Source organism: Lucilia sericata, unplaced genomic scaffold (assembly GCF_015586225.1).
Source record: "Lucilia sericata isolate MDLA Ls3-8-SP2 unplaced genomic scaffold, ASM1558622v1 Contig000395F_arrow, whole genome shotgun sequence".
NCBI lineage: Eukaryota > Metazoa > Arthropoda > Insecta > Diptera > Calliphoridae > Lucilia > Lucilia sericata.
The window spans coordinates 56469-344826 of record NW_023994413.1 but is presented as its reverse complement, the minus strand read 5'-3'; the positions used below and the strand labels follow the sequence as shown (position 1 = coordinate 344826).

Below are 288358 nucleotides of genomic sequence, written 5' to 3'. Positions count from 1 at the left end.
ACCAACATGCAGCCCTTACCCAGACAAGAAACGGTGGCTCCACTGTCTAACAGACCATCAATCTCATTACCATTTAATTAATTTTTAAATAAAGCCTAGCATCTTTCCCCTCATACAAACTCGTAGACAAAATTTCCTTCTTGACCCTTCTCCTAATCTTATACTAAGTCTAGCTTTTCTTATTCTATTCGATACCTGACCGAAAATCCTAGATCTTGCTTCAGCGTATTCCCGAATCCTTTGATGAAGCGGTTTAATTACATGAACTTTGGTTGTTCATCGGCAGGCATTATGCGTACAGTATTCATTAGAATTTTAGTTGGTCTAAATTGATCGATACGAGGGTCAACCGGGATTAAGCTAGGGTTGAACGAGTCTCCCCGTTTGGGACTCGTTCCCCTTCAGGTTTCCCTGACATTTAGGGCACTTAGGCGTGACTACATCATCCCTACCACATCTAAAACAAAATATGCGTCTATTAGGTGAAGGACAGTCCATGAAACTATGGCCTGGCTGCTTACAATTCCAGCAAATATACCGGCTACTAGTGGCTAAGGCGTCGATTTCGAGGATTGGTATAGGCACTTCATCTCCAAACTGGAGTTCATGGACTCGAGCTGTGGCGGGTTGTCTAGACTGAAAAGTCTGCCTCTGACTGGTGATTAAATTTTCAGCTCTTTTCGCCTGTTGACAAAACTCATTTAGACTGGAAGTGGTCACGGAAAATAGCAAGTGCGACAAAGACGGTTTCAGATTACTTTTCATAATCTCCACTAGGTCTCGTTCCGAATAGGGATTTCGCTGTTGATTTCTTAGCTTCATCACACCATTGTAAAAACTCTCAAAACTTTCCTGAGGCAACTGGCGTCTGTCCATAATTTGTTTCTGGAGCTGGAATTCGCTTTCATAACGCTTAAACTGGGTCAGAAAAGCTCTAACCAACTCTTCCCAGGACTGTATTGCTGTGAGCTTCCGCAAGTTCCAGTACCAGTCCACTGCTGGTCCTTCCAACAGTACATGAAAACTTCGTAAAAGCTCATTGAAGGAACAGCTGTAATCCTGCCTCAAGACATCCAATACGAAAATGAAATCCTCCGCACTCATGGATTTCGTCGACCCATCAAATTTTATGCCCCATTTGGACAAATCTACCTTCCGCTGGGTGGAAAATGGGTGGTCGTTTTGGCAGACTAGGAGCTTGTGACGATGAGCTGTTTGGAAAAAAGTGGGATTAAAGTCCTGGATTTGGCGGTGATAATACGGCTGCTGGTTAACTGCTGGAACCTTGTTGTCGGCTGAAAAAGCATATGGCAATCTGGTTGTTATTAACAGGTATGTTCATTTGGGGATTGTGGTTGTATATTATATAATAAATTATTCTGTTGTTCAACAGGTGGTGGTGGCACCGCTGGCTGTGGAGGCGATGCATCTGAAAACAGCACGTGATATGGCTTGAGAAGTTCCTGCCGTATAGCTTGAATTTGTCGCGCATTTCCTCCCGTATAAAATTACACATATCGGCTGTAGCTTCAACATTATTAGCAGGCTGAGGAGCTGTAGGAGGCACACTAGCACGAAATTCTTGCTGCACATTTCTGGCGGTGAGACTGCTATACTCAGGAAATGTTATGGTGCTATTTGAAATGGCCGATTCATATATGAAAGCCAGAACGTTCATGGGGACTTTGTCATAAATTGTTGGACTGCTGGCGTAACGTACGACGTAGTAGTGGGTGTTGTAGCACTGGTACTGGCGATAGTATACGTCGGATGCGAAGTGGAACTACAGTTCCTACCGTGTTTCTATTAACGTTCTCCATATTCGGCATATTTCTAATCGTCAGCTTGGAAGACGACTTCTAGCTGAGCGAGTTAATACCATTCCTAGTAGAGAGATGTCTGGCGATATGACAATCCCAAACTCAAACTAAATGATAAAACTTCATAAAATATCAAATTGAAGATTTGTATAAATAATAGACCGCTAGTAAAAAAAAATAACTATTATCTCTATGATAAATATTGGCCAAAAATTTTAAAAGAAATTCCTCCTCTTTTCCAAAGGAAAACAAAAAAAATCAATTCTAAAGAAAGGAAGTAAAGAGTCAAAAAAAAAAAAAAAATCTAAAAACGTTCGTAAAGAAAAAGCTAAACGTTTTACAAAGAAAGTTAAAATCTCAATCCAAAAGGACCAAAGATAAATCTTGAGATCTCTTCAAAAACTAACTGAATCAAAAACTTAACATCGGCGGTGTAGTTCAGGAAAGTAAGTTTGCAGGTAATATAAAAATGTATCATTGTTCGTAGGTATGTTTCTAATTTTTTTCCTATTTTGGTTTCAGGAGATGCAGACAAAGACAGAAGTCAAATGGATAAAAAGTTTAGCAGTTGTTTCCCACAGTAAAAATGTTTATAGGTGCAACTAGAAGATGGTTTGATAACCTAGAACTCCTAGGACTACCCTTAGTATTTCATTGTTCACACCACACGTCGCAACGCGAACTAGACTAAAATTGTCCTGTTGTCCGGGACTTACGTAGACATGACCAAATAGGATAATAGGTAAAATAACAAACGATCAGGCTATGGACCTACTCGGACCCACGTTGGGCGCCATTTATGTAGTGTAGTGGTGATGTATGTTTGGTATGGTATAACCATGCCAGGTTAAACCCTCCCACTCGGGATTGGATAATCCCGCCATGGCATGCTAATATTAGGGATGTCCCAATATTTACCCTGCAAACTTTCCTTTCCCTACTTACCGCCGCTTATGTTGTTAACCGATCATTTAACTGATTAAAACTTTTAAAAATTTAATTTAAACATTATAAAAGTTAGTCTTTATTATCGAAAATATTCTCAAAGAAACTTTAACAATAACAACAGATTTAGATTTAAAATTTAGTTTAGTTTTAATTTTAATTTTAAGTTCAGATTTAGGCTTTCAAATTTAGATTTAGCTTTAGTTTCAGGTTTAGATTTAGGCTTTAAATTTAAATTTAGCTTTTGTTCTAGGTTTAGATTTAAATTTAGGTTTTAAAATTTAGATTTAGCTTTAGTTTTAGATTTAGGCTTTAAATTTAGAATTTAACTCTTGCTTTAGTTTTAGGTTTAGATTTAGGTTTAAATTCAGGATCTCAAATTTTACGTTTACGTTTTTTTAAAGGTTCATGATTTCGCTTGGGGATAAACGGGATCTGGCAAGTGTTTTCTGCTGCTACTAGTTGGTTTACGGAGGCAATTACCGTGATGGAAGTTTTATGGCGGATGGGGGCTTTCCTGTCCGTCCGTATTGTGTCCGGATTTATAGGTATTCACGTAAGTATATACAAAATCTATTTCACAAAATTCCTTTTACTTAATTTTCTAATTTTTTCTTTTATAGGAAACTACTTATAAATTTTTCGGGAAACCTAGAGATTAAACACTGCGAGCTCTATCCTAACAACGCGCACGTGTGGGTATCAATTCGTTTCCACACGAAATGGAAATGACGTATAAAAGACGAGGTAGGAACCCTTATTTATAAAATTGTTTCAATATAAAAACTTTTTTGTTTGTTTTTTTTTTTTTCTTTAAACAAAAGTAATAGTCAGAAGTCCGTCTAGTCGTCCAGGTAAAATCACTAAACTTAGTCGGAAAACCAAAATGATACCAGAGCACCCCAGGCGTGGTGGTGCTGGAAAGCAGCTTCTCCCTCGTTGAATGGAGTCGTGTTGCAGTGGCTTTGCAGGTTTGTTGTTTGTTTTTATTTATTTTAAGGTTTAGTTTTAAGTTTAGCTTTAAGTTTTAAAAAAATTTCTCGAATAAAATTTATTTAATTTATAAAAAAATCAAAAATTTAGTTTTTTCTTCTTATGATGGCCACAGACTCCACCTTCTTCTCTATGTTGTGCAAAAAATCAAAAGGAACGACATTTTTCCTTTTTGGTACCGAGAAACCTCGGTTACCAACATGGCTTCCTAGCTTTAAAAACTTGTTCAGCAATTTGTCTGCCCATTTACAATTTTTTTAAAGCTATTTGTTCTTGTTCGCATTTCCTCTTCTTCTTCCCAAATGCAAAAAAAAAAAAGTCAAAAATATTTGGGTGTATGTTTCCTTATTATATATTCCACTATTTTAAAATATATGTATGCTGGAATACTATCTCAGTTCAAGAAAATGTTTTGATCATTATATATTTCGTTGTTATCAGCCATTTAATCGGGTATTATTTTGGAAAATATAGGATAAACAGGTATTACTAGTAGAGATGCAATTTGATTTGTTGATTGTTATTGCTGCAGTTTTTCACAAAATTTTATACATATCTTTGTTTGCTTATAATTATTGTAAAAATATAAATATGTATATCCATGAAAATTGTATCAACAAACAATCAATAAATAAAAATTATACAACATAAAATACATATATTTTTTAAAAAATTTTGTGGTTGTAATTTTCGGTAAGATAGTCGATTAATTATTTGTAAATATTCTAATTAATTGTTTCCCTTTCTTAGATTAGATGGCTTCAGAACGGCAATTTGAAAAAACGAAAACCAACATTCGAAGGTAAAAGGTTAAAAGCAAGATTAATAAGGGCAAGCAAGACATTGGAATGTGTTAGTTAAAAAAATGTTCTTTTATATTATAAATATTATGTACATATGTGTTTATTAAACTCTTAAATACATCAATAAATTTATAGAATATGTAATACATTTGTAATATTTTTTAATTTGCATGTTATTGTAATATCCTGACAAGTCATTAGGTGTCATATGGTTGTCATAACTATGGACAAACTGCTGAAAATGACTGCTGACCATCGGCAAAAACACGAGAAAGTCATCAATAGTCATGAAGTAAATGCTAATGTTATTCGATAAGACATATTTATGATATGTCAGAGATTTGTCCCTACTAACGACAATATGATGACGTTGTCTTTAGGAAATTTGACAAAACATATGAAAATGTCAGGGGATGTCATGAAGTTTTTTGTATGGGAACTTGTGACAAATTCATCAGGGATTTTGACATGTCATGAAGTATTTCCCTAAGACGTCTTAGGGAAATTTCCAACTGGGTTGTTGGGTCTCAGATGAATATTTTTTGGTGTTACACACGGAATGACAAACTTCTCTATCAACACTTATGGTGGTGGAGGGTATAAAAAGAGCCAGCTAAAATACGAACCAGGGACAATCGGTTTGTTAGTCAAATGTTCTACTCACTGCCACCACTGCTTAGCTATTTTATTGCGCGTCAAATAATGGTTTTCACATACAAATCTAATTTTGTTTCCGTTTTTGTAAAGCACAATTCTTAACACACAATTAAATAAAATGTGCAAACAAAATGACTAAGACGAAAATAAAGTACTTCTATGTCAGATTATAAGAAAGTCATTACATTAGACGTACTCTTCTAAGTAATGCATACGGTAAGTATTAGTCATTGAAAGTAAGTGGTTATGGAAGTACAACCCATTACCGAGTTTTTGCTGGGTACTTTTTGAATTTTCTATAATATTGAACCTGGAAACATGAAAATAAGTATGCAGAATTCGGATTAGGCGAGTACACATAAAAGGGGACTTTTTGGTACTTTTTCGTTCTACAGAAGGTACTTTTTGAATTTTCAATAATATTGAACCTAGAAACATGAAATTTAGCATGAAGGGCCTTGATTAGGTAAGAACCTATAAAAGGTGACTTTTTGGTACCTTGTCGTTCTTCAAAGGGTACTTTTTGAATTTTCTATAATATTCAACCTAGAAATATTAAATTATGCATGTAGAGCCTGGATTAAGTGAGAACCCACAAAAGGGGACATTTTGGTACCTTACCGTTTTGCAATTGGTATTTTCTGATTTTTTTGAAATAAAATTCGTACTGTCTGTTTTTTAACACATCATGGTGAAGGGTATATAAGATTCGGCACAGCCGAATATAGAACTCTTGTTTAAATACACTATGGTGAAGGGTATATAAGATTCGGCACAGCCGAATATAGCACTCTTACTTGTTTATATTAATAACCTTTTAGTTGATTAAATATTTGTTGATATACGGTTTCTCATCTTTTCTAATACAAACAAGAATTAAATCTGTTACAATTGCAAGTTTTTTTCGCAGCAGTATAAGCACGATTTTCTATAATATTTTATAGTGCCTTATTTAAGGAAATTTAGATATGTGTACTGATGTTAAGAATTTGTTTATACTAAATTAAGTTTACTAAACAAATTACAATTAATTATGTACGGTTAAACGGGTGTGAAGTTAAATTTCGAAATTTACATACATTAACAGAATTATGTTTAAATGCTAACAGAGTACTGTTAGGGTATTTAGGATAAGGTGGGAGCATTCAAAATGGAATTTTGGACGCTTTCAAACACCAAATTGACCACTAGGGACGACAGCGGTAGCCAACCTCCCACACTATCCAAAAATTAAAGCCATTTTAAATTTCATGAAAATTATCCAATTGTTTAATCTTTAAAAATTGTTAAATTTTTCATGGATAATTCAAGTCCTGGAAATTTTTAAAAATTAATATTTCTAAGATATTTGGTGGTTAAAATCTTTCGAGGATGGAGATTTGATATCAAATTTTTTAAAATTTTAAATTTTTGGGAAGAAAAATCTGAAATCCAGGAGACCTGGAGAGGATGGACGGCTGGAACTTCATGGAAATTTTTAACAACCAATCTATCTATAATATTTGGTAGATAAAATATTTCGAGGATGAATATTTGATATCAAAATTTTAAATTTTTGAAAATTTTAATTTCTTGGGAAGAAAAATCTAAAATCCAGGACACCTGGAGAAGATGGGCGGCTGGAACTTCATGACAATTTTTAATAACCAATAGTGTCCGACCAAACGTTCGAGTACGGGTTCGGAGTTCGGTAAAAAGTGAGGTTCGGCCAATGTTCGGTGTTCGGAGAAATTTGACCGAACACCGAACTTTTTATTACATTTTTATTTATCATAATTTTACATCATCAAAAAGTTTTAAAAATGCTGAAAATTTGTTTACAGATGTTATCATACATCCTGGATGTACAATTAATCACCGATATATGAAGGTACAAAACGCCTTTTTAATTGTTCGTTTTTTCGGCTGATTTGAAAAACTGTAAACCAGAAACTGATTAAAAAGCTAAGAAAAGTGAAACATTTTATCACTTTTTGAATTATGTATTTTCTATTATAAATCTTTGATCTAATTTGTAATATCGAAATTATCTAGGTTCTTATTCTAAAACGATCTAGACATGTCAGTCTGTCTATCTGTCTGTATCTTGAAAGAACGATAGGACGTAAACTATTGTTGCGGTTTGATTGGTATTCAAAAAGGAACCAAAATTTCATATGAATTGGCAAATTGAAATTTGCGAATTGTGTTAAGTATTGTAAGCATATTATCTTTATATTTATATATATTTTTTATTTTTTTGGAAACTGTAATTTTACTGATTCGATAAAATTCATTTTGATTTCGATACATATTTAAAACGAAATTTTGATCACATTGGATCATAATATGATCATGTATAACGATATTATGATAAATACAAAAATATGATGAAATATTTTGACAAAATGGTTTGTTATTAGAAATTTACCACTCTCTGGAATTCGGAATTAGTTGATAATTGACCCAATTGCCAATTAAAGACCCTCTTTAAAAAATCTTCCGGATGTTCATATTTTGGTTTTAAATGTTATGAATTTGTTACCTTTTAATCATAAATGCATTTTTCATTTAAGAAAAAAAGTTCGTGTTCACCGAACTTTGAAAACCGAACAAAGTTCGGGTTCGGTACCGAACGAAATTTTGAGTTCGGTCGGACTCTAATAACCAATCTATCTATGATATTTGGTGGTTGAAATCTTTCGAGGATGAAGATTTGATATCAAATTTTAAAAAATTTAAAATTTTTGATTTTTTGACAATTTTAATTTCTTGGGAAAAAATCTAAAATCCATGACACCTGGAGAAGATGGGCGGCTGGAACTTCATCAAAATTTTTAACAACCAATATATCTATGATGTCCTGGATTTTAGATTTTTCTTCCCAAGAAATTAAAATTTTCAAAAATTTAAAAATTTTATATCATATCTTCATCATCGAAAGATTTTATCCACAAAATATCATAGATAAGTAGGTTGTTAAAATTTTCAAAAATTAAAAAATTTGATATCAAATCTTCATTCTCGAAAGATTTTAGCCTTCGTTAACTAACATTTTTCATATAAAAATGCCATGTTATTTTCTGTTTGTAAAAAACATTACTGCTGAATAACTTTTATCAACACTGATGTTGCTGAATAGCATAAAAAATTAAACAGTTACACTGTCTCAATGTGTGATTTTGATTTTCAACACAGTGTATGCCCAAACTATATGTATGACAAAATTCAACAATAAATATATGTGCCAAATTTTTTATGGATATCATTATTTGGTAATTAGTAATACGCGTTTATGTGACTCTCGAAAGGGGACCTTGTATGAGCTATTACCACTTATGGTGCGATCGTGAAATAAAATTATAATACGATTTCTTTATATAAAAGCAATATTTGTGTCAAATTTCGTATGTGTTTTAGTGATTCTCGAAAGGGGACCTTGTATGGGAGCTACGACCAATTACAAACTGATCGTAAACAAATTTTACAGTATCATTTCTCTATATAAAAGCAATGTTTGTGCTAAATTTTGTATGGATATCTTAATTTGGTAATGAGAAATATGCGTTTAAGTGATTTTGAGAAGGAGACCTTGTATGGGAGCTATGACCAATTGTGGACCGATCGTGAAAAAAATGTACAGTAAGATTTCTGTAGATAAAAGCAATATTTGTGCCATAGTTTGTATGAATATCGTTAATTGGTAATGAGTTATGTGGGTTTAAGTTTTTTTCGGAAGGGAATCTTATATGGGAGCTATGACCAATTACGGACCGATTCAGAAAATTGTTTCTTTATATGAATTCTATTCGTAAAGATATCGGCATTATTCGGAAGTTATTAACAATGTGATTATGGCACCACGAGTTATATCTCTGACAAAAATTCCTCACTTTATCTGCCCAGTATTTTTTTGTAAAACATACCACATAAATCTGTGACAAAGCACAATTTTTTTGAGGTATGAGGAGGATATGTATGATGTATGTTGTATGTATTATGTATTATGTATGTATGTATGTATGTATGTATGTATGTATGTATGTATGTATGTATGTATGTATGTATGATGTATTTGTATGTATGTACGAATTTATGTTGTATGTTATGTATGTATGTATTATGTAGGTTGTATGTATTTATGTATGTATGTATGTATGTATGTAATGTATGTATGTATGTAGGGAGGATGTATGTATGTTGTATTTCTTAGTATGTATGTATGTATGTATTTTATGTATGTATGTATGTATTGTATGTATGTATGTATGTATGTATGATGTATGTATGTATGTATGTATGTATGTATGTATGTATATGTATGTATGTATGTAGTATGTATGTATGTATGTATGTATGTTAGTAGTATGTATGTATGTATGTATGTATGTATGTATGTATGTATGGTAGGTATGTATGTATGTATGTATGTATGTATGTATGTAGTATGTATGTATGTATGTATGTAGTATGTATGTATGTATGTATGTATGTATGTATGTAGTATGTATGTATGTATGTAGTTGTATGTATGTATGTATGTATGTTGATGTATGTATGTATGTATGTATGTATGTAGTATGTATGTATGTATGTATGTATGTATGTATGATGTATGTATGTATGTATGTATGTATGTATGTATGATGATGTATGTATGTATGTATGTATGTATGTATGTATGTATGTATGTATGTATGTATGTATGTATGTATGTATGTATGTATGTATGTATGTATGTATGTATGATGATGTATGTATGTATGATGTATGTATGTATGTAGTATGTATGTATGTATGTATGTATGTATGTATGTATGTATGTATGTATGTGTATGTATGTATGTATGTATGTATGTTGTATGTATGTATGTAGTATGTATGTATGTATGTAGGATGTATGTATGTATGTATGTATGTATGTATGTAGGTGTATGTATGTATATGTATGTATGTATGTATGTAGTGATGTATGTATGTATGTATGTATGTATGTATGTATGTATGTATGTATGTATGTATGTATGTATGTATGTATGTATGTAGATGTAGTATGTATGTATGTATGTATGTATGTATGTATGTATGTATGTATGTATGTATGTATGTATGTATGTATGTATGTATGATGTATGTATGTATGTATGTAGTATGTATGTATGTATGTATGTAGTATGTATGATGTATGTATGTATGTATGTATGTATGTAGTATGTATGTATGTATGTATGTAGTAGTATGTATGTATGTATGTAGTAGTATGTATGTATGTATGTATGTATGTTGTATGTATGTATGTATGTATGTATGTATGTATGTATGTATGTATGTATGTATGTATGTATGTATGTATGTATGTATGTATGTATGCTATGTAATGTATGTATGTATGTATGTATGTATGTATATGTATGTATGTATGTATGTATGTATGTATGTATGTATGTATGTATGTATGTATGTATGTATGTATGTATGTATGTATGTATGTATGTATGTATGTATGATGTATGTATGTATGTCTGTATGTATGTATGTATGTATGTATGTATGTATGTATGTATGTATGTCGTATGTATGTATGTATGTATGTAGTATGTATGTAGTATGTATGTATGTATGTATGTATGTATGTATGTATGTATGTATGTATGTATGATGTATGTATGTATGATGTATTGTATGTATGTATGTCTGTATGTATGTATGTATGTCTGTATGTATGTATGTATGTATGTATGATGATGTATGTATGTATGTTTGTATGTATGTAGTATGTATGTATGTATGTATGTAGTATGTATGTATGTATGTATATGTATGTATGTATGTATGTATGTATGTATGTATGTATGTATGTATGTATGTATGTATTGTATGTATGTCTGTATGTATGTATGTATGTATGTATGTATGTTTGTATGTATGTATGTATGTATGTCTGTATGTATGTATGTATGTATGTATGTATGTATGTATGTATGTATGTATGTATGTATATATTAAAGCATTCGTGCATTTCATACTTTCTTTGCATCCAACGCTTTTTAAGCATAATTTTTTGGTACTTAAGTTAAGAAAATAAATTTCTGTGTACAAAACCATATTTTTGCCAAATTTATTTTTGACATTATTTGGTTATGTAATGTATGGATAGCTTAATTAATTATTTTAGCTTTGACTTATGTACGTTTAAGTAATTTTCGGGAGGGGACCATGTATGGGAGCTATGACCAAATATGGACCGATCGGTAATAAATTTTAAGGTTTCATATCTGTTTATAAAAGAATATTTTTTATACCCACCATCAAAAAGATGGGGTTTATATTGATTTTGTCATTCCGTTTGTAACACATCGAAATATTGGTCATAGACCCACAAAAGTTTATATATCCTGGGTCCTTATTAAATTCTAAGACGATTTAGCCATGTCCGTTCGTCTGTCTGTCTGTTGAAAACACGATAGAGTCCGAACGGAATGTGCTAGAGGGTTTAAATTTTCCACAAATAATCTCTATTCTCTTTCTTTTCTATAAGGTTTGTTTGGTATTGAAAATGGGTCATATTGGTCCACGTTTTCGTATAGCCCCAATACAAGTGGACCCCCGAAAACCAGTTTTAACGGGCATATCTATATTAAAAGTTCGAGTATAGCGATAAAATTCGACATAAATAAGTTTCATATGAGCAAAAATCTTCCTATTAAATTTTATGAGTATCGGTCCGTAATTGACTCTACTCCTCATATAAGGTATATAATGCTCATTACTGGCGTAAAATAAGAGTATAGCAATGAAATTTGACATAATCAAATCTCTTACGATCCAAAACTTCTCTAACAAATTTTGTGTGGATGGGTCCATAATTGACCCTACCCTTCAGAAAATGATTATAATGCCAATTGCTGGCTTTAATTGGCCCAAGGATCGGTCCATAATTGATCCTACCCGCATATAGGGCCCCTTTTAGAAAGTTACTTTAACGATATTTGCTGGCTTGCAAATACGTGTACAGTTATAAAATTTGATATAAGAAACTTTTATAGGAACGAAAATTCTTTCTAGAGCGACGAAATTAGAAACGAACAAGTAAGAGTGCAATATTCGGCTGTGCCGAATCTTATATACATGGTGAAGGGTATATTTCAATAGTGTATTTAAAAAATATCAATTTTATAAAATTTAAATTTATTTCATTTTCCCGAATACCTATATCATTATTATAACAACAGCAAAACAAAAAGAACAACAACAACGCTAAACGAAATAAACACACAAAAAATAAAATACACAAGGCAGTAAAACCAACAGACATCCAAACATACGAAACGAAGTACAGAAAAAAAACAAAAACAAAATAGCAAAGTGACGATTTGACGATTTATTCCTTGAAACTGACGATTTTTGAAAAATTAAAAAAATTAAAGATTTTATATTTTTTTTTTATTTTACAGTGAAAAAAGGAAATTAATATTAAACTTGGAATTCAGTAAAAATAGAATTTATATTATAATGAAAACTAGAAATTAAATTCTAGAAGAGCTATTATGAAACATTCTAAGTCGATAAAGTGCGTTTTTAGTTTTAAGCTCTCAAAGCTTAAACATATTTTGCATCTAAATGTGTATGCTATGCACATTATTTCTTATAACTTTTGCAGAGATCGACAGATCTGAACCAAATTTTCACACTGTATAAGTTAAATCCAGTACAAACAAGTTTTGTAAAAGAACTGCTTGGGATTAATCTCGTAGAGGCTCTGCTTAAGGAATCCAAAATGTGCATATTTCATACTGTTGAAATTGCGCTGATTTTAGTGAATTAATATTATTTTTCAACACTGAACATTGATTTAAATTTAGAAAGATGCAAAAATTAAGTGACTTTAGAGCTGTTGAGAAGCAAATTTCTACACAAACAATAATTGCTGAATATATGCCTTCCAAAATCTTTTTTGTAAGGCAATAATTTTAAGATGCAATAGAGGAAAGAGTTAAAGATGCAGTAGTTATATTTATTGCTTCCAAATCAAGAATATTTTTTGCTGGGTAAGTACTTACTTACAGAAAAAAATTTTACAAACTGTTTTTTGCTTAAAAAGATTAAAATAAACTTTGAGAAATTTAAGGAAAAAGATGAACAAGTATCTATACCTAAAAACTATATGTGTACACTACGTAAATTTTAGCAGTATTTATGATTGATATTTTTAAAAATGCCAGAACATTGAAAACATTATGAGAACATTAGAAAAGAATTAACATTACTGTCGAATATTCTTCAAAACTTAAAGTTTATTGAATTTTGATCAATAATATTCCGCATTTTTCGAATTTTACATAAATATGTACTAATATTATAAATTTTTTAATATATTTCATCTTAAAATATTACAATATTTTTAATTTTTTATATAAATTTTAAGCTTTTCATATTCTCCGATTTTTTGACGATTTCTTAAAACCAAAATGACGATTATTTAAAAATTTATCGGTAAATTGACGATTTTTTCAAAAATTCATCTGGCAGCTCTGCATCCAAACCATACAAGCGCAGCGAGCTCTCCATTGAGCTATCTGGTTTATTTTCCAACACACGTACGTAACTTCCAAACTAAGAGAATGAGAGCTTGGAAGATTTTTGATGTAGTTACACATAGAGAAATCTCTGTTGTTAAACATAAAGATAAGTTCTTGTTTACCGAAAGTTATTTTTGCATATGAGACTGTTTGATATTTAATATTTATTTTAATTTTAAAATATCTCAAGAAAAATTATCATTAAATACGTAAAAAAATTGATTTAAAGAATTTTTTTCTCAGTAATTGTAAAAAATAATGGAAATTTTAATAAAGGTGAATCAACGACATAAACTCCTCCTAATCAAATACCCGCTACTATGTTAGTTCTTGATATGCAAGCTTATTTACAACATTATCCTGTAAATATTTTCAATTAATTGACATTTATAGCACTGTATATGAGCGCAAAAGTTCTTGGAGGATATTTTTATACACCTAACGATCCATTATTTGTTTCATTTTTTTAAAATCTTCCATTATTACTTTACTTTTTTACATGGAGTATATGTATATTAAGATTCATTTTGTATCTAAAGTTGCAAATAAATGCATTTCCGAGAGCAATGTTCAAAAATAATAGATCGTTTTTTAATTTTTTCCAATCCTATTCATAAAAAATCCAGAAATTTTAATGTTTTATTGTTATTTATAATACAGTACACTGTAAAGTAGTGAAGTCACTACACCAAAAACACTAAAAAATTTTACAAACTTTTCTTTCAGTGCATGGAATGCAAAAACACAAAGTGAAGTAGTGTTAGTGTGGAAAGAAAATTTTACGCTCTGCCCAAGGCGAATTCAGATAAGGTGGTGGCAGTTCTGCAACAACAACATTTTACATGTATTTTGTTTTTGCATTTGGTTTACGTAGATGTCAAAAACCATAAGTACGGCGAATTCATTTCATGAAAAATTTTTGTAAAATTTTTATATTTTATTAAAAATAAAGATAAAGATATTTAAATTTGTGAAGAAAATATATTCTGAATTGAATAATGTTTGTTTCAAACGAGAAAATCTATTCCGGCAGATTAATTTGCAAAATTTAAGTGATTTCCTGAAGTTAAATAAAACTTAATTTTTTGTGAAAAATAAACATTAAAAAGTACATATTCATGAAAATATTATATTACGAATGAATGAATATTTGTTGCGAATGGATAATTCTACTCCGGCGGAGTAATTTTCAATATTTGGCCATAATGTAGCAGCCGCCGGACGGGTAAATACTTCATATGGGTTTTGTTATATAAAGCGTTCCGGAACATACTTTTTTTAGTTAATCTCTTTATCTACATAGTGTATATATAAAACAATATTGTTTAATTTGTTAACATTTAATAGATTTCAAAATTAAGCTATATGTAAAAGTAAGCTGCCGCTGTTCGGCTAAATTCTTCATATGTGTTTCTTTATATAAAGTGTTCCGGAAGAGATTTTTTTTAGTTAATCACGTTATCTACACAATGTTAACATAAAATATAAAACGATATTTTTTAATATGTTAACATTTAATAGAAAAAAATATTTTTCCTAAATAACATATTTATATCCATACCAATTATGTCATTATTTAAATAAAATGATATTTGTTTACGAGATGCTTGGTATTTTTAGATTTTTTACATAAATAATTCAAAATATTAACGAAGTTTATCTCCGTTTAACGGAAATTTTTAAATATAAAAATGTAAACAATAACAAACTTTGACAGCTACGTAAACCAGGCGAATTAAGAAAAAAATTATCAGCTGATTGAATAACACCACCTTATCTGAATTCGCCTTGGCTTCCGATGTGTGATCCAAACATACGAAACTAAATACACTAAGAAACAAAAACAATATACACAAGGCAATGAAACACACAGCCATCCAAACGAAAAGAAACGATATACTCAAAAAAAAAAACAAGAACAATCCCAGCAAAAACTCGGTAATGGGTTGAACTTCCATAACCACTTACTTTTCAATGACTACTACTTACCGTCTGCATTACATAGAAGTATTCTAGTAATGACTTTCTTATAATCTGATATAGAATACTTTATTTTTGTCATTTTGTTTGCACATTTTATTTAATTGCGTGTTAAGAATTGTGTTTTACAAAAAAGAAAACAAAATTAGATTTGTATGTGAAAACCATTATTTGACGCGAGTTACATTCTGATCCCCATAATTAATACTGATGGCTAGTAAAGTGTAGGGAAATTTAATAGTTTTAAATTGTTTTTTTATTTTCCCACACTTTGCTAGACAGAAAGTTTTGTGAATAAATTTTAAAAGAATAAAAAAAAGACAAATAAAGCAAAAAAAAGTAAAAAAATAACAATAATAATTAACAACTTAAAAACTAGAAATATTATAAACAATTTAAAAGAAAAATTGTGAAAAGGGAGAGAAAAAATAGAAAAAATAAGTTAAAATTACAGGAACTAAAAACTTAAAAGAAAATTTTTTTCGTTTTAAACAAATACACAAGAAAAAGAAAAATGAATAGATTCGATGCTAATAGAAATCTGCAGGAAACTGATCTGCAAGAAAATATCGCTGAGTTAGAAGCGGTTCTGCGGATACAGGAACAAAAAATTATCCAGCAGCAACAACAATTGCAAGAACAACAACAGCAATTGCAAGGACAACAACTAGAACAAGCTCAACAACAACAACAACCACCACAACCATATCCTCCAAATGATGAGTTCGAATTTAATATGACGTTTTTTTTTAATTGGACTAGCACTCAGGGGATGACCCCTACTTATGCGAAGCATTGTGTTGGAACTAGGAAAATAGGTTGTGTGAAGGAGGATAGAGGGAGTAGTGTTTGTGGACATTTGATTTAAATCTTCTTATATCGAAAGTGGAAGGAAATACCTCTGCAGGAAGTTTATTCCACATACGAACAGTGCGGCTGAAGAATGAATTTTCCCTGTAATGTGTTATGCGGTCCACTGGCCAATCTACCACAAATGGTATGGGATATACGGGTATCGGAAACAAGTTCCCTAATTTCAAAGGAACACATTCCATTGTAGTATCGATAGAACAGTGAAATACAACCCACGTTGCGACGGTGCTCCAGTGAATCAATAGAGTTGGATACCCTACTGTCACCGATAAGTACCTTCGCCCTCTCCTGTACGCGGTCGAGTAGCTCCAAGATAGACTTCGAAGCTCCGGCCCATAAATGATAGTTGTATTCCATTTTCGGTCGGATATAAGTGGTGTAAATAGTTAGAAGATCAGATGAAGTGAAGTATGTCTTACACCGTTTCAAAAAACCGAGAAACTTGAATGCTTCTTTCGACACTTGAAAAAAGTGTTTAGTCCAGCGGACATCGCACTGCGGACATCGCCCAGAACATCAAGAGTTTCTGATTCCTTAATATTTACACCACCCATATATATAGATGGAACAACAATATCTGCCAAGCGTTTATGTGTTAAAAAACAACATTAAGTCTTACGGGCGTTAAAATCGACTCTGTTAACACGACCTCATTCAGAGATTTTTGTCAAGTCGTGATTAAGCGATTCATTCATATTGCGCCTCATTGCCCCAATCTCCAGAGGGCTTGGTCTATGATTGAATGAATAAGAATGGCAGATACTGCTGTCATCCGCAAAAGAGTAGATAGAGTTGGAAGTTTGACATAGAAGGTCATTTATAAAGATAAGAAATAGGGTTGGGGAGCATTGTGGTACCCCTGAATTAATCTTGAACTCGTTTGATGAGATCCCATCTATTACAACTCATATAGTGCGATCTCTGAGAAAGCTCGAAATAAATCGAGAGAAGTTATTACCGACACCAAATGCAATTAGTTTTGATACAAGTGAACCATGCCACACTCTATCAAACGCCTTTGAAATATCTAGAACCACCACTTTACTTTCGCCAAAATGGTGATTAGAATGACACCATTTCTCCGAAAGGAAGGCTAGTAAGTCTCCCGTAGAACGACCTCTACGAAAGCCATACTGGTGGTCGTTAAGTAAATTGTTGGTCTCTAAATACTTGACAAGATGGAAATTGACCATACTTTCCATAACTTTAGAAAATGCTGAACAAATTGCTATCCTCGGAAATGCTGGTAGAAGGGTGAGAGAACTACCAAACAATGCCTCCTGGGAGGATATTAAAACAAGGATTCTGCAAGAGCACCAACCGAGAAGGACCTATGCGGAAATCTTCAATCACTGCCGAACAATAAAAGTAAGGAATCTAAATGAATTATTTAATGTATTTGAAAAATATAAATTCGAAATAAACGACATATACTTAGGGGATCCATTCAAACCATATATATATATATATATATATATATATATATATATATATATATATATATATATATATATATATATAGGCCAGAGAGTGTCGTTAAGGATCTGGTAGATATATTACCAGAACAAGAAAAAATAGACGGACCTACTTATTACGACGGACCGACATTATTCTGAAATACACAAGACTTAAATTATTAGACGATATAAGAGCAATTTCCTTTCACCATAGGAAACAAAACGACAATAGGCAACAGTCAATGTTACAATGGTAGACAACAGTTACAATGGTAGACAACAACACCGAAAAAATTATTGTAACCAAGAACTAGAGCCGATGGATATCGGAATTTTGAGGGAGGAAAAAGACGTAAATTTTTCTGTAATGCTTCCTTTACAAAATTACCCATAGTAGTTGTTACAGTTGGTAGTCATAAACTTAAATGTCTCATAGACACAGGATCGGAAACAAGCATTATTAAGCCAAATTCCATCGGTAAATCATTTCCTATACAAAAAATTAATAGACCGCTTTAGTACAAAACCATAAACGGAATAAATCAGGTAACAGAGAAAATTATTACACCCATACCTATAGAATTCAAAGACTCAGGTACCTTCTCATGGAAGGTTATTAATTTCAATAGTAAAAATTATTCAGCCATAATTGGACAAAAGCTAAGATTGATGTTGAGAATGGAGGATTATTAAGCAGTTACCGTGAATCATTTTATGAAGAGGGGGATAAGTTTTATGCCACTCACGAAATTGAACATGAAATAAAAACAAACACTGACCGACCAATATATTCAAAATGATATAGATACCCACAAACTCATGAAATTGAGATTCAGAAACAGATAGAAGAGATGTTAGAACAAAATATAATTAGAGAAAGCAATTCACCATACAATAGTCCTTTGTGGGTGGTACCTAAGAAAATTGACAGTTCGGGAAGACTAAATGAAAATACAATAAGCGACAAATTTCTAATTCCAAATATCGATGGAATTTTGGACAAATTAGGAAAAGCTCAATATTTTTCTTCTATAGACCTTGCAAAAGGTTTTCACCAAATATTAATGCATGAAAATGATATAAAGAAAACCGCATTTTCCACACCTTTTGGGCATTATGAATTCATTAGAATGCCGTTTGGGCTTAAAAATGAATTAGATATAGATACCCACAAACTCATGAAATTGAGATTCAGAAACAGATAGAAGAGATGTTAGAACAAAATATAATTAGAGAAAGCAATTCACCATACAATAGTCCTTTGTGGGTGGTACCTAAGAAAATTGACAGTTCGGGAAGACTAAATGAAAATACAATAAGCGACAAATTTCTAATTCCAAATATCGATGGAATTTTGGACAAATTAGGAAAAGCTCAATATTTTTCTTCTATAGACCTTGCAAAAGGTTTTCACCAAATATTAATGCATGAAAATGATATAAAGAAAACCGCATTTTCCACACCTTTTGGGCATTATGAATTCATTAGAATGCCGTTTGGGCTTAAAAATGCTCCGCCAATATATAAATAAAATTTGTGTCGTGTATTTAGACGACATACTAATATTTAGCACTTCATTAAATGAACATATAGCAAATATAAAATTAATATTTGAAAAACTAAAGGAAGCTGGACTTAAAATTCAAATTGATAAATGTAGTTTTTCAAAAAAAGAAACTGATTTTTGGGTCACATCCTTACTTCTAAGCAGTGTTGCCATATATTTTTTGAAGAAAACTTTTTATTTTTATGAAAAAAACTTTTTTTCAACAAAAAAAACTTTTTTTGTACTAAAATTACAAAATACCCAAGAAAAATTAGTGAAAAAATGAGCAAATTGAGGAATTTTAAATAGCTTAATGATAATTGGTACAGAACTTTTCCTTAACATCAGTAGCAAGGAATTACTGGATATTGTGGTCTTAGACACCATAAATGTACACTTAAAATGTCATGATGAATCTATGTAGATTCTGGGTACTACAAGAGGAAACCTCTGAACTTTTGTAACTACCCGTCATTGGGAACTCGAAACACGAAGATTTTGTCTTACCCAGACCCAGATGATATCTTCAAACACTCACCGATTAATCCATTTATCTTCATGCGCGAATTTGGCCTAGTATGGTGAACCAATGGGCTGCACAAAATCTCTACAATATGGTCGAAGTGCATTGTGTCCTTAACGTCTATTCTAAGGAATTAAGGTCATCAACATTGGTCAATTTTTTCAGTTTTTAGGAATATCTCGAATATTAATGGTATAAAATATTGTTTTGTTAATGGTAAACATTGTTTTTTTATTTTAAACTTATTTATTGATTAAATAAAATAAAAACTAAAAAACTGTATAAATTGTAAAAAACTTTTTTATTGGAATAAAACTTGAAAACTTTTTTGAATCTCAAAAAACTTGCAAAAAAAGGGAAAACTTGACATATGGTAACACTGCTTCTAAGGGCAAACTCCAAAAAAATTGAAATTATTCAGAAGTTAAAGCTTCCGACGACGCAAAAACAAAAAAAGTCATTTTTGGGTATTACTGGATTTTTTCGAAAATTCATAAAAGACTATTCTAAAATAGCTTTCCCAATAATAAAATATTTAAAGAAAAATACAAGAATTAATGAAAGAGACCCCAATTATATTGTAGCTTTTGAAAAATTAAAGGAAATTATAACAAATCCTCCTATTCTGAGGTACCCCGATTATAAAAAGCGCTTTAAGCTAATCACAGACGCAAGTAGTTACTCGATTGGTGCAGTTTTAACCCAGGAAGGTCATCCAATTTCCTTTGCTTCGCGAACATTGACCAATCATGAACAAAACTACTCCACTATCGAAAAAGAATTATTAGCGATAGTGTGGGGGGTGAAATATTTTAGACCTTATATTTTTGGAAGAGAATTTGATCTGCAAACAGATCATCAGCCACTAAAGTTGTTACAGGCAAAATATTCGGGTAAAGATATTAATCCCCGATTGCAACGATGGTTAGTGCAGTTAGGAGAATACAATGCGAAAATTGATTATATTCCAGGGAAAGAAAATAAAATAGCCGACTTCCTCAGTCGAATTGATTGTGAGAAATGTGAAATAAACTTAGTTGATTCCGAAAATTTGGAATTCACTTTAGACGATTTTTTTAGGATCAAAAATATTAATGTAGGAGAAAACAGGAAACAATCAAATGCATCTTTAGTGGTACATACAGATCATTCTCAAGGAGAAAATCAGTCAGATAACGGTGAAACTATTCATTCACAAGAAGAAGATTTTAATGATCACATTCTCATTCTTGATACAATTGTAAATCATTTTAAATACCAAATAATTTTAACAGAAACTAAGAAAACTGAAATGGAAATAATTTTTAATAAGAAACGACTTTTTATAGATTTGCATGATATTGAGACTACTAATGTTATTAATATAGTCCAAAGACATATTGGTAAAGGAAAAATCGCAATATTTTCTGAGCTCAATGATCACCAATTCAATAAATTACAACAAATTTTAGTAGATTCATATTTTGGTATTGAGGTTAAATGTAGCTATTTTGCTAAGGACATTGAAGACGAAGATAAACTAAGGAAACAAATATCACTTTTTCATAAAAATGAAGTGGGTCATGCAGGAATTATACCGACTTATGAGGGGATAAAACATAAAATATATAACCCACAACTAAAAACAAAGATACATGAGATAATTAATAAATGTGAAATATGCTCCGGAGGGAAGTATGATCGCAATCCGATCAAGCCTAAGTTTCACGTCACAGAAACGCCAACTTCAGTTAATGAAATCGTTCATGTTGATACGTATGTGAATGGTAAGCACTCATTTATAATATTCATTGATAAATTCTCAAAACATGCCGTAGGTTTTTATTTGCCAGATAGATTATAAGCAAAATAAACGAATTTTTAGCAATAAAAGGCCCAGTCAAAAAGTTTGTTTTTGACAATGAATTTAATTCAAAAAACGTAAAGGATTTTTTGACACAAGAGAAACCCAATAGTCATACCGGAAATTCTGATATAGAACGTCTTAATAATACCTTGACTGATAAAACACAAATGACAAAAGTTATAAAATTTTATAATAACACAGTACACAGTACTATAAAATGTACTCCTTTTGACGTAATAAATGGTACCATTAATAACGAACTTATCAGAAGTAGACTAGAAAGTAAAAAAAATCACAGAAGGAATGAAAACAGGATTCATTAAAAATTATAAAAGTCTAAGGCATAAAGATGAACTGAAGTTCATTAAACGCAATTTAGTGAATATTCATGAAACCAACATTAAAAGGCCGTTCAAATTTGCAAGTTTTAGCGATTGTAATAGTCATAACAGTACAGAGAAGATGAACACTAATAATGATGACAATTTAAAATTTCAGGTGCTTGTAATGATGCTCTTGCTAATGGTGAGCATTCAACCCAACTAAGCGGATCTGCAGGTAAATTCTGTCACAGAGAGTGTTGTATTCATCAAGTTTAGAATGGGCGAAGTGGAAATTGTCAACAAAACAACTACTCTTGTACATGTCATAAACATAGTCGAAATAGAAGACATATTAAATCAAATAAAGGGAAATATAAACATTTGCTTTTACATGAAGAGATAATTTTACAAAACGAAATTAAATTGATAGAATCTAAAATGAAAACTTTAAGGCCAACTCAAAATAGAAACGAAGAGGTTTGATTAATGCAGGAGGAAGGTTCTACAAATGGCTCTTTGGGACAATGGACGATGAAGACAGACAAGAGATTCTGGAACACCTTTCCATCATTGATCAAAATTCACACAATTCCATTGAAACTTTAAATAGACAAGTGATAATAAATAATTCCTTAACCAAATCATTACATTCTCTGAAAGCTGTAGTGGAAAACGACACAAAAGAAATGAATGAGTTTTTAAAGGAGGTCAGGAATACCAATAATGAGGTGGTGAAAGAAATAATTTACTTGGACCTACTAACAAAACTTGGACCAACTAACAAAACTAAAAACATAAAATAGATACGATTCAAGATAATATAGTTTCAGCAAAAAGTGGTATTATACACCCAAGTATGTTTACTACTTGGTTTGATTTTTATAAGTTGAAAATGTTGAAAGTATGGATAATGTCTTACAGTGAGCACTCACTGATTATGGCAGTATTGATTCCAGACAATTACATTAAGACTGACTTAAAGATGATTACCCCTATTCCAAACAAACACAAATTTGAAATAGATGCGAACAACGAATACGTAATCGAACTTGATAACAAAACTTTTACATACCAAGAAAATATACCTTTAAGAATATATATATATATATATATATATATATATATATAGATATATATATATATATATATATATATATATATATATATATATATAAATATATATATCTATATATATATATATACATACATATATATATATATATATATATATATATATATATATATATATATATATATATATATATATATATATGATGAAACTCAAAATAATACGGTTCTAAATACTGAGGGTATTATATAGAACTACCGTGTTGATAATAAATCCAACTCAGGAGTTGAAGAACATTCTGAATTACAAAACTAATAACATACTTATTATAAGACAGAAATACAAATTTGTAAAAAACTAAAGAAAAATTATGCAACAAATTTATTATGCAAAAATTACATACTAATGATTTTAAGGATTACAATTAAGTGATTTTATATATGTACTTTTATATTTAGATAAGAAAATATTTTTAAACTGTTAAAATGATAATACTGAAGAAATCCAGAGTATTTCAAACATTTATCTTGATTCTGTTTTGATACAGTTTTATTTCATTTATTTCGCGACATTTATAAGTTTTTTTTATTATTAAAAGTAATAAAAATAAAAAATAAGAAAAATGTATGCAATAAGCTGAAAAAAATAATATATAAAATTTTAAATGATTTAATTGTCGAAATCCAGGAGTATTTCAGTCAAGGGATGGAGGAGTTACATTCTGATCCCCATAATTAATTCTGATGGCTAGAAAGTGTAGGGAAATTTAATAGTTTTAAATTACACTTTTTGTTTATTTTCCCACACTTTGCTAGACAGCAACGTAAGCATAACGTTGCTTAGCTTAATTTAAATAAAAATTAAATATTAAGTTTTTTAGTCTTAAGATTCAAATAAATAAAAGAGGATGTTCTGAAGAACACCAGAAAATAAAAATGATAATTTTATTTTTTATTTAAATAAAAAAACAAGATACGTAAGTCGCGCAATAAAATAGCTAAGCAGTGGTGCAGTGAATGGAACATTTGACTAACAAACCGAAGTCCCTGGTTCGTATTCTAGCTGTCTCTTTCTATTGTTAAAAACAGAACAACTTACTCAACAACTGTTTTGTAAGAGAAATTGCAAGTACTTCTTTAACTACCTATTTGTAAGCGAGCGTAGAAGTACTTGCCTCCAATGACATCACCGTGTTAAAATAATGACTCAAAATGGTAATTAAGAAATAGTGCAAAGAGGTTTTATTAGCTTTTTAACTCATTACTTTTCAATGTAAGTTTTTCCTGGGAAAATACACAACGCAATGAATAAGCAGTGTTGTTGTTGTTGCTTATTTATCAAAGCATGAAAAAAAATTTTCTTTTTTATGAAATTTTCAGAGGTTGTCTCCGATATTTATGCTCATATCTCCGTTATTTATGGACCGATTTTGCTGATTTTAAATAGCGATCTTCCCGAAAGCATGCCTAACAGAATTATTGAAGATTCGGATCTCGCCGATATCTGGGGTCCTGTAAAAACTGATTTCAACAAACATACAGACGGACATGGCTTAATCGACTCCGCTATCTATAAGTATTCAGAATATATATACTTTATAGGTTCGGAAGATTATATTTTGGTAATTACAAACGGAAAGACAAACTTATATATACCCTTCTCACGAAGATGAAGGGTATAATAAGTGTTATACAAACCGAAACATTTCTATCAAATTTTACGACAATCGGTCCATAATATATGGCTGTGCTGTGCCGAATCTCATATACCCACCATATGATGATGAATACAGTATACAACGCATTAATCCACTGCTGATTCCAAAAGATTCTTATCACCCAACACTTGAAATTACTGCATCCATTAAATTGCATTTGCCTGAATTTCGTACTCTCAACTGAAAAGTTATATCATCCATATAGAATTTTAAATCCACATAACTTTGATTTAATTCTTAATCAATTTTATGATGGCTTATTTAAATGCTTTAAAGTATGTATTCCTATGGTAAAAAGAACAATTCATAATGGTCCACCCTGGAACACGAAACAACTTTCAAGCCTGAAAAATGTGAAAAAAACATTATAAGAAATCTGGTCTACCTATTGACTACGCTAGATATTCAATATCCAGATCAGCATACAACTTGGCTCACACACAATGTTACAATAACTATATTCTTAAAGTAAAGGCAAATTTCAAAAGTAATCCGAAATCCTTCTATCAGTTTGTCAATGATGAAACTTGATGACAAAGAATCCTCAAAATATTCGGAGATTTGTGACATGTTTCCTGATTTCTTTTCCTCGTATTCCAACAAGTGACGACTCAAATTAATTGTCCATAATTACATTCATCCACTGTATTGAAAGTTATACAAAAGTTAAAATTTTTGGATAAATGTGGTCCCGACGGTGTACCTAGTTGTATTCTTCGAAACTGTTTACACCAACATGTTCTGCCGTTAACATATCAATTTAATGCATCACTTTCTATTGGTTATTTTCCTGATTCTTGGAAAAAATCATACATTATTCCTTTGTTCAAATCGGGTGTCAGATCCAACATTCCTAATTATAGAGGTATAGTTAAATTAAGTGTTATACCTAAACTCTTTGAGAATATTGTCACTGAAACCCTATCACAACAAGCTGCGACAGTCCTATCTCCATTCCAGCACGGATTTAGAAAAGGATTTTCTACTACCACTAATCTATTGGAATTTACTACTTCAGTGATTACATCATTTTGTTCCGGTTTACAAACTGATACTATCTATACGGATTTCAGTAAAGCATTCGATAAAGTTAATCATGAGCTTCTAATTTATAAGTTATAGAAGCTTGGACTTTCATCAATATTTCTTAAATGTATTTCAACATATCTTAAAAATAGATATCAATGTGTATTATTCAGAAACTGTACTCGAAAGCTATTCAAGTTATATCTGGAGTCCCACAAGGTAGCCATCTTGGTCCAATATTATTCCTAATATTTATTAATGATCTTCCTTCTTGCATTAAGAATTCCAAAATATTAATGTACGCCGATGACGTTAAGCTATTCCTAAGCTTAAATCACTCCAACCAATGTTCCTTACTTCAAGCAGATCTTGAAAATTTCAGCAAATGGTGCAATAATAATTTAATGGATCTGAATTTAAAAAAGTGTAAGCAAATGACATTCTACAGACGAAGTCCAGTACTCTGTAGATATTCGATTTATGGGTATCATCTTGATAATGTTGATGTTTTTCTTGATCTAGGCGTACTACTTGATAACAAATTAAATTTCAATTCTCATATTTCGCAAATTATTAATAAAGCTAAAGGCGTGTTTGGTTTCATCAAACGCTGGGAAAAAGAATATGTCATAAAGCAATTGTTCACATCTCTTGTGAGACTAGTTTTGGAATATGCGTCTGTTGTTTGGAATCCACAATACGAAATCCATATAAAGAGAATTGAATCCGTCCAAAACAACTTCTTTTATTTTGTCTCCGCAATCTACCTTGGAATCCCAATATTAATCTTCCATCATATAAAAGTCGACTGGCACTTATTAAATTCCCTACTCTAAAAAGTAGAAGAATATGCTTGAACATTTCATTCATTGTTAATTTATTGAATGGTATAACAAATTCGGAACTCCTACTTCGAAAAATCGAATTCATAATTCCAAATCGTCCAACAAGAAATTATATTCCTCTAAAAATCCAATATTTCCGTACAAACTATGCCAACTTTGACCCGGTGCGAAGAATGTGTGTTAAATTTAATAATCTGCATGATTTTATTGACTTTTCGACTAATCCTAGTGTTATAAAAAGGAGTATCATGCAACGTTTAAACCAATAGCTAAATTTGGATTTCCTGTTATATTATTTAATTTGTAATAATAGAATATATAAAACTTAATTGTGATGTATAAAACATGCTAGCCTGTAAGAAATTGTAATTTCTTTGGCGAACTAAATAAATAAATAAATAAAAAGCCATATTTGTGCACAATCTTGTATCGATATCTTAAATTAGTAATGAGTTATGTGCGCTTAAATGATTTTCGGGAGGGCACCTTGTATGGGAGCTATGACCAAATGTTGACCAATCCGAACAAGTAAGAGTGCTATATTCGGCTGTGCCGAATCTCATATACCCACCATCAAACCGTATGCCGTAAAAGGAATGCTCCCCTATAAATATCAGGATGATATTTGGAATATGGCTTAAGTCAATTATGGACCGAGGTCTTTTGAACTAACAAAATATTAATTTTGAGAGTGAACGTATGAGTAATTTTCTGAAGAGGACCTTTTATGCGTCAATTATGAGCCGATATTCATAAAATTTTGATTTTGTTTTGTATAGACCTTGTTTATGTCAAATCTCATCGTTGTACTCGTATTTGCATCACCACAACTCTTTCCTGAAGGGAACCTTTTATAAGGGCTAGGATCAGTTATAGGTCAGTCTTCATTAAATTCGGAAAGAAGAATTATGTTCCTAAGTATAAACTTTTTTATGTCGATTTTCATTGCTGTACTAGTAATTTTCTGAAAGCCCCTCAGCAAATTTTCTAAAAAGACCTTATATGAGGGGTACGGTCAATTATTACCTATCATAACTTTTTGTTGACCGATTTTGGTTCATATAAAACTTGTTTACTTGAATATCATTGCTGTACTCGCATTGTTATGCCAGTAATTAGCGTTAAAGTAATTTTCTGAAGGGGGCTTATATGGGTGTTTGTTTGGTATTTCGCATGAAATTCGGTAGCAAGATTAACGTTTTTTATATCGAATTTCATAACTCATATTGTAAAGCCAGCAATGATCGCTTAAATAATTTTATAGATCTTATATGGAGGGTAGGGTCAATTATGGACCGATTTTTATTTATTTATTTACTATCAATATTTAAACAATTTTTGAATATTAGCAAAGTATTTAAACAAATTCCCAGCTAAAAACGATCATATATGATTATATATGAACATGTATGAAAATGTATGAACATATAAGGTTTCATATATGAAAATGTATGGGTTCATATATTAACATATATGAACAATTTTATCATATATGGATGCATATATGGAACCATGTATGGAGAATTGAATCATATATGGCGTCATATATGGGAGAATATATGCGCTTTGTCATATGTGGGATCATATATGAACATTAAATATATGGATTCATCTATATATAATATTGTAATATATGCAATCATATTATGAAAATATATAAGTTCAAAAATTAATGCTATGTTCCATATGTGGAATCCTTTATGAATCTATGGCAGTGGGTACTTGTATGTATGTATGCTATGTATGTATGTATGTATGTATGTATGTATGTATGTATGTATGTATGTATGTATGTATGTATGTATGATGTATGTATGTATGTAGTATGTATGTATGTATGTATGTATGTATGTATGTATGTATGTATGTATGTATGTAGTATGTATGTATGTATGATGATGTATGTATGTATGTATGTATGTATGTATGTATGTATGTATGTATGTATGTATGTATTGTATGTATGTATGTATGTATGTATGTATGTATGTCTGTATGTATGTATGGTATGTATGTATGTATGTTTAGTTAATTATTTTATTAAAGGACTACAACATTGTATATACAATAAAAAAATTATAATTTTATTATGAACCACGCCACAACAACACTCTAAATCACCCCACACAAACCACCTTTCCCGCCCACCGAAATATAAAACACAATTTAAAACAATATCATCAGTTAGTATAATAGCTTTTTTTATTTCAACTGTTTATCTTAAACATAATACAATTAATTCTTACAACCTACTTATATAGTTAATTCCTAACACTACTTATTTTCTATAAAATAATCTGTCATATCGGTATACATATCCAGAAGGTAATATAAGTCCTTTAAATCTTCCTTGTTTTGAGATGATAGAGTTTCATAACAAATCCATCTTTTTCGCATAGTTGAAAGAAAGGATCAGAAGATAGAAGTAAACTACAGTGCCATTAAAATAGTGTAACTCTTCGAAGCAACTCCTTGTCGATTCCAGTTATTTTTAAAGTAATTTCAAAATCACGAAAAAACCTTCTCGCCGTAATACCGTCATTTGTACTACCGCAACTTGGAAGTGGTTTGTCAATGTTTAATCCCCATCTGAACTTTAAATTCTTCTTGGATTCTGCTTTTTTCCGCAGCTCTCAGTTCTTTCAATTCTTCATTATTTTTTGTTGATTTAGTAAGATTCTCTGGCACACTTCTATATTGAGGTCGTATGCTATGTGTAAAAAGTAATCCAAAAATCGTATTCTGGCATGAAGTGGTGAAATTCCGAAAGACAGGACTTCTTCATTAATACTTCTGCTTTTGTTTATATTTGAGAATTGCGACTTTTTCTCATTACATATTTAGCATCTCCAGAAGGAAGAAGTTTCTGTTAAGCTTAGCTGATATGATACGTTAATAGAGAATTCCTTTATTTTTATGCAAATGGGCTCCAGTGCATTTATTCGTCTTTTAAATATTCCACTAAATCTTTTGTTGTTTTCTTTGACTCCTTTTTATATTCAAATCCAATGGGTCTACAAAAATTTTTTTGAACCCGGAGTTGTATTGATCCATATATCTTCAAATGAATTTGCGATGCTTGACGATGATGGATTAAGGGAATATGAACGAATTCGTAATGGCACTAATGATGACATAAATACACTTTGTAGTCTGCTAATGTCCGACTTCCACAAGCCTGTTTGTATTCTGGAAGTGCTTATAAACTGTCACATCCCCACTTACACATTAAGACAACATCACAGATATGAATTTTCCTTAGTTGGTCATCTGAAAAGTCTGACACAATTCTTGATGCTGTGTTTTCGAGCAAAGATGATGTATCAATACAAGCTTCCACATCATTAACAGCAATAGGTGATGGTAGGATAGTTTGTTTTTTTTTTCCTGGATCGCCTTGTATGATGGTAATATATTGTGTCCTTTTTCATGCGGAGCTTTCCTTAATATTTGGTACTTATTTCGACTGAGACCCAGTTCGAACATAAGCGCTATTGCTTCCTCTTCAGTAAAATTTGATTGTGATGTTGGAGTTGGTATACTTTCCACAATTCGCTTAAGTCGTTTTGGTGATGCATTAGGAAGATTAGTTGCAATATGTACGACATCCATAGGTTGGTTTTCCTTTTTCAGCATTTCGTTAAATGTATCAGCAATTTCCTCATTTGAGATTGAAAAAGTTTTTGTGCGACCCTCTTTTTTTTACCTTGAACATAAGTCTTCGTATGACTTGCAAGGCGCTCCTGTTGATGTGTTGTAAGTTGAGATTTCCGTAGTAGCTTCCATCCAACTACAAAATTTTAATCGAAATTTCTTTTGATTTCAATCCACAGACTTACTTTTTACATCAAAAAGTTTTAAAAGTTTTCAATTTTTGATATGCCTGTTTTGTCTACTTTTCTACTATATGTAGTTTTTATATAATTTGAAATGTCTTCAATTCTTTCTGGCCCTTTTGAAGATACACTCCATAAAACGGAACACAACTCTTCGTACTTTAATGGAATCTTCATTGTAGATTTATTAAATGTGGTACTTAAAATCTAAGAAGTTTACTTATATACCAATTCTTGTCATTTCCGATACAGGTATTCCAAAATAAAAAATTACGAATTGACTACCTATTAACATTTAGGACTATATTACTATAACCTGTAATTCAGTCATTGATATTTCTTATTAGTGAATGAATCGAAATTATCATTACCTGTATATTTTTTACCTACATGATCATAAACGAAACAGAACGAAATGATTTGTCGAAAAAATTTAGGTAAAAAATAGTTATACATTTTTTAAAATTTAAGCATAATAGGACCTTTCAATTATAAGGATAAGCAAACAAATAGAAAATAGGTAAATATAAGATTTAAATATGTTCTGTCATACTTAATACTAAAATATGAAAAAGATGAAATTAAAGGACACAGGTTTAAATGAAAATGTTTTGAATGTAATTGAGATATTGGCTTGACATTTTTTGTAAAGGGTCGAGAATTTCCATATCTAACTAAAAAAGATATTAAGGGATAAATATGGACTAAATTGTTGTAGCTATCTGCGACCCTATTAAAATTTTGATATAAGTCATAGTTTTAGAAATTGAACAAATATGTAATATATGACAAAATCTTTATTTATGAACAAAACTCAATGAAATTTTCAACGCTTGTTAAATTTGTCATTTCAAATAAGAAAATGCAAAAAATTGAAAAGGTCAAAGGGCATCTCGCAATTCCCAAAAATAGGAATGAAAATCCCAAAAATGGGATTTTTTTACTTTTTCGCCTATAGGGTCCACATTTCTTTCAGGGCTGGGAAAATACTTTTGAAGTAAATAGAAAACGTATTGAGGTTTCCAAAACTGCTTTCAGTTTTCTGATCCCAGCTTTGGGATTTAGAACATGTCGCCCAAAGTTGAAGTTTTGATAAAAAATAGGTCATATTCGGAAGGACGCAGTGGCAACATTTTCAAAAAATAGGACAAGTTTTTTACGCCAAAGCGTTCTGCGTAAAGATACCTTTTAGAAAACTATAAAATTGTTATATGTTCTTAAAGAAAATTTTTTTTTATTAATAAAGAGTTAAGACACATTTTTGGCAAAAAACTCCAAAAATCTAAAATTTTTTGAATTTTTAAATTAAAAAACGTATATTTTTGGATCTGTAAATGATATTGATCTGAAATTTTTTGTATATATATATTGAGTCCATTTGGTCAAAATTACGCCCGGTATTCAAAATAAGGCGGACCAAGGCATGGTAAATTTTGTATCACTAAATTTTTAAATGCCTAGATCTCGTCGAGCGCTTTGTATTTGGGTGAAAAACAAAAAAGTGGCACGAGTTTAAACATTTTACATGTCGTAGGTACCCTACTTTGAGCCGCCACAGTGCCGTCCCTGGGGCATCTGCAGGGTTCATCTTCAAAACTTAAACTCGAATACTCCTTGGCTACGCTCAAACCAAATTTTATCCCGATCGGATCAGCCGTTTTAGAAATGCCAGATTTATTTCCAAAAAATTTCCATTCTGCCCCACTGTGCAGTGGATTAACTAAGTTTTTTGCCTACCTTTTGCCTTGTTTTTTGTTCATAAATAAAATTCAAAAAACAGGTAAAAAGTTTAATTTATGTTTTCCAATTAAAAATAGAGTGTGTAGAATGAAAAATATATTAAAATAAAAATGTTGGTGCATTTGTAGTTGCATTTTATTATTTTTCATCAGAATTTGCGAGTCAATAAAGTATTTTGCATATTGAAAATTCCAGTTAATTTCGTTGGGATTTTTTAAATTATTTTTTAATTGCTTTTTGGAATTTATTGTTTTATGTTAAAAGGACACGTGTTAGGTTTTTTTCAATTGTATTTTTCAAAAATCATATCCTCATTGTGTGAAAATGTGAAGTTATTTGCGTTAAAAATGTTTAAAGGGAAATAATGAGGCAATTCCAATATAAAAATTTGTTTTAGATTTTTAGAACAAGTGTAAATCAATGAAATTCAATTATGAGATGTTTAATCAATCATTAAGAAATATAAATATAGAAATTGATGAAATATAGAATTGATGAAAATTGACAAAGAATATTAAAAAACGCACTGAGTTGTCTTTCAAAATCTTTAACTGCCAAAGGAGAGCGACTTGTATCCAAGAAAAAACCATTGAAGTCCTCACTTATCTTCTCCAAAGTCCATATACGAACTTAAAAGAACACTATGTTTAAATGTAGACCTCTCAACAGACCTTAGGTTGCTTGGAAACAATATAAAGTGAACTATCGTGTGGTACAGGAAAAATACTTAATTTAGATATTTACAAATAGAAGCGGTTTCTCATCACCTAAGGTCCACAAAAGCAATATTTTTCAGCTAATACATTACACTTATATATAGTTAGAACCCAAATCAAGAATAACTATCCAGATCCAACTACGCCTACTGTATTTTATTCATAAAATAAAGCATTTAAAATATGATGTAGAAAATCAAGATTTTAGCATGTAATAGTTCTATAGTGGTATACGGTGATATTCCCATACTAGAGTAGATAGGATGGTACTTAGTGTTAGCTTTATTGAATTAGAATCATATTATACAATCTATATATCATGAATTCCAGGAAAGAACACAGAAAAACTAACAATTTTTGACCTCATGTCTTCCAATTTCCTTCATATTATCAATATATGTTTCTTGATGAAGAAAATAAAACAACTTCGTTGTTTATTTTCAAAAATTTCAAGAAACGCGATTTTTTATTGCGATTTTAATTTGTCCGAAAACTACATAAAATCAAAAAAGTATAAAATTTTGAACCTTTATATCATGAGAGTTTATATCGGATTTTTTGATTATAACCCAATCTATTACTGTGGATGAGCTCTTTCATTCAAATATAATTTTTATATTAAAAAGTTTAAGGTAGTGCATTATTTATTCAATGCACTTTTTGAATGCATTTTTGAATAAATCGTTTATATTGAAAAATTTTTAAATTTTATTGATATTTTATGCATTAACAGAATTTAAAACTGCTTAAATACATTACTGATCACAATTGGGATTCAAATATTTAAATTGGATTACAACTAATGTACACTTTCATAAAATGCATTTTCTAAATAATATTTGTTATCAATCAAATTTAAAAATTTTCCAATATAAAACATTTAAAAAAAAATCGAAAAAATGGATGTAATGAACGTCACAAAAAATATTTTATATATTGCATAAAAAGCTTCAAATAATCGACTTATGCACATTTAAACAATTGTAAACAGGGAGAACGATTTCAAAAATGCATTCAAAAAGTGCATTTGAATAAATAATGCACTACCTTAAACTTTTAATATAAAAATTATATTTGAATGAAAGAGCTCATCCACAGTAATAGATTGGGTTATAAATCAAAAAATCCGATATAAACTCTCAATGATATAAAGGTTTTAAAATTTTATACCTTTTTGATTTTATGTAGTTTTCGAACAATTAAAATCGCAATAAAAATCGCGTTTCTTGAAATTTTTATGACTTTAATGTTGATATGTCTTATGTGTCGAATAAGTTATGTGTTTACAAAAAATAAAGAAATCTGAAGACCATCGGTCAATTCTTATTTGATTTCTCATGGAATTCATGATATATAAAAATGAATGTGTGTTTGTTTGTATGTTTTGAACGTTCTATACTATTAAACGGCTGAATCGATTTTCTTCAAATTTTCACAGCGCATGTTTGCATGTCTGGAATAGGTAATGGGCTACCTTTTATTTTGAAATTCCAAGTGGCGGGGTGTCACGCCCATATTAAGAAAATATGAAATGCGTATATTTGAGATAATATAACAGTTAGAGTCCTCAAATTTTTGTCGGAGCCACTTTAGTGTCAATATGATTATTTAGGACAAAAAGTAGGCGGACTAGCATTAGGGGGCGTGGCACTTCCCATATATATCAAATACAAAAATTCGTTTATCTTGGAAACTATTACAGTAAAAATCTTAAATATTGTACGAATAACTTTAACGTCCATTTTAAACATTTTGGGTAATAAATTGGCGGACTACCCATGAGGGGAGCGGCACCTCCCATATTAATTAATACAAAAATTCGTTTATCTGGGAAACTAATGGAACTAAATTCTTCAAAATTTTGCACGAAGAACTTAATATTCATCTGAACATTGGGAGGAAAAAAGCGGACTTTCATCTAGGGGGTCTTGAAGGCCCCATATGAATTAAATAGAAAAATTCATATATCTGAGAAACTATTAGAGCTAGAATCTTCAAATTTTACTTGAAGACTTTTGACATTCATCTGAACATTTAGAGTATAACGGGCGGACTTTCAAAGGGGAACTTTGCACATCCCATATGAATTAAATATAAAATTTCGTTTATCTGGGAAACTAATAGAACTTGATTCTTAAAATTTTGCACAAATTATTTTTAATATTCATCTGAACGTTTTGGGGGAAAAAGTGCGGCTTTCATCTGGGGAGCTTGAAGCCCCCACTGAGAAAATATTAGAGCTAGAATCTTAAAATTTTACATGAAGAACTTTGACATTCATGGGAACATTTAGAGAATAACGGGCGGACTTTCAATGGGTGGCTTGGCACCACATATATGAATTAATTACAAAATTTCGTGTATCTTGGAAACTCTTACATTCTTCAAATTTTTCATTGGTAGATAGAAATTGGCGATATAGAAACAGGCGAACTTGCAATAATTTGCTTGACATCTCTCATATATAACATATTGTAAATCTGGAAAACTATTGTAGTTAGAATCTTCAAAATCGTATTAAGTGGGTTTTTATACCCACCATCAAAAAGATGGGGGGTTATATTGATTTGTCATTCCGTTTGTAACACATCGAAATATTGGTCATAGACCCACAAAAGTATATATATTCTGGGTCCTCATTTAAATTCTAAGACGATCTATCCATGTCTGTCCGTCCGTCTGTCTGTCTGTTGAAAGCACGATAGAGTCCGAATGGAAAGAGCTGAAATTCACATAAATATTCTTTTAGGGTAAGGTTTGTTTGGTATTGAAAATGGGCAATATCGGTCCACGTTTTCGGATAGCGCCCATACAAGTGGCCCTCGAAAAGCAGCTTTAACAGCCATAACTTGTTTAAAAATACGAACATAGCGATGAAATTCGACATAAGTAAGTTTCTTGTGATCCAAAATCACTATGCAAAATTTATGAGGATCGGTCCATAATTGACCCTACCCCCTTAAATAAGGTCCCCTTCAGAAAATTACTTTAACGCTTATAACTGGCCTAAAAATACGAGTATATAGATGAAATTCGACATAAGAAAGTTTCATTCGAGTCAAACGAGGTTTGATGGTGGGTATATAAGATTCGGCATAGCCGAATATAACACTCTAACTTGTTTATTTCTACATATTGCTTTTAGGGTAGCAAAGCACACTGGGTATAGCTAGTTCTAAATAAAATTCACACAGTACTCCCCAAATATATGGGGTTTCCGTAATGTAGTTTTTGTTTATCAATACAAAATGACCAAAAACCCAGATTATTTTGTTATAATATGTAGTTTTATACCCCACTAAACATTTCTTCTAGGTCCAAATCCACTGATTTTCTAGTATATCATGTATCCTTTTCAAAATGACTTATTACTTTCGAAACAAAATCAAAGAAGAAACGATAGATTTCATGTTAAGTCAAATATTGATAATTCTTATAGGTATATAGGATAATAAATCGGTTAAAGAAATGTCCAAATTTAGTCGTACCACTACTTAAATATCTATAAAATTTTATTTTAATATACAGGAGTAACAAAAATGTAAAATTGTATAAAATTATACAGCAATATTAAAAAAAAATAAACAAAAAACCTAAAAAGTAAATACTTTATTGACCTAAAAAATTAACAATACGTTAACATTTTACCAAAATCTCGTTAGTTAATATCACAATTTTACTTTTTTTGGTAGAAAATTAAAATATAAGATATTCTTTAAAAAACACAACAAACAAATTGCTTAACTTTGAAAAAAATAATTGTTCAGACAAAGTTCAGACAAAAATATACTTTTTTAATTTAAAAATTCAAAAAATTTTAGATTTTTGCCCGTTTTTTTGGCAAAAATGTGTCTTAATTCTTTTATTAATAAGATTAAATTTTCTTTAAGAGCATATAACAATTTTATAGTTTTCTAAAAGGTATCTTTACGCAGATCGCTTTGGCGTAAAAAACCTATTTTTTATCAAAACTTCAACTTTGGGCGACATGTTCTAAAATCCCAAAGCTTGGATCAGAAACCTGAGAGCAGTTTTGGAAACCTCAATATGTTTTCTATTTACTCCAAAAGTATTTTCCCAGCCCTGAAAGAAATGTGGACCCTATGGGCAAAAAAGTAAAAAATCCAATTTTTGGGATTTTCATTCCTATTTTTGGGAATTGCGGGATGCCATTTGACCTTTTTGCATTTTCTTATTCGAAATGACAAATTTAACAAGCGTTGAAAATTTCATTGAGTTTTGTTCATAAATAAAGATTTTGTCATATATTACATATTTGTTTAATTTCTAAAACTATGATTTATATCAAAATTTTAATAGGGTCGCAGATAGCTACAACAATTTAGTCCATATTTATCCTTTAATATCATTTTTAGTTAGATATGGAAATTCTCGACCCTTTACAAACAATTTCAAGCCAATATCTCAATTACATTTAAACCTGTGTCCTTTAATTTCATCTTTTCATATTTTAGTATTAAGTATGACAGAACATACATTTGGTGTTGAATTAAATATTTGGACAATTTTTAAAAATTATTTAGTTAATTATTTTATTAAAGACTACAACATTGTATATACAATAAAAAAATTATAATTTTATTATGAACCACGCACAACAACACCTAAATCACCCCACACAAACCACCTTTCCCGCCCACCGAAATATAAAACACAATTTAAAACAATATCATCAGTTAGTATAATAGCTTTTTTTATTTCAACTGTTTATCTTAAACATAATACAATTAATTCTTACAACCTACTTATATAGTTAATTCCTAACACTACTTATTTTCTATAAAATAATCTGTCATATCGGTATACATATCCAGAAGGTAATATAAGTCCTTTAAATCTTCCTTGTTTTGAGATGATAGAGTTTCATAACAAATCCATCTTTTTCGCATAGTTGAAAGAAAGGATCAGAAGATAGAAGTAAACTACAGTGCCATTAAAATAGTGTTAACTCTTCGAAGCAACTCCTTGTCGATTCCAGTTATTTTTAAAGTAATTTCAAAATCACGAAAAAACCTTCTCGCCGTATTGCCGTCATTTGTACTACCGCAACTTGGAAGTGGTTTGTCAATGTTTAATCCCATCTGAACTTTAAATTCTTCTTGGATTCTGCTTTTTTCCGCAGCTCTCAGTTCTTTCAATTCTTCATTATTTTTTGTTGATTTAGTAAGATTCTCTGGCACACTTCTATATTTGAGGTCGTATGCTATGTGTAAAAAGTAATCCAAAAATCGTATTCTGGCATGAAGTGGTGAAATTCCGAAAGACAGGACTTCTTCATTAATACTTCTGCTTTTGTTTATATTTGAGAATTGCGACTTTTTCTCATTACATATTTAGCATCTCCAGAAGGAAGAAGTTTCTGTTATGGCATTGCTGACCTTTCCATCAATCATTGTTAAGCTTAGCTGATATGATACGTTAATAGAGAATTCCTTTATTTTTATGCAAATGGGCTCCAGTGCATTTATTTCGTCTTTTAAATATTCCACTAAATCTTTTGTTGTTTTCTTTGACTCCTTTTTATATTCAAATCCAATGGGTCTACAAAAATTTTTTGAACCCGGAGTTGTATTGATCCATATATCTTCAAATGAATTTGCGATGCTTGACGATGATGGATTAAGGGAATATGAACGAATTCGTAATGGCACTAATGATGACATAAATACACTTTTGTAGTCTGCTAATGTCCGACTTCCACAAGCCTGTTTGTATTCTGGAAGTGCTTATAAACTGTCACATCCCCACTTACACATTAAGACAACATCACAGATATGAATTTTCCTTAGTTGGTCATCTGAAAAGTCTGACACAATTCTTGATGCTGTGTTTTCGAGCAAAGATGATGTATCAATACAAGCTTCCACATCATTAACAGCAATAGGTGATGGTAGGATAGTTTGTTTTTTTTTTCCTGGATCGCCTTGTATGATGGTAATATATTGTGTCCTTTTTCATGCAGAGCTTTCCTTAATATTTGGTACTTATTTCGACTGAGACCCAGTTCGAACATAAGCGCTATGCTTCCTCTTCAGTAAAATTTGATTGTGATGTTGGAGTTGGTATACTTTCCACAATTCGCTTAAGTCGTTTTGGTGATGCATTAGGAAGATTAGTTGCAATATGTACGACATCCATAGGTTGGTTTTCCTTTTTCAGCATTTCGTTAAATGTATCAGCAATTTCCTCATTTGAGATTGAAAAAAGTTTTTGTGCGACCCTCTTTTTTTTACCTTGAACATAAGTCTTCGTATGACTTGCAAGGCGCTCCTGTTGATGTGTTGTAAGTTGAGATTTCCGTAGTAGCTTCCATCCAACTACAAAATTTTAATCGAAATTTCTTTTGATTTCAATCCACAGACTTACTTTTTACATCAAAAAGTTTTAAAAAGTTTTCAATTTTTGATATGCCTGTTTGTCTACTTTTCTACTATATGTAGTTTTTATATAATTTGAAATGTCTTCAATTCTTTCTGGCCCTTTTGAAGATACACTCCATAAAACGGAACACAACTCTTCGTACTTTAATGGAATCTTCATTGTAGATTTATTAAATATGGTACTTAAAATCTAAGAAGTTTACTTATATACCAATTCTTGTCATTTCCGATACAGGTATTCCAAAGTAAAAAATTACGAATTGACTACCTATTAACATTTAGGACTATATTACTATAACCTGTAATTCAGTCATTGATATTTCTTATTAGTGAATGAATCGAAATTATCATTACCTGTATATTTTTACCTACATGATCATAAACGAAACAGAACGAAATGATCTGTCGAAAAAATTTAGGTAAAAAATAGTTATACATTTTTTAAAATTTAAGCATAATAGGACCTTTCAATTATAAGGATAAGCAAACAAATAGAAAATAGGTAAATATAAGATTTAAATATGTTCTGTCATACTTAATACTAAAATATGAAAAAGATGAAATTAAAGGACACAGGTTTAAATGAAAATGTTTTTGAATCTTTATTTATGAACAAAACTCAATGAAATTTTCAACGCTTGTTAAATTTGTCATTTCAAATAAGAAAATGCAAAAATTGAAAAGGTCAAAGGGCATCTCGCAATTCCCAAAAATAGGAATGAAAATCCCAAAAATGGGATTTTTTACTTTTTCGCCTATAGGGTCCACATTTCTTTCAGGGCTGGGAAAATACTTTTGAAGTAAATAGAAAACGTATTGAGGTTTCCAAAACTGCTTTCAGTTTTCTGATCCCAGCTTTGGGATTTTAGAACATGTCGCCCAAAGTTGAAGTTTTGATAAAAAATAGGTCATATTCGGAAGGACGCAGTGGCAACATTTTCAAAAAATAGGACAAGTTTTTTACGCCAAACCGTTCTGCGTAAAGATACCTTTTAGAAAACTATAAAATTGTTATATGTTCTTAAAGAAAATTTTATTTTATTAATAAAAGAGTTAAGACACATTTTTGGCAAAAAACTCCAAAAATCTAAAATTTTTTGAATTTTTAAATTAAAAAACGTATATTTTTGGATCTGTAAATGATATTGATCTGAAATTTTTTGTATATATATATTGAGTCCATTTGGTCAAAATTACGCCCGGTATTCAAAATAAGGCGGACCAAGGCATGGTAAATTTTGTATCACTAAATTTTTAAATGCCTAGATCTCGTCGAGCGCTTTGTATTTGGGTGAAAAACAAAAAAGTGGCACGAGTTTAAACATTTTACATGTCGTAGGTACCCTACTTTGAGCCGCCACAGTGCCGTCCCTGGGGCATCTGCAGGGTTCATCTTCAAAACTTAAACTCGAATACTCCTTGGCTACGCTCAAACCAAATTTTATCCCGATCGGATCAGCCGTTTAGAAATGCCAGATTTATTTCCAAAAAATTTCCATTCTGCCCCACTGTGCAGTGGATTAACTAAGTTTTTTGCCTACCTTTTTTAAGAGAGCCTTGTTTTTTGTTCATAAATAAAATTCAAAAAACAGGTAAAAAGTTAATTTATGTTTTCCAATTAAAATAGAGTGTGTAGAATGAAAATATATTAAATAAAAATGTTGGTGCATTTGTAGTTGCATTTTATTATTTTTCATCAGAATTTGCGAGTCAATAAAGTATTTTGCATATTGAAAATTCCAGTTAATTTCGTTGGGATTTTTAAATTATTTTTTAATTGCTTTTTGGAATTTATTGTTTTATGTTAAAAGGACACGTGTTAGGTTTTTTTCAATTGTATTTTTCAAAAATCATATCCTCATTGTGTGAAAATGTGAAGTTATTTGCGTTAAAAATGTTTAAAGGGAAATAATGAGGCAATTCCAATATAAAAAATTTGTTTAGATTTTTAGAACAAGTGTAAATCAATGAAATTCAATTATGAGATGTTTAATCAATCATTAAGAAATATAAAATATAGAAATTGATGAAATATAGAATTGATGAAAATTGACAAAGAATTATTAAAAAAACGCACTGAGTTGTCTTTCAAAATCTTTAACTGCCAAAGGAGAGCGACTTGTATCCAAGAAAAAACCATTGAAGTCCTCACTTATCTTCTCCAAAGTCCATATACGAACTTAAAAGAACACTATGTTTAAATGTAGACCTCTCAACAGACCTTAGGTTGCTTGGAAACAATATAAAGTGAACTATCGTGTGGTACAGGAAAAATACTTAATTTAGATATTTACAAATAGAAGCGGTTCTCATCACCTAAGGTCCACAAAAGCAATATTTTTCAGCTAATACATACACTTATATATAGTTAGAACCCAAATCAAGAATAACTATCCAGATCCAACTACGCCTACTGTATTTTATTCATAAAATAAAGCATTTAAAATATGATGTAGAAAATCAAGATTTTAGCATGTAATAGTTCTATAGTGGTATACGGTGATATTCCCATACTTAGAGTAGATAGGATGGTACTTAGTGTTAGCTTTATTGAATTAGAATCAATATTATACAATCTATATATCATGAATTCCAGGAAAGAACACAGAAAAACTAACAATTTTTGACCTCATGTCTTCCAATTTCCTTCATATTATCAATATATGTTCTTGATGAAGAAAATAAAACAACTTCGTTGTTTATTTTCAAAAATTTCAAGAAACGCGATTTTTATTGCGATTTTAATTTGTCCGAAAACTACATAAAATCAAAAAAGTATAAAATTTTGAACCTTTATATCATTGAGAGTTTATATCGGATTTTTTTGATTTATAACCCAATCTATTACTGTGGATGAGCTCTTTCATTCAAATATAATTTTTATATTAAAAAGTTTAAGGTAGTGCATTATTTATTCAAATGCACTTTTTGAATGCATTTTTGAAATCGTTCTCCCTGTTTACAATTTTTTAAAAGTACATAAGTCGATTATTTGAAGCATTTTATGCAAAATATAAAAATATTTTGTTGTGACGTTTATTACATCTATTTTTGTCGATTTTTTTTAATGTTTTATATTGAAAAATTTTTAAATTTTATTGATATTTTATGCATTTAACAGAATTTAAAACTGCTTAAAATACATTACTGATCACAATTGGGATTCAAATATTTAAATTGGATTACAACTAATGTACACTTTCATAAAAATGCATTTCTAAATAATATTTGTTATCAATCAAATTTAAAAATTTTCCAATATAAAACATTTAAAAAAAAAATCGAAAAAATGGATGTAATGAACGTCACAAAAAAATATTTTTATATATTGCATAAAAAGCTTCAAATAATCGACTTATGCACATTTAAAAAATTGTAAACAGGGAGAACGATTTCAAAAATGCATTCAAAAAGTGCATTGAATAAATAATGCACTACCTTAAACTTTTTAATATAAAAATTATATTTGAATGAAAGAGCTCATCCACAGTAATAGATTGGGTTATAAATCAAAAAAATCCGATATAAACTCTCAATGATATAAAGGTTTAAAATTTTATACCTTTTTGATTTTATGTAGTTTTCGAACAATTAAAATCGCAATAAAATCGCGTTTCTTGAAATTTTTATGACTTTAATGTTGATATGTCTTATGTGTCGAATAAGTTATGTGTTTACAAAAAAATAAAGAAATCTGAAGACCATCGGTCAATTCTTATTTGATTTCTCATGGAATTCATGATATATAAAAATGAATGTGTGTTTGTTTGTATGTTTGAACGTTCTATACTATTAAACGGCTGAATCGATTTTCTTCAAATTTTCACAGCGCATGTTTGCATGTCTGGAATAGGTAATGGGCTACCTTTTATTTTGAAATTCCAAGTGGCGGGGTGTCACGCCCATATTAAGAAAATATGAAATGCGTATATTTGAGATAATATAACAGTTAGAGTCCTCAAATTTTGTCGGAGCCACTTTAGTGTCAATATGATTATTTAGGACAAAAAGTAGGCGGACTAGCATTAGGGGGCGTGGCACTTCCCATATATATCAAATACAAAAATTCGTTTATCTTGGAAACTATTACAGTAAAAATCTTAAAATATTGTACGAATAACTTTAACGTCCATTTAAACATTTTGGGTAATAAATTGGCGGACTACCCATGAGGGGAGCGGCACCTCCCATATTAATTAAATACAAAAATTCGTTTATCTGGGAAACTAATGGAACTAAATTCTTCAAATTTTGCACGAAGAACTTAAATATTCATCTGAACATTGTGGAGGAAAAAAGCGGACTTTCATCTAGGGGGTCTTGAAGGCCCCATATGAATTAAATAGAAAAATTCATATATCTGAGAAACTATTAGAGCTAGAATCTTCAAATTTTACTTGAAGACTTTTGACATTCATCTGAACATTTAGAGTATAACGGGCGGACTTTCAAAGGGGAACTTTGCACATCCCATATGAATTAAATATAAAATTTCGTTTATCTGGGAAACTAATAGAACTTGATTCTTAAAATTTTGCACAAATTATTTTAATATTCATCTGAACGTTTTGGGGAAAAAGTGCGGGCTTTCATCTGGGGAGCTTGAAGCCCCCACTGAGAAAATATTAGAGCTAGAATCTTAAATTTTACATGAAGAACTTTGACATTCATGGGAACATTTAGAGAATAACGGGCGGACTTTCAATGGGTGGCTTGGCACCACATATATGAATTAATTACAAAATTTCGTGTATCTTGGAAACTCTTACATTCTTCAAATTTTTCATTGGTAGATAGAAATTGGCGATATATAGAAACAGGCGAACTTGCAATAATTTGCTTGACATCTCTCATATATAACATATTGTAAATCTGGAAAACTATTGTAGTTAGAATCTTCAAAATCGTTAAGTGGGTTTTTATACCCACCATCAAAAAGATGGGGGTTATATTGATTTTGTCATTCCGTTTGTAACACATCGAAATATTGGTCATAGACCCACAAAAGTATATATATTCTGGGTCCTCATTAAATTCTAAGACGATCTATCCATGTCTGTCCGTCCGTCTGTCTGTCTGTTGAAAGCACGATAGAGTCCGAATGGAAAGAGCTGAATTTCACATAAATATTTCTTTTAGGTAAGGTTTGTTTGGTATTGAAAATGGGCAATATCGGTCCCACGTTTTCGGATAGCGCCCATACAAGTGGCCCTCGAAAAGCAGCTTTAACAGCCATAACTTGTTTTAAAAATACGAACATAGCGATGAAATTCGACATAAGTAAGTTTCTTGTGATCCAAATCACTATGCAACAATTTTATGAGGATCGGTCCATAATTGACCCTACCCCTTAAATAAGGTCCCCTTCAGAAACATTACTTTATAACGCTATAACTGGCCTAAAAATACGAATATATAGATGACAATTCGACATAAGAAAGTTTACATTCGAGTCAAACGAGGTTTGATGGTGGGTATATAAGATTCGGCATAGCCGAATATAACACTCTAACTTGTTTATTTCTACATATTGCTTTTAGGGTAGCAAAGCACACTGGGTATAGCTAGTTCTAAATAAAATTCACACAGTACTCCCCAAATTATGGGTGGTTTCCGTAATGTAGTTTTGTTTATCAATACAAAATGACCAAAAACCCAGATTATTTTGTTATAATATGTAGTTTTATACCCCACTAAACATTTCTTCTAGGTCCAAATCCACTGATTTTCTAGTATATCATGTATCCTTTTTCAAAATGACTTATTACTTTCGAAACAAAATCAAAGAAACGATAGATTTCATGTTAAGGTCAAATATTGATAAATTCTTATAGGTATATAGGATAATAATCGGTTAAAGAAATGTCCAAATTTAGTCGTACCACTACTTAAATATCTATAAAATTTATTTTAATATACAGGAGTAACAAAAATGTAAAATTGTATAAAATTATACAGCAATATTAAAAAAAATAAACAAAAAACCTAAAAAGTAAAATACTTTATTGACCTAAAAAATTAACAATACGTTAACATTTTACCAAAAAAATCTCGTTAGTTAATATCACAATTTACTTTTTTTTGGTAGAAAATTAAAATATAAGATATTCTTTAAAAACACAACAAACAAATTGCTTAACTTTGAAAAAAATAATTGTTCAGACAAGTTTTTTCTTAAAATTTATAAAATTTTACATAGGCAAATTAATTAATTGATTCACTGTATGTATATCTTCGGAATGCAAAATTATGGATTATTCTCTTCGAAATGCTTTCAAAAGTTTTGCCATTTAAACACAATAAAATCGGTCCATAAGTATGAAAGGTATGATAAAAATTAAAAAAACAAGATTTTTCACAATTTTAGGATATATCATGTTGTATATAGGACTAGATCAAATTTATCGGGATATATATGGTTTAAAATATTTTTTTTGGAGAATTAAAAAAAAAACATTGTTAAAGTTATTTAAAAAATTTAATATAAAAAGCGAATCATACGTCTAGTTAATTCTGATGATACAGATTTATAGATGTAGTTGTTTTATGGAACAGGTTTCTTTTTTGGTGTCATATCAAATATTTGTTTACAAATGAATCAGCTGGTTTTTATAAGTGTTGCGAATATTTGTTACAAAAAATGATGGGTTCTAATAAAACCGTGATAAATAACAAAAAAATATACTCTTGTTAGGTAATTAGTAAAATTTAACAATACCTACATATGTTTTTGTCCTTTTTTAATTACAATAATTTTATTACAAATACGCGTGCGCGCGGAAATATTGTCACAATTAGGTAAAAATATAACAAATTTCTACCAATTGAATTTGAAAATTTCCCAAAATAACTAGATTTATTTTATTACACATGGAGGTGCATTTAAAAATTTCCAAAAGTAGGTAAAAAATTCTATTCATGGATATTTCCAGTAAAAATAAATGTTAATTTATTATTTGCCATTCACATTCAGTATATACGCGGACTATTCATTAAAATATAAACGTTTCTTACTGCTGTCAATTTATATTGTAATGACTATTATTAGCAACACTGCTAGAATAAAAACACATGTTATTTTATTCTACGCAGTGTTTATTTTAAATAATAATAATACAATGCTAAAAGTTAATAAATATATAATTTTATTATGTAAAATGTGATAATTTTTATAATTTTCGGAAAGAAAAAACTAAAGAGAGTAAAAGTTTTTTCCAAAATCAATGAAATAAAATACTTAAAAAACAAACAAAAGCAAGTATTAAATAAACAAAATTTAGTATTTCAATTTCTTAAACGTTTATATAATTAATTAATTTACAATTAAACAGTGAATTGATTAATACATTGATAATTTATCTATAATTAAACAGTGAACGAATCAGGACATGAATTACAAGTTCTTCAAGAAAAATTGGCAAAATAAACAAATCAAAAAGTAGCTGAAACACAACAAAGCGGAGGAAACCTCGTGACAAACGAAGCCGGCAATGTGAACCTGTGTTGTCGAGATTAGCTGAAGTAAGAAATCATCCAAATCACATTGGAGAAATGCTCTAAAAATTTATTCCAGCGAAGAAAGAAACGTGAGTATATCTGACAAGTTTGTTCTTCAAAACGTGTCAACTATAAATTTTAATATTTATAATTAAAATTTTTCGAATTAATTAAAAGAACACTTTTTTGTTTCTATAATATAAGTAACTGTCAATTATTACAAACTTTTGGATTGATCTATTTTTAGATGGTGCTACTAAAACACAATATTTGTTATCAAAAAATCATGTATGGTAATGGTTTTTGATTCCGTGTATGTTTTTAAAATTTTATTTTTGTATTATTACTTTGTTTCTATATTTAAACAACATTATATGTATCAGTTTTTATCTTAAATGTAAATTTTTTATAAATGTAAGTGAAATAATTTATTTTTTATAAGAATTATATCCTTAGCATTTATGTAACTTTTTAAATATTACAATAAATAAACCAAAAATTCAAAATATGCATTTTTATTTAGAACAAAATGTGGAAATGTATAAATATATATGGAAATATATGAATATGTATGGAAATGAATATATTATGATCATATATGGTCATATATGTTCATATATACGAAAATTTTTGGATCTGAACATATATGGAGCTTCATATATGAACATGTATGGTGCCATATATGAACATATATGATTTCTTTGTAAGTTTTGTTTATTTGTTTGTGCATCAATCACGCTAAACGGATGAACCGATTTTCTTCAAATTTGGTAAAATCGGTACTTTTTGTGCTTGAAAACTGATTTTTCATATTCTAACGCGAAACTATTTTCGATTTAGCTATCTAAAGTGTAAAAAAATTGTATTAGCAAAATTCCGTTGCGAAAGTTTGACCAAAGCGGGTAAAAAATGAGGGAAATGATGAAAAACGGGCAAATAATTATTTTTGACCTTAAAAAGTGATTCTGAAGCTAAATACTTTCGATTTAGCTTTTGAAGTGTCAGAAATATGTATTGGGAAAAATTCGTTGCGAAGTTGGACCTGAAGGGGAATAGGCATGTGGGTAATTCAAAACTTAACGAGTAAAAACCGGTAATGTATGTGTAGTTTAGGTACTTTTTCGGAAATATGCAAATACTTGAGCAGTATTTTGCTGTATTCAGTCAAATGGTATATTTTAGAAAAATTAAATTGGGTAAAAGTGGAGTTTCGTGTTTTTTCTAAATATTTATTCTACAAATGATGCAACATTTATTAAACAACATAAATTTGGGAAGTCTGTATACATTTTTTAAATGTTGCTCTTAACTCAATGATATCTCAATGTAGCCTTATAAAATAACAAGAAATACATTTGTGAATAATGGCTGGGCCGACTTTAAGAAATTTTAAACAAATTTATATCTTTAATTAGAAGTTTCAATTGGTTATATCTTTATTTCCAAAAAATCAGAAAGGGACGGAAATACGGAACGCGGTAAAGATTATATTTTTTTAAATGAAGAATAAAATATTAATAATTAAAATTTTAACCCCCCTTATTCACAAACAAAATTTTTATTTTATAACAGTTTATAATTAGATTTTGTATGGAAATTTGTTTTATAAACCTTTTATAAAATAAAATGTTGTTTGTGAATAAGGGGGTTTAAATTTTAATTATTAATATTTTAATATAAACTAAAATTTTCAGATTTACAGAGGCTTTTGGTTAATTCGTGCATGTTGTTAAAAGGTACAAATTTTGTTTTGTAATTTTATAATGATATGAAGTTTTTGAATTGTGGAAAGTTATGCTCAATATTTTAAATTTATAAATATCAATATTTTTAACAAATTAAACTGTAAAGGAAATATTTGTATTTTTGATACTTTTGTGATACAATTACGTCTTATTATGACAAACGACTGAATCGAATTTAATGAAGTTTGAACCACACATTTTACGGTTTTGGGAAGCTTTAATAGGCATTTCTTGAAACATGATTCAGAAAGGAGAAAAATTAGTACATACTTTTTCAATGTCAATGAATATTATCTGTATCTGTCAAAATTTTGTTTAGAAGGATACAGATGAGATCGTCTAAACACAATATGCCAATGAAACCTTCACACATTGAGAGAAAATACGGCTGGAAAATTGACATTCATATAGTTCTCTTCGTCGCATTAGATCAGGAATATATTTTTATGTAAACTCATAAAAAGTGAAACAGCTTACTTTGTTATTGTTTTATACCAATCGTGTAAACAAAAAACTATAAAACATACGACTTTTAATCTCTTTTTTTGAAATACGGATGGAATTTCATCTACTTATTCTTTAGACTTTACTTACGTAAAGTGTGATAATGTGAAGGCCCCCTAAGGAAATATATATATTTTGTTTAAGCTTAAATATTTTAAAGGTAATTTTTTTACCATTCAAGCATAAAGAATTTTTAAAGGGGGAAAATGTGTGTTTTTGGTAATTTTGTGAAAGTTGTTCTGAATTATATATTTTGAATGTATATTTTAATTTCGACATATTCATTTCAGGGGCAAAAAGCAAGTCAATGTTAATTTGCATACATTGATGAATATTATAAATCACTTAAAATCCCGGGCAACGCCGGGTACAAAAAGCTAGTTCATTACTAAATTAAGTTATCCATATAAAATTTGGTACAAGTATTACTCATATGCACAGAAATATTACTGTGAAATTTTTTCCGATCGGTCCATAATTGGTCATAGCTCCCATACAAGGTCCCCTCCCGAAAATCACTTAAACACGCATAACTCAATACTAAATTAAGATATCCATATAAAATCTGGTACAAGTATTGCTTATATGGACAGAAATATTACTGAGAAAATTTTTTTCCGATCGGTCGCATAACTCATTACTAAATTAAGATATCCATATAAAATTTGGTACAAGTATTGCTTATGTGCACAGAAATATTACTGAGAAATTTTTTCCAATCGGTCCATAACTGGTCATAGCTCCCATACAAGGTCCCCTCCCGAAAATCACTCCTTATCCATATAAAGTTTGGCATAATTTTTGCTCATATACAGAAAAATATTACTGTGAAATTGTTTTCCTATCGGTCTATAGTTGATCATATCTTTATACAAGGTCTCTTTCAGAAAAACACTTAAAGGCACATAACTCATTACCAAATAGGGATACCCATGAAATATTTGTCATATATACTATTTTTGTACACAGAAATGTTATTTCAAATTTTTTTCACGATCGGTCCATACAAGGTTCCCTCCCGAAAATCACTTAACGCACATAACTCATTACCAAATATTGATAATCATACATTTACCAAAAATATTGCTCTTATATACATAAATTACACTATAAAATTGTTTTACGATCGGTCCATATTTGGTCATACCTCTCATACTAGGTCCCCTCCAGAAAATCACTTAAATGCACAATATTCATTACCAAATAATGATATAGATACAGAATTTTGTCTTTATATACATAATTGATCATAGCTCCCATACAAGGTCCTTTTACGAAAATCTCTTAAACGCCCATTACTCATTACCAAATAAAGCTATTGATAAAAAATTTGACACAAATATTAGTTTGGTATACAAAAATTCTATTTCAAGATTTTTTCACGATCGGTCCATAACATGGGTGCGGTCGGTGCAAGGTTGCCTTGAACACACATTACTTATTACTAAAATACGATATAGATATAAAATTTGCTTTTATGTACAGAAATTTTAGCTTAAAGAATTTTTTACGATCATATCTCCCATACTAGGTCCTGCCCCTAAAAGCACTTTAACCGTATTTAACTAGTTGCATTATTAATTTGTGTAGAACAAAATTATATATAAGTACATATTTTGAAAATTTTTAAATCTTAAACACATGCATACATGCAAATTACTAAATATCGCTAAAGCATATCTTAGGGTGCTATAAAATGTAAAAGAAAATGGCGTTTGTAATGTTCAATAAATTTTAGAATTTTAATAGATTTAAGCTGGTTAAATATTGACATTTTTTCTATTTAAGACATGAGAAAACTTATTTCTACAAATATTTGATCAATTAGATCAATTAGTTTTGTATTCTGTGACCTATCAAATTCAAGCATATACAGAGCGTCATCTGATGAAGAACGCGATGTTTTGATTTCTTTTATACTTTTAAATGTAACATTGAACGAATCTTTAAGCTCATCAGTGATTGCATTAACATCTGTTTGAGGAAGTCCAAAAAGAACTAATTTAAATAGATTTCTATCTTTAACATCATGCGTATAATACAAAACTTTGCACCATGCAGTTTAGTTTTATCAGCTAAAAAGTCAGACAATGTGGAACAGACCACCTTTGATCCAATTGACATTCGTTTAAATAACTCGAGCCTAATAACTGATAAAAAGATGAAAACCCATGCACTGCATCAACAACTATAGGGAGAATAACAACCTTAGATTCCACTGATTCCATTTCACCCTCACTGTGGTGTCATCATCTTCTTCAAAATTATCCAATCTTTAAATCTATTATTACTAGTACTATGTTTGTTTTTTGGGAGCACTTCCCCAATATTTTTTACTGCACTCATAATTGTTGCTAACAATACCGTTTTATTATTTTCTTTTGTTTGATTCTTTGATTTTGCTAAGTAACACAAGCATGTCTTTTTACAACTGCTGTTGAATCAAGACAAGACAAAAAATTTGATAGATATATTTTAGCACGAGTTACGATGGAACTCACCTTAAATGTTATATCCCTAATTGTTCTTCTAATATAATTACTTTTCTCTTTATCCTATTTTCCTTTATGTACTCCTTAAACTCTACTTTTTCTCTTCCACTACTTTCTACGTAACTTCACACCATTTAATTTACGTTTTATAATTTAGTCTTTAGCTGTTACTCATTGAATAAAGTTTAATTTGAATTCAGAAAACAATAAATCTATTTTTACGCAAACTGGCGCAGTCGTTCACCGAACCTAAATGAATAATTTTTGTTATATTTGAACACCAAATAAATTTAAAAACTAAAATTTTTTTAAATAAAGTGTAAAAGACGTTACAGAATTAATATTAGAAAAGTTCAACAGTTTATATTAAAAAAAGTTGATCATATATTATATAAGTGATACAAATATCATTAACAAAACATATTAAATGAACATTGCCAATAAGCATTGTAATTTTCTTAATAATATGCAAACATATTATAATACGTCATACAACAACTATTTGTACAGTTTGTGACAAAACGTATAACAAAGAATTTTTCTAAAATTGTTGATGACATTGATTTAAAAAAAATATATACAACAACAAATCGAACAGCAATACAAGACCACATCAAGACAACATCAAATTATTAATAATAACACTACAAGACAAAGTGGCCGTTAACATCAGAACATTAAAATTTTTGTTTGTAACAACTAGAATGAATATTTTCAAACAACAAAACAAAAGAGAATTCAAAAAGGAAAGAAAGTTAAAATACAAGAACAATTACTGGGAGGGTAATTTGGAGCTCAAATAAAACGAGAGTGGGAGAAATTCTATCAACAACAAAATAAATAAAACAACAAAGGTAATATAAAAATGGAGCCGTTTACTTTATCAATCAATGACGTTTTAAAAGATGCACAACGAATTCACGAATTTAAAGGCAATGACGAATTCGCCTTAACATCATTTTTGAGAGAGGTTGATACATTGTTTGTACTTGTTCAAGGCCAACCTGATGCAAAACAGTAAATATATCAACGCATTATTATTAATAAATTGCAGGGGTAAGCTCTTCACGTCATAGAACATTAGGTGCAAATCCAAGTTGGGAAGAAGTGAAGGAAGCTTTGTTTAGTAATTTTGGTGTAAAAGAATCTTATCAGCAACTATATCAAGAAGCATTCGAAGCAAAAAACAATGGAATAGAACATTATTATAAATACTTAAGAAAATATTTTATGCAAATTAATGAAAAATATGAATATGGTATTGAAAACCCAATAGAATTTAGCCCTATATATGCAGAAAAGATAATTTTGAAAACCTTTATAAACAATATAGATGTTAATCTGGCTATTATTAACAGAAATGTAACAAAATTAAGATATGCTTACAATTTACTGATAAAGAAGGTCTAATTAGAATTGAACATGAGGAAAAGAAAGGGAATATGAATAATACTAATAAGAATAAGGACAAAAGGAATAGTTATCAGAATAATGTTAATGGAAATTTCAATAATCATAATACAAATGATAGACAAAATTCGTATCCTAACTGCAATCAGTATAGAAATAGTACTTCATTTGGCAATCCTTCTTAAATATGCAAACTATTAACAGACACAATAGACATTTTAATAATTCGGGCTCACAAAATGTTCGTGGGAATTTTCAACCAGTGAATAATAGTGGACATTTTAGGCAAAATGGTCCTCCCGATGGACGTAGATCACATTCAGGTAGTTGATGAAGATTACGATGGTGAGGAAGAAGTAAATTTTCTTGCAATGGCCTCTTTGGGTCACTTCCAATAGTTGAACTAACTATTGGTAAGGATAAGATTAGGGCATTGATTGATACTAGTTCTACTGCATCTCTTTTAGATCAGAGTGAATTACCACAATACAGGAGAATACAACTAGAGGATCTTTAAAATGGCCGAATAGATATATGTTACTATGTCCTGAAAATTAACAACATTTAAAGGGAAAGCTTTCAATGCTATTTTAGGACAGAATATATTAAAACCATTGGGTGCCATTGTTAACATGAGAAATGGTTACGTGAATATCAATGATGAGAGGATTGAATTTTTGAAAATGTGTCCATATAGAGAAAATGAGATACATCAGTTGGAGGCCTCTTAATATTTTAGATAAAATGTATAATGGATTAAATAATGAGGAAAAGCTTGCATTAGATAACATATTAAATACTTTTAAAGATTTACCCCCGTATTCATAAAGATATTAATCGTTTATTTTATGTTTATTACACACATTTTCCATACAAAATTCCTACAATAAACCATCAACAACTTTATTATGCGTTTATAAATATGGGGGTTAATATTTACTAAAGGACAGGTTTTAGATAATACCAATATTATTGAACATGAAATTAGGAACTACTATCGATAGGCCAATCTATACTAAAACGTATACATATTCACGAACGGGAAATATGTTCCCAAATTAGTGAAATGTTGGAATAAGGTATAATAACTGAAAGTAATTCTCCTTACAATGGTCCTTTGTGGATAGTTCCTAAAAAGCTGTCACTTCCGGACGTGAAAATTGGAGAATTGTCATAGATTACCGCCGATTAAATGAATTACAATTGACGATAAGTTCCCTATTCCAAACATAGAAAATATTTTGGACAAATTAGGTAGAGCTCAATATTTTACGACAATTGACTTAGCTAAAGGGTTTCACAAAATTCTTGTTAAAGAAGAAGACCGGTCGAAAAGAGCTTTCTCTACACCATATGGACATTATGAATTCGTAAGGATGCTTTTCGCGTTGAAAAATGCTCATGCAACCTTTCAAAGGCTCATAATTAGGGTTCTTAGAGATTTTATTAATAAAATTTGCGTGGTATATCTGGATGATATTTTAATTTTTTCGACCAGTTTTCAGGAACATGTTTGCAATATAAACAAGTAAGAGTGCTATAAACGTCTGTGCCGAATCTTATATACCGTTCACCACAGTGTATTAAAAAAATATAAATTCTATAAAATTTTAATTTATTTCATTTTCCCGTTTATATCATTTTATAGCAATAGCAAAACGAACAAACAACGCTAAACGAAATAAACACACAAAAAACAAATACACATGGCAGTAAAACCAAAAGACATCGAAACATACGAAACGAAATACACAAAAAACAAAATACACAAGGCAATTAACCAACAGACATCCAAACATACGAAACGAAATACACAAAAAACAAAAACAATATACACAAGGCAATGAAACATACGAAACGAAATACTCAAAAAAAGCAAAAACAAAATACATGAAACCAACAGCCATCCAAACATACGAAACTGAATGCACCAAGAAACAAAAACAATGTACACAAGCCAATGAAACACACAGCCATCCAAACATATGAAACGAAATACTCAATGAATAAGCACTGTTGTCGTTGTTGCTTATATCAAAGCATGAAAAAAAATTGTCTTTTTTATGAAATTTTCAGAGGTTGTCTCGGATTTTTGCTCATATCTCCGGTATTTATGGACCGATTTTGCTGATTTTAAATAGAGATCTTCCCGAAAGGATATCTAACAGAATTATTAAAGATTCGGATCCCGCCGATATCTAAAAACTGATTTCAACAAACATACAGACAGACAGACGGACATGGCTTAATCGATTCCGCTATCTATAAGAATCCAGAATATATACTTTATAGGGTCGGAAAATTATATTATAGAAATTACAAACGGAATGACAAACTTATATATACCCTTCTCACGGCCCCCGGGCATGTTTCCTTGATGTCAGACCGCATCTTAGTGTATTGCAATCCGGGGGTAGATAGGTGCTACCAATATATGTAGTCTTCCGGGACTATAATTGTTGTTAACAATTTACTGCCTGGCCAAGTCCTTGCATAAATTGGAAAGAGGTCTAACTAGAGCACCACATAATCTGGTACTACGGATGGCCAGTTGCCCACAGGACTTGATCTGGCTGGTCAGTTGGTTGAGGTTCCTTCGGGATCCACATAGTGGCTGTGGTTGAAACCTAAATCGCATGAAGGGGCTGCTTAGTTAAAAGACTGATACACGGTGAAATATAAATTTTCAAGATACATTTCTGTTATCGTTCCTAGGTGCAAGGAGCGGAACCAATTACAGAGCATGACTGTGGATTAATAAAATGTTGGAATTGAGCTGATAATGCGAATATCAATGCGGCATATCCATGTACATAAAATTGCGACCTGCGTGTAACAAACACAAAGGAGCAGTGGTGAGTTGTTTACTTGATACTCACCCAGTGGTTGAAAAAGTACCACCGTGAGATAGGGCTCCACACCAGGTACTCACGTAAAGCACTACCCTTCTCACGAAGGTGAAGGGTATAAGAAGGTACTTGACAGATTACGGGGAGCAAATTTAAGAATTCAACTAAATAAGTGCAAATTCTTTGCAAAGGAAACTTTATATTTGGGCCATATTTTGTCGCGAGTTGGAGTTAAGCCAGATCCAGCTAAAATAGATACTATTTTGAAGCTTAGACATCCAACAACCATCAAAGGAATTAAATCCTTTCTTGGCATTACAGGTTATTACAAAAAGTTTATTCGAGATTTTTTGAAAGTTGCATATCACATGATAAAATATTACTACTTTAAATGTAAATGATTCCAATTACATTCATGCTTTTGAAAAATTGAAAAGAATTATTACTGAAGCTCCAGTCCTCATGTATCCCGATTTTAGAAAAGAATTCCAACCTTTAACAGATGCAAGTTTGAACTCCTTAGGATCTGTTTTACAACAAAATGGACATCCTATATGCTTTGCCAGTAGAACGCTGAATGAATACGAGAAAAATTATTCTGCTATTGAGAAGGAGTTGTTGGCAATTGTTATTTTAGACCATATTTATATGGTGTAAAATTTGAAATACTTTCGGATCATCAACCATTGAAATGATTGTTTGTAAAATCACAAAGTAGAGAATTAAAATCCTAGACTTTATAGGTGGGTAATAAAGTTAAGTGATTTCAACTTAACAGTAAACTATATAAAGGAAAAGAATAACCAAGTTGCTGATTTTTTGAGCCGAATAGATAACAATTCTGGGGAAATAAATATTTTGAGTGAGGATGATTCTTTATATAATAATATTGACAATGACATGGAAACTATTCACTCTCAAGAGGAGGATTTACGTAATCATATTGGTATATTGGATACCATTGTAAACAGATTTAAGACACAGATAATTTTAACGGAGAATAAGGCAAGAGATTTTGAAATGAAAAATGGTAATAAAAAGATTTATATAAACTCTATGTACCTTAATACAATGTAGATAATATTCTGAAACGATATATAGGAAAAGGCAAGATTGGCATATTTACGCGATTGGATGATCACAAATATAACTTACTGCAAGCAAAATATTATAAAACTTTTTGCGAAATGAGAATATCGAACTTCATTTATGAAAACCAAATAGCCATACTGGAAATGCAGATATAGAGAGATTGCACAGTACAATTAGTGAGAAAATAAGGACATTAACAATCGAACAAAGACATATGAATATTAAAGATAAAATAAGTAAATCAATAGAGTTTTACAATAATAGTTTCCATTCTCAATAAGGAAAAAACCTATTAATTTCGAGTATGCACAGTGGGGCAGAATGGAAATTTTTTGGAAATAAATCTGGCATTTCTAAACGGCTGATCCGATCGGGATAAAATTTGGCGTGATCATAGCCAAGGAGTATTCGAGTTTAAGTTTTGAAGATGAACCCTGCAGATGCCCCAGGGACGGCACTGTGGCGGCTCAAAGTGGGGTACCTACGACATGTAAAATTTTTAAACTCGTGCCATTTTTTTGTTTTTCACCCAAATATAAAGATTTTTATATTTTGTGAAAGCGCTCGTCGAGATCTTGAAAAAACATGCTTGGACATACTACTTATCTCTTATAATATCCGAGTTATAGGCATTTAAAAAATTTAGTGATACAAAATTTACCATACCTTGGTCCGCCTTTTTTTGAATACCGGGCGTAATTTTGGACCAAATGGACTCAATTTTTTCTTGTTAGTTAGACAACAAAATTTCCAATAATATACAAAAAATTTCAGATCAATATCATTTACAGATCCAAAAATATACGTTTTTTAATTTAAAAATTCAAAAAATTTTAGATTTTTGGCGTTTTTTTGCCAAAAATGTGTCTTAACTCTTTTATTAATAAAATAAAATTTTCTTTAAGAACATATAACAATTTTATAGTTTTCTAAAAGGTATCTTTACGCAGAACGCTTTGGCGTAAAAAACTTGTCCTATTTTTTGAAAATGTTGCCACTGCGTCCTTCCGAATATGACCTATTTTTTATCAAAACTTCAACTTTGGGCGACATGTTCTAAAATCCCAAAGCTGGGATCAGAAAACAGAAAGCAGTTTTGGAAACCTCAATATGTTTTCTATTTACTCCAAAAGTATTTTCCCAGCCCTGAAAGAAATGTGGACCCTATGGGCAAAAAAGTAAAAAATCCCATTTTTGGGATTTTCATTCCTATTTTTGGGAATTGCGGGATGCCCTTTGACCTTTTCAATTTTTTTTTGCATTTTCTTATTTGAAATGACAAATTTAACAAGCGTTGAAAATTTCATTGAGTTTTGTTCATAAATAAAGATTTTGTCGTATATTACATATTTGTTTAATTTCTAAAACTATGATTTATATCAAAATTTTAATAGGGTCGCAGATAGCTACAACAATTTAGTCCATATTTATCCCTTAATATCATTTTTTTGTTAGATATGGAAATTCTCGACCCTTTACAAAAAATTTCAAGCCAATATCTCAATTACATTCAAAAATATGTTCATTTAAACCTGTGTAAACCTTTAATTTCATCTTTTTCATATTTTTGTATTAAGTATGACAGAACATATTTAAATCTTATATTTACCTATTTTCTATTTGTTTGCTTATCCTTATAATTGAAAGGTTCTATTATGCTTAAATTTTCAAAAATTTATAACTATTTTTACCTAAATTTTTTCGACAGATCATTTCGTTCTGTTTCGTTTATGATCATGTAGGTAAAAATATACAGGTAATGATAATTTCGATTCATTCACTAATAAGAAATATCAATGACTGAATTACAGGTTATAGTAATATAGTCCTAAATGTTAATAGGTAGACAATTCGTAATTTTTTACTTTGGAATACCTGTATCGGAAATGACAAGAATTGGTATATAAGTAAACTTCTCAGATTTTAAGTACCATATTTAATAAATCTACAATGAAGATTACATTAAAGTACGAAGAGTTGTGTTCCGTTTTATGGAGTGTATCTTCAAAAGGGCCAGAAAGAATTGAAGACATTTCAAATTATATAAAAACTACATATAGTAGAAAAGTAGACAAAACAGGCATATCAAAAATTGAAAACTTTTTGATGTAAAAAGTAAGTCTGTGGATGGAAATCAAAAGAAATTTCGATTAAAATTTTGTAGTTGGATGGAAACTACTACGGAAATCTCAACTTACAACACATCAACAGGAGCGCCTTGCAAGTCATACGAAGACTTATGTTCAAGGTCAAAAAAAAAAAAAGAGGGTCACACAAAACTTTTTTCAATCTCAAATGAGGAAATTGCTGATACATTTAACGAAATGCTGAAAAAGGAAAACCAACCTATGGATGTCGTACATATTGCAACTATTCTTCCTAATGCATCACCAAAACGACTTAAGCGAATTGTGGAAAGTATACAAACTCCAACATCATAATCAAATTTTACTGAAGAGGAAGCAATAGCGCTTATGTTGGAACTGGGTCTCAGTCGAAATAAGTACCAAATATTAAGGAAAGCTCTGCATGAAAAAGGACACAATATATTACCATCATACAAGGCGATCCAGGAAAAAAAAAACAAACTATCCTACTAAATCAACAAAAAATAATGAAGAATTGAAAAAAACTGAGACCTGCGGAAAAACGCAGAATCCAAGAAGAATTTAAAGTTCAGTTGGGATTAAACATCGACAAACCACTTTCAAGTTGCGGTAGTACAAATGACGGTAATACGGCGAGAAGGTTTTTTCGTGATTTTTAAATTACTTCAAAAATAACTGGAATCGACAAGGAGTTGCTTCGAAGAGTTAACACTATTTTAATGGCACTGAATAGTAAACATAAAATTAATGGAAATCGATTTGGGGAATACACATCTGAAATTTCTAAATTACTTGTATCTCTGTATCCATGGAGGGAACTAACAGCAATAGTACACAAAGTATTGTGTCATGGTCAAATAATAATTGAATCGAATATTCTTCCACTTGGAGAGAAGAAGCCCAGGAAGCGAGGAATCGAGATTTTAAGCATGTTCAACTATTCAGCTCAAGAAAATGCTCCAGGCAATCACAGAATGAAGATATTTTTAATAGTTTACTTCTATCTTCTGATCCTGTTCTTTCAACTATGCGAAAAAAGATGGATTTGTTATGAAACTCTATCATCTCAAAACAAGGAAGATTTAAAGTACTTATATTACCTTCTGGATATGTATACCGATATGACAGATTATTTTATAGAATATAAGTAGTGTTAGGAATTAACTATATAAGTATGTTGTAAGAATTAATTGTATTATGTTTAAGATAAACAGTTCAAATAAAAAAAGCTATTATACTAACTGATGATATTGTATTAAATTGTGTTTTATATTTCGGTGGGCGGGAAAGGTAATTTGTGTGGGGTGATTTAGGTGTTGTTGTGCGTGGCTCATAATAAAATTATAATTTTTTTTATTTTATATACAATATTATAATAAAATAATTAACTAAATAATTTTTAAAAATTGTCCAAATATTTTATTCAACACCAAATGTATGTTCTGTCATACTTAATACTAAAATATGAAAAAGATGAAATTAAAGGACACAGGTTTAAATGAACATATTTTTGAATGTAATTGAGATATTGGCTTGAAATTTTTTGTAAAGGGTCGAGAATTTCCATATCTAACTAAAAAATTATATTAAGGGATAAATATGGACTAAATTGTTGTAGCTATCTGCGACCCTATTAAAATTTTGATATAAATCATAGTTTTAGAAATTAAACAAATATGTAATATACGACAAAATCTTTATTTATGAACAAAACTCAATGAAATTTTCAACGCTTGTTAAATTTGTCATTTCAAATAAGAAAATGCAAAAAAAAAATTGAAAAGGTCAAAGGGCATCCCGCAATTCCCAAAAATAGGAATGAAAATCCCAAAAATGGGATTTTTTACTTTTTTGCCCATAGGGTCCACATTTCTTTCAGGGCTGGGAAAATACTTTTGGAGTAAATAGAAAACATATTGAGGTTTCCAAAACTGCTTTCTGTTTTCTGATCCCAGCTTTGGGATTTTAGAACATGTCGCCCAAAGTTGAAGTTTTGATAAAAAATAGGTCATATTCGGAAGGACGCAGTGGCAACATTTTCAAAAAATAGGACAAGTTTTTTACGCCAAAGCGTTCTGCGTAAAGATACCTTTTAGAAAACTATAAAATTGTTATATGTTCTTAAAGAAAATTTTATTTTATTAATAAAAGAGTTAAGACACATTTTTGGCAAAAAAAACGCCAAAAATCTAAAATTTTTTGAATTTTTAAATTAAAAAACGTATATTTTTGGATCTGTAAATGATATTGATCTGAAATTTTTTGTATATTATTGGAAATTTTGTTGTCTAACTAACAAGAAAAAATTGAGTCCATTTGGTCCAAAATTACGCCCGGTATTCAAAAAAAGGCGGACCAAGGTATGGTAAATTTGTATCACTAAATTTTTAAATGCCTATAACTCGGATATTATAAGAGATAAGTAGTATGTCCAAGCATGTTTTTTCAAGATCTCGTCGAGCGCTTTCACAAAATATAAAAATCTTTGTATTTGGGTGAAAAACAAAAAAATGGCACGAGTTTAAAAATTTTACATGTCGTAGGTACCCCACTTTGAGCCGCCACAGTGCCGTCCCTGGGGCATCTGCAGGGTTCATCTTCAAAACTTAAACTCGAATACTCCTTGGCTATGATCACGCCAAATTTTATCCCGATCGGATCAGCCGTTTAGAAATGCCAGATTTATTTCCAAAAAATTTCCATTCTGCCCCAATGTGGTATGGTAGATGCAACAATGTTAAAATATATGAAACTATGAAGAATTATAAACAAAATTTCATTGATAAAAGAAATGTAAATAGAGAAATTTATGAGAAACAGAGGCCTAAGGGCTATATAAAAAATTATAGAGCATAAAGAACAGCCGAAGTTTAGGGAAAGTGACCTTCAAAATATACAGTGTCTCTCATAAGTATACGAATTTAATGTATTATGAAAACAGACATCATTTTATAATAGATTTTGTGGAAAAAATAAATAAATAAATTTATTATGTAGCCCAGACAGTCCTTAAATTTTATATCACATTTTAAAAAATGCAAAGAAAATAATTTACTTAAACTAATTTAGCTTTTTTTAAAAAAAGTGCAAAAAATAGCTTCACAAAAGTATTCGAATTTTTTGTATACATCATATTTAGATTAACATTATGAAATAAAATTAAATGATTAAAATGAAATTAATATTTTGTATAGTAGCCTTTGTTTTTAAAAACAACTTCCAAGCGACGTGGGACCGTTTCTACCAATTTATGAAATAGTTCTGGCGTTATTATGTCCCATTCTTCATGCAAAGCAACCGTATGGTGGTTTTGGAGGATAATGAGTGATTTAAAAGTTGTTCTTGTAAATATAACAACAAATTTTCAATGGAGTTTAAGTCCAGACATTAACTCCATTGAAATTTGATGAAAGAAGATACTTAGTGTTGTAAATGATCAACATTTTCACGTACCAGGTCGTGTATTTTGGAACGTTTTTCTATTGAAAAATAAATTGAATGGGTTGTAGCCCCATTTTGGTGGTACTAGCATGCAAATTCTGCTCTAAAATTGACAAGTGGACCTTCTAGTCTATAGTTACTATAATGTAATGTGTGTCCGTGGACGGACACAGAGCCCCAAAATATGACAGAGCAACTTGGGTCCTTTGGTTTTAAGATAGATAATTCCAAGGCATCTCCAAGCTTTCGCCATATCATTTGACGACCATCTGAGCCTAAAATATTATATTTGTTCTCATCGTCGAAGATAACCTCCTTTCAGAATCCAATATTCTTACTTATGAGTCTATTTGCGGAGTCAAGACACTTAACATTAGGGATGCCAAACGGGACTGGCTTTTACAAATCCCGGGATTCGGGATTTTGAAAATTGCAATCCCGGGATATTTCGGGATCCCGGGATTTTTCGGGATCCCGGGATTTTTCGGGATTTCGGGATTTTACGGGATTTCGGGATTACATGAATTTATTTATTTTATGTATGAAAATCTTTAAATCATCATATTTGTAAAGAAAATTGTTTAATTTTGTGAAAATTTAGCAGACAGAAGATATATTTAAATTAAAACAATCCAATTAATTCCAATTTTTAAATAAAAACTTTCAGAATTGCATAATTTCTGAAACTTTTTAAATACATACTTACTTCCTAAATAAATATCAAGTTCCGAAATTAGACATAAGCACTTTTTAAAACCTCATACTGTTCCATGTGAACTAATAATTATAACAGATACCAATTCAATTATCCGTACATCAATTTAGAACCTATTCTTTGAAAAATATTTGGAACTTTACACAAAATACATGTTAGTTTTGGAACATGTTATTATATTCGTAGTATTAATTTAAAATTTTATGTGCATTCAGAACAAGGTAATTTACCTTTACCGGTATCACTCAGATTTGTAGAGAGTTAGAAATGTAAAATCCTCCAGTATTGAAAAATAAAGTTTGTATTCGACTGTGCCGAAATTAAATACCCACCATCAAAATATTGTAATGTATTGATATTAATATCAGCATCAATGTGATTTTCAGAGGAGGTCCAATTAGGTTTTCTTGTGTCAATTTTGGTCCAAATTTGCATCACAAATGGAATGAGTCTTCTAACTCGTGTTTTTAGCTTACAGACACAGAATGTGTATACTTTTTGGGTCGGTCTACGACCAACATTTCGATGTGTTAACAAGTAAGAAGTTATAGTTGGGCGAAGCCTACCATATAATACCCTACACCAGTTATAAAATAAAATGTGATTTATTGTTCATAATAAAGCATCTAAGTTGAATTGTACCTTGCCTCAGATATACTTTAGCTATTTTTTGTTGAATGAAATTGTGTACATTTAAGTCATATTTCGAAGAGGGCTTTGTATAAAATTTCATTAACAAATTGTAAATACTATTATTATTTTTAAAGTAGCATCATAAAATAACACACAATAAAATATGATGGAATCTTACGAATTGAATTTAATGATAATTGAGGTAAATGTTTTGTGTCTCTTGATTTTAGATTAGTAATTAAATCAATCTTAAAACTATAAATAAATAAAATTGTTAACTATTAGATAATCAAAACTATTTATTTTTGTAAATAACTATTAAATATAAATGACAAAAAATACATATATTTAAGAATTACTTTAAGAATTTATTTTTGTATAAATGAATTTAAAAATTAGTTATAAGTATTTATTTTTTCTTATTTTAATATTTAAGGACTCAGGCGTGTCCTTTACTTAACGAAGGGGCAGCTACGATGGAACTGACCTTAAATCCCTAATTTTTCTTTTAATATAATTACTTTTCTCTTTATCCTATTTTCCTTTATGTACTCCTTAAACTCTACTTTTTCTTCTCCACTACTTTCTACTTAACTTCACACCATTTAATTTTACGTTTTATAATTTAGTCTTTAGCTGTTACTCATTGAATAAAGTTTAATTTGAATTCAGAAAACAATAAATCTATTTTTACATAACTCACGCGAAGAACTTACTTGTGTCAAATTTTATCGCTATACTCACAATTTTTAACCATGGGCGGTAGGGTCAATTATGGACCAAGCCTAAAAAAATGGAAGAGAGGTTTTTGCTCGTAAGAAATTTACGTATACCGAATTTCATCGCTTTACTAGAATTTTTAGGCCAGTAATGAGTGTTAAAGTCATTTTCTGAAGGGGACCTTATATGGGGGGTAGGGTCAATTATGGACCGATCCTTATGAAACAGTTAGGGGCTATCCTTATAAAACAGTTAGGGGCTATCCAATATGTGGACCGATATTGCCCATTTGCAATACCAAACAAACCTTAGCAATAGAGAATATTTATGCAAAATCTTAACCGTCTAGCTCCTCCCGTGTGGTCCCTATCGTGATTTTAACAGACATACGGACGGACATGGCTAGATCGTCTTAGAATTTAATAAGGACCCTGAATATAAATATATACTTTTGTGGGTCTATGACCAATATTTCAATGTGTTACAAACGGAATGAAAAAATCAATATACATATATTTTGATGGTGGGTATAAAAAAATTTACAGTAAAATTTCAGTACAAAAACGCAATATTTGTGCGAAATCTTGTATGGATAGCTTAATTTAGTAATGAGTTATGTGCCTTTAAGTGTTTTTCGGGAGGGGACATTGTATTGGAACTATTACAAAATATGGACCGATCTTGAGTAAAATTTAAAATAAAATTTCTGCGTACAAAACTAACAGTTGTGCTTTTAAATGTTTTTCGGGAAGGGACCTTGTATGGGAGTTATGACCAAATATGGACCGATCGTATGTAAATTTTAAAGCAACATTTCTGTGTATAAAATTTTGTATGGATACCATAATTTGGTAATGAGTTATGTGCGTTAAAGCGTTTTTCTGAAAGGGGCCTTGTATTGGAGCTACCACCAAATATGGACCGATACGGAAATAACATCTATAGTAACATTTCTGTATATAAGATTAATATTTGTGCAAAATCGTGTATGGATATGTTAATTAAGTAATGAGTTATGTGCGTTTCAGTGATTTTCGGGAGAGGACCTTGTATGGGAGCCATAATCAATTATGGATCGATCTAGAAAATTTTTTTCTACATGAATTCTTTTGATATAGAACTTCAACGTGCAAAATCTTGTAAAGATATTGACATTCTAAAGAAAGTTATTAACAATAAACTGATTTTCCGGGAATTTGTAGATTTGTATGGGAGCTATATGAAGTTATGGACCGATTCCGATTTCGTTTAAGCAAAAATCTATTTATTTGAGTAAAATTAGGAGAGTATATTTTTTTTTATATTGAGAAGGGTATATATAAGTTTGTCATATCGTTTGTAATTTCTATAATATAATTTTCCGACCATATAAATATATTCTGGATCCTTATAGATAGCGGAGTCGATTAAGCCATGTCCAAAAAGACAATTTTTTCATGCTTTGATATAACAACAACACTGCTTATTCATTGTGTATTTAGTTTCATATGTTTGGACGGCTGTGTGTTTCATTGCCTTGTGTACATTGTTTTTGTTTCTTGGTGCATTCAGTTTCGTATGTTTGGATGGCTGTTGGTTTCATGTATTTTGTTTTTGCTTTTTTTTAGTATTTCGTTTCGTATGTTTCATTGCCTTGTGTATATTGTTTTTGGTGTATTCAGTTTCGTATACACATTTGGATGTCTGTTGGTTTAATTGCCTTGTGTTTTTATGTTTTTTGTGCATTTGAAGGTATTTTTTACGCAATGTATACATACATACAGCTGTGTTCAAAAAAATAGGAGTGAGACTTAAAAATAATTGTGCAGCTTAATTTAAAAAAAAAAAAAAAAAAAAAAAACATTTACAGAAATCCAATATTTTTTCACGATATTTGTTTGTTAAGTGTTTAAAATACAAAACGAATGAAATTTTTTATATAGGTTCATTCGTTTTTTGGTATTCACTTTTTTCGAAATCCATATCAGATTTCGGCTGCTCAAAAAAATAGGAGTACCGTATATTATATAACCTAAGTTAGATCAATTTCCATTATTCGTAGTAAATATTAAAAATATAATATAAAACTGTTATATTTAGATGATTTTAAGTAATTTTAAGCTCAGTTCACAATTATTTCATTTAAAATCCTGAAAAAAATGTCAGAATTGACGAAAATGAAATCTGTTCAAATATCTTGAAAATTATGAAAATATCGCGAAAAAAAATATGAAAAATCTCATGCTAATTACATTAAAAGATTTTTTGAATACTTTAGGAAGTCAAATGTTTTAAAATTTCTTATAAAAAATAAACATTTTAATCAAATATGATAAGCGCTTCCCATAAGCGCTTATAATTTTTTTAAAATTAATCGGATTAGGGCGTCCCAAATTAGTGAAACTAAGCCAAATTGTAGTTATTAAACATCGTGATCAATATTCAGTTAGTTCAGATCAATTTTTAAACAATTCTTTTTTGAAAAAATTTAATTTCAGACCATAAAGCATATAGTAAAACCCATAAAGTTTACTAAGTAACGCATTTAGAGGTGGTTTCATACATGGATGAATTTTTAATGCATGAACACGACAACAAATTACATTTTTTAATCTAAATGAATTCAGAAAATATATTGGAGTCCATTAATCGAAAAATATTAAGCTCTAACCAACTTTCAAAGAAGTCGTATAATAGGAATGATTCACGATGGGTCTTGACAAAAAGGGTATGGTCGTAAAAATTGTAAAATGGTATCGTAGACCAAATGTTGTAGGTAAACATATTACCCCAAGATATGTTCTCATATTCCCAATAAACAAATTTGATAAAATGGCGGTGTTGTGGTATGAAAACATTATTGATTCCATATTGGTGGAAGGTCGTTCCATAGGAAGTAGGCCATTACATGGTTGTCGACATACTGATTCTAAAGCAAAACGTTAAAAGACTTTGCATATAACGTCCTTTAAGGTTTTCTGAATAAATAACTGCATATTTGTGGATAATCGGCCACGACATGTGTCATCAAGCCTCTCAAAACCGTTGTCGAAAAGACATTAAGATCCGGAGGCTCATATACCCAAATTCTAAATAAAATCTTGACAAAAATGACTGATGCTGTACTGCCACACATTAATTAATAATATTTTAGATGAAATTCCCTTCGTTTTTGTTTTTATTTTAAAAATATTTGAACTTAAATAGAATACTCCTATTATTTTGAACAACAGATTTTGTATATAAATTTAAAAAAATATATATTTTTTTAAAATAAATTTCTTTAATATTTAAAATAACGATTATAAAAATTAGAGAACAAGTTATATAAATAAATTATAAAAATATTTAATTAAAAATCTAAATCTTTCACTAAAAAGTTTAATTTAAAATTTTTGAAATTTTCACTCCTATTATTTTGAACGCAACTGTACATACATACATACATACATACATACATACATACATACATACATACATACATACATACATACATACATACATACATACATACATACATACATACATACATACATACATACATACATACATACATACATACATACATACATACATACATACATACATACATACATACATACATACATACATACATACATACATACATACATACATACATACATACATACATACATACATACATACATACATACAACAAAAACGATAATGGAAAATTTTTTAACATTCCACATAGGGACACAGACATATTAAAAATGGCGACAAGTGATTGGTATCATTGAAAAGATAATATTCTCTAGTTATAACAAGTAAGAAAGTATAGTCGGGCGTGGCCGACCATATGATACCCTACACCAGTTATGACTATTAAATGTGATTTATTTTTCATAATAAAGCATTTATCTTCAATATTTCCTTGTTCCTATACATTTAAGCAATTTATGGATGAAAAACTAATTTTCTGAAAGAGGCTTTATACGCAGGCTAGGGGCAAATATGGACCAAGCCCGATAAAATTTTGTGAATATATTTATATTTACAAAATATTTTATTGTGCTGAATTTCATCGCGATATTTGTGTTTATAAGTTAATTTGGGACATTCAAGAAATTTTCTGAAGGGGACTTTGTATGGGAGCTAGGGTCAAATGGAGCCCGATCTTTATGAAATTTGGCAGGGTCATCAAGACTTCTAGCTCAGAAGCCTTATGAGCTCAGAAGCCCTTTTCGGGGGGTTCTGTTCTATGGGGGCTAGGTGAAATAATGGACCGATTTTAACAATTTTCAATAGGCTTCGTACGTGCCAAATTTCATCCAATTATCTTGAAAATTGCGACCTGTACCTTGCGCACAAGGTTTACATGGACAGCCAGCCAAGCAGCCAGACGGACGGACATAGCTTAATAGACTCAGAAAACGATTCTAAGCCGATTGGTATACTTTAAGGTGGGTCTAGGACGAATATTTTTGTATGTTACAAACATCAGCACAAATCCTATATACCCTCCCCACTAAAGTGGTGAAGGGTATAAAAACGTAAAAATATTATAACCCACCGAACAAAATTATGAAAAAAAAAAATATTAAATATAACAAGTAAGAGTGTTATATTCGGCTATGCCGAATCTTATATACCCACCATCAAACCTCGTTTGACTCGAATGAAACTTACTTATGTCGAATTTCATCTATATACTCGTATTTTTAAGCCAGTTATAAGCGTTAAAGTAATTTTCTGAAGGGGACCTTATATAGGGGGTAGGGTCAACTATGGGTCGATCCTCATAAAATTTGGTAGACAGAATTTGGCTCGTATTAAATTTATTTGTGTCGAATTTCATCGCTACACTCGTATTTTTAAGCCATTAATGAACGTTGCAGTCATTTTCTGAAGGGGACATTATATGGGGGGTAGGGCCAATCATGGACCGATCCTCATAAAATTTTTTAGATAGATTTTGACTCGTATGAAACTTACTTATGTCGAATTTCATCTATATACTAGTATTTTTAAGCCAGTAATGAGGGTTAGTCATTTTCTGAAGCGGACCTTATATGGGAGGTAGGGTCAATTATGGACCGATCCTCATAAAATTTTGCATAGTGATTTTGGATCACAAGAAACTTACTTATGTCGAATTTCATCGCTATGTTCGTATTTTTAAACAAGTTATGGCTGTTAAAGCTGATTTTCGAGGGGCCACTTGTATGGGCGCTATCCGAAAACGTGGCCGATATTGCCCATTTTCAATACCAAACAAACCTTACCTATAAGAAATATTTATGTGAAATTTCAATCCTCTAGCTCTTTCCATTCGGACTAGGGTTGCCAGCCTGGCTGGACTTGGCTGGATTGTCCAGTTTTTTTGATGCTTGTCCAGTTTCAAGCTAAAATTTAATTTGTCCAGCTAAATAGAATTTTTTTTAATGCACTGCAATAACTTGGGCAATAATGTTCATGTTATCTTTGTCAAATTATATTAGCCAACACTGTTTGTACATTTGTTATACAACTAAGTTATGATTTTCCTTTTCTATCATCAGTGACAACATGTCTCAACACTTGAACAGCTGATGTCGTAATAAATATTATTGCGAGCGATAGTCAATTTCTTTACGTACAGCTTAAGTACTTATGATTTTTAAAATTTAAAATTTCAAAAATGGCGCTTTTTCACATCTTTTGGTCTTAAAGTTAACGAAGTGATCGGGGAAAACTTAAAATATATTCGTACTCTATGGACTATAACAAAACAGAATTGGTATATGAGAACCCCTGCACAAAACCAAAATTAACATTTTCTCAATTTTTTTTATGTCCAGCTTTTTTTGTTTTTTCCAGCTTTTTAAAACCCAATGTCCAGCTTTTTGCGAATCAGAATCTGGCAACCCTAATTCGGACTCTATCGTGCTTTCAACAGACAGACGGACGGACAGACATGGCTAGATCGTTTTAGAATTTAATGAGGACCCAGAATATATATACTTTTGTGGGTCTATGACCAATATTTCGATGTGTTACCAACGGAATGAAAAAATCAATATACCCCCATCTTTTTTGATGGTGGGTATAAAAAACCATGATATGTATATGATATATGTATTTGACTACTCTTTAGAATGTCCTGAAAGACAGCACTTTTGCAAATCTTATATATGTAGGTAGAGCTCTCAAACGATGCATATAAAGCATTGTTCATATAAAATATTCAATATCTTTTTATACTTTTAGAAAATTTTCCACCAAAAATTCTGCACATATTATTTATTTTAAGCTTTCCAAATTAAATAATGTTTTTGAATAATTTCCATTTTCCATTTACCATTAACAAATTCCAACATTTTTTAATTATAGGATATTTTAATAAATAAAATTATTTGGGTAACTTTTTGTATTTCTAACGATAATTGACCTTTAAACCATTATTTCTTCGGATTTAATATGTGGTGTCTAAATCCATCCAAAACTTTAGTCTGGATGCATAAAAGCTAATGAATAAAAATTATATTTTTAAACATACTGTTTTATAAATGGATGTATTTTTGAGAAACAATGACGGTGGTTTTACTCTTCAATGAACAACTCAAAATTTTTTGTCAAATTAAAAGTAAAAGATCAAGGATTCTTCATATTTTGTAGTAAACGATTGGCATCTCAAACAAAATGTCTTGCTTATAAATTGTTAAACATTTGGATTTGAAACAAAATCTTTATTATTGTTAAATATTTCTCATTGTTGTTAGAATTTTCAAATTATTCTACTTTTATTATTATGCATGCATTATTATTATTCTTATAATCATAAAACTTGTATCAGCTGGCTAAAGAGATTTTTTTATTCAGTTTAGGAACATGTTGCCAAAGATTCTCTTATGAATCCGTGGATTCATATAAGTAGAAGTTTGTCAACCTAGCAAGGATTTGAACTTTTTTTTTAAACATCAACAACATTGTTGATAAATTTGGTACATAATTTATTTATTTAATATTTACAACAAATAATAAAGATATTGTTGTAAAGATTATAGTTGATTATATGATACATATCGATATTTCATTTCGTATGACATTTGCTTTTATCATATTTTCTTAACAATTCATCGCATTATCCCCAATGTTGGTCTAAGAGGGAAAAATATATAAAAGTAGTAGATTAGTACCTGATTAAACTCGTTACTTGAGTATGGTTATTTCGAGTATTCTACTCACATATACAAAGCATAGCGACGAACATTTCGTCGTCGGCAAATCCATATTTAACTTCATTTTTCTGGAATCTTCCGAATTGAACAAACGTGTTCTGAAATCTTGGTATGAAATTCTGAAATTTATTATTAACATCATGTAGATTATTAATTTAGTTATATTTTAAACAGGGAGTCTATATAAAAGACTTTGTAATTCTATTGAAGCAAAACGAAAGGGGACAAGAACCACCCCAAACCAGGCTGATCGCTAGCGATTCAAACGCTCCCGCGTCTTAAATCGTATTGCTTTTGAAAAAAGCATTTTTCTTAGATATTTCTAAGGGCAATAGTCAACCAATTTGTTGCTGTTTTAGTAATTTACCTTACTTATAAATGGTTACATTTACATGACATTACATAAATAAAATGGCGCCCAACGTGGGCCAAAAATGTTCCTACAATATGGTTCATTTTTGGTTCTGAATCTTGTATTATTAGTTTTTTTTTTAATTTCATTATAAGCTTTGTGTTTAACAGTTTTGTTTTGAGATTTTGTTCATAAAAATAAATGTGTACACTTTTATGGATTTTTAGATATTCGAGTGACCGAAGATCGAAAATTCTAACCGATTAGTCTCTGCACATTTATTTCTTATGATCTTTATCGAATTTAAAAACTTGTTGACCACGTATGCATGATTGTGTAGAATTTTTAATTCAAATATTTTTGTAACTGAGCTATCAGCCACTAGGATTATTTAGGAACATGTTATTTTGGCAAAGTGCTAATCAACATCCAGTAGTTTTTAGTTAGATTTATTAGTCAATATCTTAAACAATGTTGGTTTGTTACAACTCTATTTGAATTTCAATTTGTACCAATTTTCCATAGTCCATTTGTATAATCGCTTATTGAACATATTTTCATATTTATTAACCTAACAACTATCACCATACAGGAAGAAAAACTTTGTGTAGAAACTTGTTTAAAATTTTGTATACCAAAAGTTTTGTAAAGCCTTTCATATTGTTTTATAATTCAGTGAAAACTGAATTTAGAAAATATACTTTTAGTTATTTTATTTCGATTATTTTGAGTTAATATGCCTCTGGAACATTCACCAAATCGTAGTGAGGAGCAGCCTCAAGATCAGGCGCAAAATAATCCCCCTCCTTCTCCTTCTACTGCTCAACTGCAACATTTCAAAATGGTTCTGATCCTATTTGTAAAATCTGTTCTAAAATAATGAGCGAAAAGATTCCATGTCTTTTAATTGTGCGGTGTAACCACCTTTTCCACAGGGCATGTATTGAAAATCACTTGGCAAAAGATTTAAAATGTCCAGTTTGTCAGTTACCGTGTGAACTAGCTGATTTAAAGCGAATAACTTTTCCAATTAAACAACCGGTAAAGCAAAAAGGAAAGCCTCGCGGTGCAATGGCGAAACAGTATAACACCCGAAGTTTTAGTAGAAATTTGTTTCAAGAACCACAATCTTCATTCGTAGATTCAGGTAATCCTTCAGGATTAGGAAGCCCTTCAAATGCGTATAATTTTCCTCAGAATCATAGTGGTTCAAACTTGAACATTGATCGGCCTATGACAACTAATGTGGTTCAACCTGTCATTGATTACAATGAAATTAACAGGTTGATTGAAACCAATATTACAAGAATTTTGCAAAACCTCAATCTCGGACCAAATACAGAATCTCAATCACAACCAAATGTACCAGCTCAACATCCTGAGATAAATTCTCAACCTTATGCTCGTAATCCCTCAGCAAATTACAATAATCTATCACCATCTGGGTTGAATAGAAATTCGTTTTTGTCCATTTCTTCAAGTTTACCAACTGATAAAATAACATCGATAATTCAGAATTGGGGACTTAAGTTTGATGGTTCTTCTACCATTCCTGTTGAAGAATTTCTTTATAGAGTACGAGTTTTAACTAATGAAAATTTCAACGGAGATTTTAATATTATTACGAAGAACTTACACATTTTACTTTCTGGATAGGCAAGAGACTGGTTTTGGAAATACCATAAACTAGTCGAAAACATTGACTGGTATAATTTTTGTGAAGCTATCAAATCACAGTATAAAGATTCAAAATCCCCATACGACATTCGTGAAGAAATTCGCAACCGGGAGAATCATTTGATATTTTCTTTGAATCGGTTTCTAGCATTACTGATCGTTTACCAACCCCATTATCTGAGTCTGAATTCATTGAAATTCTTACGGGAAATTTGTTATATGTAGACGTTATGTCTATCCCTCATTTGCGAAAATTAGTAAAGAAACGAGAAAGTTTCCTCAATGACGAATACATTCGAAGAAACTTTACAACTCGTAACCCAAATAATTCTTTTGTGCCCCGTAGACAAATTTCTGAAATTGAAACAAGCTTTGAACTTTCAAATAATAATTTTATTGAAAATCCTGAAAAGTCTATTGACGCTGTACAACAGTCTGATTCAATTGGAATTGTGATCAACCTGGCCACCATTGGGAAGACTGCCTCCATGAACGATCTATATTTTGCTATGGATGTGGACAAAAAGGAACATACAAACCTCAATGCCTAAAATGTCAGTCTCGTAAATCAAAAAACTTCAAACCTCCAGTTCCTCCAAGGGAACAACAGTGAATTCCGCCAACAATAGCTTTTCAACTAATACCCCTGATTTTGACCATAACCTAACGGACTTACCTTATATGGGGGGTAGGGTCAATTATCGACCGATCCTCATAAAATTTTGCATAGTGATTTTGGATCACAAGAAACATACTTATGTCGAATTTCATCGCTATGTTCGTATTTTTAAACAAGTTATGGCTGTTAAAGATGCTTTTCGAGGGGCCACTTGTATGGGCGCTATCCGAAAACGTGCACCGATATTGCCCATTTTCAATACCAAACAAACCTTACCTATAAGAAATATTTATGTGAAATTTCAATCCTCTAGCTCTTTCCATTCGGACTCTATCGTGCTTTCAACAGACAGACAGACGGACAGACATGGCTAGATCGTTTTAGACTTTAATGAGGACCCAGAATATATATACTTTTGTGGGTCTATGACCAATATTTCGATGTGTTACAAACGGAATGGAAAAATCTATATACCCCCATCTTTTTTGATGGTGGGTATAAAAAACCATGATATGATATGTATTTGACTACTCTTTAGAGTGTCCTGAAAAACAGCACTTTTGCAAATCTTATATAGGTAGAGCTCTCAAACGATGCATATAAAGCATTGTTCATATAAAATATTCAATATCTTTTTATACTTTTAGAAAATTATCCACCAAAAATTCTGCACATATTATTTATTTCAAGCTTTCCAAATTAAATAATGTTTTTGAATAATTTCCATTTTCCATTTACCATTAACAAATTCCAACATTTTTTAATTAGAGGATATTTTAATAAATAAAATTATTAGGGTAACTTTTTGTATTTCTAACGATAATTGACCTTTAAACCATTATTTCTTCGGATTTAATATGTGGTGTCTAAATCCATCCATAACTTTAGTCTGGATGCATAAAAGCTAATGAATAAAAATAATATTTTTAAACATAATGGATGTATTTTTGAGAAACAATGACGAAAAAACGGTGGTTTTACTCTTCAATGAACAACTCAAAATTGTTTGTCAAATTAAAAGTAGTTTTGTTTTCTCTTTGTTTGAAATGTTTGTTTGTTTGTTTGTTTGTTTGTTTGTTTGTTTGTTTGTTTGTTTGTTTGTTTGTTTGTTTGTTTTGTTTGTTTGTTTGTTTGTTGTTTGTTTGTTTGTTTGTTTGTTTGTTTGTTGTTGTTTGTTTGTTTGTTTGTTTGTTTGTTTGTTTGTTTGTTTGTTTGTTTGTTTGTTGTTGTTTGTTTGTTTGTTTGTTTGTTTGTTTGTTTGTTTGTTTGTTTGTTTGTTTGTTTGTTTGTTTGTTTGTTTGTTTGTTTGTTGTTTGTTTGTTTGTTGTTTGTTTGTTTGTTTGTTTGTTTGTTTGTTTGTTTGTTTGTTTGTTTGTTTGTTTGTTTGTTTGTTTGTTTGTTTGTTGTTTGTTTGTTTGTTTGTTTGTTTGTTCGTCAATCAGAAAATTCAAACTACTTCAACTAAAAAATGATGCCCTACACAGGTTACACATGTTGATTATTTTTTAAATAATAAAGCATTTGAATTAATTTTTACCTTAATTCAAAACTATTTTAACAATTTATTGACAAAAAAAGGGATTTTCTAAAAGAGGGTTATATGGGGGTAGGTGGTTAATATACATTTGGATTTACGTCTACATTAAAGGTTTTTATGTTTAATTACACTTAAACGGCTGGAACGTTAGTTTTCCAAAACTTGGATAAGAAGGTCCATGAAAGGGTATATGGGTGAAAAAGGGACAAAATTCGTACTTTTGGTATTACTAATTATTGTCTATACTCAAGCAAAAACATTTCTGATTAAGCTTTTAAAGTGTCTGAAATATGTATTATGTAGCAAAGTTCCGTTTCGAAATAGAAAAAAGGCGAAAAAACAGGAAAAAAATGAACTTCAATTGTTATGAGTTTGAACATACTTGATCCCTGCCACAAAAAATAATGTGCGATAAAATTCTTCGAAATATCTTTGGTAGTTTCTAGGAAACCTACTTATGAATTGGAAAAACGTTATTTTTTTCGAGGTAGTCTGAAATGTTTACTCATAACTTTTTACGTCGTGAACCGATTTTACAGCTACTCAATATCAAACTGTACCGGATAATAAAGAATGTTTTGGGTGAATTTGGTGAATTTCTATTGCTTCGTTTCAACATGAGCGTGTTTTACACAGACAGACGGACATAGCTAAATTGACTCAGAATTTCATAAGGATCAAGAATATGTTACACACGGAATGACAAAGTTATATATACCTTCTATCACCACCAGTGTTGCCAAAACCTAATTGGGAAAAAGTGCTAGATTTTTTGGAAAAAAAAAATGCTAGAAAGTGCTAAAAATAAAGAAAAAATGCTAGAAAAAAGTGCTAACAAAAATAATGTTTTTTTTAATTATAAATTATTGTATTGAAATTTTTAAAATAAACTACATAAATAATAGTTTAGCTTAGTACAATAACGTATCAACTCCCTTTATTAACTAGTTTTAGAGTTTTTCGATTCTCACTTTATCTATCCCAAAAAATTTTTAAAAATTGCTCTATTTTTTTAAACTGCATAAATGACGTACCAAATCCACTTGTTATGAGATGATTTTAATACAGAATTAAAAATGCTTTTTCAATGAAATTGTTTGAATTTTTTAGGTCGGAAGTAAACAGAACTAGATTCTGGAAGAACTACATTGGAACTAGTAATGGCGCCATTAATTCTTGAAACATTACAAAGGACTTCTAGAAAGTTTCGATGAAATAATTTATTTCAATATTGCCATTGGTACAATGCTAGTCCAGATTTTAAAAACAACTACTTAAAACCAGTAGTGAAATATCAAATTTATCGAAAAAAGTTTATATATAATTGACTGTTTCCCAAAACTGATCATAATCTAAACAATTTGAATCATAAATCGCTGGAAAAAGATCTAGTTCTAAAGAAGGTGTTCTCTAAAACTTCTCTAACTACTTCTGAGGATAGCAAAGTCGAACTAAAATCATTGATTAAAGAACTAGTTCCAGAACCGTTCTATTGAACTATCCCAGCAAAAAATTATCAGAAAATGTAAGCGATAAAATTGGGTAGAAGCAATACAATGCTTACTTAATTAAAAAGGCTTCCAAAGTGCAATAAAGTAAGGCAGTGGTTTTGTAATGTTTAAAGTTCTGTACCTCGTTTCTGTAATTTTCTCGAATCGAGAAAAAACATAAAATATAATAGTCTTCCAGTTTTTAACAGTGTGACTCTGATTATTTTTAAACTGTACTCATTAATATTTAATAAAAAAATTTTTAAATTTCTTGTATTCACCCTGTTTTACACAAGATGATCATGAATTCTTCGACAGATTTTCTCGATGCGAGAATTACAGAAACGGGGCACTGGTTTGTCTTATTAGTATGCTTACTTAGAATGCATACTTTATTATTTTTTATATCGGTGTTGCAGAAAAGTTTTAGAAAATCGATTTTTGGAACTTATTTCTAAATCTAGAAAATTTTTGATATTTTATCATAATATTCATCTATGTGTCCATGTTAACCTTTTATAATTACCAAAATCATCCTCAAATGGGGCAAGTACGAAGCCTATTGGAAATACTTAAAATCAGTACATTATTACACATACCTGTATAAGCATAAATGTATCAAGGTTGGGCCTCGTTTAACCTTAGCTCTATAAAAACATCCTTTTAGAAAAATAAAAATTTATGTGAAGTTCATCACATCCTCCTATATCACATTTTAAATATACCCATATCTTAATCATGCCCCGTATAATTTCTTACTTTTTTCTTTTCTGTTGTTTAAAAAGAAATTATTTCAACGTGCGATCAAATAAAATTTACAAATCTAAACAAGTAACTATTTATATATTTTTGTTGTTTTATTTTTTTAGAATTTTCTTATAAAATAAGAAATATTGAGAGCATGAGTTGGTATAATCCAAGAGAAAATAAATCTTAATAAAAAGAGAGTCTGCCTTATATTAGTGCTTCGCGCGTTCATTAAAGTAAGGTAGACAGTTTTTCTTGTTAAGTTGAATTAAAGTACAAAATTAATAGAAAAAAACACACCCGATTGTATTAATTTTTACATATTTTTGCTTCCGCGAAGCACTAACGTAAGGCAGTAGAGCTTGTTTTAGCGATCATTTACAAAGAGATTAAAATTATATACATAAGGGTGTTTTTATGATGCTATAAAAACATACATATGTATATACAATTCAGTTATTGATTTGATCTTAAAGCGAGTAGTGCAGACGTAAAAAGGTTTGTGAAGAGTAAAAAAAGTGTGAAAATAATATTTGACTGTAAAACATAAGGTACGTATTGTATTTTGTAATACATTTTGAAGGGGGCGAGGGGTATACAATATTCCGCAAAGCAGAATTTAACACAGCTATTTGATATACATATTTACCCACTTACTATATTTATATGGACACAAAATCACAAAATATTTTCTTATTTTTCAGCAATATGGGTCGAATAGAAATTAAAAAAATGAGATAGAGCTGAGTGATATGGAGGAAGAATCACAGGGGAGACGCGGGATGATACATATTATCTTAATTTAAGGTTTTGTGATTTATTTATTTAATTATATTTTTTAAATTTGGTTTTGATATTTTATATTAAAACTAGCTATACCCAGTGTGCTTTGCTACCCTAAAAGCAATATGTAGAAATAAAAAACCCACTTAACGATTTTGAAGATTCTAACTACAATAGTTTTCCAGATTTACAATATGTTACATATGAGAGATGTCAAGCAATTATTGCAAGTTCGCCTGTTTCTATCTATCGCCAATTTCTATCTATCAATGAAAAATTTGAAGAATGTAAGAGTTTCCAAGATACACAAAATTTTGTAATTAATTCATATATGTGGTGCTTTGAGACTAATCTGTTCTATATCAACTGCGCAATGGGGGCAAAAACGGGTAAAAAAAGCAATTCTATGTTTGCTGTATAAAATGTCCTAAAGACATCAAATCCTAATATATATTATAATCTCTTTGTAAGTCTGTTCGTTTGTTTATTTGTTCGTCAATCATGCCTAAACGCCCAAACGGCTGTTTGCTGTATAAAATTTCCAAAAGACATCAAATTTTAAATATTAATATTTTAATGGAGCAAGGGACTAACAAATATCATATTTTGGGTTATTTAAATTTAACGAATAAAAAGTATAATTATTTGTTATTTTGGTACTTTTATGAAATTTCTTAAATATACAATGATTTAAAAAATTATGTTTTTGCAAAGCATCTATCCAGTGGGTAAAAAAGGGAATTTTTTACTTTCTTTTAATAAATGTCCTATCTGACTTTAATTTTAAATATCGCTGTATGAAATCCTAATCCTAAAAACCTAATTCCTAATATATAATATAAATATCTTTGTAAGTCTGTTCGTTTGTTTGTTAATTTGTTTGTTTGTTCGTCAATCACGCCTAAACGGCTGGACCGATTTTCTAAAAATTTGTAACAAAGTAAGATCTATAGTTGGCGGGCGTTATAGACAAAAAGGGGGAAAATGGGTGAAAACCGGCAAAATAAGTACTTTTGATAGTAAGTAATGAGTTTTTGCAAAACATCATTAAAGAGGAAAAGGGAGGAAGAAAGGGGAGATACATGATTTTTTTAATAAATGTTCTACAGGACTCATATTTTCAACATCAATTTCTGAAATGATACAAAATTTATTAAACAAAATACATAAATTTGGGTAATTCAATGGAGAAAAATGGTATGGGTAGTATTTTTGGAACTATGTTGGTACCTTTTATAAATATTGTTCAATTTTAATGAAATTTCATTTGTAGCTGTATAAGATCACAAAAAAATTATAATGAATTTCTTCATAAAGAGACCTTTAGCATTTTTTCAAACATGAAGAAGAAAGGGAAAGGGGAGAATACTTAAGTATAATGTTATGAACCCACTTAAAAACCCCGGGCAACGCCGGGTACAAAAATCTAGTCTATATATATAAAAATGAATGTGTATTTATTTGTTTGTGGGTTTGTTTGTTTGAAGTCTATAGACGGCCAAACGGCTAGATCGATTTTCTTCAAATTTTAACAGTACCTTCCTGTATATCTAGAAGGAACTATAGGCTACTTTTTATTTTAAAATTTCAAGTAGGCGAGGTGCCACGCCTACTTATTAAATAACTATTAAAATTCATGTATCTTCGAAACTGGTACAATTAGAGTCCTCATATTTTGCACGGACAACTTTGACATCCATAAGAATATTTTTGGACAAAATGGGCGGAATGACTATAGTGGGCGTGGCACCTTCCATATTAAGAAAATATTAAATCATTTTATCTCGGAAAATGTAACAGTTGGAGCCCTCAAATTTGTTCGGAGCCACATGAGTGTCAATATGATTAGTTAGGATAAAAAGTAGGCGGACTAGCAGCAGGGGGCGTGGCACCTCCCATATTAATTAAATTCGTTTATCTTGAAAACTATTAGAGTTAAAAGCTTCAAATTTTGCACTAAGAACTTTAGCATCCATGTAAATATTTTGGGTAATAAATTGGCTGATTACCAATGGGGGGAGCGCCACCTCCCATATCAATTAAATACAATAAAATATTTTATCTAATAAACTAATAGAACTAGATTCCTAAAATTTTGCAAAAAGAACATTCATATTCATCTGAACATTTGGGGGTGGCTGGAACCCCCATATGAATTATATAGAAAAATTTGTATATCCGAGATATTGTACAAGCTAGAATCTTAAATTTTACACGAAGAACAATATTATTTACATTTTTCATAGCTTACATTAAAATCTTTATTAGCGTTCGGAAAAATTGGCGAACTTGCAATAATTTGAGTGGCATCTCCCATATGTAAGTGGTGTTTTTTTGCTTTTAGGGTAGCAAAGCACACTGGGTATAGCTAGTAAAATATAAAATACATGATATAAGTGCAACTAGTTGCTATTAAATAAACGCTTTTTGGATTCAAAACCTATTGCTTCTAAGTGGCTCATCTCAAACAAAAATCATGTACTTTTAATGCGCACCAGTAAGTAATTTCGGATTTAGTCTCCCTTACAAAATTGCATCCAGGCAAGCAGTATTTTTTTGCTGGGATGTTTTAAGTCTGATTTTTTTCGTTCTAAAGTAAAAATATTTTAGACGACGTGTTTTTAGTTTCAGAGATAAGTGTATTCGAAAGTCCACCCCTAGAGGCAAAAACAGGAAAAAGAAATTCAAACTAAACGGACAGAAATGGCTAATGTTCCTTAGCTACATTTTTTGTACTTTTATGAAATTTGAGAAATATATATTTTTTAATTAATATTTTTCCGTAATCGGTCAAAAAATGTGTTTTTCAAAAATGTTTTTGCAGAACATCATTAAGGAGGGAAAGGTTCCTCTCTGACGTGATTTTCTTAATAATGTTCGACAACATTGATTTCTGAAATGATACAAAATATATTAAACCAAATACATAAATTTGAATAATTCAATGGAGAAAGAGGGTATGGGTAGTATTTTGGTACTGTGTTGGTACTTTTTATAAATATTGTTCAAATGCAATGAAATTTCTTTTATAGCTTTATAAGAAATTGTAAGGAGTTTCCTCTTAAGGAGACCTTCAGCATTTTTTGAAACATGAAGAAGTTAGTGAAAAATTAGCACTTTATGCTTTAAGTCAAGAATTATTCTATCTCCTAAGTTAAATATGTATATTATAGTTTTACCTAACTATACTTTTGGAATCTTTTAGTTTTATAAATTGGAAAATGTATATTGATATATGTATGTATGTTTATGTATGTATGTATGTCTGTATGTATGTATGTATGTATGTATGTATGTATGTATGTATGTATGTATGTCTGTATGTATGTCTGTCTGTCTGTATGTCTGTATGTCTGTCTGTCTGTATGTATGTCTATGTATGTCTGTCTGTCTGTCTGTCCTGTATGTCTATGTCTCTGTATGTATGATGAATGTGTTGTAGGACTATATACTTCCAGTGCTCTTTCATTTATTTTTTTATGGTAGCGAAACACACTAAGCTAGTGTATAAAAAAGAAAATTTTTTCAATTTATTATTATATTTATCGTATTATATTTTATATATATTAATATGCACAAGTTTTACTCATAGATTCATGTAATATATAGGAACTTTCTTTTAAGTAATTTTATAGTTTCTAATTATAATTTCTACATATGTATACTCAATATACATATGTATAATATAATATTCACATGTACACCATAACATACCTGTATGTATGTATTTATGTCATTGTATACATGTAAATATTAATTACATACATGTATGTATGTATATATACATATATGAATATATATAGATATTTAGATTTTCAACTCACACTTATTATAAATATTTTTTCCATTCTTGTTATTAATTATCTTTATTTTTTGTATATAGTAGTTGTGGTTTTTGTTTTTTAGTTTAGATAATTATTTATTTTGCATTTATAGTTAAAAAAAATATTTCCTTGCATATAATTAAAGATATAATTAAAAATATAAATGTTACCACAGCGTTTATATATATTTATGCTACTAAATTTCGAAGTACCTACTATTTCAGAATTATTTGTATTTATATATGTACTTATATTGATCGAAGTTTCATAGAGATACTATCCTACACTAGAGCATTCGGTCTGGTTTTCAGCTTCAATAACAATGAAAGTGTTAAATCCAGTACAATTTTCAAAACTTGATTGTTAAACTCGTTTAATAGCAGGACATTTCTAAACATAAGTATTTATACTTTTTATATGTATATGTATATGGAAATCTATGCTTTTTGTATATTGTTCTGAATGTAGTAGTTTTTAAGTGTGATTTTAAATGTGCGTTGAGCTCTACAATATTTATACAGGGCTCATTTTATACAATCTAATCATCATTATATTAAATTCTTTAGTTGTATTTATTTTAAGTTATGCTACTATTGTTCAAAATTTTGTTTATTTTATATATTATTGAATGATGTTACGTATACTTTGATATGTTTACTTATTATTCAGTTATTTATTTATTTATGTATGTATGTATGTAGTCAAGATCTGGGAAAGTATATTTGCCTTAAAAAACAAGACCAACTGGATGTAATTAATATAGCATAGATAAAAGCCTAGAAGATTATTTAAGAACCAATGATACTTTTTGTAATCGTCGCATTAATAATTTTAAAACAAAACAATTGCAGTAATAATTAGTTTGATATAATTATATACATATCTGCCACCAAACCAACTCACCTGAAATTCTTAACACAATATTGTCATAAATTATAAATTACAAAAAATATTTTATAAAATTACTACTTATGATGAATATTTTGTTAAACCCCGAGGATATTGATGAATGTTATATTTTTGGAGAGCTTATAAAATGTCCTAACTGAATATGTAAAATAAAATTTATATTTGCTATTTTTTATGACGCTAGAAAATCTTAGCCAAATGTTTGACAGAATTATTCATTTCAAAGCTTGTATGAAAAAAATGTTCCAAAAATTAAGTTTTTAAGGAATTATTCCAAGGTAAATTTTTTCCGGTACAATGGAATATTTTTAAGAAATAAGGATGGTTTTCGACAGAAAATAATATTGTTAGTTTTTGTTGTTTTAAAAAATTATAACATTTTTATACCCTTCACCTACGTGAGAAGGGTATATATAAGTTTGTCATTCCGTTTGTAATTTCTATAATATAATTTTCCGACCCTATAAAGTATATATATTCTGGATCCTTATAGATAGCGGAGTCGATTAAGCCATGTCCGTCTGTCTGTCTGTTTGTTGAAATCAGTTTTTAGAGATGTCGGCGAGATCCGAATCTTCAATAATTCTGTTAGACATCCTTTCGGGAAGATCGCTATTTAAATCAGCAATATCGGTCCATAAATACCGCAGATATGAGCAAAAATCCGAGACAACCTCTGAAAATTTCATAAAAAAGGCAATTTTTTTTATGTTTGGATGTCTGTTGGTTTCATATATTTTGTTTTTGTTTTTTGAGTATTTCGTTTCGTATGTTTCATTGCCTTGTGTATATTGTTTTGTTTTTTGGTGTATTCAGTTTCGTATGTTTGGATGGCTGTTGGTTTAATTGCCTTGTGTATTTCGTTTCGTATGTTTGGATGTTGGTTTTACTGCCATGTGTATTTGTTTTTTTGTGTGTTTATCTCGTTTAGCGTTGTTGTTCCTTTTTCTATTGCTATAATAACGATATAAACGGGAAAATGAAATAAATTAAAATTTTATAGAATTGATATTTTTTAAATACACTGTGGTGAAGGGTATATAAGATTCGGCACAGCCGAATATAGTACTCTTACTTGTTTTAATATAAATATGTATGAAAATTTCCAAAGTTTGATGGAGTAGCAAAAATTTGTTTTTAAAGATGTGTTATTTTTTATTTTTGTTCTCTTTATTTTTTAACATACAAAATAAAAAAATTATGTTTCGAACCACAACTTAAAAAAAATGCATTTTATGCCTTAATTCGCAAATTAAAAAAACTAAACTGTAGCTAAAATAAGCCTATATTCGTAATATAGCCAAAGCTATGGAAATGTAAAGTTTATATCTTCTTGGGGGAATATATTAAGTTTAATATATTGTTGAAGAAGTCACTTATTTCATTAAATTAGCCAATTTTAGTACAATTTACATGTATTTACAACAAAAAATTAATATACATAGGACAATTTTTTCCGTAATTACGGAAATAGCTTAAATATTCTTGAATGCGTTAATTTTGGCAGACAATCCCGATAGATTAGAAAAAATTTATATTTATCGAAACCCAAAATTGTATAATATTATTGTAAATTTTTTGTGCATTAGGATAACTATATTTTAAAAGGATATTTTTAAACTTTATTTAAGACATATTTCAATAAAATAATTGAGAAAACTAATACTTACAGTTATGTATATAACAATCTGTCAGTATTTGAAAGTATTTTTTAAAACGATTTTTAATAAAAGGAAATCTTTGAGCGATTGAAACAAAATTTGTCATAAAGTTTTCAAAAACAGTTATTATAACATACAGGCATGGAAAATTCAGTACTTTAGTACTTTTTCAGTACTTTTAGATACCCAAAAATACCGTAGTACCTCCGCCTCATTTTTAGTACTTTTTACAAATTTTCCAAATAATACTGATCGACAAAATTTAAGTTTTTCGTGTCACATGAACGTCTTTTATATTTTTTGTAAATGAAAATATGCAGTTTTTTTGTGTAATTCTCTATAACACCGGGCAACAGTCATTTTCAAACATGAAAAAATCTACGTGTACAGGTAACTGTGGACCATTAGTATTAACTCTGTGTACTCAGTTTTTCATAATCAGCTCTTATGCCCCTGTAAAAGGACCATAAATTTTAAAGGACATACGATTTCAAAAGATGAAATTCCAAATTTATATAAACATTTGTTATTAATATTAATATCAAATGAAGCTGAGAACCTCTGCTTCAAAATAATATTATTTATTTCAATTCATCAGGATTAAAAAAGAAATGGAAGCTTAAAGAAAATTTGTCACAAAAATGTAGTTAAAAATTTTTGTTTCGAAAATGAGACCTTTTTTAAATTTAATTTCTTTTTCGAGTGAGTCAAATATATAATATAGATACATTTTCCCAGCTTTAATTTGATACTAATATTAGCATCATAAAACAAGGAGGTAAGGACATAAGAGCTGATTATAAAAAATGGAGTATGCAGAATTGCTCTAAATGGACTCTAGTTTCACATGCATATCAAGTTTTCTATGTGTGAAATCTTTTTTCAAAATTGTTACATTATAAAAATTGTATATAATTTAAAAACCTATACATATTTTTTAGATGCCCTTAAAATGTCCCAATGAAACCATTATCCATTCCTATCGCATGTAGCTTACAAATTCTTCCGAAAATGTTAAATTTTAAATAAATCTGGTCCACATATTGAGGGTATTGATCACGAGATTTCGTTTAGTTTTAGTGATATTATGTCTCAAATTTAAGTCGTTCAAAGAAGAACTTAAAATTTCAGATGTGGGACCTGGTATGTTAAGAATATGTACTTGGTCTTATTTAAAATTGGAAGTATACGCGTATTCAGTTGGAGTGTAATGGGGAATTTAGAAAAGAGTGTTTTTTTAATTTAACCATTTTATTGTAAAAACAGGACATTATCATCTGAACAATTTCATTTAGTTCAATACATATCATTGAAATATAAACGTCCCGTGAGGTAAAACTTTATTCTAATTGATTATTTTTTTAAAGATGTAATGCAAGTGGCATAGGTTGTGTCCAAGTTTTGTTTTTATATGCAATAAAAAAATCCTTACAGCCAGCAAACGTTTTACATTTAACGGAAGTCAATTTAGAGTAAACATAGAAAAAATCATTAGGATTTGTCACTTCACTTTCGTGACGTTCCCATAAAACTTAAAATAAATAAGAAACTAATTTGTTTATTTTTTCAATAAAAATGTTTTTGGAAAAAGTACCTTTATGCCTAAAAAAATACTTTTTTGGTTTGAGTTCAGTACCATTTCAAAATTTCCATTTTCCATGCCTGATAGCATATATTTAACGGGAGGGTGGGCTTGTCCTTGAACTGATTTTTTTGATATACAATATTTTTGACAATTATCTTATCAAACACTTATAGTCTAATTAAATTCCACATATTACCAAAATTCAAAACAGGACGATATGTATATTTACATAGTTGATTTAACTAGAGATAAAAGAAGTTTTTTTTTATTTTATTTTTAGAATAAAAGCAAACAGCATTTAGTTCAATTGTTTGCAAAAAATAACCAAAACGAAAAAATAATTCACATGCAAAATAAAAATAACCAATTTTGGTTAATAATAACCAAAGTGGCAACACTGGTTGGAAGTCAGCCAAAAATACAACATAATTTCCCAAAATTGGAACGAAAAACTCAAAAATGGTATTTTCTAAAATTTTACTCATAGGATCCACATTTCTCTCTGGGCCCAGAAAATACTTTGGGGATAAATAGGGAACAATTCAAGGCTTCCAAAACGTCGCGTTTTTCACATAACTAATAGTAAGACTATGTCCTTTAAAAGTCAATAAATCTAACGAATCAATAATATCTTCAGATCTGTATAAATTTGTTTTCTTATGATATATTAATACATATCTACACAAAAAGTACAAAAATCTTATGAATGATTTTTTCAACTAAATATTTAATTATTTTAAAGTTTTCATGTTCATTAACTCAAATGTACGCAGCTAGAAAAGAAAACAATGGGAGCAAAACTGAAAAGTTTTGAGCAAAACATTTTCGCAAACGTTTCCTGATGGTTTTGTTCACTACAAAAACATTTTTGACTAAAATTAAAAGAAGACTTGTAGGTTTAATTTTTTGTAGATGCCTATGTAGATTACAGTAGTAATAAAAACAAAAACAAAATAAAAACCATACAAATTAAATGAAGTGTGTTTGTGTGTGTGGATCACTTAAAAAACTATGTGCTAAAATGTTTTGATATTTTTTAAATGGTCTTATTTTATTTGCAATATAATTAGTTATATGTATATTCATAAACAACATTTCATTTTGTAAAAGATTTTTAATACAAATTTCCATACAAAATTTGATTTGTAAAACTTGTAGTAAATTAAAATCTGTTTATTATTAAGGTCACTTAACAGCATGCATTTCGAATTTGTATTATTGAACATAAAAATTCAGCTTAAATACGATGTCGAATTTTATTTTTAATTATAGCCTTTGAAATAAAAAGCCTTTCAACTGCGGCATTAGAAAAAGGTGAAACGAGTAATGATAATACAAAAATAAACAATTCATTAAATGCATTTTTACCGATAAAATTTTCAAAATTAAGAAGCCAAAATTTTGCACAAATATTTTTTATTCATGCAGTTTGTTTGGTATTGAAAGTGGGCCATATCGTTCCATATTTTCTAGTAGCCCCCATACATAAGACTCTAACGCTCATAACTTGCTTAAAAATGATAGTGAAGCAATGACATAAACAAGTTTTATAGGAACATAGTTCAAACTGTCAAATTTTTTTGGGATCGGTCCATACCATAAGTCAATTTAGAGGAAATCAAATCATAAAAAATATGATAAAACAAGTATTACCATCACCCTGACTATATTACGATTAATATATGATAAAACAGTTTAGAATAAATCCAATAAATGATTAAATTGTGGTAGCAAAAGTATCGACTTATATAGTATAGGTCCATTTTCCGAAATTCACTTGAACTTTAAGACACATGATTTGATAGTGGGTATAAAAGATTCGGCACAGCCGAATATAACACTCTTACTTGTTCACTATAATGATGTTTTGTAATATACAACCACTGATTTTCAATAATATTTTTAATAGAAAACATAAATATTTTTTAATTTTTTTTTTATCAAGCAAATTATGCTAAAAAGCATTTAGCATAATTTTAAAAAACTTCAATGCATTTTCAGGATGCAAAATGCTAAATCTAGCACTGAAAGTGCTAAAATGGCAACACTGTTGTGGATACACACACACTTTATGATTCTTTCATAAAATATGCTTCTGCATTTGTATTGTTCTCAAATGTACGATTGTAAAGCAGCAGTGTTGCCAGAACTCCCTCAGAATAAAGTGCAAAATGACGGTCAAAAAAGTGCAAATTCATTGAAAAAAGTGCTAAATTCAAATCAAGTTTTTAAAAGTCCATTAAGCCATGTCTACCCGTCTGTGCGGCTGGCTGTCCAGGTATAATGTACAGGTCGCAATTTTTTACATAATTCAACGAGATTTTTTATATGAAAAATGCAAAAGACTATTTCGAATTGATCCATGATTTGACCTTGCCTATAAAATATCCCTTTACAAAATCAATTAGGGGTAATTTCAAACAATTTCGAACAAAAAAGTAGGATTTTGAACATGACCTTCTCCGATTTCGATGAAATTCGGTACACACATTCTTGTAAATACGGAATTTAAAGTTCTCCAAAATTTTCAAATTCGTTACGGTCCAGATTTTATCGATGTTTAAAGTTCATTTTTTTTTGGATTTTTTTCAACAAGCATTAAATGTAACATCGTATATTTACTAAACTGTTTATCCGATTTTAATCGTTTTAGTTCCCAATTAAAGCCTATTTCTTGCAGTTTCATAATATTCAAGATATTTAAAAATTTAAAGTTTTATTTGTTGATGAACACAAAAATAAATTTAAAATTTTGAAACAAAAATTAATTGTTTATGAACAAAAAATTAAAATTTTTGAAATTTGTATGGAAATGATTCACTAAAAGTTGATTTACTTGAGATTCCCTCATTGTCCCATTCTGAAATTTTTATATTTTATTGAAAACACTATAAGCAATCTTTTGTGAAGTTTAGCTATGTCCGTCCGTCTGGCTTGCTGTCCATGTAAACCTTGTGCGCAAGGTACAGGTCGCAATTTTCAAGATAATTGACCTAAGGACGAAGCCTATTGAAAATGGTTAAAATCGGTCCATTATTTCACCTAGCCCCCATACAACAGAACGCCCCGATAAGGGCTTCTGAGCTTATAATTATGTTAAATATACATGTATATCGATAAAAAGCGGCACAACTAAGTTTTATACAAGTCTTGATGACCTTGCCAAATTTCATAAAAATCGGGCATCATTTGACCCTAGCTCCTATACAAAGTCCCCTTCCGAAAATTACTTGAATGTCCAAAATTTTATCGGGCTTGGTCCATATTTGCCCCTAGCCCCCATATAAAGCCTCTTTCAGAAAATTAGTTTTTCATCCATAAATTGCTTAAATGTATCGGAACAATGAATTATTATGAAAAATAAATCACATTTAATATTCATAACTGGTATAGGGTATCATATGGTCGGTCACGCCCGACTATACTCTCTTACTTGTTTTTTGTATGTTTCCTTTATATAAAGTGGATAGCAATAAAAAATAAAGCTTGTTTTTCAAAAAATTTAACAAAAAGTTTTGTTCTCCGAAATCATTAAAATTCAAGTCGCAGGTACCGCTAATATATGAGAGATATAGAACTGATTCCACTCTTTATTGTCCATAATTCACATGGAGATTTTCTTTAAATTTTGAAATTTGCTTAACAAAATTGGTAGAAGTTGGAAATTAGTTTTTTGAATGTGCCGTCTGAAGGGTTTCCCATTTATGACTATACCCCAAATACGGTTTACGCTATCTAATGAGAATAAAAACTCATATCTAAGTTAATACGAACACATTTAACGTAATGACATAGTTTACTAGAACATTTTCCAAAATTTTTTAATTTTTTAAAATATTTCTCATTTAAGTGTTTTGATCGGAGGAATTTTTAATAACTTTTACAATTTTTGCCGAGGGTTTTATATCTTATTGGAACGATAATTGAATGTATATTTCCATTATTTGCTGTTAAAATCCAAAAGGATACATTTACTTCCCCTTCAGTGCCGTGGTGCCACCAGTTAACGTGATCCTATCGCTCTAAATTTTTCGAGAATGCATTTCTATAACTTTAAGTAAGTCTGGAGGCAGAAACGGCCACTATTCGCAACTTCTGTAAAATTACATAATTTTGGAACTCAAGTATACAGTCAGAAGGACTAAAAGATGAAAATTGGGAAAATTGGTGGGTGATACAACTTTTTAATTTCCTTATTCGGAATCAGCACATCAAATTACACTGGGATTAGTGAAAATCATATAAAAAGTTTTTTCATCGTTGGCATATATTATTAATTGTATTTTTGCAATAATAATAAAAAAAAATTCTTATTGAATCTATGAAAATGTTGTTAAAAATTATATGTATATTAAATTTGAAAAAAATACTGATTCTAAAAAACCAAAATTTGTAAAAATAAATTACTTATATACTTACAACCATAGTAGAAAAATTAATGGTATAACCGTTCTCTCTTTTCGTAGCCATATTAAACTTCTGACGTTTAAGCGATTTATTTCTTAATTTAATTTACGGTGTAAATTATAAATTACAATAAACATATGCAAAAAATTTTTGCAATTCTCTAGAGAAATTAAACTTTAAAGTTCTTTAATTATAAAAAGTGCAAAATAGAAGAAAAAATGCCAAAAATGCACTTTTAATGCTAAAAATTTCTAGCAAAAGACGAAAAAGTGCTAAGAAGCATCTAGCACTTTTTTCTAAAAAATAAATGCAGCGGACGAAAAAAAGTGCTAGAATTGCACTTTTAATGCCGTTATGGCAACACTGTAAAGCAGCCAAGCGCAGAAAGAGAGACGCTAAGAAACTGTTATTGTAGTGGTGAGAAAATACTAAAAAAAAACTTAGAAAAAATATTGCCTAATTACGCTTGTTATGATCAAATTTCATAACAAGTAAAATAGTAAATTTCATCACAAAGATAAAGTTTTTTATTTAAAATGTGCAAAAAAGTATTAAAAATACGGTTTTTATGTGTTTTCATTCTTATGCATTAGTAAATTTTTTTTTGGAGTGTACGAGTTTTTTGCAAATAATTCTCTTGTTTACAAATTGTGTTGTTGTTTTTACAAATTGTTTTTGCAATTTTTGAAACAAAGCGACATCAACCTGCACTGTTCAATGCTGTTAAGCAACTGAAAATAATTTTTTGTATCTTTACCAGTGTTGCCACTTCATGTGTAATTACACATATTGTGTTATTTACATGTGTAGCCCATGTGTAATTGGTTTCACGTGTAATTTATGTGTAATTTAAAATTTTTTAAATCCTTCTGTAGAAAAGAGTTGGGAGAGTATATTGGGTTTGCGCTGATGTTTGTATCGCACAATAATATTTCTGCTACACCCACCCAGCAAAAATAAAACAAAGTACTTCCAAAAAAAATAACATTTATCACCACTTCAAAAGTAGCACTGATTGAATTTTTTTACCTTCTGAGGAAATGATGTTTTAAGACTTCCCAAAAAGCGAAAATAATTATATTTTTTCAATGTTGAAGATATATTTTGTGTTTTTATATTTTTATGAGATAAAAAATTTTATATTTGGGCTTTTGTATTAAATGTGTCTATTATTCTAATTAATGTTAATATTATATAAGTCAAATTAGTTGTATTCTATAATACTACAATTTCACTTCCGGAAAACTTCAAAAAAAAAGAGCATTGAAGTAGTGAATTTGAAATCAAATAAAAAGGACATCATTCCGGTGACAAGCCTGTGTTAAAATCATCACTTCTTCAGGTCTTTTTCAGTACTTTCATGGAGTAAATTCTACTATTTTCGCTTATTTTAAGTTCTTTTTTGCTGGGCAGTATACTAATCATAATCATTTTCTGAGTAGATTTAGCTCTGTCCATCCGTCTGTCCTTGTAATCAATTTTCGATATAAATTTATGAAATATTGCACAATTTTTCTTTTGGAAATGGTTAAAATCGGTCCATTATTTTGTTAATCCACCCAATAAAGAAATAATAATTATGATAATTTAGTTTAAAGTAGAATTTTTTAAGAACTGAAATGAATTATATATATCCGGAAGTTCGCCGTTGTTACAGTTATTAGTTCTTAGTTTAATAACGAAAAAAGTGGATCACTCTTTAAAGACGTAATTATGAACCCTATATGAGTTGATATAATGGATTTTAATCATTCGGAATAGACTTCGATCGCACTTGTGCTAAAAGACTTTTATTTTTCAAAATATCTTAAAAATTGCTATCTGTACCGTGCGAATAAGGAGCATGAGTAATTTTTCTTTTAATGTGTAATTTAGAAGCCGAATAAGTGTAGTTTCTAAATTTGTTGGTGGCAACCCTGATCTTTACGCTCTTGCTGTGAGTTTTGTTTACGATCGGGTCAGGGTGCACTTATAAGGTGAAGTCAGTAATACAAAAACAACAAAAGTAGATACTTCTGTCAAAAAATGAACATGTTGCCACCATGTTTTTTTTTAATTTACCTTACAAAAAGAAAATCCCACATGCCCAAAAATCTCTTCACGTAAAGTAAATATGTATTATAAGATAAAATTTATTAAAAATTATACATGAAATGAAAAATAAGAATCCATCAATTTAATTAGAATATTATTTGAAATTATTACTTATTAAAAAAGTAAATAAATTATCAATTAAAATAACAAAAAATAAGATTACAATATTGTAAGTAGTAGCAAAAATACAAATTATATACATATTATTTTTTTATCAGTCAATATTGGGAACTTATAGTATCATGTAGGTCTCTACTATTGTCGTATAAGAAATATATAATGATATTTATATAAATGTGACCAAATCACTACCATTGAAAGTTGTTAAAAATTAAGATATCTATGATAAAAATCGAGTTATAATCATTTTATTTACAATTGTGGGATGTTTGTACTCTCAATTGATTTGTAAAAAGATCCCTATAATTATAAAATAGATGCATATTAAGATAAATGGTTTGTGCAATTTTTGAGTATTTCGCATAAATTTACTACTCATGAAAATGAATATAAAATTTATTTATTAACTTTTTGTCCTAAAAATATAATAAATCCCTAGATAGATGTACATATTTTTTCGGATTGTGGCAACTCTAAATGGTGTACTTTGACAGTTGTATCCAGTGTTGCCACAACAAAATTTTTTTTCTAACCAAAATTCGAATAAAAAATAACCAAATTAAGATAAAAGTAAACAAAATTATTTTTATTTGTTTCATGTTTACATTGGGACATTAAAATAACAAATTCATTTTCTGAAGTGGAACTTGTAACTATGTTAAATTTCATCGCTAAACTGGTATTATGAAGACAGTTATGAGCGTTAATGTAATTTTCTGTACGGTCAATTATGGACCAATTCTCATAAAATCTGACAGAGATATTTTAGTTCCTTTAAAACTTGATTATGTTGAATTTTGTTGCTATATTGAGCTTAAAGTCATTTTCTGAGGAGACTTTTTATGAGGGATAGAGTCAATTATGTACCGATCCTCATAAACTTTGACAAATACATTTCCAATAAAACTGTTTTATATTGAATTTCATCGCTATCGCTGCTTTTTTAAGCAATATAGTAATTTTCTGAATAGGGCATAATATGGGGGCTAAGTGAAATCGTTGACCGATATTTCGCATTTTCAATACCAATCAAACTGGGTCAATTAAAAATATTTTGGCAAAATATTTGAGTTTTCTATCTTGTTTCTTTTCGACTCTATCGTGTTTTCAACAATAAATATATGTATGTCTCTTCGCGGATTCGTTATCAAATGTAATTAATATTTATTTTAAAAAATAACTGAGTTTTTAACGCGTTTTAGTGCAATTCAAAAATACTCCACATATGACTTTTTGGAAAACAATTTTAAATTATAAAATTCTTCCCATTTTATGTACAGATTTGGAGAGTTCGTTCAAAATTTGGGATTAAATTATAATACCATGTAGCGGATGTTAGCATTACATTCATAACTTCAGCAATATTTGTAAACGTAATCTATCCAAATTATCCGACAAATTGACCAAAATTTAGAATTTCAGACGGTAAAATAAAAACTAGTATACAACATCATCTAGAAAATGTAAATAAAGAACTAAAAGTCATGATGAGATAGTAGAAGTCAAAGGTCATGAGTATCAAATCTTTGCATATATCGCGATTATTGTTCGTCGTACGAGTTTAGATGTTATTACAACTTTTGTATACAATACAATTTAATTTTCCTTAGCTGTGTTACTTAAAAATATCAGTTGATTAATACTTTAAAGATATTGCGATACTATTTTTGCATCAATTAGCAGAAAATACTTTATTAATTCTTATTAAATCATTTATCTTAGAATTTCGGCAAATTAGCACAGTATCTGTTTATGCAAAATTTCAAATAGGTACAGAAGTTGAAATTATACTTTAAATTTTAAATTTAATTTGGAGGACATAAACTACTAAGTACGTAGACTATTCCCACCAAATTCCATAAAAATCGAAATGCGAAATACAGCCTACTTCGTTTTTGCATATAAGTATCGCGAGTTCTTTACATAAAAAGTTGCAATAGAAATATTAAATGAAGGACGGACGAGTTTGAATCGACCCAAGAAGTGATTTTAAGTTCATGGATGCACCAAAAGGAGAGAGAGGATTCATTATTCACGGTGTTAGATTGACTAGTGTAAATAAAATAATATTACGGTGTTGTTATGATTTAAATCAACTCATTTAATATGTGGAAAACTCATAGGTACTTTTGCTAAATCCTAACCAATTAAGATATCGAAAAATACCTTTGTGCACATCATAAGTATAACCAGTAGATGTACAAATTGCAGTAATAAAAAAATTTCTAATAATAAAAAAAAATTCCACATATTACCAAAATTCAAAACAGGACTATATGTATATTTATATAGTTGATTTAAAACTAGAGATAAAAGAAGTTTTTTTTTAATTTTATTTTTAGAATAAAAGCAAGCAGCATTTAGTTCAATTGTTTGCCAAAAATAACTAAAACGAAAAAATAATTCACATGTACACATGCAAAATAAAAACAAGTAAGAAATTATAGTCGGGCGTGGCCGACCATATGATACCCTACACCAATTGCGAATATTAAATGTGATTAATTTCAATAATAAAGCATTTCTGTTAATCTTATATAGGTTCCAAACAATGTCTGTTCATGTTCGATTGTATGCTGAATAGGATAAATAAAAGACCGATTTCAATCATTTTCAACAGCCATCGTCAGTGGATCCAGAAAATAGTATGTGACCCATTTTAACAAATTATATTCAAAATTGCGATCTGTTGCGTGCACACAAGGTTTATACGGTCACAAAGACGGACATAGCTTAATAAGGACAAATATTTTTGAGTGTTACAAACATCACCACATTGTGCCGACTTAGGATAGAAACGGCCGAAATCGGAAGGTCCGGATGTATGGGGGCTAAGGCAGAAATTGAGCCGATCCTTATAAAATGTGTTATTGGGAATTATCTATATACATATATAAAAATGAATGTGTGTTTGTTTGTATGTTTGTTTGTTTGTGGGTTTATATGTTTGAACGTTATAGACTACTAAACGGCTAAACCGATTTTCTTCAAATTTTCACAGCACATTCCTGTATGTCTGGCAATAGGCTACTTTTTATTTCCGATCATGGCGAAAAATGACAGTGTTATTTATAATTATATTAAACTTAGTTGTTCCAATTTTTGGGAAGATAGTAGTATATTTATAGTAGTTATGAGCTAAAAGGCCCAAATCGGTAGGTCCGGTTGTATGGGGGCTAGGGCAAAAATCTATTTGTGGCAAATTTCATCATGATACTAGTGTTTATAAGTGAATTGTGGACATTCAAGTCATTTTCTGAAGGGAATTTTGTATGGGGGATAGGGTCAAATAATGCCCGATCATTATAAAAATCGAAAGTGTTATTTATAATTATATCAAACTTAGTTGTGCCGATTTTTGGAGAGATAGTAGTATATTTGACAAAGTTATGAGCTAAAAGGCCCAAATCGGAAGGTCCGGTTATATGGGGGTTAGGGTAAAACTTGGTCCGATCCCTATAAAATTTATTGTTGGGAATTATGTTTATATAAAACTCATTTGTGCCAAATTTCATCGTGATACTAGTGTTTATAAGTGAATTGTGAACATTCAAGTCATTTTCTGAGGGGGGCTTTGTATGGGGGCTAGGGTCAAATAATGCCCGATCTTTACGAAAATCACTATAATTATTAAGACATATATAAAACTAAATTTTTCCCATTTTTGTAGATATAGTGGATCATTTAACATAATTATCAGGTCAAAAGCCCTATTCGGGGGGTCCGGTTGTATGGGGGCTAGGTGAAATAATGGACCGATTTCAACCATTTTCAATAGCGTTCGTCCTTCGAGAAGTGCATGTTCCAAATTTCATCAAATTATCTCAAAAATTGCGACCTGTAAAGTGCGCACAATGTTTACATGGACACACAGACAGACGGACGGACGAACAGACGGACATAGCTTAATCGACTCAGGAAGTGATTCTGAGCCGATTGGTATACTTTAAGGTGGGTGTAAGACCAATAATACGCATAATACCCTCCCCACTATAGTGGTGTAGGGTATAATAACCAATTTTGGTTAATAATAACCAAAGTGGCAACACTGGTTGTTTCTACCTCAAATAAAAAAATGCGTGATCAGCTGTTGAATTGACTTCACCTTATGAGTGCACCCTGGATCGGGTAATGTACGTGTGAATTGCCGAAAATCTTCGTAATTTGAACAATATGAACGCGCAACGCTGTTGTAAAGGCAAACAAAAGCAAGTAGATGAGCGAAAAGCCAATTGTTTTGTTTTCGCTCATTTTAAAATATTTGTTTTAGTTTTGCTCAAAACGATTTAAAAATTTTGAAAATTTTTGTACATTATGGAAACGTTTGCGAAATGTTTCGTTTGTTTTCATACTCTGGTGAAAAATATTTAAGCCATGCAGGCAAAATGTACGAACTTGAAATGTGCGCAAGCAGAGAATATACATACAAAAAAAAAATAACCTGTACAGTACTTCTTTTTCTTACTTTATCGTTTCTTAACGCTGGTTTACGCAAGATACATTTTTTTGCTCAACTTTCGAATTTGTGGTGGAGAGAAGAAGAAAGAAATATCATTATTATTTAGTCTCTAATGGAAATTCAAAAGGTAATATGTAAATTTATTGACAGCTATATTTTTCTTCGCGCCTGTTCATTCATCATTATAAGATCATTGTGAGAATGTAATTATTGTTATTGTTTCTTGCTTTATATGTCAATACATTTATTTGTATTTATTTCATATTATCCTGTTACAAACAATATGTAGAAATACATTTCCTGTAAAAAAACTGGAAAGAACAATTTTCTGCACATTTTACATATAAAATATACACGCAAGCATACATATATACATAAGTATTCGAATTTAATGTATTATGAAAACAGACATCACTTTATAATAGATTTTGTGGGAAAAATAAATAAATAAATGTATTATGTTGCCCAGACAGTCCTTAAATTTTATATCACATTTTAAAAATTTAAAAAAAGATAATTTACTTAAACTAATTTAACTTTTTTTAAAAAAAGTGCAAAAAATAGCTTCACAAAAATATTCGAATTTTTTGTATAAATCATATTTAGATTAGCATTATGAAGTAAAAATAAATAATTAAAATGAAATTAATGTTTTGTATAGTAGCCTTTGTTTTTAAAAACAACTTCCAATCGTCGTGGGACCGTTTCTACCAATTTATGGAATAGTACTGGCGTTATTATGTCCCATTCTTCATGCAAAGCAACCGTATGGTGGTTTTGGAGGATAATGAGTGATTTAAAAGTTGTTCATGTAAATATAACCAAAAATTTTCAATGGAGTTTAAGTCCAGACATTAACTCCATTGAAGATTTGGTGAAAGAAGATACTTAGTGTTGTAAATGATCAACATTTTCACGTACCAGGTCGTGTATTTTGGGAAAATATTTTTTGAAAAATAAATTGAATGGGTTGTAGCCCCATTTTGGTGGTACTACCATGCAAATTCTGCTCTAAAATTGACAAGTGGACCTTCTAGTCTATAATTACAATAATAAATTTTAGGAGTCCTACACCGTGGACAGACACAGAACCCCAAAATATGGCAGAGTAACTTGGGTCCTTTACAGTTGGTTTTAAGATAGATAATTCCAAGGCATCTCCAAGCTTTCGCCATATCATTTGACGACCATCTGAGCCAAAAATATTATATTTGTTCTAATCGTCGAAGATAACCTCCTTCCAGAATCCAATATTCTTACTTATGAGTCTATTTGCGGAGTCAAGACACTTAACATCGATTAACTTCGATATGAGCGGTTTCCACCTTGGTACTTGACCATGCAAATTATTGCTTCCTAGTATTTTGGCCACAATTTCGACACTAATTTTTATTCACAGAACTGTCCTGAGTTCGTTGTTAATTTTTGGAGCTGATGGATGAAGGTTCCTTCGGTATTTCCTCAGTATTTCTTTGTCGTCCTGTATTCACAGCAGTTTTGGACGACTTGATAATGGTAAATACTCGATGGAATTCTTTGTTCCATGCGTGTAATGACAAAATATATTGTCGATGGGAATCTATCAAGCATTTCCTTTATGTATTTAATTGATCGGCCTTGATTATACAGATATATTTTAATTTGAATTGATCAACTCTTTTTCTTTGAACATTTTAAGGGCTTACACAGGAAGGATTTACAACATAATTATGCAAATTTCCAAAAAATATAATATTAAATATTCCATATAACCACTACCTGCATAATGGGTTCATTAATGGGCAATAAAACACGTGTTCAAGGATTCTAAAAAAGTAGTTCTTAGAAAATTCGAATATTTTTGCACAGTACCTGAAATGACCCTTTTTGGGTTTTTTCCATTTTCTTGGAAACCATGAATGAGTTTTTATTACTTTTTTCTTGTATTTCGTAAAAATAATATAAATTAATAAAATTTCATTATAAAAATTTTAAATAATATTATTATTTTTAAAGTAGCATCATAAAATAACACATTAATTCATAAAAAATAATAAATTCGAATAGTTATGTGAGACACTGTACATATACATATGTATGTATATGCATGTTTGTGTATAAATATTTCCTGTAAAAATCTCAATCGTTTTTTCTAAGCATACACTTTTTAATGCAACTTACACCTTTTTTTGTTCTCCTAATACAATCAACACGAATAAATACAAATTTTACATTTGATATCCACAAAAAATAATTCACCTACTCAAATTTCATGTAAAAACTCAATTGTATTTTTTGCATCTTCACATACAGTGAATAAATTAAGTAATTTGCCTATGTAAAATTTTATAAATTTTAAGAAAAAACTTTATCTGAACAATTATTTTTAGCAAAATAAAGCAATTTGTTTGTTGTACATTTTAAAGAATATCTTATATTTTAATTTTCTACCATAAAAAGCAAAATCGTGATATTAATTAACGAGATTTTTGATAAAATGTGAACGTATTGTTAATTTTTAAGGCCAATAAAGTATTTAGCTTTTTTAGGTTTTTTGTTCATTTCTTTAATATTGCTGCATTATTTTATAAAATTTAATATTTTTATTACTCCTATGTATTAGAATAACATTTTTTAGATATTTTAGTAGTGCAACGACTAAGTTTGGACATGTCTCAACCGATTTAATATCCTATATACCTATAAGAATTTTTCAATATTTGACTTAACATGAAATCTATCGTTTCTTTGATTTTATTTCGAAAATAATAAGTAATTTTGAATTCGATACATGATATATTAGGAAATCAATGAATTTGGACCTAGAAAAAAATTTCAGTGGGGTATAAATCTATAGATTATAACAAAAATAATCTGGGTTTTTGGTCATTTTGTATTGATAAACAAAAACTACATTACGGAAACCCCATCTATTTGGGGAGTACTGTGTGTATTTAATTTAGAATTGTATAATATTGATTCTTTTTCAATAAAGCTAACACTAAGTACCATCCTAGCCACTCTAAGTATGGGGATATCACCGTATACCACTATAGAACTATTACATGCTAGAATCTTGATATTCTACCTCATATTTTGAATGCATTATTTTATGAATAAAATACAGTAGGCGTAGTTGGATTTGGATAGTTATTCTTGATTTGGGTTCTAACTATATATAAGTGTATGTATTAGCTGAAAAATGTTGCTTTTGCTAAATTAAGTATTTTTCCCGTACCACACGATAGTTCACTTTATATTGTTTCCAAGCAACCTAATGTCTGCTTAGAGGTCTAAATTTAAACATAGTGTTCTTTTAAGTTCGTATATGGACTTTGGAGAAGAAAAATGAGGACTTCAATGGTTTTTGCTTGATTAAACATCTCATAATTGAATTTCATTGATTTATACTTGTCCTAAAATCTAAACTAATTTTTTGTATTGGAATTGCCTCATTATTTCCCTTTAAACATTTTTGACGCAAATAACTACAGTTCAACACAATAAGGATATGATTTTTGAAAATTACAATTGAAAAATACTTAACACGTGTCCTATTAACAATAAAACAATAAATTCCAAAAAGCAATTAAAAAATAATTTGAAAACCCCAACGAAATTAACTGGAAATTTCAATATGCAAATTACTTTATTGACGTGCAAATTCTGATGAAAAATAATAAAATGCAACAACAAATGCACCAACATTTTTATTTTAATATTTTTTTCTTGGTTTTCCCATTCTACATAATCTCTATTTTTAATTGGAAAACATAAATTTACTTTTTACCTGTTTTTTTTTTTTAATTTTATTTATGAACAAAAAACAAAATTCTCTTAAAAAAAAGGTAGGCAAAAAACTTAGTTGATTCACTGTATGTACATTAGACCGACTCACTCTGTATGGAAAGCAAAAACACTTATTTGTTACCTCTCTCAAAATTTACCTTGCTTTGTTTTATGATGATTCCCAAAATGTTTAAGTCTAGCGATGACTGAAAATGGACTTTTTTTGTAACCGGTCTAGCTCACGAACGGCCATCGATAGACTAAAAATATTTTATAGAAACATAGCTAGAGACGTTTTTAATAATTTTCTAATTAATATTAGGCTATTTTTTCATACATTCCTCACATTTTAAAACCTTTCAATTTAAACATAAAATGTAAAATTTTAGACCATAAATAATTTCCTATATTAATGCCCGTAATTTCAACAAGTAGATATCCAATTGTGTGTAGATATCTATGGTGTAAATAAAAATTCGTAATTCTACTCGAAAGCATGATTACCTACTGGGTAAAGTCTAGTGTATCTTACACCACAAAATTTGTTTGAGCAATTCATTAGGTAAATAAATTTATTTTTTATAAATTGAAAATGTTTTACATTTGGACTTGGAATTGTGGTTCTATAAAGGGTTTCGGGTTAATTATGAATCAATTATCGTAAATTTATTATTAGGATTTTATCATTTATAATAAACATACTTATGTCGAATTTTTATTACTAATGATATATCCATAAGAGCAGATATCATCTGCGGGGACTCTATAGAGATATAGGGGAATTGATTTTGTTATTCCGCTTGTAACACATAAGAAATAACTAAAGAATCGAGAAACCTAATTTCATATATAATGCCTCTTCCGAAATTCACTCATTTGTCTTATTATCGACACACATACAATACGTACTTAAACACGATGTCGGTGACCAACTGACAATCTTTATGTAGAAGGGCGGTAAAATACAGATTGATCCTCAAAACATTTGATCGAATGAGGTAAAGATTATTTATACCGGACTTCACGAACGATAACACTTTTTTAAGGGATCTTTGCATGGGGCTTTGGTCAATTATCACTTTTATTTATACATTTGTGTCCTTGTTGTAGAGCTTCTATTAAATTTGATATATTTATGGGCTCTTTAGCCGTTATCATAAGGGTAATCGTTAAATCCAATCATGAAGTGATTATTATCATATTGGTACATATGTATATTTAAATATGAGTGTAGGAACTGTTGGAAGCCAGTGGAAACTACTTACTCTTGGGGGGAATAACTACCTACTTTTGTTCGACGTTGACAAACAAATAAGTAGTTACCTAAAACAACTAAATATGTAGTTACCAGTTACTTACAGAAACTGTGCGAATAATGGGTTATTTAGTTTGTTACAAATTGTAAAGGAATAACTATTTATAAATCTACATATTAAAAACGAAAAAATAATAAAAGTCATATTCTAATTGTTATTACAAAAATAAAAAATAAAATTTTCCCAGCCGAGATTTAAACCCAGGCTTCAGTTATCGTCAGTGTTTCCAACTCCAGCTGTTTACTCAATGCTCTATTAACTAGTTGAATTATAACTTTGTGAACAGTTTTACAAAAAAAAAAAATAAACAATGTCATTTCGAAAAAAATAATTGGAACCTAGCAGGGCTCGAACCACCAACCTATTGTTTGTTAAATAGATGTGCTAGACAATTCGGCTATAACATTTCCAAATTACTGTGCTCTATATCCCTAAGTACATATTCAGATAAATAAAATAATATGATTGATATGACTACTCATTACCAAGTAATGTATGAAACAACTACTTTTCTTTACCAAAATTTTTAGGTTTTTTATAAGTTTTATCGTATCAAGATACATAGTATAATAAAATAAGATTTTTTCATTACATTTTTTTTTTTCACCAAGAAAATACAAATATGAAAATTAAAGGTGGTCAAAAATATCGATTTTGTTTTGATGGATCTTATTTTATTATTAATAGTGCCAAAAACTTAGTTGTGTAAAATTTTAGCCCAGTCGGATAACAGGAACCCGTGGTGAAATCGATTAGAAAGTGGGTAAACGCCGAAATTGGGTTAACGAAATTTTATACATTTCAATCAATTTCCGGCACGGGTTCTTGTTATTCAATTTGGCTAAATATTTACAATTATATTTAGCTGAATATAAATATTTTAAACATAAATAAGCGGACCAGCAATAGAGACCGTGTTAACCTGGAAAACTATAAAATCTAGACTCCAAAAGTTTTATATTAAAACTTTATCAACGTACATACATATTAAAAAATGGCTGTTCAACAATATAGATATCTGGAATCAGCAATATATCTGGGAAACTATAAATGTTAGCCTCAAATTTATTTAAAGAAAACTTAAAGAAAACACGTATTACATGCAAGTACTTATTTGACTCTTGTAGGTAACAATATATATATATAAGTACATATTTAAATCATTACAAGCAACTAATTATTATTTTATTTAAAATAATGAGATAAATATGTACCACAGGAAATAACTACTACCCATTACCGAAATTCAAGAACATTTTGCTGGAATATTTCAAACACAAGATATTTGCAACACAAAGCAAATCCAAGCTTTAAATCGATAGAGAATTTGATTTCCTTACGCATACCGGACAGGCCATTTAAGTGAATTAATTTGCTTCCAAGCGTTAGTATTCCATTTTCCGTTATTGCTTTATAAAACATAAATAGATATTTTTATTATTAAAATAACTTTAATTTTATTGAAAAATTCTGTAAATAATAAACAAAATGACATGATTATTGCCATATTTAAAAAACAAACTCTTAGGTAGAAACACGTATGCGTGTATAGGTGCCTATAGGCAAAATAAATGTTGAAATTACCAAATCAATTTTACCGAATGAGTAAAGATATCTAATAGGTAATTACATTCGTAGATATCTATTTGTTGAAATTACGGGCATAAATAATATTTAAAATTGTAGTCAAAATATTACAACCTCACACAGTCTGTCTAGTCAACAAAAAGCGTATTTTTCAAATATCTTCCGATTTTTAGGTTATATTGAAGATTCTAAAAATGGTACTGTAATCTACTCTACTAGACCTACTAACTTCACTAGGTCTCGCGATTAATGTATTGATTTTTTGCAATTTTGACACACCGTGTTATTGTTCTAGGCAGTTTGGTATGCAAAATAAGGAAAATCGGTTCACATCGAAAAAAGTTATGAATCAAAATTTGAAAAAACTCCGAAAAAATAAGCCTTTTTTACATATTCCAATGTAATTTTCATAAAAACTGTGCAATCAAACTACAGGTCGCAAATTTTGAAGATAATTCAATGAAATTTGGTACATGATCTTCTATTGTCCCAGAAACAAAGCCTATAGAAAATGGTTAAGATCGGTCCATTTTTATACCCTACACCACTTTAGTGGGGAGGGTATATTGGATTTGTGCTGATGTTTGTAACATATAAAAATATTCGTCCTAGACCCACCTTAAAGTATACCAATCGGCTTAGAATCGTTTTCTGAGTCGATTAAGCTATGTCCGTCCGTCCGTCTGGCTGGCTGTCCATGTAAACCTTGTGCGCAAGCTACAGGTCGTAATTTTCAAGATAATTGGGTGAAATTTGGCACGCATGTTTTATTTGACCCAAAGACGAAGCCTATTGAAAATGGTTAAAATCGGTCCATTATTTCACCTAGCCCCCATAGAACAGAACCCCCCGAAAAGGGCTTCTGAGCTCATAATTATGTTAAATATACAGATATATCGATAAAATACGGCATAACTAAGATTTATAGAAGTCTTGATAACCCTGCCAAATTTCATAAAGATCGGGCCCCATTTGACCCTAGCTCCCATACAAAGTCCCCTTCAGAAAATTACTTGAATGTCCCAAATTAACTTATAAACACAAATATCGCGATGAAATTCAGCACAATAAAATATTATGTAAATATAAATATATTCACAAAATTTTATCGGGCTTGGTCCATATTTGCCCCTAGCCCCCATATAAAGCCTCTTTCAGAAAATTAGTTTTTCATCCATAAATTGCTTAAATGTATCGGAACAAGGGAATGTTGAAGATAAATGCGATATTATGAAAAATAAATCACATTTAATATTCATAACTGGTGTAGGGTATCATATGGTCGGCCACGCCCGACTATACTTTCTTACTTGTTTTACTTAGCCCCCATACAACTGAATCCCTGAAAATCATCCACATTTGTTTCTTGTTGAAAATTGGCGGAATCGGTCCACAATTTCATATACCTCCCACACAAATGTACATATTCCCGGAAAATGAGTTTTTTGTTAATAACTTCCGTTTAAATGTCGATATCTTCACAAAATTTCACAAATTAAAGTATAGAATTCATCTAAAGAATTTCAGGATCGGTCCATAATTGGTTATAGCTCCCATACAAGGTCCCCTTCAGAAAATCATTTAAACGTACATAACTCATTATTAAATAATGATATTCATTCAACACATATTACCTTTGTATACAGAACCGTTATTTTAAAATTTTTTCCGATCGGTCCATAATTGGTCATAGCTTTAATACAAGGTCCCCTAGCGAAAATCACTTAAACGCACATAACTCATTAAGATATCCATACAAAATTTGGTACAAGTATTGCTCTTATATACAGAAATATTACTGTGAATTTTTTTTCCGATCGCTCCATAATTAGTCATAGCTCCCATACAAGGTCCCCAACCGAAAATCATTTAAACGCACATAACTAATTACCAAATATTGATATCCAAACATTTAACACAAATATACCTCCCACAAATATTGCTTTTATATACATAAATGACACTATAAAATTTTTTCACGATCGGTCCATATTTTTTCACGATCGGTTCATAATATGGGTGCGATTGGTCCCATACAAGGTTCCCTTCCGAAAATCACTTAAACACACATTACTTATTACTAAATTACGATATAGATACAAAAAACTGAAATATAGCTTTTATGTACAGAAATGGTTCTTATAGAATTTTTTACGATCGGTCTATAATTTGCCATATCTCCCATACTAGGTCCTGCCCTGACAATCACTTTAACCGTATTTAACTAGTTGCATTATCAATTTGTGTAGAACAATATTATATATATTTTGAATTTCCTTAAATCTTTCACACACATGCATACATGCAAATTATTAAATATCGCTAAAGCATATCTATAAAGCTAAAAAAATATAAAAGAATATGGCGTTTGTAATGTTCAATAAATCTTGCAGTTGTAACAGATTTAAGCTGTTTAAATCTTGGGGTTTTTCTATTTAAGACAAATATTTGATCAATTAAAAAAATTTTAATATAAAAGTAGCTGGAGGGTATTTAAGATTCAGCTCAGCCGAATATAGCACTCTAACTTGTTTTGATTATTTTCGAATTTATATGTTCCTTATAATGTACTAAAAATCGTTTTTCGAACCAGAAATACTCTAACGAAACTTCTAATTATATTTTCCGCGATAAGCTTAAAATTACGGAATTTTTGAGGTCCATTTCAAAAAGATTGCAGAAAAAATTTAATATATTGAGATCAAGAGTTTCAATCGCTGCACAAAGGGTTGAATTTGGGAAAAATGGAGATTAATTATACCCTACACCACCATAGTGTGGAGGGTATTATACGTTTGTGCTGATGTTTGTAAAATATTGGTCCTACACCCACCTTAAAGTATACCAATCGACCCAGAATCACTTTCTGAGTCGATTAAGCCATGTCCGTCCGTCTGGCTGGCTGGCTGTCCATGTAAACCTTGTGCGCAAGTTCCTGTGCGACCTGTACGCAATTTTCAAGATATTTTGCTGAAATTTGGACCATACGTGTTTTTCGGCCAACGACGAAGCCTATTGAAAACCTACCCCCCGGAAAGGGCTTTTGAGTTCATAATTATATTAAATATTGTAGTATCTCTACCAAAATCTGCAAAACTTAGTTCTATATACGTCTTAATAATACTACTGATTTTCGTAATTATCGGACTTTATTTGACCCTAGCCCCCATACAAAGTCCCCTTCAGAAAATTACTTGATGGTCAATAATTCACTAATAAACACTAATGTAATGTAAACGTAAAGCCATGTACCAAAAATTATAAGGATAGGCCCATATTTACCCATGCCCCCATATAACCTCTCTTTTAACAAATCACTTTTTTCAACAAATTGTTAAAATATTTCGGAATTAAGGTAAACAACTTTGTTATTAAATATAATCCACATTTTTAACATACTCAGTGGTATAGGGTATCATATGGTCGGCCAAGCCCGACTATACTTTCCTACTTCTTTTATTATGAAATCAGGAACTTCAGCCAATTAAGTGTGATCGAAAAAAATGGATTTAAAAAACATTTGGAAATATTTTTATTGTTTTTTCTTAACTATGCCAATTTTTGCGCTATTTTCGAAATATATGTAAAGTTTTAAACGGGTATAGGGTAACATTGGGTAAAAATCAAATTAAAATTGTGTATTAAACTACAATATTTTGGCTTTAATAATCAGAATAAAAGTGATTCGCGTTTTTTCGCGGTCGTAATCAAGGTGAGTCATAAATACCTAGCAAAATTTTCTTGAATTTCGGTAATGGGTAGTAGTTATTTCCTAGGTTACAAAGTAATGGGTGGTACATATTTATCTCATTATTTCAAATAAAATAATAATTAGTTGCTTGTAATGATTTAAATATGTACTTATGTATTTATATTGTTGCAGTACTTTTCGCTTATAGTCACAACCCTTAATTGCACACAAATTGAGGACTATATCGCTAAAGTGATTACAAACAACATTTTTTGTATATGCCACAATGTGCTTATTAAGAAAATCTTATATATTAATTTTTTGTGAATATAAAAAAATTTAAAAAAATCGATAATTTTAGTCAGTTTTAGCTCGAGCATGTTGGTTACAGTTGCATCTTCTATTTTTTCAAATAAAAAATTTTAATTTATAACTTGCTCTAAGCAAAAATGTCGCAAAATATCTACTGCATTTAAAATATCTTAATCGAAAGTCGTTTTTCTTCAACAAAATCATCTTCATTTGGACCGTTACTAGTTAATTTACGATACATTTCTTTGTAGTAGTAGTGGACAGCCACTTTGAAAACTTTTTAGAAAAAAATTTCGTGTGTGACAATATAGTGTAGTTTTTTCATATAACGTGACTTAATAACCGCAGGTAGATGGAATATATGTGAAAAGTGCTTATATCAAAAATGGACCATAAAGCAATATTTTTATATGAAATTGATCGATAGAGACATTTAAATCTAATAAAATTGACAATGTGACTATAACAGTGATGACTAAAAACGAAAAATACTGTACCTACAAGAGTCAACTAAATACTTGCATGTAATACTTGTAATAATCACTTATTTTTGTGAAAAAGTATTTACTTTTCTTTAAATAAATTTGAGGCTTACATTTATAGTTTCCCAGTTATATTGCTGATTCCAGATATCTATATTGTTGAACAGCAATTTTTTAATATGTGTGTACGTTGATAAAGTTTTAATATAAAACTTTTGGAGTCTAGATTTTATAGTTTTCCAGGTTAACACGGCCTCTATTGCTGGTCCGCTTATTTATGTTTAAAATATTTATATTCAGCTAAATATAATTGTAAATATTTTGATTGAAATGTATAAAATTTTGTTTACCCAATTTCAGCGTTTACCCACTTTCCAATCGATTTTAGGCACGGGTTCCTGTTACCCGACTGGGCTAAAATTTTACACAAGTATGTTTTTGGCACTATTAAAAATAAAATGAGATCCTTCAAAACAAAATCGATATTTTGACCACCTTTAATTTTCATATTTGTATTTTCTTGGTGAAAATAAAAAATGTAATGAATATTTTATTATACTATCTTGATACGATAAATCTTATATTTTTCATTAATTTCTAGCAAAAAACCTAAAAATTTTGGTAAAGAAAAGTAGTTATTTCATACATTACTTGGTAATAAGTGGTAATGAGTAGTCATTATCAATCATATTATTTTATTTATCTGATATGGAGCACAGTAATTTGGAAATGTTATAGCCGAATTGTCTAGCAATTTATTTTATTTTTGTAATTACAATCAAAATATGACTATTATTATTTCTTCGTTTTTAATATGTAGGATTATAAATAGTTATTCCTTTACAATTTGTAACAAACTAAATAACCCATTATTCGCACAGTTTCTGTAAGTAACTGGTAACTACATATTTAGTTGTTTTAGGTAACTACTTATTTGTTTGTCAACGTCGAACAAAAGTAGGTAGTTATTTCCCCCAAGAGTAAGTAGTTTCCACTGGCTTCCAATATTACTTTCTGGCTTACCAGGTATGTCAAAATTTTGCTGGGTATAATGCCCGTGATTGATTTTTTTGTACTCTACTATACTTACATGGTCGTGGGTAAAAGGTACTCATGATCGCAACTCTAGTTTATACAAAGCATTCAGAAGTTATTTTCGGGAGGGGCCCTTGTATGGGAGTTATGTTAAAATATGGACCGATCGAAAACAAATTTTAAAGTAACATTTTTATGTACACATGTAATATTTGTATTGATAGCATTATTTAGTATTGATTTATTTGCGTTTAAGTGTTTTTCTGAAGGGGAAATTTTATAGTAACATTTCTTTATATAAAAGCAATATTTCTGCCAAATTTTGTATGTATATCTTAATTTAGTAATGAGCTATGTGCGTTTAAGTGATTTTCGGGAGGGAAACTTGTATGGCAGCTATGACTAAATCGTGAAAATTTTAAAATATCATTTCCGTATACAAAAGGAATATGTGTGCCAAATTTTGAATGAATATCATTATTTGATAATGAGTTATGTGCATTTAAATGATTTTCTGAAGGGGACCTTGTATGGGAGCTATTATTTTGTTACGTTTTTTTAAAAATTTTGTAAAATTAATGAAATCGATTTAACCCAAATTTAAAGTAGTTTTTTATATATATACAAAAATGAATTTATTTTTCAAATAGTACATAGTGTATACCTTCATTTCCCATTTAATTTTTTAAACTATCGCTTTTCATTATAAAGCTACAGCGAAAATTCTAAGTCATTATTTCCCGAAAATTTTTTTAAATTTTTTTATTATGTATTTTTATTAAAAAAATTTTATTTTTATGTGTTTTAACATTCGAATTTTGGGTAGCAATCCTTCCTATCGACGTTTTAAAATTTTTGTTAGTCTGTGTTATTTAAAAATCTGTATAAATAAAACTTTTTATACATCATATTTCGTATGTTCCTCGAGAATTCTGACTAAAATCTGAATAGTGAGGAAACATAGTGTATCCGGAACATTCGATAAAAATCACTCTTAAATATCATTTAAAAAAATGAAAGAAATCAAAATGGAAACAACGTTCTCCTGATTGATAAATATAAGTGGCTTCTGACGGTCAGATACAGAGTCACTTTAAGTGAAACTTAAAATATAAATTAAAATCTCTATTAGGCCGGGTATTTAAAATACTGGTCATAAAATTTAATTAAAGCACAGCTTTATAAGCTAAAGGTCATGGTTTCCAAAAAGTAAATTTTCACTTGTCACTTAAAATAATATGATTTTTTAAAACAATAACTTTACAAAACGAACTGAAACACTTTTATTTAAAAGTGGATGTTTATATTTACTCACATTTTGAAAAGTTATTAAAAAGTACTAGAATATTTCTTTCGAATCTCTATTTTCTACTAAAATTTCTAAATTTAAAGTTTAAATTTTATACTTTTAAATAAATCCCAAATTCAGATGATTGACCTGTTTGGGGATTGAAATCTAAGTCGGGATCAACCTTTCAAAAGCGGGATTATACCGCGGGATGTCTGGTCGCGTTAGGTAAAACCTATAACTATTCATTTCTCTGTTCAGAATAAGCAAAAAAGTAAATTGCAATTTGAATATATAATACTTTCTCCTTCCTATTCCTATTATTTTGTACTTAAATTTTTTTCAATGACTTTTCACTCTTCAAAGAAATATATGCGATATATTTCGAAAAACAAAATGCATTTAACTTTTTTATAATTTTTAAGAATTTAACATAATTTTTTAAAATTTAATTTTGTTTAAATTAACTTTTTTTAATTTCTCTTCATACCCAATATGCCATCCCTGACTATAACCACTCTAAAATCAGCGTTCAAATAGATTTATCTCGCGAGAGAAATTAATTCGAGCTAAGATCAGCGTTCAAATAGATTTATTTCGCGAGAGAAATTAATTTAAGCAAAATAAATTTTTACTTTATCGTGAACTTACTCAAGAGAAAATACATATGGGCATTTCCACCGAAAAATCCACCGTGGCTCAAAAACTAAAAGTCATCAAAAATAAAATTTCAACTTCTATTATTATAGAAAAAGATTCAAATTTTATTAAATTAAAGACCCCAAAGCTTTTCTTAACCACTATGATGAGAAATCGGAATTAAAAGTTACAATAATATTTCAGGCATATTTTTGCACCTTTAGTAGCATTTGCTTTTAATAGTTTTTATTATTTTAAAGTCTAATATTTAAATGGACTTTTATCGGAAAATATTTTTGGAATAATAGTTATCTTAAAACATACAAATATAAAAAGATAAAGATCCTTAAAAGGCAAATTTTCGGTTTTCTTTCATAGACTTTTAAATGTCACGTTCGTCACGTTGAAACAGGATTTATCCCGATAACTTTTTAGTTGGCATTCAGAAGTATTCAAAACTTTGAATCTAAATCAAGTTTAGTATATAGAACTCAATTTAAAAGAAAAAAAAGTAATTCTATGCGTGGTTATTTTTTATAGAATTTCAAAGTCTGTCACGTTACGTCACATTACATAAATTTTCTCAAGTGCAACCTTCGAATTGTGAAATATTGTTATTTAAAAAGATGTGATATTTATGCAATTTATTCAATTAGGTGATAGTTATAATTTTTTAGTTGATAAGTGGAAGAAAAAGCACAGAAATTCAACAAATGATATTTTTAAGAAATGTATGGAAAAAAAGTGATTTTCGGATATCGGCTTTATATGGGCGTTATGACCGATTATTGTATTATCATCAGAAGGGTCAGTAGTTGTAAATTTTAAAGTTTTTTGTGTGTTTGTATTATCAGGATGGCGAAATTTTAGTTATATATCCAAGTTTATGGGTATATCAAATGTGGGCTTTGTATGGAAGCTATGCCTAATCATGGACCAATTTTTAAAAAAATTAGGATGAACGATTTTTGTGTATGTCAAAATTATTTGTGTTATATTTTATGGTGATATAAGCATTTTTAAAAGTTTTATGTTAATTAATGTTAATTCTTATACGGGAGCTATTTTCAACTAAAATGTTATTAAATAGTCGAAATATTTCTCCGATTCCAAAAACTTTCAACAATGTCCGTCCAAAATAAATCTATGGACTAATTAATTTTCAATAATATTGCAAATTTCATCATTGGAAATTTTTGTCACATCACGTCATGTCACGTCACACATAACGGCTTGTACAAAAAAATCTGAAAACAATTTTTTAGTTCTAAAAGCTGAAAAACAATCAATAAATATTCCAAATTACAATAAAAAAGGTTTTAACCAAATAGCCAGGTGAAACTCGCATATTTTTACATTTTTGTCAAAAAAGAAATAAGCAACTTCTATTTCTGTCACATCACGTCACGCACTTTAACTACTTATATCTTAGGGCCATTAAGATCTTTCAATTTCTTCTATTAAAGCCCTATATAAAAATACAAGAATTTTTAAAAAATATATATGTATATATATATTTTTCATCTCTTTAAAACGTACGACCGTCACGTTCGTCACGATGGAAATGCCCATATGGGCAATTCCATGAAAAGGTAAACCACGACTGAAAAAATAAAACACCTATAACTTTTGTATTTTTGAAGATAATTCAACAAAATTTATTTATCTATGTATTGCTTAAACATGTATATAGGTCGGCCATGTCCGACTCCTACTCAGGAAAAAATCTGTCACATTAAATGTGTCACGTACGATATTCAAAAATGTTCATTATAAAATAATATTAATTTTGATACCCTACACCACTTTAGTGGGGAGGGTATATTGGATTTGTGCTGATGTTTGTAACATACAAAAATATTCGTCCTAGACCCACCAATCGGCTTAGAATCGTTTTCTGAGTCGATTAAGCTATGTCCGTCCGTCCGTCCGTCCGTCTGGCTGTCCATGTAAACCTTGTGCGCAAGGTACAGGTCGCAATTTTCAAGATAATTGGATGAAATTTGAAATTTTATTTGACCCAAGGACGAAGCCTATTGAAAATGGTTAAAATCGGTCCCTTATTTCACCTATCCCCCATAGAACAGAACCCCCCGAAAAGGGCTTCTGAGCTCATAATTATGTTAAATATACAGATATATCGATAAAATACGGCACAACTAAGTTTTATAGAAGTCTTGATAACCCTGCCAAATTTCATAAAGATCGGGCCCCATTTGACCCTAGCTCCCATACAAAGTCCCCTTCAGAAAAGTACTTGAATGTCCCAAATTAACTTATAAACACAAATATCGCGATGAAATTTAGCACAATAAAATATTATGTAAATATAAATATATTCACAAAATTTTATCGGGATTGTTGATTTAAAATACAATCTAATACTATAGCTGTGCTCTTTCATTATAATAAAATTTTTATTTTAAAAAGTTTAAGATAGTGCATTTTTTATAGAAATGCACTTTTTGAATGCATTTTTGATATCGTTCTCCTTGTTTAAAATTTTTTAAAAGTGCGTTAATCGATTATTTGATGCTTTTTATGCAAAAAATAAAAATATTTTTTTGTGACGTGCATTACATCTATTTTTTACATTTTTAAAATGCTTTATATTGGGAAATTTTGAATTTTTATTGATATTTTATGCATTTCACAGAATTTAAAACTGCTTAAAATACATTACTGATCAGAATTGAAATCCGAATATTTAAATTCGATTACAACTAATGTACACTTTCATAAAATCCATTTCTAAATAATATTTTTTAAGATAAATGCATGTTTGGTGCAAGTGCATATTGGGTGCATTTTCTATATTGTACTCCATGTTTAACACGTATTGTAAGTGCATTATTGATAAATCTGTAGTTTTTTATATAAATTAATTTTTTTTTTTACATTTTTGATGGGCATTTTATCTAGCTTAAACTAAAAAAAATAATATTCAAAATATCGCGAAAAATTATGTTTGAATATTCGTTAAAAAAAAATATTTTATAAAACATATAAAAATGGCAAATTTTGATTTATGGTATTTTAAAATACTGCCAATAGAGAAAACGACTTGGAAATCTTAAGGTGCAGTTGCAACAAAAATGCATTTATCTTCAAAAATATTATTTAGAAATGCATTTTGATGAAAGTGGACATTAGTGGTAATCGAATTTAAATATTTGCATCCCACTTCTGAATGGAATGTATTTTAAGCAGTTTAAAATTCTGTTAAATGCATAAAATATAAATAAAATGCTAAAATTTTCCAATATAAAACATTTTATATTTTGCATAAAAAGATTCAAATAATGAAGATAATAAAGACATGAGGTCAAAAATTGTCAATTTTTCTGTGTTCTTTCCTGGAATTCATGATATACATTATAGGGTCGCAAAGTTATATTAATTCCAAATCTTGATTCTTAATATTAATTCCTCATTTTGAAAAGTAAAAATTATATTTGTGTCTATAATGCTTTCTATTTAAAATCAGGAAAGTATAATTTACTTTTTTCTGAATTTAGATAATGAATTGGAATCGAAAGAATTAATACTAATTATATTGATTTTCAGAAGATTTTCGATTAATTACACGGACTAACAAAACCTAGTCGCAGTGAATCCGAATCTAGCTTCACATTTTCACATCACATCAGATTTTCTATATACATATAGTGGGCTATAGACTTAAAAAATCGTTTTTGGTCACAATTGATATGTTATAACAGCATTAAGACATCATTATTTGTTTTTAATTATCTTTTCTCTTGAATTCTTATCGTATATGTCGTTTTTGATAAGCCCCTTTTGGTGACTCTGTTTTCTACGTTGGATAGTCATTCCTATTATTTTGTATAACGGAGGGGAATTTTACTAACGGGCTCTCATACTCTTTCAATCTTATTAGAGATTGGGATCACGCTTCTATCTTTCCAATTGTTCGATTATCTCTATAACACACATGTATTATCCTGACTCTGGTTGAGATTGTTTTTCTCAGCCGGTTTTTGATGAGCTTCCATTATTTAGGAAATTGCTATCTTTTAGTATTTTGAGTTAGTAGTTGGTAGGATTTAAATTTTAGTTTTACAACTTTTTATATATTTTTTTTCAAATATTCTCCCTTCATCGAGATATCTATATTAACCTTAAAGTTGACAGATTTAACTTTCGATTTTATAAATGAAGATGTATTCATGCTTTTTTAACGTCTCAAATATGGCCAAAATCCGTTTTATACAATCTTTAGCATACGATATCAGGAAAACCAGAGCTAAGGGAAAAATTCGGATTCAGTGCGATTCAATCTCTAAATTAAAAAATTTTTGGCGTTTGCTATCAATAGAAAAATAACCATAGTTTCTTAAAATTAAAAAAATTAATTTAAAAATAATTTTCGTAATAGCTAGATAAAATAAATCGAAAAATAATAAAAACTACGTTTTCATGACAATATTGTGTTTGTTAAGTTTTCTTCCTCTACTATGGTTTTGATCATAACTATAAAAAATAATTTGATTGTGGTAAACGCTAATTTGTATGACAGTTCATTTTCAAATGAGAATATAAAGACGACAAGTAACGGAAAATTTAAAAAATAATGCAAAATAGAGATTCTTAAGTGTGGTGTAAATTAAAATTATTTTTATAATATTGTTTCATACTTATATATATTATATATAGGTATGATTAGATATATATATATATATATATATATATATATATATATATATATATATATATATATATATATAAAGAGTGTTATAAACCATTATATTATATTTCTAACAACTATTTATTATTATATAAGTAATAATTCACATTTTTTGCGAGGATTTGTAAGATTTATGTTTATTTAGTTTTCACATGTTCAACTATCCACATTTTTACGGATAGTTTAATAGTTCGTCAGTTAGATTTTTGTTTTCTTGTTTTGTTTCTTCCAACATTTGTGTTATTCTTTTATATATGTATAATATATAACATATATTATATTTATTCTTTTAAATACAAATAAAGGTAAGTTTTCTAGTTTTAATTTTTTAATATTCTTAATATTTATTCTATCAGATATATAGGAACTTTCAATAGTAGTCAAATTGTTTAAATGAAAATTATTTATATAATACTAAAATAATCAAAACAAAAATGTACAGTCTTAGAATGGTATTTCTGTAAATTAACGAATTTAATGATAAATATTTATATACTTTTGTATTGTTTTTTTTTTTAATTTTTCATATTTTTTTACGTTTAAGGAACATTTTTTTATTTAATAAAAATTTTACGTTTAAGCTTAATTTGGTTAATTGTAAAAGGACAACATAATAGTGGAATAAGTTAATAGTGTAATAAAAAAAAACACTGTAAGAAATTTCGAAAGTTATTATCAAGCTATAGAAGATTAAAAGTTGATACAAATATTACAATGTAGACGATTTAAACAGCATCAAAATATTGATTTAAAATTAAGTTTTTATAACTGTAGAACTTGCGAAAAGTACGCAACTTCTACTCCTGGGTTTATTTATTTTTACTTTACAAGGATATGTATGTATGTATTTCAAAGTTTATAAAGATCAGAGTTCTATATCGGATTTTTAGAGGAGTTCTCGAACCGGATTTTTTCATATTTTTTGCAAGACTAATGTAATTTAAAAACAATTTAAGAAAATAGTTTTATTCATACAATGCATATTGGTTCAATTTTAATTTAAGAATGTTTGAATATAAATTTAAATAAATAAAGCTACGTTCACACCCATTTAAATATTTGACAAAGCAGATGTAACCAATATTTTTTGGTAAAGGAAAATAAGGGAGGATGATGGGATGGGGAAGAAAAATAGAGTGAAAAGGAAAGCAGAAGGGAGAGGGGGGAGGGGAGCACGGGGAGGGGCGGCAGGGAGTGGATGGGGAGGAACGGACCGGAAAAGGAGGGAGGGGGGGAGAGCACAGGAAGGAAGGCAGACAGACAGACAGGCAGACAGACATGACAGACAGACAGACAGACAGACAGACAGACAGAGACAGACAGACAGACAGACAGCAGACAGGACAGACAGACAGACAGACAGACAGACAGACAGACAGACAGACAGACAGACCAGACAGACAGACAGACAGACAGACAGACAGACAGACAGACAGACAGACAGACAGACAGACAGACAGACAGACAGACAGACAGACAGACAGACAGACAGACAGACAGACAGACAGACACTACAGATCGACAGACAGACACACGACCGTACAGACAGACAGACAGGACAGACAGAGACAGACAGACAGACAGACAGAACAGACAGACAGACAGGTACATACAGACAGACATACAGACAGACAGACAGACAGACAGACAGATACATACATACGACAGACATACATACAGAAGACATACAGACATACAGTACATACATACATACATACATACCATACATACATACATACATTACATACAGACATACATACATATACATACATACATACATACATACATACATACATACATACATAAATACAGACAACATACATACATACCTACATACATACATAATACATACATACATACATACATACATACATACATGCAGGTTAGAAATTAAACTGGTAGCTAATGGTTTTAATGGAAATGTAAATTATTTTCCTTCTGCTGTTTTGCTCGACATACATACATATTTATTCGATAATTTTTTTTATATTTCATTCAAATGGATTTGTTGTATAAAATAATTTAACGTAATAGTGAAATATACTCATCTGTTTTTCGAATTTTGTGCTAATATAATAAAAAATAATTTTTAATTATAATAGAAATAATCATTAACGTCAAAACAATAAATAAATAATACATTGCACAATATTGAACACACTATGTGTTGTCCAAAACATACAACAATTAATATGTACGTAAGTGAACATGGCAAATGAAAAATAAAAAAAATATATGTACATATATTCGATGTCGGATTTCTTTAGGGGGCACCCCTCTAAAATTTTTCATTTTGTTAGATTTTGAGATTGCCAAAGTTTGAGCACGATTGAAAGATCTTAACACGTTCCACTGGGGCCTCAAATTTGGAAAATCCCGATTTTTTGGCAGTTTGGCGACTTTGCCGACCCATATAAATATAATAAAAATATATAAATATACAATCTCTCTAAAACCGCGACTAAATATATACTCCTTAAAGAGACGATGTAACCTATTGTGAAAAAACCCATTTTACTTTCTATATTATCAATTTTTGGAATGAAGACAATTATGTTTTTAAAAAATCAAGTATAATAAATGTCTTTTTCATTTTATTCTTATATAAATATTTATTAAGTGACTGACATAATGTGGTTATTGCTACTCGTCCTTTGTAAGTAATTGATTGTAATCTGTTATAAGCTAGCTTGAACCTGCATTGCACATTGGGGTCTCCTTTAAGTAAACTTGGCATAAAGTAAATATTTAGAAATGATTTTTTGATGAAAATTTAATATGCCTGGAAAGATAAGACCTTTTTCTATATAACGCCGTCATTAGTTTTCCTATTTTTATTGTATAGGCCTTTAGATGATGTAGCAAAGTTTATGTTTTATGTATATTTTTCTACAAATTTTTTTATTATTAATACCATAACTGTTTTTGTACGAATCTACCATTTAATACAAATTTCTAAAAAATTTATTTTTGCCTCTACGGCATTTAGGATCATTTTTCTAACACTCCATGCTATGATAATTTTTATATTTTATTGAAAATCTGATTATTGAATGCGAAATGAATTGATTTAAGTAATCAGTAAAAAAGTATAAACTAGTAAAATAATAGCTGGACATTCTACTGATTGATACTTTATTGGTCTTACATTCTTGTAAATAAGTTTTGCAAGAATATTGGACGTAATCTGTTTGTACGGAAAAAATGCTTGATGAGAAGAGTAACTCTCATGAGAGTTTGGTATCACTTGAAAGGTTTTTAAAGTACACCGGTATATAAACAACTCATTATCATGTTAGCGATTTTTAGTGACAAAATATAGGAAATAAAAGAGCTTTTCATATAATTCCCTATCCCAAATCCTATATAACTGTAAACAGAACTTTCCCTAAAAAAATACAAAAATCTTCCAGAAGATGCATTAAATTTAGTCTTTCGCGAAAGAAATTAGGTTTTAAGTGGAAGCATACTTAATTTTCAGTATGTCTAAATAGATATGCCTATGGCTGTATATAAATGTAATAAAAATATTTCGTAAATAAAATTTAAAAAAAAAAAATTAGTTTTGAAAATTTTCTTTTTTACTTCGTATCTGGAGGACTTCCTCTATCCATCGATACTCATAATTTATACCAAAACATTATAGTTTAGTTAATGCCAACTTTTGTTCAGGGAGACACCACTGTGCATTGTCGTTCACAAATTTCAAGTTGTTTACCATCCTTTGTCCCTCCTGGTAGTTAATGTTCTGCGGCCTAGTTGCAGGATCTTTATCCAGAAATTCTGTGTAATTTTAAATCTCTTGAACAACAGGTAAGTGTCACTTGTAATTAGGGCTAGGAGACCTTTTTCTAGGAATTTCAGCAGTTGTTTTTTTACTTTGGGTAGATATATCTGGAGCACTTCTCATTTTCTTCTACTTGATTTGTTAAGATTTTTGTCGCTATTTGGCTCTTTACGGTGTTTTTCACTGTTGGGTCAGACAATACTAGGGCAACAAGTTTAGGACTATGATACTACAGGTCTTTATCATTTTGTTAATTCCTTTTTCTGATATTTTTTTTGCCAATGCTTTCGTATTTTAATAGATTTTCAATGAGGTCTAGGTCTTGTTTTGCCGCTAAACACGCTCAGGGGGCGTGGACGATGATAACACAAAGTGCTTCTAGGGCCTCTTGTTCTTGAGAAGTCAGCTTAAAGTCGTCACAGAAGAGTTGTATTTTCAGACAGTAAATAGGTTTTGCCATCCACTGGGCATGGTGTACTGGACCTGGAGATCTGAAGCGCACATATTTTCCGTCAAGATGGCCAAGATATATCAATGCCAACTGTAACAGCTCTTTGTGGTCGTCTCTTGGCTGGCATTCCATTAGTTTTCTTTGCACTACTTTCTCTGGGCAGTAGTTTAAAACATTTTCACCTACATCGAACTTGGATTTATTAATCGCCGACCACTCTTTTTGAAACCTCTTCAATATGTGCTTCCAAACTTGCAGTCAAAAACCCATCTAAACAAGACGTCTAAAACGTGGTGTCGGCAAGCTCTCGACCTAACATCTGCTCTAGGAGATTGCACGCTCCATTGAGTCTCCCAGTATTCCTCTAGACATTCGTACACTGCTGGGAGCTGCTGTCAGTTTCAGGAACGCCCAGGGGTTGTTCTTTAGTCCCATGTGATATCAGATACCTGGTAGTAGTTTTCCATCCCAGTGTACGCAAAAAGGCTCGTTTTGGGTTATTGTTTGGAGTATCTGTCCAATACATTTTTAAACTAGTTTGGTTTTACCTGCATGGGGTCTCCAGTGATACAGTGTGATGGAAAAATAGACGTAAAAAACATTGGTGTGGGTCTAAAATTAACGGTATACCACAGCAAACATATTTAATGAAATGAGATTCCAAAGTAAAAGTATTTGTCCTTAATAAACAATAATACAAATAACGCATCTTCGCTTTTAGGGGTACCTGGTCACGTTTTTAGGAACATTAGCTCTATTTTTCGGTTTCAGTACTAGTTGCGGATTTATTGCGTAGAATATAAAATATTATAGACAGTATAGCCTTTAATTTGATGTATGACACGGGCAAATAGCTTTAGCAGTTCCAGATATATGGATTGCCGAAGTCGCGAAACTGCCAGAAAATCGAAATATATATATTTTTGTCAGATTTTAGGATTGCCAAAGTTAACTCGTGCCGCTGGGGCCTCAAAGTGAGTGAGTGAGAATTTGTTGTAAACGTCAAAACTAAAAGCCAAGTTTTCACGTATACATATTTGATAAATAAGAAGTTTTTTAGCTTTCCCTAGTATTGTAGTAGATGAGCGATTTGATATATTTTATATCAAGTAATGATCTGTGCTGAATCTAAATTAAAAATAGTAAAAAACAGACCTTATGAAATTTGTGTAAAACTATTACTCTTGCTCTCTACAAAAGTTAGTTTCTTTGCAGTTTACCATTTAAAAGTTATGAACATGAAATTATGAAACTAAAACATTTGTACTAAAATGAACCCGATTTGTGGCGAATTAAACCCCATTATCTTTGTTTATACATAATTTAATTTTAAGAGTATATTTTTGCCCATGAACCACGAAACGTACATATATATCATATTGCCACATTTCTATGCAATATAAATTAAAATTATAAATTAAATAAATTAAAATTATTAAAATAATTATATAATAAAGCATTATATTTAAATTTTGTTTCCTTAATCTCTTTTTTTTTAATGTATAATAAATATATGTTTTAATAAGGATAATTTGCTGTTGCATATACTATAGATATAAAAATGTTTTCTAATATTTAATAAATAAACAGAAAAAAATATAATTCTCCCAAATTGATTAATTTTTTAAATGAGAATTAGTTACAATTAAAAAATCTTGTATATATTTAATTAAATAAAGGCCAAACAAAAAAAATTTTCGAATATTAGGAACTTAGTTACTTTTTCTCAATTTTAAAAAATTAAGCAATACATATATATAGATATAATGATCATGATATCATGACATATGTATGTATATTTAAAATATATTAGGAACACGTTTTACTTTGAAATTATTTTTGTTTTTTAAGACTATATATAGATTACATATGCTATATAATTCATATTAAATTTATATGCATATATACTGTGTGAGTTTGTGTGAATTTTTATGTATAATTAAAATTTTTTTCTTAGTACCAGTATTAAATATTCATATAGAATATATATTTATATATATATATATATATATATATATATATATATATATATATATATATATATATATATATATATATATATATATATATATATATATATATATATATATATATATATATCTGTTTATGTATGCACTTACGTGCTTTTAGTTATAACCAGTAGTTTTTTACTATTAGTTTTAAAATCTAAAATATTAATTACTTAATACTAAAATTTAAATGTATTTTGTTTCGTTTTTCTTTTTTAAAAAATAGGAACTTTTGTGGTTTCTTTTCAAATTTTCCAGTTCTAAAACCAGTGTCTTCAACTATTTTTCAACGCGAAGAAATAAAATTTGAAAAAAATTGAGCAGTTAGCGCTTTGTCAGAAAGGATTCTCCAATTTATGTAGGTAATATGCAGTAACAATACATGTTGTTTTTATTTTCTGAAATCTAGAAAAAAAAAAAATTAAATAAAAATAGATATAAATAAAATTGTATACATATATTTTTATTCTTAGTAGGTATAAACCAATGTTGCCAATCGTTTCGAAACGGTGACAAGGTAGCGGTATTTCAACTTATTTAGTTAACGGTATTTTAGCGGTACCGATATTTTGATTTAATTATGTAATGGTATCTTAGGGTTATTGGTGCACAGTGGTATAGAAATGGTTAGTCCGATTTAAATTAAATTTTATATTTAGTGAGAGGAGGTGTTGTCGAGTTTATGTTCTGAACTTGGACCTCATGGGTCTACCGGGGCAGCGAGGTCCCGTAAGACACCTCGGGTATGTACAATTTTTAAAACGATTCTATTAAGTTTTTTAAATTTAAATGCATATAACTTTTGACTCAATCCCGATTTTTATATAATTATTTTTTATTTATAAATACATTTGTTGTTGTTGAACAAAAAATTGATGAAAATGAGTGAGTAAAATAGTTGAAAATTTAATTTTCAAATGCGAATATGTTTCTCCTATAAGAGATGATTTATAGCTACGACGAAGTTTTTTATAGTACTCATCGAGTAAATTTCATATACAATAATTTTTTCAAATTGGACCACAAACGAAGAAATAGGATCCTTTTAAAAATTGTACATACCCGAGGTGTCTTACTTTGGGGACCTCTGACCGCTCCAACGGTAGTCCCATGAGGTCTAAGTTCAGAACTTAAAATCGACAACACCTCCTCTCTCCACCAATCGGACTAACCAATTTGAAGACTATGTTTTCTATACCACTGTGCGGTATTATGACTTATTTTGGTATTGTTATCTTAGCGTTATCGGCATTTTGGCTTATTTTGGTATCGGTATTTTAGCTGTAACGTTAGTAGTGCTAAAAAGATATTTTAGCGGTAACGATAGTAGTGCTAAAAAGGTAATTTAAAGGTAAAACTAGCTTAGCAATAACGGTTGCCAACCTTGGTGTAAACATAATGAAAAGGAAACGTAAAATTCCTAAATCATTTTTAAACAAAATTCCTAAATCATTTTTAAACAATAATTCGGCTATGCCGAATCTTACATACCCACCATCAAATCATATGCCTTAAAAGGAGAGCTCCTCTAAAAACATCAGGGTGAAATTTTGTAATAGGACGTAAGTCAATTATGGAAGTGCTCTTAGGGTGGAAGTACACAACACCTGTCGAGGCGGCAACGCGTTTTACGCTTTTCACACTTTTCGCGTCATTTTGATCTTTCTTTTAATTGTTTATACCCTCCACCACCATCAGTGGTGATAGAGGGTATATATAAGTTTGTCATTCCGTGTGTAACACCAAGAAATATTCATCTGATACCCAACAAAGTATATATATTCCGGGTCCTTATCAAATTCTGAGTCGATTTAGCTATGTCCGTCTGTCTGCCACGTTAAAACTAAGCAAAAGAAATCAACCAAATTCACCAAAAATATTCACTGTTATCCTAAGCAATTTGGTATTGAAATTCATCAAAATCGGTTCACAACGTTAAAAGTTCTGAGTACAAATTTCAGACTACCTCGAAAAAATTACGGGTTTTTTCGTAATTCTTAAGTCGTTTTCTCAGAAACTACAAAAGATAATTCGAAACTATAAAAGATAATTCGATAACTCCCTCAAATATATCGGTATCAACACGAAATTTTGTACATACAAATATAATATGAACGGATATCATACTACCAACGTAGATCTCAGTCGGTCCACAATTGGTCATAGCTCTCATATAAGGTCCATTGCCGAAAATCACATAAACGCACATATTTCATTGACAAATAAAGCTATTGCGATAAAATTCGAGATAAACATGTTTTGTGTACATACAAATCATTCTACAAAATTTTTTACGGATCGGTCCATTATTGGTCATAGCTCCCATATAAGGCCCACTTCACTTAAAAGCACACATTTCATTGTCAAATAATAAAATTCGACACAAATATGTTTTGTCTAAATATGAATCACTCTATGAAAATTTTTCTGTATAGGCCCACAATTGGTCATAGCTCTCATATAAGGTCCACTTCCGAAAATCACTTAAACGCATATATTTCATTGAATTCTCAAGCTATAGAGATAAAATTCAACTTGAATATGTTTTGTATACATACAAATCATTCTACCAATTTTTTTACGGATCGGTCCACTTTTGGTCATAGCTCCCATATAAGGCCCACTTCCGAAAATCACTTAAAAGCACATATTTCATTGTCAAATAAAGCTATCTTGATAAAATTCGACACAAATGTTTTGTCTAAATATGAATCACTCTACGAAACTTTTTCCGGATGGGTCCATAATTGGTCATAGCTCCCATATAAGGTCCACTTCCGAAAATCACTTTAACGCATATATTTCATTGAATTCTAAAGCTATAGGGATAAAATTCGACTCGAATATGTTTTGTGTACATATAAATCATTCTACCACTTTTTTCCCGGATCGGTCCATTATTGGTCATAGCTTCCATATAAGGCCCACTTCCGAAAATCACTTAAACGTACATATTTCATTGTCAAATAAAGTTATCTTGATAAAATTCGACACAAATATGTTTTGTCTTTATATGAATCACTCTACTTCTTTGAATAATAAAGCTATCGGGATAAAGTACGACTTGAATATGTTTTGTGAGCATATAAATAATTCTACCAAATTCTTTCCGGATCGGTCCATATTTTTAAATAGCTCCTACATAAGGTCCACTTCAAAAAATCACTTAAACGCACATATTTCATTATCAAATAAATACATTTTGATAAAATTCGACACAAATATGTTTCGTGTACATATATATTACCGGATAGGCAATATAAAGTCCACTTCCGAAAATCACTTAAATGCACATATTTCATTAATCTATTGGAGTAAAATTCGACTTGATTTTTTTTATATAAATCATTATACGAAATTTTTTCCTTATCGGTCCTTAATTGGTCACAACTCCCATATAAGGACCATTTCCGAAAATTACTTAAATTCACATTGATAATCAAAGTTATCGGGATAAAATTCGACATAAATGTGTACTTTGTATATATAAATCATTTTACGGACATTTTTCCAGATCGGTCCATAAGTTGTCTTAACTCCCATAAAAGGTTAACTTCTGAAAATCACTTAACATCACTTAATTCGTTATTAAATGATTATATCCGGATGAAATTCGACATGATTATGTTCTGTGTATAGATAAATCAATCTTTTAAAATGGACCTAATCAAAATTAGTTCGTCATATGCATAAATGTTAGTATTCTCAATACGGAAACAAACATTTTGTCAAGTTATCTAAAAATTATATAATTTAATGAGTTTTAATAAAAAGTAACTTGCTGGTGGAGGGTATTTAAGATTCGGCATAGCCGAATATAGCACTCTAACTTGTTTAAGGCTATTTTTGTTTTAAAAATCAAAATTTTAAGTTTTTGTTTATTTTTTAATCTCTCGCTTTCATTGTTGGTGAAATTTATTTCATTTCAGTTAATTCTTATTCTACACAAAACAAAATACAACTCTGATCAGCTGCTGATGCGCAAAAATTGAAAGTTACCACGTATTGTGTACTTCCTTCCACCTTTACGAATTAACAAAATACATATTAATTTTTAAAAACAAAAAATATTTTTGTATAATTTGTAAACCATTAACATATATGGGTGGTAGGGTCAATTATAGACCGATTGTCCTAAAATATGGTAGATAGATATCGGTTCGTATAACATTTATTTGTTTCGAATTTCATCGCTATTCTCGTATTTTTAATTCAGTCATGAGCGTAAAATTAATAAATATGGGGGTGACCTTATACTCATAATATGTAGGTTTCGTTTTGTACAGAACTTGTTTATGTAGAATTTTATCGCTATACTCGTATTTTAAATAAGTAAAATCCTTTCTTGAAGGGAACCTTAAAAAGGGTCTAGGATGAGAGTGATATGTGTTCATAGGAAACATATTTGATTAGCGTTAAGGTAAATTTCTAAAGTGGACCTTATATGGGGGATATGGTAAATTATTGACCGATCGTAATAACATTTTGTAGCCGATCCTCATAAAATTTGGTAGAGTAATGTTGACTCGTATACAACTTATTTCTGTCGAATTTCATCGCTATACTCTTACTTTTAAAACAGTAAAGAGCGTTAAAGTAATTTTCTGAAGGCGACCTTAATGAGGTCAATTGGTAGAGAGATTGTGGATCATATGAAACTTATTTATGTCAAATTTCATCCCTATACTCTTACTTTTAAAGCAGTTATGATGGTGAAAGCTGTTTTTCGGGGACCACTTGTATGGGAACTATGCGAAAACATGGACTGGTATTGCCCATTTTTAATACCAAACAAATCTTACCTATAAGGAATATTTATTAAAGGCTCTTTCCGTTCGGCCTATATCGTGCTTTCAACAGACAGGCAGACGGACATGGCTCAATCGTCTTAGAATTTAATTAGGACCCAGAATATATATTTTTTTGTGGGTCTGTGACCAATATTTTGATGTATTATAAACGGAATGACAAAATCAATATAACCCCCATCTTTTTGATGGTGGGTTCAAAAAGATAAAATCGGTTGAATGTGTGAATAAAACATTGAAAATTCGTAAAGAATGTAATTTTCTTTATTTCGATTTAGTTGTTTAAAGTATGAATTTAATTTTATTTAATTTCAAATGGTTTTTTCCTTATACATACCTTCATCTTGTTTTATGTTCATCCAATTATCATTATCCGTTCTTTTCATTGTTACAATATCGATTTGATATTGAACTTATTTGCCTTCCATCACTAAAAAATAATTTATGCGAATACATATTAAAAAAATTTTTCAAATAATTGCGGTTCTTAAATTCAAGTTTAACACAACATAAAACTTAAAATAATCAAAAAAAACGATTTAGCTGCTTTTGAATAACCTAATCTGGCAACACTATGTTGATGATGTTCTCGCCGAAAATTAAAATTTTTTATTACGAGATTCTCAAATATTTGATGAGCAGGATCAATGGATAAAAAAGTAATTTTTGGAAGTTTCCATATTTTTTAAAAAGACATTTAGGTATCATATGAAAGGTCTCAAATATTTCTGATACGACATTAAAGCGCCTCTCTAAGGCGTTTCACATGATATGGAAATTTCATATCATCTTTTTATCCTTTAACCTACCTCACCAAACATTTATCAACAAAAATTTTTAGAAACGGTATGCTAGAATGAATCAAACATAATTTTTTATGAAAATTATATAACTGCCTAATTTCGAAATAGAAATTTTTATTTGATACAAAAGTTTATACGACCACATATGCGATAATTCGGCCCAGAATTAATCTATTAATTTCGTTCAAGTACATTGTTAAATAACAGAATTATCAGCTACAGAAATATTTTTAACTGGAATGTATGAAAATCTATTAATAAAGTAAGGGCCGCAGAATCAGTTATACTATATCTTGTTTTCCCTTATATGGTTTTGCATTAATAATCAGATTAGTTAATCTAAAAATAAATTTAATCTGATGTTAATCCCCTTTGATGTATTTGAGTACAAGATTAAACTTCGCAGTGTTGCCATACTAAACAACAGAAAACGTCACTGTTTGTTACCAAAACAATGCATGTTTTATAAAAAATAAGAAGATAATGCATTGGCGCTTAAACTTGCAAACAAAATTAAATAATTGAGTACTCAAAAACATCTTTCGAGTATTAATTTTCAAGGTTGGCAACCGTTTCGAAACCGTGATAATTTAGCGGTATCGGTATTTTCATATATTTCGGTATTGGTATTTTAGCGTTATCGGTATTTTGGCTTATTTCGGTATTGGTATTTTAGCGTTATCGGTATTTTGGCTTATTTCGGTATTGGTATTCTAGCGTTATGGGTATTTTGGCTTATATCGGTATTGTATTTTAGCGTTATCGGTATTTTGGCTTATTTCGGTATTGATATTTTAGCATTATCGGTAGTGTACAAAAAAATATATTTTAGGGGTAATTTCCGTGATAAAACTTAAATGAAAAGTAACAAATGAGTGCCCTATATTCGGCTGTGCCGAATCTCATATACGCACCATCAAATTGTATGCCGTAAAAATAATGCCCCCCATAAACATCAGGTTGATATTTGGAATATGGCTTAAGTCTATTATGGACCGAGCACTTTTGAACTAACAAAATATTTTTGTTCAATTTTTAAACCGTAAGCGTAAGAGTAATTTTCTGAAGGGGCGTCAATTATGAACCAATACTCATAAAACTTTGTACATAGATTTTGTTTTGTATAAACTTTTTTATGTCGATTTTCATTGCTATAGGTACTCGTAATTTTCTAAATCTTCATCAAAATTTCTGAAGAATACTTTATATGATGCGGAATGTGTCGGTAAATCACCCTACCCCCATAGAGATGATCAATATTTTCACGATTGTGATTTTATCACGGTGATTGATAATTCACTGGCAGCTACTGTGATTGAAATGATCAATTAACACTTACTTGCAAAGTAGTTCTTTTGAGTTCTTACCTTCTAAAATTCATTTAATTTTTATTGAACCAAATACGTATTACAATATAGTATGCATACAATTCGAAATTTTTTCATATAGTAAACTCCTCTCGCTCTAATCTCACCAATTTTATTTTGTTCAGTAATATTTATGTATATTCTTAATATAAGACCCAATAAAATACGTTGTTATTGTAAAAAATTGGTTTTAATCAAAATAATCGAAAAAAATATTAACATTGTTTTGCTTTATAAATGAAACCCGTGAACGGGTTTAGAACGACGTTCTTTAGAAATCACTGGATCGCTTATCTCTAACCCCCCATATAAGCTCCCTACAGAAAATTACTTTAATTCTAATAGCTGGTATAAAAATGCGAGTACAGCGATGATATTCAATGTAAACAAGTTTTATATAAACCAAAATCGGTCCACAATATGTTGTGAGGATCGGTCAATAATTGACCCTACCCATCATATAAGGCCCACTTCAGAGAATTACTCTTACGCTCGCGGTTTAAGAATTGAACAAAAATATTTTGTTAGTTCAAAAGAGCTCGGTCCATAATAGACTTAAGCCATATTCCAAATATCACCCTGATGTTTATGGGGGGCATTTCTATTACGGCATAAAATTTGATGGTACGTATATGAGATTCGACACAGCCGAATATAGGACACTCATTTGTTACTTTTCATTTAACTTTTATTACGGAAATTACCCCTAAAATATCTTTTTTGTACACTACCGATAACGCTAAAATATCAATACCGAAGTAAGCCAAAATACCGATAACGCTAAAATACCAATACCAAAATAAGCCAAAATACCGATAACGCTAAAATACCAATACCGAAATAAGCCAAAATACCGATAACGCTAAAATACCAATACCAAAATAAGCCAAAATACCGATAACGCTAAAATACTAATACCGAAATAAGTCAAAATACCGATACCGCTACCGGTATCGGTATTTTGTTTCGAAACCGTTTCGAAACGGTTGCCAACCTTGTAAAGTAAAAATAAAACAAATAAAAAAAATCAAAATGTATTGTAATAAATCATGGAAGCATTTATTAGAAAACATAAAAACTAAAATTTTTATTAAATACATATATTAAAAACTATATGTATGTATGGATATTTATACAACTCAACAAGTTAATTTTTGTCGATCAAAATACTTTTTATATAATTTTTCACGTAGGTCTTTTTCACATTTTTAAACAATTTTCTCCAAAAAATTACTCGGAAATAATACGAGTTTAAATAAATTTTGTTAATGCAATTATGTTATTATAATATACATATTTAATTTTTTCAAACATATTATAGCAATATGCGCGTTTGTGAAGAATTATTCAAGAAGTTGGTGTGCAGCACATACAATTCAGTTTAGTTTTATATTTTTGATGAAAAATAAAAATATTTTATGTAATTTACGTATAATTATATTTTATAATAATGTATGTATATATATATAGTTTCAGTTTTGTTACATTTACTAATGTCTACACTTAAATAATTATTTGGAAATTAACATTTTTAATGCGAGGTGTTGTTTAAGTGGTGGAGATTAATAAAGTAAATACATATATATTTAAATGTCTATATTTTATACTTTAATTAAAATAAAAATAATAATAAAGTAGTAAACACAAAAACAATGTTTAAAACATATTTAGTCTTTTTCTATATTCATATAAAAGATTAATATTTTGTGTTTATATTTGTAAATTATTCAAGACAAATTACTACTAAAAATAATAATTTATTTGATAATATGTTAAATACTATAAGTTTAAAACAATATGAAAAGCTAAAAACAAATCTTACAAATTATGGAATACTTTTAAAACAGTTGTTTCTTTTCATTGTGTAATACACACATATAGATAGAAAAATGTATGTAATGCGTTCGACGCTGTGGCATGCATTTTATTTAATTAATAAAAAAGTTGTTTTCTATTTATTATTTTTTAAAAATATTAACTGCTCATATTATTTATAAATATTAAATAGAATTCTGATAACAAACAAAACCAAAAGAATAAACTAATTCATGAATTTTATTAAATATTTAAAAATTACCCCAAAAAATAAATAAAAATTTAAATAAAAAATAACGGAAAAAGCTTGAATAAAGAACCCAGTTCACAACGACAAATTTTCTGATGTTTCGTATAGACTACTTACCGGCGATGTGATTGTAATTATATATTTGAGATTTTGTTATGTCACCGCATTCATTTCCACTTTTTACCTCTACTACTTGTTCGTCATCTTTAGTAATTTCAACATCTTCATGATTATTATTATTATTGCCATCGTTTTCCTCGTTTGAGTCTAGACTTATATTGGCATTTTTGTAATTGTCAACTATTAGCCTACTACTGCCAGTTGCAGCGTTCAAATGAGCAGTAACTGCCGTATTGGCATTTAAATTAAAAAATAGCTCATTATCAGTTGCTAGGTTTTCGGCTTGGTTGGATTTTTTCATTGTCAACTTTTTCTTTTTAATGGGGTTTCTTTTAGTTTTCGTTTGATTCTTAGGCATGAGTTTTGTGGATAAACTATTTTCGCTTAACTCTTCTGTTGCGACACATTCTGCCGAATTGTCTTCAATAACGTTAAATGCAATTAACGAATTCGGCATGTTTTGTGTTTGAAAAGCCATCATCATCAGAGCCAGCTGCTGTTGCTGTTGAACATTTTGTTGATTTTGCTCTCCATTAGGCGGTAGTGTCTGCTGATTCCTGTAATCTTTAAGCGAGCTTTTGACATCTTCCACGCCTTCTTGAAATATTGAAGCTGCAGCTGCTGCAGTTGTTTGAGCTAAAAGCTCTTTTACTTTACGTATATGTTCAACTGTAAAAGCATGTTGTTGTATATTAACTTGCGTCACTTGGCATAAATTGCAATCCCTTATTATGTCATTAGATGCTTCACTGCTCGCCCCTGTTACAGCCAAAGGTGTCAGCGCTGATACATTGGCTTTGAGATTATTGTTTGTTACACTGCTACTGTTACTATTGTCATCCGATATATTTGAAAAATGTTGCCTTTGTTGATTTCTAGATTTTTTGTCTTTGGCTCTGGTATTCTGAAACCAAACCTAATATTCGAAGACATTCAAATATAGTTATTGAATATGCATTTTATAAATGGAAACATTAACTACACATTTACTTCAACTCTAACGACTAACACTTATATATAAATCAAAAATATATGAGAAAAATAAATAAAAAATATTAAGGCAACGCGGTACTAACTATAAAGGAATGTACATTCATTTTTTATATTATATGTATAAAACCAATTCGAAATATTGTTTTTAAATTTAACAAAATATTAAATGTCTTAATCATATTGTTATTAATTTTTTAAATCAAATGTTTATAAAACATATTTGTAATTTAAAGTTTGAATTCGATTATGAATACGAAATTCTATAAAACTTAAAAATTTAAATAAGAGAAAATGATTCGAGTGAATTTACGAATGGTTTTGTTTGTCAACATTACGTATTCGAAAAAGTTAATACACAGAATAAAGAAAAAATTAAAAAACAAAATAATTTAAATTAGATAAAAATTATAACTACAAATAAATATTATTAAAAATGTGAAATTTATCCAGCTTAGATGAGAATAGACGATTTTCAACATCGGCCTCAAATTACTAAAAACATAAAAGAAAGAAAAAAAAAAAAACATAATTAAAAACATATGTGTGTAACTAATGAAAGGAAACCCAAAATAACTTAATTTACTGGCTTGTCTGATATACAGTTTTTTTGCAAAAAAAATTTTTGAACATTATTGACACTTTGAGTACAAAAACTTGCAAATCTGACAAGTCATTAAGCAAAACCTCAGTTTGGAAATTAAAGAGAAAATTAAATTTCTAACATACATTTAGACTTAATAATGATTAGAATTGCGTGCAGTGAAGGTATTAAATACAAATTTAAAAAGTTGTATTATTAATTTTCACTTTAATTCAATCACTGTTTCCTACAGTTTATCAAATATTGACTTACTTGTACAACACGTTTTTTAAGATTGACCTTCTTGGCAATTTCCTCCAACATTTTGCGACTTGGATTTGATTCATTTTGATAGCATTCGTACAAAAAATTCAGTTGTTCTGGTAAAATTGTAGTGCGTAAGCGTTTATTTGCTTGTTTGTGTTGGGCGTTTTCATTCGTATTGGAAGCGGTAGCCACCCCATCTTCCGGTTGAATTGATGTCACGGCACAACTTTGTGATGTTGATGTGTTTGTGACTTCCGAGCATATCTTATTTGAATCTGAAGTAAAGTTAAGTGTTTGATTATGGTTTTCTATCATGGTGGCGTCAAGAAAATCTTCCAAATTATGGTAATAGGTGGATGATTCTGATGGCATATGAGCCGGAGAGTCTGGTACATTCGTGACAGTAGCAGAATTTAAGTTAGATTGATTTTTAACTTCCTGCAAACCATCTAATTGGTCCATTTGTTCTTCTAATTTGGATGTATCGGTTCTGCTACTTAAACCTTCAATTCTATTGGTATTTTGGCAAAAATTGTTGTGATTGTTTAGCTCGATATTTGTTGCCAACAAATCGTTGTTATTATTATTGTAGTGCTGTCCATTCGAGCGTGCTTTGTGTTCGGAATTGTATGTAACCTGCAGAGGAGAGTGTTCATTGTTTTCAATATTATTTACCACCCCACCCCCATTACTCTCCTCATTAATACCACTGCCGCCAGGGCTGCTGGTGCTGCGATCGCTGCCATTCGAAGCAGGACGGCTGCTGCTGCTGCTGCTGGCGTTGGTGTTGTGTTGGACAGTATCGATACCACCCTGCATTAACGGTCCATCATGTATTCGCTGGGGCGAGGCCTCTAACTGAAAAAACTTTTTCGATTCACAAAGTTGATAATATTGTAATAAAAATTCTATGTTGGGCTTGTTGTTATCGGCAAGTTCAAAGTTGGCATTTGTTTGCTGTTCATTCCTGATGTAATATTGAAATAAGAAATCATAGTTGTTGCGTTTCTTGAGCTCAGTCTGCTGATAGTAGTTGGCGAGAAATTCCATGTTTAACTCAGCGCTATCTTGGTTGTGAAATTGTTGTCGCAACTCCGAGTTGCCTTCATTTTGGAGGAAATATTGATATAAAAAATTATACTTTTTGGCATGGCTGTCATAATCGGCTCCCGTCAGAGAAAAACCCCCTAGGGAAGACAAATCGTCTGCATTCGAGGAAGTCTCTGAATATTTACGCTTTTTAGCTACTGGCTGTGGAGTTGATGTATTGGCCGCCGCCTGTTGTAGATGAGCAGCTTGCTGAAGACTTTGGAGAATGCTACCAAAGGGACCATAGGCAGCAACGGCTGCGGCAGCACTTGCTGTTGTATGACTTTCAGCGGCCAGATGTAAATTTGGATTCACTAAATGCATCAGTTGATGTTCACGTAAATGATCGAAATGGGTAAATGTCAGTTTGCATTTATCACAAGCGAACTTCTGATTCTCGCTGTTATTGCTATTGCCTTGATCTCGAGGAGGCGTAGTGGCATTACCTGGTATTGGACTGAATTCACCGGCGGTTGGGGTATTTTTGCCCATACCAGTAGCTGCAGACACTCCAACAACTGGATGATGTTGAGCCAAAAGTGCTGCCGCAGCCGCACTGTTAATATCCATCGATGAGTTGGAATCTTCTGAACTCAGGTTTTGTGCAATTTGAGCCGCTGCTATTTGAGCTTTGGCTGATTTCTTGTTATTCTCCTCCTTGAAGCAATGATTCTTTTGATGTCGTATCAGCTCATAATATCGTTGAAATACCAAACTGCATTTTTTGCAAGCATAATTTATGTTTTGTTTTTTCTCTTCGGATTCATACAATGAATTGTTTGGCTGGTTTTCATATATTTTACGCTGCTTTTGTCGGGCATTCTGAAATCGTAAGGAAATATTTAGATATTATAGCAACACCTTTGGTGGATATACATATATTATTATTGTTTGATAGAATTGCCTAAAGCTAGAAAGAAGTTATAGTAGAGAAAAGCAAATTGAAAGAATAGCAAACGGAGTGACAATCCGGTAAAGGGTATTAAATCCAAGACTGATGATTGGTTGTAGTGAAGCAGACCAGGGTCTCTGATGGGAATCGAACCCACAGCCTCCAGACTGATAAAAAAGCACACTACCAACTAGCCTAGCGTGGCACCGAAAGCTTTGAAACATGGCATCAAAACAAATATTTTTATAGCTTTTTACTTAGTCTGAGTTATTTATTTTTGAAACAAAAAATAACTCACAATTACGGCACTTTAAATATGTCGACGAGTTATTTAAGGACCTTTATATTGGAAATTTTAAAATTATATAATAGTAGTCTATGTAAATAATTGAAAATATATGTATACCCGAATGTATTACTAGTATATAACAAGAATACTTTAAATTGTACTTACTTGAAACCATACTACTATAACACGCGGCGACAGCAATAATAACTTGCTTAAGTATTCCAAGTCGCTATCTTTTGGATAGGAATTGTTCTCAAAGAACTCTTGCAACACTTTAATTTGATAATCAGTGAAACGAGTGCGATTTGCTCTTTTACCACTTGAGGTTGTCGATGAATTTGAGGAGTTAGAATTGGTATCATATTGAGCTGATGGCGAGTGCTTCTCAAATAATTTACTGCTGACTGTAATGCTGCCACCTGTGCTGGCACCACCAATAACACCGCTGGCACTACTGGTGCCACCAATCCCGGCTTGATTGTGAATTGTCGAACGTTCGCTTGTAGTGCTGCTTATGTTACTGCATGGATTAGAGTTTGGATTTAGTTGAAACTTTTTTGGCGGACCCATCTGATTGAGTGGCATATTTTCCAATTGTTGACTTAACAAGTCGTTCATGCTGGCATATAAATTCGACGTTGTATTACTGTTCGGTGTGTGTGGGCGCGAATGCATGTCAGAACTCTCACTCTCAGATTTGGTCTCGTAGCTATTGTAAAATGAGGCGGCAGCTACGACCGCAGCGTGTTGTTGCTGTTGTGCAGCTACTGCAGCTGAAGACAAATGCTGTTCGGACATCATCATTAAATCGTGTTCTTGTTGCTCTAGGTTAGAAAAACGTAGCTTTTGTTGCTGTTGTTGTTGCTTTAGAAATGTTGTCATAGCCGTAGATGCAGGATTTTCTAAGGAGTTAGAAGTCGGCGTAGTCAAATCTTCACATGGTTCTGTCTTTATTTGTACATCTAAAGGGAATGTTGAACTTGCCACACTTGAGGCCTGGGAACGCAATGTCTCCGCCTCTTCTCTTTGTTTGTGTTCCAACTGCTGCTGTTGCTGCTGTTGTTGATTGGAATATTCACTATTGTTACTAATGGAATGAGCAGATGAGGGACGAGATGGTATCTGTAGTTGTTGTTGCTGGACTTGGTCTGTGAGAGGCATTACTTTTGCTTGACCAGTACGCTCATATTCTTCCAAATTTAATGTAGTTGAAGGTGGATTGTTAAAGTTATAAGGTGAGTCCTTATTGCGTTGACGTTCCTTAAATAATGTATTACGAAACCAATGCTTAACAACCTATAAAATACATTTAAGAAAATGTGGTGTAAATGTTGTAAATGTATGTTTCGAAAAATAGCCAACTGAAATTTTTTTTGAATTTTTGCACTTCATTAACGGATTTTGAATATAATTTCCAAAGATCTTTAATTATCCAGAACATAATAAATAATTCTTAATATTACACACTAAATATGCATCTTCATTGTAATCGAAATTTTAGTGCAAACAGGTGTTACATTTTGAATATTTTTCTAAACTGTGGATTAAATGCATAATATAAAGATGAAAGAAAAAATATTAAATACCTTCATGGGCAAATTGGCTTTTTGAGACATTTCCAAAATACTCTCTTCACTGGGGGAATTGTTTATATCGAAATGAGCGCGCAGAATTTTTAGCTGATCGTCTGTAATGCGGGTACGTGCACGTTTTTGATTATTAAGCAGCTGTAAAATAAGATAAGAAAATTATTTACTTAAATTTATTAATCGTGAGATTTTTTTATTTTTGATGAATTTTTAAGTACCCAAATAAAACTTATATACATATAAACATGTATATATGTAGATAAAATTTTCCTACCTGTGAATTTGATGAACTGGGAGAAATCTGTTGTTGTTGCTGCTGCAAAATTTGAGCACTTACGTCGACATTTGGTAGAGCTGGTACGGATGATGGTGTTACGTTAGATGTTGATGAGGACGTTGTAAGGTCTGTTGTTAGGGCAACATGAGAGGGAGGCTGTGAAACATTGCTGTTTGGCATATTTGTTGGAATAGTAGTGTTTGAAGCGGTGACGGATGAAGCTGCAGCTGCATTACCGCCAAATATTAAAGGAGGTGCCAAGTTCATAAAATTCAATGAGATAAGATGATGAAATTGCATGAGATTCAGCATTTCGACAGGATTTATTGGCATGCCAGATGCAGCGACGGCAGCAGCAAATTGGGGTAATTGCTGTTGCATCTGTTGGAGGTTATGTAAAGCCGGGAGGTTTTGAAATTGTTGATGTTGCATTTGCATATGGTGCAACAGCTCAGAAGGCGAAGCATTTTGCTGTTGTTGTTGGTTTATTAAAGCTGTTATGGTGGACATTTGTTGCTGTTGTGTTGATGGTGACGGTGAGTTTTGTGGTTCATTCTGAGTGGAACCGGGAGATTGGGTTGGCGGACATATCTCTGGTCCTGGTGTAATAGATCTATTTGATTCGTTCTCAAACTTATCACTTGCGCTGGTTGTGCGACTAGTTTCTGGACCGGGTCTTTCCATTTCACTTCCACAGGGCGAAACTGTTCGTGGACTGGCGCATTCTAAATTGTTTCCGGTTGTTGATTGACTATGAGCCTGCTCCATGTGTTTTTGTAGAGCCTGAGTGCTACGGAAGTTGCGTTGGCACATGGCGCATTTTGTAGCATCACGCATTGTATGGTAAAGAGTATGAGTGGTCAATTTCTCCTGGGTTTTAAACGCTAAGGAACACTGCTTACAGCGATACTTATAAACATGACGTTCAGATATTACCAATCTCATATGGGAGTCATTATAGTGATTGAACATTGCAGTTAGTGTTGGATAGTGCATTTTACAAGGATTTCGTACTGAATTGAATGCTAAACAGAGATATTCACCCTTTTGCATAGTGTAATGTTGCATTTTTTGTGCGTGCTGTAATAATTGTTGCTCGTGCTTAAAACTGGAACCGCACTGTTGGCACAACAACAATTCATAACCGGTTAGTGGCGGCTTAGTTCCTGGCAAGGTTGTGTCACTTACAGCTTTGGTAGAGGAAGATGTCGATGAAGCAGTTTCGAGCGCAACTGGCTGTGGACAATTTTGGAGGGAAGTTTCTTCAGTTTGCCACAAACTTGTATCCACCAGTAGCAAAAGACGAGATAAGCCGTCTCTGTTAACGCTATGTACAGTCATCAAGTGTATTTCCAAAGCATGTTTTTCTGTGAAGTAATCTTGACACAAAGGACACTGTACACTTTTATTCGGTTTAACTTGAGCAGGAGTCTCATGTTGCTCATCGACTTCCATAGAGGTACTTAGTTCATTCAATACTGAAGCTGACCCCTCTGGTAAAATTTCTTGATCAGATATATCAAGACGTTCCCGTTTAATAGCCACAGGACCTAAGTCATCTTCACTGTCTTGTGCAACCGCATTTACGATTTTTGTCTGTGCTAAATTCGGTGTCGGCGAGGGACTGTTGGATGTTTTTGAAGCACGACTCACGGCCGCCAATGTAGCCGCAGCCATAGCAGCTTGAAAAGCCTGAATTGCTACTGGATTGGTTGGTATACTTATAACTTCACTGCTATCTCCATTAGGATGGGTTGCCTCGATGTGTGCTTCAACTTCATGTTTTAATTGTCCAAAGAAATCACAATTATTACATTTGTAAATCATGGCTGGTATATTACTAGGTTCGACATTGGCTGCTTCTTCCGTAATGGTTGATGATATCTTGGCACTATTTTGTTGCGAATGAGCTAAAGGAATCGCTGTCGTTGAGTTTTCCATGGTATCTAAATTTGTATTATTTTCAATTTCATCATTCTGATCGAAGAACATTTTATTTTGAAAGTCTAAAAAGAAATATTTTTTAATTATTCCAATGAGCGAAAATAATACTTAGTAGTCAATAAATTATTAAAAATTACTTAATGATTATATTAGTTAGTTGCGACGTAGTGAACAATATTAAGTATGTGAAGAAACTTTATTTCATAAACGAAGTTTTTCAACTATATTTATAGAAAATGTATATGAGCAAATCCATTTAAGAAAAGGTTTTATTTGCAGTGCTTGTTGCAGTGTAGAGTATTTAAAAACCGGAAACATACTTTTTTCTTCTTTGGAAATTGATTGGTTTCGAAAAATTCATATTTTTAAACTATTCGACGTGCCGGTTTTTAATGAACGGAATATTCTATAAATTTTTATAAATATTCTTATAAGGTCTATTCAATACGTGTTCGAAACCGGTTTTTCAGAGAATTTTTCGATTTTTTCAAAAACCGGATTTAAAACATCCATATAAACAAAACAAATTTTTGGGAAATTGTTTTATAAAACTTTTTTCCCGAATATAATGAAGCCTGATTCTAAAGTCTAAAAAAGCGGAAATTAAGAGGTGTTGTATTTATAGTTTATTATTTAATTAAATCTTATACAAATTTTTGAGAAAACCTATTGGAATGTGTAAATAAAATACTTAACTGAAAGAAGAGTAGGTATAGGTAGTTATGTGTAAAACTTCATGCCATACAAAAACCCTGTGGCTAATCGTTAAAATGTTACTATAAACAACTATAGGTTTTCAAGTGTATTCAACAACGTTTTAATTTGTATGGGCAATTAATATTTAACTTTGTTTCTGTTCAATATTTTCCTCTATTGGATTATTGTAGTGATATGTTTTTAAAGATTTTTGCCAGTACGATCCGAAATATTTTCTCAATTATGATTGCATATTTTGCAAAATGTTATGTATTAGTGATTAAAGAAGATTGCTTTGTCTTCATGATACAGCCAGTCAGTACATTGCAAGTATTCAAAAATGCTTGCTTGCATTTATAGCTGCAAGCTAAATTACTACAAATATTTAATATGCTACAACGAAAAAAAGAAAATAATACCAAAGGTATAATTGCAACAGATTATTTGTGGTGGTGGCGTTGGTGTCTGTATTGTTCTGTAGTGTATTGGTTTGTTATTCTGCGATCATGTAGTGGTATTGAATTGTTTTAATTCAGTTTTAGTGATCACACACTAAGTTGATAACAACGTTTTGGCTTATGATGTATGTATGTACGTATGGATAAACAAGTACAAACATTCATAGGGACACATGCAAATGTTTATATATGATGTATCCTTCATGTACCCAGCGAACACAAAACCTAGCACAAGAACAGGCGCGAATTCATTTTAAGTATAAAGAATGCTAAATGTTATAAGTTTTTTATATACAGTGCTGTGCAAAATAATAGGCTGTTAAAAAGGATATATATTTGTTTTGATATATCTCTCGTAAAAATTATAATTTAAAAATATTTTGGTACCATCGTTTTTGGTATTGGCAGTACTAAAAATAGTGGTTATTATAAAAATTTGTATTTCCCTGTTTTATTGGTATTCTTTATCATTTTAGAAAAATATGTAATTTGAATTGTGCATAATAATAGACTAATTTTAACCGTTATGTCAATACCCACATACCCGGGTATGTTTTTCATTTTTGAAGTGATATATCTCGAGATCTATATATCGTATCGGCTTGAAATTTGGACTATGCTTTCAGAGTAATGTTTTCTATACATTTTCCAAAAATTAGTTAGATATATATATATGTATATATATTAAACCGATTTATGACCGATTTTCTATTTTTACCTCGTGTATCAATACCCAACATACCCCGGTATGTATACAAATTATATGTCAGTTGTCGGACAAAAACTAAGTTCCATTACAAATTTTATGTTTTATTATTTGTGGACCCTGTAACATTAACAAATATGGGCCGATTTTCATGAAAAAAATTTTTTTGTTGTATATGACTTAGTAAAGTAAAATTATGCTGATCATAATAATTTTATTCTCATATAAACAAAAATATTTAAGTTTAAATTTAATAATTTTAATTTTTGACCATGACTTAGCTATCTTTTTTTGCAAAAAAGTTCCCTAATTACGAAAGCAAAAACAATTTCTTTAATGCTAATCCTTAATAAATAAACCTTAATAAATAAAATATAAAAAGATTTGTTCAATTATCTTTCCCGGTCACAGAGTAATAGCTTCTTGAAGTCAAAATTTTACAAAGTCAAATTCTGCATAATGTTATGAAGGCGTTTTTCTTTAAGTTTTTTATACCCACCATCAAAAAAGATGGGGGGTATATTGATTTTGTCATTCCGTTTGTAACACATCGAAATATTAGTCATAGACCCATAAAAGTATATATATTCCGGGTCCTTATTAAATTCTAAGACGATCTAGCCATGTCCGTCCGTCTGTCTGTTGAAATCACGATAGGGACCACACGAGAGGAGCTAGACAGTTGAAATTTTGCATAAATATTCTCTATTGTTAAGGTTTGTTTGGTATTGAAAATGGGCAATATCGGTCCACTTTTTCGGATAGCCCCCATACAAGTGTACCTCCTAAAAACAGCTTTAACGGGCATAACTGCTTTAGAAGTACAAGCATAGCGATGAAATTCGACATAAGTAAGTTTCATATGAGCCGAAATTTTTCTATCAAATTTTTTGAGGATCGGCTTATAAATGACCGTACCCCCCATATAATGTCCCCTAAAAATTCGAGTATAGCGATGAAATTCAGTATAAGTAAGTTTCTTACGAACCAAAACCTTTTAACCAATTTTTTTAGGATCGGCCCATAAATGACCCTACCCCCAATATAAGGTCCCCTTCTGAAAATGACTTTAAAACTCATTACTGGCCCCAAAATGCAAGTATAGCGATGAAATTCGACATAAATAAGCTTCATGTGAGCAAAAATCTTTCTACCAAATTTTTTGAGGATCGGTCCATAATTGACCCTACCCCCATATAGGTCCCCTTTAGAAAATTACTTTAACGCTCATTACTGGCTAAAAAATACAAATATAGCAATAAAATTTTACTCAATTAAGATCCTCGCGAGCCAAAATCTTTTTAATAACTTTTATGTGGTTAGGTCCATAATAGGCCCTACTCCCCCTATTAGGTCCACTTCAGGAAATAGCTTAAACGCTCATTACTGTCTTAAAAATACGAGTAAAGCGATGAAATGCTACATACGTAAGTTTCTTACGATCCAAAACCTCCGTACCAATTTTTTTGGATCGGCTCTGAAAATAACTACAATGCTCATTACTGGCTTAAAAATATGAATGTGACGAAAATTGACGCACATAAGTTTAATGCGTGCCAAAATCTCTCCACCAAATTTAGGGAGGATCTGTCCATAATTTACCCTTCCGCCCATATAAGGTCCCCTTCAGAAAATTACTTAAACGATCATTACTGGCATAAAAATATGAGTTATGAAATACGGTTATGAAATTCGCTCCGAATTTTATGCGGAATGTGTCGGTAATTCACAAAAGGTTCCCTTCAGGAAAGAGTTTTGGTTAATAAAATACGAGTGTTCTTTATTTAAAATATATATAATCTATGTATGTACAAAATTTTATGAGTATCGATTCATAATTGACGCTCACGGTTTAAGAATTGAAATAAAATATTTGTTTTTTAAAAATTAATATTTTGTTATTTCAAAAGAGCTCGGTCCATAATTGACTTAAGCCATATTCCAAATATCACCCTTTTACGGCATATGGTTTATGAGATTCGGCACAGCCGAATATAACACTCTTACTTGTTGTATTTTACATTTTTGTGAACAGGAAAGCAATAAGAAAACTTTAAAAAAATTGCTAAAATTGAATGGTTTATGATCACAAACTATTTAATTTATATATACAGAAGTTTTATTAAATTAGTTTTAATAATTATCTGAATTATCCACTAGAAATATATAAAAAGATGAAATAGCCATATAAATTGTATGACATACCCGGGTATGTTGGGTATTGATGCACGTAATTTTGCTCGGGTATAGACAAGACGGTTAAAAAGTTATATCCAGGATGAAATTAAATACCAATGAAAGGCAATTTTCATTAAAAAATTATAATAATTAATAGAAACAATCCTAGAAAATTCGATTCTTTAACTATTTTCAAAAATCGGGTTTCGGGATATTCGATTTTTTTTACTTTTTGAAAAAATAGTTTTGTCGGTTTAAATGCAGATAAAATGCAGTAAATCTATCAAATAAATACATGTAAATGTACATTTTTTCACTTTTACACGAATATAGAAAGATTACTGTTTATCGTCAACTGGAAAAATCAGGAATTATATTGAATTGTATACCCTAAACCATTAAAATTTATATTATGTGAGTCAGGTAATGTTAGTAAAAACCTGACTCACCAAATAAGAATAGTACTTAACTAAGCTTAAAGGACTCCAATAGGCTCAAAACCACTTCCAGAGTTGATTAATGTTAAATTACAGATCAAAAGCTTAAAGATATCTGGGAAAAATTTGGTATATAGCACTATTATGGTCCAAGAAAGATGATGATTAGTTGCTTTTAGCCATATAGCCCCGTTTAAATACTCGTAAGCGCCCCGATTATGCAGCAATCGTTATAAAATTAGTCAGAAGTATGTTTTATGGATCTACAAATAATTCTGTAAAGTTTTTTTTTTTAAATCGGACCACATTTGGCCCAATGCCCATATAAGGCCCATTTCAGAAAATTGTTTTAATGTTTATATTAGTCTTATAAATATTAGAATCTCACTTAATAGTCATAAATAAGCAATAAATGAATTTAAGTCGTAAACTAAATGTTATGAGGATCAATATAAACCTAAATTCCAATAGACTACCTTCAGAAAATCGGTGGCCGTCTATAAAATTTATAAATATTTATGCATATTAAAAAATGCATTTTCACAATAAACCGAATTATTCGACTGCAGCAAAAAAACCGAATTATTCCGTAGCAAAAACCGGTCGAAGAAAACCGGGTAGGTCTCCTTAGTGAGAAGTATTCTATGCGTTTTAAACACCAATGATGAGAACATTGGTTCTAAATTTCTATAATATGAATAAAAAAAGTAAGTTTGTTTTGGTGTTTCATGAAATAAAAAATATTCTTTTAAAGAATTAGAAAAATTATTTTTTGCAAATTTTTACGTTCAATAAAGTTTTAGTAAAAACATGAACTATTGTAAATATTGTATTTTCAGTGTAGTTTTTGAGTAAATAAATAAAACTTCCGAATAACATTTATTGTGAAATATTTTAAACAAATAAAAATATATAAACAAATAAAAATAAGTTTCAAGATATCGAGATTACTAATTGTGATATAAGAAAGTCCAAAATAATGTATCATAGTAAAAAAGTTCCATTGGATTTTTATTCTTTCGGCGTGATTACATAACTTTTTTAATTTAATTTTTAAGCGTTATTAATTTTAGAATAAACTTTATAAATTTAAAAACAGTTTAATTGTGTGAGAATTGAGCAATTGTATGCAATGATTTGTGGAGATTTGGTGCAATCGGGTTTTCACTATCATCAGCAGTGTCAAAAGTTATAACAGATTTTTAATTTCCAGGGTTACTATTATGTAAAGTATTTGGTAATGTTGTGTTAAACTATATAAATAATTCTATATTAATAGTCATTACATTTAGTTTGCTGGGTTTTTCGAAGGCATGTATGCTGGTATGTTTATAAACATATGTATATGTTATAAGCATCAAGGCCCGCTGAGAGTATAACAACAGTCATTTAAGTACAAAATACTTGAACACCCAAATAATAGTATGAACTAGAAAGAAAAAAACGCGGACAAAAAAGAATTTTAGTCACGATCATTTTGATAATACAGTTAAATCTGTAACACTGTTGGGTAAAAAAAAAACCGGAGGAGAATCCAAATCTCAGCAGTGTCGGAAACCAGAAATACTGGTTCTATTTATACAATTTTTACTGTGTATTACTTGGTCAGATAATGTACTTTATGTATTTCGAGAAAGTTTTATTGCTGAAGTTAACATTTAACAATTTTCATAAATTTAATTGTTGTTTTCGCAAAATCGTTAACGGTAGTATTGTGAAAAAGTAATAAAATCAGTAAAGTTATTTTTTCTCAAAATATAAAGAGAATTGGCTTTGTAATATGTATTATTTTTGTAATACCAGGATTGCTTCTTTACTTCATCTTGATCTACTATAAGAATCCTGAGAGCAGTATATAGTTGTGAAGGTAGTCCTCCATGTAGGCGTATTTGTATTGCATATTACAAAAAAACAATTTAAAAAAAATAAAAAGTAAAGCAATTTCCATACCGCCTGATTGCATCGAATTAAGCAACCACAACTACGAATACACCGCGAAAGCCAACCGTACCAATTCAATACCATGCCAAATGCAAAAAAAACTTTAAATGGAAATTAAAGTGGAAAAAATTTTGAGAGAAAAAATAAGAAATAATCCCTGAAATTCAAACGCCTGAATTCAAAAGTTACAGTTTAAGCAGCAAACAATAATCATGAACATACCGACAGACAGACACTCATACGTGCAGAGAGACAGAAAGAAACAGCCGGCCAAACAGACAAAAGAAAACAACACGTAAATAACGACGCATCTGCAGTTCTAGTAACAATCAGTGGCAATGGCATTGGCAACACCAACGCTTATACAGACACAACAACAAAATCATAACAACCAAGACAAACACCAAACAATAACACTTTTTACCACACTACCACCGCCAACATATTTGCCATCCAACCATGCACCACATCTCTAGATGAGCATACCCTTGGAGTACTAAGGAACAATGCATAGATTCTAGGCATTGTTTTGTTATAAATTCAGTGTTTTTTATTATTCCTTGTTTTTTTTATTACTTTTTTACATATTTTTGTTACTGCTATTGTTGTTGCATGTATTATTCTCCTTATGACTGCAGCAACAAGATAACTATCATTACCTATAAAACATTTTCAGCTTGTACGACGAACTCTACTACCATTCATTGTCAGTCAAATTTAAATAAATATAAAAAATATATATGTATGAAGTTCTTAGTGAAATCCAATAGAAAACCCCAGTGTAAGAGATTTTTTCTTTATTCAAATTATTTTGAAGTCAGTACGACTGTAATAGGAACCTAGAGACCAACACCCGAATAATAGACAGTCGATATTCGAAAGCACTAAAAAAGCGTTTACAAAAGAATATAGTTTCTTTTTTCTCAGCAAACCAATGAAACTTGTTCAATTCTTAAAGAGTTCTATAGTTTTGTGTTCCGAATTTTATACTTCCCATACTTGGTCAATTATGAAGAGTGACTAATTTGTAATAACAAAGAATTCATTCGTTGTATAAATCTTAATATGTTGATTTTTAAACGATTTATTGACAATAAGCAGGGCAATAATTTGTATGCAAAAGCATGTTTGTAGTCAGTAACTCAAAATAACTTTTAAGTAGTTTTCTTTTCGAATCAAAGAATTTGCAACAAAACGGCATCGATTTGTTGTTGCATATTTTTGCATATTTTGTTATAAATGCATAATATGCATATTTTGCTTTAAATTGCATATATTTTGCATATTTTTAACATTTTTATGGCATATTTAGCATATTTTTTAATTTTTCAAACACAAGTTGTGTATTACATATTTTTACAATAAAAAAATAAAAACTAAAACTAAAAAAAAATAAAAAAAAACAACTTTGTAAATATCTATCTAATCTAAACTCCTTTGGCAATTTTTGCTAGGACCAATAGGTGAAAAGATACACTCATTTGAAAAAATTCTGTATAACCAAAATGTCCAACTTTCACCCCCTCTAACACCAGCAGTTCTTGGCAAATAATACTAACTTTGGTGCGAATTTCTTCCAAATCGATTTTTTCAGTTGGGCGAAATTGCCCATATTTATAATTATTGTAATTCTCGATATCGATTCTGTTAAATTGGTATTAGAGTACTTTCTTATGATACCAAAATTCAATATCATTCCTTTGGAAGATATATGAAAAAAATCATAAAAATCTCAAAAGAACCTTTACAAACATTTTGAGAAACGGACACCTTATTTTCACTATATACGAACGGGGCAACCCTAATGCACATACATCAACCGATATCAACTGAAGCTTTTATTTTTGGATATAATTCGGTATCTCTGGAATTATTGGATATATCGCAATGAAATTTCACATGTTTGTGGCTGAGTGTTTTATATATCATTTTAAAGATAAAATTTCGTAGAATATGCAAATTTTTTACGTTTTTCAAAACGGAAAAAAATTGTAAATTTTATCCAATTCAGTGATAATTAATCAAATTCATTGTCCGATTGGGTTAAAACTTATCACCAGTTTATTTTAGATTCTATGGAATAAAATTAGACTCACCATAAGCGAAATTTCCTTGCAAATCATAAAAAAGCATTAAAAATATCAAAAGGAGTATAAGTTTAGGAACTTTCTGGAGATTAAGTTTATAGTTTTTATACAAGTATTTGGTATTATTGATAACATAATGACTTATGTATTAAACTTTAATAGATATATACTAGGGTAGTTGCGAATACCAGTTTAGCGAAAGCAAATAATAAATTTGATTTAATGCGAATGCAAAAGCGAATGCGAGTGGAAATTTAATAGAAAATTAAAAATTACGAAATTACATTATACACCGTTCGACACTAAAAATTAGACACCAACCAGATGATATAAATCTGAAACTAAAGATTAAATGAAGTAAATCTGCGTTCACTGTTCTTTATTTCGTGGTCCTGTTTCCTTGTAAAAGGACTTCCAAATTTCAAAGGAGCACATTCAAAAAAATATATAAATACTTCTGCTAAAATATTTTGTATTATTATTATTTTATTTTGTCAGGATCAAAAGATGTAAAAAATGTCGTTCAAAACTTTCTCAGAAAAAATAACATTGAATATCTAAATAGATATTAAAGAATAAAATTTTTTTTTAGAAATTTTTAAATTTTCCATAAATATTCTCTATAGGTAAGGTTTGTTTGGTATTGAAAATGGGCAATATACAAGTAGTCCCCCGAAAAACAGCTTTAATGGGCATATCTGTTTCAAAAGTACGAGTATAGCGATGAAATTCGACACAAATAAGTTTCAAATGATCCAAAATCTCCCTACCAAATTTTATGAGGATCGGTCCATAATTGACCCTGCCCCCCATATAAGGCCCCTTCAGAAAATTTGTTTAACGCTCATTACTGGCTTAAAAATGGCTTATGATCCAAAACTTCTCTACCAAATTTTATGTAGATCGGTCCATAATTGACCCCCCATATAAGTCCCCTTCAGAAAATTACTTTAACGCTCATTACTGGCTTAAAAATACGAGTATAGTGATACAATTTAACACACATAAGTTTCATATAATCCAAAATCTCCTTTCCCCTTCAAAATATGACTTTAACGCTCATTACTAGCTTAAAAATACGAGTATAGTGATTAAATTCGACACACATAAGTTTCAATGAAACCAAAATCTCTCTATCAAACTTTATGTGGATCAGTCCATAATTGATCCTACTCCCCATATAAGGTGCCCTTCAAAAAATTACTTAAACGATCATTACTAGCTTAAAATTACAGAATACAGAAAAGCGATGAAATTCGACACACATATTTTTTATACTAGTTAAAACCCCTCTACCAAATGTATTGAGGATCGGTCCATAAGAAAATTACTTTAACGATCTTTGCTGACTTAAAAATACGTGAACAGTTATGCGGAACGTGTCGGGAAGTGATATTCGATGTAAAGATACTTTGTATGAAGCAAAATTGGTCTAAAAATTTTTTATTAAAAACGGTTCTCTTCAGTTAATTTGATGAGTAATATCACTCTGATGTTTATAGGGGAGCATTCTTTTCAAGGCATATGGTTTGATGGTGGGTATATGAGATTCGGCACAGCCGAATATAACACTCTCACTTGTTTTTTCTCTTTTTGAAGGACGATGATATATTTTGATGAAAAATCAAATTAGAACATCATGTTTACTTCATAATACATAACGAAAGTTCTCTTAGAAATAGTATTCGCTAAAATTTAGCGAATGAAAATGTAAAAAAATAAGCGAATAATTCGTATTCGCATATGCTAAAGCGAGCATTCGTTACATCCCACATTGGTTTAAAATTAGATTTTTCTGGCCAAAATGTAATTTTTTTCATACTCTTTTTTCGCAAATTTTTTATACCATCGAGATAAAAAACATTTAAAATTATAGTTTCAGACATATATCATCCTGTTTATGTCTAACGATTTTTTTTCTCTTTTTGAAGGACAATGATATATTTTGATGAAAAATCAAGTTACAGCAACATGTATACTTCATAATACATAACTAAAGTTCTCTTAGAAATAGTATTCGCTAAAATTTAGCGAATGCGAATGTAAAAAAGTATTCGCATTCGTTACTTCCCACATTGGTTTAAAATTAGATTTTTCTGACCAAAAAGTAATTTTTTCATACTCTTTTTTCGCAAATTTTTTATACCATCGAGATAAAAAACATTTCAAATTATTAAAAAATTAATTTTGTTTTTAAGACCCGTTACTTCCTGCTACTCAACAGGTGCTCAAACATTGAACTTTTTAGTATTGTTGAAAAATATAGTGTATTTATTGTAACTAAAGTATTTAGTTAAATGATTCTGTAGCTTACAAATAAAAACTTTTGAACAGTTTTTATGAATTGTAAAGCTGATGGTATGTATTTATTAAATGTAATGTAATAAAATTTCAAATAATAAACAGATATAGCAAAAACGATCTTTTCTGGTGCATTTAGGCAAATTTATTTATTTTTTATTTTTATTTTTCGATAAATTTAAACTTTTAAAAATATGTCCAAATTTGTCTAGCGAATAAACAACATTTGAAAATAAAACGTAGTCTGTTGAATCGAATGTAATTCAAGTAACTTGCAATAATTGAAAATATAAGAAATATATTTCGCCTCAAAAATTGTGATTTCGTCCAATTTTGGCTGTAAAAAACATTAAGGAGAAGATTGAGGCTATTATTTTGTACTTAGACCTATCTATATCCATAGATTAGAACTAGTTCTGTATTAAAAAATTTAAAAAAATATATATTTATTATTCTACAAGGCGAAATAATTGTATTTTAGATCAAAATGTTAAAAGGTTTAATGTTTTAAAGATTTTGTTTTCAATGTCAAAGTCAATATTTACATAAATTTTTTAAATATTTTAAAGTTACAATAAATAAATTTATAAATATAATACGTATTTTTTAAATATTCGTATATAAATAAAAAAGAAGCGACTTTCTCACACAAATTTGGCTAGATATAATTTTTTTTATATTTTGAACTCATATAACTTATGAACAAGTAAAGAATTTTTAACAATTACTATTTTTATACCCTTCACCTTCATGAGAAGGGTATATATAAGTTTGTCATTCCGTTTGTAATTTCCAAAATATAATTTTCCGACCCTACAAAGTATATATATTCTGAATCCTTATAGATAGCGGAGTCAATTAAGCCATGTCCGTCTGTCTGTTGAAATCAGTTTTCTGAAGACCCCAGATATTTTCGGGATTCAAATCTTCAATAATTCTATCAGACATGCTTTCGAGAAGTTTCCTATTTAAAATCAGCAAAATCGGTCCATAAACAACGGAGATATAAGCAAAAATCCGAGACAACCTCTGAAAATTTCATAAAAAATAAGCAACAACAACACTGCTTATTCATTGCGTTGTGTATTTTGTTTTTGTTTTTTGATTATTTCGTTTCGTATGTGTGAATGGCTGTGTGTTTCATTGCCATGTGTATGTGGTTTTGTTTCTTGGTGTATTCAGTTTCGTATGTTTGGATGGCTGTGTGTTTCATTGCCTTGTGTATATTGTTTTTGTTTCTGGGTGTATTCGTATGTTTGGATGGCTGTTTGTTTCATTGCGTTGTGTATTTTGTTTTTTTGGTTACTTCGTTTCGTATGTTTGGATGTCTGTTGGTTTTACTGCCTTGTGTATTTTGTTTTTGTGTGTTTATTTCGTTTAGCGTTGTTGTTGTTTATTTTGTTTAGCTATTCCCAGCAGTTCGACAAAGAGTCAATGCATACGAAAAAGACAGTAATTTCCACTAATAGTTAACCACCTGGATGATCGTAATTCGTATGTTTTGGGTCATTCGTCACGAATGTACCCTTTGTAATCGAGAATGAAGACAGTCGTCACTTTAGTGTCCTCTTTGTAAGCGGGAGCGGAGACAGTCGTCTCTTTACTGTCCTCAAGTAACCTAGAGATTATACTCTTAAAAGTTGTTTTTTTTTTTTTTTGTTGTACTTCCGAAAGTAGTTATTTTACCCATCTTTTGGAGAAATGATTGTTACTTTCTACTAATGTGCCACCATCTGGTTGACTCAAATTTATATCTTTCGGGTCAATCGTCACATTATTGTCCCATAGTATTCTAGAGAGTAGACACTTGAAATTTTTAAATTTTAGTTCCATTAATATCTTACCACCTCCAATTCGTATGTTTTTGGTCTTTCGTCACAAATAAACTCTTTGTAAACGAGAATGAAGACAGTCGTCACTTTAGTGTCCCCTTTGTAAGCGAGAGCGGAGGCAATCGTCTCTTTACTGTATCTTTGTAGGGTGTAGAGTGACGATTGACTTCCTCGTAGGACAAGCCCATGTTAAAATGGTTGGTCACCTGGGTAGTCAGGTGGCTAGGGGCCACCACAAGTGGTATGTTAAGTGGTCAGTTCGGGACTGTCCCGTCGAACTGCTGGGTTACTATAATAATGAAAATGAATACATACATAAGTATCCCAGTAAAATATTTCACACATTACTTGGTAATGAGTGGTCTTTATTAATAAAATTATTTAATTTTTTTTTTGGTAGGATTTGTTGCCAGATGTATTGAGCGTATGTCTAATAAGGAATTGGTTAATGGTTTTAAGCCTAGTCGATATTAGAAGATTTTTGAAGAAATATTGATTTGTACCTTCATGTAAAAAATATTCCAAATAGCACGATAAAACAATTTGTTAATGGGGCATTGGGTAATAGAATATACTAATAAACACAATTTAAATACGGAAAAGTCGGGTAAGCACATTTGTAACCAGTTATTTTTTGGTCATCGTCAAACAAAAATAAGTAGTTATTCACCCAAAAAGGAAGTACTTACACTTTGCTCCAATATTACTTGCCTACTTACCGGGTAAGTAAAGATTTTGCTGGGATGGGCCCGTTGTGAGGATCGATGCTTTGCGTTTTTTAAATTTTTTGTTCAAATCAAAATATTTTTTCAAAACAGCCCTTTTTACATGTTGCAACTTCGGATGCATCTATTTTTTATAGGCTTTGTTTTATTGAGAATTTTGTTAGAAAACTACGAGATATTTTTAAAAAATACTACGATCCTTCGTAAGACCATTTAATCTATTATAATCATTTTTTTTCCAAAAATCCAATAATTAAATTTTTTTGAAACAATTTCCTTTGACATCTTTTGGGTGGTTACTTGAGTATAGTTAAGTTTAAAGTTATTATTTTTCAAGTTTTAGCCAATTTGATTACTAAGTAATAATTCTACTTTCGATCGGAATGGAATTCTGTGACAGTCCCAATAGTCATGGTGATAGTAGTACTTATTTTATCATATTTAGAAAATTTTTTTATGATTTGATTTACTTATGGTCAGTTTTGGACCGATCATCCCAAGATTTTACAGAGATTTTGGTTTCAATAAAACTTGTTACGTCGAATATCAATACTTTCTAAGCCTTATATAAAGACTTTGATCCAATATGGCCCAATGCTCATAATATTTGACAGAAAGATTTTAGATTCTATAAAACTAGTTCATGACGAATTTTATCGCTATACTGGTATTTTTTAACCGATTATGGTCATGTCATTGTATGGTATGGTAATGTCATTTATGTCATTATTTCGTTGCTATATTTTAATGTTGAAGCAAGTTATAGTTATGACTCATGGGGGTAGGGTAAATTATAGACCGATCGCATTAAATTTAATATAGAGATTTATGTATGTTCCTCTGAAACTTGTTTGTGTTGAATTTTGTTGCATTGCTCTCATTTTATAAAATATAAAACTTCTTTGTGTGTAGTTTCATTGACATACTAATGTTTTTGAACCAGTCATAGACTGTTTAAATTGTTTTTCGGGGGGCCACTTGTATGGGGGCTATGTGAAAACATGGACGATATGGTCCATTTCCAATACCAAACAAACTGCATCAATAAGAAGTATTAATGCGAGCTCCTTTAGCTCTTCTCGTTCGGTCTCTATCGTGCTTTCAACAGACGGACGGATATTGATAGATCGTCTTAGAATTTAATAAGGACCGAGAATATACATATATACTTTTGTGGGTCTATAACCAATATTTCGATGTATTACAAACAGAATGACAAAAACAATATACCCCCATCTTTTTTGATGGTAGGTATAAAAATAATTTGTTGATCATATTTGTTTTGATCGTATCTCCAATTCTTATGGACCGATTTTTCTTGCTTTTAACAGATAAATTCCTAAAAGCATATCTAATTGAATTATCTAAGTTTTGGATTCCGAAACAGTTTGCGAAAATAATTATTATAAAACGCCTCTATTACAGATAGTAGATAAAACATTAAAATATTTCTTAATTCGATTTTTTTTAATAAAATTGCTTTTAAGCTTTTATTTTAAAAGATTCATTTCAAAAGATCCATATTAAAACCTTTTGGATAATTTACATTTATTTATATCTTTTCATCTACTTATTTGAATCCTCACCAGTATTAATTATTACTCTTCGGTTTATTATTTCTTTTTAATCAAGCACTTGCACTTAAAACTTGAAAAGTATGTAAAAAATGTTAAATCAATGTTGTTCTGCTTTCTGAACCGGTTGCTTAATCCGAATCAAAGTTTCAAAAAATTATACACACGTACAGTATTTTGAAGTGATTTATGCTCTCATGACAAAGAAAATATATATTTTTTAAAAAAAGGGAAAAATCTTGTTTAATTCCTTTTTCATTTTGAACGTTTTTGCTTATTTTTCCATTCCTGGACTGCTATTGTAAATGTAATTGGTTTTCCTTAAGCAATAAAATCAAGCATTTCGATTTTGTATTATTACTGGGCACCTACACGTTATTGTTCCATTATGATTACAAGTTACTTTTCGCTCTGCTTGTATGCATAGTTTGGATGGACGGATGGATGGCTAGATAGACGAATACATTAATTTACTCTTGATATTGTGGCCGCAGTAGTGACGGTGTTGATGATGATCATGATGGTTGGTGATGATGTTGGTGCTTTGAGTAGTACAAAATGCGAGAGACCATAACCTTTTCCTACTTGATCTGTATATTTGTTTGTCTGTCGGTTTTATTTTTTTCGTTTCTTTCTAAAATCGAAGCTTAAAATTATTCAATAATATGCATGATTGAATCGATCGATGGTAATGTTATGATATGTTTGAAAGTGTGTGTGTCAGTGAGTGCGTGGACGAGTGAGTGTGCACAACGGCACTAATTGTAAATTTGTTGGATACACATAATCATTTTTGCATTCTTGAGTAATTTGTAACAATTTCCTTAAGGGTCAAGTAAACAATCCAGCTAAATAAGAAACGATTCAACTTACAATACGGAGACCTTGACCAGTATATACTACATACATGTGTAGTCGATTTTTAGTTGAAATATGAATTAAAATGTAGAAGGAACATTAGCAATTATAGTATTATATGTATATACATACAAACTGCGCCACATGAGCTTGGACGAAAATTGTATTTAATTTTACATCGAATGAAAAAACATTAAGCTACCATTGTTCCCTAAACCTTTTAATGTAATATGAACAATTTATTGTAATTTTCATTGCATTTAAAACCCTTAACTGACCTTTGACCTCTAAACATGATGTGATTGGTACCGTGTTTGAGGTTCTTACTCTCAGAAGGCCAGCTTCATTTGTGCTGGGAATAGTTGAAGAGCAAAACAAGGAGTTTAAGAATATTTAGGGCATTAGGGTATTCAATGGATTAGCACTTTTCTTTGGCAACCTTTACAGATATGTTGGATTCATACCGTATGCTGAAAATTTACCAAAAATTGCATAACCAAGGGATTAGTGGTGAATTTTTAATTTAAATTTTAAATAATGTAATAGTCAGCGGGTGTTATTTCAGACGTAATTAATGACTGAATCGAGATAAACCGTATTATATTAAATGTATTTAAATTGTAGAAAGTAACCGAATTATTTATAGTATAAAAGCACTAGTTCGACTTCATACAAACAAAATCAAGTTCTTTTTGTTATTTAATTTTAGGATTTTTTGTCTTCTTTTTTTTTTTTTTGTTCTTAACAGTCGTCGTATGATAAACCATTCATAATCTTTAATGAATAATATACTTTTGCTTGTAATTTGATTTAGCTTTTGCTCTTTTCTCGTTTCAATAATAACAAGCGTTTGTAAATCTTGAATTATGGATAAATGCCTGTGTATGTTTTTGCATGACATTGTCTTGTTACTTTCGAGTCCTTTATAAATGACGATGATGATGATGGCAAGTAAGGGTGTTGTTTTTTTTTTGTTCTTTTCTTGGCAATTATCATCTTCGTGGCTACATTTATAGAGACTGGCTGGCTTGCTTAAAGTGGCTGAATTGTTAGGTCTTATGGGGATACTGTAGACATGCTTACACACACAAATATATGTATATGTATGTATGGAGTTTTTGTTTCCAAGATTACCGCCAATGCCATTATCATTTCAGAGAATTAAATATATGAATGTACAAGCTTTACTCGTTGTTTCAAATTTATGTGTACGAGTATGTATGTAAGATATTTTTATTATTATATGCCCGGACACATCCATAGGTGATGAAGGTGGTGGCGAATATAATGTACTATTTAAGTTCGTCGTTTTATTCGCATCATCTTTAGACATTTAAAGTAACTTGTGGCTTTTTTATGTTAAAACAGAAATTATTTTACTATCTCTCCAAAAGATGTAGTAAAATTTAACCTCCGTAGTTAAATATTTGTTAGGCGATGCTTCAAATCAGTTTAATTGAATATAATGTTGTATTTAGAATTCTAAAAATCTAATTACGAACGATCGTATATTTGTTAATAATGAAAGTCGATACTACAATATCAAGGACTAGAAATGTGCCACATTTATAGGCTAAGTCTTTAAAATCACTGGACGCTTTGAAGTTTTGGAAGTTAAATACATATGTATGGTATTATGGGGACTCCAAAAACAAGCAGTAGAAAATTAATCAAGATTATTCCAAATCTATATGATTCAATATAGTAATAGTTCTTCGAAGCCAACAATCTGTATATTGAAGTGTATAAAAGATTCGGCACAGCCGAATAGTCACATTTATTTGTTTTGTTACCTTTTGTGTTCACCAGAACCATATAAATATGCGCATTGTTAGAAGAATCACTTTTCTTTTTTTTATATTTTTTTGTATTGTAAATTGGATGACAAAAAGAAAAACGAAACCTTTTCTTAAAGAAAATAAAAATCTTTAACCACGTTTTAAGCTTAACGAAGAATTCCAGAATTTGTATGATCAATTAATACCAAAGTACGAGTTATGAGAAGAAACTACACATATTTATTTTAGAATATCTTCTTTCGAAAAATGTTTTATTTATAATCATTTTATTCCAGAAAATGTTTAAGAGCATTTCATTGTAACAAAGTCCAAATCATAAGTTTTTTATTTACTATATGAAAGTAGAGGCACGTCACAGAATGAATATAATTAATGTCATTGAAAACCCAAAGAATTCATTTAATTTTACCCAGAATATCCCATAACTTAAGGGAAACTAATTAACTCATTTTCATAGCTTCGGAATCGGTGCAATAAGTTCTCTATTTATAAAAAATCATTGATAAATTCTGCGATATATCCTGAGAAGTTCTAGGAAATAAATACATTGCATGTTATAAACATAAAAAACAGTATGCGAATTCAAGGAACAAAACCATCTGATAAGATTTGAAATATGTTATTTTAAGAGTTTTATTAATATGTCCCTCATTTACTACAAGATTGACATAATCCAAAAATCGGGGGTTTTGAACTGAGAATGTCCAAAAAATATAGATTTATCAAATTTCAATTACGTCAATTACTTTAGGTGTGAGATCGACTTTTTGTTGTAAACGGCAAAACTAAGTCATATTAGATAGGGTAGAAGGGGGACTATACGCCACTTTTTTTTGAGGCGGCCTCAAATTAAAACCACAGTACATATTCTTAATTTTTGTCTTGGTTCAGATACTTAGATATGTTGGCTTTAGTTTTATCCCTTTCAATCTTTCCTAAGTCATCCTCATGCACATATTTTTTTAACTTTTCCGCACTGACCAAAAACGGCGATACCGCCCCATCCATGGGGTAAATACGCCAACGGGATGGGGCAGATTTGTCATTAGTAAAATAAGCCAAAAAAAAATAAAAAATAAAAACTTATTTTGCTGGTTAATATTTTAATTCACTAAACAAAGTATAATAAATAAAATTTGATAATGCGATAAAATCGTTTACTCGGTTTTCAAGTTATTCGCTTTGGCAGATGTGCCCCTATGGCGAATGATCCCCCTTCTACCCTAAATAAAAATTTAATTTCAAGTAAGAAGAGAAACTTATTAACTCTACTAACTGAATCTGGCTCGATTAAAATCCCGTGATTTGTTTAAAAATTATTTATGTTTAAATGTCGTTAAACATTCAAACCCATTTTTCTCGAAATTACTTTTTTGGATTATGCCAATCTTATAGTAAATGAGCGAAATGTTAAACTGTTAATAACTTAAAATACACCAATCTTATATTGGAACAAGTAAGAGTACTATATTCGGCTGTGCCGAATCTTATATACCCTTCACCATGATGTGTTAAAAAACAGTCAGTACGAATTTTATTACAAAAAAAATCAAAAAATACCAATTGTATCCCATTATATACGTTCTAACTTAATCCGGGCTCTTCATGCTTAATTTCGTATTTCTAGGATCAATATTATAGAAATTTGTAGAACGAAAAAGTACCAAAAAGTCCCCTTTTATAGGTTCTTACCTAGTCCAGGCCCTACATGCTAAATTTCATGTTTCTAGGTTCAATATTATAGAAAATTCAAAAAGTACCTTTTGTAGAACGAAAAAGTACCAAAAAGGCCCCTTTTATGTGTTCTGGCCTAATCCGGGCTCTACATACTTAATTTCATGTTTCTAGGTTCAATATTATAGAAAATTCAAAAAGTACCTTTTGTAGAACGAAAAAGTACCAAAAAGTCCCCTTTAATAGGTTCTTACCTAGTCAAGGCCCTACATGTTAAATTTCATGTTTCTAGGTACAATTTTATAGAAAATTCAAAAAGTACCCTTTGGAGAACGAAAAAGTACCAAAAAGTCCACTTTTATGTGTTCTGGCCTAATCCGGGCTCTACATACTTAATTTCATGTTTCTAGGTTCAATATTATAGAAAATTCAAAAAGTACCTTTTGTTGAACGAAAAAGTACCAAAAAGTCCCCTTTTATGTACTCTGGCTTAATCCGGGCTCTACATATTTAATACCATGTTTCTAGGTTCAATATTATAGAAAATTCAAAGAGTACCTTTTGTATAACGAAAAAGTACCAAAAAATCTCTTTTTATAGTCAAGGTCCTACATGCTAAATTTCATGTTTCTATGTTCAATATTATAGAAAATTCAAAAAGTACTTTTTGTAGAACGAAAAAGTACAAAAAAGTGCCCTTTAATGTGTTCTCGCCTAATCCAGGCTCTACATATTTAATTTCATGTTTCTAGCCAATAACAACGTAAAGTGATGTTCCTTCTTTGCTTTGTGTTTATAAACAAGAATTACAATAACAAATAACAAAAAAAATTTACCGTTTGATACTGCGTTTCGTTTTTGTTTGTTTATTGTTTTGCATAAGCATGCACAAAAAAAGTAAATTTTTGATGAAATTTTCAGAGGTGGTCTCGGATTTCTACTCATATCTTCGTTATTTATGGGCCGATTGGGCTGATTTTAAATAGCGTTCTATTCGACCGTATTTCCGATAGAATTATTGAAAATTCGGATCTCGCAGATATCTGGGGTCTTCTGAAAACTGATTTCAACATACACACAGACAGACAGACAGACGGACAGACGGACATGGCTTAATCGACTCCGCTATCTATAAGGATCCAGAATATATATATACTTTATAGGGTCGGAAAATTATATTATAGAAATTACAAACGGAATGACAAACTTATATATACCCTTCTCACGAAGGTGAAGGGTATAATTATAAATAACTTTTTCCAAATATTCAAACAATATCTATATTGTAGTTTGTTTTTGTCGGTAACGTTGTACTTTTCATATAAGCATGTAGACACATATACATACAAGTATGTTTGTGTATGCATATAAATAGTTCGAAATTTTAAAAATCTGAGCAAAATATACTAAAATGAGAAATTTTAATTACTTTTGAAAACAACAAAAATTATATCAAACTTAATTTTAAAGTCTGAATAACAAATTCAATTCACTGTACATTAGGGTGGGTCCAAAAAAATTGAGTCAGTCATAATAACATTTCCAAAACTATAAAAAATATTTTTTGCCACGTCTAGAAATACCGCCCTTTTAGTTTTTTTATATATTACGTCGCCATTTTAAGTTCGATCGTAACAATATATATTTATATATTACATCTCAATATTTATGGCTTGAATGTAGCTATGTTTCATTCTTAGACAATTTTTTAATTCGACGTCATATTCTATGCGCACATTTAATTATATATAATATTAGCTTATAAAATGCTCACTTTTATGCATAAATAGCTATTTTACAGGTATTTAAAACTTCCTGTATAGTTCTAACTACAAACAGTTAATTTGCTAGGGATATGGTTGAAAACAATTTTTTTCAAATTAACTTACAATACAAAAATTGCATCCTAACACAAGAAATATCATTATATTCATAATTTAATTTAATTAATTAATAAATCACGTAGGTACATAAAAGCTAAACATTATATAAATTTTATAAAAATCGAGGAAAAATTATACTAAGTTTTATAAAAATACTAGCTATACCCAGTGTGCTTTGCTACCCTAAAAACAGTATAAATAAAAACCGCACTTTATGATTTTTGAAGATTCTAGTTCTGTTAGTTACCCAGTTATACGAATTTTTATTTTAATCCATATGGGAGGTACCATAGCCCCTTTTGATAGTCCACAATAGGGGTATGGTACCTCCCATGTTCACATGAATGTGAAAATTCTTTGTGCAAAATTTTACGATTCTAGATTCAAATATTCACATGTCAGGGTTGTTAGCGCAAAATTTAAGGGATAGGGGAAAAATGGACCGATTTAATCCATTTTCAAACAACTTCGTCCTTGGGTAAAATGAAACATATGAGCTTATTTTCATTAAATTACGACGTCGGACGGATATAGCTAAACCACTATAGTGATGTAGGATACTTCTTTCTTCTTTTTTGATAGGAAGTAGGATCTGAAATGGTTTTTAACTGAAAAAAAATAACAAGGATTTCTGTTTTATAATTAATTTTCAAAAAAAAAAAAATTTTTTTTCGACTGTTTTTCCTGGCAAATTAATTGTTTGTTGTGAGTACGGTTGATAACGAATATTTGAAAATTTTTAAATATTTATAAAATAGCTGTTTATGCATAAAAGTGAGCATTTCAAAAGCCAATATTTCATATAATTAAATGCTCTTTATTTCTGTATAGCCACAATTTCAGATTTTGGGGAAGGATCCGAGATATCAGAAGTAGGGCAAAGAATATTTCGTCTAATTCAAAAATTGTCTAAGGATGAAATGTAGCCATAAACACTGATATATCATATGTTACGATCGGATTTAAAATGACGACGTAATATATAAAAAACAAAAAGGCGGTCATTGACATATCTTTAATCCTAGGGGTGACTGACACAACTTTTTTTTGTCCATAGAGACCGACCCACTCTACTGTTCATCATGTGAATTAAAGTTCACAGGCAACAGAATACATCAAAGTTTCTGTCATTTGTATTCAACTTAAGGATATGCTAACTACTAGTGTCATTCAGTATTACCTATTTACATTGTTATCGTTTCTACAATATTTACAAAACTTAAATATGTAAAATAATAATAAAAAATTGTTTTTTATGAAACGCATACCATACAATTACTCACACACAATAAATTTTAATGACTTCTGGATCTATAGATCTACCTATATAATTCGACTTACCTTCATTTTCTGATTCAATCAAATTGGCAAAACAAGCCGATGACGTCTTATTATCGATTATGTTAGACGTATGAGTTGGGGTTGAACTTGGTGTTGTTGAATCGTTATTGCGTTGAGATTTATTGCACAACTTGAAGACATCATCAAGGCTGGGTGTCTCCAGTTGTTCGCTACGTCTTTGCAAGCAAACAAATTGTTCAACTTGCAAATGACGTATACTCTTCACATGCTGTATCATTTCGAGCAATGAATTGGCTTTAAAGTTGCACAGATGACAAAGCAGAGACTTGTTGCAGGTAATAGCTGCTGATGCTGGTTTGGCTGCGACTGATGCTGCTAATGATGATGATGACGATGAAGATAATAATAATGACGATGTAGCTGTTGATGTTGGTGTATTAGCATCTACCAGACTTAGTGGCGTCGTTTCACTGTTAGGGTTTGTAGAGGAGTCATCAGTAGCACCACAGCTACTACTACTAGTATGTTCCTGTTGTTGCTGCTGCTGTTGAACCAAGTAATTCAAGTGTTGAAATATCATGATCATGGTTTCGTGACGCATATGCTGCGTATGCAGCGACAACTTTTGTATGGAATTTGTGTAGAAATCGCAAGAATTACATTTGATTTGCACAGTATTGGAACCAATTTGTTGCTGCTGCTGTTGATAGTATTTCAACTTGTATTCATTGTCAGTTCCTCCTTCACGCAAATGATTTATAAAGTTTAGTTTCTGCAAATGTTTGTCCGTCTTGCTATGCAACTGATAGTTGGCTTTAAGGTTTGTTTTGTAGTTGCACAGACGACAAATGTAATTGTTATTTTGAAAGATCATAATGTCGGAAAAGTAGGCTGAGCCCGACAAGCTAGTACTCGAGTGTGTTGGTGACATCGATCTCGTTGAGCAAGCGGATGGAGTCGTTTGTCTTGAACGGTCTATCATCAAATGTTGATTAAGTTCATCCAGACTGTTTGTATTAAAGTTACTGCACACCAGACAACTGAATAAAGTCGTCGGCCACAAGTCCGGTTTGATGGGAGGCTCCATGTTACTAGTGACCAGATCAGACGAGCTTAAATCATTTGATTTTGGTGAATAGGGTGATGTTGGCGTCATTTCACTTGAGGCGGGTGGAGAGGTTGCCTGGGATTTAATGCCTGATTTGTTAGAAGGCAATAAAGCTGGCGAGCTTACAGGTAGAGGACTGTGTACTGGCTGTTGGGTTTGGGCCTGTGCTGCGGCGGCAGCTGCGTTTTGGTGTAACAATTGTATCATAAGAGCCTGATTATAGGCCAAATCTGCCAGAGCTACTTCAGGCATAAAGTTATTACCCTGTTGTTGTTGGGATTGCTGTTGTTGCTGCTGCTGTTGTAAGAATGTCAAAGCCTGTATGTGTTTGATGTTGTTTTGCAAAACGGCCATGTTGTGCGTGTGTTTCTCACTAGTCATGTGAATGCGTAAATTTCGCGCCACCGATGTCTCATAACTGCAAATATCACAACGAAATGAGGGCTTCGGTTTATTTGAACTGCTACCTAATACGCCACCACTCCCATTACCCGCTTGCAAACTAGTCGATAAGGTACCGCAACTAGACGTTGCTGACAAACTACAACCAATACTGCTACTGTTGCTAGCATTACTGTGAGTATGTTGCGTTTGTTGTTGCTGTTGTTGCTGCTGTGAAGCTAAGCTGCCCATTGTTGTTGCTAAATTGATCTTTGGTGTTGCATCCAATTTCCCCACACCACCGGTGGCAACTGCCACAGCTGCTGCCACCATGTTTTGTGAGCTATTTAACTCTTGCATATTATTTAAATGTTTGTCGGACTGCATATGTATTGAGAGATTACCCTTGGTAGTGGTGGAGTAATTACAAATTTCGCAGCGATAAGGTTTATAGCCACACGAATATGATTCGCCGCGTGCTAGGCGTGGATGTTGTTGTCCTATAAAAAAATTGAAAGAATATCCATACATATGTTATATGTTACTGAAGAAAAAAAATAATTAAATCAAATAGTTCTGATTTAATTATTTTATTTCGTTTTCTGTTTAATTTGAATAGCAATTTCGTTAATTCTACATATTTGAAATTTCACTAATCAATATTAAAAATTTAGGGTTCTTTGTGAACTGACCATTAATAAAATGTTTCAAATATTAATAGTAGTTTTAAAAGAAAAAATCATTACATTAAATCTGTCACTTCTCGAAAATGTGTATTTTGGCAATTACAGTTGAACCAACCAAAATCGAACAATTTTTAATCGTTGATATCTACAAAACTAATTGTCCAATCAATATAAAATTTTGGATTTAAATAGCCTATAGCCTCCTAATTTTATTCCAATAATTCCAATTTTTAACTGTTAATTTGGTTTTGAAAAAATTGGCTTCAGAGCTTATTCGGAGAAAATTTATTTTGCACGGATATAATAAAAATTAAGGTGCTTCTATACGTTTGGTAATAAAAAACGTTAACGTTCCATGATAGGAAAAATTATTAAAAATATTATGTAGCATTTGTCCACATTATAAATATAAAAGAAAGACCAAATTTCCAATAAAGGACCTTGTTAATGCAGCAATTTGTTCTTGTATTCTAAAATCATAATTTGATTTTACAAGTGGTAAAATCAATGTCGAAATCCATGGAGAAGAATGTTTCGAAAATCGGATGTTACCATTTGTATGATTTCACAGTACAAGACCGTTATTTTTTCCAGATCTATCCATTTGTCATTATTCCAGAGACACAATTAAATGATCTTTGAAATAAAGGAGTTAAAATGAACAAAAAATTCGACTTTTTGCTAAAGGAAAATAATCATTAAAAATAACCATTATTACGTCCGATAAACAAATATTGGTCAATTATCAGAGGATTTTTAAAGTAAATAAGAATGACAGCGAGGGAATCTTATATGGAGGCTAGTACTGTAAATAACCCGATGTTCACCAAACTTAACAGTCCATAGTTATTACTCTTTACACCGTCAAAACCAGACTAATATTATCAAACGAATTGACGATGTATTACTACCCAGGAAAAACTTTTATTACTAGGCGACTATGAACTACTTTTTTAATGACTTACTTTGTAAGTAAAATCTAAAAAATTACACAAACAAAAAAATAAAGCAGTTACTTTTTCTTAATTTGTTTCATTTTTTTATTACGCGTTAGCAAATGTCTATTTTTAGATAAACAGAAAAGAAAACCATTATTTAACGCACTATAAGGCAGCTAAGCGGTGGCTGTCTATGTCGACTTTTTATTTTTTAATTTTTTATAAATTCCCAGCAAAAACTCGGTAATGGGTTGTACTTCCATAACCACTTACTTTTCAATGACTATTACTTACCGTCTGCATTACATAGAAGTACTCTAGTAATGACTTTCTTATAATCTGATATAGAAGTACTTTATTTTCGGCTTTGTCATTTTGTTTGCACATTTTATTTAATTGCGTTTTAAGAATTGTGTTTTAAAAAAATAAAAAAAAAATAGTTTTGTTTGTGAAAACCATTATTTGACGCGCAATAAAATAGCTAAGCAGTGGTGCAGTGTGTAGAACATTTGACTAACAAACCGAAGCCCCTGGTTCGTATTCTAGCTGGCTCTTTTTATTATTAAAAAACAAAACAACTTACTCAACAACTGTTTTGTAAGAGAAATTGCAAGTACTTCTTTAAGTCCCTATTTGTAAGCATGCGTAGAAGTACTTGCCTCCAATGACATCACCGTGTTAAAATAATGACTTAAAATGCTAATGAAGAAGTAGTGAAAAGAGGTTTTATTAGCTATTTAACTCATTACTTTTCAATGTAAGTTTTTCCTGGGTTGTTCTATAAATAACTCAACTTACAAAACAACTTATTAGCAGCCAAAAAATAAAGGATTTCTTTTGAGACATCACGAACAAAAATAAATACTCTTTGTAGTAGAAAAGGAAGTAGTCTTTCCTTCGAATTTTACTTACTTTGGGAGTTAAGTTTTTACTGGGCAACGAATGGTGGGTATACAAATAACACGTGAATCCCGTACCCCTGTGATATAATTTACATATTTTTATTAATTAGTGTCACTATGCTAACTGTTAGTATGTACATATGTACAATGTACATTGTACATATATGTTGTTTTTCTTAATTTATGAAAGTTTTAGTAGAATTTTATTAAGTTCAGAGAATTTGTATTTAAAAACGAAAAATAACAATATACGTGTAATTTATAAAATATTTAATGAACTCTAATGATTTGGAATGCCTTGAATTGAGAGGAAACTCATCAAAAGTTTAGCACGTAATACACTGAATATTAATCCATTTAATTACAAATTCATCAACCCAATCAACAATTAAAAAGTGTTAAAATTTAAAAGGAGAAATATCTGCATTTTTAGGGTTGTAATTTTTGTTAAAACGTGTTGTGCCTGTGCTCCTCACATCTGTGCCTGCCTCCTGGTTCATGAATATTTAAATTAACACAAAAAATTCAAACTAATTCAGATTGTACGATTTCAAACGAAACATACAAAAGCAAACCCATTTCCATATTTATATTTTAAACTTTTTTTTTACAAAAAAAAAAACTAATTCAAATGTGTGTACAATGTTATGATTGTAACTGCAATATGATATGGATGGAAGGAAAGTATAGTCGTAATGAAGATTGAACATATTGAATAGAAAACATATTTGCATGTTTAAACAATTTCTATTGTGAAATTATCATCATCGTTATTAATATTTTGTGGGCATGTACACCCAAAACCCTAATGAAGGAAATTATTCATGCTGATGCTGATAATGATGTCCATGTAAATCTAAATGAGTGTAATGATGTCGTTATTAGAAGTAGGCATTTTGATTTGGAATAAATAAAAAGGGGTAAATGTCAAATGTTGGCTGTTGTTACAATTAGTTCAACTCTAATTATGATACATATCAGTGATGATTTTTCATGTGGGTATGAATGTGTCTGAACAAACATGAGTCTATGATAAACGTATCAACAGTCGGTTCATCCATCTGTCTGTCCATACACAAAGTATGAATGTGGAAGTGTGTCACTGGTGTCGGATTATTTGGTGTGAAATTTCATATTATGCATTTATAATGACTATTTAGTATTCAGAACGGAATAATATATATTACATATTATGATTTTAAATGTCCCAACCATGCCTTTTCTTTCATTTATCGAAATGTTTCAAAAAAAATTTAATATTTAACAAGAGTGTTGTGTTCGGCAATGCCGAATCTTTTATACCCAGCATCAAATCGTATGCTGTAAAAGCAATGCTCGTATATAAGCATTAGGAGATCATGCTTAAGTCAATTATGTACGTGATCTTCGAATTAACAAAATATTAATTGAGAAAAATATTTTTGTCCAATTTTTTAACTATGAACATATATGGGAGGTAGGGTAATTTATGGACTGTTTGTCGTAAAATTTGTTAGAAAGATTTCGAGTCGTATAGCACTTATTCGTTTCGAATTTCATTGCTGTTCTCGTATTTTTAATTCAGTCATAATTATAAAAGTAATTTATCGGAAGCGGAAATTATATGAGTGTAGGGATAATTATGAATAGATACCCGTAAAATTTTGTACGTAGATTTTGTTATGCTATGGTCAGCTAGACCAATCCTCATAAAATTCGGAATGAAGAATTATAATAAACAACTTTTTATGGCGAGTACAACGATGAAGTACTCGTAATTTTCTCATGGTGGCTTTATATATGAGGGGAAGGTTCAATTGTGGACCTATCCTCATAAAATTTTGTAATGTGATTTTCATTAATACAAAACCAGTTTATGTCAAAATTTATGTTTTTTTAAGACAGTAATTAGCGGTAAAGTAAATTTCTCAAGGGGACCTTATATGGGGGTAGGATCAATTATGGACCGATCCTTACAAATTTGGTAAAGAGATATTGGCTTATATAAAACATATTTCTGTCGAGTTTCATTATTACATTCGTATTTTTAAGCCAGTAATTAGAGTAGTTTTCTGTAGGCCTTATATGGGGGTTAGGGTGAGTAACCGACCCATTCTGCATGGAAATAGGTAGGAAGATTACGTTCCTATAAAAGTTTCTTATGTGGAATTTCCTCCATATAGTCTTATTTTTAAGCCAGTAATGAGCGTTAAAATCATTTTTTGAAGGGGACCTTGAGTGGGGTAGGTTCAATTATGAAGCAATCCGCAAATTATAGAGACATTTTAGCTTGTATGAAACCTATTTTTGGTCAAAATTCATCGCTGTACTCATATATTTTAGGGGACCTTAATTGGAGGTAGGGTGAGTTACCGACCCATTCCGCATTAAATACGGGAGGAAGATTACGTTTCTATAGTAGTTTCTTATGTCGAATTTCTCCGCTATACTCGTATTTATAAGTCAGTAATGAGCGTTTAAATAATTTTTTGATAGGGACTTTATGTGGGGGGTAGGTTGTATTATGGACCGATCCACATAAAATTTGTTAGAGAAATTTTGATGCATATAAAACTTAATTATGTCGAATTTCATCGCAGTACTCGTATTTTTAAGTCAGTAATAAGCGATAAAGTCATTATCTGAAGGGGACCTTATATGGAGGTAGGGTCAATTAAGGACCGATTCCGATAAAATTTGGTAAAGAGATTTTCACTTATATATTTCGAATTTTATCGCTGTACTCGTATTTTTAAGTTAGCAAGGATCGTTGAAGTGGTTTTCTGAAAGGGGGCAGGGTCGATTATGGACCGATCCTCATAAAATTTGGTAGAAAGATTTTTTCTGATGATGAGTATAAAAATATTCTTAAATACATACCTGCTAAACAATAACCACACGCTGATTCTCCATCTGGATGTTTTTCACGCATGTGAATTTCTAAAGTCTCTTGGTATTTGTAGTGCCAATTGCATTGTGGACATTTAAGGGTTTTGCAAGAATTCCGAGTAGACATTTGCACGTTGCTATTAAGACGTGCAGAGTTTAAAATCATTTCGCATCTGAAATTGAAAATGTAGAAAAGCAAAATTATGTATTAAACTTAGAGTAATTAGAAAATAAAAAATAATAAAAAAGACTTTAAAAAGCTTTTCAAATAAAATTAAAATCCTAAAACGTGCGTACAAAATCAGCAGACATGAAGGAATTTGTTAGCAAGAGAAATACTTATGTATCAAATACAGTTGAAAAGGAAAATCTTTTCAACAAAATAAAAAAACGTCTTTATGTTAATAGTAATTCATACCCACTATGATGATTTCGTATACTTCTTTGAAATGTTAATTTATCCACTTGACCATAAAAATGAAGCCATTCAGAAATTTTAAATAAAATACTTAACAGACAGCTGTTGTCATATTTAACCCCGTAAAAACATGATTGTATGATTAAAAACATCTCTACATTTAGAAAAATAACTATCGAACTCTCATTAGGGGTGTATAGGAAAACTTTTTCCCATTTCTGCATTGATATCAAAATTTTATAAATTTTAATTACAACATACCCACCAAATTTGATTATTGAATATGAAAATTAATAATTGCGTAGATTAGAGATGTCCAAAAAATATCGATTTTGCTCAGATGGGTCTTATTTTGTTTATTAGTGTCTAAAACTAACTGGTGTTAAATTTTAGTGCAATCGGATAACCCGTGCCTGAAATCGATTGAAAAGTGTAAAATTGGACTTTAATTACTTAAAAAATTTTGTCATCAAAATTATATGTTTTTACATTTTAAATATTAATATCAAGTGAGAAATAACAACCTTATAGGCATTTTCTTTTCACAAATATTTAGCAAAAACGACTAATTAATTCATATTTTACATATTTATATTTTAATTTTTATGTAGATATTTTTGTTTACATCACTTCTGCTTGCAAAACATAGACAATGAAAAACAAGTAGGAAAGTATAGTCGGGCATGGCCGACCATATGATACCCTACACCACTGAGTATGTTAAAAATGTGGATTATTTTTAATAACAAAGCATTTAAGTTATTTACCTTAATTCCGAAATATTTTAACTATTTGTTGAAAAAGGGATTTTCTAAAAGAGGGGTTATATGGGGGCAAGGGTATATATGAGCCTATCCTTATAAATTTTGATACATGGCTTTACGTTTACATTAAATTTATGTATGCTGGATTTCATCGCGATACTAGTGTTTATTAATGAATTATTGACCATCAAGTCATTTTCTGAAGGGGACTTTGTATGGGAGCGAATCGAAATCGGTAGTATTATTAAGACGTATGTATATAGAACTAAGTTTTGCCGATTTTTGTAAAGATACTACAATAATTAACATAATTATGAACTCAAAAGCCCTTTTCGGGGGGTATAATTGTATGGGGGCTAGGTGAAATAATGGACCGATTTCAACCATTTTCAATAGGCTTCGTCGTATGGTCCAAATTTCATCAAAATATCTTGAAAATTGCGACCTGTACCTTGCGCACATGGACGGCCAGACGGACGCACATGGCTTAATCGACTCAGAACGTGATACTGAGTCGATTGTGCGTTACAAATATCAGCACAAACGTATAATACCCTTCCCACTATGGTGGTGTAGGGTATAAAAATGCATGATTTTTTAATATGTGGCTTGGGAAAATGCCAATAATTTAGTTGTTTATCCTTTGACATAAATGTTTTATAACTCATTGGATAGACAATTTTCTCTAAAAGATAAAATCGAAATGTTAAGAAAATATAGTGCTACAATTTTTAAAGAAATCAAAAAAGTTCTTTTATTTACCCAATTTTACACTTTTCAATCGATTTCCGGCACGGGTTCCCGTTATCCGATTGGGCTAAATAACACCAGTTAGTTTTAGACACTAATAAACAAAATACGACCCATCTTAGCAAAATCGATATTTCTTGGACACCTCTAATGTACACATATGTATATGTACATACATATGTATATAAAGCATAGTAAATTATTTGCGTTTATGTACAAACATACCTACATACAATTGATTTTATGGATTGTACTTTTTTGATTAGTTTAGTTTTGTTTCCCTCCTTTTTTCATTTATTAAGCCTTTTTTTATTTCATATTCTGTTATTGATAAAATTTAATCGAGGAAAATTCTTTAAAACTCTTGAACAATTTTGTGTTCAAACATTAATTAAACCTTTGATTAACGCACGAGTGAATTCATCAATAGCGACCATTATGCTGGGCAATCAAAAAGAACCCCTTTTTTATTTGTAATCATGAATGCAAAGGCATCAATAGTACTTACATACATATGTATGTAGATGAAGGAAACATAGACAAATGTATAAAAATTATTTTATATTTAGAGAATTGCGTAAATACATGTAGAAGGGTTGAGGTAAGAAAATGAAATTTAAAATCCCACTGGGATTTTTCTAAGCCACAACAAAAAAACGTTCCTCTAGCATGCTCTTAAATGTTGGTATTGTCTTGGAGGGGTTTTCAGTCAAAATACGTCACTTCTTGCCGAGTGAGTTTCAAAATATGTATGATGTTCAACATTTAACAACTGTTTTTTTTTTTTGAAGAAAATATTTGCCAGTATGTAATGTTCTATGGCAGTGTTATATGTTTACATCTTCTTCCCAATATTATGTATTTCATTACGCTTTTGACTTAGTTGCTACTGTTTTTAAACGAAAATCATTTTAAACAATAGATAAAAAAACAAATAAAAGGAAAGACTTTTCGTTAACGAGATTGAAAGAACATAAACCTGATAGAGAGACAAACAAAAGAAGTTGTTAGCCGGCAACTAAATCAAATTATTTGCCTTTTAGCTGTTTTGTTAAACAGCAATATGACCAAAAACAGGACCTAATTTTACATTGCCTAATAATTGAAGTTTAAAGATTCACAAGCAAAAATTATTGTATACATATGGGAATTCCATGAAAAGGTAAACCGCGTAAAATAAACACCATTAAAAGTTTTCCATTTTTGATGATTATTTAACAAAATTTGGTATTATTATGTTAATTATGTTAATAATTTTTCTTAAAAAATCGAAAATTTTTGTACGCCTAAATCATACTATATATTTTTATAATGATCAGATCTCATTTAACTCTAAGTTTAATTTCATAAAACATTTAAACGTCTATAACTCACTAATTATACACCCTAGTTGCCATATACACAGTTTTTTCATTTTTATCTATAAATTGCCCGTTATGTCAATACCCACATACCCGGGTATGTTTTTAATTTTTGAAGTGATATATCTCGAGATCTATATATCGTATAGACTTGAAATTAAGACTATGCTTTCAGAGTAATGTTTGCTATAAATGTTCTAAAAATTAGTTAGATATATATTTTTTTAAACCGATTTATGACCGATTTTCTATTTTTACCTCGTACATCAATATAAAAATTATATGTCAGTTATCGGACAAAAATTAAGTTTCATTATAAATTTTATGTTTTATTATTAGAATTATATATATACTTGTATCTTATAAAAAAATTGAGCTAAACAACAAATTTTGTTTCAAATACAGAGTCGTGTGTCATTGTTCATAAATTTTAATGTGAAATATTTATGGACCCTGTAACATTTACAAATACGGACCGATTTTGATGAAATAAATGTTTTCATTGTATATGACTTAGTAAAGTAAAATTATACCGATAATAATAATTTTCTTCTTATATAAACAAAAATATTTAAGTTTGAATTTTCAAATTTTAACCATGACTTTGCAATCTTTTTTTTGCAAAAAGATCCCTACTAACGAAAGTAAAAACAATTTCTTTAATATTAATTGATTTTGTATACCTTATTAAATAATATAGAAAAAAAATTGTTCAATTATCTTTCCCGGTCACTGAGTAATAGGTTCTTGAAGTCAAAATTTTACAAAGCCAAATTCTGCATAATGTACATTATACGTTATGTAGGCGTTTTCTTTAGGTTTTTTTTTGCATATGATATTTTTGTAATTAAGAAAACAATGAGAAAACTTTAAAAATAATCCTTAAATTTAATGGTATGTGGTCAAAAAGTATTTAATTTATTTATACAAGCGTTTTAATAAATTAGTTGTAATATTTATCTGATTTATACACTAGTATACATTTCTAGATGAAAAGATGAAATAGCCATATAAATTGTATGACGTACCCGGGTATGTTGGGTATTGATGTACGTAATTTTCCTCGGGTATAGACAAGACGGTTAAACATGTCCCAAATTTGTTGTGTGACTCGAGAATATTTTCTCAAATAAAAATTAAAACCATAAGAAATGATTCGTTTAATTTAGTTTTACTATATTTATTTAGTTAAATATCTACGACTTAATTATACATTTTTTAAACTTACCGAGCACACTCGACACCTAAGGGACGACCGTTGATATGATCTGAACAAGCGCCAATAGTAAAACTGGCAGCACTGCCGGGATTGTTAAGAGGTGGCGTATTGAGCGAGACATTGAGGCCTGGTGGCAAATTATTGGCATTTAGCGAGTGATTGGGTGACATGGAAAGTTGATTGGCAGCCGATAGGAGACCAAGACCGGCCGCGGCTGCAGCTGCCGCAGCAGCAGCAGCAATACCAGAATTGGTGGGCGAACGTTGGGGAGTTACTTGTGGCGATGGTTTGTACGTTTGATGGGCTTCTAACATTTCACAAGTCTTACAGTCGACACCCTTAAAGTCTGGGTGGTCTGGGCAGATATTAAGCATTGCGGAAGTGTTTGGTGTTGATGAAGTTGCTGGATTTATATACGCCTCGGCGTGATTTAACGTATGAGAGGTGAGTTGTTTTTGATGTTGCTGTTGTTGTTGCTGGGCAGCAACTAGTTGATGTTGAAGGAACTTACTAATTAACTTAACACTACTAGTATTTTGTTCAGAATTTAAAGCGGCCAATGAGGCATGTAAGGAACTTATTTGAGCGACTGAGGCATTTGAGGCTGTTACAGGTAATGGAAATGTATTCGCCGTTGGTTGAGACCAGCTCATGTTATCATTTTCGAGGTTTTTCTGTTGAGAATCTTCGTCAGCCGTTGCGCGGCCAGCTGTGAGACGTTGTAAATGCTGTTGCAAGAAATCACTCATTATGCTAGTATTGAGATTTGTGGACTGGTGAGGCGTTACATGAAGCGATTTTGGACTTAGATTTGATGAATGTGTTGTAGTGTTTGTGATGTCTTGTGATTGAGGTTCAATGGAATCGTTGTTGGAATTATCATTATACTTATTAATATTTACTAAACTATCAGTACTAATAGCATCTGTTGCTAAATTTCCGGTAGACGCAGATAAATCTACCCCCGCTCTCAGGGATATTAATGTAGGTGGTGGTGTTGGTATTTTTGTGAATGTTGAAGATGACGTTAATATTGTTGCTGCTGCTGCTCCTGGTGATGTTACAGTTGCTGCTGCTGAAGTGGTCGATGATAAAGATAATGTTGTTGCTAGTGAGGAGGGGTAAGTGGAGGTCGCCATAGTCGTAGTTGTAGAGATGGTAAAATGATCCGTGGCTAAATCACTAATATTATAGTTGTTAGTATTTGATTTATCTAAATTTAAGGAACCTAAAGTAGTGGTAGTGGTGGTTGTAGTGGATGCCGATTCACTGGCTTGAGATTTCAACAATGTTGGCATTGTACTGTCAAATGTACACTGCGAATTCTGTCCGTCATCGTGAGTTGACGAAACAACTTGAGGCATATCACTCATTGCTAAAGTAGTTATAGTGTTGGTAGTAGTAGTGGTGCTGTTGTTCGTACAGCAGGGAGACAGTGGCGAAGAGGAAGATGATGATGAAGAGCTAGAGCTTGAAGTTGATGACAAAGAGGAGGTGTTTGAAGCAGAAGTGGTGGCGGTGATCTCACTGGTCGAAGCAGCTCCTACAGTTTGCTGGGTATTCGTTGTGTCATTATCCAGCTGCGTTTCCATGCCACTGAATTCTTCGGTCGCTGAGTGCTCGGAAATCATCGGGGGAGCATCCACATCGACAGGTTCCAAAAACGATATTTGCGGATTTTCATCCATATTTCTTTGTATGATGGCACTCGAGTATTCACGTTGCATTAACAAGTGTTTTTCCAAGTCTTGCAAATCTAAACCGTGTTCGGTGTTTGCATGCAAACTAAATGATTTGGTTATGCCAAATGAAAGTTTACAAATAAAACACATTAAAATGGGTTTTTGTATTTTGAATAGATTATTTTCCTGTCGTAATTGTATGTTGGCATCATTTGCGCTCACGACACGAAATGTATGAATTTTAGGATTTATCGTTTGTTGAAGCTGCTTTTGCGCCTGCTCCTGACCCTCTTTACCCGATAAAGAAAAACTCTTAACCGCGGCTGATGATGATGTTGCTACTGCTGACGATGATGTTGGTGTTTTTTCCGCGCTTATATTTAAATTTATACAAGATTTTGATGATGTTTTCGTTGTTTGCAAAATTGAAGTTGAAGTTTTATCATTGGTAACAGATATAGCTGCAACTAAACGGATATTAAATTACTTTAAGGACTATTGCGTTAGAAAAATACAAATTTCGGAGGAATAGTAATTATAAAATTTTAGACAAATATTTGTGCTAAAAGTATTCAGCTAAAAGGGTGTTTTAAAGGTAATTCTGGCTTACAAAACACAGTGGGCAGAACCAACATTTTTGGAAATACATAAATAAAAAAATTTTACTCTGTGATTTGAGTATAATATTTGAGGCTAAAATAATTACAAATTATCGGTAACGGTATTTTTGCTAATTTCAGCAACAGTATTTTAGTTGTAAGGCTTTAAACTTTTTTATAAAAAAATAAAACGATATGGAAGACTTAAACACGATGTGTACAGTTTATTGCACTCAAAAATAAAAAAAAAATTAATCAGTTGTACTATGTAAAATTGCTTTGCCATATCAAATACATTTAATTACTGCAAAAGTTATTTATGAATTAAAACAAGTTAAAATAAAGGATAACAACAATATATATAAAAAACAAACATCAAATGCAACATTACTTACCACTTAAAGAATTATCGTTTAAACTCGATAATGTTGCATTTTCTGCATCGATTATATATGAGCTGCCATCGATGTTACAAACGATTTTGCCTGTAAAACTTTCAACATCAGATGTGGACATTGGTGAGCTGTCATCAGTATAAATGTTCTGAAAGAGAGAACGGCATAAATATTAATTATTGTAGCATAAAATTGTATGACAATCATTTGTTAAACTAATATTATCAGAAACAAAAAAGTATTACAGTCGCATTTTACAAGGTCATTAAAAAATTTTGTAGAGATATATATATACCGACCAGTAAAAGAGAGAAGCTCGTTAAACGATAGTAATTTAACATGTAAACTATATAAATGTTAACGGAACTTATAAATTTTATGAAATTTATAAAAGACATTCTTTCAAATAACGGTATACTCGATATTAAAAAAAAACGGCCACACTTTAGTTTAATTTGAATCTACGAATTTTACGTTCAAGAAAATTGCACTGAAATTATAATTGAAAGAAGGAAATAATTGCAGCAATCTTAAAAAAAATTCACAAAAATTGCTTTTATTTAAATTCGTCGAAATGTAATGCATTATTAAATCAAATTAAAATGTTTCATTAAGAGTTTACAGCAAACGGTTTCTACTTTAGATCTAAGTGTAACCGAGCATAAAATTTAAAATCTATTGTCATTTATTTAACATTACACTGAGAAAAATACACATGATTTATGCAATACATACATACTTCATTTATAATATATAAATACATACATACTACATTTGTAATCAGTGTTACCACTTCGGTTATTATTAACCAAAATTGGTTATTTTTATTTTGCATGTGTATATGTGAATTATTATTTAGTTTTGATTATTTTTTGCAAACAGTTGAACTAAATATTCTGATCTCTAGTAATTAACCATGTAAATATATGTACATATGTACATATTTTATGTACACATATATTTCATTAAAAAAGTATGTATAGCGATGAAATTTGACATAAAGAAGTTTTATTGAAGCCGAAATGTTTTTGCGAACGTTTATGAGATTCGACTCATATATAATTCATCTTATCCACCATAAAAAGTCCCTTCATAAAATTACTTTGAAGGTCATAATTTGCTACAAAACTCCAACATAATCAAGGAACTAAAACCTCTCTGTCAAATTTTATGAGAATCGGTCCATAACTGACCCTACGCCTAAAGGTCCCCTTTAGAAAATCACAATAAAGGGTTATTTCCTGGCGTTACCATATGGCAACGCATCGATACTACTAACTTTAAATGGGCATGAAAAAATCTGTATTATCAAGTTAGAAAATAATTACAGTTTTAAAATCAGTATAGAGTCTACTTACTAGCATGAAAGAAAAAATTAAAATTTTTTTCAAGGCTTGGTTTAGATAGGCTATTATTAATAAAGATGATTTTTAGTCTTTATTCATGTGTTGCCATATGGCAACGCTTTGTGTTTTGTTTTTAATATGTAATAAAATTTTAAATTTGCAAATTGAGGAATATTTTTAATTATTTTTAGAAATATCACACGACATCCACTTAAAAATATGTATTTTCATTTGAATGTTGTTATAACCTTAATAAACAAAAGTAAAAATCCAAATTTTATTACGAGATTCTTAAGAAGTTAGCGGCCCGTCATTGCTCTTGCGGGAAGTGGACAATTTTTTGAAAATAGCTATTAGTTATTTAAGGTGCATAGATACGAAATTAATATCAAAATAAATGACTTTCTCAAATTCAACGAAAAATTATTACCCGGTCATAGAGTGTTAACGCTCATAACTGTCTTCATATACCAGTATGCCGACTAAATTTAACATAAGCACGTATTGTAGGAACAAAAATCTAAAAAATTATCGGCATATTATTCACCCAACCATCTATGAAAGCTCCATTTCAGAAAATTTTATTTCATTAAAGTTCATATCCAAGTGTAAACATAATAATTTTGGTTACTTTTTTCTTAATCTGGTTATTTTTTGTTCGAATTTTGGTTAGACAATTTTTTTTTGTGGCAACACTGTTAATAACATATATTTGTTTAGTAAAGGGCCCTTCACACGGTCACACTTTACGTACGACAAGTCTAATGAAAAAGTAAAATGAAATTCCATCCGTATGACCACTGTTGCCAATTTAGCTATTTTCTCGTCAAATCTAGCGATTTTTAATCCCATTTTGCGGTGGAAAATATGATTCAGCTATTAGCGGGAAATCTAGCGATTTTTCTTTAGATATTAAGGCATTTTTTGTTCATTTATATTGTGATAATATTTCTTAAAAGTTGCTACGAATGACGATATTTACATATATGTATGTATATAAAAATATGCATTCAATGTAAATTATTTGAGTTTTAGCTGTGTGTATTATACTTGTTTTGAATGTTCTGAAGAACATAATTAGGAGCAAATATTTGTGCGTACAGGTAAAGTTATACGAAAAACTTTAAAAGGGGTATATTTTGTTGTACTCAATTAAAAAACGAATATTTAATTATTCTAGTCTTTTAGTAAATGAGTGATATGATAATAAAATTTACCATAATTCTAAAAATTAGTGAACATTGGAAGTGACGAAAGGATCGATCCATAAAGTCTTAAAAATTTACAACATTTCTAAGGCGTATAGGTCCGCATATCGATATTGCAGATAAACTTCCCACAAAAGGAGTGTATAATAATAATATTGGGTGCCCCGGTAGGCTAGTTGGTAGTGTGCTAGCCTGTCAGTCTGGTGGTTGTGGGTTCGATTCCCAGCAGAGATCCTGGTCTGCTACACTACAACGGTCGTATGGTTATCGTCACCCTGCTCGGTAAATTAGGTTAGAATATAATTTGTAATTGTATTGTAATGGAAAAATAAATAATACTCTTATGCCGAAAATAAAGGATCGATCCATAAAGGCCAGCATTTCGAAATTCAATTTATCTTTACAATATTTCTAAAGCAATCTGTATAGAGTCGCATATCGAAATTAGCCTCAACTTGACATTTTTCCTAACCCAAAGTGAAAATATTTAACATAAAAAAAGATTCTTTTATGTGTTTGTTATAAGATGTGTTTGTATCACTATCCCATTCCTACGTATGTATATAGATTTTAGCGATAAATCGCTGACTTTTTAGAATAATATAAAAAATCTGAAAAATTTAGCTAGTATTTTTAGCTATTTCTTTTCAGAATCATATAATAAATATTATTTTGACGATTTATCGCTAAATTTTTCAAAATGTCTTGAATTTAGCTATTTTCTAGCTATTTTTCAGTCGACTTTAGCGATATTTTTGGGAAAAAAGTTGGCAACAGTGTGTATGACAAAAAAGAGAATAAAAGTCGTATGATTTATATTTTTTGTATTTACACGATTGGTATAAAACAATAACAAAGTAAGATGGAACAGCTGTTTCACTTTTTTTGTATGTGTTTACATAAAAATACATCCCTGATCTAATGCGACTTGCTTGTTTTTTGAATCATTTCAAAAAATGAAGAGAGCCATACGACTGTCAAATTTTCCATCCGTATTTTCTCTCAATGTGTGATGGTTTCATTACATATTGCATTTAGACGATCCCATCCGTTCTCTTCTACACAAAATTTTGACAGATCATATTACTTGTGTGCTCGTGTGAAGGGGGCTTAAAACAGACATCTAACCACACGCATTTATTATCTCTTAAAAACCATTTAAAGCTAAAACTCTTTATAAATATTCTTTTGCACAGTGTATCTGGGTTGTAGTAATACAAGAGGCTTTAGTGGCGAAAGTTTATTTCCTTTCAATATCAAAATCAACCCTCTTTAATATTTCTTTATTTTGTTTTTAAAAAGAGGTGTATTTCAAGAATTTATTGTTGTTTTGTTTCGATTTGCATGTATACAAATTTCACAAGTATTTATTTGCATGTCAGCAATTACAATGATAATTGTCAATGCATGTATTTTTTCGGAAATACCTATATACTATACAAAATAATTATAAGTATGTACAAACATAAAACTACAATTATTTTATTTGTCATTAATATGGTAATAATGACACTGTATACCAGATTTAAAAAAGTTAGCTAAAGTAAAGCATTAAAATAATGCTAAAAACTAATCACACCTATTGTGAATTGGATAACACTTTTGGCTCTGGAGTCAAAGGCCGGACAACTCTTATAGGGATTTTTATTATTAAACGTAATTTCTAGTTCTAGATCTATTCTTGATATTGTAAGTCTAATAAAATAAAATACGTTATTAAATTAGTTTGATTTAAAAATATAATATATTACACTTTTGGCAACAAGTAAACCAATTATTGCACACTTAATTATATTGCGTGATGTTAGCAAGACAATATATGTACATTTAAACCAGTATGAATACCCTTTAAAACACATTGACATAGAAACATGTAGTAATAGTTATAGCGCGTTATTAACAGAAATGTATTTAATTTATTATACACACTAATAAATACAAACCTATGAGTACTAGGGTGCCTCCATTTAGTATGTTTCAATAGACGGTTCTTAAAAATGTTCATTTAAATACACCTTTTATCCCATTTCTCCAAAAAAATGTCTCACAAAGGTAACTTAAGAATAATACATCCAAATATCGCACATACATCTGCCAAAGGCACCCTAATATATGGTCAATATAATTTACAGACAATTATTTGCAGTTAGATATTGTTAAAATAAATTATACTCATATAAAATTGCCGTAAATGCAAAAAGGCGTAACTACATTTTAGATCTATCCATAAACCAAAATATATCTGCAAAACAAATGTTAATTTTTATAATATACTTTTCATCTCCCATAGTGTTTTCCGTATAAATAAAAAATCGTTCTAAACAGTTGCATTCCAAAAGCTATTAAACTATAATTCGCTATTTAACGAATTACATACATATGTAAGTACAAAGTAAAGTAAACATACATATGGGAAATTTCATATCCAGTGTACTAAGGTTAGTACTATTGGATAGTAGGTCAGACATAAATTTTCAGCTCTATCGGTCAAGAACTGCCGGACTTAGAGGGGGTCAAAGTTGGACATTTTGGTCATTTTTTCAAATGAGTGTAACTTTTCACCTATTTGTGCTAGCAGATAGCTATGTATTTCTTCATTCCTTCCAAAAAAAATTTTTTTTTTATATTTTTTTTTCAAAATGGGTTTTTTTGCTCAAAAGAAAGTTTAGACCGTTGCCTTTAAGAGCTTTGGTATTATTAATGGGGTGCGAGTGGGATATACAAATATTTTAACTCCAAGAGCTAAGTTTTTGAGTTAAAATATTAAAAAAAGACACTAAAAAAAGATCATGGCCCAATTAAAGAAAATCGAAGAAAGTTCTTAAAGCGCAAACAATCCGAGTAAAATGAGTGTTCAAATAAGTTATTTCTTTAAAGAAAAATAAAAACCCAAATACTACAAAATCTTCCATTTTGTAAAAATAGGAGAAAATTAAGTGCCAAATATTGAAAAAGTTTTATTTTTGAGTTAAAAAATAACTTTCTTGATAGATATCCCACTCGCATCCCATTATTGGACTTAAAAGTCCTTTAAGGAAATTGTATAAGCTTTCTTGTTTTTCAAAAAAGTCCCATTTTGAAAAAAAAAAAATATTGAACTTTGACCCCCTCTGACTCCGGCAGTTCTTGACCGATAGAGCTGAAAATTTGTTTCTGGCCCACTATAGTAATAACCTTGGTGCAAATTTCATCCAAATGGGAAGCCATCGATTTTTAAAGTTGGGTCACTTGACACGAAATTCCCCATATACATATTTCTGTATTTGTTGCAAATATTTTTCGTTTACTCTTCTACTGCACACAGTGGGCAGAATGGAAATTTTTTGGAAATAAATCTGGCATTTCTAAACGCCTAGTCTGATCGGGATAAATTTGACACGTAGCCAAGGAGTATTCGAGACTATAAAAATCTTTGATATCGGATGGGAAAGCAAAAAATTGCACGCGTTTAAAAATTATACAAGTCGAATGTACACTATTTTCAGCCGCATAGCATTTGTGGGATCCATTTTCATAACTTATGCTCGAATACTCCTTGGCTACGTCCGTCTAAAAATTTATTCCGATCAGACTAGCCGACTAGAAATGCCAGATTTATTTCCAAAAAATTTCCATTCTGCCCCACTGTGTAATGTTATGTTAGATTAAAATTGGCCCGTGAAGTATCCTAGATTTTTAAAGTAGACTACTATTGAAATTCATTTAACGTAAGCTCATGGAAAGCTCTCACAAAAAGTAACAGACAAAAAAGAAAATAATTATAATAGTTAAATGCATTGACAATAAAAGTACTTGTACAAACTAATAACTTTGTAATTTGAATGTGGTTTTTGATGACATTAACAATAACTATCAGAGTTTTTTATTATTTTTTTCATAAATAATTATAGACAATACCTACTCTTATTTATAATAAGAACAAATTTTAACACACAGACAAATGCATGCAGTAGATATGTATGTGTGTTCGTATGAACATATGTATATTAGGGTGGCCTCAAAATATAAGTAATTAAAATTTAGTTGATTCTAAGATACCATCTGTAAATTTTTTTCGTTCTGGCATCAATATTTGGTGAGGTAATTTTTTGAGGTTTTTGCGATTTTTTCCATATTTCTTACAAATAATGTATGGGTGTGGAAACAAAGGCAGCAATCTCCACTTTTTCATGAACTGAGTTAATGATGTCATCTGATTACATTTGTTGAATGTTTGTGATCAGTCAAAACGCCAATATCAAATTCGCTTTTAGCCAATAAATATCGCTGGTCAAAATCTGCAGATTGAAACACAGGCTATCATATTTGTCTGTGTGGATTTGGTCCAAACTTGCATGAAATATTAATATAACTGTTGTATATCGATTTGCAAAATATTTTTTTTATTTATAAGTGCTTTCAACATATAGGAGATTGCTGCCTTTTTTCTACACCCCTCATATACGGAATTTTGGTACCTTATGAAAGGCGCTTTCAATGTGATATCAAACATTAATGTGCGATTACGAAAGTATTAAATTTAAAAAAAAACCTCAGAAAAGGACCTTTTTATCCTTTGATCCAGCTCACCAAATATTAACGCCGGGACAAACATTTTGAGGATAGTATCTTAGAATCAATTAAACTATGTACATTAGGGTCGTCCCGTTTGTATGGAGGAAAAAATAAGGTGTCAATGTTCCCAACTAAAATTAAGTTGGGAATATTGACCTTATTTTCCTCTATACAAACGGGCCACCCTAATATACATATAGGTATTCCAACAAGTACGTTCCTACGAACTTTAGCATATAATCATTTTTAACCACAAATTACAACAACAACAACAACAACTAAAATTATAATAACAACATGACTGAGTAACTATCTGAATGGCTGGTTGACTTATTAGAAAAGTAGCAGCAGCAGATGGCAAAATTATAAATTAAACCTATAGAAACAATAAAAAGTTCAGAAAAAAATTTATAATTTTGAAAAGTTTTAATAACAATGTGGAACTGTGATCGGCACCAGTCAACGAAGCACATGAAACAAATAAAAATTCACATCTAAAAATGCGATTACATAATTTTCGCTTTTATAAATCAAAAATTTCCTCACAAGTAAAGACCTAGTTAAAAATAGGGAAATTATGTAGAAAGTCACTACAAACAACATATTCGAAGTACTGTATTTGTTTACATATCATAACAAATAAACATTTTTTTGTGTTAAGGGCTAATAAAAATATTTAATTAATCTCAACATTATATCTTAAGTAGCTTATAGCCTTCAACAAGCCGTGTTATTTCAATAAGACGTACAGCAAGTTATCTTTGTACCGACCTCTGACGTACAAACGTGCACATTAATTGAGTTTAAACTAATTGCTCAAGTTAAAACTGTTTTTTTATTCTATTTTTATTTGCATGTCAAGAAATGGGCACATAGTTAAAAAGTAGTTATTTTAGTTTCTTTTTTTTTTTAGATCAATTTCGTTGCAAAATGTTGAAAACTTATAAGTATAATTTTATGTGTACTGTAAAGATCTCTCAAGTATCCAGCCATTAAGATCGAGATTTTAGCAAGGATCGTGAAATTTCAAGGATTCTTCGGGTCAAATCAACCAACTTATGAGGTGATTTATTTATAGCCAGCCTATACAAAAAATTGGGACTTTATTTAATCACTGGATTTACTTTGGATTTATTTTATTTCAAAAAAAAAGCAAGTAAAAAAGTATAGTCGGGCGTGGCAGACCATATGATACCCTACACCAGTTATGTGTATATCTAAAATGTGTATTAATTTTAATAGTAAAGCATTAATGTTGAATTTTTCCTTAATTTCGATATATTTTTGATGAAAAAATGATTTTTTGATGGAGGCTATATATATATATGGGGGCTAGGACCAAATATGGACCGATCCTAACAAAATTTGATAGAGGGATTTTTTGTTGAAATTAAAGTTAAATTCATTAAAATACACGTGTTTATAAGTGAATTAACGACGTTCAAGCACTTTCAAAGGGAGACTGCAAGGGGGCTAGGGTTAAATAAGGGTCGCTCATTACGAAATTTTGCAGTATCATTTATGCTTGTACAAAACGTAGTTGTGCCTATTTTTGTAGGAACATTAGCATGTTTGGCATAATTATGAGCTCCAAATCTCAATTTAGGGGGTCCGGTTATATGGGGGCTAGGTGAAATATGAATCGATATCAATCAAAATCCTTGGTTCAAAAATATTGCGTTTACCAAATTTCATCCAATTCTCTTCAAAATTGCGACCTGTAGTTTGATTACAAAGTTTAAATGGACAGACAGACGGACGGGCATGGCTTAATGATTCTGAGCCGATTGGTATACTTAAAGGTACCATTAATTCTATGCGTTACAAACATCAGCACAAATCCAATATACCCTCCCCACTAAAGTGGTGTAGGGTATAACTATATAATTTATAATTTGTACGCAGAAAATAGAGATTTTTGCAAATTAGAACATTAAGGAGTAAAAAGGCAAAAAATGGTTAAAACAGGTTTTCTAGTACACACATTAGAGATACAAAAATAGTAGATGCAGATGAAGTGCATCGACTATTAAAAAAAAGTAGATGGGTGTACGTTTAGGGTGTAAAAAGATGACTTTGGTACCTTTTATGGCCGTTTTTAACTTTTTAACTAATAAACGGCTGGACAATTTCCATGATATTTTCACAATATCTTCCTGTATGTCTAAAAGGAATACTTTTTATTTCGAAATTTCAAGAAGGCAAAATGCTATTCCCACATACGGAATAAATAGTAAAGGTCGAGCATCTCAGAAATTGCAACTGCAAAAGTCATCAAATTTTGTATAGACAATTGTAAAATCCACATAAACATTGATGAACAGAATTTTGAGGGCTCAACCATTGCACAAACATCTTTAACATCCATGTGAACATTTGGGGTAATAATATTCGCGAAAATAAACGATATTAAAAGTAAATTAGGTATAACGATTTTTCTCAAATAGGTAAAAAAATAACAAAATAATTGTAATAATTTTGACAACAATTTTTTGTTACCGTATGAAATGAAATTAAAAATATATTACCACATCAAACTATTTTTAAATTTCGAACAAATCATTTTTTTATTGTTCTAAACTTAAACAAATTGTACATCTCGTAAATTTTAATTGATTATTATATTAGAATACAAAATATTCATGTTAACGCTTTTGTTTCTGTATATTTACAGAAACGAACGAAAAATCATAGAATAAGGGTATTAGTTTTGGTCATCATTATCTGAAAATACACTGTATAAGCTAATATAAGGTCAAAGAAAAAATAATTTATTGCAAAAATGGAGGGTCTGCAGCTAAAAGTAAATCTAATTTGGATTTATTAAATCCATAAAAATAGTTGGATTTTGGAAATTTCAATATGGCAATGCTTTATATTCATAGGATAAAACCAAAAATAGTAAAATAAACAAAAGAAATTGGTTTAGCCTCGATTAAAACCTTTTGCCTTATCCACCTAGTGTACAGTGCAGGAACTAAAATTTGGATTTAATATATTCAATTGTTTAAAAAATGCGACTATTATTTAATTTGTTGAATTACTAAAAATAATTTACAAACTACAATTAAAAAATATCATCATTGAAACGATTTGAAAATAATTAGCATATTTTTGTAATTTGTTGTTTTTTGCAAGAAATGGATTTTGTTTATTATTTTTACTCTTTTTGTGTTTTTGTTACACCTACGTAAAAAATTCCTGGCAAAAACATCACAACCAAAGAAGGGACAAAAACTTCGTTGAAAAGAAAAGCCACAAAATGTAAAGTTCTTAAGCAGCTATGTACAACCAGGGACCCTGACTTAAAACTGCTATATTTTAAATTTTGATTAGCAAATCCTAAATTAACTCTAATTCAGCCTAAGACGTACATATCGCTCATTTACTGACATAACTAAACTCTTCCTATATTTTCGGTGTGAGATTGATTTTGTACTGTAAACGTAAAAACTAAAACTCATGTTTTCACGAATATTAGATAAATAAAAATTAAATTTTGATAAGAAACATATTTACCTCTACTGTCTGAATCTGGTTTAATTTTTTAAATCCCTTGATTTTAAAAGTTATTTAAAAAATAGTAAAATGTCATTAATCATTCAAAGCCATTTTCCCGAAACTACTTTCTTAGATTATGTCAGTCTTGCAGTAAATGAGCGCAATGTATTTACTATATATATACGTATGTAGGAAGGACAATAAATAGCGTGCATGAGTCCATCAGTACAAAAAGGATCGTACATACACATATTTTGAGATAAAGTTTTTGAACTTTGGCCTTTTCAATAGAATTTGTAATTACAAATTTTAACTGATTTCTGTGTTTTAAATATAGTTGGAACGTGGCCTTTTCGAAATTAATGTGGCAATTACTGAGAACATCAAAAATATTTTTCTATAGTAGAAATCATTAAGATTGGCCATGTCTGTTCTAAAAGTCATTTGCCTAAAAATTCATTTAAAGTTACCAACAAACCAAACCAATCAACCAGTCAGCCAGCCAAATTGTGCGACAGGCAGACAGTCAAACATTCTGTTTGGCTGGCAGGCAGGCTTTTGGCTGCGTAATAATTGTTGTGTCGCTATTATGGATTTTAACACGACCTACGCGCGTTATAATTCTTTTACATTCACGTAAAAACTACAGTCATATCTTTTTGGCATTAATGGATTTTCTGTTATTGTTGGTTTTGTATGTTTGTAGCAATTGCAACAATGCAATATACATGTGTTCGAAACAAAAAATAAAAAACCGAAGAAAAAATAAATAAGACTTGGCAATATTATGATCATCAACATTATTGACTTTGAACTTAATGGGTCATTGATCTGTTTTGAATTTATATACATGCAGAGATTTCTGTTTTATACTTTAAAAAAATATTTGTTATTCTGCGTAAACATCACTCACTGTAATATGATAGTTTCAAAGTTTTCTAATAAGACTGCAGTTAAAAAATAGCATCTCGCTTAATGTTGGTTTATATATTTTGTACGTGCGACAGCTCACTTTATTTTCAATTAATGTTTATATAAATTCTTACATAAACTTTTTTTTAAATATTTTTCGTGTATGACCTTGAATTAAGAAATTATGTATAAATTTATTTTTAACAAGATAAGATAAAAAACAATATTTTTTCAGCTGTTCGATTTTAGATTTTTATAATTTGAATCAGTGAGCGATAAGCGTAGAATTGTCGATATTTTATTTAAATAGAATTTCTTTGCCTACTTGGGGGGGGGGTTGTTGAGGGGTGCGGTTTGACAGGCGGCACAAAAGAAAACGAACTAAGTATACCTGAACATATACAAAAATCGCATTGTTTTATTCCTTTTTAAGATTTTTTTGTCTCTGTTCTGTATTTTAAATTTCTTATAAAAACAAAGACACACAGCATTCGTACATAAAACTTATTAAAAACGTAAGCACGTAAGCATGCAGCTTGCAGGCGGTGTGATGTATTTGAGGTATGTATGACCATCACCAATAACAAACACGCGGCCCGCTTTGTGCTTTTTTGACTTTATCTTCAGTTTGTTTCTTTTTTCGGGGATGTTTGGTTTTTAGCGCTTTTACTGTCATACATTCCCCAAAAGAAGAATAATACAGAGAGAGAGTCCAATCAATTTTTCGGTTAATGAGTAGGTATGCTTTTGTTATTAAATATACATATATAACGAATCCTTTCATATGAATTAAATATAAAATACATACATATATAAATTTCGTACTATGTTGTGTGAATTATAAAAATGTTCGAATTAAAAGACTAAACGAATAGCTGGTATTTTTTTGTAATACCATAGAAAGAAGGAAACTGTTACAGAACAAGTTCCGTAAATGATTATTTGGAGATAAGAGTACTTCCATAATTTTAGCCAACCATTTTTTATTTGAAGGTACTGTGTCAAACATTTGCACTATATCCTAGAAATTAAAAACTACAGAAATAAAATATTTATCTATGTCATATTTTAACTAATTTTTTTTTAATGAATAATTCAGCTATGACGAATCTAAAAACCCTCCAAATTGTATAAATTATCTAATTAAAAATTTTAGATTGATGCCTTAAAAAAGCCTATGAAATACATCATCTAATTCAGAATTGCCTAAAGTCCAAGAATATATCGCTCATTTAGTCTAGGTACTACTAAGACCAGCATTGTCCAAAAATTGTCTTTTCGAGAAAAGTAGCTTTGACTGTTTAATGAAATTTTACTATTTTTAAAACAAAACAAAGGAAAATTAAACCAGATTCAGATAGCAGAGTTTAATATGTTTCTCATCTAAAATGAAATTTAATTTTTATTTATCAACTATTCGTGAAAACATGACTAAAAAACTAAAACAGTTTTGTATTTTTTTGGATTTTATTTTGTAGTAAATGAGCGTAGTGACAAACTTAGGTACATATATGTATACATATAACAAGGAAGAAAAACTTAGGTGATGCAATTTTCCACCAACTTCTTTTTTGAAATATTCAATACTAAATATCAGTAAACTCATTCTAATAACATTTTAAACAGGGATCGAAAATAATTCTTATTTTCTTCTTTCGAAAGAAAAAGTAACGCAAAAATCCCTTTATCTTATTTAGGGATTTTATACCATTATTATAAGATTTATGTAATTTAGGTTACTGTAACCAATTAACATGAGAAATATTTTTTTTTGGTTATGAATAACTGTTATTTAGCAACAAATATATACATAGAATGTGCGTCTCATATAAGATACATTTTCAATAGTGGGTCGTGATACATAAAGAATACATGTAAATCATAACTGCCTGCACGTTGAGATGCGTATTCTTGTAATAAATATTCTTCGGTTATAGATAACCAAAATGTATTTAATTTATTTTTTTTTTTTTTTTTTGTTCAATTAAATATGAACGGAATTAAAAAGCAAAGTAATTTAAATAATATTTTATTTATAAAATGAATAGACATTTGATGCAAATCTGGCTGTTTATTTATTTATTTACTTTGCCAAAGATAATTATAACACTTATTTTAAATCCATCACTATTAATTGTTAAATGATACCTTTTCGTAATTTTTCTTATAAAGTTTACGTCCCTGATTTTAAATAAAAAATTCGCCTGGACTGTCACGGACACTTTTGGAGGAAATGAGCGTATTTGTATTATCTATATGTCCTTTTTTGGACGATTTTCATATTTTCTTTAAAAATATAAGAAATTTGAACATAAATAAACAAGATGCTAAGGCGACTTTTTTCAAGCTAATTTCAATATTTTACGAAGGAGACATCTTTTAGCGTTTTCTTTCTTTTTTCTCGGTTTGATCTAATTCAACACATTGATAATATAAAAGGACAACAACAAGAAACAACCGCATGGTAGCAGCATATGTTTCCTTTTCTCTGTTGTATTTTTTTATTGATAAAAGAACAATAATTTAACCACTTTTTGTGGTGCCTTGGAAAACGCATATAACCCCTTTCTTAATACCGTGAATACTTTTTGTAGTATATACATATACATACATATGTATGTATGTATTTGTATTTATACACAAAAATGTACGTACGAACATTAGACTGGCTCCTTTAGACATCCTTTATGATGTGGATGTCATGGCAGTCGATGTTTGAAATCTATGAATTAAAAAGCATGTAAATCTTAAATAAATGGCCTTTAAACATTGCACCAAAATTCTGAAAATAGCCAATCATTTTATTAAAATCTCACAACTAATCGGATGGGATACATATTAGTCGGACCAAAGCTTTTTAAAACAAACTATTTACCAAATTTTATTTCAGTTATAAACATTGACAGCTTACTTTCTCCACATACACGGGTTAAACACCCTAATGTTTCCCTATACACATATGACTAAAAAATCACGTGCATCTACAAAATAATTTCGCTGTGTAATAGCAACTACTGGCATTATCAGCTATGACTGAATACATAAATTACTTTATTGTCTTTTGTTTCAACATCTGCCAAGGGGTTATTAATGGATTAAGTCCAGTGATTTCTTCGATTTCTTCAGTTTGCTTGAAAAAACCTCCCAATTTAGTTTTTGCTTTAATCTTCAGTGATGTTTAATAGCGACCCTAAGGAAATTGTGAGTAAATGTAATTAATTTTTCGACCAGGTGTGTACGTACACTTTGGCACGTACATGCATACATACATAGATATGTATGTGTGATTTTGCGAATTACCCTACAGTACGAAAAGTGCCAATTTGCACCTTTCACTAGTTAGTTATATTACCGCATTTCCAACTTCTTGTAAATAAAGTGGTCGATATTTTGTCTAAACGTTCACTACATTTCACCATTCTAATCAGTAGTTCACATTTGATAAATTTTCACATGAAGTTTATGAAAATAAATTCTAAATAAATTAAATGCTTTAAAAATGTCACTTTGATAGCCACATGTAGTGCTTAAAATAATTACATGGTACGTTACTGACGAAATGTAATGCTGAAAGTATCCCTTTGCATTTAATGGCGCAGAAAATACAAAAAATGTTACAAAAATTACATGCTCTTCATAACAAAAATTAGAGCTTCGAACGAACAAGAGATCAATAGCTCAGTAGTAAGAGCTTCCAACTACAAATCGATAGACACCAAGTTATTATACATAAGGTGTCAATCGGCCTCTCGCAATGACATTCCCATGTTAATTCAACAGTAAATAACATTGCTAGTGGGTTGAAAATTCACTAGTTGTAGTTCTTAGTGGCTATTGATATCGTTGTTGTCGAACTAGTTCGTCGTACTGCAGGGAAAGTACAAACATTGTAAATCAATCACTAGCAAAAGTAATCTGTTAAGAAGTAAGCAATGTTTTTTTTCTTCATGTTGTTGTTGCTTATATTTTTCTTGTTTGATTCTTTTGTTTTTGTGTTATTTTGCCGGATTTTGTCTTTCTTTTCAGTTCAATTCAGTTCAGCTCGGTATTTTTTAACTCTTATGGGTGCTGGTGCATGTGGCTCATAATAATAGCTGCTTCATGTTGTACGAGTAACGTATGTATGAAAGTTCCACGCTGTTGCTACCTTCAAAACCTTTTTCGCAGAATTCTTTTGTTGAGTATTTTTGTTTTGCTTTTTTTATTTTAATTTACTTCGATTGTTTTATTTTTCATATATTTTTCTGCGTTTATCACTTTTTTCGGCATTGTCTATTGTTATTGAATAAAACAGAGATTGTAGTTACTGATCGCAAAGGATGTACAGAATTTATTCTGCAGCGTTGAAAACAATTTAATGATTTGTATGTTTGTTTTTATATAACGCTCATTTACTACAAGACTGGCATAATTCAAAATTCGGGTTTCTCGTAATAAAGACTTTCATATAATTTTATATATTTAAAAAATCGCAGTAAAAAATTTTATTAGTTATTTCATACATTATTTGGTAATCAGTTGACATATGATTTTGAGACCATTTTGTAGATTGATTTATACTTTTATTGAGAAGCCATTACAAATAGCACAATAAAATGAATTGTAAATGAAGCATTTCAACTGTACAGCAGGGTTTAAATGTGGGAAAATCGGGAAAGCATATTTGAAACGAGTTATGCACATTTTGGAAATCGTCACTCAAACATAAGTAATTATTCACACAAAATGTGACTTGCATGCTTATTGGGTAAGTGAAGTGTTTGCTGAGTTTATATTATTTTCTGCGTAAGACAGATTTTTTTAAACGTAAAAACTTAAATTCGTGTTTTATTTTAAAACTAAATATTAAGTTTATATTCAAATGAGAAACATATTATGCGATTTAAAACAGTTGTAAAGTTTTTAAGAAATAGTACAATCGTATATATACACAAATAAAAATATGAATAAATATAAATTGTATTATCCAGAGAGGGTGCCGGTATTTAGGATTGCCTTTCCGATCATGACACCCTTTTTTTTCTTAAATGGGACCAAGTTTTTAAAACGAATAGTGCAGCATTTATATATTTCATCCTAATTGCAATGCTAACATTGAAAACAAAAAAACAGTACAAAAGGGTCATTAATTATTTATGAATGTGTAATTTTAAATTTAGGGGATTCAGGCGGTAGTCATAAAGTCATATATCATAAAATAACAACATATGGCTGCTGTGCGTATCCCTAAGTTAGTGTCCTATTACAAATTTGAGTCAGCTGATAAAAGAACAATACGATTATAAAAAAATGTTAATGTTGTGTCGGTAGCAGCACCAATCTTATCCCAAATTATAGAGTATATCAGTTTTTTAACCAATATTCTCTTCCCCTATAGTTTGGGTTTAAACTACAGCCACCACGATCACCCCGAAAGGACATCAGCAATAACCGGTACAATAAAAGACCAATAAACCTTGTCAAATAATTAAAATTTAAACATTTTTTACATTATTTTTATTTAAAAAAATTGTTCCTAGTATTTAAAAAGCCAATAATTCTAAAAAAATACTTTGTAGCTGAATTTTTCCACCTCCGTAGTTAAAGGTTAAATAAAAAATTATACAATACATATGTATGTATGTCTGTAGTTTGCTATTTAAATGTGGTGTGGGATACACAAAATTGGCCGAATTTCTAATAACTAACAGTGTAGTTTGAATTTTATAAACTCGAAAATCGAATTTTCTCCTTGGAAATAGAAGCGAGGCATGGTTCAACAACTTATTTGAACTAAAATTATATCAAATCTTTAACAATAAAAGTCGTGAGTTGACAAAAATGTCGATTTTCAGCACAAACACTAGCAAAGGAGCGCAAAACAGACCCAATGAAGACATAGGGCCAACATCTCAACCTCTGGTTATCAAAAACAAAATCATTTAAATCGGTCCAGAATTTTGGCTTTAATTAATTTTGGCAAATAAATTTAACATTTCTAATAGTGCAATGTTACTAAAAAATTTACTAAAAACAATAAGAATCCTGTTTTCCTATCGGAAACTATAATGTGCTACGTTATTCAGTATATTATTCCTTTAAGTCCAACTTACCAGAAAATGTGATTATATTAATGGAGCTTTTCCGCATGCATTTTTGCATTTAGTAACTGCAAGAACAAGAAAAAATTAATATCAATTACAAAGCTTTAAAAGTTGTAGTTTTACTAATGATGAAATCGAAGGTCCAAAGTTTAATAAAAATGTTTTATTTGTAAAAATAAGTTAATTTTGGTCGGCCGTATAATGTGGAACCCGATTCAACCCAATTAGTTTGAAATACAAAAGAGCAGTAAATATTAACCCCTCGATGACAAGATAATATTTATAAAGGCAAATTTATCTAGTGTACCTGAGTGGTTGGATGTACATACATACATACATACATATGTGTATAACAAATAAAATAACCATCTTATACACACCTCAGTAATCGCTTTAAACATAAACAAGGTGTTAAAAGTATTTAAAATGCGCACAACAAGAAGAAATGTGTTTTAAAAATCGACACAAACTAATTATTAATTAGCAACGTGATGTGGTGTACGTTTTGAGTTTTATTTATTTTTTAACTTTTATGAAAATTTTCCCAAAAAAACGTAAATGAGACACATCTACATGTATGGTGTTTACATTAGGTTGGTACTATTTGGAAGTGATTAGCTCTATCAATATAAAAAATAAACATTCAGTACACAACGTTTCCCATATACAAAGTTGCAATCAGATATATGTAATTTAAAATCAGAATGAAAGAAGTACATTTTGTAGTAATTTAGATTGTAGAAACACCTCTTTTTGGTGCTTCCTAGTGTTTGTATGTCTGCCTGAGTCTATAAAATAACGAAATTAGAAAATTAAACACTCTGTTATTAGTGTCGTTAATTTTGATGTATCGATTATTCGATTTCTTGATGATCACGACAATTTTTATGCATCATTGTTAATTGATGACAAGACTTTAAAAAATAAATTATTTGCTATATGTAGTTCATTTTAACTTTTCTAGTTATTTAAATGTGTAATCTAATTACCATATATGATTTAATTTGCTCAATAGATTTGAAATTATACAGATTTTCAGAGCCGAAATTATGAGCGTTATTAAAAAAATGACATTGAAAATATTTTTGGTGAGAGCGATTAAACAAAAACAAATTACCTTTCTATGACTTGTGGCACTTCAATACATAAGGTTTTAACTACAATTCAAATCAGATTTTCTAAAAACATGAATAATTTCTTATCGGCCGCCAATACTTAATATAAGAAATTAAATGAATATTAGTGGTACTAAATTATATGGAGCTAACTAATGATTTTATATACATACATATTTTAAAGTTTTATTGGTGTCTTTAACTCTTTCACTTCTTTCATCATAACGTCTACCAAATGTTTAATCAATTAAATTCAATTATTTTCTTTAATTCTAAATGAACGGTACACAAAATAATATAATAAATAAATCGAAATTCGAAAGAAGTTCTATAATTTTTTTGCCTTCAAACAAAAAAAAAAAAAAAAAAATATTGAAACTGTCAACATTTATGGAGAAAAATTGATTTGATTTTATTGTAGCGGCCCATTCGTTTGAGTTATTGAAACTTCACCAACAGCTACAACAACATCAAGCCTACAAAAAAAAATACAAAGAATATGTCTAAACAGGGAGACAAAACAAAAAACATCATAAATCAGCATAGAAATCAGAAATCAAGACACAATTAAAAGACACAAGATTCAACCGCTAAAAAATACTACATATACTCTAGCAAAAAATAAATTTTTATTTTTTTCACGTACACACACACATATTGTTAAATTCCCTACACCTTACCACTACTACATACACACAACTCAATGTCCCAATTGGCAAATGATATAAGTGTTATTGATGATGGAGGAGAACTAGGGCGGTTAGACTAGAACTATGGCGGTAAACCACTAGGATTGAATCTACCTACACAATATATAATATTACTTAATTAGTACTCTGCAAAAATTATTTAAGTACATGATCTATTTAAATAATCCCAAAACTACTCAACAGCAGCGTTAGTGGAGAACATGCTCTGTTTATGCTTCCATGGTGTTAATGTTTCTTGGTTCGTGTACTTCTATAATTTTAGCAAGGGAGTAGTTTTGGGATTAGTAATGCATGTGTAATTTTGGACCAGTCCTTTTCGGGGTATTATTCTTTACACGTGTGTGCGGAGTAGTCTTATTATTTAATAGCCATTCAGTAATAAACAGATCTGTTTTTCTGGTAGTCGAAAATGGCTCCATTTGGTCATTTTGTATTATGGGTCATGAACATAATAGCTAGACTTTTCGATAAAATTGGAAACTAATATTTGAAAATAGTTTTTAACTGCTCTATTTTGGTATTTTATGTGACTACTGATGGTGAGTTAAATTTGACCAAAGAAATATATAGTGTGAATAGCAGATAAATAGCAGACAGATAAATAATTGCCCTTTTTACTTATTGATGCTAAAATACTAACAAAAAATGTTTACGTAATTTTCAAAACTCAACCTATTATAGTTTCCAGACACCCACTGGCATTTTATTGTTTTTTATTTGTTTTTAAGATTAGGTATTATAATTTACAAGATATACCATTATTCATATTTGCTAGATTAGACAGTGACTCTTATGAAAATAATAAGGTGATATTTAAATAATTTCTCATCTTACTTAACGATTGAACATTTGCCAATTGGGTTTTTTATTGTATAGTCAGTGTTAGAGTGTGTCTACGTGCGTTTTTTAATAGGTTGTAGTATACCGGTACTCTTCTGCTGATGACCACGAACCGAATGTTCTGCTCTGAATTTTTTTAATTTACGTTTTTTTAATGATTTTTTTAATGTTCTGAGCTTTAGTTTTTTCTTTTCGATGATAATGATAATTCTGTTTTATTTGTAGTTTTGGTTGATCTTTTTTGTTTTTATTTATTTAGTTATTTTTTTTTTTGGGGTGCGGTACCAATGTTTGCTGCTGCCGCTTTTGATTTAATTTCAATTGTTAAATGGAAGCAGCATACCCAACATACCTTTTTATTTGCATTTCATTTATTTATTTAATGTTTTGCTTCTTTTTGTTTCTTTTGCGTAAATAAATTATGAACCCGTTCATTGCCCATATGTTTGTATGATTTAAGTTTAAAATTTTCTTGTTCAGATTTGTTGTGTTTTCATCGTTATAATTTCATGTACATAGGTATTTAAAAAATAAATACTATTGCTGACAAAAATCTTTGATAAATTACTTCAATTTGACCGTTATAAATGTACTAAACACTGAGAAATCGGCAAGTGATAAAACAGTAGAAGAGATTTTACTGAATATTTGATCATTTGGAGCGTTCGATTCATACTTTTAAATATTATAGATATGTATATACAGTGTCTCACATATGTATTCGAATTTAATATACTATGAAAACAAACATCATTTTATAATAGATTTTGTGGGAAAATAAATAAATAAATTTATTTTGTTGTTTAGGCAGTCCTTAAATTTTATATCACATCTTTAAAATTTTTAAAAAATAATTTACTTAAACTAATTTAGCCTTTTCTTAAAATACTTTTGTGAAGCATAAAATAGCTTCACAAAAGTATTCTAATTGTTTGTATACATCATTTTAGCGTTATGAAGTAAAAATAAATAATTAAAATTAAATTAATATTTTATATGGTAAAACCAATAGAGCGGTTTTGGAGGATACTAAGTGATTTAAAAGTTGTTCTTGTATATAACCGCAAATTTTCAATGCAGTTTAAGTCCAGGCGAGTTAACGCCATTAAAAATTTGGTGAAAGAAAAATACTATGTGTTGTAAATGATCCCCATTTTTTACGTACCAGGCTGTATGTTTTAGATCGTTTTTCTGTTGAAAAATAAATTGATTGGGTTGTAGCTCCATTTTGGTGGTACTGGCATGCAAATTCTGCCCTAAAACTGACAAATAGACCTTCTAGTCTATAATTACACTAATAAATTTTAGCAGTACAACACCGTGGGCGGACACACAACCCCAAACTATGACAGAGCAACTTGGGTCCTTTACAGTTGGTTTTAAGGTAGATAATTCCAAGGCTTCTCCAAGCTTTCGCCATACCATTTGAGCCAATTCCAATGTCCAGAATCCAATGTCAAGACACTTACCATCGATTACCTTCGATATGAGCGGTTTCTTCCCTGGTACTTGATAATGTAAATTATTGCACAATTTTGTCACTATTTTGTATTCACAGGACTGTCCTGAGTTCGTTGTTAATTTTTGGAGCTGATAGATGAAGGTTCATTCGGTATTTACTCAGTATTTCACTTTCATCCTGTATAGACAGCAGTTTTGGACGACTTGATAATGGTAAATACTCTATGGAATTCTTTGTTCCATACGTGCAATGACAACATATATTGTCAACGGGAATCTATCAAACATTCCCGATATGTATTTAATTGATCGGCCTTGATTATAGAGATATAAATTTATTCAACTCTTTTGCTTTGAAAATTTTAAGCACTTACACAGGAAGGATTTACAACATAATTATGCAATTTTCCAAAAAAAATATTAAATATTCCATATAACTAAAACCTCCATAATAGATTAATTAATGGGCAATAAAACACGTGTCAAAGAATTTCAAAAAAGTTCTCAGAAAAAATTCGAATACTTTTGCGAAATAACTGAATTGGCCTTTTTTGTTTTTTTTTTTTCATTTCTTGGAAACCATGAAGCAGTTTATTACTTTTTTCTTGTATTTCGTAAATATAATAAAACATTAATAAAATTTCATTCACAAAATGTAAATATTATTATACATATTTTTAATGTAGCATCATAAAATAGAACAGTAATTCATAAAAATGAGACACTGTATATATTTCGAGTTAAAAATGTTTGTCAGTTCAAAGTTAAACATTCTTAATAAGTACCCCGTCTAGACTCTACTTTTTTAATTTTTAATAACAGATACATAGTTATCAGGAGATAAGTTTAAATTTAATATCGTTTTGTAAGAGAACATCATTCGTATACTCTCCTAGAGCTTGATCATATAGGTGATACCAGGCCTTTAAAGGGAAGGGAACTCTATATAGTTAACCTGGCGAATGCAAAACCGTTTGACGCAACGAGGATTAACTTATAAACATCCCATTAGGATAATTGGGATAATGAAACGGTGGGTAGAACCACAAAGATCCTATTGGGTAATTATATCGAGAGCGGAACGAGAAGCCTTCTCAGGTTTCTAAGGGAACATATTCCTGATATAAAATCCCTCACGAACACTGATTGTCAAAATTTTAAGGAACTATGTACATTAGGGTGGCCCCGTTTGTATGGGTGAAAAATAAGGTGCCAATGTTCCCAACTAAAAATAAAGTTTCATTGATTCTAAGATACCATTTCTCAAAATTTTGTCCTGGCTAGATCAAAGGATAAAAATGCCCTTTTTGAGGTTTTTATGATTTTTTTATATTTCTTCCAAAGGAAAGATATGAAATATTGGGATCATTAGATTAGAAATTTTGAAATTTCTTTTATTTCTTTATATATTTATAAATTATAAGCCTATAAGGTCAATTAAATTTAGGTTTACATACGGCAGTAAACATAAAAAATTTTTAAGTTTAACGTATTACTGAAGTGTATTATAAGATCTGTTAAAAAATGTACAAATTTTGCACAAATAACGATAATTTTTATTTTATTAATTGATGTTTGATGAAAAAGTACTTAGTATCATGACAGTTAAATTAGTATACTAATTCCCATGTATTCTTTTAAAGCCTTCTTAACTTTATATGTAATGGCAGAATTCCATATTCTAGTTACTCTAACTACAAATGATGTGCTCATAAAAAGGGTAGAGTGAGATGGACAGATTAACAAATTCGTTCTCGAAGAACAGCCATAGTGATATTTTTGCAAGACATACGTGGGTGGTAAACCCATATAAACCCATTTATAAAATTGTAAAATTATCCACTAATCAATAAAACATTGGAAATCTGACCCTAGTGCATTTATTATATAAGCCGAAATATGTTCTCTGTAATGAAGATCATATATAAAACGAACAACTCTATTGATGAAAATACGCAGCTTAGACATATTTTGTTGTAACATACCTGGAAATATTTCCACTCCATATATAAACAAGGGAAGACACTAGGATATTACGATACGTTTTCTTACTTTCAAGCGAAGAAAAATTCCAAGGTTGTAAAGTATTCCCAAAACAGAAGATACTTTTGAGATTATGCTATTTACCTGGATGCAAAAATCTAAGTTTGTATCGAGGTATATTCCTTACACTTTATGGAGAGGAACAAATATTAAGGGTACATTTGCGATGTATATCGAAGGTGACTGTAAATCATGAGAAAAACACATAGATCTAGACTTAGTAGGATGTAATACCAAAAAATTTTATTCTGACCAGTCCATTATAAACTGTAACTCATTATTCATATTATCAACTAAAGATGTATGTATTGCCAAAGCCGCTATAACCTGCCAATAAGTGTATGTCATCTGGATATGTGTAACTTTTGCAGAAAATTATTCCTCGGTACAGATCATTCATATACATCAAAAGTAATTCGGCCGTAGTATGGAACCCTGGGGCACTCCAAGATATAAATATATGTACTTTTGTGCATAAAAACGTATTTTTTTCTAATACTCAAAAATATTTTCGAGTGTGTCAGAAATATGTATTAAGAACAAAACGGGTATCAAAAATTGGAAAAAGGGCGAAAAACTGGGAAAATCGGTACTTTTGTGCTTAAAACAGATTTTTTATATTCTGAAATTTTTATTATCAAAGATCCGTTGCAAAAGTTTCACCAAAACGGGTAAAAATGGGGAAATGATGAAAAACGGGCAAAATTACTGTTTTTGCCCATTTAAAGAGTCAGCTTTTAAAGTGTCAGGAATATGTATTGGGAAAGATTCGTTGCGAAAATTGGACCAGAGGGGAGAAATAGGTATGTGCACGCAGAGAAAAAACATGGTTCGGCATGGTTAGGACAACTATTCTATGTTTTTTGTAACAATATTTTGTTGTCATAACCAAACAATTGACATTTTTATTGAATTTCATCAATATTTTAGTTACTGCAAACATTTATATGTTTATGACAGTTATAAATTTGAGAATGATTCTCTGAAAAATAATATGTAAACATATTATATTATTTAGAACCATTTAAACTTTCAAACAACCATTAAATGGTAAGTTTTTATATGTTTACCCATATAATGTTTAAGATTTAAGCAAAATACGTTTACTACTAAAAATGTTTTGGTAACGTCATTTTTATGTCAGTTGTATGCTTTATTTGTACTAGATAGGATTAAATAAAGTGTTGAGCAAACGAAGTGTTGAAATAATTGTGAAAAATAAATAATATCTAAAAATATCGTAGACAACATTATAAAATTTAAAAGAAATATAAAATAGATAAAATATGGTACATAAAAAATGTATAATAAAAAAAAATGTAAATAATTTAATATAGACATGAAAGTGTGGATATATTAATTTTTATTTATGGAAATACCAGTGCTTGGAAGTTTTGTGATTGTTTAAAAGAAAACTAAAAATATAATTACAATTTATGCCGAACACATTAGATTTACCATATTATGTTTAATATGTAACCATAATATGGTTACTTGAAGCCATGTGATTACTTGAAACCATTATATGATTACATGAAACCATAATATGGTTACTTGAAACTGCAATATGATGCTACAACATCACATTATGATTAATAAATTAAAAAATAATTTAATATATTATATATATTATATAATAAAATTACTTTATATCAAATATGCCATTTCCTGGATTTTATTTCGAAAAAAATAAATAATATTCAATGGTAAAAGAAAATAACCTAGGTTTATGGTGATTATTTTTTAATCAATAAAATTTACATTACTATAACTCCCTCTCTTTGGGGTGTACTGTGTAGCCAATCCAAATATGTATAGCATAGTACTATGGAATTATTCCAAGCAAAAATCTTGATGTTCTACCTCATATTTTAAATGCTTTATTTGATGATTAAATTTCAATGGGGCTATTTGGATTCTAGATATATTTAATTGCTATAGCTCAGAAAATAATTTTTTTAGGAAAATAATTGAATTGCTTCAGGAAAATCCAAAAAATAACTGGAATTTTAAGTATGCAAAATTCTTTATTGGTCATCAAATTCTTTTGAAAAATAATAAAATGAAATAACAAATGCACAAACAATTTTATTTTAATATTTTTTCGTTGTTCTTTTTTATTTTACACAATGTTTACTTTAATTGGAAATATATACCTTTACTTTCTACCATGTTTTTAAATTTTATGTATGAACAAAAACCAAGTTTCTTTCAAAAGAGGTTTGCAAAAAATTTAATTGATTCACTGTAAAAAAGCCTTTTAAAATTACCTGCCAGGGCAATTTCAGAAATCATAATAACTGAAACATTAGTATAAAATGGAAACAAAACAAAATAACGATTTCCTTAATTATTAGAATAGTTTTAATTAACAATTTTATTTCTTCGCAAATAAATCTTTTTTTTAATTTGTTTTGTTTTTTTTTTTTTTTTGGTTTTTGTATGTTTTCTGGTATTTAATTTCATACAATTGTATGCGTCTGTGTCAAATTGTGGTGTTTGCCTTCTATCCATCCAGCCAACCAACCATTCATTCATTAACCCTTGTGATGTAAAAGGTAGAGGAGACTTAACAAATTATCAAAATCACAATTACTTTATAATTACACATGATTTTGGTTAATTGTGTTGTTTCCACATATTTCATACCGGGGAAAAATTGGGGTTTTTTTGTTCATGTTTTTGTTAAGATTGTGTTTATTTCTCTGCTTTTTTCTGATTCTGCTGGTTGGTGTTGTTAATTGGATGATGAAAATGATGAAATGAGCAATTAAACATGATTTTTTATTTAATTTCATTTTATTTCAAAGTCATTAAATTAAAAAATTTTTTAAAAGATTTGTGCTTTAAAACAACACTCAACAAAAAAATTTATAATAAATAAAAATTGTCGATCTGCCGTTATTTTCAAAGATTAAAATTAACAGTCTAATTTTATAAAAAATCTATATATGGAGCCACTAATTTGAAAACACAAGTAATGCTTATAGTGGGTTTGATAAATTAATGCTCAGTTGTAACTTACAGTGTTTCATGATTTTTTTAATTTGGAGAGTGAACCGATAATTTAAGTCAAATCGCAGAATGTTTGTTTTCTATAACAAAATCAATACTCCATTAACAAATCCTCCAGTGTAATTTTTACATTAAAAGCTTTCTGGTTATTTTTCCGCACTATCCGCATTTTAATTGTTGACACGGAAGCAGGTGGCAATTTGTCGAAGATTATAGATTGATTTTTTGAAATGCTGTTTGAGTGATTGTTCGTCTGAAAAGACTGAATTAAAAGATTTTCAATCCAGTAGCAGCATTTTCTGAATCATGAAATATGACATGGGACTTCAAGCTACACTAAAGCATACGCTTACAAAATCTATAGGACATTCTGTCTAACGAACACTATGAAGAAGTCTTTAAATAATTTATGTTATCTCGTCAAGCATCCAAGTGATATAGTTTCAATTATAAATATAATGCATTTTATTTTGTTAATTCAGATTTGAATCCTTTAGATTGCAAGCTAATCAAAAGCAGGGGCAGCACATAAATCTAACTACTCACCAATATTCACTACAGAATTTTCGGCTTTGGCGAAAATTCTAACGAGTGAAAACTTAACGTCTTTACTTGCTTTACTATATAAAATACTTTTTTCTTTCAATTGATGTACAATGTACCAATTAATGATATTAAAAACGTCGTGAGTATAAATACATATAATTATTATGGCCAGACAACAAACCGACTGACTGACAGACAAACCGATGGACGGACATGACATGCATACACATTTCGGATTGTTTTGAATATTGCTTAAGAAGGCATTAAACTATCTTAAACAAGAAAAAGAAACCATTAAATATAAGTATTAATATATACCGACCAACAGCATTATTTGAGGGAATCATCCGTTCTAATTTCAATATGCAATTTTTTGTTCTTTATTTTTTTATATAAAAGTTTAATATAAATCAACAATAATTGATTTCATTCGTTGGTTGGAGTTTTTTCTTTTTTGTAAAAGCAATGTCGAATTAAAATTTCAAAACAGTCCTTTTTATATAATTTGTTAAAGAGTAATGAATGGTATGTATGTGTAGAAAATCAGACGTGTTTATTGAACTCTCCATATCTTACCACAAAAAAACACACATAATTGGTATTTTTTTAGTAATTTAAGGTAATTTTAAAATGAATTTTGATTTTTTTGTTTCAGTTAACAAAGTCCAATTTTATTCTATTAACCCATTAGCATGAGTTTGGGTTTGCAGAGGTGTTTATTTGATATGCGAGAAGTTTAAAGAAATAAATTTTATTTTTATAAAGTACTAATATTAATTGAAAAACGGACAAAAGGAAATTTTGCGTATGTAGCCAGCAAAAAAATTTTGCAGTAGTGCAAAGGAAATTTAAGTTTCATGAATTCTTTAATAACAGTGATAATACAACTCATTCTAAATGACTTCCTAAATTCAACTCATTCCGCAGTTTAAAAAATTTTAACTTAAAAAATTAATTCAGATTGTTAATTTAATCAAATGAGATTTATGTGCTATTAGAAATAATTTTTATTATTAATATTATTTTATATATTTTCCCATATTTAATATAATATTTTCCTTAAACATATACCTGTCCCTCGTTTTGCACGATAGATACGTTCCCGAAAAAATTTTGTAAAACGAATTCAAAAAAAAAATTGTATGTAAAATCGTGTAAATCGAAAAAAACTGGTATATATATATATATATAGAATTTTAGTTTGAAATATCTGGGGTATTAAGGAATTTGATTTCAACAAACACACAGAGAGAGAGGCACCTATTTAAATGGATTTGCTTATTCATAAGGATTCAAAATATACATACCACTGAATATACTTTATGGCGTTGCAAAATTGGTAGAAATTACAAACGGAATGACAGTCTAATGTAAACCCACTATTCTCTATTGGAAGGTATATTTTCTCCTGCTCTAAAAGGGGTTAATTTTTATGTTTCTTCGAGCCTTATAGTCCTTATAGTCACTGGTTAGAAAAGGTTGCGACGAGTGAGTACGAATAACAACATAAGGCTAAAATAATGTTGCGGTTGTATTGTTGTAGCTGTGTTTTTGTACCTCTTGATAGTAATTATCGTTCTGTGCTTTGTTGTTGCTCTTGCTTACTGTGTATTTTTAAATAATTGTTTTAGCAACGCCGCCGCCGCCACCGCCATCATCACCGATATCATCATTTTGTTCTGTTCTGGCCTACAAAAAACTTAACTGATAATAATAACTGCTTAAATATTATTGTTTGGGCTAAAGGGGAAATTACAAATAAACATGCAGACAAACACATACAGTAGAGTGGAGAATATTTCCCAACAGTTTTACAAATATTCAATGTATCCTCTTTAACAAATAAATTTTATTAAATATTCTAATTTGACATGTACAATGTAACAGGTTTTTTTTAACACCCCATTTGTAGTGTGTAGTGTAAAAGTGAGTAAATTTGCTTCCTTTCAGCCACATGTATAATTCTGTAACTAGGACCTAGATAAGATACACATACATACATACATACATACCTTTCCCAATAATCACTGCGAACTACGGGGTTACTTTTGCTAGTGTGTCTGTATGTGATACTGCATGCACACTAAGTGTGTAAACCAACATACACTTGCCACACTACCACACTACATGGTCAAAAACATCCTCTGTTTAGGTGTGGTCATAGTTGCCAGATGACTTGGGTGTAAAATCGTCAAATATCAAGGAAAAAATCGTAAAAAAAAATTTTCGAAATCATCATTAAATCGTCAAAGCTATTTTCTTTAGATAATGCACTTGTTTGATGGTATTTTTACGATTTTTATATTAATTATTTTAACTATCGAAAGATTTTTATCAATTTCGATAGATTTTAGTTGTTATTTTCAGTTCAATTTGGCAATAATACTTCAAAATACCTTATATTGAGTTCTTGAAAAATAATTGTCTTAAATTTACAATATCGATCCTGACAATATAAATAACATTTGAAAGAGCTTTGGAATACCTTTTCAACGAAGTATAAATATATAATAAAAAATGTAGAAAATATTTCAAGCTTTTATTTGATGTACAGATATATACTTATATCTTAATAAATGGGGATGATATTGTAGTTTAAAAAGGGTACCTAAAATATATACAAATTTAATGTTTTTATTGATATTAGTTAATTGTAAAAAGTACGATAAATCGTCAAATCTGGCAACAGTGGGTGTAATTGTTGTGGGCGAATCTCCTCCAATTGCAGTACAAAACGAAAAAAGATCTCTGTCTTAAAATAAGTGACCACTAATTATTATTGGAACTTCGAGATTGTATGTGTGCGTGTATGTAATTTCTTCTGATGATAATGACGATGTTTGTGGTTCATCATCGTCATTAAATATTATGTTTATACATATAGTCTGGACGTCAATAGCGGAAGTCGTTGAGACGCTTTTCATTCACAATTAAAATAGTTTTCTTTTTAATTCACATACAGCTATAAGAACACATAACGTTATTCCTTTATTTGATTATATATTCTTAAATAATTAAAAATAATCTTCATCAAAAATAATTGAAGTCATTATAAATTAAAAATGGCCTAACAATTCACGCTTAGATGTTTATATGTTTTTTTAGCAACATTTGTTGCAAAGGAACCAAAAGGAGATGCTCATGTTTTTTTCTGGCTGAATAAAAATAATAAAAATAAATTTCAATCTAAATTTTGTTTTTTCCATTCCGTGTGGACTTATTTAATGTGAACAGAAGTAGGTTCAAATGACTTTAACAAATATGTTATCATTTTTACATTAATACTGCGTGATAATGGTTCAAATGACTAATTGACATAATTTCTGTGATGTATGGTATCTGTTCTTTTGAAGAAAGTTTTGAAGCTCATTTTTTCAAAACAAACCATGAATCTTTCTACATGATTGTATAAGGAAAAAATGTGTATCAAAATAAATTAATTTAATAAGTAAATGTGGATACTTTTATATATTTGATTTAAATCCAAAAATTTGAATCTTAGTGAAATTTATATTATAGCAAAACGTTCAGTTTGAATCCAATAAGCTCTAACCCGTTTTCCCTTTATGATTTACTTTAGTTTCTTATTTTGTCTTGTTTTGATTTTTATGTTTTTTACTTATTTCGTTACCACGTATTCATAAGATTCCAATTAAGTTCAATTATTTGTTCATGTGCATGTGTAGTTGACTGTTAATTTTATATATTTTTATGTTCATTTGTATTCTTTGTTTCTCCTCTAGCAATAATGAATGTTTGGTATGAAATTTAATTGCGTAAATGTGAGCATAATTTTAATTATTTATATTTTTCCAATTTTAAATGATGGTTTCTTTCTTTGCTGTATTTTTGTTTTTTTATCATATTAATATAATTTTTTATTATGCCCTCCACGTTTTTAACACATTTAAATAATTATTGAAGACCTCATGAAACTGTTTTTTGTGTATACAAGATCCTTTACTCCAAACACATTAGAGTGATCCAAACCTGTATGAGGAAACAAAATTTTGTTCCTTTGGGTTGTAAAAGTATGTTATACATTGTATTTCAGAAAGATATAAAACACAAAAATTGGTCGCAAAATTGGCACATGAATGAGAAATGTGACAAACAAGTTAAGTTTTCTTTCTTGGGATATATTAAATAAAGTATTTTCAGAGTATCATAGTCCAGATAATATAAAATAACAAAGTTTTATTAAAATCGGGTAATCTTAACCCATAAACAGTGGAGGTCATAGTTCAAATAATTCAAATCGAAATATTATTTCAAATTACTGGAATTGATAGTGTATATATAGTTTAGTTCAAAAATTCTGAATTTTAATAATTAATGTGAGGAATGGTCTTTAAAATTTTCTACGCTGAAGAAATTTTATACCCGTCTCTTGTTTTAGGTAATATAATTTTTTAATTATGTAATTCATTTACTACAAGACTTGCATAATCCAAAAAAAAATCTTTTCGAGAAAAATGTATTTGCATGTTCAATGACATTTTACTCTTTTTGAATAACTTTTAAACAAATCAAGGAATTTTAGAAATTAAACCAGATTCAGGTAGTAGATATATTTCTCATCTAAATTCAAATTTAGTTTTTATTTATCTAATATTCGTGTGTTTTAGTTTTTAGAAGATTTGACGCTTCTAATCAATTACCTCGGTTCATTTGCTTTAGTTTTTGCCATCAGTGTACTTACACATGAATGTATACAAAAGTTAAACAAATTTGAGTTTCTAAATATATTAATTAATCAAATTATCAATAGTTTTAAAAGGAAAAAAATGGATCTCTTATATGTAATATTCTTCTCAAATATAGCTAGATACGTGGCAGAGAGGAAAATAAAACTTTTCCCGTGTAAAATAAAAAGACGTTTCAAATTATACATATCTCATTCATCAATTGCAATAAGTCTTTATTATTCTAGCATAACAGTATTTAATATTTAAATCAGCTAATTAATAAATGTTTTTGATTTCTTAAATTTCTCCCTTAAATGGCAACATTGATTAACGCCGATCTCTGAAGCATACCAAGAAACAAAACAATAAGAAACTTATAAATTAACAAGTGACAACAAAAATTGAAAAACAGCCAATCAGTCCAAGCCGAATCAACAAACAGACTAATCGACAAAAAGCTCTCACACATTCAATAACCCTCTGTGATTATTATACTTACAACAGTTGCAGTGACTGAAATTTACTACATATTTCTATAGAAAGTCACAAGTATGAAAGTATTAAATGAACATTCCCCCTTTTTCTCTCCACAATATGTTGTATACTACAATTAAAGAGGCAATTCTTTCAGCCAGTCAGCCAACCAACATTTAATTGTACTAAGTAACTAAAACTCATTACAAATACTTATGTACATTAGGGTCGTAACTATTTATACCCTACACCACTATAGTAGTAAGGGTATTATGCGTTTGTGCTGATGTTTGTAACGCATTAAAATATTAGTACTATACCCACCTTAAAGTATACCGATCGACTCAGAATCACTTTCTGAGTCGATTTAACGATGTCCGTCCGTCCGACCGTCCGTGTGTTCATGTAAACGTTGTTATCAAAGTACAGGTCGCAATTTTCAAGATAATTTGATGAAATTTGGAATACACGTTTGTTTTGGCCCAAGGACGAAGCCTATTGAAAATGGGTAAAATCGGTCCATTATTTCACCTAGCCCCCATACAACTGAACTCCCCGAAAAGTGCTTTTGAGCTCATAATTATGTATAATATCTCGATGAAAGTTCGCACAATTAAGTTTTATACAAGCCTTGATGACCTTGCCGAATATCGAAATGATCGGACTTCATTTGACCCTAGCCCCATACAAAGCGCCCTTCAGAAAGTGTCTTGAATATCCGCAACTCATTTATTAGCACTGTTATTGCAATGAAATTTAGCACAGACAAATATAATATAATATCAAATTTATCCAGCCCATTTTATCGGGATCGGTCCACATTTGATCCTATCCCCCATATAAAGCCTCTTTTAGAAAATAAGTTTTTCGTTAATAAATTGCTTAAATAAATCGGAATCAAGGTAATATTCATGATAAATGCTTTATTATGAAAAATAAATCACAGTTAATATTCATAACTGGTGTAGGGTATCATATGGTCGGCCAAGCCCGACTATACTTTCATACTTGTTTTGGGCTGTAAAATACCACTACCTTATTGTCAATACTGTTCTGATAATAGAAACCAATTTGTTAAGTCAATTTGGTTCGAAAACTTCCCGCACCGAAAACAATTTATAAAATGCTATTATTCGATATTTATACAAAAATTATATTAATAATTTTCAGATAAAGTTATACTAGGTCTGTTCATTTATTTTCCCAGTAAATACTTGCTACGAGAGAGAAAAATCAAAATTTACGAAATTACTCTCAAAATTAGTAAAAAGTAAATTAACTTTTTACTTGTAAAAACTTTCAAAAAAAAAAAAAAAAAAAAAAACAAAAATATGATTTTTAAACCGTTTATATGTTTATAAATTTTGGTTTTAAATTAGAATTAAAGCTTCCAAAATAGTTAAAAGCATCTGCATTTTACTTAATATCGAAATAATTCACTTCGCAAACATTTTATTTTAAAACAAACACAAAATGTTGGCTGCCAAAAAGGTAAACAAAAGACAGCAGTTCAATAATTATTCAGTCAATAATTATTACATGTACAAAATAGAACTTGTAATAATTTGCAATGAGAGAATATATTTTCTCTCTGGGTTTTTGCTCTTCTTGCTAGTTTTTTGAGTTAATGAACGCTTTTCCAGTAACAATTGTTACCAACTAGTAACAACTTTTAGTTATTGTACAGAACTAGTAGTCTAAAATATGCAAATTATCGCGATTTATTGAAAATTTTGTACCATTGTTGTAAAGAACAATCCTATATTTTTTTAACTTTATTTTCTTTTAATAGTTTTTATTATTTTAAAGCAGTGATGTCCAAGGCAAAAACTGTGGTTGTATTAGTGAGTGAAAGAGAATTGCACTGACAGAAAAGTTGTGTGAACAATAAAGAACATTCTGTTGCTTGATTTATTTGGGAAAACACATTTTAAAATACAAATAGTATTGAAAAAATATCACAGTTTCATTGTCTTTAATACAATTACTTTCCAAAAAGTATTGAAAACATTTTTAAATGTTTAAAGAAAATAATTCAAAAATATTTGTTTAGAAAAAATCTAATTTTTAAAAATTTCGCAGTATTCTTTATAAATTTTTTTACATTAACGAAATTTTCATTTTATAAAGCGAGATTGTTAATTAAGACTGAAGCAATATAACCTCCTTTAATAATATTAAGAGTAAATTTCTCTCATATTACGTTTAATTTTTTTAGTGCATTAAAAATCAAAAATTTTAAAAAATAAAAAGGATTCGTACACCCTCTACGCATGTATACTCGTTGCTGTCTGAGCAACTACTCAATAAAAGAGAATAAGAATATGTGTGGACACCATTGTTTTAAAGGCTTTTATCCGAAAATATTTGTTGGAATAGTAGTTATCTTAAAGTATGCAAATATAAAAAGATAAAGATCCGTAAAAGGAAAATTTTCGATTTCCTTCCATAAACTTTTAAATGTCACTTTCGTCACGTTGAAACATGACATCATGTCACATTACGTGACATGATGTGCAAGCTATTTATTCAATTAGGTTATAGTTATGATCCAGGCAAGGATTTTCATGGACTAAAAAATAAAATTATGCACTTATAATATACACTATAAAATGGGGAAATAAACCGAAAGGAAATCGGGGTTGTTGCAATTTGCGAAATGTTGCAATGAAATCCTATACAAAATCCTAAACAAAAACATGCAATTATTTGATGTTTAAGTAATCAATTCATTTATTAATCAATAAAATTAAAAATAATAACTGTAAAGTAATATATTACTTATAAAAATAGTTTCATATTTGAAATCGTAAACTTAGGCCGGGAAATACAATTCTGTTTTTGATTTTTGAATTGATTTTCTGAAAGAGGATTTATATGAAAGCGAGGGTCAAGTTTAAATATAATAAAAGAAAAATTCAAGTCCAAACCTCATAAATATCGCGTGATAATGTTTTCAAGTGAATTATGGACGTTAAAGCCATTTTCTGAAGGATATTTTGTATGGGGCTAGGGTGAGAGAGATATGTGTGTGCCAAATTTCGTCAAGTTATCAGTTTATATGGACACATAGATGAACAGTCTCAAAAAGTGATCCTGAGTCGATACTTTAAATTGGATATAGGTGGTGTAGGTTTTAAAAAAATAAATAAACTCTGTAAAATTTAATATCATAGTTTCATGTTAGTATTTTTAAAATGTTTTATATATTTTATTAAAATAAAAATTTTAAATATTACATATATATTCAATATTCACATCAAATTTATTGTAAAAATATTTAATACAAAGAAAACTAAACACAATTTGTTAGAAAAATTCAATGCAATAAAAATGTTAGAAATATGCAAAATATATGCAATTTAAAGCAATTTATAACAAAATATCCAACAACAAAACGATGCCATTTTATACCAAATTCTTTGATTGGAAAAGAAAAATAGTTAAGTTATTTTGAGTTACTAACTACAAACATGCATTTGCATAGAAATCCTTGCCCTGGTTATGATTTTTTAGGTCATAAGTGGTGAGTTATGACCAATTATTTTATTATCATCGGAAGGGCCAGTAATATGGTTGTTGTACATTTGAAAGTTTTTTGTGTGTTTGTATTATCAGGATTGAGATATTTAAGTAAATATATCCAAGTATATGGATATGTCAAATGTGGGCTTTCTATGGCAGCTATGGATAAATTTTTTAAACAATTAGGTTGAAAAATGTTGGTGTATGTCGAAATTATTAGTGATAATTTTTTTTGTGATATAAGCGTTTTAAAAGATTTTTGTTAATTAATGTTAATTTTTTTATTATTAATTTTTTTTATATTATTTATATTTTTAAATTGTCTGATTTTAAAAACACAACGGTTTGTACAAAAAAATAGAAACCAAGATTTAGTTCTGGAAGCTGAAAAACGATCACTTAATATTCCAAATTACAATAAGAAACCTTTTACCCAAATAGCCAGGTGAAACTGATAGATTTTTAATTTTTTGTAAAAAAAAAGTACTTCTATTTCTGTCACATTACGTCACGTACTTTAACTACTTCTATCTTATGAACATTTCGACTAATTATAGAGTTAATAAAAATACAAAAATTTAAAAAATATATATATCCATATATATTCCTAATTTTTCATCTCTTTAAAACGTACAACTATCACGTTCGTCACGATGGGTAATGGAAGGTAGGAAGTCAATTTTTTAAATCTTTTTGATTGCACACATAAAGTTTTTGACAATTTCCTTCCATTTTTATAAATTTAGAATCAAAATAAAATTAAAGATTTTATGAAAAATTTGATAAAATTATGTAAAAAACTGTATTTTTTGTTTAATGAAGGTAAAGTTGTTTCATTTCGAAAATGAATTTTTTCTTATAAAAAAAAACAAATTAGCTGTAGATCCTTGAATTGCTTTATAGTCCCATAATGGGATGCGAGTGGGATATCCATCAAAAAAATTATTTTTTAACTCAAGAATAATTTTTTTTTTTCAAAATTTTTGTCATTTAATTTTCCCCTATTTTTTGAAAATGGACGTTTCTGTTGCGTTTTTTTTTTTTTTTGCTCAAAAGAAAGCTTAGACCATTGTCTTTAAGAGCTTTGTGATTACTTAACACATGTTTGCATACCATAACACTACTAAACAGATCATATACTCCAATAATGTTTGCGGGGGGCTAGTTAACAAAAAAATATTTAGTTCATAGTATATAAAATTTAGGAGATTCATTCTTACTTATTAGAATTAATAAACAATAAGAAAATATCAACTATTCCGTAATTTTTTTGGAAAAATTTCCAGTTACTGAGATAACTCAAACGCTTCACACAGACTTTGGCTTCAGAAATACATTAGAGTGAATATCTAAATGTAGGTTGATTTAGGGTTTTTTCCATTTCTTTTAGTACCATTAATGTCGCTTCGTAATTTTTCATTAAAAAAATCGCTGACATATGTATGTATGTGTTAAAAAATCGCTAATTTTTCCAAAATATATTAAAAATACGTTCATTTAAAAATCGCGGGAATGATTATAAAAAAATCTCATGGGAGAAGCTAAAATATTGGAAACAAACGTGAAAGTTCCGAAAAAAGGAAGAATTTACATGTTGAAATCATAAAGCCGCGATAAAATATTAGCATGCTAAGAATATATGCGAATACAACAAATTTTAAATTCTAAATTTTATCAGTAATAAATGTTTATATAGAAAGAATTGGTTTGCATTAAAAAATTTAATCAAACATTTATGAAACACACACAAGCCGTTAATTTAAAACGCAGTGTTTTTCTTTCAAGAAAAACTAATGAAGCACACCCTTCCCGCTCATTAAAATTAATAAAATTATATTCTTTTAGGTTGCTATTAATGAGGTCTATTGTAAAATCTATAAGCAGTTCGAATGCAAATGGATTTAATGCAATTTAAAAAAATGCATTGGAATATATGAATAAATAAATTAAAACCTCATAATTTTTAATCTATCAAACATAAAAGCATAATTTTTTAGTTAATGATTGTAATTTAATGTGTACTTAGTTTTATAAAAAATATTTTTTGAAGAGGTTGATAAAACTGTTAAAAAGCGAATTTATCCACTAATATTTAAAATATTTGGGTAAAATTAATTTGTATTTTGGGTCCATCGTTGTGGGTTATATCCACGCTTATATTTCTGAGTTTCAGGTAAAAACGTAATTTTAGGATTTTTTTCAAACTTTTAACTTTAAACCGCTATAACTTTGGCGGCTCTTTCTAAAAATTAGTCACGAGAAGATAATTGCACTTCTAAGATGTTAGACAATGTCCATACAAAATGCCGTCGATGTGCTATTAAAAAAAGTTCAATGTGTAAATTAAAAAGGAGAATTTCTTATATGTACATTATTTATGCAGTACCATGCTCTGCAACATATGAACCATACAAAAACAAAATTCACTATCTGAATTCTACTTAAATTACGTAAACCTCAGAGTTGTTGCTTTAGTCCAAAGCGAAAACAAAAATCTATAGTTTTTTAATTCCAAAAAAAAAATTAGAACGATTATAAATATGTACAGCATGTATTTTGTGTATATATGCGATTATTCTTATAATAAGTTGTCCAAATTTGGAGTATTTGTATAGCTCATGACTGATTTTACAAAATTAAACAATTAAATAAATTATAAATAAAACATGTATTAATAAACTGAGGATTTTAAATGAAAAATTTGGAGAATATTTGTTCAAACGCGTCCAAATGTATACAAAATTTTAAATTTTCAATTGCGGCAATTAACTGATTTTTATTCCGTATTAACCGAATTATTTAATCTATACATAAATAAAAAAATTGTTGTAAATTGCTGTTTAATTGGTTCCCAAATATTTTCTTGAAATTAAAACACAGAGCGAGGAGAAAAAAAAAAAAAAAAATATATATATATATATATATCTACTCGTCCTCGTAAAACTGATGGTTAATTAAAGTGTTTTCGTAAATACCGTTAAATATAAATATGTATTTGTATGGACATGTATGAGAGTTGTAATGTACGTACGTGTTATGCTTATATTGTTGGAAGGGTTCGTAGACCGGAAGGAAGGATAATTTTTATACAAACTATAGCATGTGTTTCTTGTATCAATATATAAAAGTATGTGTGAGTGTGTATATTTACTTTTTTATTATTTCTCTGTCGATGTTGTTATTGTTTTTATACCTTTTTTTTCGTTTTGTTTGTTTACTTGGCACCTCGCACCAAAAAACACGAAACCGAGACAACCAGAGCCATAATAATAAAAACAGCAGCAACAACAAAAAATAACTAGCAGCAACAAACCTCTAACATAGTAAATTTAACAAGCTGAAAACATTTAAGATAGAGGGAAAAACGTCAAGAAAAAACTAAAATAAACATATGACCACAGCGGTTTTTTACGGTCAATAAATATGCCATAAGGACGTTATTTTCGAATAGGCCAAAGCGACTCGACTAAACAAAAGAATTGATTTAACAAATATACATATGCTTATTTTCTTCCTTAAGTTCTTTAGTGTATTTTTATTAAACCGTAGTCAGGCATACTTTCAGTTAGCTAAAAATGCCAAAATAAAAATTAAAAAGCACCAACAGGCTCTACATTTATTTAAATTTTATTAAATTTTTAAATATAACAATTTTAATGTATGTAATTGTTTATATTTTTTATTTTTTTAATGCACCAACCAACAACACCACACGAACTCAATCTTTGGAACAGACAGCCAGACAAATGTACATACATACATATGTACATTAATTAATATGTACATTAATTAATGTTTGTATGGAGAAAAAATAAGGTACTGATGTTCCCACCGAAAATAAAGCTGCGTTCATTCTAAGATACCATTTCTTAAAGTTTTTGTCTTGGGGTCAATATTTGGTGAGCTGGATGAAAGGATAAAAATGTCCTTTTTTACGGGTTTTCCTACATTTTTCATATTTCACACAAAGGAATGATATGAAATATTTATATCATATGAAAGGCCTTTGAGAGACGCTTTGAATAGCGTATCATAAATTTTTGCGCTAGCTCATAAATATTGAAAATTTTATAATTTTTCGGAAAAATTTTACATTTTTTAAATTTTTACATAGATTTATTTAATGTAATGAACTGAAATTAATATATCATTTCTTTTCTTTAAATTTCACCGAAACGGTTTTATTCGTTTTTCGAAATTCCATCAACATCACATTTTACTTGATTTTTTCGAAAGCAACGTTCATTGCAAATTATGGTTCTATAATGTAAACAATAACAATTAAAGTGTTATTTACATAGAAAGGACAACAGCAAGTGATTTTTTTGGTGAAATTTCAAAGAAATTTTGACAGTAGATGTTTTTTTGGTTATGTAGATCCACTAAGGAGGGATTTTTTGAAATTTGTACATTTAGGGTAAAAACGAGTAAAGCTGGTTTTCTTAATTATCTTACAATACAAGAAAATCATCTATTTTAATGATACAAGAAAAATTTTAAATGTATCTACTCTTAAAATGAGCAGATGGGTTCTGGTACTTTTTGAAATTCGTACTTTCAAGGGGCGAAAATCTGTTAAAAAGGTGATTTTGGTACCTTTTTTGGCCCTTTATAACTTTTTAACTAATAAACATACTAAAATTTTTGTAAATATTTTGGATATATATTTCAAAATTATGAGGCTCCCGTTTCGTACTTTTTAAAATTCAGTTCTTTTGGATGTAAAAGGGAGAAAACTCTATTTTTGGTACTTTTTTTTAGCACATTAAGAAAACTTTTTCTACTTATTGACGTATACCTATTAAATTACGTAATTACTTTGTAATATCTATTGAAACAAAATATTTGCTATTTCACTGGGGAAAAAGTACCAAAAAGGGAAATTTAATTTATTCAAACTAATTGAACCAATTTTTGCAAAATTTAAAAAAATAGTTAATTTACTCACACAAAAAAAGCTATTGGTACATTATTTTGGAATTCGGGTACTAAGGTCTATATAGGACCAAATTCGGGTAAATGGTTTGGCACTTTTTGAAAGCACAATTTTTCTGGAACAAATGAATGCAGATTTAAATCGTTTGAGTTTTATTGGTGATATATAGATTTAAACGGACTATTTTGTAAACTTAATTCACGAAAAAGTCTATTCCTAGACTCTTTTTATTAGTACTTTCCACAAAGGTAGAATTTATTCCACTTTTGGTACTTTTTATTTCTTCAAATGATACTCTTTGTATGTTCTATGATATGAGTTCAAAACACATGATTGTTAAACATACTCGGTCCTTTTTGAATATGATTTATTAAGAGAGAACATTTTAATACTTTTTATCTCTCAAATGGTACTTTTTGAATTTTCTAAAATATTCTACCTAGAAACATAAATTTGAACATACATGGTCCTGACTGAATAATAATCTGCAGGTGGATAATCATTGCAACTTTTCCATTCTTTAAATGATACCTTTTGGATTCTCTACAATGGGGAACCGGAACACATGACATGTGGAAGCTAAAGAATGAAAATAGAATTCTGAATGCGAATTTATTCACGTTAAAAATTTCAATAATATTGAACAGAAACATTAAAAAAACGTTTATTCAATTAAAATTTTCTATATAAGTAATAAACATTTTGTATGTATGCTAGCCCCCATACAACTGAACCCCCGAATAGGGCTTGTAAACCTTTTAATCAAACTACAGGTCGCAATTTTGAAGATAATTCAATGAAATTTGGCAGATGATCTTCTATGGTACCGGAGACAAAGCCTACTGAAAATGGTTAACATCGGTCCATTATTTCACCTAGACCCCATACAACTGAACCCGACAAATAGGGATTTTAAATTTATAATTATGTTTAATATACTCCCATCTCGACAAAAAAGCTGCAAAACCAAGTTCTGTACTAGCCTTGATGACTCTCATGAATTTTATAATCATAGGGTCTCATTTGACCATAGCCCCTATACAAATCCCCCTTCAAAATTTGACTTAAATGTCCATAATTTTATTCAACAATAAATGGCTTAAGTATAATTCAAGGCAAGGTGCAATTCAACTTAAGTCGTTATTATGAAAACAAAATCACATTTCATTTTTGTAACAGGTGTAGGGTATTATATGGTCGGCCTCGCCCGACTATAATTTCTTACTTGTTTTTTTTTTTATTTATTTTTCCAGTATTGAATAAATATCTAACACAAGACCGGGTAGAAAATTAGTTTTGAAAAATTAAAATAAAAATTAACTAGATGAAATTTTGAAAAATTTAAATTGTATGATATTTAATATGTAATTATTGCAATTATATATGTTTAAAAAATTCTATGTAAACACTTGAAAATCTAAAATTTTTTCCGAAAAATTCAAAAATATTTAATACTTTTGATTGTTATGACATTGAAAGCGCCTTACAAACCCTTTTATATGATACCAAAATAGCGCATATTTTCTATGTAAAAAGCTACCTTTTTATCTTTTGATCCAGCACACCAAATATTGACTCCAGGACAAAAATTTGGAGAATTAACTTAATTTTAATTTTCGGTTGGAACATCGTCAACTTACATTTGACGATGTTCATACATACATATGTATGAATGAAACTTTGTACAGACTATTCTACAGTTAACTTTAAACTACTCTTTAGTTTCAACTTTTCTGTAGTTTAACTGTATACTATTCTATAATAATAACTATAGACTATTCTATAATCATTAATAAAGACCATTCTATAATTAGAACTATTGACTGTTCTAACCCAGTAAAATATTTTCAAATTTTGGTAATGAGTATTGTAGGTAATGTAGTTATTTCACACATTACTTGTTAATGAATGGTCTTTAATAATAAAATTTTTATTTTTTTTGGATAGGATTTGTAGCCAGATGTATAGAGCGTATTTCAAATAAGGAATTAGTTAATGGTTTTAACCCTAGTCAATATTACAAGATTTTTGAAGGAATATTGATTTGTACCTTTGTGTAAAAACTATTCCAAATAGCAACAAACAACTTGTTAATGGAGCATTGAGTAGTAGAATAGACTAATAAACACAGAAAATAATTGTAAAGCTGGTTTTAAATGCGGAAAAGTCGGATAAGCACATTTGTAACCAGTTATTTTTTAGTCATCGTCAAACAAAAATAAGTAGTTATTCTCCCAAAAAGGATGTACTTACACTTTGCTCCAATATTACTTGCCTACTTACCGGGTAAGTAAAGATTTTGCTGGGAAGTCTTAACTATGGACTATTCTCTGGTCTCAGCTATAGACTATTCAATAGTCTCAACTATAGGCTATTCTATAATCAAGACTATAGAATAATTTATAATCTATATATGAGGGCTATAAACTTTTTTTATAGTTGAAACTCATTTCGAAAACAAACATTCATACATATTTACATATATGGTCACTTCGTATGGGTCATTTCGTGTCAAGTGACCCAACTTTAAAAATCGATGTCTTCCGATTTTGATGAAATTTTCACCAAGGTTAGTACTATTGGATAGTAGGCCAAACATTTTACACTTATTTGAATAAAACACTTTATGACCAAAACCTCTTTCTGGACCGTTAGCGCTAAAAATGTGTGTCTGTCCCACTATCCAGTACTATCTTGGTGCAGAGAAGAAGTTATTATTTAAATTCAATTTATATAAAACGACAGCAATAGTACATACTAGTAGTAACTAAAAGAAATATATAAACAAGTAATAGTGATAAATTTGGCTATGTCGCCTTTTAAATAACCTTACCCATTATATATGTATTTTATTAATGAATAAAATTTAATTTATTTTTTAAAATTTATTTACAATTATTTCATCATAATATATTTTTGCATTTTTATCCTGAAGATATCTGTGGTAATATTATTTTTAGCAAACAATATATTTATACCCTTCTCACAAAGGTGAAGGACATAAAAATAAAACAAAGAAGTTGGCAATATTAAAAAAAATTAATATGTACGACTAGTATATTCAAAATAATTTACATATAAAAATAAGCTAGTTATGCTATAGTCGGAAGCATTTGAAAAAAACAAAATTTTAATAAATATCGCACTTTTTAAAAAAATGTGGCAAAAATAGTTCTTTGTTGAATTTTTGCGAATATAAAATTCTATTTATGAATATTTTTGATGAAAAGTTACAGTTATATAAACTTTTTCATTGAGAATGTAAAACTTAAAAGAAATAGTGAAATTTGTTATCACAAATCCCTCAATTTCTCAAAAAGTTTTGAAAAATCCAAAAACTGAATTTTTTAGGTTTTTGATCATAACATCCATACCAAGCTCGGAGTTATCAAAACCCTTTACAGAATATTTAAGAACATATTGGGCCATCTAAAATGAGTCACTATAATTTGGTATCGACTGTGCGATTTGAAAATTTTTGCCCTGATGTTGAATTTTAGATGAAAATAGGCGTTTTTGGCATGCACTTGGTCCCCTCTATATCAAAATTGTCGAAATTTTTCCATTTATAATATTTTGTGTAAAGTTAGCTTTTCAAAAAGAATAAATTCGTTATACATCTTCTCAGAAATTTTTTAGAAAACTTAAAAAGAAAAAAATACCTTTTTCTCAAAAAAAAAAAATTGCAAAAATCGCCTTTTTTTGATTTTTTAAATTGAAATGCACATAACTTTGGACTCTGTCATGATTTTTAAACAATTCTTTCACTATTTAATATAAAAATTTATTGCTAAGCGAATAAAGCAAAGAGGAAGAAATTTATGTTTAAATGTGAATATATTCTAAGCTTTTGTTGTGTATGCTTTTTAACAGAAGGACAAAAAAGACCCATACCTTGTGGAGTTAGAGGGTTGACATATTCTACAAAAATGTTCTCCATAATATTTTACATAAATTTGCTGAAAAGTTGCTTATGTCGAATTTCAGCGCTATACACGTACTTTTAAGCCAGTAATGAGCGTTAGTCATTTTCTGAAGTGGACCTTATATGGGGGAGATTCAATTATGGACCGACCTTCATAAAATTTGGTAGAGAGATTTTGGCTCATATGAAACTTCTTTATGTCTATTTATGTCGCTATATTCGTACTCTATATTCAACGGGATAGCTGGTAATAAGTGTAGAATTTGATCGAAACTACTGGATCTTTAATTATATATGTACATAAGCTAAGTATATTATGCAAATAATTGAGTTGAGAAATAAGTGGAATGGAAGAAATTTGATGGAAAAATTTTTGATGATTAGACCGACACTGGCAAATCAACTGCTACATTAATTCACTCAGATGGTTAGAACGACTCTCAGAAATACATACTATGTATATATACTGTTTTAATTCATTTTCCAAGATCTATTTGAACCCCCTCTTCCCAACACAAAACTAGAGAAAAGATAAAAAATAATAATATACAAAATTTTTTATTTGTTTCAAATTAGCGCATCATTTATATAAATATATACATACACTACGCTGTCGCCAACGTTATCGTTGACGGAGACGGAAACGTACAAGGCACACACACATATGCAACTAATGCTCTCGCACATACACAAGGAAGAAGACATTGTTTTGACTGCGCTGGAAGCATATTAATGACTGAATTTTTTCTCCTATTCGGAATAAGCAGAGCGAGAAAAGAGTAAAACATATTTCGTCTAAAATATAAAAACAACAAAACATCTTATTACTGAGTTAAAGAGAATTTATTGTTATACTCTTCATTAGGAAATTTATACGAGTGATGCCAGACGATTGTAAGAAAACCTTACAATTTCATTGCAAGGCAATAAATTTATCTGCCTATAAAATTTGACAGTTGGTAGATAGTTGTATGGCAAAAGTTCCGATTTTAGCTGCATATGTTCTTTTAACGCAGTGCTGCCAAAAGAACACATTTATCTAGCAATGGTTCCATAAAATTCGCAAATCTGACAATAAAAATTGTCAGACAATTATGTGGCAATGGCAACGAAATGTGTTTACAGGATTGTTAGACGTCTGACAATATAATTGTTTTACAACATACTGACAATGCTTTATCTGACAACGTTGCAAGGCAAAATATGTATAATATATAATTTCACACAGTTGCTAGATATTTTCTGAACATTTTCCTATCAACATTGTAAGATCTGACAACCGTGTTATATCAGGCTTGTCCATAGATTAGCCAAAATACTATGCAATATACTAAAACATATTTAGACTTGTCAATATGCTAGTCCACAGTAAATAGGTTCATAGATTAGTCCATAGTCTTGTCAATACACTAGTCATCAAACCAGTCAATATAATTTTCTATTCTATTGACTAGTCTAATCTATTAACGAAACAATGTTTATTCTTAAATACTTGCTAGTTTGGTCTTGCGTTTTAAAGTGGACTTTACTATATATATAATAATTATCATAATCAGCAACCACTCATTTACATATGCGGTGGTGAGCGTATTTAAATGAGATTTTTTTATTTGTCACTCACTCTGACGCTAAAATGAGAGCAGCAGCGACTGCAGCAGTCAGTCAGCGTAACACACTCATATTACAAACAAAAAAGCTACAAATCTCCCACCTTCTTGCTATTTAAATAGTGATTGGACCATTCATATTACATATTAGTTCGCGAGTTTTGTGTGCACTATATGAAAGCGGTTCATATCTCACAAATGATGATTTACTAAACAAAAAAAATATTATCATATATGTATGTACTTATATAAGTATGTAGTGTTAGTACACGCATACATATATGTATATATCTGCACATAGACAACTAATAATATATGTATGTGCATGTATTTATTTATTTTCGTATCTTGAGTTACAAATGGGGCTGTCGAATAATTTTGAAACCTATATTTGCATTTTGTTAGGAAATAGGTACTTATTTATTTATAATAACTTTTTTGATCCCTTTGTATACGTCCTACAACATTTTTCTTTTTGATGGATTAATGATATTTAGGAAAATTTTCGTATTTCTATTTATCATATATTGCAATGCTAAAGTTTTTCTTAGAATTTTATATATTTTTTTAATTTACTTAAAAAATCTATTAATCTAAATAGATATAAAATATATATTAATATACCAACTAAATACTTAAAACATGCAAAGCCGTTTTTGTCGAACCAGTTTCTATATACATAAAAATAAATTAACGAAATATCTTCCTATTTTTTATAACTCTTAACTTTGGTAAAAATCCCCCACCAAAAACGGCGGAACAAAAAAAAAACGCTAGATTTAAAGCGGAACAAAAAAAACGCTAGATTTAAGGGTAAATCTATAACTTGACAACACTGTTAATTAAGGAGAATTTTTATTACTAAAGAATAACGTAATTTAAAGGGGGTTGGAAGGTAGGCGGTGTGTGCTTTCAATAAACGACTACGAAAACTGACAACTTTGTATAACATCGGCATCATTATAATCTCACTTGGTTTTTGTTGTTGTCCTTTTCCTTTTGTTATGAAAAGAGCGTGACTTTTAATTAACATTGTAACGAAAGCAGCAATATCTGTAGTTTTGCAGTAACAGCAGCAAATCATGTAGTCGCCGCAATCAGTCCATATGTAGATACAGCTGCAGCATCATTATAAAGAAGTTTTTCCGACAGCAATAATAAATGCTGCTTTTCTCAAACCTTGGCAAAGCATAGTTCCAGCTTCGCGTCGGCTGTTAATGTTTAGCTTAATGCACATTCTCTTAGTTTTATTTTATATATTTTATCTTTTTTTATTTATTTACTTTTTCATTTCGCTGTTTTTTTATGTATTGAATGAGTGCTTAAAGCATTAGCTCCACCCTTTAGATGTTTTCACATCACAAAACGATGATGATGATAAACAAAAAATGCTTAAAAGACAGACAAAAATTAAAACAACCGCATTGTTAGCTGCAGTAGCAGTTAAAATGTCACCATCTTTCTTAAGCATTCTGCAAATAATAGACACCAATTTGTGGGCGGATGTGTATGAGTTGTTTGTTTTGCTTCTTCTCCTCTTCATGGGGTGTGGTTGTTAAACACACACACACATATTTGTTGTTATAATTTTCCAATGTTTTAATTAGTGCTAAAGTTATTTTTCTGCTTCTTGCTTTCTGGTACGCTTTCTTCATAGATTAGTTACGTAATGATTTTCAGTTATCCCATCCAATCAGAGAATCGTTTATTTGTGAATTTGCTACATATGTGTATGCATATGCATTTATGTAAGTACAACGAACTAGTTCGACAACGGCGATATCAACAGCCACTAAGAACTACCACTAGTGTACTTTCAGCCCACTAGCAATGTTATTTACTGGTAAATTTAACATGGAGATGTCATTACGAGTGGCCGATTGGCACCTTATGTATAACATGTTTCCATTAATTTGGCTAGTTCAAATACTCCAACAAAAACGAAAAAAGAAATATTAATTATGAAACTGGGGTTGAACTTGGTGTCTATCGATGTAGTTAAAAGCTCTTACCACTTATCCACTGATTTCTTGTTCATACAAAGGACGAATTGTTTTTATGAATAACATGTATTTTTTGTAACAATTTTTATATTTTCTGCTTTATTAAATGCAACCGAACACTTTCAGAAATACATTTCTTCAGAAATTTGCCATGCGGTTACATTAAGCACTGCATCTGGCTACCAAAGTGACATTTTTGAAACATTTATTTTTCTGGAATTTGATTTCATGGGAAAATTTATGAAATGTGAGCTATTGATTACAATGGTGAAATATAGTGAACGTTTCGACAAAGTACCGATCACTTTATTTACCAGAGGTAACTAGTTCGTTGGATATGCTGTAACATATCTAGTGAACATATAATAACATATATAAGTATGTATGTACATGTAGCGAAACTTTATTTAATTTCTAACTATTTCTGATTGTTTTAGAGAGTGTAATGCTACATACATATTTTTTTTTAAAAAGGGTAATAAAGGTATGTATCGAGTGATTTTTTTTTTTGGCAACACTGTTTTCGGCAACATGTTAATTAAACATATTGAGTTTGGTCTATAATTTTATTAAGAATCGACTTTCAAACGAACAAATTCTACAGATTTTTGAATTCTATTATCAAAATTCCTTCATATATTCAAAATTCATGCAAGGGCACTTCTTCCATTTTATTGTGTTTTTTCTTCTTTAAATTCTAATAAGTTCAGGATAAATCTCTGGCATTATCAGCTATATTTGTTTAACTTCAACAATTGATTGTTTTGCACCATGAGGTTTAATTCTAACTAAAGGCTTTTTAAAAGTCTAGAACCGATTTTTTCTTGTTAAACTTAAACTTGTTAAACATTATGGTATAAAACCTTAATGTTGACACGACATTTATGTTGAAATATCAATTTCTAATCAAAAATTAAAGTCGAATTTTCTAAAATGTAATGTGTTAAAATCTCATTGTAGTAAGGTTTAAGCTATAGATCCAGAAGCTAGAATTTTTGATTTTCTAATTTGCTTTTTGTAAAAATTTTGTATATATTTTTTTTGCAAACAAACTAATATAAAACTAATTTGCTCATTCATTTCTTTTTGGAATTTAGAGCATTTTTCATAAATGTTATGTGGCAGTCCTGGCTTCTATATAAATTGAGTTTAAACTCTAATTCCTTGAACACCAAAAATATAAACAAAGAAATGAGAATATTGAGAAAAATGCGCAAGCGTGAAAAAAGAGTTAAATTATTATCCATATGTATTAAATACAGTAAACATAGTTCATGGACATTGACATTTAAAATTTTTGAGTCAAACATTTTCAAAATAATTTGCAATTGTACAATAAATAAATGTGAATATATATATATATATATATATATATATATATATATATATATATATATATATATAGAGAGAGAGAGAGAGAGAGAGAGAGCAATTGATGGATGGGTGGGTTGGTGGGTGGGTTTGTTTGATAATTGTGTTTTTGGGACATAAGGCTAAATGTAAGCAGATGTAAGGAAATAAAATTTGGTGTGAGATATATTTTCAAGAAATATATTGAGTTTTTATACCCACCATCAAAAAAAGATGGGGGGCTTAAAAATAGATGAAATTCGACATAAGTAAGTTTCATATGAGTAAAAATCTATCTAAAAATTTTATGAGGATCGGTCTATAATTGACAATACCCCCCAGAAAATGACTGCAACTCTCATTAATGGCTTAAAAATACGAGTGTAGCGATGAAATTCGACACAAATAAATTTAATACGAACCAAAATCTGTCTACCAAATTTTATGAGGGTCGACACATAATTGACCCTACACCTCAGAAAATTACTTTAACGCTTATATCTGGCTATACGAGTATATAGATGAAATTCGACATAAGAAAGATTCATTCGAGTCAATGGTGGGTATATAATTTTCGGCATAGCCGAATATAACACTCTTACTTGTTTGTATTTAATTTACTTCCTCTCTCAGAAACAAATACATACCCATAAATCTTTAATTATATATTCAATGTTGCCAAAAAAAACTTTTTTATTGTCATAAAAACGCCAAAAATTAGTAATTTTCCCAAATCTAAGAAAAAAGTGGAAATGTTTTAGAATAAAGCGGTTGGAAAACTTTTTTTGGCAACACTGACTGACTTTGTATGGAAAGTAAAATTGTATTTTTGTATATTATACATAACTTTGCTAAAATAAATAATATTTTTCTTACACGAAAGCCATCCCCTCCCTACTTCACACTAAAACACAAGCAAATGCACAAAGAAAAACAACACCATTACTCTCTCTGCTGTAACTTCTTCTCTGTATTTCAGACGCTCTTAATAAATAACTGTTTCATACATCCGTACCAGGCATGGGAAATTAAAATTATTAAATAAGGCTAACATAACATAACAAAAATAGTGCTTATTAGGCTTGAAAGTACTTAAACTAAAGTAATTTTCCGCTAGACTATAGACTAGACTATAAACTAAACTATGGATTATTTTACATATATGTTAGAAAAAGTTCCGAAAATGTCGTGGGGATATTTTTCGATATCAAAAAGTTCTAAAGTACTCAATTTTCCATGCCTGATCCGAAGATACACACATACACAGCATAATACATATGTATGAAATCGTTATTACACATGTAAATTTGTGTCTATGTAAATGTTTATATATATATATATATATATATATATATATATATATATATATATATATATATATATATATATATATATATATATATATATATCTATCTATATATATAAATATATATATATATATATAAATTTTTTTATAATATACACAAATATGTACAAATAATTACCAAAGGATTACATGCAAGGAATAAGAAAATGAAATTATAATTTGGGTGTGTTCTTTTTATACATATGTATGTACATTTCATTTTAATTTATGATATAAGAAAATGGCAAACTTATAATATCTTATATAATATAATTTTTTCCTCATGAAAACCTTTTTAAAGCTGACTTCAAGTAAATATTTGTTCTAACCGAGGGGTATATAGGAATTCTATATGTCTGTTCTGGCTTTCCCAACATATCAAATTCACGAAATTAAAAATGTGATGTTCCCGGTTTCACTTGAATTTAAATTTGGTTTTACAACAAATTTAACAAATGTCAAAGAAAATTTTGTCAATGCACATAATTGTAATTATATCCCGCTTAAAAACAAACGAAGATTCATAAAAATAATAAAAAAAAATTCTGGAGCTTTTATAGAATAAAGGCATTGATTGATGTGAATGATGCATTGATTTCAAATGCAATTATTTAGAATTTAAAATGATTAAATTTAGAAAAAAAATATATGTATATTTAAAGAAATTAATATCTAAAGTGTTAGCTTTTGACATTTTATTTTACTCTAAAGCGATTTTTCGCAATGAAAAAGTAGATTCGTTTTGCTTTCACCTAACTATTTGTATGTGAAAAGATTTAGAATTTTTTTGTTCGGAAGTGAAAACGACAACACCAAGAAAATGTGGAAGCGATTGTTTTCACATTTGGTCTTGTGAATTCGGAAGCCAGAACACACACAATAATGTATTTTGTATAAATATAAAATTTAATTTCTGAAGACTTATTTATAAGTATAAAACTATATTTTTTAAAACAATCATTTATAATAAAAAATCGTATATTAAATTGATTTTCTGCAAAAGACCTTTGGTAAAAGACACTCTATTTTTTATATATTCTGTTTCTATTGTCAATATATTAAAGTAGAAGAATATTTGTGGACAAATTTTTGGAAATATAAAACCGATTTTTTAAATCTAAACAATTTCTCATTATAATTATGTTTTATTAGGGTTCTATAAATCGACTATAAAATAATCGAAGAATCAACTTTTTGCCGGAAAAAGTCAGAGTCGACTTTTTTGTCCCAACAAAGTCTATATGTCGACTATCTTGTAAGAAACAACTTGGAAAGTATAGACGGACACGGCCGACCATATGATACCCTACACCACTGAGTATGTTATGTGTAAATGTGGAATAACAAAGCAAACTAAAATGGTAAACTACTTACCTTAATTCCGAAATATTTTAACAATTTGTTGATTTTCTAAAAGAGGAGTTATATGGAGGCAAGGGTAAATATGGGCCTATCCTTATAAATTTTGGTTCATGGGTTTACGTTTACATTAGAGTTATGTATGCTGGATTTCATCGTGATACTAGTGTTTATTAATGAATTCTTGACCTTCAAGTCATTTTCTGAAAGGGACTTTGAATGGGGGCTAAGGTCAAATAAAGTCCGATAATTACGAAAATCAGTAGTATTATTAAGACATATATAGAACTAAGTTTTGCCGATTTTAAATATTTAACATAATTATGAACTTTAAAGCCCTTTTCAAGGGGTAGGGTTGTATGGGGGCTAGGTGAAATAATGGACCGATTTCAACCATTTTCAATGGACTTCGTCGATGGACCGAAAAACACGTATGGTCTAAATTTCATCAAAATATCTTGAAAATTGCGACCTGTACCTTGCGCAAAAGGTTTACATGGACAGCCAGCCAGCCGGACAGACGGACGGACATGGCTTAATCGACTCAAAAAGTGATTCTGAGTCGATCGGTATACTTTAAGATGTGTAGGACCAATATTTTTGTGCGTTACAAACATCAGCACAAACGTGCTGATGTTTGTATACCCTACACCACCACTATGGTGGTGTATAAAAAGTCGAAGAATTGATTTTGTAAATAAAAGTCGGAAAAAGAAGAAAAAAATCGACAAATCGAATTTTAAGTTTTTCCAGCAATTTAAATAAAGTTAGTTAAATTATTTTTATTCAATTAGCATTCCAAATTATTTATATTTTTGCTTCAAGCTTGAAGCAAATATTTTTTGTGTTTTTTAATATAATAAAATTTTTATATTTCTTTTTTCGACTTTCTGTGTTACAATATACATATGCACATTTTGGTTGTGAAATTACATCAAATATTTTTTTCGAAAAGTGAACTTTTCATAAATCGCGAAAAGTCCAAAAATCAACTTTCTAAAAGCCTTGTTTTTTATTTATAGAAATCCATGTTTTATCATATTCCTAGCGCTAACAAAAAATATGTTGCTATGTGGCAACCTGTAAGCAGTGAATATTGGTATCAGGGTATTTTGGCTACCAATCATCAGTTGAGACAATGTTATATTTTGATTAAAACCACTTAATTTTTTTAGGCACTCCCACAAAATTTAAAAATATCCAATTATCTTGATAAACTCTACATAATGACTGCTTTCTAGATTTCAGATTCGCAGGATTCATATTCAAATGCCAAAAATCTATTTTATTCATAGATACATACAATGTACATAGATTCATCAGACATACATACATATGCATGTATGTGACTTTAAGCTAATGGCACTGAATAAATAACGACTTATGTTTTTGTACAACGACAACAAAAGCAAGTAAGTACTCTTTTAATTCCTGTTTGTGGTTGGTTAATTGGCCAAATTTTACCAACAATGACTACAGCAGCCAGCCAGCCATAAACATTAGTATTTTCATCAACAGCAGCTAATGATAATGAATCGAAAACTTATATACTTTTATTTGTACATTATATACAAACGTTTGTACATGATTTTTAAGGGTGCGATGTTGAAGGTGGTTGTTGTTGGTGTTGACGATGTAATGTATTCCTCCAATTCAAACCTTTTATCCTTTTAGCCACTTTAACAAATCACAACATACAAAGTAAGAATAAAAACAAAAAAATACAAATGCAATTATTTAGGGTTGCTGCTCTCGCACACACTCACTGCTAACTCTCTCCCTGTTTTTATTCCAGTGATGGTCATACATTTGACTTTGTTATTGACCACTTAGTTGTTTAGGAATTAAATATGATGATGAGATGTGATTAAAACCAAACCCATTATTACATTAATCCCACTGTTTGTTGCATACATATAATTAGATGATTAACGCCCACAAATAAGTGAGAGATGGGATGTAGGAATTGAATTTTTGTTACGAAAAATAACTATTGATTTCCAAATTATCTCATTTTCATTAAATTGCAGGCTAGTACAAATATATTGGACCAACAGCCACCTCTTGAGTCAATTTAATTATGTATGTCCAACCGTCTACAGTTTTTTGAAAACTTTTTGATCAAACTAGTCTTCTGAAAACATTCAAACACTCCCTTGAAGGTATTAATAGAATAAAAAATGATTCTGGGAGAATTGGTGCATTGTGGGGATTCTTAAAATCATAATGGTATTTTAAGTTTATAAGAAATGTTTTCTAAGTTTATATATGTACATTATGGTGGCCCGTTTATATGGAGGAAAAATAAGGTGTCGATGTTCCCAACTAAAATTAAAGTTTAATTGATTATAAGATAGCGTTTCTCAAATTTTTTGTCATGGGGTCAATATTTCGCGAGCTTTCCTTTTTTTGAGGTTTTTATGATTTTTTCATATTTCTTCTAAAGGAAAGATATACAATTTTGATATCATAAGAAAGGTCCTTGGGAGAAGCTTTCAATGGCATATCAGAAATTTTTGTGTAACAGTAAAAGTAATCGAAATTTTCTAATTTTTCGTAAAATTTTCAGATTTTTTACATTTTAACACAGATGAATTTAATATAATTCGTTGAAATTAATACACAATAATCCTAAATAAAATCTAACGAAACGGTTTTTTTCCGTTTTTCAAAATTCAATCTAGATCAAATTTTATTTAAATTAATCGAAGCCTATGTACGCTACCAAAACATTGCGAAATAATGTAAACAATAACATAGAAACCGTTATTTACAAAGCAAGTATAACAAACAAGTAGATGTTTGGGATAAATTGTGTTAATATTTAATTAACCGTTATGTCAATACGCACATATCCGGGTATGTTTTTCATTTTTGTAATATATCTCGGGATCTATATATCGTATCGACTTGAAATTTGGGATATTTTATCAGAGTAATGTTTTCTGTAAATTTTCCAAAAATTAGTTAGATATATATTTTTTAAACCGATTTGTGACCGATTTTTTACTTTTACCTCGTACATCAATACACAACATATCCGGGTATGCATAAAAAATAAATGTCAGTTATCGGACAAAAATTTAGTTTCGTTATAAATGTTCAGTTTTATTATTTGAATTATATATATTCTTGTATCTTATAAAAAAAAATTAACTAATCAACAAATTTTGTTTAAAATACAGAGTAAAGTGTCAAATTTGAATGTGAAATATCTTTTGGATCCTGTAACATTTAGAAATATGGACCGATTTTGATGAATTAAAATTTTTTCATTGTATATGGCTTAGTAAAGTAAAATTATGCTTATTATAATAATTTAATTCTTATATAAACAAAAATATTTAAATTTGAATTTTCAAATTTTAATTTTTGACCATGAATTACCAATCTTTTTTTGCAAATAAATTTCCTACTAACGAAAACAAAAACAATTAATTTAATGCTCATCGATTTTATATACCTCAATTAATAATATAGAAACAGCTTTGTTCAATTATCTTTCCCCGTCTATGAGTAATAGCTTCTTGAAGTCAAAGTTTTACCAAGTCAAATTCTGCATAATGTACATTGTACATTATGCGTTATGTAGGGTTTTTTCTTAAGGTTTTTTGCACATGATATTTTTGTTCATAGGAAAACAATGAGAAAACTTTAAAAAATTCCTAAAATTAAATGGTATGCGATCAAAAACTATTTAATTTATTAGCACAGGCGTATTATTAAATTAGTTTTAATAATTTATCTAAATTTTACACTAAAAATGTATAAAAAGATGAAATAGCCATATAAATTTGTATGACATACCCGGGTATGCTGGGCATTGATGTACGTAATTATGCTCGGGTATAGACAAGACGGTTAAACTGAAAAATTTAACCCTAGCTCTGGCACTATTTACAAATGTAAATATTTTATAATGTATTTCCCGTAAGCAAGCGTATTTGTGCCAGAGCTAGGGTTAATTGATAATACAATGAAACCATAAAGTGTTATATACCATTGTAAAGCTAATGATAATTACGCGTACATATTAAGTACGCTAGATAAATATAGCTGGCAGAAAACCTAGGACAAAATAGAGTTTAAAATATAAAATATAACAAATTTCGAAAAACATAAAACCCATTTCGGTGAAATTGTATGGGGTTTATAATGTAATAATTTCAATTAATTGCATTATATAATTCTATGTAAAAATTTGTAAAACTTAAAAATTTTCCGAAAAATTACGACATTTGTAATAATTTTGGACTTGTATAAAAATCTGTGTTATGTCTATCAAAGACCTTTCATATGATACTAAATTTATTTATAAAAAATCATAAAAATCTCAAAAAAGGACCTTTTTATTTTAAATTTTCTTTTCGGTAAGAACATCAGCAACTTCTATTTTGGGGCCACCCTAATATACACATAGTATGTATGTAATACATATTTATTCATATATTTTCGGTATTTTTTTACAGATTATATGTACATAGTTGTATTATTTCTAAAAATTTAGCTTGTTTTGAATAACTTTCTTAGTCTATTATTAAGTTTTGAATGAAGTTATGAAAAAGATTGGAAAATAAAATCAGTTTAATTGTGAAATTGGATCCCAAAATAAAATGAAACCATATTATGCATATGAACAGTCCGAATAAAACTAACTAATGATGCCTTTTCGGTATTTTTTTACAGATTATATGTACATAGTTGTATTATTTCTAAAAATTTAGCTTGTTTTGAATAACTTTCTTAGTCTATTATTAAGTTTTGAATGAAGTTATGAAAAAGATTGGAAAATAAAATCAGTTTAATTGTGAAATTGGATCCCAAAATATAATGAAACCATATTATGCATATGAACAGTCCGAATAAAACTAACTAATGATGCCTAAGTTTATGATTTAATCAATTATTAATGCAACTCTTAGTTAAACCACCATCGCTGGCATGTATGTACATAAGTACATTTGAATGAACAAATATTTGTGTGTTTTCACAACAAATGTGTTGTATGAAAAATAACAATTATTGGCTAAAATTTCTGCTACTATTTTCGTATATATTTTTTCTGCTTTAGTTATTGGCTCTCAAGCTTGAATGTCATTGGTTAATTATTGTTTTTGCTGTGCTGACGATATAAACAAAAGCAAAATAACAACAACAATAAAGAAATAAAAAAACGAACGAAGATCTGTAATTAACGCAGCACTGCGAAACAAAAGCGCAAAGCTGACGAGATGTTTGTACGTACATACATCCAAACTCACAAACATATGTATTAATGAATGAATGTTTGTATTAATAGAGAGCTTTTTAACTCGTTCGTTTTCGTTATTTTTGTTGCTCTTGCTGCTGCTGTTGTTGTTTAATCAGCATGACACACACATGCACTCAACACTTACTCACTCACACACTCATTTACTTAACGATTGTTTCTAATTGGTGGGTAAAAGCTTTCTTTTACATTTACTCTAGTGTTTACTGTTTTAGTTAATTAAATGAGTGGAGGAGAGTGGATGTGATTGCGTAAAATTAATTGGGGAGAAAATAAGTCTCATTATCTCTCAAAAGATAATAAACGAAAAGGAGGGATGTGCTTTTGCATTTGTAACAAATCAGGGTGGATTATTTTTATATATAGTATAACTTTTTTCATTGGCGACATTATATAAAGTCTATATAGTCTATACCCTTACAGATCAGTGCTAATTAATAAAGAATGTTTTAGATGAGCTTGAAATCGAGTCGTATTGTGTATTGATCGTGTTCTTATCTGATGAGTTTGTGTAAAAAGTCTATTGATGTTCTTGAGGATTCAGTTTGCATTTGAACAAGAGTTCGTTATCCTTAAATTTAAAATTATTAAAATAAAAAACTAAAACAAAAAAAATATTTTTTAATCTCTTATTACCATCTAAATTACATATATACATACATGTATGAATGTATGTAGGTAGGTATACATAACTGACGGACTTGTTAATAAATAATAAATAAAACATAAAATGAAAAACATATTGTCAACAATGATTTCACAATAAAATAAAATTTTTTATAATTAGTCCTAGGTTATTGAAAATAAATTTATTGAAATGTACTTTACATACCTATGTACATATTTTTTCTGTATAAAATGTACTTAAAAGTATGTGTGTATGTATGTATATGAAAATACAAACAGAGGCCTAAAATAACAAATCATTTTTAGAAACGAAGAAATTGTAGATTTTATTAGAAATAAATAAAAATTATTTGATAATTATTATTATACACTCCACCACCATCAGTGGTGTGTAACACCAAGAAATATTCATCCCAACAAAGTATATATATATTCTGGATTCTTATGAAATTCTGAGTCGATTTAGCTATGTCCGTCTTTCTGTCTGCCTCAAACACGCTTACGTTAAAGCTAAGCAAAACAAATCAGCCAAATTCACAGCAATATTTACCATTGTCTTAAGCAATTTGGTCCACGGTCCACGACGTAAAAAGTTTTGAGTAAAAATTAAAGACTACCTCAAAAAAATAACGATTTTTTCCCTAATTCTTTAGTAGTTTTCTCAGAAACAATCGAAGATAATTCGATGAATTTTGTCATACGTTACTTTTTTACCCAGGTATCGTGTTCAAAATTATAAAAATCTATCCATAATTACCCATAGCCCCATATTAAGGTACATATTCCCGGAAATAAATTAATCGTTAATAACTTTGTATATAAACTTTGTATATATAAATATAACTAAAATGTAGATCTAAATTGGTCCAAAATTCGTCATAGCTGCCATATATGGTCCGAAAATCACTTAAACGCACATATTTGGTTGATAATTAATGCTATCAAAATAAAATTCGACATGAATATGTTTCGAGTATATATGTATCATTCTGCAAAAAAATGTTCGAATCGGACATATTTCATAGGTGAATAAAGCTATAGAAGTAAAATTCGACTATAATATATTTTGTGTATATCGTCACCTAAAATGCAAACGACCCTATCTAACATTTTTAAAATTTTACAGGAAAAGCAAAAAACTATTTATATTGAAAAGTTTGTTTCAATCAACGCGATTTATTTATAGTAAATAAACAAATTGTTTAATAGTGAAACCTATCATTTGTTGTGATAGTTGACAATGGCGTATATAAAAATCGATAAATTTTTATTTAAATATTTTTGTAGATAGGGCGATAATTTTGATCGGAGGAGTCTAATTTTTGGTGTGGACTTGCAATACATTAGAATCAACAATAAAATCGATTTTGAATTTTTGGTTAGTTAGGACCGTTTTTGGTTAGTTAGGACCGTTTCAGGTGGCAATATATATAAATTATTCAGTGAAATCTTTTCTTTATTCAGTAAAATGTCTATATCCAAAATCACTTAATATACATTTTTCTGGACCAAATCAAAATTAGTTCCATATATAAATAAATTACTAAAATTACTCATGACGGAAACAAAATATATGTATATGCGGGTTTTACAGTTCTCCCTAAAGGAAGAAATTATACTGAAGTTTTGAAAGTTATATGTATGAAATTTTCTTTCCTTAATATAAATTTGATATTTAAATAGTTTTTAATAAAAAATTGGATTCAGGTATTTAAGATTCGGCAACTTGTTTTTTGAAAAAAAAAAAATAACAATTAAATTGAATTAAGTAACAGTTACAAATAAGTAAAAAAATGACTTTACTAATTTAGTTACAATTTCATTATTTTGATATTTGTTTATATATGTCTATTAGGATGGCCCCGTTTGTATGGAGGAAAAATAAAGTGTCAATGTTCCCAACTAAAATTAAAATTTAATTAATTCTAAGATTTCGTTTCTCAAAATTTTTTTCCTGGCGTCAATATTGGGTGAGTTGTATAAAAAGGAGCTTGTTTAGGTTTTTCTGATTTTTTCATATTTTTTCCAAAGGAAACATATGAAATTTTGGTACCATAAGAAAGGTCCTTGGGAGGCACTTTCAATGGCATATTAGAAATTTTCGTGTAACAGCAAAAGTAATCGAATTTTTTCGGCAAATTTTCATATTTTTTAAATTATAACACAGATGAATTTAATATAATTCGTTGGAATTATTACATAATAATTCTCAATAAAATCTACCGAAACGTTTTTTATCGTTTCTAAAAATTCAATCTAGATCGAATTTTATTTGAATTTATCGAAACCTACCAAAACATTGCAAAATAATGTAAACAACAATATACAAACCGTAATTAACAAAGCAAGAGTAACAAACAAGTAAATATTTAGGATAAATTGTCTTAATATTTTAGTTAAAATGAAAAAAATTTGATTTATAATAGAATGAAACCAAGTGTTATATACCAATGTAAAGTTAATGAAATTGTGCGTATATATGTATAAGTACATACTATATGATTTATATATTATGTACTTTAGATAAATATAGCTTACACAACACCGGGGAGAACATAGGGTTTAAAATATTTAAATAAAATACAAAATATATTTTAGAAAAAAACATTTTGGTGAAATTATATGAGGTTTATAATGTAATAATTTCAATTAATTACATTAAATAATTCTATGTAAACATTTTAAAAATCTAAAAATGTTCGGATAAATTACATCATTTGTAATAATTTTGGTATACAAAACTGAGTTATGTCATTGAACTCCTCTCCCAAAGAACTTTCATATGATATTAAATTTGCATGTGGTTTATTTGCCAGAAATGCGAAAAAATTCTTAAAAACCTTAAAAAACCTGTTTATTCTTTGATCCAGCTCACCAAATATTCACGTCAGGACAAAAATTTTTCGGTGGAACATCAGCAAGTTCTATTTTGGGGTCACCCTAATGTACATACATAAGATTTTTATAATTTGAAGAAATTTAAATAAAAAACTTATTTTTTAATTAAAAATATTTTTGTCCAAGTCAGAAAATAGTTATTATTATTAATTTTTTCTGTCATTATTTTTAAATTTTTATTTTAAAAATTCTATGTTTTTTAGTCTTAATCCCTAAATACAACAGTTAAAATCTGATGTCGCATATCATAAATACTAAAAGCTTAGTTCTCAATAATTGTTAAAAAAAATTATTTTGAAATAATTTTCATTTCCAAGAACAAAGTAATAGATTGTGACAAAGTAAATATTGTGAGAAATAAGTGGACGAACTTTAATTTTATTCTGAAAGGGACACAAATTACATTGTTTTCTGCGGAACATATCTGTGTCAACAAGAATCTTTCAAGTAACATATTAAAAAACTGATTTTACTTTTTCAAATATTTAATTTTATACTGTGTAATTTTGTATGGAAAACGCTCAACTGCTTTGCATAGAAAATTCAAATTCTATGCAAAGCACGAATACATTCTAATTGTTTGTTAATTTTTTTTAAAGTTCTTTAATATAAAGGTTAAACTAACTTATTTTATATCGTCTCTCTTCTTCGAGTTATCATAAACTAAAGTTTGTAACAAATTGAAAATCTACATATGTATGTACATTAGACTGACTCACACCTCCCAAAATTTACCTTGCTTTGTTTTATGATGATTCCCAAAATATTTTAAGTGTAGCGATGGACGTTCGTGAGCTGGACCAAAATTAAAAAAGGTATTTTTGAATTATTTTTTTTTTAAATTTTAGTTTTGTTTTGAAACAATATATTCAATATGGGGTATCATTTGAAAGGTGTTGTAAAGGCGCGTCCAATGATGTGTTAATCATAAATAACAGTATCCTCATAATTGTCATATTTCAAAAAGATTTAAAATTCTAGGTTTTTCATGGATATAAATAAAATTTATGCATAATTTTGTAAATTGTGTACACCTTTAAACGCGGATTTAAAATCCCTTATAAATCATACCACATATTGCATATTTTGTTTAAGAAAAAACTGCAAAATTTAAAAAAGAATAAAGGGTATTAAGTATATATGTATATATTTCGAAACCAAATTTAATAATATATTTTGTGTGCAAAAAAAATTAATTTGTTATATTGTCTAGACAGTCCGCTTTTTAAAACTTGAAAAATTTACATTTACTTAAATTAAATTAGCTTTTTTTAAAAAAGTCCATAAAATTGCCTCACAAAAGTATACGAATTTTTCCTGTTGTTCATATTTGAGCATATTATACGAAACACAAATTTTAGAATCGACTGGTTTTTATGCTTTAAATTGTTTTAAGGGGTTACTATCAACCGAAATGATATATTTTTGGCCCATTTGGTCCACAATTTTTGGGGATTTGTACCCTCTTTTTATGTAATACCATTAAAATGGCGATTTTTGGCAATATTTGTAGTATTTTCTCTTTTTTTCCAGAGATAAGACCAAAGTTTGATATTGGGATTTAATAGACCCCTTGGAGTATCTAAAAATAGTATTTTTTGTTGCAAGAATCTGTATTTAAACGATCCAAGATATATTATTGATATCATTATTCTGTCGCTAATTCAATATATTGGAACTTAAGTCCATTTTCATGATACTATTTTCGGGGAAAGTTTTCTTGTATATATTCTTTTAGATATCAGCTTTTATATATTTTAAGTTTTCAATGTATTGTGGAAGTGTACTCCAAAACATGCCTCGAAGAAACACCATTCAATATGGTAGTATCATTATTTTTATATACCAATCACCTCCAGGCTGCATGCCACTATATCATTATGGTCTAACTCAAAAATATCGATATCTGTTTAAATATTGATTACTATGATCAAAATAAACCCAAAATTTTGGACTTACATTCTTATTGTAATGGGCAACATAAGCGTGAAAGTTACGAATAGTAAAAACTCAAATCTACTGTATAGGATGACGTTTTGTTAAGAAATGTTTTGGAGTTGTATACCGATATAATGTATTGAAAATTTAAAATATATTAGTGCTAATATGTACATGAATGTATACTAGCCAACTTTGTCGGAAAATATCGACCCTAGTGGTACGAAAAGGGACTTAAGATCCATACAATTCAATTAGAAACAGAAGAACTATACCAAAAATATATCTTGGAACTTTTAAGTACAGATCCTTATAACAAAAATTATTATTTTTAGATACCTCAAGGGGTCTATTAAATCCCAATATTAAAGTTTGGTTTTATTTCTGAAAAAAAGGAAAAAAAATTGCAAATATGGTCAAAAATCGCCATTTTAATGATATTACATGAAAAGATGGTACAAATGCTCCAAAATTGTGGAACAAATGGGCCAAAAATATATAATTTCGGTCGATAGTAACCCCTTAATACAATTTTAAGCAAAAAACCACTCGATTATAATTTTTGCGTTTCGTATAATATGGTCATAAATGAAATACAGGAAAAATTCGAATACTTTTGTGAGGCAATTTTATGGACTTTTTTTAAAAAAATTTAAATCAATTGAGGTAAATGTAATTTTTCCAAATTTTAAAGAGTGTGATATTATACCTTAGGACTCTCTAGACAATATAACAAATTTAATTATTCATTATGTTTCTTTTCAAAGTACAACCAAATTCGAATACTTATGTGAGACACTGTATATAACATTGTCATATTTCTGGGTGTTACAGAAATATTCATCTGAGACCCAACAAAGTCTGTCTGTATAAAACATTCTCACGTTAACATTAAGCAACAAAAATTAACGAAATTCACCCAAAATATTTAATATTGTGCTAGGCAGTTTGGTTTTGAAAATGAGCAAAATTGGTTCACATCGGGAAAAGTTATGAATCAAAATCTGAAAAAAATCCGAAAAAATTAAGCTTTTTTTACATATTCTAATGTAATTTTCAGAAAAACTGCGCAATATAACTCCATGAAAATCATCACACATAGAGCTTTATTGCTGTTGAAAATTGGCGGAATCGGTCTACAATTTCATATACCTCCCATACAAAAGTACTTATTCCCGCAAAATGAGTTTATTGTTAAGAACTTCCGTCAGAATGCTGATATCTTCACAAAATTTTACAAATTAAAATTTTATGTCAATAGCATTCATAGAAAGACAAACATTCCTGGATCGGTTCATAATTAGGCATACAAGGTCCCCTTCAGAAAATCATTTAAACTATCAAATAATGATATCCATTCAAAATTTAGCACACATATTCCTTTTGTATACGGAAATGTTATTTTAGAATTTTTTCATGATGGGTCCATATTTAGACATAGCTCCCATGCAAGGAAAACACTTAAACCCACATAACTCCATACTAAATAATGCTATTAATACAAAATTTAGCGCAAATCCCTCTTTTATTTTCAATTACAAAATTTTGCCAAATGCTGCATGTTACACCATTTACGAAATTTTTTATTTAGTAAATTTATTTTATTATGATATAAGAATACCTAATAATGAAACTTTACTTCTATTATACAATATCCCAACAACATATTTTTCAATGACTATTACATTACATGCAATCTGCATTACTTTTATGTAGTACAGAATGACTAACATGCATATAATCTGATATATACAGAACTGTTACAGAATTCCATTTCGATCGAAAGTGGAATTATTTTAGTTTTTTCTTCTTCAGAAAAAGGAAACCGATAATTTTTTTCGGAATACAAAACACTTATAAGTCAATGGCATTAAACTAAAAAACTAAAACATTTAACCTTACGATAAAATATAACCAGACATTGAGATAATGGGGGTAAGTCAAAAAAGTGAGTTTATAGTTTTTAAAGTTTACAATTTGTTACGATGTTTTTCTCGTGTTCGTGGTGTTGAGTTACACCAGTTTTGTTATCATTATGCGGGATGTTGTAGTAAAAGGTAAAATCGTTTATAAATCGGCTTAATATATTCATATGTGTGAACATCGCTCGTTTAGTACAAGTCTGGCTTGAATTAACTGTTTAATTAAGTTCAAAATTCGTTTTTTTTTTTTTTTTGAATTAATATAGTAAAATATTTGAGCCGTTCTAAAGTTTATAATTTAGTTTTATGTTATTATATATCATAAATATTTGATATTTGATAATTTAATTTAAATTTAGTTGAAAAACATATTACTATTTTCTATCTAAATCTGGTTTAATTTTTCAAGTGCAATGATTCCTTTAAAAGTTATTTAAGAAATTGTAAAATGCCATAAAACTCTCAAAGCAGTTTTTCTCGAAACGTTCTTTTTTGGATTATGCCAGTCTTGTAGTAAATGAGCGATTTATGTAATATGTACAATGTACATATGTATATATGTATAACATATATTTTATTCTTAATATATTTAATCAATATATTTTTAAGGTACAATTCGTGCCAATATAAACATTTAATTACGAATTGTAACCAGTTTTATTTAATTTAAATACTGTTTTACCACACTTACCTTTTGGTTAAAGCTTTTTCATAGTTTTGAGCATATTTCGTTTACAGTAGCAAATTTTTTTTTTGATTTTAAAAATTTATTTTTTTTTTCCTGATGTTTTCAGCTTACGACAAACAACATGTTGTTGGTGGTGTTTTCTTTGTTTTGGTGATTTTTTTATATTTGTTGATGTTAAGCCAATTTTGATTTTATAAACTATAAATATTTATTTATCTAGATTTATGTATGTTTTAAACTGTTTAAATTATTAATTTTTTTGTTGTGTTTTTATTTAACATTTTATTTAATATATTAATTTTGTTGTTATTTAATTACTAGTATTAATTTTTAAATTTATAGGAACTTTAGAGATTTTATGTTTTTGTTTATTTCAAGTGATTTCTTTTTAATATAATGTATATTAAATAATATATATTAAATATTTTGTTACTAATTTTTTATATAATAGATTTGTTTCAACTGTGAAGAGAAAAACAGGTTAATTTTATTAATAATAAAAAAAGATTATTTAACACCATTTAAACTGTTTTCACCAAAAATTATTAGGTTATTTATAAAGCACTGACACAACTATTTTATATTACATTACACTCTTCTTCGTAAAGATTTTTAAACTTATTTTTGTTTTCTTTTTTATCATCAGTAACAAGACAAACCGTAAAAAATACTTATTTTAATGTTAAGTATCAGATTTAATTTCAGCTACCTATTTTTTTAGTTAGATTGTTGTTGCTTTTTATTATTTTGTTGTTCGTCCACATATAATGTATACAAATATATATATTTATATTTTTTTTAAGAATAAATAATGAAACGAGTACACGCATTGCGCGGTTTACGCTAATGACAGTATTACAAAATTGTATCCATACATAAAAAACACACACACTCACACATCCTACACGCCTATCATACAAAAAAACACACACAGAATCAGCGACAAAAAATTAAGAAGAAAAAACAACTAATGAGAAAAAAAAATCGCGACTGCAAACACCTTTTTATACATATGATTTGTTTTTGTTGTTATTTTCACACACACACACACACACACACACAATAGAATAATTCAACTCTTTTTGGAACAACAGCTAAATGAGTGAATTATAAACATTCGCAGCAACAGATCAAGAAAAAGCAGCAGCAGTAGTAGCAGCTGCAGCCTCATAAGCTGTTTAAAAATTAAAAAAATACACTCTCACACACTCTTAAAAAACACATGTGTTGTATTGTTTTTATTATTGAGAGTAGCAAAAGATTAGAGAGAGTGTCAAGACAAAAAGAGTATTATTTACTTTGCTACTCTGTTAATTTTCGTTTGTTACATTATTTTTTTACTGGTGAACTGCACAGTGTAAACAAAGTTGGTACAATTTTGTGTTACATTTCGCTTTAAAATATATATTATTTATATTTATTACTGGATTCATATATGTTTTTATATATTTTATCAATATTAAAAAGAATTGTTTTAAGAGATTTAGAACGATTTAAAATATTAAGCAGGGTACATCACATACTCTAGCATAACTAATTGCTGTAAAATACAGCTTCAAGAAAAAACCTAAAAAATTATAATTCATATAAATTATTTTTTTCGGTAAATGAATGTACGTCAGTACTTTCAATGCAAAGAAAAGTGCATTTCTATGCAATTTTTGTACTTTCAGCATCTGGCAACACTGATGAAATAAAATATGATACTTGTTTTTATTTGTTCAAGGAATCCCAATCTAAAATATGTTGTGCCTCTTGTTTTTAATGTGCTAAAGAATTTAATTCAAAAAATATTTCGTAAATTAATATAGATTTAAAACAAAATTAAACGAAATAAAAACATTAAAGCTTAGTAGTTAGTTAGCCCTGGTGGTACTATTTGTTATCACCCTTGGTACCGTTGAAAGTTAACAAAAATTGTACCCAAAACAAACAAACCCTGTTACTCACACCAGTTTCCGAAGAGCAAACTATATTAATTATTTTGACTCATTTCCTTTTTACTTGACTGACAAAAACAATACTCTCTCTCTTACTACTACGCTCAAAACACTACAGATTCTAAACAAGAAAAAAATGCTCATTAAATATCAAACACATTAATACATTCCACTCATTTAAAGGGAGTGTGTTTTTTTACTTGTTATTGTTGCTGTTATTTCTTATTGATAACTAAGATTTGTTGTTGTATGCATTATGCATTATTTATACAACTACACCCAGCAAACACAAAATCATCATACGTTGTAGTAATGCTGGTTCTGTGTTTTTTCACACTTGCTTTTAAAATCAAATCCAAAGAATTTAAGAAATAAAATTACTTATTATGAAAATATAAACTCAAATATGTTCATAAGAATTAACTTTAAGAGGGTTTGATCAAAATGAACGATCATCAATAGTTTTATCACTAATTGTTATGTTAATAAATCTAATTTATATAGAAAAGACCTGTTATAAATAATATTTGAAAAACTATCATAAAAATTCTATAGAAAACCCTGTTCTGTATAAAAATAATATTTTCTATAAAAAAGAACTAAACTAAAAATATAAATTAAAATGCTTCTATTAAAAAAAAAAAAAAAATTATACAGAAAACTTTACTAAATAACTTTCTTATATACAAAAACTATTATACGTTCCATTTTTTGTAGTGATCATTAAATTATAGGTACTACCTTCGATCAGTAAAACCGAAAGTACGAGCTCGATTTACGCAACCGAAAGAAATCAAGGTTGTTGCAATTTGCGCATTGTTGCAATGACCGACCACTAAAATCCTATACAATTTCATATAATTTGTTAACATTTATTAATTAATAAAAATAACTGTAAAGTAATATATGTATGTATTACTTATTAAAATAATTTTATAACTTAGGCCGGAATATACAATTCTGTCACAAATCAAATCATTTAAAATTACACTGACTGAAAAACAAAATTAATGGAAATTAAATAAATCAAAAACTAACTTCCTAATAATGCCATAAAAAATTTAAAGTTGCACTTTTAGCAACCATTTTTAGAAAAAAGTTGCTTTTATAAAGATTCTAATGCTAAAAAAAGGCTGTTGCGCAAATCGGTCAGTTGCAATAATAGGTAGTTGCTCAAATCGAGCACGCACTGTATAATTTTTTAACGAAACTAATTTATGAGTTTCAATTGAGAAGCTGTAGAACAAAACTAAAATATATATCACAGTTTTTCTTATAAAAAAACTATATGATTCGTAAAGTTTTCCTCATCTATGGATTCTATGCACGTTTGTTTGCTGTGCTATGCAGTCAGCACCGAACATGTTTGAAGAAGTAATTTGATATTAAATTTCGTACGAATAATTTTCTGTTACAATTTCAAAACCGGCCGTCGGAAATGTATCATAATAATACAAAATTTTAGTTTTAAGATTTTCTTGGAAAGATTCAAACTAGTGCCAGGCTGGTGGATAATATAAAATAGTTTTAAAACACTTATATTAATTGGATGCTTCTAAACCTTAACTTTAAGACCAACTAGAACCGGGAATTAATTTTAAAAAGTTTAAATAATAGTAACTAATTAACACTAAACTAAATTGTAGGAAAATGTTAAAACTTGTATCATTTTAATCTCTAGCTTAAGTAACTGACTATAAATTTGTACAATAACTTCGCGCTCTTTTATGGAATAAAGAAACTGGTAACAAACTAAACTAATTTTAAGGTAACTAGGTATTTCCATTTTCCTGTTAAATTTTATTTTCCTTTATTTGTAAAAATATTGATTAAAGCGATTTTTTAAATTTTATAAATGTAAAATTTAGACTTTTTGGTTAAGTGTTAAATTAAACATTTATGAATAAAAAATGACCCTTTCAGCCGCATCTACAAACACATTAAAGTTTTTTTTTGGGAAAATCAAAATATATCTACATACACAATTTGCAAAATTAATACCCTTCCTAAAAGTACTATAATATATTATGTCATTCATTCCATCCATTAAAACTTAAGGTTTTTAGCTAAGATCTCAAAACATTGTATTCAAATAAGAGCTTTAAATGAAAAATTTCCATAAACATGAGGCAGTCTTTGTTTTTAATATCCAAATCAGAATTTTTAATGGTCATTTGAAATTTAATTGTTTATTTTTAATATATTTTTTTAACACTGTAGGTATTTTTGTTATTAATGTTTATTTTTAGTTTTTATATATATGTTAATATTTTTTTGTAAATATCCAAAATATCCTTTAGTAATCCTGTGTTTTCATCAATCCAGTTGTTATTTATATCCTCGTTAAATTTCTTTAATTTCCTTTGCAATTTTCACTTTAATTATTTTAATTTTAAACACTTTTTGTATTAATTATTTTTCTCTTTTAACAAATTCATTTCATAAAAAAATTATTTTTTATTTTTTAATTTTAAACACAATTACAAAGAAAAATAAAGTATTAATGTATTTTAAGAAATAAATATTCGTTAGGCTTTTCCGCGCCAATTAAAAATTGCGTACGTTTTTTCGGTTAAACAAAACAATCAAGATTGTGGCACGACGACGACCAACAATTACGCTCGCTATTGTAGGCAGACACATACTTATGACAATAATAATAACAACAACGTTTGCTACTCGTACATATACATACATGCAAACAATGTAATGAGAATTATAATAATAATATAATGAACGCAAAAGAAAAACGTAACTAATGTACGTATAAACGAACGTATGAACCAAACGTACGAGCGCGCTACGACGTTTTATCGTTCACCGCCGTTTTGATACTATTGTATAAAATTAAATGAAACCATTTTTTCTCATTCCTTCCAACATGCAAACAGCGACACTAACAACAACCACACTCACATAAAAACGCGCTCGCATAGCCACATGCACAGATATACGTACGTTGGGTGATAATGACTACATTGCACTCATTTACTTCATTTAGTTTTTTACACATTGACGTTGACGCTCACGTGAACGTTTGAAAAAATACTCATTATCAATAAGATTAAAAAACTCTCTTCTTTTTTTTAACGAACGTACAAAAATATAAAAACAAAAAATCCACATAAGAAAAGAACAATGAAAACAGCAACAACAAAAATGAAAACATTCATTTAAGAGACTACAGCAAAAAGGAAAACAAGGCAGAAAAAATTGCGAACAAGAGAAAAATGAAAAACAACAAAGAAAATAAACAAACAACCCAGAAGGAAAAAACAGAAAACATAATAAGGAAATATTATTTACATTGATATTGCAAAAACCTTTAGCACCTTAGACAATTTAAAAACAATGTATTATGTGCATATGTTTCTCGAAAAAAGTCCACCATAAAAATGTACAAATAAGTATTTATGTATATAAACTGTTTAGGGACTGGTTGGATTTACATATCTCGATTTTTTCCCTTAATTCTCAAATGACTAAAAATCAATCGTTCAAAAAAGCAAATATTTTTCCAATTGAAAAACAGGTACAGTGGTTTCCCGGTTTAACGAATAATATAAAGTCAGACCCATTCGTAAAAACGAAAAATTCGTTAAACCGAATAACAACTTTCTATGATTTAATTTTCTATTTTTTTAATCTCTTGAATGCACCCAGACAATTTCCATGCATTTTCATGCAGTGTGCAAAGATAGAAATTAGTTTTTGTTTTGTTAAATTTGGAATCAAACCAAAATTAAAGATTTTACGAGAAATTTGATTAAAATTAGGTAAAAAACAATATTTTTTGTTTAATGAAGTTAAAGTTGTTTCATTTCGAAAATGAATTATTTTCTTATAAAAAAAATAGGGATTTGATGCTCATTTTAATCGATGTGAAATTCTAAGTATTTTATGGTAATTTTTATTACAAACAATTCCATTTCTCACTTTATTAGTAAAATAATCATAATATTCCCTTAAATAAAGAATTTTATATTAAAATGTACATGTGCATTGCATCCATAACTTCAGCGATATTTACCTGAGTAATAGTAATCATCCACATTCGCAGACACAATGGCTAAAATTAAGAATTTAACAAGATAAAAAAAAAGTTCGTTTTCATCTTTATCTAGAAAATCTAAATAAAGAACTAAAATTCGCGGTCTTAATGATATAGTGGAAGTCAAAGGTCATGAGTATCAAATCTTTTGCATGTATCGCGATTATTGTTCGTCGTACGACTTTAGATGTTATTACAATATTTGTAGGTCGTACAATTTCCAATATTTTGGTAAAGACTATTTTCACGGATCATCAGATGTTTTCGAATTATTTTGTCTTCATTTTCCTTAGCTATGTTACTTAAAAATACACTAGGCGACAAAAATAAATACCTGGGAAGTGATACTATTTTTCTGAAAGGTGGATCCGAGTAAAACAAGAATATTTTTTTGAAATTTGCCAAGCACCTCCAAAATCTTGAGTTACGGATTAAAAAACCGGGTTTTCGTACCTTTAAGCACTTATGAGTCAGTAACTTAGTTGAATCTGAACCGATTTTAAAAGCAGGAGCTAAGGCCTTTATAATGACATATATAACGTTTAAGTAACCTTTTATTTTTTATTTTAGTTTTGCACCGTTGTCCAAGTTTGGAGATGTTTTATGAAAGTATTTTATATAGGAATCGTACCATTTATTAACTGATTAGAAAGCCATGTTTATTCATGAGTAAAGCGCAACTTTGTTTTTAAAAATCCGTTAGCAATTGACGTTATTGGTCTTTTTCCTAATACAAAATTGTTCAGAAACTGATTTCGAATTATTTTGTCTTCATTTTCCTTAGCTATGTTACTTTAAAATACACTAGGCGACAAAAATAAATACCTGGGAAGTGATACCATTTTTCTGAAATGTGGATCCGAGTAAAACAAGAATATTTTTTTGAAATTTGCCAAGCACCTCCAAAATCTTGAGTTACGGATTAAAAACCCAGTTTATCGTACCTTTAAGCACTTATGAGTCAGTAACTTAGTTGAATCTGAACCGATTTGAAAAGCAGGAGCTAAGGCCTTTATAATGACATATATAACGTTTAAGTAACCTTTTATTTTTTATTTTAGTTTTGCACCGTTGTCCAAGTTTGGAAATGTTTTATGAAAGTATTTTATATAGGAATCGTACCATTTATTAACTGATTAGAAAGCCATGTTTATTCATGAGTAAAGCGCAACTTTGTTTTTAAAAATCCGTTAGCAATTGACGTTATTGGTCTTTTTCCTAATACAAAATTGTTCAAAAACTGATTTCTGAAGTATGCTTTATATGGGGGATAGGGTTAAATATGGCCCGATCCTCGAAAAATTTTGTGGAAGGATTTATGTTTATATACAACTTATTTATTCTGAATTTCATCGTGATATTAATATTGAGAGGAGAATTATGGAATTCAAGTCATTTTCTGAAGGGTCAAATAAGACCATATTGTCTATAGAATCAGCAGTATCACTAAAGATTACAGCAAACTCATTTATACCGTTTTTTGTATTGATCGGACCCCATTCGACCCAGTCCCCATGCAAATCCTCTTTAAGCAAACGACTTAAATTCCATAATTCTCTTAATTACATCAATATCACTATAAAATTCAGCATAAATAACTTTTATAAAAATCTAAATCCTTCCACCAAATTGTATGAGGATCGACCCATATTTAGCCCTATCCCCCATATAAAGCATCTTTCGGAAAATCAGTTTTGAAAAATTTTGTATTAAGAAAAAGATCAATAACGTCGTCAATTGCTAACGGATTTTTAAAAACAAAGTTGAGTTTTACTCATGACTAAACATGGTTTTCTAATCAGTTAATAAATGGTACGGTTCCTATATAAAATACTTAAAAAAAAAAAACATTTCAAAACTTGGACAACGGTGCAAAACTAAAATAAAAAATATGTTTGCTAATGAAACTCACACATATCTCTCCAGGTTCTTTAAATGTTATATATGTCATTATAAAGGCCTCAGCTTTTGCTTTCTAAATCCGTGGAGAGACTTAAAATCGTTTCAGATTCAATTATGTTACTGACTTATAAGTGCTTAAAGGTACGAGAAACCTGGTTTTTACCCGGTTTTGGAGGTGTTTGGCAAATTTCAAAAATATATTCTTGTTCTACTCGGACCCACCTTTCAGAAAAATAGTATCACTTCCCAGCTATTTCAATTTTCGTTTATTTTGTCTCACTGTTAATTAGATTAATACTAATAAATATATTTTGATCGCTATTCTTTCACAAATTAGCAGAAAATACTAATTTAATTCTTATTAAATCATTATCTTAGAATTCCGACTTATTAGCACAAAATCTGTTTATGTAAAATTTCAAATAGGTCTAGAAGTTGCAATTTCACTTTCAATTTGAAATTTAATTTTGTGTACTTCATTTACTCTAACCAAATTTCATAAAAATCGGAATGCTAAATATGGCCTACTTTGTTTTTTCATATAAGTACCGCAAGTGTTTTAAATAAAAAGTTCCCATAAAAATATTATCGGAAGGACGGACAAGATTTGATCGCCCCAAAAAGTGATTTTAAGTTGATCAGTGCACCAAAAGCTGAGTGAGGATCCAATATTTACGGTGTCAGATTGACTAGTGTAAAAAAAATAATATTATGGTGGTGTTATGATTTAAAACAATATAATTTGAAACACATAGGACTTTTTGCTAAATCCTAAACTAATAAAGATACCAGTAGAGGTACAAATTGCAATAATAAAAAAAATTTCGAAAAATTCCACATAGTACTAAAATTCAAAACAGGGACGATATATTATAACAAAATAACCTGGGTTTTTGGGTCGTTATTTATTAATAAACAAAAACTACTTTACGGAAACCGCTTCTATGTGGGGAGTACTGTGTGAATTTTATTAGAATTGTAAAATATTGGTTCTTATTCAATAGAGCTAACACTAAGTACCAACCTAGCCACTCTAAGTATGAGGACATCACCATATACCACTATAGAACTATTACATGGTAAAATCTTGATTTTCTACCTCTATTTTAAATGCTTTATTTTATGAATAAAATACTGAAGGCATATCTGAATCTGGATAGTTATTCTTGATTTGGTTTCTAAATGTGTATATATAAGTGTATGTATATATATTATTGCTTTGTGGACCTTAGGTGATGGTAACCACCTCTTGTAAATATCTAAATTAAGTATTTTTCGTATACCATATTCACTTTATATTGGTTCCAAGCAACCTAAGGTCTGTTTATAGGTTTTAATTTAAACATGGCGTTGTTCCTAGTTCGAAGCTGGACTTTGGAGAAGATGGATGAGGAGTTTAATGGTTCTACTTGGATACAAGTCGCTCCCCTTTGGCAGTTAACAATTTTGAATGACCACTCAGTTGTTATACCCTACACCACTTCAGTGGGGAGGGTATATTGGATTTGTGCTGATGTTTGTAACGCACAATAATATTAGTCCTATACCCACCTTAAAGTATACCAATCGGCTTAGAATCATTTTCTGAGTCGATTTAGCTATGTCCATCCGTCCGTCCGTCTGTCCGTCCATGTAAACCTTGTAATCAAACTACAGCAATTTTGAAGATAATTCAATGAAATTTGGCACACGATCTTCCTTTGGCCCAGGGACGAAGCCTATTGAAAATGGTTAATATCGGTCCATTATTTCACCTAGCCCCCATACAACTGAGCCCCCGAATAGGGCTTGTAAACTTTTAATCAAACTACAGGTCGCAATTTTGAAGATAATTCAATGAAATTTGGCACATGATCTACTATTGTCCCAGAGACGAAGCCTATTGAAAATGGTTAACATCGGTCCATTTTCTCATCTAGCCCCCATACAACTGAACCCCCGAATAGGGTTTGAAAACTTTTAATCAAACTACAGGTCGCAATTTTGCAGATAATTCAATGAAATTTGGCACATGATCTTCTATTGTCCCAGAGACGAAGCCTATTGAAAATGGTTAACATCGGTCCAATTTCTCATCTAGCCCCCATACAACTGAACCTCCGAATAGGGCTTGTAAACCTTTTAATCAAACTACAGGTCGTATTTTTGAAGATAATTCAATGAAATTTGGCAGATGATCTTCTATGGTACCGGAGACGAAGCTTATTGAAAATGGTTAACATCGGTCCATTATTTCACCTAGACCCATGCAACTGAAAACGACGAATAGGGATTTTATGTTTATAATTATGTTTAATATACTCGTATCTCGACAAAAAGCTGCAAAACCAAGTTCTGTACTAGCCTTGATGACTCGCATGAATTTTATAATTATAGGGTCTCATTTGACCATAGCCCTTATACAAATCCCCCTTCAAAATTTGGCTTAAATGTCCACAATTTTATTCAACAATAAATGGCTTAAGTATAATTCAAGGCAAGGTGCAATTCAACTTAAATGCTTTATTATGAAAACTAAATCACATTTCATTTTTGTAACAGGTGTAGGGTATTATATGGTCGGCCTCGCCCGACTGTAATTTCTTACTTGTTTTTTTTTTTTTTCTAATAATTCTATGTGTCATTTTATCAATTATCAATATTTTATACTTTTAATAATATTATATCATCCTGATGTTTATAGGGGAGCATTCCTTAGAGCATACGAATCGAATTCGGCATAGCCGAATATAACAATCTTACTTGTTGTATTTATCATATATCTGAATTTGTCATATGTCATAAAATTTTAAATAAATACAACGAATGTCCTAAATACCCTCCACCAGCAAGCTACTTTTTATTAAAATCCATTTTAATATTATGATTTTCGTATATGGACTTTTTAAACGACATTTTTGGCTTTAGAAGGGAGCTGCAACCTATAACGGATCAATTGGAAAACATTTTAGCAGAATGATTTATCTATACACAGAATATGCAATACTCATTAATATAATATAATCATTTTAGTTAGTTAGGTTGAAAGAAGGATGTATATACATCAAACCCGAACAAATACACCTAGGCCTCTATCGGGCCTATTTTGCGCTCCTCCCACCACCTCCGGTCTACTAGACTAGAACACTAACCAGTAACCTACCGGAGGTCACATTCATTTAATAATGAATTATGTGGTATTAAGTGATTTTCAGAAGTAAACCTTATATGGAAGCTATGATTACATATTTATGGACCGATCCGGAAAAAATCCGTATACTGATTAATATATACACAAAACATATTCAAGTTGAACTTTAGCCCGATAATTATTGTTGTCAATGAAATTGTGCATTTAATTTGTTTTCGGAAATGATCCTTATATGGGAGTTGTGACCAATTATGGACCGCATAATGATTTATATGTATATACAAAATATATTCACGTCGAATTTTACGGGCCAATCCAGGAAAAGAGTAGAGTGATTGATACATACACAAAATATGTTCGTGCGGAATTTTACCCCGATAGCTTTATTAGTTAATGAAATTTGAGTGTTTAAGTGATTTTCGCAGGTGGTCCTTATATGGGAGCTATGACCAATTATAGACCGATTTGGAAAACATATTTATGTCGAATTTTATCTTGATAGCTTTATTTATCAGTGAAATATGCGCATTTGAGTGATTTTCAGAAGTGTGCCTTATATCGGGGATATGACCACTTGTGCACAGTGAACCAAATACGCAATCTAGCGCGAAATTGGTTGAAAAAATTTGTGATTTCAAAACAAAATTAAGGGTAAAAATATTTGTTTGTATATTACGAAATTAACATCGCTGTAGACAGTCAAACACCCAGCAAAAAGAAAACAAAGTACTTTCAAAAGAATAACATTTATCACCACTTCAAAAGTAGCACTAATTGATTTTTTTTACCTTCTGAGGAAGTGATGTTTAAAGACTTCCGAAGAAGCGAAAATAATTCTATTTTTTCAATGTTGAAGATATATTTTTTGTTTTTACATTTTTATGAGATAAAAAATGTTATATTTGGGCTTTTGTATTAAATATGTTTATTATCCTAATTAATGTTAATATCAAATTAGTTGTATTCTATGATACTACAATTTCACTTCCGAATAACTTGCAAAAAAAGAGCATTAAAATTACTTCTTGAGAATGACTTCAGAAGTAGTGAATTTGGAATCAAATAAAAAGGACATCCCTCCTATGACAGTTCTGTATTAAAATCATCACTTCTTCAGGTCTTTTTCAGTACTTCCATGGAGTAATTTCTATTTCTTTTTCGCTTCTTTGGAAGTTCTTTTTTTGCTGATCAAGAGCAATTTTTTTAAATAAAATTTTTTGCAAATTTCATATATAGTTTGAAGTGATTTTTTAAAGATCGTGAGAAGTTAAATTACAAAATTATTTCATATTTATTGACTACAAGGAATGTTTATATAATTGTATAAATATGTAACATTTTCATGCAAATTTCATATGTAGTTTGAAGTGATTTTTTAAAGATCGTGAGAAGTTAAATTAAAAAATTATTTCATATTTATTAACTACAAGGAATGTTTATGATATCGTTCGCCAAAAAATTAAGATCGGAAAGTGTTGGTATATTGAAGTTATTTTTCAAGAATTTTATTAAAGTTTATTAAATACTATTCCCGCTTACTTCTGTACATATTTTATATACGTTTGAAAGGGTAGCCTTTAAAATAGTAAAAAAATTTGCTGCCACTTTTTGCCCCTTTTTTTGTTATAGGTCAAAATTTGAGTATTTGATCGCGAATTCTTCAGTTTTGAACAAGCACTCATGTCAAAAAAATTAATTTGATACCGTTATTAAATGTAATGGGTAAAATTGGATAATGTATGAACACATAGTGATAATAACAATAAATTAAAGCAAATTGTCCAAAAATTTCTTTATGATATTTGCTAGAATTTCAAGTGTGAATGGGCAGCTGCAAAAATTCGAAGCTAATTATGAAAAGTTGCCAAATGGTGATTTATTTAAAAAAATTCCGATTGTAAGTATTATAATTTCCAAGATATATGAATTTGAGTATTGAGTTCATTTGGGTGATGCCCACAACTGGTAGTCCGCCGATTTTTTTAACGAATAGTACCAAAAGTACCGTTTCTCGTGTTAAGTTTAAACTTTAGCTGTTATAGTGTCTATGATATACGAATTTAGTAGTCCCACTATTGGCGGTCCGCCTATATTTGTTTTAAAGATTTATACTTATTGTATACTGTATAGTACTGATAGTATACAGTACAATACTTAATAACTCTAATTGTTATAGTTTCCAAGATACTTCTAATAGTTCGCCCAATTTTTCCCAAAAGTTAATATGGACGCCAAAAATTACTTGTGCAAAATTTGAGAACTCTAGAAGTTATAGTTTCATAGATTTAATAATTTTACATATTTAATACATATGAAAGGTACCACGCCTACTATTGCGTAGATGTTAATGTTGCTTTGGTAACATTTAAGAACTCTAGCTGATGAGGTTTCTCATATAAGTATACTACTTTTAATATCAATTTTGTATGTAGGCATGACACCTCGCCCCCTCAGAACAAAAAGTGTCCGACGAGAAATACTTCAACAACCTCCGAATATTTCAAGAAAATCGGATACTTCAAACAAAGTTTATATACAGAAAATGTGTAATAAAAGGTTCCTTTCAGTATATTGTATTTTGACACACTTATAATATGTGCCACGCCTATTAAATATAATTCCCATTCCATCGATATTGTAGCTCATTTAATATTCTAGTCACATTCCAAATTTCAGAAATCTAAGTGTTTCTAAGTCGAGTTAAACACTTTTGCGCGCTAGATTAGGCATTTGGTCCACTGTGTTGTGGATCGATACAAATTTACGTTGTTAGTATGACTTCTGTTCATATTATATTTATATGTGCAAAATTTTGAGTTGATACCGATATATTTGAGAAAGTTATTAACGATAAATCCATTTCCGAAAATATGTACCTTTGTATGGGGGCTATGGGAAATTTTGGATCGATTGTTTTGATTTTCAATTGATCCCTGGGTAAAAAAAATAACGTGTGACAAAATTCATCGCATTATCTTTTGTAGTTTCTGAGAAAACGACTTAAGAATCACGAAAAAAGCGTATTTTTTTTTTTGAGGTAATCTTGAATTTATACTTATAACTTTTAAAGATGTGAACTGATTTTGCTCATTTTCAATACCAAACTGCTTAGAACAACAAGGAATATTTTTGGTGAATTTCGTCTATTTCTTTTGCTTAGTTTTAAGCATGTTTTAAGCAGACAGACAGACGGACATTGCTAAATGGACTCATAATTTGATAAGGACTTGGAATATTTATATAATATATGAATATTTCTTGGTGTTACACACAGAATGACAAACTTATATATACCCCCTATCACCACTGATGGTGGTGAAGGGTATAAAAACAAAATACACAACGCAATGAAACCATCATACATATGTACATGCAAACATACATCTTTTTTCCAATATGCAGTGTTGTTGTTGCTTATTTATCAAAGCATGAAAAAAATTTTATTTTTTTTGCTGATTTTAAATAGGAAACTTTTCGAAAGCCTGTCTGACAGAATTATTGAGGGTTTGGATCCCGAAGATATCTGGGGTCTTCCGAAAACTGATTTCAACAGACACACAGACGGACAAACAGACAGACTGACGGACATGGCTTAATCGACTCTGCTATCTATAAGGATTCAGAATATATATACTTTATAGGGTCGGAACATTATATTGTAGAAATGACAAACGGAATGTCAAACATCTCACGAAGGTGAAGGGTATAAAAAGACAATTTTTTCCATGATTTGATGAAAAAGCAACAACAACATTGCTTATTGGGTAAAAACGTATGTTTGAATGTGTGTTGGTTTCATTGCGTTGTGTATTTTTAATTAATTTTATGTTAATTTTTTGTACCCTCCAACACCATCAGTGGTGATAGAGGGTATATATATGAAAGTTTGTCATTCCGTGTGTAACACCAAGAAATATTCATCTAAGATCCTACAAAGTATATATATTCTCGATCCTTCTGAGTCAATTTAGATTTGTCCGTCTGTCTGCCTCAAACACGCTCATGTTAAAACTAAGCCAAAGAAATCAGCCAAATTTATTGCAAATATTCACCGTAACGTAAAAAGATATGGGTAAAAATTTAAGACTACTTCAAAAAAATAACGATTTTTTCCTAATTCTTTAGTAGTTTTCTCAGAAACAATAGAAGATAATTCGATTAATTTTGTCACACGGTTTTTTACCCAGGGGTCAATTATGTTCAAAATTATAACAATCTATCCATAATTTTCCACAGCCCCCATACAAAGGTCCCCAAATATATCGATATCAATACAAAACTTTGTATATATAAATATAACGTAAATAGAAATCATATTACCAACTTAGATCTAAATTGGTCATAGCTGCCATATATGGTCCACTTCCGAAAATCACTTAAACGCACATATGTACATATTTCATTAATAATACAGTCCAACGAAATGAAGGTTTTTGAAAACTTTTAAAACCAATTGGACTATTTTTAATGTATTTTTAGCCGCTGAAACCGAATCTGAAATCTGTTTTTTTCTATCACCCACCATTTTTTCGCAAAATGTCAATGAATATTTTGTTCATATATTACGAACATTTTATATAATTATAATACTATAATTACGTTTAAGGGTTAATTTGATTTTTTCGATGTCATCATAAATGCGGGTCTTCACTATATATTTATCCTATCCATTTAAATCGGTTAAAAACAGAATATGGTTTCTAGAGGATTTCTCAATATTTCATAGCTTGAGTTTGATCTTCACAGTTTATAGGTTAACATTATTCTATTTTACTAAAACGTCAGATGTATTTTTTCTTATTATCTTTAATTTTATATTCTTTTAAAGTTTTATATAAAATGCATAACAGAAAAGAACAAAGTCTGTTTTTCAAAAAGTTTTACAAAAAATAGTTTTCTCCGAAATCCTCAAAATGCAAGTCGCAGGTGCCGCTAATTTGTTAGAGATATCGACCAAATTTTTTTTACTATTTTATTCCCTTCTTTATTGTCCATAAGTCACATGGAGATTTTCTTAAAATTTTAAATTTGCTTAATTAAATTGCTAAAAATTTGAAATTGGATTTTTGAAACTGCCGTCTGAAGGGTTTCCCATTTATGACTATACCCCAAATACGGTTTACGCTATCTAATGAGGATAAAAACTCACATTTAAGTTAATACAAATATATTTAACGTAATGACATGGTTTTATTAGAATATTTTATATAAGGATTTTAATGAAAGCTATGGAAAATGTAACTAATATTTGGAACCCCTATATGAATTATATAGAAAAATTTGTATATCTTAGATACTGTAGAAGCTAGAATCTTCAAATTTTATATAAAGAACTTTCATGTGAACATTTAGAGAAAAATGGGCGGACTTTCAATGGGTGGATTGGCCCCTCCCATATGAATTAAATTCAATACAATATTATTTACATTTTTCATAGCTTACATTAAAATCCTTATTAGCGTTCGGAAAAATTGGCGAACTTACAATAATTTGAGTGACATTTCCCATGTGTAAGTGGGTTTTTTTTGCTTTTAGAGTAGCAAATCACACTGGGTATAGCTAGTTTAATATAAGTGAAACTTTTCCTGAAGGGAACCTTAGTTATACAGGGACTATGATAAGTTATAGATCAATCCTCATTAAATTCGGAATAAAGTATTTTTATGTAGATTTTCATCGTTTTTTTCGTAACATTCTGAAGGTGGCTTTATATGTGAAGGGTAAGTACAATTATGGACCGATCCTCGTAAAATTTGGTAGACCGATTCTGTTTTATATACATCCTGTTTATATCGAATTCCTTCACTGTGCTCGTATTTTTAAGCCAGTAATGAGCGTTAAAGTAACTTTCTGATGGGGATATATGGGGGGTAGGAGATCATTTGGGTCATATGAAACTTATTTATGTCGAATTTCGTCGCTATTTTCGTATAAAGTCTGTTTAAACTGTATTTCGGGGGCAACTTGTATGGTGGCTAGATTAAAATTTTCAATACCAAACAAATAGCAGCAATAGGGCCAGTCTAGACGATTTTAAAAATTAATAAGGACACAGAATATACATATACTTTTGTAACCAATATTTTGATGTGTTATAAACTCAATGACAAAATCAATATATATGTATATACTAAATCAGAATATGATGGTGGGTATAAAAACTAACAAATATATTTAAACCAATAAATTTAAATAAATATTTCCGTAAAGGGATCAAAATTCTAAAATTTATATCGAGAAGTGTCTTGAAAGCCCTTAAAATATTTGTTCAATAATACCGCCGATCTCCGTCTTCTTATATCAATCAACAATTAAATAAAATTATTTTTACAGGAAACTGTAATATGGATTAAAATATTAAATTATTTATGAATGTACCGGGAACAACAATAATACTGAAATATGGTGTTTAGATTATTTTACGTTTATCTTTCAACTGTATCAAGAATAACGATTTTTTAAGTAAGTCTTCTAATAATAATTACTTTGTTCAAGAACTCTTTTAAAGAGTTCTGAGTGTTCCAAAATTGTTCTATAGAACGAACAACTCACAAAACTAGTTCCAGAGTCCTGAAAATATTTCAAACTAGCTATACCCAGTATGCTTCGCTACCCTCATCATAATGGAATGAAATAAATATAATTATTGTAAATGTATATTTAATAAATTATATTTTAGAGAACTCTTTAAGTTTGATTTTATGATTCTAGTCTCAATATTACAGAAATAAAAAAACAGTTGAAGAACGAAAAAGTACCAGACAGTGCCTTTTTATAGATTTTCATTAAATCAGGATGACGCATGTTTAATTTTCAATCAGAAACAAAAAAAAATCGAACACAGATTTTTATACAATCAGGAACCTGCGTGTCCAATTTTATGTTTTTACATTCAATAAAAAAGAACAAAAAAGGATACCTTTTTAAATTTTCATTCAATTATGTTAGCATATGTTTATACATATATTCAATAATTTTGGAAAGCTCAAAAAGTACCACTTAAAGTACGAAAAAGAACCAAAAGACCTATTTTATTTAATTTAATGTTCCTAAGTTCAATATTATAGAAAATTCAAAAAGTACCAGTTAAAGAACGAAAAAGTACCAGAAAATATTCCAGTTTAAATTTTCATTCACTCAAACCTATGATTGCTTAGTTTTATGTTTCTAGGTTCATTATAATAGAAAACTCAAAAAGTACCAGTTGAAGAACGAAAAATTACCAAAAAGTCCCCTTTTATAGGTTATCACTTAATTCGGGCTATACATGCTTAATTTCATTTTTCTATGTTCAATATTATAAAAAATTAAAAAAGTACCAGTCGAAGTACGATAAAGTACCAAAAAGTCCCTTTTTATAGATTCTTATTTATTCCAGGCTCTAAATGCTAAATTTCATGTTTCTAGGTTCAATTTTTGTAGAAAACTAAAAAAGTACCAGTCGAAGAACGAAAAAGTACCAAAAAGTCCCCTTTTATAGATTCCTACTTCCTCCGTGCTCTATATGCTTAATTTCATATTTTTAGATTCAATATTATAGAAAATTCGAAGAGGTACCTTTTACAAAACGAACAATTACCCCTTTTATAGGTTCTTACTTAATCCGGGCTCTACATGCTTAATTTTACGTTTCTAGGTTCAATATTATAAAAAAATTCAAAAAGTACCTTTTGAAGAACGAAAAAGTACCAAAAAGTCCCCTTTTATAGCTTATCACTTAATCCGGGCTCTACATTCTTAATTTCATGTTTCTAGGTTCAATATATTAAAAAATTCAAAAACTACCAGTCGAAGAACGAAAAAGTACCAAAAAGCCCCTTTTATAGATTCTAATTTACTCCGGGCTCTACATATTTATTTTCATGATTCTGTATTTAATTTTATAGAAAACTCAAAAAGTACCAGTCGAAGTACGATGAAGTACCAAAAAGTCCCCTTTTATAGATTCTTATTTATTCCAGGCTCTAAATCAGCCAAGCGCAGAAAGAGAGACGCTAACAAACTGTTATTGTAGTGGTGAGAAAATACTAATACTACTGATTGTTTAGAGTCTAAATGCTTAATTTCATGTTTCTAGGTTAAATTTTTGTAGAAAACTCAAAAAGTAACAGTCGAAGAAAGAAAAAGTACCAAGAAGTCCCCTTTTATAGATTCTCATTTACTCCGTGCTCTACATGCTTAATTTCATGTTTCTAGGTTCAATATTGTAGAAAATCCAAAAAGTACCTTTTGAAGAACGAAAAATTACCAAAAAGTCTCCTTTTATAGGTACTCACTTAATCCGGGCTCTATATGTTTAATTTCATGTTTCTAGGTTCAATATTATAGAAAATTCAGAAAGTACCTTTAGAAGATCGAAAAAGTACCAAAATGTCCCCCTCTACAGATTTTCATTTACTCCGGGTTCTTCATACTTAATTTCATGTTTCAAGGTTAAATTTTATAGAAAACTCAAAAAGTGCCAATCGAAGGACGAAAAAGTACCTTAAAGTACCCTTTATAGATTCTCATTTACTCTGGGTTCTACATGCTTAATTTCATGTTTACAGCCTGGTACTCTGTTCAGAGTTGATGTGCAACAAATGTAGTCTATCTCGCGATTTTGGAAAGTTTGTCGCTTTTATTGCTATAAAGCATTGCTTTAAATACGTAAACAAAAACCATATGTTTTTTGAATGCTGAAAATAAAATTAATCTGAATAATATAAACTATTCAGTGTTTTTAATGGGGTATATTCAGGGTCCTCATTAAATTCTAAGACGATCTAGCCATGTCTGTCCGTCCGTCCGTCTGTCTGTTGAAAGCACGACAGATTTTCCGAATGGAAAGAGCTAGAGTGTTGAAATTTCACATAAATATTTCTTATAGGTAAGGTTTGTCTGGTATTGAAAATGGGCAATATCGGTCCACGTTTTCGGATAGCCCCCATACAAGTGGCCCCTCGAAAAGCAGCTTTAACAGCCATAACTTGTTTAAAAATACGAATATAGCGATGAAATTCGACATAAGTAAGTTTCTTGTGATCCAAAATCACTATGCTATGAGGATCGGTCCATAATTGACCCTACCCCCCATATAAGGTCCGCTTCAGAAAATGACTTTAACGCTCATTACTGGCTTAAAAATACTAGTATATAGATGAAATTCGACATAAGTAAGTTTCATACGAGTCAAAATCTATCTAAAAAATGTTATGTTGATCGGACCCTACCCCCCATGTTATGGACCCTACCCCCCATATAAGGTCCCCCTCAGAAAATGACTGCAACGCTCATTAATGGCTTAAAAATACGAGTGTAGCGATGAAATTCTACACAAATAAATTTAATACGAACCAAATTCTGTCTACCAAATTTTATAAGGATCGACCCATAATTGACCCTACCCCCTATATATGGTCCCCTTCAGAAAATTACTTTAACGCTTATAACTGGCCTAAAAATACGAGTATATAGATGAAATTCGACATAAGTAAGTTTCATTCGAGTTAAACGAGGTTTGATGGTGGGCATACTATAAGATTCGGCATAGCCGAATATAACACTCTTTCTTGTTTTTTATTTAAAAAGAATGAAAATATATTATTGACCGCTTGTGCAGTAAATTTATTTCGGCTCGAGAAATGATAATTTTGGGAAAAACAATAAAATGTAATCGGCTGTTTGTTTTAATTTCGTGCGAAAGAAGTGCTGCGTAAGTTGGAAAACAAGGTTGCCAGATAAATTTCACAAAGTTTTTCACAATAAGAACCGAGTACTGCTTTTGCGAAATTATTTCGCAAATATTTCATATATTTTATATGTAGTTTGACAGCATTTCGCATGAAATTTTGAACAGAGTACCTAGCTTATAGGTTTAATTTTAAAGAAAACTCAAAAAAGTACCTTTGTAGAACGGAAAAGTACCGAAAAGTCCCTTTATTATTAATTTCATGTTTCAATATCATAGAAAACTCAAAAAGTACCAGTTGGAGAATGACAAAGTACCAAAAAATATCACTTGGTACTGGTGTTCCAAATAACCTCTCATTAGCATATTTAGTGTTTCTAGATTAAAAATTTTATATAAATTGGATCATTGTGTTTGAATAAAATCAAATTTCCCGTTTTTACCCCTTTTGGTACTTTTTCCTCCCTATTAACGAAATACAAATTCTGTTCCAAAAAGTTGCAACATCGTATTGGTAGCCCGTTACTATGTATTCATATGTATAAGTTAATAAGCCAAAAACAATGTTGCAAATATGGACCAAGCCTGATAAAATTTTGTGAATATATTTATATGTACATAATATTTTATTGTGCTGAATTTCATCGCGATATTTGTGTTTATAAGTTAATTTTGGACATTCAAGTAATTGTTCCGATACATTTAAGCAATTTATGGATGAAAAACTAATTTTCTGAAACAGACTTTATATGGGAGCTAGGGGCAAATATGGACCAAGCCCGATAAAATTTTGTGAATATATTCATATTTACATAATATTTTATTGTGCTGAATTTCATCGCGATATTTGTGTTTATAAGTTAATTTTGGACAATCAAGTAATTTTCTCAAGGGGACTTTGTATGGGAGCTAGGGTTAAATGAGTCCCGATCTCTATGAAATTTGGCAAGGTCGTCAAGGCTTCTATAAAACTTAGTTGTGCCGCTTTTTATCAATATACAGGTATTTATACCCTACACCACTTTAGTGGGGAGGGTATATTGGGTTTGTGCTGATGTTCGGGCTCCTAGCCCCCATATAAAGCCTCTTTCATAAAATTAGTTTTTCATCCATAAATTACTTAAATGTATCGGAACAATTACGTGAATGTCCAAAATTAACTTATAAACACAAATATCGCGATGTAACAATAAAATATTATGGAAATATAAATATATTCACAAAATTTTATCAGGGTTGGTTCATATTTGCCCCTAGCCCCGTATAAAGCCTATTTCAGAAATAGAAATAGTTTTTCATCCATAAATTGCTTAAATGTATCGGAACAAGGTAATAGAAGATAAATGTTTTATTATGAAAAATAAGTTACATTTAATATTTATAACTGGTGTAGGGTATCATATGGTCGGTCACGCCCGACTATACTTTCTTACTTGTTTTAACATAATTATGAGCTCAGAAGCCCTTTTCGGGGGGTTCTGTTGTATGGGGGCTAGGTGAAATAATAGACGGATTTCAACCATTTTCAATAGGCTTCGTCCTTGGGCCAAAAGAAAAGAGTGTGTGCCAAATTTCATCCAATTATCTTGAAAATTGCGACCTGTACCTTGCGCATAAGGTTTACATGGACAGCCAGCCAGACGGACGGACGGACATAGCTTACTTTAAGAACGAATATTTTTGTATGTTACAAACATCAGCACAAACCCACTAAAGTGGTGTAGGGTATAATTACTTTAAAAAATACGATTTTTAAAATATTTTATAATTTACTACAAAAATATAAAGTTACTGTTAAATTTAGTGCCACCAAAGTTTATGAAAAAGCACTAAAAAAGCACTATACAGTAACTCGAAGTTTTTTTCGCGTCGAAAATTTTTAAAAGCACTAAGTTGACAACGCTGCTTGCTGTCATCTTTAACATTTATGTCCTTTTTCTGTCGTCTATTTTCATAATTCGATTTGTTCTGTCAAGTTGTCTGGAAAAAGTCGAGCCGTGCTTGTTTTGTTCATACTGTTCTGAAAATAAATGGTTATACTTATTTTCATATTGTAAACTTTATAAATATAGGGTTGTTATATTGTAAAGATTTACAATATAACAAGATTTTGTTCATAAAAACTTATTTTAAACCAATTTTAAACAAAATACTATTTTTTAACAAAACAATACATAAAACAGGGAGCGTAACTGTTATGACTTTTATCATAAAAGTCACAAAATAAGTGTTATTTTTTGACTCAGCAGTTATATTTTTCGAGCAGTTATAAAAGTTACTTTTTTAATATTGGAAAATAAACGATTCTAAAGCGAAAACTTTTTTTCTGTTCAAAAAATAACTTTTATTTCTGCTCGAAAAAATTAAAGTCAAAACATAACTTTTATTTCTGCTCAAAAAAATAAAAGTCAAAAAATAACTTTTATTTTTGCTAAAAAAAATAATAGCCAAAAAATAACTCTTATTGCTGCTCGAAAAAAAGTCAAAAAGAAAAGTTCTTATTGGGTTTAAAAAAGTTTTCGTTTATACACATGTGCCTGGCATTATATCTTTCGTTAAACCGGGAAACCACTGTATTTACAAGTAAATCTAAATGTAAGTTTTTATATGTATATTTAAGGCGACCAGATTTTTTTAATGAAAATTGATGACATAAAAAAGTAAAACATTTTTTTACATATTTTACTGAAAAAACGAAGTTGCGAATTTTGGCCGTGCCCCTCTAGAATTGTTCTATAGGTTGTAAAAATATGTCAACGGCTCTGAAGTTTCCAGGTGCATTTACAAGGGGAAAAATCGAAATCGAAAAATCAGAAAGATATAAAACATAAAAACTGGTTGAAAATTTTAAAAGTTATGGCAAATTCCCTTTGAACTCCACATTTTTTAGGTTAAGAATGACCGATTTGAATAAAGCTTGGAATATATTTTTATATTATTTGGGCTATAATACTCTGAAAATATTTTGTTTTAAAAGTACAACAGTAATGAATTAATACGTATTCTCTAAAATATTAAATAATGCGATTTTCCTGAAATCCGCCGAATTCAAATCGCAAGTACAGCTAAACTGTAAGAAGTATTGATCTAATTTTGTCACCGTTTTATTCCTATAAATCCCCATGAGATTTGAAACGGCCGTTGAAAAAAATTAAACTTTGATTATTAAAATTTTTTTCATATTTTTTTAACAGTTTTATTGTTTACAAATTTGTAAATAAAATCTCAGAAAAATTTTAAAAGATTATATTTTGGGAAAAGACTCTATTCTAGGTAATATTGGATTATTGGCCAGCACTATTTTTAGGCAATTTGGAAATGCCTCTCTGTCAACCAAATGATGGGCAAAACCATTTTATTTTCCTTTTTCATAGTGTATATGTATTTTTGTGTTTTCGTAAAATGATCTAGAGGGGCGAGGCATGCTGTGTTTTCCTTCCGGCTATCTCCAGTCGCGCGTGGCTCTTTCTCTAGATCTATATTTGCACAACTATAGAAAATACTTCATGCCTCTGATATGGTCACATCTTACACCCTACCTATGGTCACTTAACATTCCTTTTTAAAGCAAATAGATTAGCAAGACATTTTCATTCTTTTCATTTTCCTTTTTAATTAATTAATTCTTTTAATTCACTATTAACATTAATTTTATATATCTTAAATTGTATTTTAAATTTAATTAAAGTAAGTAGATAAATGAAGAACTCTAAAATCTAAATTTACTTAGTACTTATTATACTTATTAATACTTATTCATGGTTGCTTATCTTAGGGTTCTAGAGTTGCCGTAGTTGCAGGGTTATTGTTGCAGTAAAGTTGTTGTAGTAGAGTTGTTGCCGTGGAGTTGTTGTCGCAGAGTTGATGTAGTAGAGTTGTTGCTGTAGAGTTGTTGTAGTCGAGTTGTTGCTGTAGAGTTGTTGTCGTAAAGTTGTTTTGGTTTTTTGTTAACACTTCTTTTTTTTTCTATAATGAGAAATTTTTTTTTTTGTATTTTTATTTTTTTTATTTTGGCATTAATCTTTTACAGTTTTCCGAAAGGTTCTTTTTTCTTTTAACCAATTACTTTTAGAAACAAAACACTCCAATGCACATTTTCACTTTATGTTAAAACTTAAAAATATTCAAATTGCAGAGATGATAAGAACGTTGTGACACTGCAGGTGGATATATAGTGTGATGAAAGTGGTCGGTGGCCAATTGACTGACTTGGTGGCTGGATTGTTGTCGTGAAGGTGATACTGGTCATTGTTGATGACGATGATGACGATATTAAAATAAAAAAAAATCTTTCGGATAGCAAATGAACACATATCGAATAAATTTAATTAATTAATTTAATTGAAACCGATATTTTCTTTCTTGGTTGTTTCCTTTCCACTCAGAATCCAATCACCAACTGACCTTCTTTACCATGTCTGTACTAAACCTCTTGTAATTTTCCTTTTCTTCGCATTGACACTTGTCCAATTGTCATTGGTCAACTGACTTAACGGGAATATCATACCACTACTGAGTATGCGTAAAATAAGAAGAAACAACATAACGAAGGAATAAATAAAATTCCTATCGTCAGGGACGTTATCAATCCTACAAAGAGGTGAGGGTGAATAAAATAAATTGCCCTGTTTTACCTTTACGTTAACGACATTACCTTGACTAGTAAAAATTTTCTATACTAGATCTAAGATCGTAAGACAAACAGGCAGGATTTCGTTTGGGAAAAATTTGTTAACGATTAGAACGATAATTCGCGTCCTAGTAGGTATTACTCAACGTGTGGCTCGACCCACGAAGCCGGGCAACCACCTCAAAACATTTAAAAAATAGAATTATAACTAAATTCCCCAAGCTAAGGACGAATGTCTGAAGCGTGATACTTGCCAATGTAATTGCCCTGGAGATCTTCAATATCGTATAAAGCGTTGCCGATTCTCTTTCTGATCCGGCATTTAATGAATTTTGGGTTGAATTTGGCATTAATGCCCTTCTTAAAATCACTTTGCGAATGGTTCTTACGGAACACCTCTTGTCCCACAACAAAATTAACTGGCTTACTTCTTGTGTTGTACGTTTTAGAAGCCTTTTCATGAGCAGCATTTAGATTCTCGCGAATCTTGTCTCGTATATCCGACAACATTTTCAATTTTTCTAAAATGGCATAGGATGTTCCATGAGAAATCATATTTTGGCCAAACAGCGCAAAATATGGCGAACACTGGATGGCTGAATGGAAGTCACTTCTCAAAATGGTCAAAATCTTTGAAATATTTCTGTCCCAACTTGTATGGTCTGGCTCATTTTTAAGAAAGTGACGTATTTTGGAAACAATCTCTCTGTTTACTCTCTCTGAGCTATTAGCTTGAGGGGAATAGAACCCTGTTGTAATGTGAGTTATTGCATAAGCTGAAAAAAAATCCTTCATGTCCTTGGATATAAACTGTTTGCCGTTGTCACTGTGGACATACTGTGGCACGCCAAAAGTACAAAAAATTTCATTTTGGAAAAACTCAATTACATTATTTGTGGTTGCTGACTTCAAAGGTTTCAAAAACACGAACTTTGTTAGGTGGTCTACGAGTATAAGTAGATGGCAATTCTTCGACTTCGTGCAAGGGTACGGTCACAAAAAATCACAATAAATCCTTTGGAAGGGGCGAACTGTGATAAACTGATTCCCCATAGAAGGACGTAACGTTGTATTAACTGGTTTTATGATTTTGCAATCATCGCAGTTTCGAATATATTGTCTGACTTCACGCGCCATCTGCGGCCAATAATATTTTTGCCTTATTCGAAAAAGAGTTTTAGTGTAACCGCCGTGACACCCTTCCTCATGAGCGGATTCAATAAGTTTTTGTGTTAAAGTTTTCGGTACCCATAACCGCCAAATATTTTGTTCCTGCTCATCAGGACTTCGAAATTTTACACGCTTATAAATGAAATTTTCGGATAAGCACAGATCTGGTAGTGCGTCTCCGTTCAACCGAATGTTTTCCCTTAAATCGTTATATTCCTTACTATCAAATTCAGGGGAGTCGATGTCTACTTCTGGTGGATTACAAGTAATTTCAAGTTCATCTACGCACAGTGGTATAGGAAAAAAAAAGAGGGAAATAATTCGGTAACTTCTAAACGGTTAATCCGATTTTAATGAAATTTGGTATGCACAAAGAGGAGGTGTTGTCGAGTTTAGGTTTTGAATTTGGACCTTATAGGCCAACCAGGGGCCCGGCGGGGGGTCCTCAAATTAGGACACCTCGGCTATGTTAAATTTTTAAAACGATCCTATTTCTTCATTTGAGTTCCGATTTAAAAAAAATTTCGTATATAGAATCTCCTCATCGAGCACTATAAAAAATGTCGTCGTAGCAGTAAATTATCTCTTATAGTTTAGGAGATATTCGCATTTGAATATTAAAATTTTAAAATTTTTACCGTCCTTACTTTAGTTTTTTTGATAATAGCAGGTCCAAATATTTCCGATTTTCGCCATTTTTTTTTATTTGCTTAACAACAAGTTTATATATCAAGCAGTGAAAGAATTATGTCAAAATCATGACTGAGTCCAAAGTTATAGGCATTTTAATTTAAAAAATTAAAAAAGGCGATTTTTTGTCATTTTTTTTGGGAAAAAAGTATCTTTTTCTTTTTAAGTTATCTAAAAAGTTTCTAAGAAGATGTATATAGAATTTATACTTTTTGGAAAGCTGACTTTACATAAAATACGATAAATGAAACAAAACCTAAAAATTTTTGATACCGAGGGGACCAGGTCCATCCAAAAAAACCCTATTTTTTATGGAAAATTAAATTTTGAGCAAAAATTCTCAAATCGCATAGTCGATATCAAATTATAGTGATCTGTTTTATATGACCCAATAAGTTCTTAATCATTTTGTAACGGGTTTCGATAACCCCGCCCCTGGTATGGATATAATAGGCAAAAAACCAAAAAATCCCATTTTTGGGATTTTTTAAAACTTTTTTGGGAATTCCGGGATTTCTAATAAGAAAATTCGAAATTTTGATTTAATTTTGGATTTTAAGTAAAAATCTACCTAACTGTAAAATTTCATCAAAAAATATTCATAAATAAAATTTTTATTGCAATTTGAAAAATTTGTATCTTCGCAAAAACTGAATAAAAAACATTTTTTAATTTTTTTTAAAAAAAGTATTCCGCGAATTTTTTAATTTTCAAAAATTATATACAGTTTTGAAAAATAGACAAAATTACCTTTCCATTGATATATAACATGCCTACCTAATGTTTTTTAAGTGACAAATTAATTAGGGAAAACTCAACATCTTTTAGAAAATTTGCCTAGCACTATTATTTTCATCCATAAGGTTAACTCTTAAATTTGTTACATATATGGATGAAAATAATAGTGCTAGGTAAATTTTCTAAAAGATGTTGAGTTTTCCTTAATTAATTTGTCACTTAAAAAACATTAGGTAGGCATGTTATATATCAATGGAAAGGTAATTTTGTCTATTTTTCAAAACTGTATATAATTTTTGAAAATTAAAAAATTCGCGGAATACTTTTTTTAAAAAAAATTTAAAAATGTTTTTTATTCAGTTTTTGCGAAGATACAAATTTTTCAAATTGCAATAAAAATTTTATTTATGAATATTTTTTGATGAAATTTTACAGTTAGGTAGATTTTTTTACTTAAAATCCAAAATTAAATCAAAATTTCGAATTTTCTTATTAGAAATCCCGGAATTCCCAAAAAAGTTTTAAAAAATCCCAAAAATGGGATTTTTTGGTTTTTTGCCTATTATATCCATACCAGGGGCGGGGTTATCGAAACCCGTTACAAAATGATTAAGAACTTATTGGGTCATATAAAACAGGTCACTATAATTTGATATCGACTATGCGATTTGAGAATTTTTGCTCAAAATTTAATTTTCCATAAAAAATAGGGTTTTTTTGGATGGACCTGGTCCCCTCGGTATCAAAAATTTTTAGGTTTTGTTTCATTTATCGTATTTTATGTAAAGTCAGCTTTCCAAAAAGTATAAATTCTATATACATCTTCTTAGAAACTTTTTAGATAACTTAAAAAGAAAAAGATACTTTTTTCCCAAAAAAATGACAAAAAATCGCCTTTTTTTAATTTTTTAAATTTAAATGCCTATAACTTTGGACTCAGTCATGATTTTTACATAATTCTTTCACTGCTTGGTATATAAACTTGTTGTTAAGCAAATAAAAAAAAATGGCGAAAATCGGAAATATTTGGACCTGCTATTATCAAAAAAACTAAAGTAAGGACGGTAAAAATTTTAAAATTTTAATATTCAAATGCGAATATCTCCTAAACTATAAGAGATAATTTACTGCTACGACGACATTTTTTATAGTGCTCGATGAGGAGATTCTATATACGAAATTTTTTTTAAATCGGAACTCAAATGAAGAAATAGGATCGTTTTAAAAATTTAACATAGCCGAGGTGTCCTAATTTGATGACCCCCCGCCGGGCCCCTGGTTGGCCTATAAGGTCCAAATTCAAAACCTAAACTCGACAACACCTCCTCTTTGTGCACACCAAATTTCATTAAAATCGGATTAACCGTTTAGAAGTTACCGAATTATTTCCCTCTTTTTTTTTCCTATACCACTGTGCTACGTCAAATCTAGAGAAAGTGTCAGGCACTACATTTAGAGAACCTTTCCTGTGTTCCATCACAAAATCAAAATTCTGAAGCTTTAAGCTCCACCTGGCTAATCTACCATGTAGGTCTTTTTGGCTCATTAGCCATTGGAGACTTGAATGGTCGGTATTTTAAATGGAAGTCCCTCAACATACTGTCTGAACCGTTTTACACAAATCACGGCCGCCAAACATTCTAATTCCGTGACTGTATAATTGCGTTGTGCCCGATTTAATTTTTGGGACACAAACGCAATTGGTCTCTCTCTACCCTCATCGTCGAGTTGGTAGTGAACCCCCCCAACTCCTATACGAGATGCGTCGCATTGTATCACGAACTCTTTTGCGAAATCTGGCTGGGCTAGGACGGGCGCACTTGATAAGGCTGATTTTAATTGATGGAACGAATCGACAGCCTCCTGAGTAAGACGAAAGGGTTTGTTTGATTTTTTCAAACAATCCGTAAGAGGACCTGCTAAATTTGAAAAGTTATTAATAAAAGCGCGGTACCAATTAGACATTCCAATGAACCGTCTGACTTGGCGCGGTGTTTTGGGTAAAGGAAACGCCTCGATGGCTCTTGCCTTTTCAGGATCGACCTTTAAATTGCCTCCGCCTATTATATAGCCGAGATACTTTATCTCAGTTTGACAGAATTTGCTTTTGCCAACGTTTATCGTGAGACCAGCAGATTTTAGGCACTCGGCAACTTCTGAAAGCAATTTAAAATGATCTTCGAAATTTTGGCTACAGACCAGGAGATCGTCCAAATAAATGAAAACGTTGCTCCTCAGCCAAGATGGAATCGTCTTGTCCATCAGGCAGCTCATGGTCTGAGGACCATTACATACCCCAAATGGCATTACCCGATATTGATAGAGAGGCCTACCGGGTACAGCGAACGCTGTCTTTTCTTTTGAAGATTCTGACAATTTAATTTGGAAAAAGGCGTCTTTTAGATCTATCCCGCTTATGAAGTGCGTGTCCTTTAAACGGCTTAGCAGCCCGTTTATATGCGGGAGGGTGTACGAATCCTTCTTTGTCAGTGAGTTTATCTTCCTACAATCCAGGCAGAGCCTGATCTTATTTGGCTTGCGCACAGTTACAATGGGACTACACCATGGTGAATTCGTCTCCTCGATAACTCCGAGAGCTAAAAGCCTATCGAGCTCCTCATAAATTTCTGCTTGCCTAGCTGGGGACAGTGGGTAGTGCTTGCTTTTCACTGGGGTAGCATCACCTGTATCTATACGAGACCTAACTTTTCATATGCCGGGAATTCTGAAATAACTAGTTTAAGACGATATTTCTGTTCGGAATCTAGTTCAATACATGAAATAATTTGGGGTGCAAGTTCAAAAGACCTCCAAAAATTAATACCAAGGTAGCCCTCAAGTGAAAGACCAGGTACTATGTAAAACACAATAGGTTTTGTTACACCCATATACGTCACCGGAATTGAACAGTAACGACCTCAGTTTTCGAACCATTAGCTGTTGAAATATTAGATCTTATTTTCCGTATCGGAATACCAATTTTATTAACGAAATCCAAGCTACCCTTGCCCAATGCGGATACATTCGCTCCCGAATCTAGAAGGCATAATAACTCATCATCAAAAATGTTTATTCTTGCAAAAGGTCTGCCATCGTCAGCATTCAACAAATGTGTTTCCTCTATTGATTTCCTAAATTGTCTGCGCATTTCATATCGTTGTCTACATTTAAGGATTTTACGTGAAGGTCTAATTTTAAAAGCATTATTTTGGGTCTTAAACAGGTTTTGTCTGTGCTGGTGCAAGGAGATATTTGGTACGTCTGTGAAAGAAGATTGAGGTAACCCCTGTGAGGGTTTACACTTAGCATCTATAGCTAACTCGGGATTCATTTTGAGGAACGAGCATTCCCGGCCGCCCACTCGTTCCGTCGTCTGTTTCCCTGATGTGGGCCACTGCACTTTGGTGTAGTTACACCCCTTTGACCACATTTGAAACAAAAAACGTGTCGGGTCTCATCAGGACAATAAATGTAGCTATGTCCTAATTGGAGACAGTTCCAACACTTTATCATTGAATAATACCCCTTCTCATATAATTTGTTTACCTTTAACGCATCTAATTGTGGGTCCTCTTCAGATTCTTCAGAATCGTTTTCAGCTGAAATTTCATTCACATGGCGTGGGTTGTTCAGTAGTTTTGTTGAGACTTTACTTTCTTGCAAAACCTTCTCAGCCTTCCTTGCAATTAAACGAAGTTCTCCTAAATCTTTAGGATCAGAAATAAAAAGCATTATTTTCAATTCAGGGTTAACATTTTTCTTGATTATCTCAATCAGGGAATTATCAGACATTAGAGTTCTAAGTTTTAAATTTAACTGTGTTATTGAAGAATGAAAATCGTCATAACATTCTCTTGAAAGTTGTTTCCGGGTTGACATTTTTAACAAAATTTCATTTTCTGTTTCAAGAGTCCCAAATTCTTTAATAAGAGCTGTTTTCAACATTGAATAAGTCGCTCTAGGGTTCTGTTTAATAAACATCCAATACCAAACTTCAGCTTTTTGGGAGAGAAACATATGGAAGTTTGCCATAAGCGTATCTATCTTAAATAGAAAGTCATTTACATTGCCTTCACCATTATAAACAACCCTCCAATCCTTCAACTTAACAAAGAATGCCGAAGATGTATTTGAAAACGAATTGCCTGCAAGGTTTCCAGCTTGACTACCTAAACTACCTGTCCTGGGAGAGCTTCTTTCCTCTCGCGGTTGATTTATAGACTCTCTAATAGCACTAATTTCTTGTCTAAAACCATCAAGTGTTTGTCTCATAGTTTCTTGGACGTATGTCATTAGCGTCTCCATAGTGTTTACTTCCGAATTTTGACCATTTTTCGAACCCGAAGGATCAGCATCCGTATTAGTATCGCGAGAGGACATTATGAGTTTCTGGTTTAGATTGTCCTGGTTATCTACAAAGCCCTTTTCTTCGATTAAACTTTCTAACGACTGAAAATCTAATTCCCGCAAGGATTTATCTAATAAGTCACAATTTGAAGTACTTTAAATTTCAATAACCTCTTCACTAACTCCTATATCCTCTGAATCTAAAGATCTTGTAGTCGATGGTGACCTTATCGCCCTAATACTAGTACTCGAGTGTGTACTTGGAACACTAGCAGATCTTCTCTGTGTTGGGACTGCACCTATAACAGATGTACGTGTTTTTATTGGAGTTATTCCTCTGCCTCTGACAGTTGGTAAAGTCGAGCTTGGTTTTTGAGCGAGTGGCTTAGTTAAATCTGATTTAGAACGAGTATTAGGTCGGTGCATAATGCACTTAATTAAATCTCTAAAGTTATGTTTCAAATTCTGAAATTTCACCAGTTGAAACCTAAGAATTGAATTATTTCAAAATATTGAGAAAAATATAGTATTTACGAAAAAAAAATTAAAATGCAAAACGAAACAAATTCCTCAAAACGTTTAGTATTTAACAAATTTCTAACATTGAATTCTCCTGATTACTTTAATATATAATAGTTGTTAGTAATTAATCTTTCAAAGAATATATGTGTAAGTTCATTTAAAGAATGTTAAGCGACATAGTAAGTAGCGTACTTGGTTATGACCATATTAATGAACCATTTAATCAAATATTATTAGTGACTCAATTAAAATTTACTTGATCTATTAATATTCAAATAAATACTAATGCTGCAAGTAATTGAGAAAAAAAAACTATACAGTAAAAAAAATTGCTTATTTTTCTATGAAATCTGAGATTAAAATGCTCCAATATTATTTAAACTTCCATTGCTTTGCAACTATTCTACCGTTTCATAATTTTTCACAGTTAGATAAGGACTTAAACAATTTCGTCAAAAACTCACACATTGTTTCAATGAGATTGAGTTGTTATAGCAACGAACAACTGAACAACTCTCAATCATCAGATCGGACTTATAACATCCCAAAATCGCACAAAACAATATATTTGCTGTTAAAAATTTCAATCTATTACAATTACATAGTTATGTTTCCCATCGCTATCGATACCAGATCTAATTTGGTCCAGAAATCGAGACTTATGTCAAACATAAAAATGTGTTGGGAGTCCCATAAGGACTGCCTTTCCGTTGGGCGCCATTCTATTGTTGTGTTTTCGTAGGGGCGAGGCATGCTGTGCTTTCCTTCCGGCTATCTCCAGTCGCGCGTGGTTCTTTCTCTAGATCTATATTTGCACAACTATAGAAAATACTTCATGCCTCTGATATGGTCACATCTTACACCCTACCTATGGTCACTTAACATTCCTTTTTAAAGCAAATAGATTAGCAAGACATTTTCATTCTTTTCATTTTCCTTTTTAATTAATTAATTCTTTTAATTCACTATTAACATTAATTTTATATATCTTAAATTGTATTTTAAATTTAATTAAAGTAAGTAGATAAATGAAGAACTCTAAAATCTAAATTTACTTAGCACTTATTATACTTATTAATACTTATTCATGGTTGCTTATCTTAGGGTTCTAGAGTTGCCGTAGTTGCAGGGTTATTGTTGCAGTAAAGTTGTTGTAGTAGTGTTGTTGCCGTGGAGTTGTTGTCGCAGAGTTGATGTAGTAGAGTTGTTGTCGTAAAGTTGTTTTGGTTTTTTGTTAACACTTCTTTTTTTTCTATAATGAGAAATATATTTTTTTTGTATTTTTATTTTTTTATTTTGGCATTAATCTTTTACAGTTTTCCGAAAGGGTCTTTTTTTCTTTTAACCAATTACTTTTAGAAACAAAACACTCCAATGCACATTTTCACTTTATTTTAAAACTTAAAAATATTCAAATTGCAGAGATGATAAGAACGTTGTGACACTGCAGGTGGATATATAGTGTGATGAAAGTGGTCGGTGGCCAATTGACTGACTGACTTGGTGGCTGGGCTGTTGTCGTGAAGGTGATACTAGTCATTGTTGATGACGATAATGATGATATTGTTAAATATATTATATTTACAAAAGAATTGTCATTTTTTTCGTTTTTAAAATAAAAAAAATCCTTTCCGATAGCAAATGAACACATATCGAATAAATTTAATTACAATTTTCTACAAATTCTATAATAGAAAGTTTGCTTGCTTTTCCACATATTAATTTTATAGTTTTAGGTTTTGGGTTTTTTCTTTTGTTTTGTGGTTTAGAAAATATTTTTTTCCTCATTTATTGAGTGCATAACTATTTCAGTTTTTCTTTATTTTGTTATTAAAGAAGGAGCTCTGCTCCTTGCAATATTTATTATTAAAAAAAATACATTAATCTTTTTTTTTATAATTTGTACAAAAAAAGAAAAAGTTTCCTCTTGAAACCGATATTTTCTTTCTTGGTTCTTTCCTTTCTACTCAGAATCCAATCACCAACTGACCTTCTTTACCATGTCTGTACTAAACCTCTTGTAATTTTCCTTTTCTTCGCATTGACACTTGTCCAATTGTCATTGGTCAACTGACTTAACGGGAATATCATACCACTACTGAGTATGCGTAAAATAAGAAGAAACAACATAACGAAGGAATAAATAAAATTCCTATCGTCAGGGACGTTATCAATCCCACAAAGAGGTGAGGGTGAATAAAATAAATTGCCCTGTTTTACCTTTACGTTAACGACATTACCTTGACTAGTAAAAATTTTCTATACTAAAAAAAATCGTTACAAAATGTGAAAATAATAAATCCGTAACAGTATGTTAAATATAATGCTATATTAGATATATATATATAATAATTGCAATAATTTATCAAAAATTGCAATAAAAATAATTTTACTTAATCTATATATAAGAAAAAAAATTAATTATGTTTATAAATGTGCTATAGTGATGTTAATTTTGTCGCAAAATATTCGTTATTCGGATACTTTTAATAATAATTTTAAATTGTTATACATATGTACAAGATTTAAAAAAAAGATATACCTTTTAATGTAAAAATCTTTAATTAAAGGAATATTGTGATTATTTTCAAAATACATAGAGAACTGGAATTGGCTGTCAACAAAATTACTTGAAAATGTTTGAAGTTTTCATATGGGAATTAAATACGTAATTGTCTCATTTTAATAAGAAAACAAATCATTCATCTAACTTTAATAAATTTCTTTCTTAATAAAATTGTGGTATTCATAAACAAACAATAAACATATAGTACATTAACTATTGTGTTGGTTTTTGTTTAACTTGGCAGCACTCTCCAATTTGGCTGCCATTTTATGTGTTAGTGTTGCGTATGTACAATTAGGATAAAATACAGTTAGGGACATAACTATTTGTACACCATGTATTTTTCGATAATTTTAAAAATTAAAACAAATATTAAACAATATTAAACATATTTTAATTATAAATATTTTTTTAATTTATTCTCATTCGAAAAAAATACTAATATTCAACAAATTGTTTAAAAAGGTACAAAATAAGCAAAAACCATAGGGACAAAAGTATTTGTACAATTCCTAATATGAGTACTTGGTACAATAATTTGTACGGTGCTATTTTGTTTGTTTACATTTTTTCATTAAGTACCGTTACTTTTTTCATGTAAAGCAATTTTAAATGCAGAATAAGTAGTATGCTCCAAAACTTTCTGCAATAAACTGTTCAAAAATGGGCAAGAAAAAAGAATTGAGTATGGATATCAAAAATTTAATAATTGATCAACATAAAAACGGAAAATCGCTTCGTTTTATTAGTAATTTATTAAGTTTACAACATTCCACGGTTCAATATGTAGTTAACAAGTATAATGCATCTAGGAGCGGTCGACCAAGTAAACTTTCTAATCGGGAAGTGAGGAGTATTTTAAACGAGGTGAAAAAAAATCCAAGAGTAACTCGGGCGGATTTAGCGGAACAAGTCGCTAATACAACAGGAACAACTGTTCATCCAAAAACCATTGGGAGAGTATTACATTCTGGAGGTTATACAAGCAAGTACCTCGCAAAAAACCTCTTATCAGTAAGAAAAACCGAGAATTACGTTTGGAATTTGCTAAGCGTTACTTAGACAAGGATGAAGAATTTTGGGAAACGGTATTATTTACGGATGAAACAAAGGTAAATATTTTTGGCAACGACAGCAGAGGAAAGGTATGGAGAAAAAAATACAGCGTTAGATGCACAAAATTTGATACCAGCAGTCAAGCACGGTGGAGGAAGTGTGATGGTATGGGGTGCAATGGCTGCCAGTGGAGTAGGGCGATTAGTTTTTATAGACGGTAATATGGATCAGCATCAATATAAAAGAATATTAGAAAACAATTTGAAGCCTTCCGTAGATTGTTTGGGTCTTGGTCCACGTTGGATATTTCAACAGGACAACGACCCCAAACATACTGCGCGTTCAGTCAAGGAGTGGTTGCTTTATTATGCACCAAGGCAATTAAATTCACCCCCTCAATCACCTGATCTGAACCCTATCGAACACTGTTGGGAAATTTTAAAGCGTAAAGTTGGTAAAAAGAATGCCCGTAATAAGGAAGATCTTAAAAAAGCTTTGGAGGAAGCTTGGAAGGAAATATCTCCAGATAATACAAAAAATTTAGTTCGCTCGATGCCCAGAAGACTGCAAGCCGTTATTGATGCGAAAGGAGGTCCCACAAATTTTCTTACAAAACATACATAATAATTATAAGCACATAAACTATCTTGTTTCTATAATTTTTTTCTTCAATATCAAAAATTTTAAATATTGCATTTAAAGCATTTTATTACTTTAGCTTGAGTTGTCTATGTGTGTGAATTATGTTTTGCAAACATAAAATTAGAGTTGTCAATTATTCGTGTTTCCTGGCCGTAATTCCTAAGAATTTCCCAATCAGTGTTCGTGAGAAATGTTCCGCTTGACCATGACATTCTAACCGGGCTCAGTGTTTCAAAGTTTCCGACATATCTTGTGTCTGGTATGCGATCAGGCGCATCCGATGATGGTTTATAGCAGCGAAAGGCAAACTAACAATGCTGCAGTTTTTATACCCTTCACCACTTTAGTGGGGTGAAATTGAAAATGCTTAAAATCGGTCCATTATTTCATCTAGCCCCCATACAACAGAACCCCCCGAAAAGGGCTTCTGAGCTCATTATATTAAATATACCTGTATTTTGATAAAAAGCGGCACAACTAAGTTTTATACAAGCCTTGATGACCTTGCCAAATTTCATAGAGATCGGGCTTATTTAACCCTAGCTCCCACACAAAATCCCCTTCAGAAAATAACTTGAATGTCCAAAATTAACTTATAAACACAAATATCGCGATGAAATTCAGCATAATAAAACTTTATGTAAATATAAATATATTCACAAAATTTTATCGGGCTTGGTCCATATTTGCCCCTAGCTCCCATATAAAGCCTGTTTCAGAAAAATAGTTTTTCATCCATGAATTGCTTAAATGTATCGGAACAATTACTTGAATGTCCAAAATTATTTTATAAACACAATTATCTCGATGAAAATCAGCACAATAAAATATTATGTACATATAAATATATTCACAAAATTTTATCAGGCTTGGTCCATATTTGCCCCTAGCCCCTATATAAAGCTTCTTTCAGAAAATTTGTTTTTCTTCCATAAATTGCTTAAATGTATCGGAACAAGGTAATAGAAGATAAATGCTTTATTATGAAAAATAAATTACATTTAATATTCATAACCGGTGTAGGGTATCATATGGTCGGTCACGCTTCGTCCTTGGGCCAAAATTTCATGCAATTTCATCCAATTATCTTGAAAATTGCGACCTGTACCATGCGCACAAGGTTTACATGGACAGCAAGCCAGTGAGACGGACGGACAGACGAACATAGCTTAATCGGCTCAGAAAACGATTCTAAGCCGATTGGTGGGTATAGGACGAATATTTTTGTATGTTACAAACATCAGCACAAACTCAATATACCCTCCCCACTAAAGTGGTGTAGGGTATAAAAACAATACAGCTGAAATAAAAATTTAAACAAGCTTAACACAGCCTAATTCTATGAATGCTCATGCGAGACTGAATGGTTTTGTTTGTTTTTGTACAATGTGTGAACTCATAAAGAAATAAACACAGATGGCAACATGGCTCTCTTAAAAAAGTACTGTTAAGCTCAGTGACGTCATCAGTGCCTAGAACTGATTGTATGATATGAAAATTGTATGTGATTTATAATAGAAAAGTAAATAATTATGTTTAAAACTTATTTGTGTCTAATAAAATAAAATGTATTGTAAATTGTTTTCAAAGTCTTCGGTTTTGAAATGCTCCATACAGATTTTATACTTTTTAACGTTAATTTTTTTATTGCGGCAATAAAAACTTATCCATTGCTTTAATAAGCTAGGATCTGAAGGAAAGTTAAAAAACTTATTGCACACTATTTTGATATTTTATTATTATTATTATTATTATTGCAATTTTTGACTGCACACCACATTTTAATTATTAATTTACTTATTTTTATTTTTTCACTATTTGTTTTCAAATTTCATGTGAAAAGTAAGTATTTCACATTTAAAACATAGCACTGTTGACGTCACGAAAAAAGAGTACATTAAAATAATGGAATTGTCGGTGTCGCAATCTTGTTTATTTCATCCATGGTGTTAACTTATGTACATATGTACGTGTAAAAATAAAAGCAAGAGAGCTCGTTGCGTTTCGCTGCCCAGCGGTAAAAATACACATTATGTAATCGCTTATCTAAGTGATATTTCGTGGCAGTCAGTGGTGATGCTTTCACTTATTCTTCCACTTAGATTTAATACAAAAGTGTCCTAGGCTGCCTCATCGATGTGCTCTCGCTTAGAATGTAAGCCACAATATCATTAAGACAAATTTAAATTACATTTACGATGTTAATGAGACGCCTATAAACGCTTGCAACTAAGAATGTAATGTATGTAGATTAAAATCCTATTTGCATTTGTAAGTTAAAGTACCATGTCTTCCGATTTTGTTATAGAAAAACATATATTTTTTATATTTATTTTAAAATTATGCAAGTTTATTTAAAAATGATTATCAAATAATAAACACATATTATAGTTAATTCAATAAAAATATAATTAAACAATTTTAATGAAGATAAATGAAATGAATCTTAATTTTCTTTTGAAACGTTCGGCCATCTTCCTTTACAGATCCTGTAAACAATCAAGAGGAATTTGTCAGTATTAAAACTAGAATATATGAAGTAAATTTACCCCAATTTTTTAAATTCTGACATTTAGTTCACCATAATTATTTTAAATTTTTACAATAAAATAACTTTTTTAACAAAACACAACTCCACTTACAAAAGATCAACTTTAAACTGAAACAAAAAATTCTTCTTTTCATGTAGTATACAAAAGAAAAATAAAACGGTACTTTAGTTCTGTTTTTTTTTTTTTAAGAAATAAAAACAAAAAACAACATGAAAAACGCAGCTAACTCTCTACTTAAATCGTAATCTATGTTATAATTAAAGTGATATTATGGATTACGCATACATTGCACTCTAAGTACTCTGTTTCATTTACCGCTGGGTGGTTTATAGCCTCCCAATCCCATAACCGCTTTTGACCACTTTACCAAAAGTTATAAGCTGTTCGGTTGTAAGTGCCGCCTCATATGTTTCAATGGGTGGAATATCTAGCAACGTTTCTAGAGCCTTGCTCAACGTTGGGCTTATGGTAATACTTGTACCCAAGGAACATGTACGCTGAACTCCCTTTTGTAGTTTGATATTACACTTCTTGTCCAAAGAAGTCAACCCGATTATTGAAGCATAAGCTAGAATTTGTCTTATTACACTTTTATAAAACCAATGTGTAGGTGGTGTCTCCATTTAAATTTTCGGGCCCAGAAAACAGGGTTCAGTATAAAGGCCAAATTAATTAATATTTATCTGTTTCACTTATTGCAAACATTAAAAAAATCACTTTTAAAACTAGAATCATTTTATTTTCAACATTGCAAAACAAAATTTTTGATAAACTGCAAAAAGTAGTAAAATAATTTATATTTAGATTTGTTTCACAATTTCAATGCTATGTATAACAAATTAGGGTGCTATATTCGGCTGAGCCGAATTTTAAATACCCTCCACCAGATACTTTAATATTAATACTTTTTAAGTTGATGATAAATGTCTTAAATACAAAAACCTCAAGATTTAAACAGCTTAAATCTGTTACAATTGCAAGATATTTAATATGCATGTGTGTGAAAGATTTAAGGAAATTCAAAATATATATAATATTGTTCTACACAAATGATAATGCAAATAGTTAAATACAGTTAAAGTGATTTTCGGGGCATTATGGGATTTATGACCAATTATAGACCGATCGTAAAAAATTCTTTAAGTAACATTTCTGTGTATAAAAGCTATATTTCAGTCAATTTCATATCTTAATTCAGTAATAAGTAATGTGTGTTTAAGTGATTTTCGGAAGGGAACCTTTATAAGACCGATCGCACCCATATTATGAACCGATAGTGAAAAAATAGCTTTATTTGGTAATGAGTAATGTGCGTTTAAGAGATTTTCGTAAGAGGACCTTGTATAACATCTATGACCAATTATGGTCCGATCATAAAAAAATTCTACAGTAACATTAATGTATATAAAGACAAAATTTTATCATTATTTGGTAATGAATATTTTGCATTTAAGTGATTTTCTGGAGGGGACCTTGTATGGGAGCTATGACCAAATATGGACCGATCGTGAAAAAATTTTATAGTGTCATTTATGTATATAAGAGCAAATTTTATACGGATATCTTAATTTAGTAATTAGTTATTTGCGTTAAGTGATTTTTTGGAGGGGACCAATTATGGACCGATCGAAAAAATTTCACAGTAACATTTCTGTACATAAGAGCAATACTTACACCAAATTTTGTATGGATATTTGAATTTAGAAATGAGTTATGTGCGTTTAAGTGATTTTCGGGAAGGAACCTTATATGGGAGCTATGACCAATTATGGACCGATCGGAAAAAATTTCACAGTAACATTTCTGTATATAAGAGCAATACTTGTAGCAAATTTTTTATTGATATCTTAATTTAATAATGAGTTATTTGCGTTTAAGTGATTTTCTGGAGAGGACCTTGTATGGGAGATAGGACCTATTATGGATCGATCAGAAAACAATTTCACAGTAACATTTCTGTATATAAGAGCAATACTTGCACCAAATTTTGTATGGATATTTTAATTTAGAAATGAGTTATGTGCGTTTAAGTGATTTTCGGGAAGGGACCTTGTATGGGAGCTAAGACCAAATATGGACCCATCGTAAAAAAATTTTAAAATAACATTTCTGTATACAAAGGTAATATGTGTGCCAAATTTTGAATGAATATCATTATTTGATAATGAGTTATGATTTTCTTTGGATGAATTCTACTGACATGAAACTTTACATTGTAAAATTTTGTGAAGATATCGACATTCAAACGGAAGTTATTAACAAAAATAATATGTACATTTGTATGGGAGGTATATGAAATTGTGGACCGATTCCACCAATTTTCAACAAGAATAAAGCACTTGTATAGAAACAAATGTGTGATGATTTTCATGGAGTTATATTGCACAGTTTTTGTGAAAATTACATTAGAATATGTAAAAAAGCTAAATTTTTTCGGAGTTTTTTTTTCAAATTTTGATTCATAACTTTTTTGATGTAAACCGATTTTGTTCATTTTCAATACCAAACTGCCTAGGACAATAATAGATATTTTGGGTAAATTTCGTTAATTTCTGTTTCTTCGTGTTAGCGTGAGAATGTTTTATACAGACAGACAGACGGACAGACGAACATAGCTTGATCGACTCAGAATTTCATAAGGTCCAAGAATATATATACTTTGTTTGGTCTTAGATAAATACATATTTCTGGGTGTTACACACGGACAAAGTTATATATACCCTCTATCACCACTGATGATGGTGAAGGGTATAATAAAATATTCGTAAAAAGTAACATTCAAATATTATTAGAATCTTCGATTAATCGACAAAAATTACACGGTGTGACAAAATTACAAAAAATCAATACACTAATAGCGAGACCTAGTGAAGTTGGTAGGTCTAGTAGAGTAAATTACAGTACCATTTTTAGAATCTCCAATATACCCTAAAAATCGGAAGATATTGGAAAAAACGCTTTTTGTTGACTAGACAGACCAAAAAAATTATATCTCAAAATTTTCCTAACCGATGTAATATTTTTCAACTGTTTTGGAAAGAGTTTCCTTTGTACTTTTCAAAAAGTACACATACTTTTATATTTTGTAAGGAAATGTGTAAAATATTTAGATCTAAATACAAATTTGTATATTTTTTTCAATTTTTTTACGATTCACGATAATTTTTGACCCACACTTTATTAGAAAACATATTTTTTAAATATTTTTTTTTGTTTTAGCCCATATTTTTATGAATAAAATAAGATATGAAACGTTGAAATCAGATAAAAACTGACAGAAATAGCATTTTTTTTTCGTAAAAACAAAAATTTACCAAATCTCTCTTTGCTGAAGTAAAATATCAACTTAAGATATATATGACTATAGTGCACACTTCCATATTGAGAAAATATTAAATCAGTAAATCTCGGAAAATGTAACAGTTAGAGCCCGCAAATTTGGTCGGAGCCACATAAGTCTCAATATAATCAGTTAGGATAAAAAGTGGGCGGACTAGCAGCAGGCACCTCCCATATTAATTAATTACACAAATTCGTTTATCTTGGAAACTATTAAAGTTAAAAGCTTCAAATTTTGCACGAAGAACTTTAGCATCCATGTAAATATTTTGGGTAATAAATTGGCGGACTACCAATGGGGGGAGCGGCACCTCCCATATGAATTAAATACAACAAAATATTTTATCTAAGAAGCTAATAGAACTAGATTTCTTAAATTTTGCAAAAAGGACTTTCATATTCATCTGAATCTTTTGGGAAAAAAGCGGACTTTAATCAGGGGGTGGCTTGGAAACCCCATATGAATTATATATAAAAATTTGTATATCTGAGATACTGTAGAAGCTATAATCTTCAAATTTTACATGAACATTCATGTGAACATTTAGAGAAAATGGGCGGACTTTGAATGAGGGGATGGGCCCCTCCCATATGAATTAAATACAATACAATATTATTTACATTTTTCATAGCTTACATTAAAATCCTTATTAGCGTTCGGAAAAATTGGCGAACTGGCAATAATTTGAGTATCATTTCCCATGTGTAAGTGGGTTTTTTGCTTTTAGGGTAGCAAAGCACACTGGGTATAGCTAGTGAAATATAAGTTAGAAAATTTAATTGATTTTTTAAGCATTTTGGACCTTATCTAAATCTGTTTGGATGTAATTTTTTGTAATATCTCATAAAATGCATTTTTAGCATCGATGTAGAAAAGATTATAATAAGGTTATAAAATAATATGAGGGAAATGTGATGTTTATTATTACAAAGTCACAGGTATCAAAAACTATTTTTAAAAAATGTACGTGCCATTGAATCGTGAGCGAAGTTTTTATTAGGACCATAAAAATTCATTGCAGTTATTTTCAACGGGAAACAGGTAGGTAAAATAGTATGTAATAATGGGAGTTGTGATAACAAAATTCTACTTGAACATTCATCAAATCTAGAAAGACATTTGAAACTAGTGCATCCCGATTTGTATTCAGATTATGTGAAAAACAAAAATTGTTGTGAATGATTTAAATCGAGCAAACATTGAGTTAGCAATTGTTGAACTGTTTACAAAAATGGCCCACTGCATATGATGGAGGATCGACCCTTTAAAATATTGGTGAAACCTGTTTTGGACGCTTTGAACATAACCCTCAATGAGCATAATGTTGGTGAAAGGATAATAGCTTTCTCACAAAAGCTAAAAACTGAAATTATCCAGGATTTAAAGGGAAAATTGTTATCATTCTTGGTATTAATGTGAAATACATTAATAATAAAGCCAAAACCTTGGCTCTAAAAGAACTGAAGGCAAGTCTCACTAGTGAATATTTAAAATGTGTGATATTCGATGTCCTAAAGGAGTATGATATTGATATAAATCAGATTTTAACAATAACAACCGATAATGGATAATAATTTTAAATAAAAGAATTGTATTACTGTTATTTTAAAACTATTGTAGAAAGAAATATTCTATATAGTATAAGGTTGCATTACAGGCAAAAAACTTTATTATTATTCTAAATTGCAAACAAACCGTTAATTTTGAAAGTGGTATAAGTCCTATTTCTAAAAAATTGTCGAGGATGGGATCGTTTTATATACAAAATAATAATTTTAAAATTCGCTAAAATTTACAAACTTCTGTACAATATGATATTCCTATACAATAAATTAGTATATTTACATACAAACATACATGTTTGGTAATTAACTATTAAATAAGATAATATTAAAATAATAAATTAGAAAATAAAATTGTAAAATATTTGCTTTTGAAGGTAGTATGAGGCCATGCAACTAAAAAAATGACGTACATTTTCGCAATATGCATATTAAATGTTTGTTCATATTTTACCTAAATATGTAAAGTACCTTTATCAGGGCCATAAGGTACTCTGAAACTTCTATAACTAAATATTGCACAATTTCCAAGAAAATCCAAAAATGCGCGAAATAGTCATTTAACATTTACTCATATTTTTCTCGGAAGATAAAAATATTTTTAATATGAATGTAAACATCATTATTTCCATTCAAGTTGGACATTATCCTACCTGTATTTTTTATGAATTAGTTTTCTTAAAAAATTCAAAAAAACAGGTAGAAGGTTAATTAAAATTTTCCAATTGAAAAAAGAGTGTACACTACATGACCCAGTGGTAAAAATACACATTATGTACTCGCTTATCTAAGTGATATTTCGTGGCAGTCAGTGGTGATGCTTTCACTTATTCTTCCACTTAGATTTAACATAAAAGTGTCCTAGGCTGCCTCATCCATGTGCTCTCGCTTAGAATGTAAGCCACAATATCATTAAGACATATTAAAATTTCACTTACATAATGCGTGGAGTTCTAACCGAAGTTAATGAGACGCCTTTA

The 288358-nt window shown here is 29.9% G+C and overlaps 2 protein-coding genes across 6 annotated transcripts; both read right to left on the bottom strand.

Annotated features, from left to right (window-relative positions):
• Window positions 1–123656: 123656 nt before the first annotated feature.
• Window positions 123657–247629, bottom strand: LOC119604451 (zinc finger protein 2). Of its 5 annotated transcripts, XM_037957070.1 has the most exons (14): window positions 247506–247629; window positions 242874–243068; window positions 194596–194651; window positions 176983–177130; window positions 174316–176455; window positions 169786–169967; window positions 162951–164900; window positions 138514–140522; window positions 138237–138377; window positions 136816–137946; window positions 134387–136291; window positions 132538–133456; window positions 128523–128615; window positions 123657–123782 (listed from the first exon to the last, which is right to left on the bottom strand). In XM_037957070.1, exons 4-13 carry the CDS (start codon window positions 177101–177103, stop codon window positions 128599–128601), a joined length of 10515 nt encoding a protein of 3504 aa, XP_037812998.1. In that variant the 5' UTR covers window positions 177104–177130; window positions 194596–194651; window positions 242874–243068; window positions 247506–247629; the 3' UTR covers window positions 123657–123782; window positions 128523–128598. The 5 variants fall into 5 exon arrangements, with proteins under 5 accessions (XP_037812998.1, XP_037812999.1, XP_037813000.1 ...); XM_037957071.1 differs by lacking the exons at window positions 242874–243068; window positions 247506–247629 and adding an exon at window positions 205624–205685; XM_037957072.1 differs by lacking the exons at window positions 194596–194651; window positions 247506–247629 and having other exon boundaries at window positions 242874–243112.
• A 20786-nt stretch (window positions 247630–268415) lies between these two features.
• On the bottom strand, window positions 268416–268748 carry LOC119604452. The gene has a single exon (XM_037957075.1). It carries the CDS (start codon window positions 268746–268748, stop codon window positions 268416–268418), a length of 333 nt encoding a protein of 110 aa, XP_037813003.1.
• Between the last annotated feature and the right edge of the window lie 19610 nt (window positions 268749–288358).

What these genes read in the sequence shown, in the direction of transcription:
- LOC119604451 (XM_037957070.1), bottom strand. Translation starts at nt 177,103, where the DNA reads ATGTCCACATCTGATGTTGAAAGTTTTACAGGCAAAATCGTTTGTAAC. An exon ending in GATTGAATCAGAAAATGAAG is followed by an intron (nt 140,523 to 162,950) that starts GTAAGTCGAATT and finishes ATTTCTTTTTAG; the next exon opens with ACTTTCAAAATAAAATGTTC. An exon ending in TTATAGTAGTATGGTTTCAA is followed by an intron (nt 136,292 to 136,815) that starts GTAAGTACAATT and finishes TTACGATTTCAG; the next exon opens with AATGCCCGACAAAAGCAGCG.
- LOC119604452 (XM_037957075.1), bottom strand. Translation starts at nt 268,748, where the DNA reads ATGATTTCTCATGGAACATCCTATGCCATTTTAGAAAAATTGAAAATG.